Genomic DNA, 254,216 nt, shown 5'->3' on the forward strand with positions numbered 1-254,216 from the left:
GCGACTTAAATATTGATGGCAAATTGGTGACCTAGGTTGATGACTCATATCTGTTATTTTCTGATACTTCGTGGGAGGGGGTCCACCACAAAGCGTCGAAAATTCTAAATTTAACATATAAATGTATTAGTGAAAAAAATGTACCGTGATGTGTAAAAATATGATGTATATGAAATTCTCAATAAATAAATGTAATATAGGTACATATGATTCTCCAGTATTAATTCATAGCTCTAAAAGTTATTTGAATTGCATAATGCATAATTTTGTACAAGTTAAATAATAAATCGAAAATTCATTATTTAGGTATTAAATTTGACAATCAATTGAGATATAACTTACATATTAATAAGTAGTAGGAAACTACATATTTTATAAATTTGTTAAACTTATAGATTAACTACCGGTAGATACTTCATGTACTGTATATTTTTCAATAATATGGATTCTTAACATTGGGAAATATTAAGGATATATAACTACTACTATATGTATTTGAAAATATTGAAATTTTATCAAAATAATATATTAAGAATAATTTTACGTCAAAATTCACTCGAAGATTCAACAAAATTGAATTGTATGCATTTAGGTATTCTCCTAGTATGATATTTGTACGAAAAAAAAAATGTTTTACTATTTATGGAAAAAATTAGTTAATTCCAGCCAAATGTAATAGATTTTTCTCGGGTAAGAGCAAAAAATAGGGCCTATGATATATCGATAAAATAAACAAAAAAAACCCTTTGGGAAATCTTTGTTTAGACTATTTAGGTCCAAAGTATTTTAATAACTTGCCAATTTTATATAAACAAGTATTTATTGTGGCTTATTAAATGAGAAAAGGTAGTTTATAGTTGGGTTTTTTCAAAATTAACAATTTCCTAGAAAAATTTGCATTCTTGTTGTTGTTAGTTTTTATTTTTATTTTTTTTATTCATTAATAGTTTTATATACTATTAAAGATTACAATATTTAAAAGAAATGAATAACATAATCATTAATCAGTAATAATATTGTGATATATATGTTTCAAATATACTTATTATTCTCTGTACTATCAATTTAACTTTTATAGAAGCTGCATATTAGTATACGTTTGTATCTAACTTATTGTAATGTAAATAATAAATATGTAATATTATTTGATAAGCTCATTTTTTTTCTTTTATTTCTATTTTCTATACAATATGCAACAGTGATAATACGAATGTTAACTCTCTACTTCATCACTAGCGTAGGTTTAAAGGAGTAGATATATTTAGTAGTATATTTATAAAGAAATGTATTAATAAATAAAAAAAAAAAATTAGATAAAATTGCGTGTACTTCCATGGAGGACGATGCATGCCCCTAAAACCTGTAAATTTTAGGCCCTTGCCCTACTATGACTTAAAAACTATACAGTTTATAATCACCCACGTACTTTATATACATGTAATATAAGTACTTATACATGCGTACGGTATATTACGTGTTTATTAATTTATCGTACTCGTGGAATCCATTTTATAAAACTTCGAAAGGCATTGAAAGGTCTTCATCTTTACCATTAAGAGGGTCTTCTCCAGGACGATGTCAATGATTCGCCGACGCACAAGTATAATAACATATTACCATGTCTGAGTGGCGGCTCCCTTGTATAGATGGCGTTCAGTGTAATGGCTTTCAGAGGTAGAAATAAATATAAAAATAATATAGGACTATATCGTATTAATGTTATTATATCCATACGAAGTTTGATAAGTATACCTTATGACACGTTCAGCGTACACCAAAATATAAGACTATACGATACTTTGATGCCGACGGCGTCGTCGCACGCGGATAATTCGATGAAAATTATACCGTCCATCCGTCCACCAAATGTGTGAGAAGGAATAACAATTATATATTGGAAAACAGACTATAGTGGCAATACCTACAATTAAAATATTATTGTTATTTTTTATCATTATTGACATTATTCATCATGTTTAACGCCTGTACAGCACTACAGCAATTCACGTCGTCGTAGGTCTAATTATACCAATCTATAGAATATTACTGGTAAAGTATAGGGAATCCGGTCATTATGATACAATGTCGGAACATTTTGGGCAATATAAGAATGATTTTGTGTAATACTCATACTGTTCTTACATTGACTGGGCATTCTACGATAGTGCCCGGTCAAAATGTACATTGCCAAGATTCAACTGATTCAAGTGGACAAAGTGAATAAATAAAGCGTAAAGCATACATTTATATCGAGTATAATTCATATGTAACAATTACCTTTACCTACATATTTTATTCGTGCAATACTGCGACTAACGAGATACCTATTTAGTTTAAGAATGAATTATACATGCATTAGAACAGTCGAAATCAATTCACAATATGCAAAGAAATGCTCATCTAGATTAATAAGGTATTATCAACACATATTTCTCTAAAAGAAGCGATAAGAACATTTTCTAATTTGGGTGGCCAACCAAAGGCATGGAGTCGCATGGTAATTGACAATTGTATCTATAATACATTATGTAAAATCAACCTGTGTAAATGCAAAAAAATATGGTCGACTTTGTAACTCAATAAAGTGCCATAATAGTGTTATTTGTGATAATAAATAAAAACAATATATTACTATGTACCTAATTTTATTTCTATGAAGTTAATTACTTTTGTTAGAGTAATCACTAATCTAAGTACAATTATTTAAAAGTAATAAACTAATAAATGATCAGCATTTAGTTATACATAAGAAAAAATAATAAATTTATTAGGTATATATTATAGGCTTAATGTATAGTTTCTACCTATTTACTATATTTCTACGATTCTAAAAACCATCACGATTACAACCGATTAGACCGTTTAGTGGAACGATAGGCCCGTCTTGAAAACTCCCAAGTGGAATTCATAATATTAACTCAGTAGCGCAATATTATACGATTTATCGATTGCGGGTTCTTTTAAAAATATAACAATAATAATATTAATATAATATTACGATGTACCTATCCATAGTATATTATAGGTAATTATAACATAATATTAGATTTAGTCGTTTTTATCTTAGTTCGGATGTAATATAACACTTGTGTAAAGTACACATTTTCCATTAATAATATAATATATAATATTACGCTTGAGCATATATTTTTAAAAGGTCGTTTGTTTATCGTTTATCATCTTGTAGCTGTTTGTTTTTTAAATAAATAAAGTGGAGAAATAATTAATTTTTCAAAGATATCTTGTGGGCAGACAATATTATGTATAACAAGTCAAATTATATGAAGTTACATGACAATATTAAACATCGATAAAAAATCATAAATACGAAACATTATACGATTTTGTATAGCAGTCAGATCCATCAATGCCCACACATCTATATGAAAATATAATATTCTTCCATAATGTCTTAGATTTTTGAATATTAGTTTTGTTTTATAAATATGATTTTTCTTGCGTTCACTATAAGTACTAGTGTACTACTAGTTTATAGTAGTATATAAACACAATTTAAAATATTATTATTTATTATTCTTATTTATACAATTATATTATCTATATTAATTTGTAATGTAAATCTAATGTTCATTTTTATAATATATTATATCACACTATTCGATTTTTATACCTCATTTACATAGTTAATTGTCTAATTAGCTTTTTATTAAATATTGTATAAAGAGAAGTATTTACTATAATAAGCCATTTATGTTTTACTGTATTATTATTTATAGAACTACAGTCGTGGCTCGTGATAAATTAGCAAAGAATAAATAACTATTTTTTTTTCGTCAGAAATTTATAATTCTTGTTTCACAAACCACCTTTAAAATTTGTAACTTGTTAGTTGTTTATCTAAAAAAAAATACATACAATATGGAAATTAAACATAATGATATTAACCATATGATGTGATAACTGATAAGTATTGATTATTGAGTAATATTAATGGTGTTCAAACTAAAGACGTCGCGTGTGTATACACTAAGGTTGTATACATACATTTATAAATCTATACACTTTCGGAAATCAGATTGTTGATAAATATTATAAAAATAAAATTTCACTAGAGTTGAGAATTTACAGTGAAAATCTAAAATAATTGGTCTCTAAGATTAAGCCTATTTTAATAAAATGGTATTAAAATGTTAAGGTCACAAATGGATAGGTAGGTGTACCTAATCGAATAATAATTAAATATTTTACATATACATGAAAATGATACTTTATGATTGTCTTACTACCGAAAGAAAAAAAACTTTAAAACTGATATACTTGCTATTTTAGTCTATATTAGTTGTTAGATAATTTCACTTATAGGTATATTTGTTGTTAAAATAAATATTTCAACAACAGATACTTAAAAAAAAAAACAATCTAATTACCAAAATGTATTTTGTTAAAAACGGATAGTTACATGTATACACAATATATTTTTTATTATTTTTTAACTGGTAATGCTTACAAAAACTGGTGAACAATTTAAAAATAACACAAACATCTGACAAACGTGGATCGAACACATGCGCAAATCGCTAGCATTATATTTTGCAAGAAGTGTATTTATTTTTTCCCTTTGTAATTTCTATACATTTTCCTGGTGATTTTCCACCCAGCCGTATATACATGATCGTCTGTAATAACACTCCCGAGCAACATGGTTAACACCCATTGTTTCGGATTCAGCGTCGTACGCCCTTGACATTATATTGTTATTCTTATTATGTTGGTATAGGACTATAGGTATTCTATATATGTGAGTCGTGACGCCGCACCATAACACGCATGTTATATTCCCTCTTGTGTGTGTATGGTTTCCATCATATATATTTTATATACACGATCGAATACCATACACCGTGTGATATGCAATGTAAATATAGGAAGCATGCTCTATATGAGAGAGAAAAAATTGAGTAACGCAATAAGAACATAGTTGCTTTACAACTGTTCGGTAAGGTCGAGGATTATTTTTCGTAATCCGATTCGTGCACCTGTTAATTTGCCCTATGCAATTTATGGACTTCTAAGTTGACTATTTTTATTTTATTTTTATAATAGTAGACAATTTGTGCCGTCCAGCTAATGGCGCCAAAACACTGTAAATGCGTGTTATATGAATTATATAAATTATATGATACATAGGTAACCTAACCTAGGTAATATACACACGGTAATGTATACTTATATATAGTATTTTGTTTTATATTATTTATACACTTATTCATTCATTGTATACTTTTTATTCTATATTTTTTTTTTGTATTATTATTAAATGTAATTATACAAGTTTAAAATTCAACTCGGTGTTAAAAACAGCGAACAGAATTAATAATAATACGTATATTTAAAATATTTGTCAACGTATGTATAAAAAGTATTCAAATGATTTCGTCATCAATTAAATTTATATATAAAACATTTTTCACTTATATAAATATATTATATTTATGTATGGAAATACATATATTATGAATAAATATAAATACATATTATGTATTAATAGTATCATAATAATTTATAGAAGATAAGTCATAAGTGATCTTGATTTGTTTTTAGAAGATTTATTGTCAATTCGACTTATACACATACATTTTAAATATTTTCTATGAATTGTAATAATATTGAAACTCATACATAAGATAATATTAGGTCAGTAGATGTCGAGTGTACCTCGTTATTGAGGTATAGGCGTAAGTTGGGGGGGCTTAGGGGGGCTTAGCCCCCCTATATTTTTAAAAGTTTTTCAAGAAAATTAAGGTTATTTATTAATTAGAGAAAATTATAAAATGTAAAACATAATTCCTAATCAGGATATCCGATAGGATATGTGTTATGTGAACACTTAAGCTTCATGTATGAATTTTGTATCGTAAATTTGTAATAAAATTAAAATGATTGAGCTATACGTTATAATATTTTATAACGACAACGATAAAAAGTTATGTTATTACCTATTATACGCCGTTAGGTGAATAATTTTGAAGTTTTTATATACATCTTATTATAATAAATATTATAATAAAATTGTAAAATTTATAAATAGGACTTAGGTGTACGGGGGCGAAATCCTCCGTGGGCCTGTTCTATGTTTATAATTTGAGCCCCCCCCTTCTAACAAGTCAAATTTACGCCTATGTATTGAGGAGATAACTGTAATGGAAGTGTTAAATTTGAATTTAGTGATAGATCATTGCATACGAAAAACTATTCTGAGTCAATACCGACTTACCGTAGAACGTTGTGCTGCAGTGGCGTAATATGAGTGTTCAAATATATAGTACTTGCAAAACCAAAATAATCGCTTTGTAAGATTTTAAATATAAATTATGGTTATATAAAAAACTTAATGTATTCTTCTTATATCATAGGTTTGAGACCATTGAGATACTGAAGGGGGGATTTTATAATTTAATACATATTTATTATAACATAAAAAAAGTTTGCAATACCAAAAATGTGAACGAAATTACGCAACTGGCCGTTTGAATAGGTTTTTAGTATAAATAGGCAATAGCTTAAAATGAGTTTAAATGTTTTAAAAATTCTATCATATATTGTAAAATATATTTTAAGTAACTGTGAAATGTTTATAATTATAATTTCAGGCACCCATAAAAATATTTGTAGAATTATGGTCAACTATATTTTTATAATAATAATTCGTGTTATCATAGCTTATATGGAATTTTGTATTAAATGTTCAACCAAATATATATATTACATATACCTATATGAACATTAACAATTTTATGAATTTTGCAAAACAATTTGCACACTTTCGCGATTTTTGTGATTTTCTAATTTAAAATATCAACTATATATTTACTTTTCTACTAGATAAGATATTAAAGTTGAAGACTGAAGCATTTTTACAAAATAAAAATCACACATCATTATGAAACTAATATATCTATCTCTCAAATATATATTCCCAAAATGTATTCAGAATATAAATATAGATCTTGAATATGACGTATATCACTGCTTATACTAAACAGTGGTTGTAATTTTCGATATTCAAAGTACTCATACATAAATTATGTAGGTACTTATATATATATTATGCATTCGTGTATACAAATAGTATGTATAAGCGTTCAAAATAGTTTTCTAAATATATATATATATATATTTATTTAGTTTTAGTTATTTAGTTTATAGTTAAATTTGGACGGACTAAATGACTTCTTTAAACAATGGTAACAACTAATTTTAAGATAGGTCAAAAATATACTGTAGTACTTTATTTTGATTACTTTTTTAAGTATTATATTGATCTCTGTGACTAATTATATTACATTATCATGTTGATTATTGTTGAAAATAAAATAAATAAATTTAAAGAACGTAAATGGAAATTATTAATAATAGATGTAAAACATATCTATAGTTTTTTTTTTCAAAAAATTTAAATTTTGAAAAGTTTAGATTATTTAAAAATTTTGAAATTTTTGCTAATTTTATTCTAAATAATTATTATGAATGTTATATTGTTATATAAGGAATAATGGAAAAAAATAATCGTCTTGCCCTCCAAAATATTGTCATCTTTTAATTTTATAACAGGTATATCTACTAGAATCAAAAATGAGCTAGTTCCACTTAGACTGCGCAAACGCGTTTTGTCAATGTCGTACGTGTGTAAGACGGAGACAACACATGCGGGTGTGACGTCCTCTTTAGTGTAATTATACAATTTTTATTCAAAACTGTTGATATTCAATGATATGAATATTTAAAATATATATTTTTTTATTTATAAGGTGAACTGATTTTAATTTAACAGAATAATTACTTTAGATATTAATCATTAAGTAAATCAAAAAATATATATAAAAGCAACAAAAAATAAAATATAAAATGTATAATATGCGATAATGATAGTAATATAGTATTAGTATATAATACATGTTCACCAATCATCATACTCCTACATGGCACTTTATTAATTTAAATTCTGCAAAATACGTTCAAGCTGATTGAAACAAGATGAAAGTCAATAGAAAATGTATTGATTGACTACTTTTATATTATAATTGTATATTTAAATATCTATATGGCTATATACTTAGTGGTAGACTATAATATAGTTAACTCAGAACGAAGGAAAAAATTTCGAGGGGGGAGGGTTAAAAATGTTCATAAATATCATATTATTCATTTGTAGGTCAGGTAAATTATTTTTTGTTCCTGATATTTCGGAGGGGGTGAAACACTTCCCACACACTAAGTTCGTGCCTGAGTTAGGTACCTAAACATATTTTTACAAACAAAAATTGAATAACATTGACTCACTTGACAAAATGCTATGTAGTGTCTATACTACTTATTACCTATAAAAATAACTTACATTTAATAAGTAATTAAAACTAAATAAATTATAAAAGAAGAACGGCATTTAAAATAAACACATTTAAATAACAGTTGCATTGTAATTATTTTACAGAAATCCTCAAATAAGTTTTTGTATATAATTTTAATGGTGCATAGAAAAATTAATGACATTTAATACGTAGAAAACCAGAGTGGTAAAATGAAATTATCCCTCAATTTACTTCGAACTCGGTTGAAGTAAACTAAAACGAACATACCTAATTTGTATTGATATAAATATAATATTAACCAATAGCTTTATGTACATAATATGTGGTAGTTCCCTTTGCCTTCCAAAAATAAATTATTGAATAACTTAAAAAGATTTATAATATGCAATATCACGATGGATATTATACTTGGTGATAGATAATACTATAATCTTAAAAAAAACTAACTTTTTATACATCAATTATTATTTATTTATTTGGAATATAATATGCAGTGCTATATAATGTATGAAAAAAATATATTTGAACTATAGACAGTATAGACACGTGTTGTACTTACTTATTTCAGATTATATTAGTGTATAATACTAATACCCTTTTAGTCGTGTATCCTGTAGATTGTACTGTATATACCATATAAATTTATATTAGCTCTGAGTTATTCACAGTGTGTGTCATAATACCCTAATACTCCTCAACTACTTGAGTGCGTGAAATTTATGATCGTTTTTAAGCTTTAAAGCCTGATTTAGGATTTTTGAGGCCCCGGACAAAATAATAAATGGACCTATTATTATAAATTTTAAATTAAATTAAAGGATCAATTAAAATAATTAAAACAATTAAATCTAGTAGGTGGGCCTCTTGTCATGGGCCCTGGATGAATACCCATATAATGTCCTTGCATATAGTTGCGTAAATATATGGCACTGTTCAAAGCTGAAAAAAATTACCGCTAAAAACGAAATGCATAATATGGTTCTGATTGTTCTGAACATTGGGTATCAAAATCATAAGTTTGGTTTTCCGCGCCAGTCGAAATATAATAATAAATTAAGGAGCAACATAATATATAGGTACTAAACTAATAAAAAAAGCACTATCGTGGAACAATTTCACACAGGTGATACCAAATGGTAAAAATACAATCATATCTACGTAATATTATAACATGTACGCCACAATATAAGCCAAAACTGTATACATATATATTTTTTAAATATGCGCTTATAATAATATATAAACCACTCAATTTGTTCTCACTTCTCTTTATATTATTACATCTCTTCTGCTGGACAGGCCGCGTCATCTCTAAGCGGCGTCAGTGGCGACAATAAATAACGAGGCGTTTTGCCGAAACAAAAACACGCAGCCCGGCCCCACAGTTTCTAATAATAAACGCGGTAAATTAATGGAACTCGTCGGCAGCCGCGTGCAGCGTGAACGAGCTTGCAAGAGAGCGAATGGGCGGGTGGGCAGTCCGGTCGACACAATGCGCTTTCTTGACGGTCGCCGCGCCGTTGCAGCTGCTGAATGTCAGTTGTACGTACACATAAATAAAAAAATCCATTCTACCTCCTCCAAAACCGCTCTATACCAACCCTTTCTTCGCAGTCCCATCAATGTATCTAATTTAACGCTTTACCGAGAAAAACTTTAAACGCCAGCCGCATCACGTTAAAAAAAAATTACTCAACCATCACAACGATTTTCGAGGACGATCTTCCTCATACTCGTTCATGTTTACCCTTACCACTTTATAGAGTCATAACTCATAATAGTCATAAACTCATAACAGTGATAACACTAAATCATTATATTTGTATTATAATTGTATAGAATACATTTTTTAATCGTTTATTGATAGGTATTCGTACCGAAAAATTATAGTTAAGTTACTAGGTGGGACACTTTTCGGCCAGTATACTATTTTAGTCACCAATGAAATATTCTTCGCGTTTTTATTTTAAACTACTAATTTGTATAGGTATTGAATTAAGTAAAAAATAAAAAACAAAAGTTATATTATAATTATAAATTTATAAAAAAAGCATAAAATTATAGATATATTTTATTTTTATTTTAAATAAAAATATTATATGGATAATCTAACATCTTTACGCTAATGGTCGACAAAAGCGATAAAAGTAATAAGTAATAACTACTAATTAGGTGTATAGAATATCTATGTAGAGGATTGTTTTGTCGAACATTTGATGTCAATATGTCCTGATAATAATACATTTAAATCTACTGTAATTATTTAACAGACACTTACATTAGTGAAGAAAACATATTTCCTCCTACTATTTGAGCATCAGGCTCTTCTGACTTTACTAGAATCACAAATACATGCGAGTCTATTATATCATTTAATTATCTGAATTTTTTAATTTTTGTTCCAACTCTATGTTTTTTCTACTTAATTTATTTTAAAAATTATTCATATTTTACCAAGTTCTCAGTGTACAAGCTACAAATATTCATAATGAAATTAACAAATTAACTAATTAATAATTTTTAAATAATATAACGACGTTGTTTTTCTACATACAGCTGGTGCTTCCTAATAGTTTATCTACAAACACTTCAAGACTTCAACAAAACAAAAAATATTATTTAATGAATTTATAACTACACTTTTATTATTAAAACAAGACAACTAAATTGTATCTTCTCAAATAATTATGATAAGGAAATAAATGTATGGAAGAATATAACTTGCATCCTGCATTTACCTATGTTTTGTAAAGTAATTTACTTAATCTCACAACTTGTTTGTTTGCAAATTGTTTTTATAAAACATAATTTATTTTTTAGGGTTTTGGTTAGGGACAATTATATATTGCGATTAAACCAAATTTATCTATGGAAAATTGTGAAGTGAAGTTACTTTTTTAAGATGAAATTTAAACCACATGTGGACTGGTGACACATCGATGGTATCGTGCACAATCCTACACCACCCCTATGTGCCATGTGCACGCATATATAGCCTAACCATAGTAAAGGAACTGAATAATCAAGTACCCTATATACCTATATACCAGATACCTATACCTATAACTTATAAGATTGTAAAGTAAAACTATTTTATAAGCATAGAGTAAAATAATTGTACAATCATGATTCATGAAATAGGTATTCATTGTCATTGTTGTTAAAATATAAAAGATTGTTACAGCAGCTGCAGTTATGGTGCTATTAATTATAATTTATAAATAATTTAATTATAATTATAACACTGCGTCATTGAATATAGTAATTTTTTCTACTTTATTTTATATTATCACAAACACTCAAAAAGCTAAACATATTACGTTTATCAACAATATGCTTGCTTCAGACCTTAGTCCACTTAAAATTGTGAGCTCAGCACCTAAAATGTCTCAAATATCATATTGTATCTAAATACTAATGTACGATGTACCTACAACAAAAAACATAAGTATAACATAAAAAAGACAAGAAATATTTGGTTTTAAAAAATTCTATACTTTTTTTATATATATAGCGTGAGAGTATTAAATAACAATAATAATTAATACTTAGTATTTTTGTAATTAAACAACAATTGACCCAGAGTATGAAAACAATTAAAATAAAATAACACTTTTACATTATTTATTAGACTAGCTGTAATTGAATTCCTACAATTGCTGTTATTGTGTCATACTTATAAGATCCCGGGTGAATAGATCTGGCATCAGTGTATAATAAATAATACGCTGAGTAACACACTGCTTATATTAATATTATCCCTTCGGATTAAAAATGCAATCTTGTAACTAATAACCATGCTGCACGCCTTCACAATTACACCAGCATTTCTATGTAATTTCTGCATCGTGAACATGTATTTTTTTCTTCTGTTTTATAAGTCGTCTTTTATCATCAATAAACCAGTTTAATTCAAATTCAAAATAACACTAAATATAAAATGTCACTGCTTTTAATCAGCGTTAATCCATGCATATATAATATTATAGATTATAATATACAATTATTTTAACATTCTATGGTAAACCACACATTGTAATTTGTAAGATGACATAACCATTGAAGAATTTAATTAATTTTCCGTTTTATTCTGCATGTTAAACTCATCTAAATAAAAACACGATTCATGCCATAAGAATTCTACATTTTGGAGTCAAAACTATTTTACGTTATTTTTTTGTTGCGCACGTGTGTGCTATTGCCATACCTACTGTAATAGTTTTATATTATAATTTATAATATGTAGTATTTTTGTATATTATATTATTGTGTTAATTCAAAATGTATAACCGTCTCTGGTCATTATTTCCTTCAGTGAAATTAATAAAATCGTATAGGTATATTATTATTGTGTTTATGCCATACAGGCATAGTGAATCGTTATTAAGTTATCATTTCTACAAGGTTTTTATTATTCTTAAGTATTACATGAGAAATACTATAAAGAAATATTTCTGTGTATATTTTGTATACACGAGATTTGGCAGTTTGATTTTAAAGAATCAATTCACAAAAGTGTAGTGAATATATCGATATAATTAAAATGGTTTAAATTTTGTGTGAAATTTTAATAAATATTTTTGGAATAGTTTATAGATAAATGTTGTTAGCTCTGATATTTCCGATTCGCGAGTTATGTATATATATATCATACCTCTATGCATGTATATATTGCCCGTAAGGGTATAGCTATCATATAGAGGTACATAACCTCGCGAATCGAAAATATCAGAACCAACATTGGGCAAAACTCTGTTCGCCCAAAAATAACCCTTCGCTTTTCGCCCAAGAATATTATAGCACTTTTTGACCACATTTTTATAATACAAATTTTGGGAATCACTTTATTATTTATTTGTGTAGATAAGTTTTATAAAGCCATTTAGCATTACCCAGAGAGTACCATGAGGAGACGGCTTTTATTACTCTCCAAAAATGTATTGTGTATTTGTAGATATTATAAACTAAAACAAAAAAGGTGGGCAAGTGCAAATTATCAGAAGATTAATGAAATTAAAATGTTGAAACGTCAATATTTTCATAAAAATTAACTCTACAAAATATCTATCTTCAATTTTTTTGAAAATAATTAAATAAAAAAAGGTACCTAGGCAAGTGGATATCGCTCTGCTGTATAGTAGAGATGGACACTAGTGAAATAGGTTACTATTGTCACTATTATGGATGTGTTAAATTTGAATGCAATGACAGGTGTCATTGTATACGAAAAACGATTTTGAACAAAGATGATTTGTCAGTATAGGATAATTAGTAGGATAATATATTATATTTTTACCTATATTTAAATTGTAATATATCGTTATTTTACGCGATTTCGTAAAAAAATAAATTTCATACACTCATAAAATTTTTTTCTATATTGACGCTGCAGGAATTTTACAGTGCACAAATTTTTTTTTACAGTTACTTGAAGGAAAACTTATGTATAACCTTGTATAGGTAAAAACCTTAGGTATAAATCACAAAAATTTTACGAATTCTCAACTTCAAAATTCCTTGCAAATTTTCGCGATTTTGATATATTTCATAAACATTTGACCTTTAAATGCTTATAAACAAAAATTGTGAATAACGATTTTTGATTTTTTTTACTACAATAAGTTCAACATATAATAAACCTTGTATTAAATTTTAAAAATTTTTTGGATAGCCAATTTTTTTTCATAGTCGTTTCAAAAAAAAAACTTAGAAAAATCGAAAATTTTTAATTGTCTATAAATAGCTTAAAAAAGATTAAAATATTTTTAAAATTTAATCGTAAGTAGATAACGCTAATATAAACATTTGGTGAAAATTTTGAATATTTACAATGATTCGTTTTTGAGTTACAGCTAAATAAAAAAATCGATTTTGTCAAAAACTGATTATGCGTAAAAATTCCCATTTTTCTATCACTTTTTTAGGGTTTTTCCTAACGCTTTTAAAAACTACTGAAATTTTTTTAATTTTGACCCCCTAAAGAACTAGATGAATTTTCTTTTTCAAAGAGGGCTGAAGTCAATTGTCAAAGCATTATTTCTACTCCAAAACGTGATAACAGACGTAAAAAAAAACACAGATCGTTGTAAAATCAATACAATCATCACTTCGTTCAGAATCTAAAATGTTAATATAAAAAATATAAATCGTCAAATTATAGTTATTAAATTTATGGTTTATAATAATTAAATTTTATTAATAATTTTTTTTTTTTTGAATTTAAGCGTAACTTGGAAATTTATTAGGAGGAAAATATATATACTTCCATATTAATATTTAATATATAATAATATATTATTGATTATTATTATATTACTTACTTCTTATTTATATATCTTATGAAGGGGAAATGCCCTCCTTGTCCCAAGTTTACGCCTATTGAGCTATAGGATATAGTTAATGTGTTTTAATTTAACTGAACAAATTTTTACAATGAAGAGCATTTAATGCGTTTGATATAAAACTAACAAAATATTTTGCACTTGCAAGATATATTGCTCTTAATTGTTAACTACCAATTTCAAGAGTTATCATTATGTAGCATATACATCATGCGAAATGTACCATTATTAAGAAGTATAAGTACTTACTAGTTACTACACATACACTATATAAGTCATATAAGTGAAGTTAATATATACAGTGAAAATTCTTTATAACGAAACTCGTTACTACGAAAAACTCTATAATATATAACGTAAATATTACATTAAAATGGTTGGTTTGATTTATAACCTATTATACCTTTTATACCCTTTCTATGTTACGAAAACTCTCTATAATGAAAGAAATCTCTTGGTTCCAGGGCCGGCTTGAAGGTAGTTCGAACTGCGCAGTGGCACAGGGCCTCGCGGATTGAAAGGTCCCGCGGGCAGCAGCGTGTTGTAAAATTATATTTTAGACATTTTTAATATACGTTGCAAACGGAAAAAATTAAATTAATTTTTGTATGTAAATAATAAATGCTCAGTTACTAAATTGTATTGAGACATTGAGTTCATAGTATTCATACCAATCGGCTATCACTAAATATAATATTAACTGCAGTTAACAGTTTGGCTTAAACGAGATAGGTCCATAGACCATGTATTCAATTAATGACTCAGATTCAAATCGAATTATCCCCGAGATGTCTATGAAATAAAATAATAATGACTAACAGCCACTAAATAGAGGCGTATGTAATTTGCGCCATTATTCACCTAATTCAAACTGTAATTAGCGCCACTGTTAAATAACTAAATAATAATTTTTTTTTTGACAGATTAACAATATATTATAATTTTAATCATTGATCAATCAAGTTAATTTAAATTCTAGAAAATGATTAAATTTATTAATTTATAAATAGTTAAAATAATAACAACACTAACAATTTTTAGACTTATGAACTTTTCGATGTATAAAATTTGCAAATAACAACAAATCTTTGTTTCTGGTACTTTTAATAATTTCATCAATATTTTTATCCATTATTTAAACTTTTATATAATTATTTGATTGCTGATATTAATATATATATAAGTCTAATTTAAGAACCTCTCACCTCCAACATTAGCTTCTGCTTATAGGGGGTGAGCAAACTTACTATGTTATATTTATGAAAATTATGTTATTGTTTGTTTACAAATGTATTATTATTGAAATACATACGTATACTTAAATTTACCTACTGGTGGCGCAATTTACAAGTAACAAAATTGGCGCAAAATACCATCTCCCGTCCTAAAAAGGCCTCGAAAAAACATTTCTCACATAGCCCCGTTATTCATCAAGCCGTCCTGCTTGGTCCCATACAATTCGTTATAGAAAGTTTTTCTTGTAGTTGATTAAGAATGCTCACCAAAAATAAAGTATTATACTCGTTATTGTCTTAAAAATTAAATCTATGATCGTAAAATTGGCACTTGACCATACTATAATAAATAATAATAACTATATTGTTTCTAGTTTTTGTTGCATGTATATGTTGTATACTTGTATACAATGTATGAGTTGTATAGCTCATATTAATGAGCTACGGTACGCAAAAAAACATGCCTTCAATGTTCAATCTACACAAAACGTTGTATTTAATATACATTTTGTAATTGAGTACATGAAAAATGAATACAATTTCATTTATCTATAATCACTTATTATGTATAAACGGAATGATGAGTAATATGAGAGAGGATTTCTTGAGCAGTTGAGCCTGAGTGTACGCATGGGTGGGTGGCATTCAAATGTAAATTCGAGTCACGGACGCAATTTTGCGCGGGTAAACGAATAATTATTTATAAAACATTGGTTGGTATAGGGATAAACGTATAGAGGATTTCTTCACGAATTAATCGATTATATTATTAGGTAGGTAATAAGGTTGACTTATGTAATATCGCCGCTATATTGGAATAAAATAAATTAAACACTCGTGGGCCGTGGCAAACCGAAAGAATTTCTCTTTTCAGACTTTTAGCGATTACATTTTTGGTGCTTTAGTAAGATATTAAAATTTGAAAAATAATTCACACAATGACCATGCTGATATTTACTATTGTAAATTATATGGGTACATATTACATAAAACATATATATAAGGTAGGGGTTTTACGTTTTAGTACACACTAAATTATGATTATCAAATGATTAAAAAAAAACAATAAAAACAATAAGAGAGAACGTCTTATTAAAAACGTGCGGCGGCGGTGGCGTCGATGATGATGTATATATTATATTATAATATATATAATAATAATAGTAATATACATATACATATAATATAAGTGTATGTGTGCGCGCGTACATCGGAATAATGAGAATGAGTGAGTGAGAGAGACCACACGTTCGACAAATCCACGATATTCGGCTCGGCGCGCGTGGTCGCACTGCTCGCCTGTGGCGCCGGGGTAGGTGGCGCCCCGTGCGTGGAGACATGGTACTCTGGGCTGCCGGCGGGTAGCGACGGCTGTGGCGAGCCGGTGTTGCAGCGACGCGACGTCGGTGTGGCGGTTGCACATGGTGTGGCGGGGCAGTGAAACGTTACCACCGGGCTGGCGGCATAGTTACACCACGACGTCGGCGGCCGTCGTCATTCCCGTTTTCTTTACACGACGCACGCACGAACACACGCTGCGCGTCCTCCGCCTCGACGACCCGCGTTCCATTCCAATCCACACACGCACGCACGTACACACACGTAAATGCCGTGTGTGCGCTCGTCGCCGTTTGGCTTGGCTCTCTTACTCGTCAGTCTCGTACCGATCGGCCGACTAATAGTTCCGTGGTTGTCGCTTCTGTAATATTTTATCGGAACAAAAATAATCTAAATATTATTATTATCGTTGTTATTTATTATTATTTCCATCATCATTGTTATTATTGAAATATATATAAATACATAATTAAATATTCGGTATAATTGTGCGTGTGTGGAGTGTATAATATTATCATGTGTAACTGGTTTGTTTGTCGACGAAGGTTTGACTCTTTCCGATTGCATGTCACGTGTTAGGAAGAATCTACGAAAAATAATAATATACTTTTTAATAACCATCACTGTCGTTCGCCGTTCGTGTTTTCTGTGATTTCGTTTGAATCCGGTGGCGCTGTGCGTAACAGTATCGATCACACGTTTGCTGTAATAATAATATTGTTGTGCTGCCGGCGTGGTTACGGAGCGAAATGACCACTGTTTACAGTTCCGTGGCTGCAGCTGTCGTCGTTGTCGCCGTTGACGGCGGTGGTACATTATAACGACGACGACGGCGGCGGCGGCATCGTCTGGGACGACGCCGCACGGACGACAACGGTCGGCCCGACACGGATGCGTCCGGAAAACGTGGTGCGCACGCCGCGATCACATATCAAGGTGCCGCCGCCGCCGCGCGCGCGTCACGCCGGTCGCCGGCGGACCAGCGCAGTATTCGGTTCGGCGGGTCGGCGGAAGTAGTGGCCACCAAATGCGAGGCGGCGTTCACGTGTTTTATGTTCATGTTCAGGAGGAGGCGGACGGCATTAGCTAAACGCTTGTGGAAGGCACGGGTGCGCCGAGACAATGAAGCCAGGTGTACGGAAAAGACCTCGGCGTCCGCCGCAGCCGCTCAGTCACCAGTAGCAGCGACGGCGACATCACTTCCATCAGCGCACCCGTCACCGCCAATCGAGTCGGACGAACGGCAGTTCCGCAACGCGTTGTTTAAGCGGCTGGATGATAGACAGCTGGAGACACTGCTTCGTGCCGTGGACACTGGTGGCGTGGACGCGACTGAGTGTGTGGCCGTCCGGCCGTTCCTGTTCGCTGATCCGGCGGTCATATGCTGTCGGCTGTGGCGGTGGCCCGACCTCAGGACCGTCGAACAGCTAAAGAACACACCATCCTGCCAGTCGGCCAAACAACCTGATATGGTATGTTGCAACCCGTATCACTGGAGCAGACGATGTGAAATCGGTAAGCACTTTTACTTTTATGCTTGACTTACTTATTATACGTAATATATCTTAACCTTTGTCACTTAACTGTGTGTCGGCTAAGAGTTTTCGCATCCACGTATTTTTCCTATTTCTAAAAACTCATTATCGGTAGTCGGGTACTCAGGTGAACGGATTGGACCAATCATTTAAAAAAATGTTTTCTTATGTTGGTTGAGAGTCGTCCGTTTGGACTAAACGAATAGTATTCTCAATCATACATGTATTTTTATAGGAATCTTGTCTCGTCCATCGTGTAATATTGTTATTGTGCGAATGTTGTTTTTATTCACACCGTGATATTGTTACAAATTTAACCTTCATCCGTCGCGCCTTTTTTCCAGGATTTCCTATCTATACATCGCTGATAAGACAACAGCACATGATGGCGGTGGCATTTTTATGTGATGTATCGCACAACGGTGCGCAGACAGTATGTAATTTAATATTCTCGGAACTCGCCGCCGTGTTTGTTGTGATAAGAGAAAATGATAAGATCGGCTGACACGTTCAGTTTAATATAATAATATATACATAAACATCTATTTCTACATAATATAATTTTGTATGTATGCATATTATTTACTACATTATGTACTTAGAGAGAGAAAGAGTGAGTGGGGGATAAACACAAAACGGAACATTGCGACTGAGCGGCGCCGGTTTCGTTAATTGTACGGCGGCCAATAATTCTCGTAAAAAAACAACGTTTTGCGAATACCGTAGCAGCTTAATGAGTGTTTTTTTATCATCCTGTCGTTTTTTTACATTTTAAATTATAATATTTTGATCCCTCACTCGTACGCCGCTGTTGTGTATTATGTTGTCATTAAACACGTATAAGTACATCTAAATCTTACTCTGTCCGTTTCGCGTATATTAAACCGTATATAGTTAGTGTACCTATATTAATAATAATATAATACTATCCACCGATCCAATTGCGTCACACTTCACCTGGCCCGACGCCGCCGTCGTAGTCGCCGTCGGGCCGGATGAGAAATAAATAGCGCGCAGACCCGGTCACGCAACCCAACGGCGCCACCAGTTCCGCCACGGCGCCCAACCGCGCGCGCGTCTCCCCCTCAGCCCACTGTTCCGACCGCGTACGTCTTTCTCCGCCAGGTCTGCGGTGTGACTGTGGCGTCGGCGGTACGTTACATTACGGACGTGACGTCCGTCATCACATTCCTTCGGCCAAAGGTACGAAAATAATAATATAATACCTAATAATAATAAATAAAAAAACTCATTTGGTTATTTAAAAATCGACGATCATTGTCCATATAGTTCTCCCGACGCGCGCAACCCGAACAGCGCAAGTGGAGTCGCTTTTTATTATTATTATGTTTTATTTATAAATAATGGTCGGCGCCACATGTATAGTTTGTACACGTTTTGGCACACGTTGGTCGTATTTACGTTGGACGAAAACCAGGAAAAAAATAACGAAATAATCGTATTTCTCGATAAACCTCCTCCTCCTCCTCTTCATCCATCTTCGGACTTCTAGTTTCTAAAAAATCCATTACGAGTGTATGTGTCTGTATCTATGTATATGTGTGTGCCCGAGCGAGCGTGTGTGACTGTACGGCGTATAAATAGTCTGCCGGCGTACCAGCGTGTACAAATGGATAATGCAAACTTGTGTGGTCCTCTCGTACGCCGACAGAACGGAGAAAGAAGAAAAAAATCTGTGATGTTTTTTCACTGTTGATATCCATAAATATTCATTACGTGTCGTGGTAGTTGTAGTGGTATTATATATTATTTGTTAGTATTGTGTATACATTATAATATTTTGATTTTTTTTCGTCCACAATATTATAATAATATTATTATTGATAAATCGACGACGGTTTTCTGACGTAATGAATAATAATAATAATAACAATACATTTTGCGATTATCAGTGAATAATAGCTGCTGCAGGTCTTGCACTTATTTTACCAAAAATATTATATGCACACAATATTATGTTTATTTTGTAGGAACTTTAATAATAACGTTATTACAGAACCTATAGGTAATGAATTAGTAAAAGTTTCTGACACGGTCTGCGTGGTCTCGTCGGGAAGGTCCGAGTAGAAAATACATATTATAACAACACCATTCATGTATAAATACTTATATTGTTGCGTTTCGTATTGTTTTAGAACGACCTCCGCCACCATACTCAAGGTTCGTAAAGGAAAAACTGAAACCTGAAGGTAAGTGTTCATTTTTTTAAACACTATTATTTAATACTTTGTGCATAGTCACCTAAACTTGTACTTTTGTAATTTATGTATATTCTGCGACTACTTTACTGTAATAAAAAAGCTATGTTTTGTGTTGAAAATATACTTCGGTGAGTTACACGTACACGTTTTATTATACTATTTGATTATCCAAAGTAAAAAATTCAGTGGCACAAGGCCAAAAAATGACGGCGTCAGTGACTTTCAATTTCACTCCGATTTATCGGGTCGAAGAGCTCTGGTCCCTATAATAACTAATAACTAATAAGTAAAGTAGAAATATTTAATTTAATTTTAATTTTTTTATAATACACATATAAATAGTTGAATACATTTAAATTATTTAATTTACAATGACTAAATAAATTTTAAGTTTCTTTCGATTTTATTTTTTAATGATTATTAACAAGAATTTATTTAAATTACGTTTCTTTTAAATTGTTTTTATATTTTTCATATTCTCACCTATATTTACAAATGTAAAGTTATTTTAATATGAAAGCATGTTGTGTTATTGACAATTCTTGGCAGTTTCTTTTAAAAAATAATTAATTTGGTTATTATTTATGATATATATACAACTTGTCCTAAAAATACTGTGTTTAGTTTAAACAATTCTCAATTATTATTGAACAAACTACTAAATTAAACTCTTACAACCATATTTAACATAGTGTAAACATCTTATCTTATTGGACGAATTCTCAAAAGTATTATTTTTATAGCGCTAGTTTAAATTGCTTTTGTGGTAGAAATATTAGGAGTACTTATTATTTTTTGACGAGAGAGGCCAAAATTGCTGAAAAGTAATCTTCCGGTTGCGTATATTTGAAACGACGCCTACCCCGAATAAAAGCGTTGTAAACTGTTCCGGTGTTTCTTAGAAGGGTGAAAAGCGATCTGGAATTCACCCCTTAAAAATTCCTAATCCTGCAGGCGACAGCAGCCCGGAGCAGGTACATGTGCATTGTCCCGGTCCACCCTCTTAGACATGCTCATATAACGACCTCGGTGAATAATAATCCGTTCGAGTGGAAGCTTGAAGATTAGCTTGCTAGTTCCGTTGAATTTCCGGATTGTCAATATAAACTATAGCGAGGGTGAAAACAAAAGAATAAGGAAAATATAGGGCTATTAAAAAAGATATGTGAAATGCAGTAAGGTGGAAATAATATTTGAAATACAAAGAGTGGTATAAACTTTGATTGCAGTTTTTTATCCTTGGAAAGTTGTGAATTTATTAGTGGTTCAATAAAAGGCGTAAAAATATTTATTAAACAAATTTTTTCTTAGAAATTCTTGTAGTCTGTAAACATTTTGTCGATTTAAATTTAGGTAAGTATCTACATAATATGATAGCGAAAAACTATTATGCTATTTAAACTTTAAACATTTGGATGCTGTTATTGTATGATGGACTATTTAATGACAATTATATACTATTATTATTATTTCGTGCAAAAATAATAAACATTTTATGTAATATATTTTTGGCTATTTACAACGTATTTAACGATATATATAGTAATTAAACGACTAAATCATGACACAATTAAAATTGTTGACATAATTAGTCATATATCTACTTTAATCGTAAATATACATATTATATGTATTTGATGATGTTTATGCAATTGTTATGAATTATATGATTCATAACTCATACGAATACTATTTAATTTGTTTTTTTATTGGAAATTAGTTGATTTTGTATATATAGTTGTATAATATAAAATAGTTTATATGGTTTATCATTATTGTCGTTTGTGGCAGTCAAATTTAAAAATAATAATTGAAACAACCTTGTGTAAATATATAATATATATATATATATATATTATGTTTATGACCATTGGATTATTTAAAACGTTAGTATATAATCCTTATATATATATGAAAGAAGAATAGGCCTTTTTTATGTTCCAATTTTGTGACGACACTATTAAACTTTTTTCCAATTTTTTTTGTTTGGTGGGGAAGGGGTTGAGTTGTATTAAAGATTATGGGGTTTTAGCGTATCATTTAATTATTTAATTAATTAATTAAACGATTTTTTCTACGAGTCAATCGCTCTTATTATTTCCAATTTCATTTTATTTATCATTTCAGTTATAAATATCATAAATTAAGTTAAATTATAAAAATTATTATATATTACATGGCTAGGCTTTAAATAGTTTAATTATAATAAAACATCAATTAATATATGAATCGATTATTTAACACATGTTTGAAGTCGGGTTATTCAGCTTTAGTCAACTATTATAATAGGCACACAAAAAAATCATTAAGAAGTCAATACACTTTGTTTTTAGAACATTTCGTATTTATATAGACCTCTGAAGCCCTAATTGTAATGATGTGTGGTTGTTGTTGATTGTTTTCATTTTAATATTTACAATGTTATAATATTACTCTTATTATGCTAAGTTTTGAGATGTCACATCTAATGATTTTGTTTGGCTAATTTAGATAAATTAGATTCAAAATAATTTTCTATTTGCTTTAACGAAGTGTCAATAAAATTATTATTACGTTTAAATGATGAATGAAAAATAAATTATGTTTATAAACTGGGTGATGTCTATAAAAATAACAAGTAAGCGCTAGTGTGTGTTGCGCGGAGAGATGCAAGGACAGATGACGATGGGTCCTGTGGAGAGTGCGAATCGGAGAATCATTCCTCGGGAATGTGGTCATTTTATCGAGAACAGCAGAAATTATATACAAAACAGCATCACAAGAACTGTTGCAGTATGTACCATCGCCGCAACTCCTCGTCTGTAGATTTTTTTCTCACACAATAGAAATGTTACAGATTGTTTTTTCTCTTCATCAGACTATCTGATCGTAGGTGTATAAATATTCTGTACAGTATACTCCCGTATAGTTTTGTTTCTTATATAATATATATTTTTATATTTTTTAAAATATATAAAACATGTTTATATATAATTATAATATATATATATTGTATAAATGCTGCCATTGGTAATATCTATCCTGAGATATTGTTAGATATATTTCTGAAGTCAAGTTCTAATTTTCTTAGACGAAATTGAAAAAAAGCTATCGAGTTATTAACATCCTATAAAGTATAAACTATGTTTAATGTTAATGGTTCGTTTAATCGTGTAAATCGTATAACACTGAACGAGAATTATTGTCGTCGTCGATAACAGATTTTGTATGGGAAGTTGTTTAATATGATAATGGCGATGACGGCCAGAACAGCGCTTAATGGTAAAACATTAAGCAACAATAAATTATAATGTGATATAAATGACTTGCAGTTACATAATAGTATAATACATATTATGATACTTGATGTCGCTGTTATTCTGTATAACAGTAAACATTGATATAATATTACGGTCGACAAAAACATATTTACTAAAATATGAATTTAACTATTAAATAAATTATACACATCTTGAAAAATAATAACGGAGGATTGAGTGAAATTTGTAACAGCGTTAAATAAAAAAAAATATTTTTCATTTTCAGATCGTGCACCCAGTGAATGTAGTTGGGATAGTAATGATGACGAACTTCGTGGCTCGTTTAGCACTGACGGCGACGGTAAGCATTATTTGATTTTTAGATTAACTCTAATGCGTAATTAGATATTTGTCTAATAGTTACATTGTTGTGTGCGTGTACAATATGCACGTACTACATACTAGTGTTGCAGAAATATTATTTATTTGGAAATGCTACGTCGTAGTAATTAGAATTAACTATAATAATATCGTCGTCGTTGTAGTGATGTCGAATCCGGATAGCTGAGTAAATGAGTTTTCACGACACAGGAAAAACAAATGTTTTTTCCAATAATATAGTGTGATTTGTATTTATTTTTTCATGCATAACCATTGTCCTTAGCAGGTTATTTTAAATTATGCGACTTAGTTATAGTATACGTATATTATACTACAGTGACAGTTTACAGTCTTGAGTCCATACATTTTAGATTTTTGTGTAAATATTCGTGAGCACTTTTTTCATTTATAGACACATATTTGTATGTTTTTAATATTATTATTATACATATAATTTAATATAGTGCAGACCTCTGCAGCATGATATAAATATTAATATACGTTGTGCGATACTTGTTCAATATAAATGATACATTTCGGCGATGTTAGGGATACCTTTATTATAATTTTTTTTATGTGAAGGACAGCCGAAATAATAGGAACGTGAGAACTGTGCGGTGAAGCGATTGTCGTGGGCGCCTGGCGTCTCGGCATATGTGCCGCCTCTCCGTATTTATTATATATATTATATATACATACAAACGCACAATATGTATACACTTACACTTGCACACATATACACTACAGTGGCGGGGTCGGCAGATGACATTTTGCGGTGCACCCGCGCGACCGACTGGCGCCCGACCAAACTTTAAAAAAAACCCGGCAAAGGTTAATTACGAGTGGCGACCACACGGAAACGACATAATTACCCGTAGACCTTCTAGCCTGTTCGTCCGCCACTGGCATGCGTGCACGCCACTTCCACCGCACCGTGTTGTATATATTATATTACACGTGTATAATATGTATCATTATTACAGTGTTATTATAGCCTCGGGACTATTATCGGGACCAATATATCGGGGTTTTGTGGGCGGGAGGGAGAAAGAGACGAGGTCGACGTGGATAACAAAAAAAAAAAAAAATGAATTCGAACTCCATGCGATGCAGCCTAGGCAATTGCATTCGTCGTCGTTGTATTAACAAGTGCTCGCCACTGATTGTGTACGAACAACAATAATATAAATTATAATGAAAAATTATTCGATTTTTTGTCCAGTGGATAAAACGCCTCATATTGATGTACGAGTTCGACTTATGGTGGTAATGTTAGATGAGGGGGGAAGAGAATTTAGATTTGTCATCGAGACAATGTCACTTAAAAATAATAATTATTAGTTATTTCAATATTAACGTTTCTGGTCGACGGTGCAATTTAGTAAACATAAAATAATTATAAAAATTATAGAAATATTAAAATATTTTCTTTCCTCCCGTACACTTATAATAATCATAATGTTATTACTTATTATCGTAATATTATATACGTCTTGTCGGCGGATTATCGATTATTGCTCGTATACATAGTATAATATATTAATATAATATTAAAATATATACACTTGAGACTGGGGCGGCGGTGGGGTTATTTGTTGGCGCGCGTGTTTATCGTTTTCGCGGTCGCGGCGTCGGTAATGAGCGGCGCCTGCTGTTGGCGGCAGCGATCTATGATCGGCGGCAGCTCCCTCTCTTTGCACCGCCACCGCGCGTTATCGTTACGATGAGGTCGTGGCGTCGTCGGCGGCCGATGTGGTGAAGAGGGAGGACAACATCGACGACGACGACGACGATGATAATGGCATGGAGGTGGCGGCGGTGGTGGTGCCGGCGACGGTGACGGCCCGTTGATAATAATATGTGCCGGTGACGACGACTATTACATGCGTGTGTGTTGTCGTGTTTTGCCGATACGAGCGACCTGGGTGGGGGTAAATAGACTGGCGACGTTCGTTTTTTTTCAAACCGCACACGCTACACACACACTGTAACACACTCCACGCCGCACTGCACTGCACTACACCACACCACCACTCAAAGACCTATAAAAATAACTATTACAAGCTACGGGCAGGGAGCCGATCGCTGGCGCCCGTGACGTCACGCCAACGCTGTTGATTCATTGTGAAAAACACTCGAAATCAGAAAAAACCATAACAACTGTTGTAGTTGTGACCGTCGAAACGCACACGTTCAGTACGTTTTTTGATCGACCAAAAACTACAGACTACAGTTGTCTAGAAATATAAACTCAAATTCCGTATAGATTCGTCTCAAACATAACAAAATACCGATTTCTTCGGTCTCCATACCAGTGTAGGCCGTAGGGTACCTGAGTAGGGCTCTCCGGCGGAATAATAATTGAAAAAACACATTATATTATTATTATATTTGTATTGTTTGCGCGCGCGCGTATCGGGTCGGGAGGGGAGTTTGTGTGCTGTTGCTAATGACGGGTTGTGTGGCGCCCAAGCCCGACCGGGTTGCCGGCGTCCAATGCATGTGCCGCCACGCCGGTGCCATTCATCACGGGTCCCCCACTGTGCGCGCGTTCGTTCGATTCGTATAGAAGAACCGGTTGCTATTCGTTGCCGTCTTGCCGACGTAGTTCGTCTCGGAGTAACGGCCGCCGAAACTCAGCTCTCGCTCGTCGTCGGCAACCCAAGACCCAATATATTATAATCTTCAAACGATCCCATGATCATTACGCGTGGTGATGTAAGACAACGTCGTCACGAACGATTTTAGATCGCCGTTTGTCGTTGTCCCTTTGCCATGACACCACAGCCATTAACAACTGTTTGAACAAAAACCGTGTTCTTATCTCGCGGTTATAAAATGATATACGGTGTGATATTCTGTACCGCAGTTGTCAAATTTCTCGGCCACTGCAAGTTTTGTCTGATCAATATTGAGTTTTCTATTATTTTTTTCTCAGATATAGTTATTATTATATTATTTCTACCGTCAATCGGCGCCCGAGACCGGTTATTACGACTACGGTATATAATAATAATAGTGATAAGTAATAACGCTGAACACGAATCGAGAAAGATGCTGTATAATATAATGTATATATTATTATTATAATAACAAGTAAAGCACTCGTCAATTTCTCGTTTCCCTCTAATATTTTTGGCCGTCAGTTTTTTCCCACACGCACTTGATTTTCGTTTGTGTCTACGAAAAACGCCGCCTCCGATACACACACGGCAAGCAGCCATAAACGCGTTTATATTAATCGGATCCCCCGCAAGCCTTCCCCTTGATGGCACGCCCATGCTTGATCGCCGAGATCCGTGTGTTTTTGCGACAATACGCCCGCGGCTGCCAATTACGAAAATTACAATGCTTTTGCCGCCGACTTTATAAAAAATACACATACACCATACGAACCTGAAGCAGCGGCCAGTTTATATTATATTATATTACTTGTACTGTGTGTAACGTGTATGTGTGTGTGATCGAGAATATCAGAGAGACGCGCGGAATTCGTTTAATATACTATATACAATATACATATATATATAAATGTACGCGTGGCGGCTGTTGTGCTTTATAATAATGAAAAAATGTATATTATGGCTTGCACCGTGTGTGTAATACAAATAACGAAAAACCGGTCGTCTCAACGTGTGTGCGCGTCAGAATGGGTTGCGAGAAAGACAAGAGTACCTACTCGTCCACCGCTACACCGAGTTCATTAGCATATTAATATATTGTCGTCTGTATATTACTAGTTATTACAATGACTAGATAATAATACTATTTTAATAAATATCATTGTCGTTGTAAAATGTAAATACTGTGACAGCAGTAATTATTGTCGATTTTTCGCCCTTTGTTTTCCTTTCTATATCCGTAGTATAGTTAATCATTATTATTTTTACTTAATTTGTCGCCACCATTCTGCGTAGACATTTTAATTTTGATATTTTTGGTAGTTTTCGTCGGACCGCGTTATACACGAGAGGGTTAAATTCGAGATTGGGAAACAAAAAATGATATTACTACATTATACATTAAATTATTGTTGTTGACGGAATGGCGGGCCGACTGGGCCGAGGATAAATGCATCAATGTAATGCAGTGGTAGTCGATATTCTATTCAGAAACGCTACGTCTGATATACATAATTCGATTTCGGTATATAAACATACAATATACAGGGTGTAACAGAAAGACATGATCAAAAAAAATAAAAAAAATATGCTACTTAAACGTATGACAAAAATTGTTAATATTATATGATGAGTAAATAATTTAAGAAATATACTCATGTTGGCAAATTCGCAAAAATTATATTTTTAAAAAAGTTATTATATTCCAAATTAATTTAATAAAAAATTATTTATATTTTAAAAAAATTCTAAAATATAAACTACTTGACTTAGATAAATCGTTTTACCATTACAATTGTTCTTAAAATCAAATTCACAAATTAGCTATTTTGAATTTATCCAAAAAAATAGCGATATCCTTAGCAGGTCACATATTTTCTACGCGGACGGACTCATCATTCTTGTGTTGAGCGAAAAGGCAAAATCCCTATTATTTGAACTACGAATACAGTCCGTAACACACGCGTACGGACACTAAACCCCTCAGTGGGCCTCAAACGTTTTTATTGCATAGAAAAACCGTGAGACGACAAACAATTCAAGAGGGACATGTGTTAAAATGTTTTTCTTATATCTGTTTTCGAGATTACAAAGAAGTATTCAACGAAAACCGTCAAAATACTGCATTCTAACAGGTAATATTCTCCATTCGGTCGCCTGTCGGTATTCAATTAAACCTCAAGTGTAATTGATTATAATTTATAGCACGCGTTGATTAGTTTGTGATAAGGATTTGATAATAAATTAAAACAAACAAGTTTACATAACATGGGTAATTCTTTTTAAATAATTTAAATCGTTTGTAAAATAAAAATTCATGTAATATAATAATATATGATATAATATTATATACTCGTAAAAATATTGTTTTACTCTCGGAAGGATTGAATATTGAAATATTTGTTTTAAGTACCTAACCAAACTACAACAATGCGCTCTTCTGCCTACGGTGGGTAGATATGTAATATGTTACTTGAAAAATCAAGAAACGAGTGATCGGTAAAGGGCGAGAGAAAGAAATGGAAAAACAAACACGGGAGCAGCGACGATTGCCGTTTGTTCTCGGAGAAGACTAATAGGAACTAGCCGCCGACAAACCATTATTATTGTTACCTACAGTGTGTATTGTAGTTAGACGGTGACGATGGAATATCCTTAAAAAAAAAAATAATAATAATAATAAATAAAGGTTTATATAGAAGAAGGACGATGTCGGACGTGTCTTCGTCGTCTCTGAGGAATGTGAGTGGTGGGCGGCGCTCCATCGGCCGATCGGAATGCCAGAAATGCCGCGTGCACCCAAAAACAAACCGCGTGTGCGTTCGGTTATTAGTTTTATCGTTATCATTATATTATTATATTGTGTTAGAAAGCCCGACGTGTACGGACCAGGGATCACGGTTTATTATTTTTTATTATTTCTATGATACGTAATATAAGGATTGCAATACGTTTTTACTTTTATTATTGTAATTATTTTAATAGTGCTATGTAGGTAGGTGGTATAGTGCGTCAGAAATTGGGATCGTTGCGGCCGTTTGATACTGTGCTACATCATCGTAGACTTAAAACCTGAAACCCTCAGACTATCGTCGTTGACCAACAAACGCACGTTCTGTGCATCATTTGTTCAGTTGTATTTGTTAACCAGTTTAAATGGTCTGTGTGTTTGTGTACTATAGGTAAATAATATAATAATGTACTCTCCGAGAGTGTGGTGATAAACGTTTGAATTTTTTTTTTTCTGAATGGGAATCAAGAAAAACGTGCTTTGAGGGAATTTCGATGGGTACGGGTACACCGTAGTACTATATAGTCGTCACCTTGCAATTGATGGACTAAATAATGTTATGAGAATCCCTTATATTTATATGCATATGCTGCTATACTGGTTTTATTTTTTTTATGTTGCTGGAGGTTGAACTCATTTCGGGTCTGTGACGGGACCTGCTCTCGTGTGGATAAATCACATCTGGTGGTGGTCTTGGTCGTTCGTATTATACGTCGGTTAGTACCAGGCGCCGCGCCATGGCAGTTATACATGTTTGTAACATTATTATATAGCTCCCTTGATCTCTATAATATGTTTTTGCTTTTTTTTTTTGTTCACTGGGTTTGATAAGGGATCTATATTTTTGTTTCAACGCTGCCATCATCGTCATCCCTCCTCATGACACCGCCGTCATAATTTAAACACGCTGCCGGAATGTCGTTAATGCTCTGCGGTTACAACAAAGGAGTAAAAAAGACTGTGGGATAATTATTTAATGATACCGTAATATTATCGTACCGTTATTATGTTTTATATTAGTTTGTTTCTTTAATAAAATCTTCGCATATTTATTATATTTTGTGGCATCATTTTCGAGTGAAAACAATTTTCACTGTCTGATTATGACCAATGTCCGATTGGCTGGTTGTTGCTGATAGATTATAGTTATTTTCATAATTTTGTGAAACTGAACACAGTAATTCTGTGTACTGGGAAATTATTGTCACAACTCACAATAATAGTTGAAATATTTATAGACTAGTGGGTGTGTAATGTGTTTATAGGTAAGATTTTTACCTATATAAGTACTAACTATTAATAAATGTGATATCGGATACGTACATGTACAACAACAAATAACAATACTATCATAATCTCGTTTATTTTATTTTGTTTTAAAAATAATTATATTCCATAGCTGGTAATTATAAAGAACTTCTGGTGTTCTTTAAAATTTTTAACGTTTTCAGTTATTTATAGTAGTGTTGTTTAGTATTGTAAATTAATTTGTTCGACTTTCTAGAAAAATCTAAAATTATATCACTGATGTAACCACGTAGGTTCTATTTATTTAATTTGATCCTCTTCACCTTAATGGAAATAATATACTATTTGTTCCTGTAATAATACAAATAAAATAATGTAAAATGGCAATTGTATATTGAAATAAAAATGTAACTGAAAATTATCTTGTAAGTTTTTTTTTCAATTAATAAAGGGGTCAAACGTATGCCCCTAAATTAAAAATTAAAATTATGCAATTCACTATATATTTAGGTACACTATAGTATCTATGTAGTATATGTACCATTTGATTATCGTTTATGTTTATAATATTTATATTACAGTAATGTATGATATTTACAACTTTTCGATTAAATAATAGCATGTTACTAAATATTACATGGTTTTGTTTAATTATTGATATGTTTTTTTATGTTTATAGAAAAACAAAACGAACAAGAATGGTGTAAAGTGGCATACTGGGAACTATCGCAACGAGTCGGCCGACTATTTCCCGTCGAAACAAAATCCGTGAATGTATTCTGGAACGTTCCACTTGGCACGGGTCTGTCTCTGGCTGCTCTTACTCAACATCATTTTTCACCCTCGCAGGGCCCTCCAGAGTCTGTGATTAGGAATAGGACTAAAATAGGACAAGGTATGTTTTACATACGTCTAGATTTATAATACATTTTAGTCATTTTCTATATTTTTCCCTGAAAAATACCTGCATTTTGATCTAATTTCTCTATTTTGATGTTAATTATGTCTAATTGTTTGTATACAGGTCTAGCTTTAAGCCGTGAAGAAGACGGTGTGTGGGCATATAACCTGAGTGACTGGCCCATGTTTGTTAACTCGCCGACGTTGGACGATCCGGATAGCAAGTCTTATTTAGTATTTCGTGTACCGTCTGGCCACTGTCTAAATATATTCACCGGCAATCCGCATGGTGATCGAATACGCTATTCAAACGGCGTGCGAGTCGGACCTGTCGACCCGAACGCCGTACGCATCAGTTTCGCCAAAGGATGGGGACCCAAGTATTCCAGGCAGGAGATCACATCCTGTCCGACTTGGATCGAAGTTTTGCTCGATCCTTGCAGATGACACAGGGTGACCGGACACGGAATGTGAGATAATGATGTTATTCTATAATTCTCAAATTAAACACTAGTTATAAAGACTAATTTTATAAAATTTGTGACTCAAACCAAATTGTGTTAAATATGCCCGTTTAAGGTTCGTGTTTGTCGATTTTGCGTATACATAATTATATTGTCTATACAAGATCTTTGAGCAAACTAAATTATTGTTTTTTTTTTTTTTAATTTTTAATTTTTGTAAAAACAAAGAATACCATTGTGATATTAGTTCAGCGTCCTTAACGACAGCTCTTTTTGTTAAGGGTACGATGCTATTTTCAACACGTAAGGGAAACTAGAGCTTAATGACATCCACATTCCATGAATTAATATTTTGAAAATTTACCTTTTCTCCTCTAAACCCGTTTTTACAGATAGTTCCTCCTCCAATTTAATATAAACTAGGTTTTTATAATATTTTTTTTTTGTGATCTAGTCAGGATATTTGAAATTGACTGTTGATCAAAATTGGTTAAGGAATTCAAATAGAATAGCAAATACTAAAAGATTGTAATTAAATACTAATGTTTTTTTGGCAATTTTTTTCATATAAATAAAATTTTGTTAGATTTTAAGAGAAATAAATGTGCCTTGTACCTTTTACATGAAAAGCATTATTTTTTTAGATGTTACCAATTTTAACTATTCATTTTCTTATTGTAAAATAAAAATAAAAAGTACTATTTTCTTATATAAAACTAAAATGTAGATTAAATAATATTATAATAATATATTGAACTGTTGAAATAAAAATATATTGAAAAAACTGATTTTTTCATGGCACTTGTTTTTCACAATTGTCATCATGTAATAGACTTTTTACAAAAAGAAAAACTTTTACCAGTTTAATATACTTGAATTCTGTTCCTGTCTTATGACTTATATTCATAATTTTTATTTTTGTTTGTTTTAAAATACATGTATGGTTATTATTGAAAATTAAATACGTAATTATATATTATTTTCTATATCATCATGTATATTAAAAATTATTAGTCCATTTTATTTAATCAAAATCTTATTTCCCCTCTCAGCAACATTTATTACTATGTATTTTTAATTTATATTCTTTAAAATAATGTTTTTAACAAATTAAATTAATACAAAATAATTATTTTCATACTTTAAATTACTATACAAATTTTTAAATTATTACTGACTTATACATACAATATGTATATATCAATTGAATGTCTTGACCAATTAATATAATTGTATTAATTATGTTTTTGTTTTAATTGTTTTTCAAGCACGTTCAGATATAGTAGCTTATTTGTACAATATTATAAACCACTAATACAGTTTTATTTTATTTTTTTAATACATGGGGAAATATTAAGTATCATGAAAATATTGTATATTTTATGAATAAAATGAAATTTAAAAATGTAATCAAACGTTTGTTTTTTCTGTACATATTATGTTGTTGTATTATGTTAAATGTTTGTTAGAAATGCATTATGAATTATGAAATGTATATTTTGTAATATTTTAATACATTCCATAACCAATTATATGTTTAATGGATAAATACAGGATGTCAGATGACACTAGTCTTTTCTTAGATCTACACTCCTTTCACCACAGAACAATATAGAAATGACACTCGATTAGCTGATCGATCCACTGTATCCTTACTTTCTAGGGTATGAAATATTGAACTCTAAAAGTTAAAACCATACCTATACTTTGATAGAATGTTTTTTGGCAACGTGGCCATTGGGGTTTTTGTTATGTAAATGGAAACAATACATTAATGAATAATAATTAATAAATATCATTATTATTTATTCATGTTTTCACTTTTTACTTTTTTTGTTATTACTGACTAGTAATTTTATTTTATATTTTAATATTTAAATATTAAATCATGGTAAAATGAAAAAATGTTTATGTATTTTACTATGAATTTAATATTATAATAAATTAATATTGTTCTGTGATGTTACTCTTGTGTTTTGTACAAATAATATGCTTGCATTTGAAAAAAATGCTTCAATTTTCAACTTTGATTGTGGTTTCTAATAAAAACAATTGGATTTAATTTGTTATTTGTACCTTTGAAAAGTTAAAATGAAATATACCCAGTAATTCTGGGAACTGAAAAACTCATGAAAGGACTGCTGAAATTGTTGCGTGTTGTTCTAATTCTGATTTTCGTGATAGAGTAACTTGTAAATGATCTACTTCTGGTATTGCTATCTGCTATACTTGCAACTCTTGAGTTACTCGTTAATGATCTTTTTCATTGTTTGTTTGTCGTTTCTCGTGTGTTTGAAAAGTTCACAATCGCTCTATCATCCGTATCCTTGATCTTTTTGTTAACTAACAGCAAGTAATAATCGTTTTGGAGACATATTTTTTTACTTTTACTCACTTATAATTATATCAATTTACCTATACGGTTATGTGTTAATAATAAATAAAAATTATTAAACTCAAATTTAAATTGGCTGAAACGCCAATACACTTAAAACACAATATCTATAATAATTAATGATACAATTATGAATCCTGATGTTACTTGCTTTGGTATAAACTACAATGAATAAACAAATTGAATAAGTATACATAATTCAAAAAGATCTGTGACAATATTAATATTTTAAAGTCAAAGAATAATTTAAAAAAATTGAATTATTTAGATCAATAGCGGTATAGTTAGAAACTGTAGAAACCAGAAATTAAATTAAATAATAAGCAATCAGTTTCTTCCAGTTAGGTATAGTTACTTCCTCAAATCATTAGAAAATGAATATGCTTATTAGAATCATGTTCTATTACATTTTTTGATTCGTTATAGGTAGTAAAGGTAAATTTTGATTATAATTTCATCTACACAAATAATGCAATTCAATACTTAAATAGAAAAACTTTTGATTTTAAATGATGAAAAATAAAATTTATAGTTGCAAGTGATTTTTCTTAAAGTTTTTATAGTAAGTAAATAAACCTTTTTTTGGAGTGAATTAATATTGTTAGAACTAGGAAATTAAGTTTTAAGAGCTAACTGAATATTATTATGGCCATATTGCTATATTATGGTGTTGGAATAAGTATTTTTTTATGAAAAGAAAAAATACATTTCAAAATGTAATGATCATAGCTATGGTTGTAAATATTTTTTCTCACATTTTAAAACCTAAGATACATACTAATAAATGACCTATCAAAATATTTAATTGCTGTAAACATAATAATTCAGGTAACTTAAAAACAAAATATATTATTGCAATTAAAAAATAAGGAACACCACATTAATTGACAATTGTATTCGATAACCCAAATTAACCATAAGTATCTGAAAAATACAAGTTAGTAGTGAGTAATTTTAGTATTTTAGTGATCTATTAATCATTTACGATTTACCAATTGTAAGTTATAACTTATAACTTTATAACACGTCTCACATAGTTTAATAAATGACTCAAAGTTATTAAAAGGATAATTGTTAATAACATATAGAGCTATTTCATTGTTCATAGTTGTTTTACATCGATAAATTTGTAGTATAAATAGGCAATAGCTTAAAATTAAACTAAATGTTATAAAAATATCACCTTGTGCCTATATAAAATATAACAACATACGTACAAGTGTTAAGTATCGCAAATAATACTTCTTAATTACAAACAAATAATTAAAATTGTTTTTATTCCTATAAATATTTTATTTCGAACAAACTGTTTAGCTTTTTATAAACTGCTTATTATAATGAATATTATATTAAAATACCATACTTTAAACATTTTATACATTTTTAGCTACAAAATAATTTGCAAATTTTCATGACTGTCAAAATTTTAACTTAAAATGCTTATTAATAAAGTATCTTTAATATTTTTAAATAGCTTAAATTAGAACTTATGTATGGTATATATATATATAAAATGTTGTTTTAATAATAAAAAAGTTCCACTCATTTTTTTTATCAAAAATGTCAATTATCGATAAATAGCTCTAATTCAGTTTATTTTGAAAATTATACAACGTATAAAAAATATTTTTGGTGAAAATTTTAAATATCAACAGTAATTTTTATTCATTTTTGAATTTCAACAAAAACATCAATACATACAAATACATATAATTCAATATAATGTGCCATGGAGTCTAAAACTTACATAAAAATACATACTTCTACATATGAATATATGATATTGATATAACACATAAAACAACAATGAAAGCCCTTTTATGGCAATGCAGCATTTTTCGCTTCTTCTCCTGGTCTCTTCTTTCTCACTCATGATATTTTCGATTATTGTTTATAATTTACCCACTAGGGATTTAGCCAGCCCTGGACAGAAATACTGTCCTTTGATTAGTTAATAGGTTTTTCTTCCAAGGCTCACAAAGCAAGCTCGGAATGTCCGTGGTTTGGAGAGGTCTTCTTAGGAACATCTCTGGTCGGGTTGTCTCTTACATCGTTCCACTGATGGTAAACTATGATGCCATGAAGGTGTACTCATCATATATTGGATGCTGACATAGTAAGTAGTGGGAGGAATTTTAGGCCTTAGGGACATATAGTCAGGATTTTATTTCGGGGAGGGGCTCAAGCTATTTAATAATAATTATTATAATAAGTAATTTTAACTATTCTTATTATTTAATCAAAAATCAAATTTGTAATGATGTACAGAATATACTATAATATTTATAGTTATACTATGTATATTTTATATATCTATCTATATACATATTACATATAAGAGACCGCCTCTATTCATTCATCAACGCCCAGACCGAACCGCTGGGTCTAGAGACTTGAAATTTTATACAGAGGTTCCTTAAGCAATGTAGGGGCGTACTAAAAAGGATTTTTCTAAATTCGACTTCTAAGGGTATAAAAAAGTTTTTTTATATATCTATATATTATTTTATTTTATTTATATCCATATACATTTTAAACCCTATAAGCTATGTACAATTATATTGAACAGTAAACTGTGTCGTAAGGCAACTCACAGGGTGAGCAGTCCGCTATTTACCTATATTAATAAAGTTGTTTATATATATATATGTATAAATAAATAGTTTTGTTAATCAATAGATAAAATATGTAAGTATAAAGTAATAAATATGACATTTCCCGGGGGGGGGGATCCGGATCCCATTGACCCTCTTTCTATCTACGTCCCTGATGCTAGGCCCTGTCTATATCCGGCACAATTGATTCTGGAAACATCTATTGCCAAACAGGACCTATGTCATGTCAAGTGAGAGGACAAAAGGTACTTTCAGTATTTTGTTAATTATTATTGTATGATATGCAAGCTATAGATATCCGGAATTTTATTCCTTGTCCGCCAGTATTACTAATTACTATGAACACTACTATACCTATGTTGCCATTCATTAACGTGGATTGCGTGTACGATATCATGGTACCTTGAATCTAGATATATATGTAGGTATAATATTGTTTATAACATATTATTTACAAAAACAATAGATTCATAAATTGTATTATATTTAAGGCATCGCTTCTCTATTAACTATACTTACTCAATCAACAGTTCAAATGTAACTTTAGTGAGTAGTATAAGAAATACTTGGGTATTATATATTTAATACGGATCTTAATTTTCACTTCCATACTGAAATGATATGTTGCAAAGTTTTAAAAATGCTTGAGTTCGTAATGCATATATCGAAGGAGTTTAATCTATCGTCTTCACTGAAAACTATATATTGCTCATTGGTCTGTTTCTTAGATATTAGAGTATGCATATATCCTATATGGGACCTTTATACGATAACGGACTTCCGTCAATTAGAATGTGTTCAGAGACGATTCTTATATCTTGCGCAGTTTTTACATTAAAATTAAACTTAAACGCTTATAAAAAAATATTGTGATTCTAAATACAACATTACTTAATTATTAAATTTGTTTTAAACTGATGTTTATAAATGATGAATATATTAATTTTACAACGATGCGTATTTTTTTTTAAATTAATTTTTAGTGTCCGTCATTGCCTTCCAGATTAGTAAAAATCTTTCGATTTTCAATTTGATGGGTGGTTTTTGGTAGCTTTTTGGTATTTTTTCGAATCTAAATTTAAGAAGTTTTGTCGATTAAAATGTCGATAAAAATAAATTAGTTAATGGGTCGACTAAAGCTTGAACATTAAATACAAGGTTTCTCATAAATATTTTATGTTTTATCTTTCAAAGCATCAATTCGATATAATTATTCTAATTGATATCAGAAACTATCCCCAAAATTGAAAATCGAAGCATTTTTAGTTTTTATTATTCCTAAAAATAATGAAAAACACAAAAACTAATTAGTTATAAGATACACACATTATGTATTGCAAAATAAATACAGTTATATTACTTCAATCGGGATCTAAAGTTAAAAGTTTTTATAAATAAAAGAAAAATATGTCGAATATTTTAATGCTAACCTAAACAACTGTATTTTAGAATTTTCTGAACTTATAAAAGTCTTCTATTAGACGTGAAATTAACTTAATATTGCAATAATATACAAATATACTATCTACTCTATAATAATGAAATATAAACAACTTGTTTTTTTATTATTTTACATTTTACTATTTAATGGTTTTCATCAAAATTGTTACGATTATAAATGAAAAAAAAATATTAACGATTCTAAATCATTTTTACCATTAGCCAATATTGTTATAACACACATAATTTGTGGATCAAATTAATAATTTAATACTGCCAACTAACCGTTAGACTTTCTCTACTACAATGACTGCGAGAAACAGCGCGATATCTTAACATAATCTTATGGAGTTTATTAGTCACCGTCAATAAAATAAAAAAAAAAACTTTTGAAAAATCGAAAGTTTAAAAATATTTATTCAAGTTTCAAGATGTTTTATACATTTTTGGAATAATATAAGGTAATATTTATGAAAAAAATTTAGACAATATACTTGATCTAATAAAAATGTTATAAATATGCCTATAGTTTTTATCTAGGTACTCTAATGTTTAAACATATAACAAGAACTGGATAACAATTTAAATTATACTAAAAATAAAATTATTAAATTTTATTATGTGTTAGTTTATATATATGAAATTTAAATGTTATCAATAAGATGACCAGACATTTATGTTAAAAAAATAGTGTCGATATTAAATTATTTTAAACCTTAAATCATGATCATTTAATACGATAAAAAGTACACACTTTAATTAAACGCATTAATTAAACTTGGTTAAACATAAACAGTCCTAGATAAAGTAATTATAATAATTCTATAGTTAACTACTTTGAACAGCATTCAGAAATTTAAATAAATACAGAATATTTATCTATCTTATTTTTCTATAAAATACGTTGCTTTGTTAAAACTATTAATATTCCACGAAAATCTTTAAATCTAATCTAATCTGCATAACTATCAGATAATATAAAGTTTCAAATGTATTATGTTGGTACATCGTAAGTTCGCATCAGGGCCATATTTACCATTAGACAGGATAGGCAACTGCCTATGGACTCCGTTATTAAAGGGCCTCGGATTTTTATGAAACTTATTTTTTTTTTAGAGTACTACTTTCATCATATAAAATAAGTATAAGAAACATATAATATTTCAAAAAAATAAAATAGTTAATCATTATCAGCGTAAATGTAAATGAAAATAATAGGTACAAGAAATTTGTAGCCTGTAGAGATAAAAAAATGTATAACATTATAATTATGTTTGTGAAAATGTTGCAAGTAAATACTAAATTGTAAAAACATTTTATTTTGTTTTATACAGCTTATTTGTGGAGGGAGGGCTATGGCTATATATGTTACTGTTGACAATAAGGGGTCACATTTTTTATTTTTCCTAAAACCACAAAATGCTTAAATTAGGCCCTGGTTCGCACAATGGATTTTTACGGAACAACATTTCTGGAAACTGTTGTTTCCCAGTATTCCCACTCATTAGATGTTTTAATTTGTCTACATTCGTTGTATATACGGCATGGCGCCTACGTTTTAAAACAATTTAGATGTTTGGCGAAGTAATAGTGTAGTGTTCCGATCAAAAGTGTATCTACCTACGGCGAGTTTGCAACTATATATCTACTACCTATACAGTGGTATATTGAACTATTTTTATTGATAGAACGAATAATGAATACCATCTAGCACCCTCACGTCCCTCCCCTATTTTATATAAATGAAATTACCTACATAAACCGCTTGTTTCGCTCGTATTGTACCTTTCGCTCAGTCACAAATCCACATGGATAACGGTTTAGTAGAACATTCATGTACATCCAATATCCATGCTCATAAAAAATTATACATAGTAGTTATATTTTAACTAATATAAATTATGTCGTGTTCCAATTTCCTTCTTCGTTAAACTTGTATATATAATTTATCGTTATCATTATAATATATATTACTATATTACATATAGGCATACCTCTGATCTCTCTAGTTTTAACAAAATAGTACATACCTAATTATTTACCACATATCTTACCAATTTTGGTAGAGTCGTGGCTGCTTCTTAAAAATATTTTCAACACACTATTGCTAGTGCCTAGTTGGCAGTTGCTACTATAATACTTCTATAATATAGGTATTCACATCCTCTTACACACTACACATTGCAAAAAATCTGGTCGTATATATAGCATAAATCGTGAACGCAAAAGAGAAAAATAATTTACAATAATAACATGGACGCGAAATCAGCAACAAAAAGGAAACAAAAACAAGCGTTTTGGTGCAGATTTCAAACACCTTCGGACGTCGGTCGACGAAAACACGTTCATCCGCCTCCTCCGTGGTCCACACGTTCAAGGCGGCTGCGGCAACGGCAGCGATTGGGTTGGCAACACTGACGGCGGCGCAACAATCCGCACCGTGTTTATTTTTGTTGCAGCTCGCTCCTCAATGACGGTCGACGACACTCGTTAATTCCGCGTTTGCCAACGGTGGGCAGTCGGTACTCGGCAGTGCTTCAGTCGGGTTCAGGTTTGTGCGTCGCATTGCTTGTGGTGTCCACTGTTCTCTGGTGTGCGTCATTCGTTTCACGTATAAATATATAATAAAAAAATATCCACGCGCGTATATAGACATAATATTGTTTTGTACGATCGTAATTAGGCATTTCAAACGCGTTATTAACGTCGTTTTCTAGGCGCGGTTGCACGAATAATTTTATTATAACGATTATAATACGTTAATTTACATTAATATTCGCCAGTCGGCATCAGAGACAAGCCAGAGGAGAAGGTGACGATGACGTGACTTGCCGGAGGACAGTGGCCTGCACACACTAGACCGATATGGGGTACACCGGTGGTAACGCGACGGCCCAGGGCAAACCTGAATACGAAGCCTTGGTAGGTCGGCAGGAGGCGGAGATCCGCATGCTAGAGGTGATGCGCCGGTGTGTGACCAGCAAGCTCAAGTGCGATCGTGAGTACGCTGCGTCACTGAGTGCCGTTTGCGCGCTCGGGTTCAAGTGTGGCGGCGGCTCCGGCGCGGGTGGTAGTGCAGTTGACGCAACACCTGGCAGCAGTCTAATGGCCGGTGCCTGGAAGCGGTTGCTCGACGAACTAGATGCAGCCAGTCGAGCTATTCGGACCGTATGCGACCGGATCGAGAAGAACACGCTGGACCGGATCGCAGGCATATGCGCTGAGAAGCGGAAGGCGAAAAAAGCATACCAGGACGAATACAATAGGATATCGCTGCAATACAACAATGTGAGTGTTTATGTCGCGTACAGTACATAATAATAATAATATACTATTCATTCAAAAGTTATATCAAAATAGTAGCCCGAGTATATAGTCATTTCGCGGTTTAAGACTTAAAAGATTTTATTCCATTTTTCCAATTATAGGTCGTCAATATATAATTGGCAGTAGCCAGTAGTGAAGGTAGTTTTAAAACATCAAGTAATTATTATTTTTATAGGATTGTGAACAATTTCTGAAACATTTATGAAAAATGTCGAGCAGGTTGAAATTAAAAGCATCAAACCTTCCGTGGGTTGATTCTGAACTCAATTTATATTCCATTTTTGAAATTGTTCTCAATATTGCAATGATACAAATCGGAAGTATACACCTAATATTTATGATTATTGATTATTAGGGTTTGAAACTTACGAATTTGCATATTTTATTTACTGGTTGTAGAACACTATAATAGGTAAGTTATAAATTTGTTTTGTAAAATCAAATAAAAAGTTTGACGTTATATATTTCGTTACATATTTCACAAAAAGAATATATTCGAAAAATGTAAGCATTTTTTCATATAGTTAGGTGCATAACTATATTTTCTTCTACATAATTTTAGCTTCATATTTTAAAGCATCTTTTGATAATTTTAATTCCACTCTCTTCAGAGATCTGATGTGATTATTACCTTGCTCTGGATATCTCAATGCAAAATTTATCAAAAGGGAGTCCAACTAAACTTTTTTTGGCTACATACTGTAGAACCCCAATTGAGTAGGATTGAAATAGTTTATATGAGTCGTTCAATTTTTTTGTATAGGTGTTCGATCCTCTCCCCCTTCTCTCTCGTTAACCATGGCCGACCACAGCGTCTGTAGTTTGACCCGAGTTTTGATGTCATTTCTATCGTTTTAGCATAACTTCATTTCGTGGGTGTTCCGCAGCGACAGACTTTCCTGGGCGTTGTGTTTATGCAACGGTTACTGCACTGCGGCGCACAACACCATCATGCTATTATAATATTATATTGTGTCGTACAAAGATTTGTTGTCACCACCGGGGAAACCGAGAACGACGGCATCGATTGGTAGTTATGGAATAGCGAACATTCTCTTTCTGTCCATGTATTATATTGACGCACATAGAATTATTAGTATTAATATGTGGCGCAATTATGGATATATAAATAATAATATAATGTTGTAATAATAAAACTTGATTGGTGTATTATATGCGATGGAAAAACCTGCGGAAAACCCGTGTGCTCAACCGTGATTCGTACTGACGATGTAATATAATTGTTCCAATTGGCCGGTCTCGAGGACGACAAGCGCTTGATCAAGATCCTAATAAAATATTCAGTAGGCAGGTAGTCAGGTGGGTGGTGGATGGATTAGTTATTCTGTTTACGTATTATTTTGATTTGATTATATTAACGTTTCGCGTCGAAAACGATTTTTGTTTAATTATATGCCTCACCTACCTGCATGTTTTTTCATGTGGTTCACCAAACGTGTTTTTCTTTTAGGCTCGCGACATTTTCTTAATGTCATAAACTCATAAGTGTGAACATGCGATATTTTTTTCAATTGCTGTTTCTAAAAGCTGTGGAAAACCGACGCCCACACAGTGTAATTAACCCTAATATTATAATATTATATCATATTACATGCATATTATGTGATTAAAATATGTTATTGCGTTTTGTAGTACTGTAAGTGTAGTAAAAGACGTGACTATTTATTATAATTTGTAATATGTTGACATTATACATTACACATCTTAAAAAAGTTACTCAAATGCGTACCTTTCACACAATGCGGGAATATCTGCGCCCTTCTTATTGTTGTAGTTATTATAATACAACCTTAGCCCAGTAAAATTTTGAAATTAAAATGACATCTCCTTAAGTATACAGTAGGTTTATTATACACAATAAGTATGTAATATGTATATATAAATATATTTATTAGTATTTATAATATTAAAGTGACAAACTCTGTTTTTATTGTAGTTGTATCAATACTTGAATATTATATAATAATTATAGTTATAAATTATTCAGTAAAATAATTCGACGATCGAATAAATAGGCTCTATAATAGGTGAGGTGCTATCCCTATAAAAACTAAAACTTTAGCGAGAGTGAACGGGCGGGTCTATAGCGAATGTATGAAACCGCGGTCATTGACTGGGAATATGATCGTACATAATTATACATGATACAAATTAATATAATTTATGTTTAAATAAATTTTATATGTGCAAGGTAATTCTCCGAGAACTTCCATCCCCCTTTTTTTTTAATAATGGAGTTATTCGAAACCTAATTTTTGGAATTGTTTAATATACTTGAAGATAATGTTTTCGAATATTTGAGATATTTTACATCACCTAACAATGCTATTGTGGTGATATAAGCTCTTGATTTTCAAATCGGAATCTTCCTTTATTTCTATACATTTTTGGATAGTTATTTTTTTCTAATCTATTTCTTAAATATGAGCAATTGTATCGATTGTTAATGTCCAAGCTATAAACATATAATCATATTTAAAATGTAATAACTCGGAAACCACTTGTTTGAATTTTTATTTAGATAGTTACATTAAAATTAAAAAAAAAGATATTTCTATTAAACTATTTACAGAAAAAAACATATGGTTCATGTCTGAAAAATTGGAGTTTGTAGAACTATAGGAAAATCTCAAAGATTTTTGAAAACTATATTACTAATTAATAACACGATTTAAAATATACATGTGATAATAAAATAATAATAATATAATTTGTCAGTCAAATAGTCCATCTCAAGTACCTCATCACGACCATTGTAATTTTTCAAATAAAGTAGACTTGGTAAATCACCTTGTATATATGTATTTAATTCATGGTTGATGTGATATATTTTAACAGTGTTTTTATAGATATAATACATGTAATATGTATACATTCAATACACATATTTTCATGATCATTTAAATGAGAGCCAATTTTTTATTTCAAGAGCTTAATGTGATGATAATTATGTATAGCCTATACAGTATTATAGGTATAGTTGGATGATGCTATCAGACATCAGTTATCACTATAAGGTATAGGTAGTTCACAATACCTCTATGGTATAATATATATTTCACTTTTTATACGTTTTCTAAGCAATATAATTTGGACCACTAATAATTATAAACAAACGATATACATTACGTATAATACAATGCATATTTTATATTATATTATAGTATTATAAACATCGCAACGAATTTGTTGTGTTTACCATAGGAACTATTAAAGTAGACCCACAGTACGTCACGTTCGTACGTCCATATACTGGCATATACGTATGTATATCGACTAATTCAACTATATTATAGACGTCCGATTTTCGACGCCGCATATTTTTATACATGTATACATACACGTGTGGTTGTACTTACAGTTTCTAAATGAGATTATACATATATTTATATCAACGAAATTCCAACGCAAGAACCGGCGTGCACGTAATTCGAAGACGAGATAAACGCCGAGCATACCGCCCACGGGGTCATTTGTTTCGCGCTCCGTCAAGTGCCCCGCCGAATTTAAAACTACTGACCTACTTCCCTGGTTTACATTGTTCCTCCCGCACAAAAATCCAAAAATATGTTTTCTCAAAATATGAATTATAGAATTATTTAATGTTTTTTCGGGAGACTGTGTAATGCTGGAAGAATATGACTGATAAAAAAACAACTCGAATAACAAAGTTATTGTTATCCTACACAATATACAATACATTATTTTTAACTCACTAGTATAAGAAACGATAACGACCGCTACTATTATCGCTGACGGCCCAAGCTCGAAATGCAATAACTGTAGAATATTGCTCGGGAATCGGAAACTGTATTATAATGCTGCTGTATATAATATACACAAAGATTTCTCGCCGGACATCCGCATCCTGTCCCCACCATGCAACTCAAGTGTTACATAAGTTCCGTGCAGATTTGTTTTTCTTTTCGTTTGGCGTGACCTTGATCTGGAGCATACCATTTCTGTGTTTTCGGTCTATTTTAATGCGACTAGTTAGTATAGATGTATAAACCAGGTTTTCATCAAGATATTCAACGCAGTTGTGACCTGATGAAAGTGCTTTCTCGTCCACTGTTGATTTATTCGTCGTAGATGTTTTTTATATGCATATCTGCAAGTAATTTTAATTTTAAGGAAATTATTGTGAAGTATAATATTTAATAATGTTCATTTTAAACTAAAGCGTGTTAATAATTTGTCGTTTGCTTAAAAATAAGTATCTATAATGTTCTACCTAGTATGCTTATTTATGTAATATTAATCATTATGAATTATGATATAAGTAATTGTAAATTTGTAATAGGTACTTATGCACATTTAAAACTTATTTTAACAGTTTTAGTTAAAAGTCTAAATATGCTTATAAGGTGTTAAAATATTTATTATTATTATTATTAATAAATGATAATTATGATTTAATTAAAATATAAAACTACATAATAAATAACTATAAACATACATAAACGATATAGGTACAATTTGTGCGGGGCTTGGGTCTGCCTAGCACCCCAAAATTGTTTCATGTTAATTTAGATTTTAATGGTAATAGATATCTAACCAAAAGATAACATTATAAAAATAATAGAGAGGTTTCAGCACCCCCAGTTTTTTCATTAAAATTGCGTCCCTGATAAACGATAAGACTATATAAATATATAATACATTTTAGTAAATAAATACGTACATCTTGATGAGTCTATAAGATATATTATTCAATTTTATGTCTTAATCGTATTATTTTATTAATTAGAAAAAATTGGAAAGTACATTTTTCAACTTGCGCTTCTTTTTTAATATGACATTAAGAACAATTTTCACTTGTAAATTGTAATTCAGGTATACTTCACACCAATTATGATTTTCTAACATAAATTATCAAAAAGTAAAGTTTCCAAGTGGAATTCCCTTTTCTGTTAGATTACCGATTAAGTAGTTGTAACCTAACCGACGATATTTTATTTGCGCTGTGGATGAGTACTGCAGGCCGTTGACCTTCCGTCGTTATTGCAATGAACTTGATTGGCCGACAGGAGTTAAAAAATATTAATAACTTATAATACTATATAAAAACCAAAGGGTTGGAAGAGGTAATAATTATTATTTTTGAGGAATATCGCATGACGTGGAAATCAAAAAAGTATTTACGTTATTAACTTGAAACAACACTTTCATAATGTAATAGGTTTAACAGTTTTAGTAATATTGTATAACAGTATAGGTAAGTAGTTTAACTAGTCAGTTGAGTGTAGACACGCATTTTAGTAACCACTAGCTCTTGGAAACACCGCTATTCTTCGAATTACTCCAGATTCTCCTATATTGGCATTGATGAGTAAACCAATGGTTTAACGTGTGCTTATGCATTAGAATATGGGGTATCCGTATAATACTAATATAATTGATAATTCACTTGTACTAAATTAAAATAATTGGATAATTTCATCATTTTTTTTTTGTGTACATTCATAGATTCTTGACCCTAGCTTCTCATAAAAGAGTGATGGTAACCTTCAGAGGTTATTGTTTATGAAAACATAATAAAAACAAATGCGTTGTAAATTTGTTCACAGTCCACATAAATATTATTTCAATATTTTAAATAACTGAGTTACTTCTAATTTATAATGAATTTATTTAAAATGTCAACGTCCCCCTCCCCCGTGGTTTTTAGTGGTATTGAACGTTCCCTTTCTAGACTGAGACGTTTCCTCCTCGAAACAATACATTTCTTTTTTATACACAATAATAGGTTGAAAATAGGTCCTTCGATTTTACCTGAAATATACTTAATTTTATTAATCATTCAAATATATGGCTTTTTATCGAAACTCTATAGATGAACAACTCAATTGTATCAATAAAATTTTTAAATTATAAAACTAGAGCTTTCTGTAATGAATAATGATAATAGGTTTTTTTTTTTATTTACACAAAGTATATTTACAATCTGTAATATTATTATATACAATAAGGAAATTTGGTAGCTTAACTGAATAACAACAACATGAAATAATGCGAGGAAGGAGGGCCACCAGTATAAAATCCCTCAGACTTGGGGGAGTGATGATAGGTTAAAAAGTTATGTGAAAGTTTTTCATATGGAGACATTTTGAATTTTTTAAATTCCGTGAGCTATCTTATTAGAATAATAATATGTTAGATTTTATTTTTATTTTTATTATTTAATTTTGTTGTTTTTTTATATTTATTTTGTATTGTCAATAATGTTATTATGATGTATTATGTATAATTGTACTTATATATTAATTAAATAATTTGTATAATTATTTAATAAAAAAAAATATTAAAAAAAGTACATTTATTAATGTGCATTGTATATTATTATTGTTTAATATTTTTACTTTTAATTTTTTTTCTGGGGGTGGGGGGGTTGACATTAAAACGTAAGTTTACTTGAAACTATTATTTTTAATGGTTCAAATTTAGCCTACAATTACTGCTTCTGTAGATTTGAATTTATTTACGGGTTAAATTAACTATGATTACCATTATAAAAATTGAAAAGTAGTGAGTACATAATCATGTTTTTAAATTTCTAAGAATAGTATGTTGTGCCATACCTATATAAATAGTTAATATTAATTTACTGAATTAATTTATCATAATATGTAACATTGTTTCTACAGCTTCTCTCAGAAGAAAATGCCGTTTACGAATACTCGCATATAATGTTTAACTATAATATTTCACCTTAGAATAATTTAGTAAAAATAAATAATTATTGTCACGTATAAAATTATTAATTCTATAATTTTGTATTACAAGTACACCTATGGTATTTATTAATGTATTTATGTACACTTTTTCTTCGATGTATTAGATAGCATACTTTTTCTAAATTAATCATTACCAAATACAAATGCATTATGTAAATATCTGAATAAAAAAATTATTTAGTTTTTTTTTGTAAGAATGGATTCCATATCTTAATAAAATTATTTTAATAATTAGTATAAATTCAAAATATTTCTGTTTTATTTATTTTTTTAAATCGTTTCCTTTTGATTATATTTTCCAGTCATTAGAACTCGGTGCATGCAGTCTGAAAGTTAAAGTAGGCATTAAGGTCTGTATTGAATATTGATTGATTAAAAAAGTTGGCTGCCGAAACTAGGTTTCCAAGGTTTCTCGAAAACGTGTCAACTATCTTATGCATAGGCTCAAAGAAGTTCTTAAAGAAATAAAGACAGACATATTATTTCCTTTGATATTTTCAATGTTAACCTTTTAAACACTTTAATAGTTTTCCTAAGATTTTATAAAATCATTAATGTGAATAAGGCTATTTTAAAATTAATAATTAATTTAACCCTATACATTACAAAATGTATTCCCGGGTGGAATTGCATAAACAATATTACTGAATATTTAATGCATAACGCATAAATTATAAGCTTATATATTACTTAAACATAATTTAATGAACTATTAAAGTAATAATTTTTTAAGCAATTCGACATTATATGACGTAGGTATAAATAATTTTCGTAAAAAGCTTTACTCGAGATTTTATATTGTTTTGTACTGAATACCAATCAAAAGTGATCTGTAGCCTTGATTGTTTTTCGTATAATTTAGTTTACAACTTTACAAGTAGAGCATAGAAGTCTGCATTGAAGACCAGAATAATAGCTCAATTATACCATTTATTAGAAAAATGACGCAAGATGATCCTGTAATATAATAGTTTTTCATATTTCATAGTATATAAAAATTCTACACTTGGACTAGACTTTTTAATTAATAATTTTGCTACTGGCTGCAAAAATATGGATATTGATTTTATATTAATTTTTATAGTATTTAATAATCAACTTTAAATGAAATATATGCATATCATCATGTCATTTTTTTATTTTTTAAATTCTAGATTTTCATTTCTATTTCATTTATAATGGTGTTATATAATATTCTTATATTATACTTACTTACGTCTTGTCTTTTTATGCTAGAATAAAGGGTTATAAACTTATAAACCATATACGTATATTTATTATTCTCTTACTGATCTTAGAATATTTTTTCCTACCATCAGTATATCATGGTAAATATTTAAGGAATTAAAACAAGAGATAAATTAATACATTACATATAGGTAATATTAGAGGTAAAATATTCTAAGATCAATAAGAAAATACCAAATATATGGTGGACGTGATAGTAGAAAAAAAAGTACAAATTAGAATATTTTAAATAAAACTTATATGTATAATCACTATTATTATTTCTTAATTATTTTTACTATAAATGTACTAGTTTTTTTTTAGAAAATATTTGCGGTTTTACAGAGTGATTTAATTTAAAATATTCCAATTTGTACTTTTTTCTCCCGAGACTTTTTTCCTGAGACTTTTTTTCTGTTCCCCAATATACTCGTCATAGTCTCATAGTCACATATTTTTTGTATACCTACGTTTCCTAATCACCGTTTATTCTAGATAGGTACAATACATTTTTTTTCTTCAAATATCTGTCATCAATGCCTAATAACCTCCCTTTATTTTATTCAAAAAAATAGTTTATAAATGTTCTATTCTCCAAACATATGTTTATTAGTGAACCGCACTAATAAACAACTTTGTTTTATATTCTGAAATATTTATAATTATAAAGTTATATAATTATTCGAAAATTATGACTATTATCTATTGAAAAGTTGTATATTGTTTCTTATTTTAAAAATTAAATGGGTAATTTTGTTATTTTATTTATAAATTACAATATTATTCATGTGTCTTAATCATTTAATAATATACATTTTAATCAATTTAATTTGTTTAGACAATATAAATCATCATAGTTCATTTAATAATTATTGGTTACAATATTATTTTATCTCATCATAATTTACATTTACACTATTGAAATATTAAAAACCATGAAGTTGACATGCGTATTCCTACTTGTTGAAAAGTGTAAAATTACATCATTATCTTTTTTTTTTTTTAATAGTTTAATAATGCAAACTAAACAATGCATACTAATATTTGCACGAATTAGTAGTATTTTGTATTATTTTGAATTCATAAATCCCGTCATGATTTAAATTTATAATATTTATGGTATTTAATACTACTTAATACATAACCTGTACATAATAGGGTAAACCAATAATATTTTTAAATTTTACAATATTTTAAATATTTAAATATTGACATATTATAGTTTTATTTTGTTAATTAATTATTTTCTATTTAGGTATAACCGTGTTTTTTTTTTAACTAGAAACAATTGTAGAATCTATAAAGTAATGATTTAAAATAAGCAAAAGTGATTAAAGAGTTAACATAGAAAAGACAAAAGACAAAATAATATAGGATAAAGTAACAAAGTTATAAACAGTAACAAGTTAAATAAGTTACGATTATTTACATCAATTCAGGCAGGGAGCTTGAGTGAAGAGGCCAACCATTGATCATTGATGGTACTTCATGCGGTATAACCGTGTTAATATTGTTTTTATTTTTCATTAGGAATAAGTACTGGCATTAATTTATAATAAACTGTATATTATATACCTACTTATATAATTAATGATACTTGGTATAGATTTTTATAACACTAAGTCATTGTTTAATATCAAAATAAATATCAATCGTACAGCATTTTGAATTTTCGTCTGTTGATTGGTTTTCAACTGCGTAAAATTACGTAGACGATAGACTACGAGTATTATTATTAGGACCATTAATTTAAAATACAACTATCCGAAAATGTATGAATTATATGTGAAAATGTATTTACTCAAGATGTTAAAGAATCGAGTTCATAAAAAAAAAAGTTTTTACAATAATTAATTATTAATAAACGTAACAGTTGCTCGATCGTGTATCTTTTCTGCCTTTCCAATAACAGTGTAATAATAATATTATTGTTATAACATGTTATAGTGACTGTTGAGGTCAACACATGAGTAAGATTCACAAGTCACAACCACACCACCACATCTGACATATTCTGATATTGTATATTATTCATCGTACATAAAAATAATTATTGTTTGCTAAGTGTTTATAGTTATGAGAGAAATTTAAAGAGTTGTACTAAGGAGTAAGGTTTACTGTGGTTATACTGATGTTTCACTATATTACATACATATTATTAATATTGTAAAGTGTTCATAAACAATAATATTGTTAAAACGGTAGTAGTCACTGGTTAGTAGAGCTTAATAATCATAGACTCCTTGGAGTGATTGTTATAAAAGTATATGTAAGTAAAGACAAGTCATGACTGTAGTAGTATACTAGATTTCGTTTAACAGAATGAAACTAAAATATTTGTAGTCTTTAATCTTAGCTCTCTCTGTAAAAGTTGTTCCAATATTATTATTTTTAAATTTGATTTAGGTATTTAAAATATATTATATTATTTATATAACGATTTATTTTGAGTTTGTATAATCATCAATCACTTATACTAATTTTAACAGTTATTTTGTCTAAAACTATATTTTGTTTTTAAATATTAATTTCCTTCAAATATAATTCATTTTTATATTTGTTCAAAACAAAACGTCAAAATCCTTATATTAAATATACTTGGTATTTGATTTGGTTAATTATTAATTATATTACTGATTATTTATAAATTAATCTTAATAATTATTTTGTTTGTAAAAATGACTTGTATATTATTTAGTATCTTGTTATTACTTTTGAGTTTTGATTTTTGAATAAGTGTTTTATTTTAAATACTATTTGCAATTTTATCAACAGTTATAATGATATTTTTGCCACATTTTTACTTACATCGATTAAAGTAATAGTAGGTATATAAGATATTTCAACATTGTAGTAATAACCGATAATAAAATTATTTGAGTTGTGTCATATTATGAGTTTACAACTTTTGTAACCTATATATTTATATAAACTGTACAATTTTTATTGTCTCGTTGCAACAATATAATATATTTACTTTGTATAATAATAGTTTATTAAGCTATTATTGTTGTCATCATCATTATTATTATTTGAATTTGATATATTAGTGAATTATATTATATTATGAAAATTGTGTAAATCTAAAATACGGATACACTAATAAGATAGTGGAAATTAAACAATACTTCCTAGAAATATTAGCCTTCGATTTTTAAAAATTTAAGTTGCAAGTGTCTATAGTTTAAACTTTAAATTTCTAAAACAGGAGTCTCCAAACGGTGGTTCTAGGGCCACATTTGACTCACTAACTACAGCAATGAATAATCTAAAAGTGATTTATTCATATTATCTTGTCTATTTTTTTATCGAGAATTTTAATGAAGTATAAGATACATATCATACTTCTTCATTAAATATTAAATATAACTAGAATTCTGTTGATTTTTGGGAGGGATTAAAAATACATTACCTGGTGCCTACTAAATTTAAATTACTTTTTACATGCAAAGTTTTCAGTATTTTATATAGTGCTTGATTAAAGTTCATTAAGTATTGTATTATAGGTAGTATAGTTGAACTTGGTTAACTCGAACTTCTTTAACTCAAAATCGTCAATACCTCGAACTTTTCCCCGGTCCCTAGAATTTCCTATTTAAACAATGCGAATAAATCTTGTTTAACTCGAATATTTTGGTGAATAACTCGAAGTTTTTAGTTTTATTAATATTATCAAAGATATAATTATATAATAAACTAGATTACTGACTCTGATACAGCGCCAGTATAATTGATTGAAGCTATTGCCCGCCATTTTAATCGAGACCTATGTTCGTTATCACTTATTACTCGTGCTTATAATTTATAAGATATACAGAACAAGTGTAAGATAACTTAAGATAATTATGGTATCAAGATTAAATTAAATTTGGTTATTATCAACATTAAATAAATGTGATAAGCATATATACCTTGTATTAGGCCTAACCTTATATTAGGTTAGGTCTATGGTAATAAGACTCATTGGCCTCTTTTTAAATGGCGGATGTTGACTTCACGTCTTTTCACAGTTAGCAATCTTGTTTACAATATATATCTTTGAATATTATAAAATTGTAAATAGAACGATTCACTGCAAATACTGCGATCAACAGCAAAATAAATAAAAATAAATACCTTTTTAAAAAAAATTTCTAACCTAATTTTTGTTTATATATACATTTTTTAATTTTTACATAATATATAAATAGTAAATATTTTTTATTATACATATAATACATAGGAATTATTGTAACCTATTTATTATTATAAAAAAATACGTATGGATTTGAAATTTTATTTGGATAACTCGAACTTTTTTTCGAGTTAACCAAGTTCGACTGTATGTATATTTGTGTTTATTGTCGATTATAAATTGTAATTTACTCGATTTTTTTTAATAACTTTTTTTTTAAATTTTTTTTATTAAAAGTAAATAACAAATGGCATAAAAATACATAATATACAACACTCGAGGGCCAAAGTAAATTATATCAGCTAATTATATTTACAATAATTCTGCGTTCAACATACGAATATTCAATGGATGTTCAGAAATTATAATTGGTTATGTTTCTTGTGTCAAAATTGCATCATTTGCTTACGTATTTTTTTTGCCAAACTTCCAAACAATGTATTGGCTTGGCGCATCACACATGTGACGAGAGTTTCAGTTTACATTTACCTATTTTTATTACATGACCTAAATTATTTTCAAATAAAATTTAGTTTGGACAAGTTCATTCATAAAATGGTTCATCAATTTGTATTTAATGTTTCATTGTACTTTATAATTCACTTATTTATATAGTGTATGTGTATGTGTGTGTTAACTATAAAATAAGCAGCAATAGCGAATTATTAGCTATCTACAATTATGGCTCTGCGTTTAATTTACGTAAACTCATTTTACTTTTAAACATGGTATTTTTGTAATGTTATATAGTTTTATTTTCTTGTCTGTTTACTGTTGAAATTCCATTTGTTATTTTTTGTTAATTCGACATTTTTGTCTTTAAATATTTCGATAGTTAACGCCTTATATAAGTAATACTATAGTAAGTTCTGAACATTTAATATACAACGGATTAATAAACCATGTAGGTATATTCAATTTTGTTAATCTTAATCAATCTGAGTTTATGTTTTGTCCAATGAATGCAATTAATATTGGTGGTAAAAAGATATATTTATCTGTATAAAATATTAAAATATTTAGGTTTATAGGCTGGTTCAAAAATAGCTTATAAATTCAAACGATAAAACTATTTTATTTTTAACATTAAACATCTCTTGACCATGATTCAACTTTTAAACCATTTCAAAAAATAAAGAATTAATATTTAATATTTATCCATACATTATTGTATATATTATACTATATAAATTATTTGTATTTATTTTAAATTAAACGTAGGTATAACCGGGGGCGGATTTAAGTATGTGGTGGCCGCTGGGCGGAATGCATTGAAGGGGCTCTTCCACATAAACAAAGAAATATATTTTTTTACTTATTCAATAACATTTATTATCATATTTAGTAAATAGTAGTAGTAACAATTAAGTACTTATTTAATAATAAATAATTTTAAAAACAATCAAATTGAGTATAACTGGTATAAGTAATATCATCATAATATTTTTCCTGTATCCTAATTTAAATATTATAAAATTGTGGTGGCCCCTGGGCTGCAGCCCACTCAGCCCTCCCCCAAATCCGGACTTGGGTATAACTATTGATTTTAGATATAAAAATATTTATCTATTATATTTATAATAATGTTTTTTAATTTGAAAAATAAAGAAAGTGACATTTTCAAAAATATTTATATTTATAAGGATATTAATATATCTTTCATAAGTTTAGAATGTTTGTTCAACTTATGTGATAGGCTAAAATTTTGAATAATGTTTTTTATATAAATTAATCTATAAGTAATTTATTCAATACAATTTTGAACTAGTTGATATATTGCAGTCTATTTCAATTGCAATGATTCAAAAACTGTGGGTTTATATCAAATTCTTCAAGCATTCCGTTAAAGGTAATACTCATTATTTGATTATATCAAAAGTAGCTTATTATACATTTGACATTGTTGTATACCTAGTAATAAATTTATTATATGTTGTATGTTACTTCTATAGTTTGTAGGCCCTGTACAATAAAATCAGAAACAATAAATTAGTCTTACTTTAAATGTTTATAGTTGTTAAATTGGCAGTTTACCAATTGCGCTCAAAATAATTTTTCATATACCAATATACTCTCTAAACATTTTAGGGTCGATAAACCAATTGCAATTTATACATTTAAGGATCGTTAGACTAATATTATACTCAATACATTTTACAATACCTAAAGAAAACTTATAAGTTATCTATAATTATATAATAAATGAATACACTAGCCGATTTTTTTTGCGAGAATTAGTACATAATATAATATAATATAAATAAAATAATTTTTTCTTTACATTTAACAAGTTATTTTTTGATCGTCAGTTGAAAATTAAAGTTATATCAGTTACATTATAATTCACATTTAAACTGTCTTACAATAATAATAACACTCTCTGATTTTTCCTATAATATACAGTATATTGTGTACAACGAAACAATTAGGTTGATAAATATCCGGCGATAACGAAAGCTTATTTTCGTTTATCACTCAAAACTCATCTTGTGTGATAAAATATAAATCATAAAATTCACGATACTGTTATAAAATTATATTTTAACCAGTCCCCTTAGCTAGTAATCAATTGATCAATAAATAAGTTTTTAATTTTCAAGCATTTTAGGGTATAGATTATTTATGTTGATGTTGATGAAATTAGATCGAACAACAATATTTTCATAACTGAAAGTAAGAAAAATTTGAATACAAGCGCAATTGATTAGCTGATCTAAAATATTAGCAGCGCAATTGGTCCGTGGCCCGATAAATTGTATACCTATAGTGTGACTAAGTTAAGAATAATGCCAGTTAATATGGGACAAACCTTAGTATTATTATGGCAAACTAGTCATCGTCTTGGTCATTTTGGTCGCACTACCTACATTTTAAAGAAACTTGAAAATTAATTTAATGGATCAAACATTTCTTTGATGACTTTTAAATGATAAAAAAATGTATTCTCTAAGTAATTTATTGGTAGTATTGACATTGATAGGATTTATTTCTTTGAATCGTTTGTCATTGAATGAGTCAATAAATCAGGTATTAAAATCAAATCAATAGGGACAATAATTATTCTTTAATTTACTGAAAGTTAAATTAAAATAATTAAGGGCAAAAATAGTATTCCAAAGTAGATTATACATTTTGTAAAATATTTAAAATAATAGATTATTCTTAAATTATTTTTAAATTTCTTAAATTAAAATTTTTACATAATTCCACGTAGGTATAAACGTATACCAACTATTCATTTGTTCACATATTACGTTTTAGATAAATTGTTTTTTTATCAATTTTTCATAAACAAATCATAGAACAGTATAAAACGTAATTATGGTAATGATTTAAAATCGTGAATAACAAAGTAGTCAATTCTTACAACAATAAAAAGTATATTTAAAAAAAAATAATGATAATTATTCATTTATATAAAAATTACAAATTAAAAAGTGACTTAACACATAATTCACAATTCACATGATTTATGTCTTACTATATTGACTTAACTCGAATGACCACCAATTTAGAAAGGAAAAATAAAACGCAAATACCTATCTAATAATTTATTTTTAATATTTATAATACAATAAAATTGTATAAATATTTATTTAAAGTATAACTATATAATAAAATAACAATGATAATAATAATAATTATTATAATATAGGTACCTGCTTCGAATTGTATTAATCAAACTGTAAAATAATACAAGAAAAACAAAAAAAAACATACATATTAAAAAAATATAAAAGATTGAATTTGTAATTTTGTTATTATAATAATCAATTCTCTGAATTTTTTCCTCTTTTTTTATAGTAAAAATATTAATACTTGTTAAAATATGAAACAGAAAAATATTAACAAAACATTTTTAAACTTATAATAATAAAATATGTACCTTATATTACACACATATAATGATTCAAGCTTTCACACATATAATGATTCAAGCTTTGATTTTTTTTCCTTATAATATCTATATAAATTATTTAAATTACAAAAACAATACATAATAATCAAGTTTCTAATTTTCATCCATAAAAAATAAAAAAAAAATTCGTTCATTAGAATAAACAGTTTGTATTGCCTATATAATATTATTACCTAAATGTATTACTTTTGATAAAATTATTGGAAATAAAAAGGTGTTTAAATAATAAATACAAAAATATTATAGCTTTATGTCTTATGAACAAGATAAACAAAGTTTTTAGTATAGGTACCATTAGTCATAGTAGTTAGTTGTACTATCATATTTATCATAATTGGCTGTAGTTCTACTATTATCTGGTGAATATTCTATAGAATTAATTCATTTTTGAACGTCATAATTTGAGGCAGAGACTATATCATTAAAAAAAAAAAAAATAATAAATAAGATTAAATCTTAAGTAGATAACATAACTATTCAAAATCTTCAGTGTTAGTCTTATCTATGCAGTCTACTAAAGTAAGTAGGTAGTTGTTAAAATGTTTATATGGTATAATCGCAGCATGTATAAATTAAGTTCAATTAAAAAAATAAATTAAGTTAGGTAGGTAGTTTGTATATAGTATATCTATATACCTGGTAGAATATATTGTATTCATTAATACATTATTACTACTAAACCACATACTTAAAAGATATTCTAATAAATTTCTATTGGACATAATAATATGTACCTACCTGGTAGGTATACATCACGATCACGGTTATCTATGTAGATAACCGTAGTATACATATTATTAACTCTATTTAGTGGCATAATAATATTGCCATTGTGATTATGACTGTCTTAGTGTCATTTGAATAAGACATTTCATCACGTGTATCAGGATTTGAAAAATATACAAATTTCCATAAGTTCAGTTATATATAAGGCGTAACAAGACTATTTGACAAACTTCCATTACAAATGTTACTATATTTGTTAAATAGTCCTGTTACACCTTGTATAATGTGTAAAACTGTAAACTATACATTTTGAAAGTATAACTTATTTGTGAGTTCTTCGGTCATTTTTAATAATTTTCTTGCCCGAGACGCCATGGTTGTATTAAGTAGGAAACTAGGGAAGTACTATAATATTATATTTTATATTGTTTACTTAATGTTTACTAATATAAATTATTATATTATCAATTAAATTATGACATTATTTTGTTACTAAAACGTATACCCTACGGTATACGATAACCTACTTATCACATTCCTTTTGTAGAAATTTGAACAATTCAATAATTGTGTTTAAAAGGTTATGTTGACTTAATTAAATATATTCAAAACGGGTGAAGTCCTCTTAAAGTCATTGTATTTAACATAACCTATAATTCACGGCTATACATGACTTACATTAAACCACACATTGAAATAACACGTTCTATATTAAAGAATGACTTATCTTATTTTGCACATATTGTGTAAATTTTTTTCCTACTTTTTTGATGTCAATAACTTATTTTCACATTTTTTGACATAACATCTTTTTCACGCATACCCATGAATTTAAAAATAATATCTTACACTAAAAGTGTTGTATAAATTGAATATTGAATATAGCGTTGATTTATTGTTTCATATATTTTAAGTATTTGAATAATTAAATGCATGTATATATAGGTGTAAAATAACGAATATGCCAGTATTTAGATGAAATTGTAATTTATATTATAATATTCAATGTTATAATATTTTTCTAGTTAGGTACAAAACATTATTAATATCTACACAAAACACAACACAATGTGACAGCAATATAGTGTTCATATGGTTTTCAAAATTTAATTGATTATAAACTGTGAAATCAAAAATATAACTTTAAAAGCTCATAGTCCGTAGGTACAATTGTACCTAGGTTCCTAAAAATGTTAAATAAATTAATAAAATGTGTATACATTATTAAAATCACTGCAGAGCAATTTATTAACTATCCTTAGCAATAAATAAAAATGATAAAAATTTGGCTATAGCACAATTTTATTCCATTTTGTTTAAATTATCATAAATGGCCTACATTTATCACATTTAAAATATTCTTGAAAATAATGTTCATTAAGTCTGAAATAACATTTAAATATGTCCTAGAAAATTATAAATATATGTGTAGGTACATTTAATATGTTAAACGAAGAATTATTGTTTGAAGGTCCTTAAACAATAAGAAAAATCAACAATATATAGTTAAAATAAATTTAATAATTGAGTAGCGTTGTTTTTGAACGTATTCAAAATTTAAATTATGCATACTTTATATTATTCAGAATAGAAAATACAGTATATTTTTATGATTAAAATACATTACATATTTACAAACCGGTTAACGTAGTATTACTATAGTATTACACTTATTTTCTGCTTATTTTTTTTTATTATTATCGTCTATTATTAATAGATATACTGCTAATACAATACTTTTTTTTTCAATACAAAATTTTATTTTATTTTGTTTTAGATTCTAAAAATCGATGCACGTATGAGATTTTACAATGATGTGTGCGTGTGCGTGTGCGTGCGCGCGCGTGCGTGTGTGTGTGTGTGTGTGTGTGTGTGTGTGTGTGTGTGTGTGTGTGTGTGTGTGTGTGTGTGTGTTGTGTGAGTGTTTTTGTGTGTTTATAGAATAAGTAGTTGATAGAATGCTTTAATTTTTAAAAGTGGGTGTGATTTGTAGTATTAAATTGGATTTAGCTGATACTTTGAGAAGTCAAAATAGAGAAATACTTTTTTTATATAATCGAGAATATTATTCATGGGAAACTTAAAACTTCTAAGTATATTCTATTATATTATTATTAATTTTACTATACCCAATCATAATTTTGATTTATTTTAAGATATTATCTATTTATTTATATGATCCTATTTTACTCTTTTATAGTATTTACAGAAATATTTTATAACAACCATAAAAATATATAATCATTTTAAATCTTTAATATTTATAAATATATTTAAGATACAATTAGTAATTACCATAAAATACATAATATTATTAATGAGTTTATTTTCATTTTTAATAACCTAACTTACTAATGAATAATGATACAATATTAAATTTAATTTCGTATTTTAAATCATTTCTTAAAATATTATTTTAAGTATAGAATTAAAATGTTAATGTGTTATCCTTTATTATTACATGGCATTTCCGTGACATTTTAAATTGCATAAAATATTAAAATGCTAGATGATTTACAGTTACATCGATTGGTGTCACATTTCGACTTACATGAACACCTTTTGTATCCTTGACCACCACCGTCTGATATTTTAATTTTTAATTGACTATGAAAATCGTTACAAAAATCTTAAATTGTACTTTACAAAAATTGATCAGCCCTCCCCGAAAAAAAATCCTGGCTACGCCACTGACTCGGTTATAAGTCAAGATAAGATATTATACTCTGGCAGTCCGACACTTTATTATTGTATAGAATACTAACAAGAACTCTATAGTATATTATTAATATATAACTTTTAACATTATCCAATATTGATTGGTTAAGGTTAACATTATCCGGATAATATTAATATTTTATGCTTATTATAACGAAAAATTAAACATTAGCTAAAACGGATGGCTAATGTTGATATTATCCAAATGTTAACATTACCCTAACATATGTACATATATATATATACATATAATATATCAGATGTATAGTAGTCGGTTCAATGACCAAAATGGAGCCAGTGACTTTTTTCACCAACTGTATGAGAAAAATATCAGTAAATCATGGTATGAGATTTGATCAGGTCGCACTGTTTATCATGTATGGTGGTTGGAAGAGCCGGGTCACTTTAAAGAGCTTGTCAGGAAGTACTCGGTATTTATACCATCGCGGGTCGTTTCAGATATTTTGGTTGTAATATGAACATAATATTTCACTTTTTCACTTGAGAAATTCGGGTACCTCAATTAAAAAAACAAGGTGAATCAAGGTAATAGCTTAATAGGGATATGGAAAGGTAATATAATTCGATGGGACGTTAATATGATAACTTTTAACTTTTAGTTTTTATTACTATGAAGATGAGAAAAAGTTTAAAAATACAATAAACCAAAAACTAAAAAATTCTTTAATCAAAACATAATATATTTTTATATTTACAAATTGATTAAAAACTTATACACGATAATTTTTCTATTTAGTTAAATTTTTTAATTTTAGTTTTATAATAATTGAGAAAATATTCCAAAGGTATAACACCTAATTGAAATCACAAACTAATCAACTTTATAAAGTTGAATATATGATATATCAATGTTATAGCAAATTATACTTAAAACCTGTCTATAAAGTTATAAAATAATAATGTTAAACTTGTTTTACCTGTTTTGAACTATTATTTTCTTTGACAAAGGTATAAAAAGTTAAACTAAAAAAAACTAAAACTGTGTTTTAGATTATTTTTAGTACTTATAAACTATAATATGAAGTTCTTTTAGACACATTATAGTCGTATACTCAAAGATGATATTTATGGGAATTCATTTTTACAGTATTTATAACATAATAAACAAATACTTAGTTATATCATGTATGGCTAAATAAAAAAAGTAGATTTTAGTAAAATGAATCGAAATTCTTTATAATTTCGATTGTTTTGTAATTAATAATTATATTTTATTTTTTATTTTTTTATTTATTTATTCAGCCAAGTCAATTACAGTTACATAGCTGCAATACATAGTTACATAATTACATTAATATTAGCTAATACGTTTACCAACTAAGCTCTTATCTGGTATACTGCAGAGTCGTGGATATCATAATTCGTTTATAGTAAAATACTTATATACAATTACACTATAAAGTAGTACTTAGTTAATTAAATATAAATATAACAAAGTAAATAGATATTCTAGTACAAGATTAAAATCAGCGTTAGATATTATATATTATATAATAATATAATGATATATTCCTGATACATTCATTGGGTTTGTTAAACATATTGACTTTTTATAATTTTATCAATACACACATTCTCATCGAGATCATTAATTATTTTAATGATTGACTTTTTTATTTGATTTTTATTAATTATATCATTGGAATTATTAGATTTACTTTCACATAAACTTATTATTAGATTCTTTACTTTATTATTTAACTTGTTGAAAATAGTTTTCCCCTTGTAATCGGTAAAGTTCTTAAAACTATAGTTATTAATGTATATATGCTGGTGTAATGTATTTTTCTGTTCTTCTATCTATTATTTCTATAGCATTATTTATTACTAAATTTTAGTGTTTGGTTTTGCATGAATTTTATTAAATTTCTCTAATATATAATTTATAAACAGATAATATATTTGTATTGTTTAATAATTCCCCTAAAGAATATTTTAATGGAAGAAAGTACGCTACTTTTACAGTCATCTTTTGGACAATATGCAATGAGTTATAATGTCTATGCCGTACAGTGACATGTATATTTGTCTTACAGTTAATTTGTCAAGAAATCGAATTTTGTAGAACAAAACAGTTAAGCTCCTCATTTTATTTTTAATATTTTGTATAATGTGTTCTGAATATTTAAGATTAAAATTTATTGTTACTCCTAAATATTTGAATGATCATTTGAATTGGTTTAGAACTGAAATTTGTCATACCAGTTTCGTATTTATGTATTATTAAGTTGTATCCAACATGGTCACATGGAGTTGTGAACGAATTGTAACTATTGGCATGCAAACTGATTTATTTATGTTAAGTGATAATAGATTTTCCCCATCCAGTCATAGATATACCGTAAATCAATTTCAACAGTTTGTTTCAATATTTTTCAGTTATCTTTGAAATTAACTAGTGCTATGTCATCAGTGAACATAAATATTTCCCTTATAAGGCAAGTATAGAGTTAATATATATATTAAAAATAGTATAGGACCTAATGCTGTGACTCCATAATCTTTGACTTAACAATAATTACTATAATGAGATCCAATAGTAGTTAGTTATCTGTTATTCAGATAACTACTAAACCATCTTAATGTATTGTCGTTAAAGTCTTATTATTTTAATTTGTTTAATAATAATTGTCTACTGATTGAATCAAATGCTTTTTCCAAGTCCAAGAAAAATATTAGAATTTTATTTTTCAAATAACTGTTTTATATCGTACTTGAAACGATTAAGTAGTCGAGTAGAGAAACTCTATTAATGATTTAAAAATTGCTTTCCGTTCAAATTATTTAACACAGACGGATATATACTTAGATCTAAGACAATTAATTAGTTTATTAATATATGTATATTGTATTTATATATATTATATTATTGTATGTATTTTTTATATGAGCGTTAAATACTTTTGGAAATAAATTAAAATAAATATTTTTTGAACGATGTCAATTATAGTTTGTGGTTCACACAAAAATTAAAAATTATATTTAATACATTTATATTTATATTTTTATAATATTTCTGATTTCATAGCTATTGGTAGGTAACTATAAGCATGTTAAATTAACAATTTCTAATAATTTTTATGTTGTTATTATAATAATAATAAGTTATAACATGATTTAAGATATAATTCATCAAACTGAATATCATATTAATCTTATTCGAAAAATCTTGTGAAACTCAAAATGTATAAGTTAAATTACCTATATCAAATCAATAATTATATGTTGAAAAAGTATTTTTATCCAAAATATATTCATTCTATTATATTTATAATATTATTTCAATAAAAATTATTAGTAGGGTTGCTTTTAAAAATAGAAAAAAAAGTAGGCATGTTGTATACATCTCAATGTACCTTATTCCAGTTTGAGTACTGACAAATAATGATAATGTTTGTTTTCCTATAACTCTATAAGATCACATTAAAAATGTGTTATGAATTATGATATAAAGTCATCTAGGTCATCTTAAATCGGTAATTCAATGTTTCAAATGTATTTTAATTAAACAATAAAGTTTTAATTATCAACTATGAATTAACATTCCAATTGAGTTTATACATATATAATTATTAATTAAATAATATGTGCATGCACAATAATACCTATGCACATGGATATTATGCACGGTACAATATCGGAAAAATAAAATGGTCCAAATTCCAGATAATAGGCTGAAAATAATCGTCAGCTTATCATCTAACACTGTCTATGGTGCAAAAAATTTTTATCAGTAATTATAGATATAATTTTAAAAGAACGTTATACCCACGTGTTGTCTTTGACTTAGTTTTACATACATACAATATAGTAAATTTTCGTTTAGCAGAATTCATTTTGTGATGTTAGCTTTAATATTAGAGTAAATTTACACCTATTACCAAATTAAAAGTAAGAATATTATTTAGGAAATCTCATGCTTTTATTGATATTATCATTTTAAAGTGAATTATAGCTAGGTATATAGCTATCTTAAATATTACAACTTTAAAATGTTCATAACTCACTTTACAATGATAATATGTATCAATAAAATCATATGACATTTCCTAGATAATATCCTTACCTTTAAATATGATAATAGGTAGCTAGATAAATTTACTCTAATATTAAATCTAACATCACAAAATATGTTCTGCTGAATGTAAATTTGCAATGATGTACGTATTAGTTAGACAGAAACAAAAAATACGGGTATAACGTCCTCTTAAAGACAGATGCATATAACTATATATTTTATTGTACTAGGTAACGAAACGAATGCGTTTGTCATTTTTTAATGTATAAAACAAAAAAGTCAAACCTCCAATTTTTGATTTAAATTATAAAACGTGCAAAAATTTCATAAGCGCACCCGTTTTTTAATATTAATTCACACAATATAATTTATATATTAACCACGGGTACAACCATCGTGATGACAATTGAGTAGAGCGCGAAATGACGTTATCCTAAGAGACATACCTTGCGTCACACATTATGACATTTTATTGGTGATAGGATTACAAATGTGGAAAAAATATGTAAATAAATAATATTATTATTATTATTTCAGTACTTTTGGTTTACGGTCCATTTTTGCTTGTGTATTGTTTAAAAATAATATTAATAATAGTGTTATAAACAATTAATGTATTATAATATATCTCACAGCAATGAATATGTAATATACCTACACACAGTACTGTCTAATATACCTACTAGTTACTGTGCTACTATTATTCATTTATACGTGTGTCGAATTCCTGTGATTTGTTTTCGCCGTCTATTGGAAAATGCGTCATAAACACATAATTCATATTATTTTACTTCGGATTTCGCCATTTCGGCGACGGCAGCGATCTGCAGTCTTCTCCGGTGCGTAAACATGAAATAATATGTAACGATAAGTATAAAAAAAAGATGTAATTCCTCTTCTTCCTTCTCAGTTCTCAACAAATCATCATCATATCATCTCACCGTTTATAATAATGTATAATATAATAACTAGTAACTATGCGTGTGTATAATATATATACAGTTTCACATGAGTATAGTTACCACTGCACAGTCTTTTTTCTCGTTCTTTGGAACAATGGGGACCGTGTCCAAACGAGGCGTGTGCGCCGCCGCCACTGCGTTCAAGGCCAGTGTTATATACCATATATACATTATACATAGTAAATATACGTATCGCTGTCGTCATGTGTATGTTTTTTCTTCTTCTCTGTGTTGTTCAATGCTCAGTGTTCTTCTTCTTCCTCCTAAAGAAGACGGGTCTGCTGGGAGGTCTATGTCACATTCAGTAAAAATAATGCCAAGGTGGATACGCGTTACACCGTCGTGTGTTTAGGGCGATAAGTACGATATACGTGTGCATGTGCGTGAGAGAGAAAGAGCGTGCGTGTACAAGAGACTGTCTTTCGACAGAGGAGAAGAAATTTATAACAATAATAAAATATAAGCTATAATATTATATTATATATAGTAGAGTTATATATCGTTATTCTAGCCACGACCACGAACGTTACATTATACTCATCGTATCATTACGTATTATTATTATTGTATTCGTCGGGACGATTGCGTGCAGCGCAAATGCGCAATGGTAATAATAATATAATAATTCTATATAGGTAATAGCGCAATTTGAGTTTTAAATTTGGAGGTGCTATTATAATTTGCATGTATGTACCTACTGAGTGTATGCTCCCTGAGATATATTAAGGTGGAAGAGGATATATACAAACCATTTTGGGAGGGCTTAGCCCTCCAAGCCCCCCTCAAGTTGTGCTTATGGATTACGACCAGCAATGACTAAGTTGAACGGATTTCAATGACAATAGCGAGTGTTGTACGGGTTTGTAAAATCTAAGTGACTTTTTTTTGTATTTCTTAACTTCACTCGGTCGTGTTTCAAGTAAAATAGATTTTTCATTTATCAGTTGTATGAGTTAAAAATTGGTAATTCAATTGCCGTACGACTTAGGTTAACCTCCGATTGTGCGAGACCGTTCACTGCGTGCGCTAGAAAATTGTTCACTCTCCGGAAATGCCATTGGGCTCGCGTGTTGCACATTTCAAACACGTTGTATATTCTGCGGTTATTTTCGCTCGTTATTATGGTTATTTTTATTTTATTTTTTTCCTATGTTTCATTATGTGCGTAAATGATTTATTTTTTTATTTTTTTTTTTTTTTACAAGTACACAATATGCATATACTTACCAGTTACCACCGACCTGGCTAATTTGAGGGACTAGGTTATGACTAGATACGTCATTTTATTCTCATTCGACTATGGTATAGTGGTGGCCTACCGTTCGCCAGACACAGCGCGAAGGAAAGCCTTACATGTACAACAAAATATATAACATATTATAGAGATAATATATTATCTCGCAACACTTTCGATTGCCACTCCCGGCTAAAACTAAATTGTACATTTTAAAATTCAATTTTAAAGAAAGTAAATAAAATAAAATACGAATATTTTGATTTCAGTGTAATGTTATACGCAATAAATTGTATTCATATTATCTTATTATTCTTGCTTATTTTATTGTTTCTATTTGACTATTTCTATTGAATCACTGGTTTAGATGTGACACGCATTTAAAGATTATTATTTAACCCATATTTTATAAAATTGATGACGCTATACAACTATTATTAATAACATTACTAGTCCCAAATTCGATTTAATCACGAAAGAAAATAACGTTTTTTTCAATGATATTATTGATATTAAACACTTTGGTAATGCATTTGGATTTTTGAAAATTCGTGGACAGTAACAACAAAATATATATCTGAAATTATTATTTTTAATTGCAATGCCGATTTGTTGAAAAGCGAATTAATAGACTTAGAATAGGAGCAGTGGCATAGCCAGGTGGACTGAGGGGAATGCAGCCGCACCCCGAAATATTGAAAAATTTAAAAAATATTTTAATTTTAATGGTTTATGAAAATCGCTACAAAAATCTTAAATTGTATTTTACAAAAATGTATCAACCCCCTCCCGAAAAAAAAATAGTTACGCCACTGAACAAGAGATATTTTTAACATTTTTTGGGTCAACATATTTTTGCGAAATGTCTTTTAGCCAATAACATTTATCAGAAACAAATATAGAAATCATTTTAGTGATGCATGCACATTTGGATAATATACTACAGTTGTCAAACCAAAATCACGTATCGACATAAATAAAATAATAAAAGAAACAGTGGTAACGTCCATCGATATAAAAAAAACTTTAAATAAAAAATCAATATCGATTGAATATCATTATTAATATACTAATTCTATTCTAATAAATTTAATAATTTTTATGAAATGAATTTGTTTTGTCATTATAATTATAAATTAATAAAGTATAATTAGGAAATTAATGTATAAATAATAAATAATAAATGTTTATTTAATCATAATCATTAAAAATATATGCGACCCACAAGTAGCAGGAGTAATTTTCAAAATCATTATTTAGCCCTTTCTAAAATCTCTAAAATCTCAGAGAGAACCGTTGCCCTATATGCTTGTATCTCTAGTTCACATGCGCATACAGCACACACACACATACACAAACATTGTTACAGTTGTTATTAATCTTGCATATTGTTTAAAATACAATTGACTACTGCTACCGCAGTATTTTATTTATCGTTTTTATACATATATATTAGGTGTATGGGAACCAACTAACCAAGCACATTAAGAAGTTTTAACCTGATTTATTCGTATTTACTATTTTCCAAATTACAACACTTCTTGATAATATTTTAAAAACTATTATATATATAGCTTATAATGTTTATGTTTTATATTATTTGTTAATTATATGAATAGCTTACACTCATTAGTTATTGCATTGTAAAGTAAGTTCATAACTAATAATTTAAGTATATACATATATAAATACGTTTTTGTAAATTATGTACAACTAGTTAAAAATAAAAGAGTTTGTTGTAACTTTAAACTATATTGTATTAATGCTTTTAATACACGAAATGTTTTTGCTCGACATATTTACGTATATAAATATCTATAGATATATTTTGCATGGACATACAAATGATATATTTCACAATATTTTGACAGTTGACATTTATTCATGATGTTTGTATACTGCTATGGTATAAATTAAATTACTATAATAGCATTAATAGCCAATATTTATATTAACACGTACGAATGATAATAAAATATGTACCTATAATATTTATATTGAGACATTGAGTGTGTACGATGTACATTTTATATTATATATCAATAATTAGTATCAAAAATTTCACTATGCATATGTTACGATATTAAATTACACGAATCAATCTCTATGTGTGTGCTATTCTTATAACTTTATAACCGGTGCCAAATAAAATACAACGATGCAATAAATTATTTAATATATTATCTACATCATGTATATAATATCATATATTATGTTTAGGATAAAAGTATAATAAGTAGGTATGATATTATATTGTCAAAAACTATTAGTAATAGTAATATTACCCACAGTAGCGTCAATTTAAAATTTCGGTTCGGGAGCGAAATTTCTAACGCCCCTCTCAGTTGATCCCTATTAAATTTATAATTTGTTTTTATTTTACTTTTATTACGTTATGTAAATTATAAATTAAATTAATGCAGACAAAATAATATTATAGTTATTATTGTTAAAAATATTATACTCCATATATAATCTGTAGATATTTCACTCGTGTTCATTTCAATTTAATACTTATACAGAAATTTAAAATAAATATTGTAATTTTTTTGCTCATGCGGTTATTTACAGAAAAATTATATTGTTCAGGATAATTGGCTGTTATGTGAAAAAGTAGAAAAATTAATCTGAGTAGGTTTAAAAAGAGGGTTGACCTTGCGATAAATACTAGAACCTTGAATTCAATTCGTGATAATAGTTTCAGCCAGTTAAATACTTGTATATAAAAACTACGTCATTATATTATTATAGTCTTGTTGTTCAGGTAATTTTTTTTTATAAAAAATACGACACTTTTAGGACTCAAATAATTAATAAGTACACAAATGAATTCTAAATAATTATGAGATTATATTCTACATAATGACGATATTCATGAAATACAAATTCATAAAACAATATTTTTTTTTGTTTTTAAACACAAATTTGATTTTAAACTGAAAATTTTTGTAATTATCTATTTTTTTTTATTATTTTAAAGTATTTATAGAATGGATCTATCTAAAGTGTTGAAAAACCTAACCTAACTAAAAATAGGTTTATTTTATACTTACACATTAAATCGTTAAATATTAGCAAATAACAATTTGAACAATTGGGTATGCAATATATTAACATTAGTTGTTTATTGATATTTATTAATCGACGTATCTACTATATATACCTTGATAATCAAATTATATTTCGAAATAATGTTATTTTAGGTTATGACAATCATATCTAATACGATATGTATAAATGTATAATATGTCATGTTAAATTTGGATTGCCAAAGTTTGATATCCTTGTATTTCACTTGACTAAATAAATTATAATTTATAATAAATATTTAAAGAGAAAACTTTCCATAATGAATTTACTTTTGTATTCTACGTACAATGGATATTTAATTGAAAATTACAATCATTAAATTAATTATTTCATTATATAAAATTTACCTATTCTAATAGTTTCAAATACGCCAGTGTTGATTAATATAGAAATTCGATTAATTTTGAAATATTGTACATTTCCATATGAGATTATATGAAATTATAAACACAATAATTTCATCAAGTTAAATGTTGAAATACGTTTATCTGTATAGAGTATAGAGTATAGACTATAGTATGCAGTATGCACTACCTATGACATTATAATATTACTGCGTGTGTGGGAGGCCAGAGTTATATTTAAACATCAAGTTTGTAATCCCGTTATTTACATTCTGTCTTTTTTGTATGCAAAACAAATTTAAGTTTAGGTACCCCATTTATTTTATTCTTATGGTTAAAAATTATAATATTTATAGAGAATAAGTAATTACAGATAGTATTTACATAATACTGTATAATATATTTTACATCTTTGAAAGGTGCTTTGTAAATAATATTCTGAGGCCATAATTTCGATCGACTGACAAACGAAGTACTCAATTATAAGATTGTCACTTAAACAGGATTACTTAATACTCACTCATACATCTACATACTATTTATTAAACCATGAGTTTTTCTTAAGATCTATTTATACAATAATTACGTGATGGTTTTTATTTTTTTTTACTATTCCAATTGAATAGGATTTTGTTTTAAACATTTACTTGAATTAGGTTGGTTTTAACCTTTTACTAACCTACCTTACCTTTAGTATTCCTTGTAATCGTATTTATATTAATTTAATCATTCTGGAATCTCGATAAGACCTAACAAGATGTAAGAATTGTAAGAACTTATTATTTTTGGTACTTGGTATATATTGCGATATCAACATTCAACTTTAAGCAATTCTTCCAAAAGATAAACAAAAGATAAATTATTAGTATAAAACTATGAATGTATACCACACATATTGTATAATATACTTTATACTTCATATATTTTTTTTATGTTTAAAATATTCATGCTAAATTAGAATTTTGTAATGTATACTAATGTAGTTTGTTGTATAACTCGATAAAAAATGTGCTTATGACGCTAATACTTAGCAGGGGGTAATCATGATAACTGGGTGATTTGACAAATTTTTATTGAATAGAATAATTATTAGTTGATAAGAATCCGTACACATAATACTTCAATTACATTTCTGCTTTTTAGTTGGTCGACGAGTTAGCAAGGAAAAAAGCAGATTACACTAAACACTTAGAAACCTATCGTTCAATGAGGTCAAGATTTGAAGAACATTTTTTCAAAAGTAAGTTTATTTGTTTATACATATTCTTAAGAAAGAAAACAATCTTTAAACATTTTTTTAAAGTTTTTGAGTCATTCAATTATTTTATAAATATTATTTAATAATTTTTAAATTAGGCGGCCGAGGAGGAAGAAAATTGGATGATGTCCGGGAAAAATATCAAAGGGCTTGTCGGCGATTGCATCTTGTACATAATGAATACGTCCTATTAATTGCCGAAGCCCAAGAATCAGAAAAAGACTTCCAGACAATAATGATGCCAGCATTTATGCAACATCATAAACAAGAGCTGGAAAATATCATAGCCGATTGGTTAGTGTAAATTGTAATTGATATTGTAGTCCCGCGCGTTTGACCTAAACAATAATATTATGCTGTCGACAAACCAATGTTTCGAAACAGTAATAACTTTGATTTTTTTAACTTTTTAATTTTCAGGAAAAACGCTTTAATTGAATTGGCCGTACAGTGGAATCCAGCGTCTGAAGAGTTCGTACAGATCGGCTTGCGTATGGAATCATGCACGGATATCATACAACCGTGTGAAGAGTATAACGACTATACAAAAAAGTTAGTACCTAATTAAATAATAAATATAGATAAGCAACCTACCTAATTGTATTTTATTTTATTCGCCTCTGATTGACAATATCGTCGCTTGATGGAACATACTAGTTGTCTTCCAAAATATACGAAAACTTGCCTCCTATTCTTTATTGTAAATAAAAAGATTAATATACACTAGTTGCCTCCGATGACCAGGTAGCTTATAATTTGGGTAGAACACGATTGAGAACGTTTTTACCTGCTAACTTTTATGCAAAATACTATTTCTTTGATTTTCCGACAATCGTTCTCAATTGTGTTACTAAAAAAATAAAACGTTCTTAATCGTATAACACCGAGTACCTATATATACGACTATACGAGTTACCTCCCAAGAATTTTCACATTAATATTGCCTCTTGACCCTCTCGTATACAATTAAGTACCTAGTGGTTCATAAACTTCAGTAAATAATAATAATTATTATTATATTAATTAAGTTTACAGTAACATAATAATTATTGCTATTACTCTATATTATTATATTATCTATGTACAATTATAGTTATTTAGAAGTATTTAATTTTTTTTAAATTTTTTAAACTATTTATTATTTTATTATTATTAAAAATACCAGTCTTAGGTACCTATATATATTATGTACTATATAATATATACATTTATACAAATAATAGGTATACACAGTTATACTAATATCAATAATAAAAAAAAAAATTGTTAATTTTATAATAAGAAGTCAATAGAAAACAGGTGGTAGCACCTAATAAATATAAATAATATAGTCAATAAAACAAATGTATGGTAATACAATGGTAAAAATATATTTATAACATTGCTTAGGCTTATAGTTTTTAGCCAATACTTGTAGGTAGGTACTCAAAATTTGATATTTTTTTTTTCATTCAACTTTTTTATTTGAGTATCAATGAAAATTATTTTGTTTCTATTTTTTAGTCGTGCATGTGGTTTAGGCTTATTAGAACGTTGTATTAAATTTACAATCTCAGTCTGAATTAGTTCTAAGACTTCGATAAATGTATGTATATTAGTATGCTATGCGGAGACTCAAAATAGATATTAAATTTATTGTGGAAAGATTCGCACGCATTAGTTGTACACTGAATCCTTGAACATTTTTCTGTCCATAAATGAGAAGAAAATTAAATCCTCTGACTTCAATATTACAAACTTATATTGAACCTGCATGATGTTTGAAAATATTTGATTCCATCACTTACACATTTATGACCAGGCTATTACGAGGAAACTAGTACTAGACCCTTTTCATTTAAGATAAAATGTTGACCATGTCGATGTAGTTAGGCAATTCGTTTAAAAATTATTGACCTTTTTGACTTCAGGAAGCAACTACTATGCGCCCCACAATATACCTCTTAAGATGATTATGAAATAAATCAACATTTTAACAGACAGTGATACAGTGTATATCAATACTAATGCAATGATAATATTATATGGTTATTGGTTAATTGATATTCTGTACAGTATGTATACATATACATTAACTAAATTATGTTATAAACGCCTCTCGAAATTAATCATATAATATTACAGCATATTATTGATTTCACTTAGGTTCTATGTTCTATGTATTATTTTTAAAAGTCAATACCTAATCAAATTATCATAATGGTTTTTTACGGCGTTTCAGGACTGAACGAAATGACGTCGAGATCTCATTCGACGACGCATTAGTGCAAGGCGATACGTCTGGACATCTGCAAGCTAACCAGTTGGCAGTCGACAATCTGACTATGGACTGGGTGCGCAATAAAATGACTGAACTTGAAACCCGGCTGAAAGAATGCCAAGATGCTATAGAAACCAGTGTAGATAACAAGTCAGAAAATAATTCGTAAGTGATGATGTCGAGGGGTAAACGTCAACGTGCAGGCTTTGCGCATTAGTTATTTCAAACATAGATTTGTGTTGTGTTTATATTATTATTATTATTATTGTTATTCCTATATTACCATTTTTCTATCATCAATGTGCTATGTATATGATAGCAATACAACATTGCTCCTTGATAATCGTATTTTCATTTCTTTGTCTAACCTAACTTAACCGACCACCGAATACTAAAAGAATAAAATTACTCAGTTATCTGGTTATAGTATAGCATATATCATATTGTGTAATATATATGTTACAGTTCCCGGTCACTGTGCATAATGCCCGACTTCCTATTTTATCCGTAATATATATATATATTATTAGGTATATAGAAATAATAAATAGGTATCCATTTTATTTATTATTATTTTGAAATTGTATATTAATCAATTTGAAATTGTTTTCAAATTGATTAATATATCTCAATAAACCATGCACTGTTTTAAATTTTAATATTGAAATTATACTTTTGGGGGTTTGTTAAGTGTGTAAAAATATAATATGTGATTTGTAAATTGTATTGTATCATATTATATTATACAGCTTTATTAAATACTAATGTTTCATACATATTATTTTATCTAATTAATAGAATGTTTTCCATTTAAAATGGAATAGTATGATATATGATACAATGGGAAAAATTATATTAAATAATAAGTAGTTACCTTACACTATTTACATAGATTAGTTGTAATGTATTCTTTATTGTCTTTAAGTACAATATATAATTTGTATTAAGGTTAGGTCATCAGGGAAAACTGTTACTTTGTACGGTCGGATAAAAATGTTCATTTTAGATTTTCAAAATGCGGACACTTTGTACTATTCAATACAAAAAAAGTATATACTCAAATTTTAATGTAAATTATTAAAATGTAAAAATTAAATAAAAAGGTCAATATTACAAACGTTAAAAATATGATATATATTAACAAGTAAAAATAATCAGTTACTATATATTATCAAAAATTATGTTAAAAAGAAAATTAAAAATGTATACAATATAAATATAAATAAATAATAATATTAAAAAAATCGTTAAAAATTACATGTTATGTATAATATAACAATATACCTAAGTAAGGAATTTAAAAGTTTGTTATTTTCTTTTTTTGATGCTGGTTACATAAATTTAATAGTTTATTATTATTTTCACCCGCATTGAAATTTTGTCTCTTATGAATTCTTAAGGAGATTTTCATTTCGAATAGATGCTATAACGACTCGTTTATATTTTATATGTACTTTATGTGTATAATAGTACAAACTATCCGCGTTCTGCCATCTTAATTTTTACCCGACCGTACAAAGTGACCTAGGACCGGTCATCAGATATTATTTACCAGAATTCTTGCCTAATATTTGTATATTGTATTCAGTCTATTTGATATTTAAATTTAGTAAATTAAGTGGAAACATATCATACAATTTTTATCAGTCTTACTTATAAAAACACGTCATTGGTAAGTTGAAATTATCAAAAATATTAATGTTTCCACTCAAACTTTATCCCACTTTGCTAAAAAAATATTGTGTTGAAAAAATAGCGTGGGCAATTGGACTTTGGCCATTTATCTTTTCGTACTTGAAATATATTAATACTTATACGCTTTGTGTTAATGCTGTATTTAACAGTCGAGAACAATATTTTAGTGCGAAGAGGATAGTTTTTTCATACAAATCTTATTCCTTTTTAGAGAACTACAATTAATTGAACTCAAAAGCGAAGAACATAGACTACAAAAGCAAGTAGATGTTATAAAAAAAGCACTTTTTGAAATTGGCTGTGAAGAATTGCCTTCTGGATGCGATCTTCCATCGTTAGATATAAACGATATTGACATTACTGTAAGTTAATATTGTATTTTTATTTATATCTATCTTTTTACTTTTACATAATAAAATGAATTGCATAATTTATTCAATTTCCAGGTTGATGGTACTCTGAAAAGGCCTTCGTTAAGTAACGTTAGTCAAGCCTCATCCATGATGACTATAGCTACTACATTGGCTACGTCTAGCTTGGTAGACATCTTGCGTAAACCATTCCGTCGTAAGTCTGTACCAAATTCAGGGAATGGTAACCTTTCAATGGATTCAAATTCAGTGCAAAATAATAATAGTGCCATTACTACAACTACACCGAGCTCAGGAGTAGGTCCACAAAATAGTGATAATAGCAATCACTATCATTCTGACAGTTTAGATGGAAACGATGGATCGGTTATTGTTGATATGCGACCGATAGTCACGCCTGTGCCATTTTCTGACAACAATTCTAACAACTTTTTGCCTAGTGTGGTAAGCTTTTACTAACATAATTGTATGAAGTTAATTTACTATATTAAACAATAATTTCTATAGAATATATTATACAAAATTACCTATTTTATGATTCATTTAATCTGTTCAGGTGAATCTCGTTTATTTGAGAATGACTAATACTCATTTTAACAATGTTCGACGACATGCTTAGAAATTGTATATTTGTATTATAGTTATTACTAATAATTTGTGTGATGTGAATAAAAATGTATAGAATTTGGTTTTTAAATTATTAGTATTATTATTTAAAGTTAGCGATGGGATGAATATTAATGAGTTGTGTGTTTTTAACCTTACAAATTATAACAACATTTTTGAGTACTTTTTCTCTAAAACATTGACTTTTTTCCATAAAACCCATTGTGTTTATCTACTTTAAGACCACGTTATACTCGCGTATGTTATTTGTAAGAATATTAAAATTCAAATGTTCATAGCATGCTTAAAATTAAATTATCTCAAAAAATCTACATCGAGCACTAAATAATAGTTTTATATTCAAATTTAATTATAGGTCAACTAATTTGTTATGCGTTTGTAATACAAAAACAATACATGCGAGTATATCGTCTTCTTAATGTGTTATTTACAATAACAAAATTTATTTTAAACAACAATTTGCATGATTTAATATTATTATTACTTTAGGTTGGATCTTCTGTGAAATCATTAATAGAAGAAGAATGGTTCCATGGAGTGTTACCGAGAGAAGAAGTTGTTCGGCTTTTAACAAAAGAAGGTGACTTTTTAGTGAGAGAAACTACTAGGAACGATGAAAATCAGACAGTGTTGTCTGTATGTTGGGGTGGTCACAAGCATTTTATTGTCCAAACCACTTCTGAGGTAAGTGAAACGTTTACAAATTAAGTTAGATAAAATTATTGTGCCAATAATTTAAAAAATTTTTATTGTACATATAGGGTGAGTTTCGTTTTGAAGGACCATCATTCCCTACCATTCAAGAACTTATTACATATCAATATCAAAGTGCATTACCAGTCACTAGTCGCTCAGGAGCTATACTTCGACAACCAATTCCTAGAGAACGCTGGGAATTAAACAATGATGATGTTTTACTACTTGAAAAAATAGGCAGAGTATGTTCATTGTATATTTGTATATAAATATTTTTTTCTTTTCAAATGTATGATTTCAGGGTAATTTTGGTGATGTTTATAAAGCAAGACTGCGGTCTACTAACAAAGAAGCTGCGGTAAAAACATGTCGTGTTACCGTACCAGATGAACACAAAAAGAAATTTCTGCAGGAAGGTCGTATTTTGAAACAATACGATCACCCTAATGTTGTTAAGCTTATCGGTATCTGTGTGCAAAAACAACCTATTATGATAGTCATGGAACTAGTCGCAGGCAAGTATTTTTAAATATATTCTGTTATTATTATTTTGTATTAAATATAATAATAATAAGTATAAGTGATAAGCTGTTGATTTAATCAAACACCATAGGTTAATAATCATTTGAACATCCTACTATAGTTGGCTATTATATGTATAACTATTTTTTATGATGTTTATTGTTTACTAAATAAATATTTTTGTTTATAGGAGGGTCGTTGTTATCGTATTTAAGAAATAATTCCAAGACCTTATCTGTTCTCCAATTGGTCTCAATGTGTCGTGATGCAGCCGCTGGCATGATGTACTTAGAGAGTAAGAACTGCATTCACCGTGATCTCGCAGCTCGAAACTGTTTAGTTGGTAAGTTTATAAATTATAGAATATATATATATATATATATATATATATATATACAAAGAAATGAGGCACGAGTAAATATTTTAAACTTATTTTGCAGTATGCTTAGGATTGCCAAACATCCCGGTTTAACTGGGAGTTGTACGTTTTTTAATATAACGTCCCAATGAAGTATATTATTTTAACTTTTCTAAACATTTCTAGTAAAAAAACAATATTATTTCGATGAATAGTAAAATAATCAAGTTAATTACTTAACTTGTTGACAAAATCTATTTTAAAATTGTTTTCCTGAATTTGTGACAACCTAGCCTAGTATACATGTACATTCGTACGTATAATAAATTTATACACAGTCTTACTATTTATATATTTTTACTTTAATGTGTAATCAATGTTGCTTAACATTTTTATTTGGCTGGCTACATTAGTTAAAATTTGTCCGTATCGTCAAGTATAAAAAATAGTATACAGGTCGATTATTTTATCAAAAACACGTTATGTTTCAAATTAATGTATTTAAAAATATTTGTTTATAGTTGAAGTAAACATTAAAAAAAAAAAATTATATACCTATATATTTTTTATTATTTTTGTCGCTATAATTCTCATGTTTTTTACTTTCTTGATTTTCAATATACATTTTTAATTTCATATTCTGAAGCAGAATATTTTTCGGAGTATTTTAATACATAAAAATCGAAATTTGGACGAATAGCTTATGTTTTTTTAATATATAAGTATTTAAAGTTTAGGTGAGTGGAGTGACTGAGGTACAGGGGTAGATACCCAGAAAAATATTATTATACTACTGAAATATAGTATAAATATTTATTATTATATCAATTTAATACTAATAATAATTTAATAAATGCAATGTTCTCGGAAAAAATTAAATCAATATTATTAAAAGTAAAATAAATAACTTTAATTTTAATAGCTATTTAAAAAATTATATAATGAAATATACTTATTGATATTCCTAGCTAGATTGAATGACCCATCTCAAATCAAAATTGTTTTTCATAAAATTGAATTCGAATTTATCACGCCCGTCCATTACAGTGACACACTCGACACATTATCTATAGCTAAACGGTTCCCTCTTGCCTACCTTTTTTGTTTTTAATTTGAATTAAAAAAATGACTGAACAGATATAAAATTGCTCTTAAAATTAAAAATATATATGTATAAAATAAAACTGGTGTGTTTGCGTTATTAATTATTAACTTAAAACAAGCATAATATAAACAAAATAACATTGTTTTGGATAGAGTAGAATAAAATAAGAACTTTCTTTCAGAAATATTTAAATCCATTAATTCTTTTATAAATAAAAATACTTTCTGACCCAATCTCTAAATAAACTTGTTTTGGATTGAGTGAATCATTAATTAACAATAAGATACATTTTAATAACAGCAATAGTAAATTGTCAAAACACAAGATAAAATTAAAATGATTCAACGATTGTACAATAACTAAAATTAAATACCTATAGGTAATAAATATAACTTTAAATTATATTATATAAATAAATAATAATATAGATTAAATTAAATTTTTAACATACATCTTAAATTAAGTAAATGTTGAAAAAGAATCAATATTAATGTTTTTATCACGTAATAAATTAGTACCAATATTTAAAGACGACATACTAAATAATTTGTTTTATTTCTTTTTTCTATCTATCTGGTGTTAAAATTATACATTGGTTTTTTTCATAAGATTTTTATATTTATATAATAATACAAATAAGTGAGTTTTATGTAGTATTTCTAGATTATTAACATTAAATAGTTTATATATTATGCTAGTCGGAGTGAGAAGGCTTTTTAAAAATATACTTTATTAGGTATTAAAGAGTTGGTCGTAGAGTTTAATGATGTAAGATGTGTTTTATAAGTACCTCGCCAAATGCTTATACAGTATTAAATTATGGAATATGTATGTTAATACTAATGAAATTTATACTGTCCTTAAAACTTTTGTATTTAATATTAGTCTAATAAGTGTTTTAAATATATAAAAAAATGTTCTTACCAAGATGGTTAAATGTTCAATATGATATTTTCAATTTAGTTTATTATCATAAGTCAAACCTAAATACTTTATTTTTAATAACTTTTTATTTCAATATACAATTACAGTAATTTATTTGTTTACAAATAATATTAATAAAAGTAATTTATAGTTTTTATTATTATTATTATTATTACTTTCTTTCCTTAGTTTAACGGTCCTTGTAGGATCTGAGCTGCTACAAGCAATTCTCTCCATTTTTCCCTACTCAGTGCTTGGTCGACTAACACATTATTATTATTGTTATAAATATTAAATTGTAAAAATAAGATTTGTTTAAATTAATTGCCATATAATAATTGTTATCAAACCATGGCTTTATTCAGGCACGTACACAGAGGGGTGTTTTTGGTGTTCAACCCCCTGAAATACTTGGGTTTTTGTATGGTTATTTACTTATTCAATTTTAATATTAATTTTGTTAAATCAATGTTTGTATTTAAAAAAGTATTTTAAGTTTACCTAATTATCATATTTTTTTTTTTTTGTAAATTTATTAAAAAAAGTTCTACTTTTCAATAACTGATTAAACATCCCAAAACTTTTTTCTGCATACGTCCCTGACTTTATTAGTTTAATTGATTTATTAGCTAATTCGAATAATAAATCATTCGATTTTTTCTTCAATAACACTAGAGTGTCGTCAGTATAACAAATTATTTTTCCTGATATATTTAAATTTAGTAAGCTATTAATATACATTTCAAAAAGTAATGGCCTTAGGACTGTTCTTTAAAGAACAGAGTGTGTACAAATCGCAGGTTTACTATTTCCATTTTTTATTTTTACTATTTGAGTTCTGTTACTAAAATATGATTCAAAAAGATCTTTTGCAAAGCCTCATATTCCAGCATTTTTTAATTAAAATAATTAGATACAATAGTTTAAATAATATCATCTACTATTATTATTATAAGTTTATGATAATATCTATAAAACTATAGGTAAATTATACTATTTATAGTTTATACAATAATCAAGAGAAAAAAATAAAGTCTAGTCATCTAAATGGCTGGTCCAAAAAATAAGATTTAAAAAATATACTGATTAAAACCTAATAATTTAATTTTCCCTATTCAAATTAGATGATAAAAATATAGTGAAGATTTCTGATTTTGGTATGTCCAGAGAAGAAGAAGAGTATATAGTATCTGATGGTATGAAACAAATTCCAATTAAATGGACAGCTCCCGAAGCTCTTAATTTTGGTAAGTCAAATTAAGGTTAAGATAAAAGTTTGTAAATATAATATTCTTCCTATTATTATTTACTTATGAATATAGGTAAATATACTACATTATGTGACGTTTGGAGTTATGGTGTACTATGTTGGGAGATATTTGCCAAAGGAGGAACACCCTATAGTGGTCTTAGTAATTCAAAGGCCCGAGAAAAAATTGATACAGGTAATAAAGAAGTACAAAATGATTTTAAGAGTAATCAAACCTCAATATAATATTAATATAATTATTGATTATTTTTAATAACAATCAACAATAAATAATAACTTGTTTTATTTTAAATTAATATTAGGCTATAGAATGCCTGCTCCTGAAGGAACACCCGAAGAGATTTATCGTCTTATGTTACAGTGCTGGCAATATCAGCCAGAAAACCGTCCACACTTCGACAGGATATACGCAACTATGGAATCATTGGTCAAATCATTGAGGTAGATATTTTATTATTATTATATTATATTATATAAATATATAATTTAACTAACGTGTATGTTGTTTTATGGTTTGGTTTTGCTTGATAACAAAAATTAAAAATAACGTTTGCAGCCCAGTTTCTCCTAAAATGCGTATTGTCGATGGCTCTAAATCAAATGATATTTCCAATGTCGCTCTATTTATGTTGCGTATATGATGAATATCATTGGCTTTTTGATAGGCCATCATCCAAGTGGTCTGCAGCAGCCTGTCTACGGAAATGGTGATGTCGCTGTGTGTGCTATGGAGTCTTCACAGAAATCCTTCTGCCGGTGAAACTTATTCTTGTGATTGTTAATTATTAAGTTTTTTTTTTTTTAATTATTGTTTATTGTTTTGTTCATTAGCAGTATCGACCTCAAATTTAACCACGTATACCGTGTAAAAAATAATTAGTTTATATAAGATTATGGACTATATATCCGTATCTACCATTATTTATTTGTTACCTAGAATGTTACGAAAAAAGTTTTATGCTCAAAATAATTTTTTGGACTTAGTTAAACAGAAAAATCTCAATTATTAGGTGCTATTTATTTTAGTGTTTAGAAAACATTGAGTTTTAAATCCAAATGGATAATAATTGTATAAGTATTCAATCTTTATGAAAGTGCCAAATTAAAAGACTATAGATAGTTATACATTTTTTTAATATTATTTTATAGAATTGGCACTTTAAAAAAAGATAAAAATTGTTTGTTTTTTAAATTTTTATTATTGATTTGTTTGGACTTGACTTGATTAATGGACAAATATATTATAATATTATTAATAAAATATATATATATATATATATTAATATTGCGTATTGTATTTATTTAAACCATTATAAACACAAATAATGATTGTAATAATTTTAACATTTTATATTTTATAGTTAAATCAATAATAACTTAAGTAGAGAAATACAAATCATTACGTTATTCGTAAATATATATATATATTATATAATTTTAATTATCTTTTAATTTTATATATTTTATGACTAAACAAAATACTGAGTGCTTTCAATTTGAATGAGATATATTTACCCATACATTGTGATTTTGGATACTTTATGATACAATTATATGTTATAATAATTAAGAATAGCTTATATTATAACTTTTAAAGATTATATTTTAGTAAATGTTTAAAAAAATTTATAAAATTGTTTATACACATGTATTCTATAAAATATATATTATTACATCATATATTGTTCATAATAATGTTGGTTTATTTTCCAACAAATAAAATTAGCGACAGATTATCGTCCATTTGTAAATTTGAAAACATTGATTGACGTATATGAAGTTGGCCCCTCCACATTGTGCAATTTTTTTCGGACGAATTGTAAACAATTGTAAATTAATTGTAAATAATTTTAAATCCAATCTCCGAATTTATAAATCATCAGGGAGACAGGAACCTCAGGAAATAAAAAAACAAGTTGTGGGGGGCTAAATTCATGGAGCCCCCTACAAATGTAGCTATCAATATCAAAATGATACCAATATTTTTAAAATAATTTTCAAATTGGTTTTCAGAATTTACAAATTAATTCCCTAGTCCGCTAAAAAAAAATAACACTGAGGGGTCAACTTAACGCAGCCCCCTCTTTTATCTGATATAAGTTTGATTATACTTATACGCAGTACCTATAAAGGTACCTACTTAAATATAATTTTCAATAATCCTCGTCAATTGTCACAATCACAAAATATCTTAAAACTGCCAGCCATTACAATTTTATCAAATATTTTACAGAACATATAATAATTTTTAGTTAGTTAGTCTAGTCTGCGATCGATGTAGAGTAGTAGAATACCTAACTATAATACTGCAAGTTTAGTGTTAGAGATTTTACTTCTAATATAGATTTAACTGATTTAAGGAAGTATAAGCATCAAATAGACGAAGATTTACAACGAAACATTTAAAACAAACAATAATTATTCAATGCAACTCTTTTTAAAATGTAATAGACAGTAGTTAATATAACGAGTACATAAAAATAGTACCAACACTATCAACCCAATTCGTTTATATTCTATTAATAATTAAATTAATAATATTGTACGGATATTATTTGATATTATGAAAGTATATCTATCGTATATGTTACATTTATTGCGCTGTGTGCAAAGTTCAGACAAAATATGAAATTTATCAATTTTTAAATATAACTTTAAACTCAGTTTTTTTTTGTAATAATGAGTAATGACTTTAATGCCATTTTTTTGATATAGTTTATTCTTATTATTACGGAGAACGTTGTTATCCGCAGTGTCGAAAACATAATTTTTAATACGACGCGTATATCGTTTCTATGGTATATACATTATACTTATTAGTTATTACTTATGGGTTATGATTTTATTATATAAGTTTACTGGATACTGGTTATGGTTATGAATTTGTGATATAGGTACCTGCTTACGGACACTTCAACTGAACGTATATTTACAATATATAATTATACATGCAATATGTGTGCAAAAGAAGACAACTGAATCGTCTGAATCAGTATAGACGCTGATCAGTATCTATTATAAGTATTAAGTATCTATTCAGATTTTGTGACTAATGATTAGAGTAGTAGTTTTCAACCTTTTTAACCACACGGCATACTTCATCTCCTACAAAATGTTCGTGGCACACCAATCCATATAATATGTGAAGCATATTTTATATATAATTAAGTTATTAACAAATTTTTCGTGGCACACTTCAAAAGTGCTCACGACACATCGGTTGAAAACCACTGGATTAGAGGCTAGAGTTTGATATATATTAAATCTTAATTATAATTTATAGGTAGGTATAAGGTGTAGGTCATAATCGCACAGTTTGACAGTTACCTATCATCGTAATGTATTTGTAGATCCTGTATATTTGTATATTAACTTTAAAAGCCTTTAGACAATCATGTAAAATATGTAGCCCATCGCCCATGACTCATTTTTATGCGGCCCCAGTCACATTTAAAAATAAAGCCAAATGTGTCGCAAATCAAAAAATAATAAAAAAAACTTATATAGTTTATTGAATTTATATATATTTTTTCTATACTAATAGTTTTAACTATTGATAACTATTATCTCAAAATCGGAAAATTCAACACGTTCAAGCCCATATATAGGGGATGGTTCAACCTCCTCCCCCGAAATATTTTAAAGTAGAAACAAAAACCAACTACAAATTGTATGTTTAATTTTACAATAATTTTTTTTCATGTATTAAAACTATTTTAAATCCCCCTCGAAAATTGATCCTGAATACGTGCTTGAATACGGTAATATTATTATTTATTAGATCGTGTTATATGTGTATCACTTAAGGCTTATATAATATATATTTCTCATAATACTATTGATAAAAACTGATAATAGTTATCATTAGTATCGTACTTTGTGAAGCATATCTTTTTCAATATTTATCTAGTCTATTAGTATTTCGTCAAACTTTTGGGTGTTTAAACGTATAGGTACTTTAACTGTGTTAATTGTTAGATACGTACGTAAATTTGTAAATTTATAGTTAAATATAATTAATTATGTTTGCAGAAAAAAATTTTTCTTGAGGGCTGAGGCCCACAACATATGTATTATACAATTTTTTTTCCCAAGTAACACTTTGAGTTTGAAAAGATCTACCTTCAGGAGCAATTTTTAAAGATCGCACTGCGTTATATCATGTCTTATGCATACCTATACTCACACGTTGGTAACACGTCGGTACAACTTTATCTATACACGCCAACATATTATAATATATCAACTTGAATAAGTGTGAAAGTATCGCCAGTGTCATAACCGAGAATTATTTATTTGTGGTAAGTGAGAGATTAAACATGATTAAACATCATAAATCCTTCTAAGACTATAATTTTTTTAAAATTATTTTACAGTTGTAAAGCCTATCGAACCTTGAACTTGGCTCATCTGTTTACGCCATTGCATCATCTTTATTTTCCTAGGGATTGTATGAATATCGTGATATTGATAATCACTCCATCTACACACATAGTAGTATAGACAGTTTAGTACATACAAATAATATATAAGGTATACATGTCAATATATCATATACGTTTATATTAGTGGAGGTTATGTAGCTAAGTACCAATTTACTATTATATACTACAGTAATAGGACCGAGTAACGTTACTTTTATTATTATTATCATATTGTAAAAGGACTTCGATTTAATGGTTGCACGATAATTATTATTGAATACGACCGACAAGAATTCATCTAACGCGTTACGCGTTGTTGACGAACCGGTTTTTAAGTAGGATTATCTACAGAAATGTCCGGAAATGTAATTCGGAATTGCATCTCTGTAATAGGGTGTGAAGTATATCATCGGGTAACTGCAAAATTATTATATTTTTTTTTACTGTAATATCAGATCGTCGGATTTATTTTCATTTAGCAAAACTAGCGAACTACCTCTATTTTTTCTTGTATTTATTTCATAGAATTTTAAGTGTTTTATTGTACTATAATCGTAGAAACATATTTTAATAATAGTAGTAATAGTAATACAAAAGTTTATATCAATACGTATAATGACTGTCACTCTGTTAGGTTCTTTCAATGCGGAGATAGGTACAATTGGAATAAACAATTAGCGTAGATGTTAAAATTATTTGTTTATTTATATAAAAACTCCGTAAAATACTAAAATATATCGTGTATTTGTGCTTAAAACGCACGCCACATATTATATTATACAACTACTATTTTAAAATAAAAAATATACATGGAAAACCGGTCGTAATAAACTTTATGCGAATGTTAAAAAAATGATACATTTCTTATTATTGTTTTACAAGTACAACTCTACCTATTTACAACATTTTCTTTATTCTACTGACTACTACTATAGTTTCATGTCTGTAGATAGGCATGTATCGTAATATTATCAATTATCACCAACAAATACTCAGTAGTCTGTATAGTAAGCTTGATATTTGTGACACAGCATTAATATTATAGTAGATATTATAACAACTATGAAGGAGAAACTATAATATAATTTTTAGCTATTTTAATAAAATTAAACTATAGTATTCACTGTTTTAACTTTTTAATTAAAGTCTGTTTTAATTTGAGTAAAAATATAACTTTTAAGTATTGCAGGTATTCCTTTGTTCGTATAATTATCTTGTATATGTATTTATTCTATACTATTACATTTTAACAAAACATATTATTATGTATAATATAGTACAAAATATAGTGTTTAGTGTTTACATTTCATTCTTTACTCAAAATGTGGTATAAATAAATATTTTATCCTATACCTTTCCCAATATTCCTATAAATTAAAATATTATTGTATTTACAGCATTCTTCATATTTCATTAATCAGTATGTTCAACATACACAATGCTATCCATAAAAAATGTTCAAATACCTAATAACAATAAAAATTGTTAAGATACTTTTACAATTAATCGAATAAATTTAACTTATTCCTTTCTCTTAATTGAATTATGTGTTTATATTTTAGATTATGAGTATAAACTATAAAGTGATAAACTGATAAATGTATTAGTTTTACAATTTACAATGATGTGTATTTTTATAATTTATTTTTTTGTCTAAAGTGTTAAAAGGATAAATAATTGATAAAGTATTAAAATGCTTCAATTTTTTAAAATGGAGGAGATTACTGATAGAAAATTGTATCTAGTTAATAGTCAAAACTTTAAAAAGATCAGAATTAAAAATTTTCAGTCATTTTTCTTATAATCGGAAAACAAAAAATTGATAAAACTAGAATTTTTACGCCAATTCAATTTTTAACAAAATCTATTTTGTGTTTTTACTTGTTAGTGTAACTTGAGAACGAATAACCTGCGGTTATTACTTAAATTTTTTACCAAATATTTAAATATTATATAATATTTTCTATTTACAATCAAATTTTCAAAAAAATTTAATATTTTTGAGTTACATATAGACATAATACATTTTTTGATTTTTACTAAGTTTTCCTATAAATGTCAAATAAAAATTATTCAGTCGATAGAAATGCTTCAAAATTAAATACAAGGCTCCTCATAAATTTTTAATTTTTCAATTAAAAAATATCGAAAATTTATAATAAGCGTTTACAATATTAGAATTTTGAAAAATCTCGTCGAAATCTCAAAAATGTACAAATTGTTACAATTTTTTATATGCATTTGCATTTTGAAATTTGTCAAAATTGCAAAAATTGCAAACTTTTTTATAGTTTGAAATTCATAAAAACTTTTCTTTTTATATCTAAATTTTGAAAAATTATTATTTAAAGTACAAATTTGGACGAAATTACTTATTTAAACGATAAATAGTGATCTTAATTTTTTTTATATAATTTAAAAACATTATTTCCGGAAACTTAAAACTTTTACGTGTATTATATTATTATAAATTTAAGAACTTTATATACACAAATACACAATGGTTTTTTTTTAGATATCATCTATTTTTACTGTTTATGCTGTTTATGGAATTTAGTCCAGTGTCGTAGCCAGGAGAGCCACTGGGGGAACGTGACCTCCTCCCAGAATTTTTTATTTTGGTTGGGCGTAGTATATTGTGCAGAAATTCTTATAAGTTATATCATATTATATTTGTATAGTTATCATAGTTATACAAATGTATATAATTCAACATAAACCTATGATCATTTTAAATTATTTGTAATTTTAATTCATAAATATGAATATCAAATAGTAATAATAAACATGGATTTTAGATAAGAAATACAAGTAGATTCCATTTTTGTTGTGAACACGATTATAATTTGATTATTATGTATATAATTTAAATTTGTTTAGCTGCTTCATCAAAAACTCCTTTATTTTTAATTATCCCATTTGTGCAAGGTCAGCAATGATGGCTTCTTTTATGTTATATATTTATATAAATATAATTATATGTATGATGAAAGTTTAAGTTATAATCTTGTATTCATGTATTTTGTTAGTAAATAGCAATAATATTTGTACAACAAATTAAAACTTGTGTTTATAACACATTAACACATGTTGATATAATGATATTAAATATTATTATACTTATATTAATTAATACATCAATCTATGGTTTACAATAATATTAAATGTATACATTTAGGTTAGGTTAGGTTAGGTTAACTTAACCGGTGACCAGTCAAAATATCTCTAGTCAAAAATATTACTGATTTAAAATATCTCCAGTACAAAATATCTTTAATGGAAATATCTCCCACGAAAATATTTTAATATTTAAAAATATGTTGTTGTAATCATAAATATTATATTCCTTAAAATTAAATTAAAAATTAAAAAAGAGCGAATTTTCTAACCATTGCTAATAAATAACTATTTATATATATATTATATATATTAAGTTGTATATGTTAAAACGTTAAAAAATTTAAAAAAATTTAAAATGCCATAAAACGTAAGCGGCTACTAACAGACGATTTTTGCTTTGTTTAAAATAATTTATCAATTTAATCTTCTTTATCGGATTTGTTCCATACAACTTAATATAAAATAATAATTATCAGGTATTATTTATATGCAAATTCATGTTCTTCTACAATTCACTTAGAATACTTTTGATTATAAATGTCGACGTTTCGTAATATGTAGATTCTATGATTAAATTTTAGTAAATTATGCAACTAAATACAGGCCTTAATAATTAACAATATGATAATTACCTATTTCTTCTCGAGTAGTTGTATAGCATGAAGTACCTACATTTATATGTTTTGTACTCAGAACAACGCCAAACGAATTTGTTCAAACCTTCTTTATAAAACATATGAAGGTATTCATTATGTAATAATAATACTTGTTGCCTTTTTTACTTTGAAATTGTAGAGGCATTTTTCTCTACTTAAATCTAAATCCATTGTAGTCGATACCAGCTGTGTGTTTATACTGACATACTATCGTATCGATACTACAGTCGTTATGTCGATAAAGTCATTTATAGTGGTTTGTAATCCCACTCGTAATCGTGAAAAATATGTAAGATAATACAAATTTGATCAGTGTGACAGAGTAATATTGTGATTAGTTATTATTACTTTCTAAGCATTATTACTAGAAAAATGAAAATGTATACTTACTTCGGTAATCACTTAAGACATCAGTATTATTATAAATATAATATTAATTAATATAATAATACATTTTTTACCTACTTTAAATAATAATTAAATAAAAATAAATTCATTAATTAATAAATTAATATAAAATATTTTCATGGGAGATATTTCCATTAAAGATATTTTTAACAGGAGATATTTTGACCTGGAACCGGTATGTATAGAAAAATGTTATTAAATTTAAAGTTATATAAGTTCAAAATTAATATAATATAGTTAAAATATTGATTATTTTTTTTCTGACATGAAGCATGTCTACTCTTTAAAAGTTTTTGCCGTCATTAATACCCTTATCCGCCTATCTCTGTTTTAGACTACCTCTCTCCAGTCCTCAACTCCTAAAGTTTTTAAATATTCTCCAACCACGCCATTCCATATTTTCCTAGGTTTTCTTCGAGGTTAGGTTTGCCTAATAATTTCTATTTCAATTCTATCTAACTGTCTCGTTGGCTCGTATTCTCATTATGCGCCTTAAGTCTTAACCATTATATCCATTGGCCCTCAATAAAGCTTGTTAATGCAGTACCAGGGTCATGGTGCTAGTTTAAACATGTCGTAGCTCTCTGTTATATCTCCTCCACCAATATTCTCCGTTGTTTCATCGACGATAGATTTACATATTTTGTTCCATACCTAGCTATTCTCGAAATTCCTCAAGTTTCCCTCTATTTGTTTGGTCATTATCCAAGCTTCGCAATCATACGTAAGAGTCAATATTATATAGATACATACATTCTTATTTTTGTTTTTCTAGATAACGTTTTTGATGTTAAGAACTGTAGATCACAAGTCATAAATTAGGACGGTTAGGTTAGGTAGATCAGAATGTGTAAAGACTGTGTATGCCCAGATACAAACATTTTCTATTGTGGAGCCAGGTTAATGTTACCTTTGAGGCTTTGAAGCACTATAATTAGTATTATTTTACTATTTTAATAGTACTTACCAAGTGGTGCATTTAATGTATAATACTTATTATTTCAAAAGTTACTAACGATTTTATAAATATTTTTTTTTTTAGATAATTGTTAAAATAAAGATAAAGTTAGATAAAGAAAAAATATGTTTTTTTATTTTTGTCACTGTTGGTTGGAACGACATCTTACATTTTTAATTTCATACTCTGAAACAGAATTCTGAAAAAAGTATTGTGATTTGGAAATAGGAACTAAAAATGCATGTCTTCATTAAAAATTTAAAAACTTAAAAATTTATATAAATTTAGTTTAATAACAAATATGATTATTCTTAAAAACTGTTGTCTTATTACGCCAAAAATCAATATATTTATTTGGCTGTTTAGAATAGGCATATATAGCGAAAAAAGTTATGGTGGTAATATGTTTATCATGTGCTGAAAAAAATAATAAAAATGTGGTAAAAAAAAATTGTTAAAGAAAAGGAAATTCTTCATTTTCCTAAATGGAAAATTGATTTTTCTTTGGAAAATACGTAGGTACAGATTAGAAACGTAGTGATAATGATTGGTGCGAATTAAAGTACAGTTATAATAGTAAAAAAAAAACTTTAACATTTTGATATTGGGGTGACAGTGTAAACCACCTCTGCACAAATTTAACATACAGTCATAACAATGACCCACTCGACACCTAATTACCCAATTCGAGTAGACTGTTTGGGTATACTTGAACTGCCTCTGAAAACACCCGGAGGCAATTCGAGTGAAAAAAGGTTACCTACCTAAATTTGGGAGGCAATTCAAGTGTCGCCTTTTTTTAATCATACCTCCATGTAAATTATATACATATCATTATAAGTTATAATAATTGTTTAGTCGATAGATACTTGCTCTTATTATTTCTTTATAGGTTTTTAGGCACTTGAGTATTTCTATTGTACTCATATAATCTAAATTTGTATGTGTATAATTTTGAAATTTTCACATTAGTTAGTTTGACTTATCCTTGCCTCGTTTATAAGAATTTATAAATAATTAATTTATTCTATATTAATGAGGGAGTCCCACTTATTTAGATAATTATTATTTATTTTTACTAGTTGCCATTTACGCGGTATACAATAAATTATATAGTTTTTGTTTTAGTTTATATTGAAAAATTGATAATCTAATATTACGAAATTAATGTATTAATTATTTTATTATATCAACGAAGTTAGATATAAATTTAAATTCATATTCATATACAAACATTTTATCGTAAATCTAAGTACCTACTTTTGTTTACTTACTTTAAATAATATTTATTTATCAATTTGATGCAATTCAATTAATTCAATTTTTTTTTTCATTAATTTGAAATAATTCTTATTTAATGAATTATAAATTAATAGTTTTAATGAAATTCATAATTAATTGAAACAAACTCGAATATCAAGATATCAATGTAATATTTAGATTTTAAGAAATGTTTTTTTCTGAGTGCTGTATATATTAATATATTATAAATTAGTATACTTGAATACTACAATACTTTGAACTAAATTATGATTTATGGACATCAGTAATTTATATTACAAAATAACAAAACCCCACTATTTATTACTTATTCTATAATTTTGTACCTTGCACTGTCACAAGAAATTATATAAACTTTAAAATTGATACTAGCAGGTTAGGTTAGGTTGGTATAGGTCTAAATAAATAATAATAGATACATAGCAGCTATAGATTTTAAATCTTATATAATATTAATATGTATGAGATTGAAAATTAAATTAAAACATTTTAATTTGATTTAATTGTGGAAGATCATTTATATTATCAAATACCATGTATTATCTTATTATGATTTAAAGTAGATAAAACCATGTATAATAATTATAGAAAGACGTAGTTTAAATTATAATCAAATCTGCATATACCTATAGTTTTGACCTCTTGGAAGTTACTTAATATTTTGTCTACACTGAATATCCGAATATCGGAGTAAAATAAAATAAAAATTAAAGCGTAACAACCATTGGAATGACCCTATTCCTAGTAAGAAAAATGGCGAGTCGCAGACCTTGAACACATGCGCACATGAACTCGGAACGCGCGCGCGCTAGGGAATTCGATTGTAGAGTAGAGGAAACTGGTTCTGGTTTGTGACCAACAAAACTCCGCTGGCATAGTACACGAGCTACTAGCTAGTAGTTGCCAGTTGGTTTTCTCGGGTCTTCGCGCTAGTTTATGTCTGTTTGTTTACCGTATAATACCACCGTCACCTGTCTTTAAGTTACCGTTAACTGTTGTGCCTTGTGTTTGTTGTTTTTCTTACCCACTAGTGAGGACTTGCTTATTCGACATGTACCGGAAACGACAAAATACAAAAAAGTGACGTGGTTTTTTTTCTTATAGTTTTTGTTCGCCTAGAAAATATAACCAAAGGTACATTTTATTGCTGAGATACTGTAAATATTGTTTTTTTTATTTGTTATGGCTTATGATTTAATAGAAAATTAATAATTTATTCAAAAAATTAATAAAAAAAGATAAAATATTAAATTATATTCTAGTTTTTTCTTAAAAACTAATATAGTTTTTTTATGTCAAATCATTAACTACTATTAAAGTCTCTGTTATAGTAATATAAAAGGGAACTTGCTTTGAACTGAATAATGTAAATTTTAATTTTTAATAAGATATATTGCTACTTGTTACAATTTACTCATAAAAAGATTAAATCATGTATTGTACATATTAAATGTAATCATTAAAATTATTACAACGGAAAGGTTATATTCATAATTTCAACCGCTTATATTATTTCTTAGCTTACTTTAGTTTTATTGAATCTATATAACGGTTTTTGATTTTTATGAGATAAATTTTAGATAGTTAATAGGTAACTATAATATAATAGGTATATTATTCTATAATAGGTACCTATTATAGAATAAGGTAGCAATTTGAATGCTTTTGCTTGCTTGTATATTTAAATATATATATTTAAATCCAGTGACGTAAATTGAAATAATAGTTTTTTTTTAGTGGGGAGGTTATATTTTAGTAAATATTTTGTCTTAAGATATAATTTTATATACACCTCAAATAATTTACTAATAATAAATCTATTCGAGTTAACATTGTATTGTACCATAGTCCATAATATTGAGTACCTATAGACACTATAGCAATCCGTGAAATGTTGTAAATTGAAAACTAGTGAAAATATATCAGTGTACCTACTTATAGTATCCATATCGTAATATTTATAATTTAAAGTGTAGGTACTTATACAGTATAAATATTTGTAAGGGCTAATTAAACATTAGTTAATAGTAACAGCATAAAATACACACAGACAAATAAATGTGATTAAACTATTAAAGACATTTCACAACATAGAAATTTAGATGTAAGTATTTATTTATAATGTATTTGCGTATCCAATGATCTAATGAAGTAATAACAATCTTGAAAACTGATAAATTTCTTTTATTAAATCTTTTTAAGACTGATATTCTTATATTTTTTGATTTTATCTCTAAAATGTAAGTGTAGTAATTTTTAATTTTTACTTTTTAATATAACATTTTAGGTTTTAGAGAGATCAAAAAAAAAAATGTGAAAATTTAATCTCAAGTAGATATGACAAAAAATTGAAATCTATTTTTAGAATTTTATCACTCTACTAAATCAATAAATTAGTACACTGGAAGAAAAATAGCACATCTAATCTATATCTTTATTCTGCATAATATTTTTGCATTTTTATTATTTATCTATTTTTTACTTCTAAATTTCTTTCCTTGCTTAACCTAACCTAACCTAATGCAATAATAGCAGAATAATGAATACATTGAGACATGCTGTTGTATTAAATTGCCTGAATGTATATTGTACATAGTATTACTTTTAACGAAATTATATTTACATACTAGCTATTAACTTATTTAATTTAAATACTTTATGCAACCAAATTGTTTATCATTTTGAAGTTACAATAATTTATTGTACCTAATTTATTTATACAAAATTCTTATTTTTATTAAAAATTAAATTTATGTAATATAATGAACTAATAGAAAAAAAACCTTGGTAATTATAATCATCAAAAAATGTATATAAAATATTATTAAAAATACGTGTTATTCACTTATTAAGATCTTCGTGGATTAACGATTTTAAATGACAAATCATGACTCAGCGTCCCAGAATAATCAAAAAACCTCACTTGTAATTAATTTTTAATATTAAATCCTATTTAAAACTATTCTCTATTTTTTTCAATATTTAAAAAATCAAAGTGAAACGATTCAAATAGTTTAAAAAAACCTACACAATCAAACCTCATTATGATACTTCATATTATGCTGTACCGCATTATTCGAAAGAAAGTAAATTTTAGTAGACAGAACAAAATAAAAGATTACTGAGCAGTAAAATTTGTTCTTGGGAAACCGTAAATTTTACAAGGAGATAATTAGTACGAACGGTGTTTAGGCCGTTCCACTAGCCACTACGAGTTTGATTCCGTATTCCGTATCGAATGAAATGTTTTAGTCCACAGCAAACTATATTCATCCAATTTCATTATCTAACTAAATAATATTTTCAATAAAAAATTCAATCGTCTATTTTTTTTTCTTGAAAATTACTGTGAGGAATGGATTACTTGTAGTCGAGCCATATAATGGTATTCATCTTTAAAAATCTAAGGGAGTACATTATATTTTATGTAAATTAAGTTATTAAAAAATCATTTCCTTAAAATTAAAAAATAATGTATTATTTTATGTTAATATATAGGTACATTACATTTATTTATTTTTTTAATTTATTTATCATTTTATATCAATGTTTTTGTCAAAAAAATATAACTAATCTAGTTGATTCAATAACCACGTGGCATGCATCACTACTTTCAGTAGGTACATAGATTAGGGTCATTCAAGCTTCAAGTTTGCTTCTTTTATATTGTTAAAAATTTTTATAGACATAGCATTATTTTGTAATTGTGTCATATTGTTCTAACTTCAATTAAAACACTTATAATTTATAGTATAAATGTATAATGGTATCAAACAGAACCATAATTATATTTTAACCTATTTGTTTAGAAAAGTAAGAATATAAATGTCTTGTTTTCTTTCTACTAGGTTCAAACTTTTCCATATTAATATTTAATAGATTGATTGACTATGAGATCCAACAATTGTATTTGAAAAATAAAAACTGAAATGTTATAAAGTATTTATAATGCTTTTAAATTATCACAAAACATTATTAGTTTTTTTTGGGGGAGACTATAGCAATTGTAGGGGGGCTAAGCCCCACTGACCCTCTCTAATTGCGTCTATGACCATTTCTTTTCCCCAAATGGACGTAAATAGACTATTATAGAAGTTTATACAGTTAGAATATAATTTATCGTAGATTTTTAGAGCAATAATTTCAAACATTTATATTTAATTACAGTCCTTGGGGTATCATTTGGAGAATGGTCCAACTTACATACCATGATCTCAATATTGTAGTGCATACCATAAACACATTTTTGAATCAATTTCATTTAATAATTTCTTATATTTCATCACCTTTTTGGCATTATAATGTTATGAAACGTGTGACAGAAACTGAAATTCAATTCATAATTTTCATAATAGTTATGTCTATATTTTTATCTTAAGTTATTTTTATACAAATATATATTCGTTGATAATAATCTATAAAAGTTTTTATACTTGGCAATAAAATATATTAACGACTATCTAACCCATTATTCATTGTCTGGTATTTGATTTTGAAGAATTTTATCGCTTAGTGTTCACATACAATATTTAAAAGACGATTAATAAATACTTTGTTGTATTAATTTATTGTATTCGTTCAATATAACGTGTTTACTGCTCTAATTAGACAGAAATATAGAAATATTCAAAGGAAGCTGTAAATAATTAAATAGTGCTACAAAACAGAAACACTGTTCATTGGTTACCAACAATTATAGTGTTAGTAATTTATAAATTTATAATCAATAATGATTTTTTCTTTGTTTGTTCACTATGGATGTATTTCATCACATTATTATGTGGATGTTAATAATTGTATAGATTTTTCTATTTATAATTTTTTTGTTATTTATCTTAAAATGTATTATTAGCTTAATTATATATATATATATAAATATATATAGGTTAATAAAATATTTTTTTGTTACATAAAACCTAATGGTTAAAAAAATGTGAAAGTGCAATACTATTTTTGGTTCCAATAGAAATGTTGCAATCGAAATAAAAATACCTAAGACTCAACTATCAATATATTTTTAACATTAAATGCTATATATAAAAATTAATTTGATTTATTTTTATAGACTAGACTTGTAAATTTTACCTATATTATGTGTCTGATATTTCTATATTTCTACAATCTACTTTAAAATAAAAAGGTATTTTTCATTATCTGCGACATAAATGAACAATATACATTTTTAAAAATAAAATAAAATGTATGTTAAAAATGTACTCCAATATAAAAAAAATATATATATTTCTGTTTGATTATGTATTACATTAAGTAGGTATTAAAAAAACTTTAAACAAACTTACAATATCTCCTAATAATTTATTTTATTTACATTTTGAAACCATTATACCTAATCTAGATTTTTTAATTCCTTATAATCCTTATACATATTAACATATTTAAATTATCCAAATAAATTTTGAATACTGTTATATAATTAGGCGAAACAAAGAACAATAATTATCTAAGCCACAGACTATACCTAGTTTGTATAATGTGAATAATGTGTCTTATTTACCAATATATTGTAATAATTCATTATTTTATTAATCAATGTTAGTAATAACATTTCCATAGTATTTATCATTGTCGCATTGAAATAATACTAATAAACTTTTTTATCTACTTAAAACAGATTTAATTTTTATTAATTTACTTTCATATATATTTAAACGAATGATTCTTAATATTCATTTAATTTATTATTTAGCAATGATTATCATCAATGAAAACAATCAAATGATGTAGTGTAGAATTTACAGTACAGTATTAGTAGTATGCAATAGTACTTAGCATAACTTTATGTAATAAAATATTCGAAATAAATGTTAAAGTCATTTTTCTTAAGAGTACCCACATGTGTTATCTCTGTCTTAATAACGTACATCATAAATTTTCATTCAGTAGAGTACATTTTGTGATGTTAGCTTTAATATTAGAGTAAATTTACCTATTATCAAATTTAAAGGTAAGAATATTATCTAGACAATGACATATGATTTTATTGATATTATCATTTTAAAGTGAGTTAGGTAAACTACCTAACTCACTTTAAATAAATAAACGAGTCGTTATAGCATCTATTCGAAATAAAGATTTCCTTAAGAATTCATAAGAAACAAAAATCCAATGCTGGTGAAAATAATAATAAACTATTAATTATTAAATGTATGTAACCAGAATAAAAAAAAAAAACAACAAATTTTTAAATTCCTTACTTAGGTATATTATTATATTATACATGACATGTAATTTTTAACGATTTTTTTATTATTATTAGTTATTTATATAAATTTTAACATAATTGTTGATAATATAGTAGTAAAAAAACTAATTATTTTGACTTGTTAATATACCTATTATATTTTTTAACGTTTGTAAAATTTAATTTTTATATTTTAATAATTTACATTATAATATACACTTACTGCTTAGGTATATAGTTTATATTTACTTTTTGTAATAGTACAAAGTGTCCGCATTTTGAAAATCTAAAATGAACATTTTTATCCGATCGTACAAAGTGTCCGCGTTAAGCGGTTTAAACAATAGACCATACAAAATGACCGTTTTCCCTATAAATTCACTAAATTGACTCGGGAAATTATACAATTATGTGTATAGCACTATAATAACATATGTGACAATGTGACATAATCACTTAAATATAACTGTACCGTTCATGTCAAAAACAGATTGAAAAGTCTATCATGTTTTAACTCTTGGATGTGTTATATACTATAATCGTATCGATAATGCCAATATTGTTACTGTATCGTAAAATAAATATTATAAATAATATAATAATGTGTCGTTATAAATATATATAGGTATTTGACAGAAATTATTTGTGAACGGTTTTTTCAAAAATATAAGCCTTGCTACGTTACGAGTATGGTAGTTTAAAGTTTTGCTGTTCGACATACGTTATTATTATGTGTATATAATGATAATTACATTATCTTTTCAAAATGTAATAGTATTAAATTTTTAACAGGATATTAGAAAAAGGAGGACACCACAAACACTATTATTGCGGTTTTTAAGGGGCCTGCTGTATATTTATCTATCTACCATTAATCATTATTATAGTTCTGTGTAATATACGTACGTACATATAGTCCATGGGGCATGGGTATATATCACGTTGATATTGCTTATTTCGTATACTGGCCTGCGTAATTTGATGTTCGTAAAATACAGTAAATGCTAGGATTGAAGCTGATATACATAATAGATACATAAATTGTTGATAACAAATTGGTTTTAAAACTATACATCAATCAAGTAATCGCATATAGTTATTATGTTATTAGTGTAAATATGTAAGAGTATTTAAGTGTTATAGATAATTATTAAACTGTACAAATTGTGCCATTGTGGGTACTACTTTACTAGGTATGTATATTATATAAATATCAAATATAGAGATAGCAATCTATATCATTTAATTTAGAAATACTTACATAATAATATATGTTTACCATTTAAATGAATCAAAAAAATAATTTGTGATTAACGTTGATAGCTACTTACAAAATGTTTGCTTATTATATTTATGCAACTATTCTAGAAAAATGACTAAATATTTATAAATTAATTTTGTATTGATATTATAGAATATAATTATACATATTATATATTTCAGTATTCGTTAAACTTAATAGTGAATTATTTTAAACGAATAAATTTAAGTACCTCCCTATAAGTTTATCTGTTGTTGTAAGTTATTCACGATTTGGATCTTATATGTATAATAAAAATATATTTTGTATAGGTAATCGTATTTTACACCACGTAGACACCACTAACCTAACGTAGAGGTTGGCTGAGTATAGTCTCCCAAAAATGTGTGTAATTGCTTATATTGTTTTTAATAATAATAATAACGTTTTTAAAATAATAATAATTATGTGTAATATAATAATAAAAATTTAAATGATAAAGATTTTAAAAAGTCAAATCTGCAAATTTGCTTATTTATATATTTGTTTGTCTGCTTCCGTAAAAATTTGTCTTTTTCTAATGTTTCTTTACATGGTCTTTTAGCTTTGCTTCTTAATTTTACATATGTATCAGATTGTATTCCCAGAAGAGTGTCCACAAGAATAAAAATATTTGGATGTCCCTGAATGAAAAAAAAACATCTAATTTTGAGTGAATTTTACTGTGTAGGTAGTTATGACATTTTCTCTATACGAACTCAATTTATTAAGATATTAAGATAATAATCTGGACTCAATTCAAACACATAAAAGTAGCATGATGGACTCAAGTCAATATCAAATACCAACAATACCGTACATTAAACACCTTTTCATAAAATAAAAGGGTCTGAAGCACATGTCCGGCCAATGAATCATAATTTGTACACCTGCCAAATACCAGAATATAATTGAGACTGGTAAACTTATAAAGAAAACATTAAAAGCTTCCTAAAATTAAATGATAATTTTTTCTAATACGAATACGTCTACATGAATATTTACATAGTTGGTACAGTTTTTGTAAGTAGATTTTCATGACTTACATAATTTAAATAATACAAATACATATTACACTTTTTAGCGTATAGTTAATAGTTAAAATATGTTTATATATATATCTATACATAGCACATTAGTATACAATATAATATTATATTAATACGTTATGTATTATATTTAATATTTATATAATAAACTATATATTATACTACATATTATATACACGTTATATGTACCCGTATATTATAACAGTGTTTAATTTATAATCAAAATACATTGAAGTCATTAGGAGACAATAGTAATGGTGTTATAGTGTATTAGTGTGTTACAATAGCATACCACGCTGTGTGGCTTATGAGTTTTTGTTTTTTAAATATATACACTGCCATGTCACTGCGGGAGTCCATTGTTTGCTTAGGAGCTCGACACCTTTAGGCTATAGGCTACTTCGTGATCTATCCACAATTGTTTTAGATTGGAAGGTGCTGTAAAGAACGAATGGTTTAGCATATTATATGGTATAAAAATGATATATATAGTTACATAGTAATAAGTATTAAAAATAGCTTATATATTTTTTTTAATCAAATTTTAAAACATAACTGTGCAAACAATCTGCACATTAAGTTTTTATATTCGTTTTGATAATTTAAATATGACATAGTAAAATAAATGTATGATATAATGCAATGTATAGGTATAACCTGTGTATATGCGACGAATATTTAAAAAATACAATTGTAAGATTTTGTTAAGTCTAAATGTTATGTTTTATTTTAATATATTCTTAACTCAAAATTAAATACCTATGAAATAGCATCATAATTTGTTGGTAATTTATTAAAATAAAGGTTAAAATATATATTTAAAAATTAACGAGAAAACAGATACACTCAATTTTAATTGTATGAACTATTTCAATCGGTTATGCATCATAAATGTTCAATTAGTGACTACTCCTCTATCATTGTACAATATAATAATATGTATTTCTATTAACTTGTTACACACAGACAGTGCTTGACTTGAGGGGGACGCAGAGGAACTGCGTGCCTTAACTAATTTTTTTAATACAATAGCGTACCCTTTCTCCCCAGAGTGATATATCCCCATGGTTATGTGAGTTATAGTAAAATGCTAGGAACACTATTTTTTTTTTAAGTAGCTTTATAGAGAACCTACCTCTACTACTTTTTTTCCAAGTCAAGCGCTACACACAAAGTTGGGAAAAATATTATCTAGATAATTATTCAAATAAGTATGTATTCGAATAATTTTCAAACATAAAGCTAATACAAAACACAAATATATTCGAATTCTTTATTTTCTAGTGTCTTCTTTAGACAGTTTTATATTTATTTTATTTATAGTATTTTTCCATTTATTTTAAATAAAAGAAGATTTTACAATCGTGAAACTTAAATTTAGCTGTTATGTATTTCGTAATAAATAATAAATATAACTATAAAAGAATTGTCAGAGCTGTGATTAAAGAGGGTAAGTTTCTCGCGCATTAAAAAATTAATAAATATATGTTTGAAAATATTGTAAACAAATAATTATACGTATACAGATATATGTATATCTGTATATTTATACTTATGTTTGTTATTTTTTTTAAATACCGTTATATTATTTATTTATAGCGTGCCTACCTATAAATGGATACCTATGTTTTACCTTGAGTTGTATTCGTGGAAATGAATTGACCACAATAATTTAAAAATAAATTGTCTTCCGAAATACATTTAGGGCATTACTGAAATAATTGATGTTTACAAAAATAAACAAAAATTAATCAACCGATTATCTAAAAATGAAATAATAATCTTTTAAAATTTTTAGATAGACCAAAGATGCAAATTATGCAATATAATATTTAAAATAAAGTTTAAATTACTTATTTGAAATTGTAACACACTTTTACAATAAGGTTGTTGAATATTTATAGATACTTGCATAAAAAATAAAATCCTGAATAATCTAAACGTATGTATGTATACTAATTTATAATTGTATTATATTATAAATGGTTTTTAATAAGTATTAAAAGATATGAAAAAATATATTTTAGGTATAAATATACTATTTGGATAAAAATTCTGTAGAGAGTATTATTTTTTATATATTGTATTGGCTGTGAAAATAATACATATGTACTTGATAAATTATGTTCTTTTTTCTTTACAAACATTTTTACCGTAACAACAATGATCACAGCGCTTATGATTATGAAATACCTATATACAAAATAGAATTGTACTGTTACATTAGAAGTGAAGAATCGTATAAGTCTATAACTCTTCTGCACCTGAAATAACACCTGCCACTTGGCTAGGTATAAATTATTGAAGGCATTGATATTTAAATTATATAGAGGTACTTCTTTAACCACATGATTTCGTTGTATAAGTACACATTATAACAATAACAATTTCTTATGGATTCAACAATTTTAAATGTTTTCAAAATGTCTAAAGAACATAATATGCTTAACCTTATGGTATATAATTCATTTTTAAAATACGGAATTATTAAAGATGAAAGTAATATTTGAATATTCTATATTTTTCAAGCGCATATTCATATATTATGTTATTACTTGAACATTATAACTTCAAGTCTTCTCATAAATATAAAATCTACATAATATAATTTATACATGTATATAATACAAAATAGGTATATTATGTTAAAACTTCAATCAATTTTTTGATAATTTAAGTATACCTACTTACAAAATTACATGTACAACAAATTACTTTTACGGAATTCATCTTTATGTATGTATTATGTATATATACAATTTTTAACTATAACATAGGTATATTTATTAAATTTGTTATAATTTAAAATTGAAAAGTGTTAAGAACTTAATAAATAAGAATAATAGGTATAGTTTATTAATAATAATAATCATAATCCAGCAAAAAACTACTTGATTCTAATTAAAAATATATTTTTTTTATAGAAACTTTATCGGAATACTTTTTATCTTTAAAATTAATTACAGTTTTATGTAGTAGTCAGTAGATATAGCTAAAATAGCTGTTGAAATGTATTTAAGTCGCTATTATTTAACATATAATTTATCGTTATGGTTGTTTCGTTTAAATTATTTTTGATACTTACAATTTAAATATTTCATTGTGAAAATTAGATAAATAAATGACACTGCCACACAGGAAAATTAATCGAATGAATAAAATTACAAAAATTATTTTATAGAGAAAGTTTGTAAAATAATTTATTTTAAATAATGTAAATCAACGCATATTTTAGAAAAGAAAAAATAATGTAAAATACCTAGAAGTTTTTAAACAAAATACTTCTTTTTTTTAAATTATCAAATTTTAATATATTTTTTCAACTTTTCTGTATAAAGAACCCTCCTAATAACGATAACTTAAATAAATATTTTATAGACTATACTAAAACCGTACAGAGGAAGTAGTGTGTTCAGACACCCGGAACCAGCTATATATAATGTATACCTATTAAGGTGATCGTTTTTAAAATAATAAACCAGATAACGTGTTATTATTATGTTTTTTTTCGGATTCTCAGCGCGTTGAGGATATTTTTTTCATAAAATCTAAGCAAAACAACAATTTGTTAAAATCGAACTGTATAGGTTGTAATCGCCGTACTCGTCTGAGATATTGTCATTATAAGAATTCAGTTAATAAAAAATAGACAACAGTTTTATTATTTTTTTTAGCGCGCTATTATTTTGAAAATGATTTTCTTTTTTCATCATCACTATTAGTTAGCTGGTGTACCTATTACTATTTGTTCTCACGAAGATAATGACAGAGTTGTTATACTTCGCAATGGGTTTGTGCTGATTTTTCGTTAGTTATATTTTTGAATATGTGTTTTTATATATATGTACTACACGTATAAAATATACAATTATGTATAATATCGTATATAGCTATATGTATTGTTTGTATGGATGTATGTATATGCATATAGTGTGTTTAACGCGTAAATAGATACTTCATGTATAGTGACGTTTGTATACACGAGAACGCTTTCTCCGTCTGAGGAAGTTTTTGATACACCGTAATGAATAATCATAATAATATATTAAATATATCAACTAAAATGTATTCACTTCATCGGTAGTGACGCGTTCAACGTCTATACGCGTCACTACCGATGAGGTGAAATTGAATAACTCACGGGTATCTAAGTCTATACAACATAATTGTATATAACTGTGTTAACGAATTCAATATGGTTAGTGAATGTTATTTTGAGTATTTGTTTTCTATATTTTTAATTATTTTAACGATTGAGAAAAAATTATATCAGTAGGTATATTATGTATTATATAATAATATATACATATACAAGGTATTAAGGTAATAATCAATAGTTAGATTATGATTTATGGTGTTATCATATTGTCATTATAAATAGTATCAATAAAACATTATATATATATAATACCTATTTAAGACCATATAATAGGTATATTATATTTTTATTAATTTTTAATAATATTTAAGCGTTAAATGTCTAATTATTTATTAATTTAGTATTTTCAGCATTATATTTATACACAGGACTACATAAAATTATTCATTGGCTTAAAATTCTAAAAAAATATTAAGCTTTGTAAAATTGTTATACAAGTGTAAATAATTATTATGGAAAAGAATCTTTAAAAATACATGTAGAACAAAATACTATCGATTGCAGTGGATAAAAAAAATAATTAATTTTAATACATACAGCATTCAATAATATTATTGATCGTTTAAATTAAAATGAAGATGATTGCATTATTTAAATAAAAATCATGAATGTATTAATAATATTACGTATAATAATATTATACGTAATTGGTAGACATGTTATGGGTAAATACGAAAGTTAGATAATGCATATACATTATCCGATAAGGTTAACACTACCCTTAATAGCTAATACCTATTAATTAAAAAAAAAAAAATTTAATAAAATTGTATTACTTAAATTATCAGGGTAACAAATTTGTACATTATCTACGTCTGACTGGGTAAAGTACTTTGATAAAAATAACGATTGTAGGCGCGGGCGTGGGTGTCACCGTTTTCGGCCAAAATGTACCCTTCTATCTTTTCGGCCACAATCACTAGCTAAAACTTACCGTTTACTTTTCGGCCAGCTCAGTTTTCTTTAAAATTTACTATTTTAACAACTTTACTGAACTTCATATGATTGTATCCAAAAATGTCATTTTTTTTATAAAAACTATTATCTACAATCTAAACATATAATAGATAATTTAGATGTTTTAACTAGGTACAAAAAAAATCTTCTAAAATAACTAATGCACATTAATCAACAATACTTGTATGTAATATCTTTTTCCGGTGGTCAAAATTTAAAAAAATGTCAATGCAATGTGTGTAATTGAATCATTTTAAATCTGTTGCATTGGTCATGTTGTATTTACATTATCAGTTTTTGATTATTTTAGTAATATACTAATATGAATACTTGAATACTTTACCGGTTATTCACAGAACACAGTACATTACATAAGGTGAATAATGTATATATTACACTGCTCAGTGTTCATATGAATATAAGCGGCACTTGGTAGAAACTCATGTATGTGCAAACGTTTATGGTGATTCATAAATCTGTAGGGGATGTTTCCCCACACCACCTAATATTTAACTGCTTCTATTACAAAAGTAATAAAAAAATCTTAATGTAACACTGTATTCTATATTTAAATTAGTATAATATTTTTGACTGTTGTCTGTGACCTGTGGGTGCAAAATGATACTTTTGCCTCCTAGAAAAGTTGTCGTGGGTGCAACTACACCCTCATACACCCCCTCCAAAGGTGCCGCCACTGCGAATAAGTTTTACAATTTTGCATTATCTTGATAATACGTACCCGATTTTGAACTTTACCCGTAACAGATATTCATTTATTTCTGAGTAATAAATAATAATCAATTATCTTATAATTCTTAGATTCTTTTAAAATTTTAAACCAAATTTATTATTTATATAATAATATTTGTGACTTAATGATTAACTAGAATTTTATTAATAACTAATAAGTAGTATAAGTAATCACATAACATAACTCACCAGTATTATTTAGATATACAAATTATAAGACATATAACACAATGCATATTATATATATAATACGACTCATATGAGTGTATGAAGGATATATATTATATAATATATAGCATACTCACTATATATTATATTATATTATACTCACTCGTATAAATAAACATGAATAAAGTAAAATAATCCAATAGATAGTTATATTTATCACCCGTAATATAAATCAATATAAATTTTGCACAAGAAAAAAAAAACCTTGAATAAATAAAAAAATATTTATATCCTTGAGTCTTGACCCATATTCAGAGACTGATATCGTTCATATACAAAACGTTTATTCCTAAATTATAATACATTTTATACTTTTATAGTTCCTATCTCTTATGTTAGGTATCTAACAGTATAATATGCAATTTGAATTTAACTTCCGAATTACTTAATTCATCTTGGAATATAATAGTTTATATACATTTGACAAACCAATCATTAATTTATAATTCTTATGTTTATAAATAATGTCTTTGATGTTGTATGTGAAAAAATATATATATTTCAATTATTTTTACTATTTTTAATATTGTATTTAGAAAAGTCATATAAATGTATATAAATTATTGATTTTTTGTGAAGAATAAATAGAGTTCACTGAACAGTATAATACAAGCCTTATACAGACAGTGCCTATATACTCGTAGTAATATAATATATATATTGTTGTCCACTCCATAGCTAGGACATTGACTCAATTCTGAGAACGTTCTGTATAAATCGGTAACATTCACACTGACCATTATTGTAATTTTTTTTAAATACCTTGTGAGGTATGACAATTGATAGTTTGATACAAAAACATAAAACATGATAAAATTAATAAAAACGTTCAAATAAACAGTAATATAATAGTATAGCAAATTTTTATAGGTACATTTATTTTAAAACATTTTAGATGTTATATGATCTATCTTAATCTTTATGATTTTTAAAATAATTATATTAAACTGTTTTTATTATTATTATTTTTATAAGTTTCGAAAAATATTAATCGTGATTTTATGATGCAACTTATAAACGCTTCGATACATTTATACATAGTATATTTTTAAGATTTTAATTTTTTTACTGAATAAATAATATTTTTAATGTATTTATCACCCGTTAACTGCGTTTATTTAATATAAAATCATTGTTAATAATTTGATGGTTTAATAAAAAATATGAAGACAGCATTCTTGAAGTTAATAATATTAACGTATTAGAGTATTACGGTTACTAATAGATGATACTTTAAAGTTTATACACTTTCAATCAAACCAGATGGATAACCGATAACCGATTATGTATATGTATAAATATTACAATTATTTTTATTCGTGATTTACTGTCTCATAAAGAACATATCAATACCTTACATCTACGAAATATTATAACTCGTAATTAGTGGTCATAAATTATTTTATGGTAGGTAATCGATTGAAAAATTTAAGTTATAATTTGTAAATAAATTATACTTTACATTCAAAGGTCTTTCGCTGTACAAGAAAAAATATAATTTATTAAAGTTTTTAATTTTAGAACATTAATATATTATTGTTTTTTATACATTATCAGTCATGTCGAAGTGCAACTGGATTTAAGTGAGACTTTAGCCTGCAGTGTAGGTACATAAACTTGGATATGATACTCCGGTACTTCATACATAATTGATATAAAAATGTAAAATTTAAAGCTGATTTTGATTGTCTACATTGGTAATTGATATTAATCAGTTTTTAAAGGGTACATTTCAGTATGGACAAAATATATATTATGGTAAAATTGTAACTATATTTGAATATACTACTTTGTACGAACATATTAGTATAGCCAGTAAAGGGCATGGGCATAGGCATTATAGAATTTAAATTGCAGATAGTACGTAAAAAAAAATAACAGAAAGTGAAAATAAATGTTTTATTTTTTTAACAAACTAATTGTATTTACTATTTAACTAAATATCACTATTGTTGTATATACAACAGATTAAAATTATTAGAGATAAATAATAAATATTTTATACATATATCATTTTTAAATATTCTGACTTTTATTGAGAAGTATTTTTTTATCAATGTAATACCTATATGAAATTAATGTATTTTTAATTTTTTACTGCCTAGGTATGTCGTATGTTCATCAAAAAAGTTAATATTTTTATTTATTTCGTTTTATGTTTTTGTTTTTGTTTTAACCATACAGTTTATGGAAATGTCTCCAACATGTATTGGTCTGTAAATCTATCGTCTCGTGCTAACCGGCTTAGACGTTACATTTAATGATTCTGCATTCCGCGAATCGTCTTCAATTACCGTTAGAATATAATATATACCAACTGTTGAGAGGCGTGGTATAAGAAAACAAGTATGAAATATCTTGAAGTAGCCTTCCGATTGACGAGATACTCCGTGAAAAAACCAACTGTGAAATCGTACCACTTTAATTCCACGTGAACTTAAAATCATTTAATTCTATTTAATGCAGTTATGCACAAAATTAATATACATAGAAAAACAACGGATTCTAGTTATTTTTATTGAACTGTTTGTTATACGGATTAGTATTAGTTGTGATTAAGTATTCAGGTATTCTACAATAGGTAGCAGTGTTCGTAATCAATAACTGCGCCATGATGCATATCATGAAAAAACCAAATAGGTATATTAAATTATTAAATAACCTCTACTTAGTATTTCGCTCGAAACTGCAGTCATAATATATAATACAATTGTTACCTAAAATCAATTTTGAACCCATTCAAATTTTATCGTATTTTGAGTGCGGGAAGATGTAAAAATCTTTTCAGTTTAAGAAAAAAGTTAAACCTGCCATGAACATAATTTATTAATTTAACCTAACCTTACCTTAATTCCTTTGATAACTTGTTAATATACGAAAAATCTAATAATATAATTTAATTAACAGTTCATCATTAACTCATAACATTTGAATTACTTATCTATATTGGGGTTTTATAAGTACCCATGGTTGTATATATTTTAAGCTAAACTATTGTCTTTTTTTTTTTATGAATGCCTATATTTATAAATTTATAATATAGTTTTATTAAATCTTACCGATGACATGCTGGCACTAAATAATGACGTGATAACTGAACTTTTGAAAAATTAAATTTTTTATAGGTTTAGGGTCTAATTCAACATTAAATATTATTAAGTTTTATTTATTACCTTGTTATAAAATCTAATAAACAATTACCTGTGATGTAATAGTTGTTATAGTGTCTGTGAACTAGAATGATATAGGTAACGATGAACAAACATCTGAATCCTAATTAATGCAGTTCAAGAATAAGTATTTTATCTACCTAAAATTATAATCTTACCTAATCAGTAAGGAACGAATATTGAATATTGATGCATTTATCATATTTTTTAATAACATCTAAATTAATGCGGAGTAAGATAGAAATTTGTTTCATCGCTCAAAGAATTCAAATTTTCAATTTAATTTGCATATTTTTGTATATTTGTCCAATTTTTACTTGTTTGATCATATTTCTATATTCATCATGCTTTTAGTATATATTTGAGTTTTTTCATATTATATTAACTAGGGTTAATAGAATAAAGTTAGTTGTCCTGGCAAGACTAATATTAATAGATCAAAATGTCCCGCGGCTGTAGTCTTATGTAATATTCGCGCCAATCAGGAATAGCCGGTTTTCGCTCGTATCGGTAGATACTTTGTTTATAATATATACCGGATACCCAATACCCATGTATATTATTTTCAGATAAACGAAAAATTCAACAGCAGTTTGCAAAAATCTTTTTTAATTTTAATAATAATTAATTTAATTTAATTTTTTAAATTATTAATAAATAAAAAATGTTGTTGATGCATATTTTTAATAAATTCTAAACATATTTTTATACTTTATAGTGCATATCTTTAATTTTTTTAGAGCATAAACATCCGCTCCCTACTTATCAATATTACGGTGTATGCTGACAATTTTCATTACTCATTATTTATAGCGCAGTTATCAATTATTAATAACTCAAATCGCCTGTTGATTGCTTGTGTTGAAAGGAATAACGTCATTAATTTTACAAATTGATTAATTTTGTATTAATTTAATAATAAAATAATAAATATTAAATCATAATATTTAAATAAAAATAAATATCATCAATAAGTTTATTTTAAAATCATTTAGTTATGTAATGTCTAATTTCTATATATTGATATAATACATAGATTAATAATGCGTACCAGATGGAAGGAGGTGCTATTAGTAACAGCGTTGATGTTCTTCGACTTTTGTTTATCAACCATTACATCATGTGAAGATTTAAAATCAGAGTTCCGGTACCCTTGTGTTTGTGAGGAACTGAGACAAATTGGTGGTCTAGCGTTAAATTGTGATGGTGTGGTCTACCCAAGCGATCATGTAAATTTACCAAAAGATGCACCAATCTTGGTGTTCACCCAAAGAAATGCTGGTCATCATTCTGTGCCCACACAACTCTTTCCGACTACAGGTAAATACACCAAAAATTTTAATTCAACAAAATTAAAAAAAAATATTAAAATGTTAATAATTTTTTATCATTTATAGTTAAACTAGATTTGTCACAAAATTCTATTAGAAGATTGTCCGAAAAATCATTTAATATCATACAGAATACAGTTGAAGATTTAAGATTGGCCGGTAACTTATTAGGTGACACCTTAAATCCAATATTTTCTTCTACGGAATTTCATGGATTATCGAAGCTAATACGTTTGGATCTCAGTGAAAATAGGATATCGTCTTTAGAAGAAGGCATATTAAAGGGTTGTATACATTTAGAGGTAACGTATAAAAGATAATTCACCAAATTAGAAATATTTAATTTATTTCAGTATAATTAATTTAATAGGAACTGAAGTTGGATGGTAATCGTTTAGCATTTATACCTAGCATTTCATTGAATGGCCCCGAAGCACTACGAAGTTTATCCCTAAAAAATAACCGAATTGGTATTTATTGATATAAAGAAACAATCTTTCATCACTAACAGTTAATATTGTCTATTTTCAGATAGTATACAACAGGGTTCTTTTCTATCACAAAAATCTTTAATAAAAATAGACTTATCATCCAACAGAGTAAACAACATTGAAATAGGAGCATTTGAAGGTTTATCAGTGTTGAAACAGCTTTTGTTATCAGAGAATCGTTTGTCAAAATTTAACAGTGATATTTTTTATGGTAATATTCTAGAAAACTATTTTGTATATGTAGCAAATAATTTAATTATATATTTTAATTTTTATAATTTTAAGGTGCGGAGAAGCTGGAAAAGTTAGATATTTCGAACAATTTTATTGTTGAATTTCCTTCGATTGCTTTAAAAAAATTTGATAATTTAAAAATTTTAAATTTATCATCAAATTTAATACAAGTAAATATTATAATATACAATATTATTAAATATGTTTTGTTTTAAATTTAGAATAATTAATAAATATATATTTTATTTCAATAACCTCTATTAACTATAAAAAAATACGAATTTTTTTAATTATTTAATTATTAATTTTATATTAATATATAATTAATAATTATTATTATTAATAATTTATTTTATATAATTTAATTTATACTTGTTATTTTAGAAATTAGAGAATTCGCAATTAACATCATTAGAAGTTTTAGACATTAGTAGAAACAACATTGGGAACATTTCACCAGGAACTTTTACGAATTTAAAAAAATTAAAAATCTTAAACTTGGCTGTAAACATGTTAAGAACTGTAAGTTAAAATATTTCAATTGTTTAGATTATCTACTTATTTAATTTATATGGGTCTGGTTCAAAATCCCAACATATAAAATACCGACATACCAAATCCCAACAGTTCAAAATACCGACAGTTTAAAATTTCGACCATTTCTTTGATTTCGGCGACGAATCCGACCATGTACATAATTATCTTCGAACCATTAGACAACTTCTTCAGTTCCTAAAGAAAATGTCACTTTAAATTCATCAAATGCTGTAGGTATATTGTCAGATGGATAAAATCAAGGGCAAGTATTTGCCTTATTTTCAAACTAAACTCTTTGTTTGTACCATATAAATCCACTAAGCCAGATGACTGAATTTTTCTCCAAGTACTTTGTGATAAATGAAAAAAAGCATGCCTTGTTTTTTACATTAGAAAATTCCACTTTTGATGCCTTTATTACGGTCTGATCAAAATCTCTTATTATTCAATGTGTATTTAGTTTTCAAAACTAAATGCAAAACTCGAAAATTGTCTCCCTCTACAGGTGCATGTATGGTATAAAGTTGTCTAAATATTGTTGGGACTATCCAAAAAGTACCATCTATAATTAGCTTGCAACAACCGATTATAGTTATTTTTCGTACAAAATAGGAGAAGTTTTTCATTCACAACGATTGAATCTTTAACTAAAAATAACTCTCCGCTAACTGTAGTTCTCAGTGAATTGGGAATTGTTAGATCTTCTAATGATTAAGGTTGAGATGGCATATTTTATATTTTAATATGAATTTATTAATTTTTAATAACTTACCATACCGTTGATTTTCTTTTTTCGCAGTACCAGTAATATAATATGTCCTCTTGATTTTTATCTTTTGTCATATCATTTAATACATATTTAAATATTTCCTTTTTAAGATGTGGTTGTTTAAAAAATTTCACTCGTTCTCAAAATATAGTTTAATAAATAAAGTAAATAATTTCAAAATGTAGGTATTATACCAATGCAGAACTGTACACTTAACACGTAAAATATGTCTATTCATTTGAAATATTCAATTGTTCACTCGGGGTAAAAATTGAGAGTTTTACATTATTTACTAGATTAAACTTTTACAAGATAAGATAATAAAATGTTTATTTTGTCGTGATTTCAAATTGTCGAAATTTATAACTGTCGGGATTTTAATTTATCGGGATTTTGATTTGTCGGTATTTTGGTGTCAGGCTTTTGACTAGTCGGGATTATCATTGTCGCGATTTTTAACGCCTCCCGATTTATATGCATTATATATTTAACAGGTTGAAGATGATGCTTTTGAAGGTTTAATAAATCTTGAATCATTGTCTTTGGAAGATAATAACATTTTATTAATACCAGCATCTGCACTTAGTAAATTACCACACCTGAGCAAATTACGTTTGGATTACAATAGGATTGCAGCACTTTCTTCAAATATTCTTCGAGGGTTGTCAGAAATATTAATTGAACTAGGTTTGAGTAGAAATGTTATTAGAGAATTACCTTCAGATGTATTTCAAGTAAGTGTTACACAAAAAATGAATAAGTATAGTTATTATTTTTGTTAACATGTCACTTTTTTTAGGATTTTAAACTCTTAAGAGTTCTTGATTTATCTGGAAATTTATTATTGTCTGTAGAACCATCAACGTTCTCTGGTTTAGAAGACACTCTGGAACATTTAAATCTTCAAGGTAACAGAATTGCTTCGCTTTCATCGGAGCCAATCAATCTTCAAAAGTTGAAAACTCTTGATTTATCATACAATCAACTAAAAGAAATACCTCGACATACATTTACTGTGATGTCTTCGTTGTCAAATTTAAACTTGAGTCATAACCCTCATTTAGCATTGATACCTGTAAGCGTATTTCATCCATTGACACAACTGCAAAAACTCGATATCAGCTTTACTAGCATAAAAGTCTTAAGCCCTGAATTATTTTTTAAGACTTCATCACTTACTCACCTTTTTATACAGAACAACGGCATAACCGAGTTGCCGGAAACCATGTTTCAAAGTTTGACTAATCTAGTTACATTAGATTTATCAGAAAACCAAATATCAAACATACGTATTGGTTCGTTTATGGGCCTTTCTTCAATTAGATATGTAAATTTGTCTAAAAATAAGTTGTCTTCATTTAAAGGTGAATATTTTATTACGAAACGAAGCAATGGGACTCCATTAGAAGAAATTGATATGTCTAATAATCAAATTAGTTATTTGTTTCCGTCAACGTTTAAAGTCCATCCTAGTATAAAAGTTATCAAAGTTTCAAATAATAAATTCAACTTTTTTCCCTCTGAGCTTATTGCAGGTTTGGCGAATTTGCAAGAAGTAGATTTAAGCAAAAATAGTTTGAAATCGCTAGAAGAATTTGATTTTGCTGGTTTACCGCAACTAAGAAAATTAAATTTGGCCAATAACCAAATAGACACAATAAGCGAAACAACGTTTCATAATTCTACTCAATTGCAAAATATTAAATTGGCTAATAATAAATTGGAACGAATTGGCGAGAGAACTTTTCAAGGATTAAATAGATTACAATACTTAGATTTGGAAAATAATTATTTGACAGAATTACCTGATTTAATTTTTGACCGAACCCGTTTAAAAGTTCTCGAGAACATTAACTTGGCAAAGAATAGGTTTACAATAGCGCCCTTGAAAAGTTTGCAGAAACAATATTTCTTTTTGTCATCCGTAGACTTATCTTCGAATCAACTGACCGAATTGCAGACCGATGACAGCATATTAGTGAACATAAAAAAACTTGACTTGTCGTTTAACCATCTGTCTGAAGTGACTGTTAAAAACATACTCAGTGAACCCAAAACAGTACGAGAATTGAATTTGGCGGGCACCGGAATAACGTCTTTATCACCCTTGGAAACGCCATTTCTACAAAAACTAAATCTATCCTATAACCGGATAAATGTTGTGGATGAACACATGTTTGACCGATCAACACTGATCGAGGAACTTGATTTATCACACAATGAATTACAAAGTTTAACGTCTCTGAGAGCCGTTTGGCCGAAGCTGAATCAAGTGCAGCTGGTTGATGTTTCGTGGAACCCGATATCTAACATCGTCTTGGGTGACTTGGACAAGCTGGAATCGTTGCGGTCGTTGCGAATAAACGATTTGTTAGAATGTGATAAGATCGAAAAGAACGCGTTCAGAAATCTCGGCAACTTAGTTGAACTAAAAATGTACGACTTCCCAAAGCTGGGTTACTTGGATGTCACTGGTTTGTTGAATTACCTGCAGTCATTGGAGGCTCTTGAGATCGAAGTGAAAGACTCGTCCATCGGCAGTCAATTATCGGCTGCCATGAACCCCAGACTTAAGTCATTGACCATACGTGGACAACAGATCACATCCATCTCATCGGGCGCGCTAGCCGGCCTCAAGTACCGACAGGTACACATCCGAATCCAAAACACGTCACTGACCAGTTTACCACCGTCATTGCTGATCGCGTTGCCTCGGTCGTCGGTCATCCAACTCGATGTGTTTGATAATCAACTGACCACGCTTACCTCCCAATTCCTGGCCGCTCTGGACGACCGTCGGAGTTCACTGAAACTGAACGGCCTGCGCGCCAATCCCATTTACTGTGACTGCAACGTCAGGGCGCTGAGACGGTCACCGCTGGCTTTGGACCTGGTATGTTCCGCACCAGCGTTTGTGGCTGGCAGTCTGCTTATCGAGATACCGGACGACGACTTAACCTGTGATGTCAGCCGACAAACAACGACCACGACTACGACATCGACAACCACCGCGACAACGACCACCGCCGCAACCAGTCCGATCGTCGTCAAAGCACCTAAACAAAGAACTACTACCGAACCAGACATCATATGGTCGCTGCCGCCGGCCACCGCAAGTCCACCGCACCAGCAGCAGAAGTCACCAGCCACCGCAAAGTTACCTAACCCGGCCACGGCCGCAGCTATCGCTAATGATGACACGTTGATCATCGGCATTGTAGCCGGCGTTGTAGTGTTCATTGCCATACTGGTGATCATCATATGCATCGTCCGTATACGCCTGTCGACTGCTGAGTACAACTCACACATGAACGCCCTGCCACCCGTCCTTGGCGCCCCGATGCACTGCACCAATCAAGCGTGCCCATGTCCTAAAGCCAACGGCCAGAACGTCTTGTACCCTATGTCAGCGGCCGCGTCCTACAGCAACAGTTACGCCACACTGCCCGCTCACAAGCTGTCATCCGTGTCGTCGCCACTTCGGCAGTCCTACAGCGCTCTGAACGTGCCCGCACCGTACACGCAGAATCCTTATTACATACCGTACGGCGGTGGCGACGAGAAGGATTACACGATGAGCATGAGATAAAAGCGCGCGACCACAGTGGCGTTGATTGTTTTGCGGAACGCTATATTATATATATTATGATGGAATAACATCCATGACGTACACGATCGATGCACCAACACTGACTGCGAATGTCATAATACATGAATAATTTAATAATGTAAATACTACGTATTATAATACGCCATCATTGCAAAGGAGAGATGCGTTGTAAATCGCACAGCAAGATTTGGACTGTATGTACTACCTACATCGAAAATATTACGAGACTAGGTATATAAATCGGTATTAAAGTAATATAGGTAGTTATCGTTATCATTGTATACCAATTATTGTAAAAAGCAAAAATCAAATATACCATTGTTGTACAAATATAATTAAATAAACAGATTCCTCATTACATAAATGTATCTATTATTGCCATTATATATATTATTTGATATATTCATATAGGTACTGTATGTCTTTATTCATATTATACTAGAATTTTTACAGCTTGGCGCCCTAACTACCCTAATTGGGTAATTGTATAACCCAATACTCGATTACAAACTATACATAATTATATAGTGTTATTTACTTATAAATATAAGAATATAGTTTGTAGAATAGATATTTTTTTTATTGTACAATTATTTTTGTAGATATTCAAAATAATAGAACTAAGTGTAGTTTTTAAAATAGATAATAGAAACTTTTTATCAAAATGCAACTATTTAGTTTTGGTACTATTTTATGGGTTAGTAGATGCCTAAGTTATATTACAATTCATAAATTAATAAATTAATGTAATACATATATTATTAACGATAAAATGCTTAGTATCGGGATAACAACGTATGGAATCATATGATTGTATATAGTACAACATAACATTTTTTATTCGTTTTCATGATTTCGTCATATTGTTGTAAATGATTTGAAACATTGTTAGGTATAGATAATATTCTTATTATTATTTTTTCAACTATAAGTTCGTATTAAAATATACCAATGATTCAACAATCAACTTACGTTATCCACGCCTCTTACAATTATACCTATATCATCATGGTTACACTAGATACTAGAGCCTCGATAGTCAAAGTTCAGACCGAATGACGTCTGCATGGATTATCGATTTATCTGGATTAATGAAGGTTTTTTTGAGTAGACACTTATTCAAATGATTAAGACATTTTTTATTTTACTTAATACATTTCTTAAAAAATAAATTAACTACAAAATTAAACTATAAGTACCTATATATTTAGGTATGTGCTAGCAAAAAAAAATTTTTTTTTAGTAATACACTTTACAAGAAGCAAATATAATATTCGGATATTCCGAATTAATTATTATTTGCCGTCCGGATTATCGAGGCTCTACTAGCTGTGCTTATATATTGTATCACATTACTGTACAGATTATTCGGTTTTATTTATTTAATAAAAAAAAGTTATTCAATTAAATTTTATAATTTATTCCGGAACAAAATTCTATTACAATACCTATTACCTAGTTATTATTATTATTAATTAAGAAACTACCTTAATAAATAATAAATTTATTTATAATAATAATTGTTGTAATTTAAATTATTTTCATCTTTTTAGAAATATTAATGAAAAATATTATATCCCAAACATTATACATAAAAAAAATATTACACGTAAAACCCATATACTTTTTTAGAGTAGGTAGTGTTATAAATGTATTGAATTTTCAATAATATGATTGATTTACAATATTGTGGGTGGTTTCTAGTACAAAATTTGATCTATTATGGTATTTAGTGGAAGGAATGAAAAATAAAAGTTTTCTAGTATTTTCCTTTATAATTGAGAAAAACAAAAATTTCACTGGACAAACAATTTTCAACAAAATAGATTTCTTTATTATTGACAAAATCGATTTTATGTTTTTGGTGTAACTCAAGAACAAATAACTGTAGAATATTTTAAATTTGCACCAAGTGTTTATATTATTATTTTCTATACATACATACCTAGTGAAATTTTCAAAATATTTTTCTGTTTGAACTGTTTTTAGACATTTGTAATTTTCAATTTTTATGGTTTTTTAAAAAAAAATTATGAATAAGTAATACGTACTTGAAAATTAAATACAAAGTTCTAAATTACAGTTGTTCATTTCCCAATTATAAAATTTTGAAAATTACAAATTATTTTACTATTAGAAATTTATAATTCATAAAAAAATAATCTGTTAATACGTAATACATAAGATTTAAAAAATTAATCTAATGTTCTTTAAAATTTGGCAACCTATATTTATAGAAAAAAATGTGCACCAGAAAGTCAAATAAATTTTTTATTGGCATTCGAGATTCAAATTTTTGTGATTGCACATTCATAATAAAATAATTATTTTCCGTCAACATTTTTGAAAATTGAATACCAAATTTTACATAACTTTTTAATACTCACTCGTATAATATTGTTGAAAATGACAAAAATGATAAACTGCATAAAATGTTGTAATTAAAAGTTGATTAAATCTTCAATTATTTTAGTTGTGATTTAAACATTTAACAAACATTATTATTTTTTTTAATAATTTAAAGAAGTTCATATTTGGACGAAATTACATATTTTAACGCTAATTATTTTATTATAAACTTATAATTAATGATACAATATATTTTCATTGAGAACGATCGTTCAATATCAACCGAAATAGTTGGTGGGCTATATATTATATATACATAGTTAAGTAGTAATAATAATAGCTTGAAGCTTGAGTGTTTCCTTTTATGTTTCATCAATTATTGAAATGCTTTCATGTAATGTCATATTTTGAGTTTCTGGTTTCTTTATTGATGTAATTAAAAATTGCAAATGAGTGGATATATAATGTTAAATCATTGACAATAGTACCATCTTCAATTATATCTAGTACTTTTTTAATTTTTAATTTTCTTTTCCTACTAGACAAAACAGGTTAAAAATATTTTATACTTTTTTTTTAAAAAAAATTTTGCTTTAATTCAATGCAAATCATCTGCAATACATTTTTAATTTCGTAAAAATAATAAATATACAAAAAAAATTTTGCCACTAACCCCAAACTATTATTATTTGTAAAGATTAATGACAAAAATCCAAAAATGTGAAAAGAAAAATGTATGCAATTCAGCAATTGTATATAGAAATCCGCGCTCGACAGGTTGTAGTGATTAAGTAGGTTATTAATAGGCCGTCTACCCTCAGAATAGTTTAGTATCAACTATGATACAACCATGTAAGTCACATGAAGTATCTCCGTAATTTAGAAGGGAACCTAATACCTATATTAGGATTATGATCTATAATTTAGTTTAATATAAATAGGAATTATTAGAAAGCCTTTATATTTAATTTTCAATTATCATTGATGTACACATTTAAGTAATTTATATAATAAGTGTTTTTATTGTGATATTATGTGTTAATTTTATTTATTTCATTGAAAAAATATTTATTACCTACATACATAGCCTATACGGCTATACAGATGAATAATTTGGTATAATAAGTCTAATGAATTATTCATTTTTCAAATATGTACTCCATGACAAGGATAAAAGATATCAATAAAATTCGAGATCACAATACATTATTGTCATTTTTTTTATATAGATGATAATGATAGGTATGATGAAATAAAAAAACAAGTGTTGCCGGCCTTTAAATAATATATATATATATAATATATTGTTGTTATTTTAATACTTAATTACCTACATAAAATAAAAGATACAATGTATATTAATTGTAAACGATTGTTCTTTTTAAGTATTATAAATGTATATAAAATATAAAAAAGAAAAGAATTATAACAATGAGCAATTGTATTATACTTTATTTATGTACTTAATGATTTTTTTTTTTTTGTATACTACTAAAGTAAAATGCAAAAGCGAGGCTCAATAATATTTGTACAAAAATAATTTATTGTTAATGGATTATTGCTGTGAAGGTGGTTGGGGTTGAGGTACATAATTCATGACTTGTGGTAATGATTCAGATGGTGCAGTTTGCCCTGGACCATACACTTGATTATAATTGGGAATGTTCTGCATGTTGGGAATTTGATATGATGGCTGCTCATGTATTTGACCTCCAATATTTGGTCTGGACATCATGTGACTGGGATTAACTGGATATTGTGACCCAGGCATGTAATGTTCAACTGGCAAGGGTGCATAGTTAGCCATCATACCATTATACATTTGCATGTGCTGTGGATGCATCATATGCTGTGGTGACATAGTGGGAGGTTGTATAGGTTCAGTTTGTGGTTTAGATGCATAGCCAACCACTGGGTCTTTCATGAATATGTTATACAATTTTACTGCTTCTAATAGTTCTGTACACAATTGTGTGAGTTGGGAATGTTTCTTATCGAGCTGTTCAAGTTGAGCTTCTATCATTGGTCCCATAGCGTTTGCTTGTGCTTCTAATATGGACATTTCTTCAGTGTCTGTGCTATCATCTTCTGGGTTTGCTTCGCGCAATAGCTGAAGTAAACTGTCTATTTTATTTTCATCAATTTCAACAGACTTAAAATCTTCAGCAGAATGTTTGACTTTTGATTTCTTTGTATTAACTTCTTCAGATATATCCTTTGGACTTGATAAATCTGTTGTTACAAAATTTGCAGGAAAAAGACCTTCAGGATGTTTGTCAGTAAATCCTTTCCACCAATTAGGATCGGAAGAATCAAGAACATAGATTATATTTCCAGCGGAAAATGATAGTTCATTGTCTTCAGCTGCCTCAAAATCATATAATGCTTTTACTTTTTTTAAATATGCTCTCCGGTCTGTTTCACCTGTTGGTTTTTTCTGTGCAGAACGTTCATTTTCTAGTAAACTAAGTTCAATAGCTTTAGCTATATCATCAACTTCTTGCAATGATACTAAATCTTTTGATTTACCACTTTTTGAATGGTTTACATCTGGAGTCAATGAAAAGTCTACACCTTCTTGTTTTAATTTAGTATATAAAGATGGTATAAGATTCAACTGAGGATCATTTTTGAATTCATTTTCTGCCCATTTCTTTAATAGTGACTTTAATCTATCTGCCACTTTTTGAGGTAAATTTTTAGCTAATAATTTACGGTATTCCTGTTCAAAATGTCTGGAAGCCACTTCAAGTAGAAAATTTTTTCCACAATTGTTAACGCAAGCATCAAAAAGTGTAATAGCCTGGAGTACAACATGTGGGTCTTGGTTATAGAGTCTTTTTATTATCGATTTTAAACAGTCTTTGGAATTAACTGACGAAGCTCCCACTTTATCACATATTTCCATTATTAAAGCCCAATCTTCTGTTGTACTAGTACCGCTTGTTGCCTTTTCAACATCAGCGTCAAATGAAGATGATAACAGGAAGGATCCCATGTTAAGTATCACACTAAAATAAATAAATAAAACAATTAACAATTATTATAGACACCAATGTTGGGACATATTTTAAGTCAATAACTTAAAGGATTTAAAACAAACTACTAAGATGACTAAAAAACCTTATTTTAGTTTAAATAAATTAAAAACATTAATTAAATAAAAGTATGAAACATTGTACAATACGTTTTTCAATTTCTAGAGAAATGAATTAAAATATAATGACTTACTTATACATAATAAAGCCAATTAGTTTTACTATATATGAACATTTCAGCATCAACAATTTAAAAAAATATATCTATATATACATATATATATATATAGATAAAAACTTTTATTTAGGTAATATATATTATATAATACTAATTGTTGAACCCAACTTTGCTCATTAAAAAAAACCAAGACTAAATTGGAGTACCTATTTTGTGAATTAATTTAACAGAGATGGGAAATCTACCTGTGAAATATAGAACTTATGTGTTGAGTTTATAGGAGTACCGAATAGACATGTGTAGAAACTTGAAACAGTTTGAACACATAAATACATTAGTTGCCAAAATAAGAAAACTTTTCTATCCTTTTGAACAATTGAAAAATATATTTAACATTAGTCAAGTAAATATAAAACACTTGTAGAATTACTAATTACATATGAAATCATTCCTTGGGGAGTGCTAATAGTAAGAGTCTATATAAGTTACCTACTGAAGATAATATACTAAAAAATATTATATTTATTTCATTATATTAAATAAAAACTATGTATTCAATAGTAGTAACATATCATTTAAGGAGTTTCAATTAACACTCATTATTTCAAAAAGTATTTATGTTTTTGAAAACATTTTTTTCATAGTTTCAAATTCTTAAAAAAAACTTTATTATTAAAAAATTATATTTTTAAATATTTTTTTAAGTTTTTTACTTTTTTGAATGACAACATAGAGTTTTTATTTCATATTCCAAAGCAGAATAATTTTCTGAGTATTTTGATAGATAAAAATTCAATTTAGAGCAAGTAGTTTATGAGTTATAAGTATTTAAAGTTTAGATGCGTAGAGTGGAGTGGTACGGGATTACCCCGCAAAATGTTTGTCCATTACTCCGCTTGTCTAAACTTTAAATATGTATAACTCATAAACTACTCGCCTTAAATTCGATTTTTATGTATCAAAGTACTCAGTTATTAAATACTCAATTATTCTGCTTTGGAATATGAAATTAAAACTATGCTGTCATTTAAAAAAGTAAATAACTTAAAAAAATATAAGGATAAAAAATATTTAAAAATATAATTTTTTAATAAAAACATTGTTTTTTTTAACAACTCAAAACTATGTAAAAAAATGTTTTCAAAAACATGGATACTTTTTGAAATAATAAGTGTACAATGATAAAAGAATCGCCTTGCATTAGTAATTCTGTTTCTAAATTTTACATAGTAATCTTTTAATTTTAAATTGAGGGGCTGTTTCTTCACTTATAAATGGAGACGGTCTCTTTGTCTTATGGAGTTAACTATTGTGCTAGTGATCCATGGTTTCAATTTTTGGTTTTTGAGAAGATGGACATTTCAACTTGGTATTTTAGGTTATTTATACTGTTAGTACTAATAGTTTCCAAGCCCAAAAGGCTTCATACAAAACATAAATCCATCACACACATATATAAATATATAAATAAATAGATGTTTCATATTAAATACCTATAGGTATGGTATAATAATGATTTAGTATGTAATTAGTTTATTGTTATTTAATTAATCTTCAATTTTAACTTCCTTAGCGGTATTGGTAGTGAATGAGAGCAATAAGAATAAAATTAATTTTTATATTTTAAGTTACTTTATCAGTAACACAATAGTAAAATGCTATATTAAAATAAGAAAATACATTTTTAAGATTTTAATAACCAATAAAAGTAAATAAAGATACCAAAACAAGTTGTGACTAATAAAATTAACAAGTACCTATTATTAATGATTGCCAGTAAATCAACTTAAGGGGCAGCTATACCAATATTTGTTTTCTGTCCCACATAATATAGGAACAAATATATTCTGCATTTCCACAATATTATGACTCTCTGGTTCAGATTAGGGCAAAGGCACCTATTATATATTTTATATAGAAGAATATTTCCTGTGCTTGGACTGGAAAGAATTTTAATACTTACATTTTTTATAGATACAAGCCTATTTTAATTTTAAATTATTTTAATTATTTTTAACCATTAATAACTTATTCAAAAATTTAAATATTAAAAAACTTATCTAGTCAAACCACTAGAAATATTTTTCTTTATAAAATATATAATAGGTGCCTTTTCCCTTAACTGGACCAGAGAGTTGTAATTGTGGAAATCGTGGAAATATGGAATATATTTGTTCCTATATTATGTGAGAGATTAACAGAGAAAAACAAATGTTAGTATACCGGCCCCTTAAATAATTATATTATACATATTAGCATAGATAAATTAAAGCTAATTATTATAAATACATATAATTAGAATAAAATATTAAGTAAAGAGAGATATGTTCACTGTAAATAACAGGTAAATATTATAGCTAATAAATTAAGCAATATATAAAAACAGAGCAAACACATAGAAAACTCCAATCCATATTGTGAAACAAACATTTAGTACTCTAAAATCTAGTAGAAGAAATGCATATATTACTATTACACTTGATATATATTATACAAAATGAATCATCACAATGTGGTTAAATGATTGAAAATGTGTGGAAAGTCCAAAATAAAAAATCACAATGATGATTCAAAATTAACTATGTAATATAGTGATTTATGAATCTATCACTAGCAAGTACTTGTTAATTATTTGAACATTGTTGACAAAACACTGGTAAATACGAATCAATTATTTTCTGTACAGTGATTAAGTCTATTATAAAGTTCTACTTACATAATAAAAATCCCTTGAAAATACTTCAAACAGTCAAGTCCCTGTGGCTGATTCTCAGTTCACAGTTACTCAAAAACGAATTTGTAGTTGTTTTTATAATTTATTTTTGTTTTTATTCGGTCAAGTAACAATATTAAGTATTACTGTTTAACGATATTTTACAATTAGTATTTAATAAGTGTTAACTGTTTAATAATAAAGTATTAACAATTAATAGTCAATAGACAGTAAGAACTAAGAAGTACTTTGAGTCTTTGACAAAGGCGAGGCCAGGACAGGACGTATTATTATGCATTTAATTTAATCGACACAACGATGATAACAACAATCATCTGACTACAGTGATTACACATCAACGAGATAATACAGGATGGTTTATCCGGTTTAAACCACATTGGTACAGTATTAACCTAAATGTCTAAAATATTATTGTATTATTTTACAAAATATTGTTTAATGTTTATCGTATTATCAAAAATTAATACACTGTACAGTTGTATACACTATACTTCAGTTTTTTTTTTTTGTATATTGTAATATTCATCATTATTCAGTATTTAGACATTCTGTATCTGTAGCTAGTAAGTATTCTTAATGTTTTTCTTACTTTTATTAAATATGAATAGTAATTTTTTGTTCTTCTACCTTTAGTATAATGTAACTTATATAACAAACATATAAGTGATTTTTTTAAATACATTATATTATTATATTTAAAAAAAAATTTTCATAGATTTCAGTAAATCGATTTTCAAAATGCCCGAAGGTGTTGAAGAAGTTCCTACCATCGGCATTATTTATCCACCGCCAGAAGTAAGGAGTATCCTTTATTTGACGATATTGATTAGATTAATTTTATTTTGAATTTATTTTTTGTTTTACTACTACCTTACTGTATTGTACCGAATATACTGATTACACTATTAATAACATACAATACATATTTTGGATGTATGGATATCGAATAGTAAAAGTTTACTTACTTAATAATATAAGTTCGTATTGTTTAATTTTTGTGAAAAAACATGGTAAACACTCCTTTGGACAGAGAATCCAATATGATGGAATCAAGAAAGCATGAGAACTATTCTGAGACCAAATTTTATTACCGATTTTAGAGATGTTATTACTAGGCTTTTATTTAAATAATATGTTTGTAATTCGTTGAATGATTTCTTAATTACCTCTTAATCAAGATATTGTCGATAAAACTGCCAGTTTTGTAGCTAGAAATGGACCAGAATTTGAATCACGTATTCGTCAAAATGAATTGGGCAATCCCAAATTCAATTTCCTTACCCAAGGCGATCCTTACCATGCGTACTATGTACACAAAGTCAAAGACCTCAGAGAAAAAGCTGGTGTGTATTAACTTTTTTTAATTATGTTGTATTACATAAGCTACTTACTTTTAAACCTACTTCTTATTTTGCTTTAGCACAAGAGCCGACCTTACCACCCAAAGAAACAAAAAGCATGTCAACCGCTACCCAACTCAAACAACAAGAGCTCCTGAAACAAGTTCAAGAATCAATATTTGTACCAAAAGATCCACCAAAAGAATTTGAATTCATTGCTGATCCTCCATCAATATCAGCTCTTGACTTGTATGGATTTATAATAAACTTTGCTAATAAACATTAACCAATACATTTTGAAATTTCAGAGATATAGTAAAGCTTACAGCATTATTTGTTGCTCGTAATGGCAGACAGTTTTTAACCAATCTAATGGCAAGGGAACAACGTAACTTTCAGTTTGACTTTTTACGCCCACAACATTCACTATTTCAATATTTTACAAAGCTTCTTGAACAGTACACTAAAGTGTTGATGCCTCCTAAAGATCTTATGAAGTGTTTAAAAGAAGAAAGTTATGATAGACAACAAATTTTAGATGATGTCAAGTATCGTTCTGAATGGCAAAAACACCAAGATGCATTACGTAGAAAAGAAGAACAGCTTATAGAAAAAGAAAGATGTAAGTTCTATTAAGATGCTACAGCTTTTTATAATTTCATAATATGCATTCTTTTTTTAGTGGCTTATGCTCAGATTGATTGGCATGATTTTGTTGTTGTTGAAACTGTTGACTTTCAATATGGTGAAATTGGAAATTTTCCACCCCCAACTACTCCAGATCAAGTTGGTGTGCGTACATTAATGCAAGAACGTGTAGATAATGGAGAAGAAACTATTGAAATGAGTGATGCAGAAGACGACATGCAGGTAGACAGTGATGATGAAATCGAAAAAACGAGTTAATGGTAGGATGTATGCTCCAGAAAGTGAACTCAGAGTTCCAGGTGAAGAAAAGTCCAGTAGAGACAACAACCAAGTAATAATATTTAAAATTTATGTATGTATTAAAACAATTTTGATACTATTTAATTTAAATAAAAAAAGGTTCAAGATATGGATGAGTCGTCTAGTGATGATGACAGTGATTTACCACCAGGTGTTTCAAGATCTGATAGTCGTTCAAACCAAATGGTTCAACCGGCTGTTCCTGAAAAAGTTATTGTGAAAAAGGGATACAATCCCAAACAAAGTAAGATTTAATTTATCTATCACACAACATGTATATTATTTGTACTACTATTTGGATTTATATTTACAGTTGTACGAGCTCCAGTTAAAGCACCTCCTGAAGAATATTTAATATCTCCAATTACTGGTGAAAAGATACCTGCAAGTAAAGTTCAAGAACATATGAGAATTGGATTATTAGATCCTCGTTGGGTAGAACAACGAGACAAACATATTAGTGATAAGATGAACCAAGAATCAGTGTATGCTCCAGGTAACTGGACACTTGACAAAAAAAATAGTATTTAATTTGTTTTTTAAATTATTATTTTATCTATCTAGGAGCTGCTATTGAGGCTAGTTTAAAACAGTTGGCCGAACGTCGTACTGATATATTTGGTGTTGGTGTCGAAGAAACTGCCATTGGTAAAAAAATTGGAGAAGAAGAAAGTAGAAAAGATGATAAAGTAATAAATTTAGAAATATAATATGTCCTATGTGAAAATTAATTAATATTTACATTTTTATAGGCTACATGGGATGGGCACACCTCTAGTGTGGAAGCTGCAACTCGTGCAGCACGAGCTAATATCACCCTAGAAGACCAAATTCACCAAATACATAAAGTAAAAGGTCTAATTCATGATGATGAAAAAGAAAAAATTGGTCCAAAACCAGTATCGGGTACAGTAACTATTTCTCATCCGCCTACTTCTCAAGCCGTTTCTGTACAAATGTCAATGGCTAATAATATGCAAAACGCTATGATGCAACCACATGCTCCTAATATGATGCAATCACAACCTATGATGATTGTTCAGCAACAGCAACAAATGATGGGTGAGTTAAGAAATTGTATTTGACTAAAGATTGACTATATAATTATAGCATAATCTATTAATGTATTCATTTTGTGACTCAAGTTTTTCATTGTTTTATACTTCAAGTTAAGTAACTGCAACACTATATTTACCTTATTATAAATGTTTAGTTCTTTTATGTATTTTAAGTTTGTCATGTTTAGTAAGAACCAAGATTTTGACAAAAAAACATTTTTATAATATACAAAATGTATAAATACTATTTTATCTTCCTTAATTACTTATTGATATCATAGAATAATTGTGTTGATATTAACAATATGTTTTCAGTTCCACAACCTCAAGCTTATCAAGTAATGCAGCCCCAAATGCCACCAAATCCATTTTTGGGAGCTGCTAGAGGAATGATGCAACCTCCATTACCACAGGGTCCAGTATGTATACATTAATGTTTTACTATTAAATAATTTAAAAATATTCTGTTAATTATTAAACAAACATTTTTAAATTAGCCTGGAATGAAGCATGTAATGGAAGTTGCTGAGGATGAACCACTTATGAAAAAGCAAAAGACTGAAGATTCCTTAGAACCTGAAATACAGTTCATGATGAAGTTTAATGTAAATAATTTAAATTACTTTTTTAAAAACAGATCATCCATTAATTAATTATACATTTTAGGGTCCTGTTATGTTTAATGTTGGAACACCTGTACTAACAGACAAACCGGAATGGGCTCTCAATGGACAGATATTAAATATTACATTACCATTACAAGAGACAGTATCTGTGATTAAGACAAAAATTCACGAGTTAACAGGAATGCCACCTGGCAAACAAAAATTACAATGTGATGTATGCATTTAAATTTTAACTATTATATGATATGCAAAAGTAATTAATTAAAATGTTTTTAATATTAATCTTTTTCTAGGGATTGTTCTTCAAAGATTCTAATACATTAGCTTACTATAACATAGGCCCTGGTTCGACTATTCATTTGCAATTGAAAGAACGTGGTGGTCGTAAAAAGTAATCGTAAAGAAATAAATAATTTTATTTACTATTGTAATATTTGACAACATATAAATAAATTTATTAGTTATTAATTGCATAAAATAAACATGTATTAAGTATCAACAACGTGATAGTATAAAACCAGTTCTGTTTATATGTGTTAGGTATTTATTTTCTAATTGCAGATAGCACCTCTTTAATAATATAATTGTACCGCTTGACCATTGGAGTGTAAATCTAAAAATGGCAACAATAAATTAGTATTATTTTTGTATGAATATGTATTTTTGACTTACTTCATTAGCATCTTTATGAGGAGAGCAAGCTAACTTAGGAAGAGCAGCAGTGGTTACCACTGATTGAAATGAATCGATGAAGTCACTATTTTTACTTTGAACAAGTCCGCGTTTAGCTTGATATGCAGCACCTAGGACTGCAGAATTAGCAGCTTCCTAAAATTACCTCAATTGTATAGAAATGTCTGATAAAAGGAAGAAAATAATTGTACTGACTTGAATATAAACTGGTGCGTTAAAAACATCAGATAAAATTTGCAGCATTGTATTGTTGTTTGAAGCGCCTCCCGTAGCTATGATCCTCGTCTTGGCATCTGGTTTTTTTTTTTTTAATAATTGTATTAATAATTATTAATGCCCCAAATTGTTTACTTTTGTCACATGTACTTATTATATATTAAAATATTATCGTAATATTTAGTATAATAATATGCGAACCTATGGTGTATCCTAACTGTTCGACATGCGCCCTTTTAGCTATGAACTGTCCTTCGACCAACGCTTTGACTTCAATTTCCCGGCTGGGGAACCTGTCCACGAGTCCGTCGTTTTTGTCGAAACGGTAGTCGCCTTGTATCCATGGTATGATCTCTTGTTCGTCATAGTACAGGCCCAGGTATCCGAAATTTCCTCTCGGCGTTCTCTCCAACAATGTGTTGAAGTGGTCCCACGACTCGTTGGCGTAGTGATTTCGCAGTCTTTCGCGGGTCAACGAGCCGTTTTTGAAACTTAAAAACAACTCGAAATTATGCTTGACTCTTCATGTAAATATATATCTATATTTAGTGCATAGCATATAATTACCACAAGAGTACCATATACGCGTCTCGGTTAATTGGGCTGACCAGGACGTGTCCCTCTTCCAGACATCTAGGCTCGTCGAGCGACAGGAACAGAGTATCACTGGTCCCGAGACTTATAGCGATGTCGTTATCGCATAGGCACAGACCGGCCAACGACGCTGGATTATCGCCAGTGAATGACACCACCCGGCACTCGGGATTGAAACCAAACCTCTCTGCGTAATAATTGCTAATCGGCCCCAAATCGGTACCCGGCGGCACAGTCCGTCCCAGCTTCAAGTTCAGCCCTGGCGCGCACGCCTAAATTCCGAACACTACTATAGATATACAATATACTCGTAGCCCATAGGCGAAACTACGGGTCAGGCGTCTAGCCATGGCCTGACATGATATACTGACTAAAAATGTGTTTATATTATATATTTTAATAATTATTTAGGCATTATAAATAATATATTTCAACATGAAAACGTATATATTTGTACGTTTTATATAATACTATAATATAATATAGTATATAGGTACAAATAAGGATTATAATATAACACAATAAAGTGATTTTTTTTAAATGCCTAATAAGTAAAAGCATATTTATTTATATAAATTAAAAACTATTTTTCGCATCTAAAATTTGTGAAATTTTCCGTTTAAATGTTACGTTCCTACTGCACCATTATTATACCATTCGTAGCTATTATAACATTAGAAGTGTACGAATATGTGGAATTGATAATAAGATTCCTTAAATTAAATTGTACTCTAAGCACTTCACAATGAACATAATATTATAATAACACAGAATAGATTTAATATATTCTGTGGTAATAATACAATTTATTTTTAACATTGATTATGGAAATATGAAGTCTTATAGTTTTATGTACTCGAATAATCAATTTTATTAGTTACCTATTTTATAAATTTATAATTGTTTAATTTAGACATTTAGCGTTTTTTTTTATATTATAACAAGTAATAGTAAATTTTACGTAACAAGTCGTCATTTCGCAAGTCGGTAATGTTTGTTACGTGGTAATATACCCGTAGAAAATTATTGTCGATTATAGGTACTTAAATATTTTCATATTATTTCTTTTATTATAAATTCATATTTTTATCATTGACTGGCGACAGCGATTGTTCACAAGATTCTTACGTTAAACATTACAAAATCACGGAGAGGTAAACTAAATATTTTTTGCTAATGATGGAGGTTGACTGAAGACGACGTACCGTCAACATGAATATTCTAGATAATGGAATTAGACCAGCGGTAGTAGCGGCATCGGCCGGTATGTTGGGATAACAGAAAAGTACCGTTTCTTCTTATCGATAGTTATAGTCAAATTATCAATTTTATCGCTTGTTTGTTCATATTATAATTGCATTGAAAAATTCAATATTTTCGTCATTTTTTATTTTATATTCGACACGTGATACAGGACAAGCAGTATGTGTATAGTAAATTGTCAACATTTAAATGAAAACAATTAGAAATAATTTTAAAACTACCTGTAGAAATATAATTGTTCGTTAAAAAATGTATACATCGTCTATTATTATAAATGTATTAATTATTATAATTTTTTATTTATTATTAAATATTTAAATTGTTAGTATTTAAAGTTTTGTTGCGTGGAGTGGAGTGGTACGGGGTTACCCCGAAAAATGTTTCTCCACTACTTCGATTGTCTAAACTTTAAATACGTATAACTCATAAACTACTCGTCCTAAATTCGATTTTTATGTATCAAAATACTCAGAAAATTATTCTGCTTTGGAATATGACATTATAATTTATACGAAAAAATAAAAAACTTAAAAAAATATTTTCAAAAGACATGAATACTTTTTGAAATAATGAAGGTTTTATGACAAAAGAATCACTCTGTGTGTATATATATTAAACAAAATTACTATATGAAGTTGTTAATAGAAGTATTTTTTTATATTTTTCATTTGGCCTGTCCTAATAAAAGTGTCTAGTTTCGCCTATGAATATACTGCTATGTCCTATATGTGATGTGATAAATTACAATATCGTCAAAATTATTTACTTCCAAGCACTCAGTCGACCACTCCTTGGTCTTGATATCCAACAAATTCATTCCTGAACCATCGGACCAATCGATTGGGGCGTATGCGCCGAGAAATAACGAACAGCCGAAACTGCTCACCAGCGATATCCTCTAGAATATTATAAAACATAATATTAAATTAATTTAGTAGGTTGATTGGACGACTGAAAAAAAGTCCAACTTCAGTGTTGTGATACGCTCCTGGTTTGTTTTCGGCCATTTTGGCGATTTGTGGTCCGGAAAACCTCTCGTATGCCTTCGATCCGGTGATGTCAGCCAATCGCTATACACGGAATGAAGGGTATGTATAAGTAAACAATATACCTATTATACTTAATTCGCTTTCCAGATATTTATAACTGTTTATCAACATCTTTGTAAAATATAGACAATAGTTACAAAATTAGTGTTTACGCGATAAACACCATTGTACTTCGTGCACATACAATTAACAATAATTTGATTTTGGAATAAGATACCTACCTAATATATAAGTTATATTGTTATAATGATATAAAAATACATCCTACCTGTGGTCCCCCGACAGTATCCTCGAGATGTTTACATTGTTTCGTAGTGCTAGAATCCATCCACACTGGTGAGTTGACCACGGAAAAACAAGACGCTAATTGCATGTGCAAAAATCCGGTTGGGTTTAGAGTTTGCAGCGTTTTTTCAGCACCGTTTGTCCAGTAAACCGTGCCATGTTGCTGCAGGCGGTATGTCAGAATGTAAATTGTATAAAATATAATAACCAATTTTACCCATTCGTCCAATTTAATTTGATCCACAAAACAATTAAATTGAATAAAAAAGTGGTAGTTAAAAAAATCAAAATCTTATCGCTATTTTTTCTCATATTAAAAATGTGTTGATAGATCGTCTCCACTCAGAGTCGTTTTTAATATAGATACAATGATATATCATTGAATTCAAATTTAATACACCTAAAACGGCCAAAATAGTGATCCACTCGAAACCGTATGTACAGACTACACACTAGTAGGTACAGTAGTGCTATACCCACTTATTTCCTATCTTTTTTCAATCTTTTTTTATCAATTCTGTTCGCTATTAATATATTATTTTAATAAAAAGTACTTTTACGATATGCGTAAAAACAAGTACCTACCAACCTCATTTTTAACATAGTTTATAGTACACATGCCGTTTACCAGTATATGTGTATAATATACCTATAACTTATTATTTTATAATAAATATGACTAATATGAGTTAAATATTAAAAAAATTATAGATTTGTTTAGTAATAACTAATAGAAGTTTAGAATTTTTTTTAAATTCTTGTAGACCACGTGTTTATGATAAAATATAGTATTTTGATTGTGGGATTAACGCATTATCGATTACCTATATATATATACATATACACAAATCATTACAGGGGTAACTGGGGGTAGGGTTGTCCAGGGGTCCACCCGCTACAATTTTTTTTTAGTTATGACTTGGCCCAGGGTGGTCCAACCCGCGGCCCCTCGAATCCTTTTTTTGGCCCCCCACAACAATTAAATTAATTATTTTTTTATTAATTAAAAATTAAAATCATAATAGTATTATAACAAAATTGTAATATAATAAAATATATTATAAAACTAGCTGTCCCCGTGCACTTTGTCGCCCGTACAAAAAAATAATAGACTGTTTGGGCGACTATCATTTGTTGTACCGTTTGGGCAAGTGAAATTATTTTACCTATACATGCGAGGTAAAAACAGTTGAATAATCTTCGCCCAAACGGGCCAAATGGTATTTTTAGTTGAATAAACGTATGTATATATGTGTTAAAGTTAAAATTAGGATTCAAAATTCAACTCATCCCCGTCAATATATATTCATATATATATATTACTTATTCAATACCTTATTTAGATACTTTATTTAGTATCCTATGGCAACCAAAAATCTTTAATGATAAATATGTCAAATATGCACTTAAATATTTCTATGTTTTTTTTATGTTTAGTATCCTACTATCCTAGGATACTAAAAATAAAAGAAAAAACTTGAAATTTTGTTCAGAGGTTCCTTAAGCAATGTAGTGGTAATAATTAACTTTATCGGGCTCATTTGTGAATCTAAACCATCCAAAGCGTCACCCAAACGCATACAAAAAAATTTATTCAAATCGATCCAGCCGTTTAGGAGTTCAGTGACATACACACGTACAGTAGAATTATATATATTATATAAGATAGAATATGAATAGGTAATCATATAATTTTTTTCTTCTGGCGGCCCCCGGTGTTTTTATGAAAGTGTAAATTGGCCCGCCAACTTTATAAAAGGTTGAACCACCCTGACCTGGCCTATAAACACATTATTTCTTTAGGCATTCAGAGAAAAGAAAAAAAACCTTTACCTGCCCGGAACCAGAAACCGCGGCAACGGTACTCAAATCGGCACCGCATACTTGCAACCGATCCAATAATACGTCCAAGGCTTTGACCCACATAACCGTTGGCGCTGTCACCTCACGGTGCTGTCTGTCTTTGCCCTTAATCACACCACCATGAGTCCGGAACTCCTGGAGCTCCGTGTCGAAATGTACTGTGGCCTCGAAGATCTTGTGAAGTTCATCGTCAACAATAACTCCTTTCAACTACATTAAATGTTTTAATTTTTGATATAATCTGATTTTCAGGCGGTATTTATAGATTATATATGTACCTTATAATATATTTAATATTTATCTACACCGATCAACAGTTTTTGAGTATAATACAGCACTACAGCAGTAACGTACTAGCGTAAGTTAGAAATAAATCTCAGAGGTTACTGGATTAACCAGGATAACAATCTAGTCGAATATTTTTTTTCTCTAAATTTAGAATTATTTATTTTAACTGTCAACTGAAATTATGAAGTACATAGTACTTACATACGTTGTACATCACTATTAGCGGCATTACCATGCAATTATAATGAACTGGGTATTAAATTATTCAAGTATCACATGTATATGTCGCATCCACTTAATGTAATCGTATTTTTCATGAAATGGATATCCATTTCATGAACAACGATCATATCGTGTAAGTCAAATTTTAGTTCATGAAATGGACATATATTTTATCCATTTCATGAAATGGAAACTCTTATTTTACACTTTGTGTAATATTTTTAATTAATTACATCAATGGGTAACATTTTGTGAAATCGAAATAATAATATTGATACGAGTACACGAATCTAGTATCTTTAAATTGTAAGCATTAAGATACTAAATAGGTACCTATTGTAGAACTTACTGTACTATACTAATAAGTAGGGTGCGGATTTGTATGTATTTACATATTTGTCGTGAATGATAATATTTGAATGATTCCTTTACAGAAATATGTTACAGGACTATCTGATTATTTTAAGCTATGGTTGATATTACATATTTTTACATATTTAATCTAAATTACATATTTTTACATATTTTACTGATATTACATATTTGGGTATTGTCTCTAACACCGTAAAGAAATTGAAAGAAGCCCCTGGTGAGGTTGGAATAAAAATTAAGAAGAAAGTTGAACAAGTACTCAGTAAAAACCCAGGTTTAAAGACAATTGAAGCTATTGCAAACATTTATAACGGCAGCGATACGCATTCTTCTCTTCAATTTAGTGTTGCTGAATTAGGGGCTTTTAAATTTGCTCCTATAACTTCCGTTGACGTGAAAAGATCCTTTAGCCGCTATAAAAACATATTGCGTCCTAATCGACGTCGATTTACTTTTGACAACCTAAAAAAGTATATGGTTGTCAATTGTTTTGTTGATGAAGAAGTAGATTCAAATTCCAATGAATGAATACTTACTAATTACTTTGAAATTTTTACTTTTTAATTTTAATGTATTCCTAATTAATATTAATAAAATAATAATATAATGTAGTGTTGTATAATTTATATTTACGTACTTTTTTAATATACTCATTTTAAATTTTTTTTGTCAAGAATAAACACATTTTTTTTACATACCTTGTATTTTTAATTACATATTTGAATAAAATTAAATACATATATATGTACATATTTTTGAATTTTTAATACATACAAATCCGCACCCTACTAATAAGTAATATGTTATCGACACCTGTTATCGATAAATAATCGCATCAATTGTATGAGTGTAATAGCACTCTGGAAAGTTTTTATTTTTATTTTTATATGATGCCAGTACGTTCTCTGACTTGATGCGAACCGTATATTAACGTTCATTACAAGGAATACAATTTATAAAATGGAATTTGATTCATTTGCTGAATATTATGAAAAATTAAATGCCTTCTATGTAGGCAAACCCGGGAAAAAATCACCCACCAAAAATGAGGTTCAATTAATAATTGAAGAAATATTAGCGGCCAAAATAAAAATGTAAGTAATTGTTAAAATATACAAAATATTTACACTTCAAATAAAATTATAACAATCAGCCATCAGGGCTTGTATTTCAAAAAACTATTTTGTTTTATGTTATTTGGAATTAAGAGGACGCTATACCCGCAGTGTTGTCTCTGTCTTACTAACGTACATTATAACAAATTTTCATTCAGTAGAATACATTTTGTGATGTTAGCTTTAATATTAGAGTAAATTTACTTATGATCAAATTTAAAGGTAAGAATATTATCTAGACAATGACATATGCTTTTAATGATATTATTATTTTAGAGTTATGAACATTTTAAAGTTGTAATATTTCACATAGCTGTAACTCACTTTAAAATAATAATATCATTAAAAGCATATGTCATTGTCTAGATATTATTCTTACCTTTAAATTTGATAATAGGTAAATTCACTCTAATATTAAAGCTAACATCACAAAATGTATTCTTCTGAACGAAAATTTGTTATGATGTACGTTAGTAAGACAGAGACAACAAATGCGGGTATGTCCTCTTATGCTTTTATTAGGAGTGCGATGAAAAAAATAAAGAACCATAATACATCACACAAAAAATTAAAATGATGAAATAATATTACAAAACTAAACACACCATTACCGTCCGATTTGAACGACAAAATTCAGCGCAAATCATAAGCTTCTATATCTATAGCCGCTGCGCTGCGTGATGTTATTATTACGCGTATATAAAAAACCCGCGACATCTAATTTTTTAAAAATTACCGAAGTTAATAATGATAAAGAACTTACATTACGTGAAACAGTTTCTCATATTTCTGGGGGACAAGGTTTTTTAAGTTGCATTTGTAAACGCCAATGTGAATCAAAACGTTGTGCTTGTTTTAAAGCTTCGGTAAAATGCAACAGTCGTTGCCATAGCTTTAGTATTTGTAAAAATAAGTAATAATTTATTATTTATATAAATAATAAATTATTAATTATTATTATAATGATTATTATAACTATTTATATTTATATAATTTATTATTATTATAAAATATAATTATAATACAATATTACATAATTATAATAATCATGAATAAATGTAATAAAATGTACTCGTATCAATGTTATTATTTCGATTTCACAAAAAGTTACCTATTGATGTAATTAATTAAAAATATTACACAAAGTGTAAAATAAGAGTTTCCATTTCATGAACTAAAATTTGACTTACACGATATGATCGTTGTTCATGAAATGGATATCCATTTCATGAAAAATATGATTACACTAAGTGGATGCGACATATATATATATATTGCCAATTAGAAAACAGTAACAACTATAATAATTAATAATTAAGTTTATTATTATTGTAATAATTATTAGTACAACTGGAGATAAAAAAATAAAATATACTAATTAATACTAAATATATTTACTAATTAACTTTAATAAAGAACCATTTTTCAAATACTTAGTAAAAAATGTGATGTGTAAACTGGCCGTACTGGTTCGCTACTATTTACAATTTTAAATTATTAAACTATTATAGGATTATAGTCTAAAGGTAATATCATTCATTGTAATTTATAAATAATATTGTGTATATAAAAACATACAGATATTTCATTTTTTAAATCATTTAATATTTATTTTTTCTTTCAATTTATGAACATTTTAGATTATTAGATTAAGTAATGTTGTTATGAACGATAAGCCGGGCCCCTTGTGTTGCTTATACCATTATTAATTTATTATTATTATTATTGTTTATTTCTTCAAAAAATAATATGTATATAATATTACTTATATACATAAAAGATAAAACATAATAAATATTTGTGTTAGAAGTGCTAATAAAGCAAATTTCGACATGCGTAAAGTTGCCCCTCACCCTACTTTGCCCTATAAACTTATTCAAATCTTCACCAATATTTTGGAGCTTATTTGAAACTATTTGGAACCAAGTTTTCCGATTTTGGAACTTCACACTTTTCCCGGAAGAAAAGTTTTTCGATTGGAGAGACCAATTTCACGCACGTATTTCGACCACTATAATTATTCATGGAAACTTCCCCGTCTAGCTGATACCTTTCCCCGCTAATATTATATTTATATTAACTTGTAAGGTTATTAGGTTAAAAAATATAGAAATGTTAATTTATATATCATGTAAATAATATGTATAATAAATATATTATATAAAATTAATTTAAAAAAAATATAAAAAAAAATGTTAATCAGTAATAACTAATAAGTATAATATAAAAATTACCATAAACATTTTAATGTTGTAGTTCTTAATTATGAGGAATTTCAATTAAATATTCATCGAGATCACGTTCGTCGTATGTGGACACAATATCTTCTATACGTTTTAGCAACATCCCGATATTTTTTTTTTTTTTTGCTGATGGAGGTTTTTGTCCAGCGATAAATAGATTAATATTTATCTCGGTTAAATGTTGTTCTTTTTTAAGAACCTCAATAAGTTGCCATATGGTTGGATGAGACGCAGCTAACAAAGACTTTATGCTCTATGCCAACCTTCAATACTATTGTTTGTTTTTGGCAAGCCCGCTTGTGTAGTATCGTATATTGGTTCCATAATTTTAAATCAAATATTGGAGGTCGTCGTATATTTCTTCTAGTTGGTCTTCCAATTCACGTTCTTCAAAATAATCAATTAAATGAAGTGATAACTCTTTATTGTCTACAAAAAACTGTTGAGACATTAATTCTTCGAATTTCTCAACAACGTATGGCGCAGGAACAAAAGCTAAAGCCATTAGCTGTTTTATTTTCGCCGTCTAAATCGTAGTTAATATTACAAATAATCCATATAATGCTATTACTTTATCGTCGTATTATTTAGGTTTTGCTTCGATAACAAAAAATATATAACAATAAATGTTTTGTAGTAAAAATATTGAAGTCGTTGATTCAATGTAGTGTAATGCTACATGGACGAGAAAATGTCATTATACATAAATATCTAATATATTCTAATTACATTATCTATACTTCTATATAGAGATTAACATTTTTATATATTTTTTGAATTAATTTCATTATTCTTACAAGATAATATAAATATAATATTAGCAGGGAACGGTATTAGAGAGGAAAGGTATTGGACAAGGAAGTGACCAAGGGCGCCCATTAGGGGGTGCAACTGTGCAAGGGGATGACATGTCAACACCTAGAATAGAAAAATTATTGTTATTTTGAAGCTATTGGAAGTGACCCGGTGCCCTATAATCGATGCTATCCTGACCCATCATAAAATTTATCTATAAATGGAGCAATAAAGTATTATACAAATGAATAAATTATTGAAATATATTTATTATTATTTTTTTTTAAAAGACGTCACGTCTGCATAGTGCATACGTTGTCTCAAATGGACAAAATGGCAAATTTGCATTCTGTATAGTTCTAATTTTGTGTTGTTAGTTTTCATATTAGAATGATTTGACTTATTGACCTATCGGCTACACATTGCGTCCCGAAATAAAAAATCTGATAAGTGGGTATACGAATTGCGTTCAGCTTTATCTTAACGACAACACGAATTGCGTCTGGCTTTACATTATAAACTACTATATGAACTGCGTCCGTTTTTTTAAATTTCTAAGTGAAGTTGATTCAAAATTTGTGAATGGAACTTTTAAAAGTTTCCCAAAATTGTTAACACAACTTTTTAGTTTTTACTATCCATGGATGGCTTGAGAAATAATAATTATATACCACTGATAATTGATATTTTTTTACTTCATTGTAAAAATATAGATACTTATACTAAAATATTTACACATCTCAAATCTGAATTAAATAAAAAATAATATCAATTTTTCAACTAAAATAATATCTATTTGCAGATTTTGAAAAATCAATTCACTCATTGTTATTAATCGTATGGCCATCAGTTAAATGAAAGGATGCAGGTTTCATTTAGGTCAAAGTTGGTGGAGGAAAATTCAAACGGTTGGTTCGATTCAAGAATACAAAAAATAAGTTAGGTTTTCCACTCAAGTTTTTACTAGATTTTTAAATTTTTGAAGTTTATATTTCTAAATTTTTTGTTATTTTTATTTTAATTATTATATTACACTCCTATAATTTAAACGTACACATTTTCATTTTACTTACTTCTAATTGCATAAAAATGTCAAAAATCAAAAAAATCAATATTTTTAACCTACCAATAGTCATAATTTGCTATTGGGCAGTATTAAGTCTATATAAAATAGGAGGAAAATAATGTTTTTAGTGTTTTTACATTGGGACCAATTCGCAATTCATGTAGTCGTAAAATATCGCCGGGACGCAATTCGTGCGCAGCGAGCCTATCATCAAACTTATAGATGAGCACATCATCAGTGTTCTCTCCTTCAATTTTTAAAATATTTAAATGTTTATGCTATTTATGGGTATTTTTAAATACTAATATTTTACAACACTTGCTATAAAAATTAAGGAGAAAACACATATAACTTTCTTAACATTCATATATTAGTATAATAGGTAAATTTACTCCAATATTTAACAACACAAAACTGGAACTCCTGAACTTACATTTTGATAATTTATACTTTAGTAAAGACAAAGTCACACATACGAGTACGACGTCCTGCACTATTAAAATGTTAACAGTTTTATGACGTACTAATGAGGAAAGTAACCCATTGCAGCAACCGAACTTTTAGGACATGGTCAAATTCTGTAGGTTTATGACTTAAAATCAACCAATTTTTAAACTTACTACTCCTCCCAATAGAAGAAAAATAGGTCAATACGCCATACTTATCCGATTATAGTTATGTTTGTAAGAGTGGACGTGCAATGGTAGTATTTCGAAAATGAACTTTTTAAGTGAAGAAAGCTTTGTTTTTTAAATCAATTTGGCAATGATAAATTTTCTCAGAAATGTCAAAAAAAAAAAAATTAATGCTGTCTACTTTTACATTAGATGATATTTCAATAATTAGTATTTAATTATTCAAATTTCAAAGTATCCATAAATTTATAACTAGCATTGTGGAGGTCAAATAGGTCAATGGTACATTGATATTATTATTAAATTTGTTATCTAAATTTGTATACATTAAGCCATTTATGTTATTACGAACTTAATTGTATATGTACATCAACAGGTTAGGTTAGATATACACCACGGTATACATATAGACATTATTATTACTTAATACTTGTATTAGTTGTATAAGTATTAATTAAATTAAAAAATATGTAGGTAAGTAATAAGTATATTATTTTTTTTTAATTAGAAATAATTAAATAACCTTATTATGTTTATATATATATATGTATAATATTATGTATAACAATAACAATATACTGTACGTAAAATGTATTTTATAATTATTGATAATTACGATAAAATACAGTTTATAGTTTATACATACATTTTTAACAATATTATAAATTATAATATTATCATAACTTGAAATTTTTATTAAAAACAAATTTAATAATATATCATTATTAGATACCTATAAGGCTATAAACCTGAATACCTGATCTCTTATTATATATTTATATGTATCATGTATGACTAGAATAAAATCCTATCGAAATAGATAATACAAACAATAACATGATGTCAAATGGCATATTTTATACAATTTATTTACCTACGCACATTTTGTAGAAAATTAAGATGAAGAATGGAAAGAACAAATGGATGGTGTAACTGCAATATCCTAAGAACGCTTCCGGTGAACCGCTGCAGATAATACATATTGTAGCCGCACCCAATGACGCCAAATTGATTCAAGCAAAAACTTGTTATTTATAATGACTAAAAATTAGTCATTCCTATAAAAAATATGAGGAAGTCGAGACCTACCTATATATATGCCCACTTAACCACCCACCTATGCTCTGGTCACATGATATTTTAAATCAGTTTGTTGACCACAGAATTATTTATAAACGATATCATAAATAAAATAGGTATATCATAATTTTAAAATGTTATATATATATAGAAGTATAATACCTGTTGCGTGCTGAAGTCTAATCCCAAGTACGTGATAGGCATCATAACGTCGGTCGGCGTCGGGATCGCGTCTCGGTAGTAACGGCAAAGTCGGCCGTCCGTCGGCAGTTCGCTCGTCATCGCCGTCGCCGCCTCTTCCTCCTCCGATAAGTGACGACGACAACCAACTCAGTAACAAAACGGTGACGGCCGTAGCGGTGTTATCAGTATTATCTCCTCGGTAAATCACACGTTTCGATGAAACGGCTGCCGGAAAACGAACAATAGTGTATATTATATTAAACTAAATTGTTAAAAGTAATTTAACGATTATAAATATTATTACTTATTAGATATATTAAGGACTTAACTTATACCATTACGCTTGAAATTCGAAAACTTTGTATCCAACAAACATTAACTAATAGCCTATTATATACATGTTCAACGTAAAATTAAATTATTTCTCATACATAATATAATTATGATTTTTATATAATAACGCTCGTGTACGATGTATTGGGGTGAATCGAAATCGTTTTTGTGACAATGTTATAGTAGTAATGCTGTTATATATTGTACATATAATTTATACACGTGCGATGTAATGATTGTAAGGTATTTCAATATTTCTGTTGCAGTCTATAAATGATATACCTAGCTCAGTGGCTCAGTACTTATAATAAAATATAATATATACACGAGTTGTAACAGCGGTCAGCTAGTACCTTTTTATGTACCTACCTAGCAACTTTTAATTTACTTACCTATATACTGTATTGTATTAGCTCGTGTATTACTGAAGTCTGTGCATGTTATGTACCAGTATACAGTATAGTCGTAAAATATTCGTGGCCTGCGTTAATGATTATTAAGTTATGAAAACGATACAATTGTATACTGTAGCATACATCGAGAATCAAGATGCAGGTGAGCGATGTACGTTCACGGTGAAATAGGTGCCATAAAAATTCGTTTGCGTCGGCGTTGTTGACGCGTGGAAGCGAAGTCGAGACCAAAAGAGAGAGAAATACTAAACGTTTTTCGGACCGTGACGCGTGCGTCCGATGGCCGTGATTTTCAACGTTCTCGGTTCTCCTCCGATCATCGCCTCTGCAGAGTCACGGTCTGACCACGATGTATCGTTCCAAACCTTAGTCATCATCATTGTTGTTATTATTATTATTAAATTGGTGGTTACTATACGCGACACAAAAGTACACCACAATTGCCAGTGTCAAAAACAAAAACAAATATATACCTATAATTTTCACAATAACACTTACATAGAATCTTATAATAATTCACACTATACAGTTTTTAAGGAAGTTTGGTAAAAATCGAAGTTTTGTTGTTTTGATAACTAAATCTTCGAAATGGGATCATGCAGGGATCAATATAATCACGCTGCAGATCAAAAATCGGTATGTTTAATAATTCAGCGGTAGATCAAGCCGATCAAGCGGAGGGGGTGCAGTTGTATTTGTCCACAGACAAGGATTTAAGCCTAGGCCAAGTAGGCTGGGTTCTTGAGCGGCAAATTTGTACTGAACAAACATTTTTTTTTATTTATTTAAATTTAAATATCACGCGTATTAAATTGTTTTAGTTACATAATTAAATACAGAAATATTAAAAGAAAACTTAATTTAAATGAAATCAATAATAAATGCCCTTATAAAGGCAAAAAAGATTTTAAAATCAATGTATTTTAAGTAATTGTTGATCAATTTAATGCTGAACTTAAAGCGTAAGAGTTCTTAGAACGAAACGTGTCTGAAATTTTATTTTTCCATCGGAGTTATACTATACTGATGAAGAAACTATTCATAAAAAAAACCAATGGCTCTTGTAGAGCATTATCCTAATGACATTGAATAATCGTTTACCAACGAATGTCTTTATTTTCGTGATCATCTTTGTCCAAAATCTGATGACAAAAATAAAACTCAAAACTATGTGAAATGTTGCACAAAAATATAACTTAATAGATCTATATCCTGCAAATGTTACTATAATACTACGTTACGTATTTTTTTATATATTTTTGCAACGAACTGTTCACTGAACGTTTTTTCAGCGTTAAAGAGAATCATATCATATTTACGTTTATAGGTACAGAGAGACGACAGTTTTACACACCAAGTCAAAAAAACTTTATAATATTATAAGGATAGTATAATTGATGAATTTGCATCTAAAAAAGTTTGCTGTACAAATTTGTAGACTATATGTTAAGTTAAGACTATTTAAAAAAATATATGTATATACTATATACAGGGTGGTTTTTTTATCATAAAACACTCATTATTTCAAAAAGTATTCATGTTTTAGAAAATATTTTTTTACATAGTTTTAAGTTGTTAAAAAACAACGTTTTTATTAAAAAAATTATATTTTTAAATATTTTTTTAAGTTTTTACTTTTTTGAATGACAGCACAGTTTTAATTTCATATTCCGAAGCAGAATAATTTTCTGAGTATTTTGATACATAAAATTCGAATTTAGGGCAAGTAGTTTATGAGTTATAAGTTTTTAAAGTTTAAATGTGTGGAGTGGAGTGGTACGGGGTTACCCCGCAAAATGTTTGTCCACTACTCCACTTGTCTAAACTTTAATTAAGTATAACTCATAAACTACTCGCCCTAAATTCAAATTTTATGTATCAAAATACTCAGAAAATTATTCTGCTTTGAAATATGAAATTAAAACTATGCTGTCATTCAAAAAAGTAAAACTTTAAAACGTTTTTAAAAAGTTTAAAACTTAAAAAAATATAAGGATAAAAAATATTTAAAAATATAATTTTTTAATAAAAACGTTGTTTTTAACAATTTAAAACTATGTAAAAAATATTTTCTAAAACATGAATACTTTTTGAAATAATGAGTGTTTTATGATAAAAGAATCACCCCGTATATATTTATTTTATTCGTGATTTTGTTTGTATACTTAAATTATTTCAATAGTTATACTTCTAATATCATTTAATAAAATTTTTCTTATTAATATATTGAAAATATATTAAAGTAAATTATCAATAATTCAAATTGATCTTTTTATTCTTTTTTCATAGTGTGGGAGAATGGAGTGGTGAGGGAAATTATATTGAAGCCTATGGTGGTACTTATATTAAATCCGTTTTGTTTGTCCATCATTCCAATTCCAATAGTAAAACACTTTGTCATGATATTCAACAAACGCTTACATTCCAATCTCCACAACCACTGCAAACCCCTTATCTCAGAAACGTCCATCACTACTATTCCTATTTGTTTCGCCGAATTCTATTTTGCCAAATCTTATTTCGCTGGCAAAAAAACCCAGTTGTAAATGGATTAATAAAAAATCCCAATTTGCCGAAAATCTCAAGTTTTAATCATCATAGCTTGGATGGGTAGAGTGGGTAGACATTACATAGAAGATTTACAAAAATGTGATATTTGGAACTGAAGGAATTTTAAAAACTGTGCAGTAGTGAAATTATTTTTATTGGTGGGACGTTTAAATTTATTTAAATTATTATTATAAAAGTAATTTATTATGATATTTTTAGTACATAATTATTAATTATATTAAATTTACTTTTAAGGCTTATGCATTGCTACCGAACAAAAATACAGCAACTTATTCAAGAATGTTTAAAATAATAAAAGCTGCTTTAAGACAATGTTTAGTATTTTTTCCAAAAATCAATATGGTTTTCAGTCAGGTAAATCAACAATTGATGCTTTAATCCAAGCAGATAAATATATAAGGGAAAATTTAGATAATAATAATAAAGTAATGGGTATCTTTAAAAAAAAGCATTTGATTCGGTAAACCATAGTATAGTATAGTTTTAGTTGGAAGATATCAAGCTGTTAGAGTTGATAATGTTTTGAGTAACTTTTTACCAAGTATAACTATATAGAGTCCCACGAGGTACAGTGTTAGGACCTCTATTTTTTATAATCTATACAAATGGTTTATTTGGCTTAAATTTAAATGCTAAAATAGTATTATAAACAAAAACTTGTAATTGTATTTTCTTTCTATTACATTTATCTATATGAAATATGTATTTATAAAATGTAATACGTTAATAATAATATAAATAAAAAATTGTAATATGTTTAGTATTGTATTGAACTTGCTGCACCCACCACAAGCTATGCTTTTGGGGCGTCGTCATTAATTGTTTAATTTATTTTTATGTTTTCTTTATGTATGTAAAATATTATTTTCACAACAAACTATTTATTATTATTATATTTAGCCCAAATACATTTCAAATTGATTTTGAAAATGGTATGTTTGTTTCTATTAGAGAACATTTTGGCTATGACACATCCACACATCTATGATGCAGTTTATTCCACTTTTTTGGTAAATCAATTTTCAAATAATGATTGACGAATGTTTATATAATAATTTTACTAAATATTTAAAACAATGATAAACTGACTATACAAATAAAATTAATATTTTTTTTAACAAAAATGAAACAAAATTCTATTTCATTATGATTTGGCGAAATGATTTATTTCGGCAAGATGGGATTCGGTGAAATCTTCCAGATGACCCCCGAAGACGCCTAAAACGAACTCTAAAACGAACTTAGTGTCATGGCGGATGTATATCAATTACACCAAAATGTTCTATTTACTTAAGAAATTAATCAATTGCGCCGTATATTAACGTCACCGAAATTATTTTTTTTAATAATAAAAAAAATGTAAAAGTCTTACATTTATGTTAAACATTTTTTAAATAGAAGTACATTGGAACTATTAAAAATTAAAAAATGATGACTATAAAAATATTTTGTAAAAAGACAGGTAAAGTTGGTTATCACCAGCCAAATAGGTATTGAATTATATTATTTTAACAAATTTTCCATTGTATTTAATTTGTTTTTTTGCCATAATATATGTATAATTGTGTTGTATTGTCATTTGTGGTCTTGTGGACGCCAATGTTTGAATCCTTTTGAGTTAAGTAAAAAATATATATTAACTATTATAGTACACTGCATGTACCAATACACTTTTAATTTAAAAAAAAAATTGTATAATATGATACATCGTTTATTGTTTAACAAACATTCAGCGGAATCAACATCAATAAATATCTGGCGGAATCGAAATTTCATCACTGGATGCCATCATCCAGTGGATGGCTCCTTCTCTAAAATCTCTAGTATCTTTAATATGTAACAAATATATTTAATTTATCTAATCTTATTTTATTTTTGGCGTAGGGAAAGTGGCGCGCCCATCGCCCAGTGCACAACATTGTGCACTGCAGTATCCCCACACTGACTTTAACTAGTTGGTGTGGCCCGGTCCTCCTGGTAGGGGGTTTAGCGTAGGGCTAACAACCCTACCTAGTAAAAAACAACTTGTTCAGGAACAAACAAATTTGACTCGGGACAGAGTTTTTGGAAAATCGACTGGAAAACGGAAAAAGGACTTACTTTTTGGAACTTGGAACGTGCGTACACTATATAAATCTGGAGCAGTTCACAACATAGTGAATGAAGTTGAAAAATATAAAGTTAAACTAACAGCATTGCAAGAAATCAGATGGACCAATACAGGGACGATAAATATTAACGAAACAACTATCTTCTACGGTGGCTGTATTGAGCAACGTCAATTAGGAACGGGTTTTGCGGTACACAAAGATTTAGTCCCTGCAGTTAAAGAATTCAAAGACATTAACCCTAGAATGAGTGTCTTAACAATAGAAGCACAATGGTTTGATATAAGCTTCGTAAATGTACATGCTCCAACGGAGGACAAATCTCAAGATGAGAAAGAAGCGTTCTATGAACAATTGGAAAATGCACTGAACTTGATTCCTAGCAATAGGATACAAATCGTGCTAGGAGATTTAAATGCCAAAGTTGGGAAAGAAAAAATGTTTAGACAAGTGACAGGAGGACACAGTTTACACGATGAGACAAACGACAACGGAACTAAACTAATTGACTTTGCAATCGGGAATGGTTTAGTATTAAGGAGTACAATGTTCCCACATAAAAATATACATAAGGGAACTTGGAGGTCACCTGATGGAAGATATACTAACCAAATAGACCATATCCTGGTCAATTCAAGATTTAAAAACTGTATCCAAGATGTCAGATCGATTAGAGGGGCAGACTCGGACTCAGATCACTATCTCATAAGAGGTAAAATGAAAATAAAGCTCAAAAAACGCCCTCATACACGTATGGAACAACTTACTAGGTATGACGTAGCAAAACTAGATGACCCAAATCGTATAAATACTTTCAGACATAAAATACGTCAAGAATTTATTAATTACGACTTTAAGAACATTGTTACGGTAGATGAGAAGTGGAATAAAACTAAGGATATATTAAACAAAATATCTGATGATGTAATAGGAAAACAAAAAAAAACAAAAAAACCATGGTTTAACGATACATGTATGAAAGCCCTAAAACGGAAAAAAGAAACTAGAAAACAGTGGCTTAACGACATAGACAACGTGGAAAAAGAAAACAACTACATAATATGCAAAAAAGAAGTAAACAATATAATCAGATACGAAAAAAGAAGATATACCAAGAGCATGCTAGAAGAAACAGAAGAATACCAAAAAATGAATAGGTCACGTCTGTTATTCCAAAATATCAATGCACTTAGAAAGGGATTCAAGAAACAGGAAAAGTTCCTAAAAAATTGCGATGGTATGCTAATTACAGACCCAAATGATATCTTAGATAAATAACTACTTTGAGAACCTCCTTAATTGCGACGAACCCATAGACACATTTAATTGGACTGACGTAGAACCAAACGAAAGCGAATATCTTCCACCATCCAGAATTGAGATAGCAGAACAAATTAAGAGGTTAAAAAATCATAAGACTCCAGGTGAAGATGGAATCCAGGCTGAGATTCTAAAAAATTTAGATGAAGAAGCCATATTCAACATACATAACCTAGTAGATCTAGTCTGGAAAGAAGAAAAAATCCCGGAAGATTGGAGAACTGCTCTAGTATGTCCGATATACAAAAAAAACGATCCACTCGAATGTAATAATTATAGGGGCATCGCTCTACTTAATACAACATACAAAGTCTTGTCGTATTGCATCCTTGATAGGATGAAACCAATCTCCGAAGGAATACTGGGAGACTACCAAGGAGGTTTTAGACCAAATAGATCCACCACAGACCAAATATTTACTATTAGGCAGATATTTCAGAAAATGTGGGAATTTGATAAGGAGGTATATACTTTGTTTGTAGACTTTGAGAAAGCATACGATTCCATACATAGACCAACACTATTTAAGATATTAAAAGAGTTCAATATGCCAAAAAAGTTAATTAACCTGATTAAAGCGACAATGGAAAATTCTGAAATAAAAATAAAAAGAGCGAACTCTACATCTAAACCGTTCAAAGTAACTTCTGGTTTAAGGCAAGGGGATGCATTATCTCCAATCCTTTTTAACTTAGTTCTGGAAAAGGTTGTCAGAGATATGAACATATCAGGAGGTGTGACTTTAGGACAGTCGAAGATAGGCCTGCTAGCATATGCTGACGATATTGCCATCTTAGGAGACAATATCGAAATAGTAAAAATACATTGTAAAAAACTGATGGATGCGGCGAATAAAGTTGGTCTCAGAATAAATGATAAAAAGACAGAATATATGAAACTAAACAGAAAAGACAGGACGTATCGCCACGGGGAGAGTATGAATGTAGATGGACATATATTCCAAAGAGTTCCACAATTTAAATACTTAGGTGTCCTCTTAACTCAGGACAATGAGTTAAAAGTAGAGATTTCCAAAAGAATGCAACTGTCCAATAACTGCTATTTTGGTGTGGGAACCTTGCTAAAATCGAGATCAATATCTTTGAACTTAAAAATAAAAATATACATGACATTAATACGTCCTGTCGTCCTATATGGGTCAGAAACATGGACACCAAGGAAAATAGAGGAAATAAAACTAGACACATTTGAAAGGAAAATTTTAAGACGTATATACGGACCTTGTTTCGACTCAAGAACCCAAGAGTGGAGAATTCGAACCAATGAAGAACTACAGAACTTGTTTCAGAGATCATGTATTTCAAACGAAATCAAAAAAAGAAGACTGTTGTGGGCAGGCCACGCCTGGAGAAAAAAAGACGCTATGATTAACACAGTAATCGGGGAAGAACCGAAAGGAAAGAGACCACTAGGTAGACCACGCCTAAGATGGGAAGATTGTGTGAAGAAAGATGTTAAAGAGGTTGATCCAGGAGCAAACTGGAGAGAAATAGCAGAAAATAGAATAAGTTGGAGAGAAATTTGTTTTGCGGGATGGTCTTAAAGGCCGGAAAAACCCCCCCCAAAAAAAAAAAAAAATCTTATTTTATTAACCTTTAAACGAATGACGGACATTTCCCCAGGACAATCCCCCCCAGGCTATTTTTGGCAGAGTAGGACATTTCTCCCCCCACCCCCCAGTACATTTTTTGATGCGGAGATTTCCCCCTATATTAAAAACTATTTAAAACATGTATTATAATTATCATATTTTAAAAATATTACATTATTTTCCCACGCATATTCAAAATGTATTTAAAATAAGTAGAGCGCGGATTTGTATGCATTTGCATAATATTTATTCTGGTTGATCGTATGATATGCTAAGTGAGCACAACATTTATTTCATGACATAATAATTTAAAAAATGTAACTTTTTTAGCGCATATTTTTGCATATTTTGATATTTTTCTATTTTAAGGGCTTATTTTACAATTTTAATAGCATATTTCATATTTTAGTGCATATTTCGATTTTTTTGTTTTTTTAGATATTTTTTAAATAGTAATATTATAATATAATAATATAAAATGATTGTCATACAATGCAATTCACATTTAGGTATAAGTTAATTTATTTTAGGATACACTTTTTATATAAATTGATTCCTATTTTTTTTCTTATAGATTAAAACTACCTACAAAAAAAAAGAAAAAATTAAGAAAAGTAGATAAATATTTATAGTTGAGTTCGATAATTATTTTAAATTGTAAAAAAAAAATTTTAATAGTATTAATGAAATGTTTAAAAAATCTTTTTTTTTGCTTATCTTTTTTATGCATATTTTTTATTTTTCGCGCATATTTTAACATTTTAGTGCATAGAGTTATGGATATTTAGGGTTTTTAGCGCATATTTGGTTGGTTTTTAATGCATATAAGATATAATCCGCGCTCTAAAAATAAGTATTAAAATAATCACAATATTATATTATATACATATATGACAGATATATATATCATATATATTTATAACTACTACTCAATCAAATAGTTTAGCATTATGACGTTCCTCGCCAATAAGTCCTCCTTATTTATGGAATGTACATAATTCTATACATAAAAAAAACACAGGTAGAATAAATAATATAAGTGAAGGTTTCAATAACAAATTTAAAAGAGCTTAATAATAAGAATTCAACAGCCAAATATTTGGATATTTATTGAAGCACTTCAGAGATAAAATTCAGTAGTAATTATTAAATTGTTAAGTATCCAAACTCGTATGGTTGAATATACAAAAAAAAATTAATATGAAAAAGGCTTAAAAATATGTGTTTAGGGATAAGTATAGAATCGGACATTAAAGATTTTTTACGGAATGTTTCAATCTATGTCGCAATTTCTAGTTATTTTTTATTATTTTGATTTGTACCTATTATAAAAAATAAAAATAATAACTGCATATATTTTATTATAAATATACTAATTATATAGGTACAAATATTGAAATAAAAATATAATGGGAATGTCCGTTTCAACAAATTTACGGGGGGAAATATCCATTTATTCTTTTAAACATTATTTGTGCTTATTGTAAAAAAAAATATGAACAAATTATACAAATTCTATATTAAAATAAATGTAAGCAAGTTAATCTATTAGTGGGTCTCTGTTGTGGGTGTATTAAATATGAGTTAATAAATGATATATCAATATTATAATAGTATACTAAAAACGATTCTGAGTGGAGCCAGTCTGGTCAGTGGTCCGTCTATTCTATATTATCAACCATCACAATAAAATTATATGATTTTTTGATACATAGCAATTTATTAAGTCATTTATTTTACTGTTAGTGCTAATCGACAGGCTAATATAAATTTTTCTTGGCTATTATAATATTTAATTACTTTAATAATATTTATTTATACCATATTTTATCAACTTAAATAATTCAAAATGTAATATTGTAATAACATCTTTCTATAATTTGTAAATATTGTAAAACAGTAAAAACAGATTCAGCAGTACCTAGTAATATAGATAAAATTCTTAAAATTAATCAAATATGTCATTGCGTATAGTGAAATTCATAATAGTATAATATACATTATACATAAACATTTTAAGCTCCCGCGAATAATGTTTTTGAATTATATAAAAAAAGCTAACATCGTTATTTATCGTATAAACAAGTTATCTCGTCTAATTTTGAACTTAAAATGTTTATGAAAGATATGTGCCTATGCATTTTTAATTATTTTACACTGATGTAGAAGAATAACCATAGGCGCAATTTAAGGGGGGGTTATTTAAGCCCCCCTAATTTTTTAAATATATTCATTCTTAAATCCATGATAAAATGTACCTAATAAAAAAAAAAATGTAATTATGGGTTTTTTAGCCATCTCGAAAGTCAGTGTACAAGTGTGTTGTATAATAAGACAATAATAGTAATTCAATATTACGATACATCGTACATCGTCGAACTGCTCAATGCCTGTATAACAGCTTGAGTGTAGATAATCTGTTAACATAGTAGTAGTATGGGTATAAAATATGTTATAATCTCATATTAGCTATTTATTAGTAACGCTAGGAAGTGCTGTTAATTTAATCGTAGGAATAATAAAGACTTTTGAGTCATTACGGCGGAAATTGAATTTCAGAAAATCTGGAATAATATCATTGACTTTGATGAGTCTAATAATCTAGATCTTCTCACTACTAGTAAATATTTCATATAATAATAATATATTAAATATACACATGACTTCGTTCAGAAATGTTGGTCGCAAAAAACTGCCTTAGAAGTACAAAGTTGAATTTTGATTTGGAGGAAGTAAAATCAGTTGTAGATTTAAAAGTATAATATCTAAATTTATATACTTTTTTATCTTTGTCACTCATTATACCGATTTCTTCAAGTGCATGTGAAACGTCTTTTTCAGCCATGAGGAAGATAAAAATTGGTTACGCACATCTATGTATCAAGATAGGTTTTCAAACGCTTCTATAGTTCTATAATATGTATAGAAAAGGACATTTATTGTAGTAATGAAGATATATTAAATAAATTTGCTGTGTCTAATCACCGTTTGCAATTATAAGATTTAACATTATACTTATGTTATTTTTTTAGAGGGTGTGCGGGGCGGAGTTCCTGCGGGTCTCTGCGTATTTATAAATTTAGCCCCCCCAGATCGGTTGTCCAAATTGCGCCTATGAGAATAACTTATGTAGGATCTCGTATTAAATTTTCAAGCATTCTGATTCATCAAATATAAATTATAGAAAATAATAATATAAGCATAATTGATTTATAAATTTATAACGCATTTCGATACGGATCGAAAAGCTAAAATATAGAGATCTCAAATTCAAACTTGATATCTCCTGATAATGGAAGATGAGTAATATTACTCTGTCTTTATGAACTTATGGTCGATATTCGATAAATACATAAATAAAACTATAATACCTGATCGTGTCGCCAACATTTCATCCAAATAGTATGTAATTCTTTATAGACATGAATTTATATGATATTCTTGAATAATTTATAAAATAAGAAATTTCAAATATCAACGAAATAGAGTAGCAACTAAGCGAATGAAATCAAAAACTTTTTTTTGTAAGTATTTTAATTTTCAATAATATTGTGATTGTCCATCACAAATTCACAATTTTATGATAACATTATCAGGTACGGACAAAGATAATAAAATATTATTATCTATGGATATCACGATTAAAGATATCTTTAACAAATAAAGTGTAAGTAATAAGTATTGATAAATATTATATATATATGATGTATCTAACTTGTTTACAAAGGTAAACATTTTTTTAGATCTTAATATACTATTTTTTTAAATTAATTTTGTTGTGTTCTATGGTTATATAGTATATGATATACCTAGTATAGTTCATGATAAGGTTATTCTGTGATGATAATCTTGAAATAGACATGTAAGATGTAACAACTAACAAGTAACTTCACGCATGTACCATGCACACATCGAGCACTTAAAGAGACCTGTCGCTAGGGCCCTAATGCCCTATAATAAGATCTACAGTGCTTTACCGTCGCTAATTGTTTTGTGCTAATATCGGCAACAACCTCGATTTAAGCACAGAACAATATGTGGGTGATTTCTATGGTGGATACTGGATAGTGGCTATCTTAAATTGTGTCGACAACTTTTTATATGGATATAAATAATTCGCCGTCGCTCTATCCGTATTATGATCCAAGGTAAAATGGTAAAAACACTAAAAACACTAAGTAAAAAATTATTTTCTATAGGAGATAGATATCAAGGAATTTATGAATTTAATGTTATATTTAAATATGATTTACTGTTTATGACGCTGTTAAAGTGGTAGACGGCAGTCTTTTCGTTTTCGTTTTCGCACTGCTGCTGGGAATCACGAATTAGAATAGTTAATTAGGATTTGAGTATTGACTATTAGGCTTAGGGCATTTAGCTGATAATGATATAATAATTTGGAATCAATCATCACTCGACACTATAAAAAATAAATAATATAAATGATGTAATATTGTAATAGATAACTTGGTTCCGTGATAATAGTAGTAATTAGTAAGTACTGAAATAACGAAACAAATGAAATATATTTCATAATGGCGTTACCAGTGAAAGGTATATGCATGGAAATGTGTCCAAGAGAGGAAAAAATTATGTGAGTAAAATTAAATATACATTAATAATTAATAATCTTAATATTGATTATAGCCTATAGATTTAATATCCATTTGAACATAAATACATAATATAAAAATTTAAATATGTAGAAGTTAGAAATTAACATTTAATATGTAAGATATAATATTATGATTTGGGCTTCAAGGCTATTTTGTTACACTAAGTTAACTTTAACAAAAAAACCACAGTATTGCTTGCTTAATATATAATTCAGACTAGATCGTTTTTTAAACATAATAATTTACAATTGCTAATTTACTTTATTGTACTTAGTCAGAACTATAAAATGTCTCCATTTCTAATGATAATTTTATTATGTTTTTTGTCTAGGAGAAAATCAAAAAAACTTGTACACCAGTTAGAATGTGCCCCATATAAAATGGTTAAATGTTTTAGTCGTTCAGCTGCAGGTAGTTCATTAAACAAACCTCATATTTTAAGGCCGCCATCAGTTTTGAAGAATACCATATCATATCTTTTAAATGAGTAATAGATAATTGTTATTAGAATAATAATAATGATTATTATTTTATTGATCTTAAATGCTTTTAGAATACTCACAATTACTAATATACCGTTCAATATTGTTTATGATTTTATTGATGACCGTTTAAATTCTATAAAGCAAGATGCCACTATACAAGAAGTGTCTGATCAAGATTGGATGGCTATTTTACCACCAATTATTCGGTTTCATGCATATGCAGCTTATAAGTGAGTCATATATTAATATTATATTATCTTTATTCTTTAAAAACAACTAATGTATTTTTATCATATTTCCAATTTTGTTTATAGATGTTACGAATATGATGTTAACACATTTGATCCGTTTTTAAATATGAAGCATTTTCATGAGAGCATTTTTAAAATTGTTAAAATATTTTTACAAGACTCAGACAGAGCAACAGATAAACTTTGTTCAGAGATGGTATCTCTCTTGATTGTTACTAATTTAGGTGATTTTAATGTTCTTCAACAAGCTTTGCCGTTTATCACAAAGAAGTCAGTGTATTAATAATCAAATTATTTAGGATAAAGTTTACTGACATTTTTAATGATAAAACTGTATATTAGTTTCTTATTTTATTCTATGTTTATAAGGAAATTAAAAAAATTCTGGAATTAAATATTAGTCATTATGATATTAGTCATAATGCCTTAAGAGCCATTTGTACCGTCTCCAATTAAACTCCGATTACGCTTAATCAAATATTTTAACCGGGCTAATTCGGCTGATTAAACTGTGATTAAATTTAATCGGAGACGGTACAACTGGCCCTAATTCTATTTAATGATACTTATATTCTACGCATAAAATACTCAATAATTAGGTAGGTGCTATGACTAAATTAAATATTAATCTAAAGACCAGACATAATTTAAACAGTTTTTTAGCTGTAGACAATTTTTTTTTTTGTATCAATGATGTGATCTAAGATAACATTTTCGAAGCCAGAATTAACTAAAAAATAATAATGTACATAAGGTGTGGAGAGGGTCACTATTCAATATTACATATCATTGTACACAAAAAATGATTCTAAGCTAAGATGATTTGTCAGCCTATATAATTAAGTATACTTAATACCTTTAGGGCTATAGTTATTAAAGTAATTTTACTTCTAATAATACACCTAGGTTGATATAATTTTTAGCAAAAACCTTGCATTTATTATATTATTTAGTATTAACTATTATAATAATTTATATTTCTACCACATTTTATCAACCTTTTTCAGTGCCGTAAAAACTGGTCCTTCATAACTCAAAATTAATAACATAATTTTATAAATATCGTAAGAGTAAAAAAAGTTCCCTATAGATTGAAATTGAAAATGTCATTGCGTATGAATTTTATTTAAAATTAAAAATTCATAATTATATTATAATATAAGTAAAAGTTATAAGTTCCCGCTTTTATTAAACTTTTAAATCTTAGGTATAATCAGAAAATTGTTATGAATTTCTAACTACAAAATAATTTGTAATTTTCGAGATTTTAAATGCTTATTAAAAGATATTTTAACTATGCATTTTTAATATTTCTTAATTTAAAAATGAACCACTTGTTATGACTTATGAACATTATATTGCATGTAAAAATATTTTTACTCATTTAAAAATTTCCATCAATATATTTATTATTAAATCAAAATCAAAAATTTTAAGTCTATAAATAGCTCAACAAAATTATTTTGAAAATTTTACAATCTATAAAAAATTATAATTTAAATACATGGTACAAATTTCAAGTTTCATAAGTTATTCGATTTTGATAACTTATATAATTAAATAAAGAATTCACTTTGAAAATTAATTTAGTTAAAAATCCTCATTTTATTTTTGATTGTTTTTTCCAATAATAAAAAAAAAGTACTGGACATTTTCAATTTTGATCTATCTAAAGTACAAACTAGAACCAATTTTCTATCCAACAACCACACTTATGGTTGAGATTTGAAGCATTTTAACTAGTCATTATGTATACAGAAAAAAACACATCAATGAAAAATCAATAGATTAATCTCTCCTTTCAGATTCAGAATCTAAAAAATCAGAAATTATGAGTGATTATTTTTTATGAAGTTTTAGAGTAAGATTCGGTAAAGATTATCGGTTATGATTAAAATTACCATTATTTTATTTGTCTGATATGCATAACATTATTAAAATGATTTTCCTACTCCTAGCGTTTAGGAAAAGTTAATATGAATCTATAAACTAAACTTTATCTTAAATTTATATTTGAATAATATATTTTCTTTGGTTATAACTATTTGTATATGAATATGTATTTTTTTTAGAAATACTTTGATAAAAATGTCAATGGTATTATCGTTGAATATTATGAATGGTAATTTTGGACAGTTATTTGAAACATACAATACACTTCCAGCATTGCATCAGTGTGTTATTAGTGTACAATTACCAATGCTTAGAAAGTATTAAATATTTATATACTTACTTTTTCTGTTATTATAATCTAATTTCTATAAAAACACCTTTAGGATCATATTAAAATCAATGTGTGCGGGTTTTAATTGCAAAAATAATTACTTTGCAATTTCAATCTTAACTAAAATGTTGCTGCACAATAAACCTCAAGAAACCATTAAAGAGTGTCAACATTACTGTTTAACTGTGATTGATAATAAAGTGGAATTATCTAAGTCGTCATTTAATAATGAAGTGGACGAGGTAAAACACATAATAATTATTTTTATAGTTGGTCGGTTTGATTTCTTTGATATTGGTATTTTTTTTTAAATATATTATATCACATTAAATTCAAGTTCTTGAATCTTCATGATTTTTTCGATTTAAGTTAATAATGGTTGTATTTTTTTTTTAAATAAATAAATCTAATTAATGACACATTTACATGTATACCTAAAAACACGAATTACACGTGTAATACCTATTAATGATAGTTTTTGGTAAAGATACATTTATTTTAAAATTTTACAAAGAAATTATATTATTAGTCAGTGTTTGATATGTTAGAAAACATTTTTTTAGAAATATGTACCATAAATCTGTTTTTTCCATAATTTTAATTCTTATTACAAAAAACAATATAAAGCAGCTAAATTAATATCAATATTAACTTTTTTTAAGATGTTTTTTCTTTATTTATATTTTATGTTTTAGTTACATTTGAAAAAGAAGATTATATTCAATGTTAATGTATCAACCATAGTTCTTAATAATTAAAAACATGATATTTTAACCGTTTGTAAGTATTATATGATATTTAATGAATTATGTATATATTACATTATTTTATTACTAAAAATGTGTATTTATATGTATTAACTATTTGTAAAAAAAACATAAAACAAAATTTTTTATGATAAAGAAAAACAATTATTTTTTTATTTTTTAGGAAGATAATTATTAATTACCCCACTGAACATAATTACATTTTCACTACTGAGATTTAATTAAAATACAGACAATGAATAAACTGCTGTACACTAAAAAATTACTAGTGTGAAATGATTCAAATAGCATTTTAGTAACATAAATGCTGTAAAGTTTTTATGTTAAACTTGTACTAATAAATCTTTAATGTACCTCATATACGAAAAATTGTAAATAGGAAATTAAGTAAATTATTTGAGCACATATAGTATATACTAAATTACTAAATCATAAATTTAAATTAAAAAGAAAAATATTTCCATTTTGTTGCTTATAAGCTAAGCATGGCTGATAATATTTCATTATTAGTAGAGTCCGGATTTATATTCTGTTAAAACGTTTGAAATATGATGTATATATGCAGCTAAAATTGATGAAATATTCCCAAAAATATTCTGAAAAATATTGATAATACTAACTAATAAGTAAAAAAAAAATGCAATATGATTATTGATTATGATTACCTATGAATTTATAATTTATCATTTGTTATATAATTATATCTTATGTTACATTATTGTCTTATATATGCTGAATATCCTTTAATATAATCCAATATTACGGAAATATGCTAAAATATTCTGAAATATTCTCTGAAGTCAAAATATGTACTAATATGCAAAAAAACTTTTTTTGACAGATTCTACAGGTTATGAAATGCAAACATTGCTTACTCCCATCAAACAGCATACGTTTGTTAAAAATATTTTTTTGCATAAAAATCCGGACTCTAATTATTAGCATTAAACAAACTATGATATAGTTGTATATTTAAGCATTCAACAATAGTGGTTCAAATATACAAAAGAAGAAATAAAACATAGTCAGGCCTGGATTGAGACAGTAAGTTACTCAAAATATGGGTTAGCAATGGGTAGTCACAATTTAAATTTTTTTTGTTCATGATAAATTAGTACAAACATTAGTTAAAAATAAAAAAATATTATTGAATCCAAAAATTAAACCGTACAGTAACTATAGCTGTGATCAAATGTACACTTTTATCTCTTACTCAGGCTTAATAGACCAATGCCAAAATTAATACTATGCCTATCCTACTCTGAACATGGTAAATATAAAGAATATTTTTGTAATTAAACACCAAAACAGCTATAGATAAATATTGGGAACTATTAAGTATAATATAAATTAAAAGTAATTAAAAAATTTAACTATATGAAAGGTTACAAAATCAAGTAAGTAACGTAGTAGGAGAAAAAAATTAATTTAGTTTACAAGTTAATATTAATAATATGTGATATCACTGGAACAATGCAATTGTTGTAGGAGTGTAGTGGATGGTTGTATATTTATATCTATATGACTGTATGAAGTGATATGAGTGTTTATGGAAAAAGAGCAAGTTTTTAGGTAGAGTAATACTAGAGTAAGAATATTTTGGACAGCTAGCATTATTTAGCACTTGGGAGGTATCTAAGAAAGAGTAAAAGGTATAGACAGATACAGGCACTTACTGGTAGAAAAGGGCACAGGATTGCTATATAATTTAAAAAATAAGGGCAAATGTATTGCCCCCCACCAAACTCAATGTTACATTGTGTTAATAATAAATTTTATTAATTATTTGAAATATTAATACATTTTTTACTATAATTATACATAAAAGTAAAGTATAATTTACATTTATTTTTTATTTAACATTTTTCTGGATCAACCAAAAACAAGTATACACAATTTAAAAATAATTTTTAAATTATATATTGCATGTATCATGTATGCAATTTTATAATTTTACACAACATTCTGCGTCAGGATATGCAGGCAATTTCAATTGGTATTTTTCTTCCAACTTTTTGGGTATGAATCTTCCACCTAAATAATGATATTTTCCTTTGAAATTTCTGGCACATTCTTTTGGTGCTGTTAATGAAATCAACAGCTCTGGATTAATTGCATCGCTTTCAGGAACTCCTTCTATGCTCCAACCACTCGGGATATCTATACTACAGATTGGTTTGTCGATATTTTTCAATGCATTTATGGCAGGTAGGAATTTTGCTCGCACTGGAGGCTTGAAACTAAAACCAAACAATGCATCTACTATGAGGTCATATGTGAATATGTTGTCGGACAAGGAATCAGACACATGTACACTAGATGCCTCGCACTGATGCACAAGATTACTGTACAAAAGTTTGTCTGTTCGCACAGGATAATATACTTCGGGTGAATAACCAAACAATTTCATATGCCTCGCACACACTAGACCGTCACCACCATTGTTACCTGGTCCACAGATCACCAATACTCTATGATGACTAATTGGTGGAAAGCATTTTTGTATAGCTGTTGCGCAACTTAAGCCAGCCAGTTCCATTAGTTGATCAACACTAAATTTATACACATTAAACAGTTCTTGATCGATGTTGATGGCCTCGTCTTGTTTTAAATATTTTACCATTTTGAATGTTTGTGTTGGCAAAATGTTAGAAATAAATTTTTGTAAAACTTTTGATAGATACATATAACATTTATTTTAAACTTTAATGAATAATCTCGCTCATTACAAAATACAAATCAAAACTAAAATAAAAATTGTACCATCACTACGTGATGTCGTGATAACGTCTTATCGTCGTTGTGCTGTCGCCTGTCGGTTTAATTTTAAACAAATTTAACAAACTAATATTATCAAATTAACTACCTATCTATTATACTTTATACAATATAATATATGAATAAATTAAGAATATTCTTGGGTTCAGTACTTCAGTGTTCAGTCTTTCATCGTGGCTACAGGTGTCTAGCGACTGTTGAGTGCTAATCACAGTATCACACTTCTACATCAACATTTATTATTCTTAAACCGTGCAGTGATCATAGATCTCATCGCTGTTATAGTTGGTAATCGATCAAAATATCCAAATGTATCCGTTTTTCCGAAAATTGGAAAACAGACACATCACACATATAGGTACAGCCACAGCTTATAGTCCGTATAGCCGTATAGGTACAATCAAGGTGGTACAATATAACAAAATCTAATAAATAATAATCTGATAAAATCATTGGTAATCGGTAAAAAACGATACGGAAAATAACGACATTTTATAAATAAATAAACATTTAAATAAATGCTATATAATAAATATTATAAAAAGTCAATTATTGTTAAATTAAATAAATAAATAATAATAAAAATAAATTATTTAGATATCATATCGAAATCGAATAGTATAGTTAGTATACAACACGACAAAAAAAGTTAAATGCAATCGATTTTCAAATTTAGTGGACCATTGTCATCCTTCTATAAGGGTATTAATAACAAAAATCCGATTGGAGGTGTCAAATGACGAAACAAGATTAGCACAAAATTCACTGGATATATAACCATAAACAAAAATAAAAAAAAAATGTATGCCGAATTACAAAATAAACTTAAAACATTGTGTAAAGAATATTTAAGTGGGGAAAGAGATATACCAATTTTTTTAATAGCAATAGCATATACTATTCGACATCTATAATTTGTATTTGTTTTCTTTTTTGTCGTGTCATGTCTATATAATTTATTTATTTAATTTAACAATAATTGACTTTTTATAATATATTAATTATACTTAATTAATACCTATTTTAAATTTTAAATCTAACTGCATTAAATTTAACGTTTACGTCGTGTCGTATACTATTCGATATGATATTTATTTTATATATTTATTATACAGCATTTATTTAAATGTATATTTATTTATAAAATGTCGTTTTTTTCCTTGTCGTTTACCTGTCGTTTTTTCCTAGATTCAAAATCATTATAGTCTCTCACAATTCACATTTGTCTTGTCGATAATGTAAACGATAAGAATATAAGATACATAATATTATGACATACCGTCTCGTGAAATTTCCAGGTTGAAACACAATTATTATTATATACGTATTATTACATTTTATACCTTTATCGTAGGTGCGTGTATGTAGGTATACAGCGCATCGATCTATGAGCTGAGCTTGCCATGGCAAACTTTATAATAATATTATATATTATATAATATATTGTCATATATACAGCGGCGTATTATTTTTATTATATGAGATATTTTACAACGCAAATTTAAACTTTTTGTTTGTGCCCCCCCCCCCAATAAGACATTTCTAAATACGCCCCTAATATATATATATATATATATATAACAACAATTAAAAGCTCAACTCAGGTGTGGATTGGGAGAGATATGTAATTATATAGAAACCGGATTAGTTCCTAGATCCTTTTCTATTATATTATACATTTTTTTATTTATAAAATTTTATTTTTCTTGTCAAAATGCTCTTATATTATTTGAGTTTTTGAGCAAATTTTATTAGCAAGTAAAGAGTAATGCACTTATTTTTGGAAAACGGTTACATTTGGATATTTATTATTTTGTCCGTGGATATTTTGTACTAGATTTGTTATAGTTGTATCATAGAACTAGTGTCTAGTGAAACCATAAGGGGCATATATAAGTATCTATGTAACTTTATACACTAGCTGCCTTATAAGGTCTATGGGTGAAACTCGATTCCAGTGTGTAGAAACCGCCTTCGCACCGAAGGTGGTTGAATGGTTAGGTAGTAAGGTTAGGTTAGGTTATTAGTTGAGTGTTCGATAACTATTACACTCCAGAAGCGGGCGTAACCGTTTTCCGCCAAATTGACCCTAGCCCGTTATCACCGTGGCCGTTTTCCGCCAAGGTTATATTCCGATTTTCGCCAAAAAAATTAACACATTTTTTTTTGAGAACCCCTGAACTGAATCCATCAATTAGTAATTATTCAATGTACCATGTACGCGCCTCACCTTGTATCACATACGCGCCTCACCACACACAGATATTGATCATATTTATCGAATTATATTTCGTGGAGTTTTTGGTTGATTCACACTTGACATTTTACAATATACACTGGTTTGAACTTCATTAATCAAGTTCTGAACCCACGTAAATATTGAAGGTGAATTTTTATAAAACGATTGATTGAAGTCGGAATGAAACGATTCACATGCATTTGTGGTTCTTGTTAATGCAGAAGTTGCTTCTGCCCATAACTTAGGGGTGAACGTACTTGTATTTAAAATGTAATTGTTCAATAAATATTGTGAATACGCTAGAACGCGATTATCAGATGGACACTGTGGCATAAAATCTTCCATAAAACAACTCATTACTTCACTGGGATTTAAAAATAATAAACCAAAGGTATGCCTTAACCACATACCAATATTATACTTATTTTTATACTCGGTGATTAGCCCTAGAGATTGAATTTGTCGATACCATACTTGAGTCAAGTGAAATCGACAACCAACTACATTCATCCCAGGCCAAACTTCATAAATTGCATTTAGTATAGCTTTTTCAAAATCACTAGTTATATTAGTTGGTAAAAAAAGACAACCCATAATATCACAAAATTCCCATATTTTTTGTAACATATAAATGTAAGTCTCGGTTTTTTTGACAGGCAGCAAACAAAATACAAGTGGTACATAATGCCCATTTTTGTACCCATGAATTGTATACATTTGAGTAAAAAATCTAGCACTGTATTGGAAATTGCCATCCATGTATATAGTTTGGACATCACATAAAAATTTTAAATTTTTTGAGCATGTAAAAATTTAAAATGTTTGTATATTAGCATAATATTACCACGGTTACTAGTTATCACTTCAATATTCTCCGACATTATAGAAACTTTTTTTAATTTTATGTTTACGCGGTTTCAACTGACTGCAGGTGCCAGACAGATAGCGAACAATAATCCGTCAATTATCCGCGGATATCGCTATAATATAATAGCTATAATAATAGCGCGTACATCGTAATCATTACTATTTGATGGATTCAGTTCAGGGGTTCTCAAAAAAAAATGTATTAATTTTTTTGGCGGAAAACGGCTATGGTGATAACGGGCTAGGCCGCTAGGGTCATTTTGGCGGAAAACGGAAACCTCCCCAGAAGCCTATAATTAATTTACATAATATTAATCTTACATTCTTGATTCTTACCTCAGAAAAATGTAAATGTTACATATTATTTAATGGGGCTAGGTAAATTGAGTCCGAGATAAGTTTGGTACATTTTGAAAGCGGTAAATTGAGTCCCGGGAAAAAACAGGTAGTAGGTAAGTTGAGTCCCGGGAAAAAAATAGTAGTAAGTAAATATTTTGACTTATGTTAAGCTATTTATATGGGGAATTATAAACTCCTACAAATGTAGTGTAAGCTCCTACAAAAGATAGTGTTAATTCCTACAAAAAATAGTGTTAACTCCTACAAATTATAGTGTTAACTTCTACAAAAAATTGATACCGCTCGTATTACTGTAAAAAAATATCAGTCTTGCAATATATTAACACATCAAATAAAAATTGTTTAAAAAAATATAATAATAGTGTTTCACTAATCATTACGTCCATTTTCCAAAATTTAAGAGAAACACTCAAACACGTTACTATTACTGCAAACACGATACCTAGTCACTTCTCGACGTATACAGTACGCTACTAAAAATATAATGAAATAGCCCAGATATCGTACATTCGTTTGTTTGTGTTTTATCATAAGATCCATCATAAAAATCGGTGAGATAGTAAGATACCGTTATATACGTATATATTTAGTATATATGTATATACGAACAAGCCCTTACTTATCGGTATCTTAATTGCGTTTAATCAAAGGTACGATGTTACAAAGTTATCGACTTTTATTGACTGTGAATGCTTAGGTGTTGCTAAGAGTCTATCGTTATTTTATCGTTGGGGAAAAAATAATTATACAATTAATAATAATTATTTCAAAATCTTATACATGCAGTCAATAAATATCCACAAATAAAAATTTTATAGTGCATATTTTTGCATATTCTGACGTTAGTGTATGTTTGCAAGCATATTTTTAAATTTAAAATGCATGTAAATCGTTTTTCCCCGGGACTCAATTTTCCGAGTTAGGGTCATTTGGGACTCAATTTACCAATCCCGTATTTAATGTATTTGTCTGCACTTATTGTCTATATTATAATACTATGAGTGAAATATACAATACTAGAAATTACCAAACTGATCTCCTTCCATGATGTTAAATGTTGCAAAAAGAAAAATATCCCAATGTTGACAGCAGTATATCAATTTTTTAATAACATTTGTATTATTTGGTGTACAAAAACATAAAATATTATTGTTATTTGCCATACATAAGTATAATCATATAGTAGTGGGAGCATATTTTTTTAAATACTTATTTTATTATTAATTAAGTATAGGTCATTCCTTTATTTAATATAAATTATATAAAATACCGTGTGTATGTTTCTCAAATGTACATTTAAATTTTAAATGTCGGTAGTTAATATTAAATGTTATTAACCCAACAAGTTACCTACAAAAAACCTATCGGCTATCATGTATTATTAAATATACACTCATGTATATGAATATAGTACTATGTGACACAAATGACGTCGAGAACCACTTTTATGATATACAGCAACAGCACAACCCGTTAAAGTTACCGAGAACAACAAAACAATATAAATACGATAAAATGCAATTTATTGAATCAAAAATACACAATAGTATTGTCCATCAATAAATGAGCTTCGAATCAAACATCAGTGCTCTTGTGCTCTACGTAATATAATATAGGGTAAATTAAAAAAAAAAAAAAATAATAGAATAAATACCTCGTACATTGATCGGCATCGCGGGCGGTGGTAATAATTTTGACCTAAAATTCTAAAAATCTAATAACATACAGCATACAGACTTCCTGGTTTTTTAAATAAACGATTAAGTTTGTATGATGACGTATAAAGACACACTATTTGATTGTTTAAAATTTAAATGTATTATTGACTATTATTATATATCATTAGTTTATCAATTACTGGAGTTTTTCACCACATTCAGAAATTTAAAAGTTTTTAGATTTAAACGTGAATTATCGACTATCGTAAAGTACATTGTAACATAATAGATAAAGAGGACAGAGGTGGTTGCTTTAAGGTTAATTTCAGACGTCAATTTTCATTATTTAAATAATAAAATGCAATATGAATCAGATAATCACATTTTATCTTTATTTGTAAATAAATAAATAACAATAATAAAACATAATAGGTACAGTATGTTGAGTACATTTAAATTATTTATGAAATTGAATTGATAACTTAATATATTAATAAATTAATTAAATAGTAATGTACACATACAAATGTACTGAAACATAAATATCTAATATAACTATCGTATCGAAGAATCCATAAATAAATTATTGTAATAATTATATGATTATAATACTGTTGATCATTAATAAAAGGAGTAAAATCAAAATGAAGGCTGACTTGTTTCATCCTTTTTAAAGCAAACTGAAAAAAAATTATTATTATTATTGTTATTATACACACAATTAGCTATTATATAAGTTAATAAAAAAAGTATATTTTTAATTTCAAATACTATACCTCTCTATTAATTACAATAATATTTTTAAGGAAGAAAAGTATTTAATGATTTATTAGTTGACCTAACCTAACATGTAGTCCTGTTCGTTATTATACTAGCGTTTATTTTGTTTTTAATTTTTAAAATTTACATGTTCAATCCTTATACTTTATAGCATCTATATGAATTGTTAACGCTTATAAATTTGATATATAATATGCACGGTGATTACTTTTTTTATCTGTCTCCCAGCCAAGATGTTCTCCAGTTCTTTTATTTTCATTTTTAAGCCATTCGTACAGAGGGTTGAAATAATTCAATAATGGTCCAGCGTCCATTTCCCTTTGACCAGTTAGTAGTTCCATAGCATCAAACCACGGTTTCGACGATCCTAATTTCAACATATCTCTGAAATAATATTAAAACAATTATTTCATTAAACTGTTTTGGGTATTTTGGTTTTTATTTATTTTAAAAATCACAACTTTCGTAAATAATAATCAAAGTGAACTCCATTCTTCAAATGTTGTTATTTTTTTTTTGTGAATAATATATTTTTAAAGGTTATATTTTATACTAAGTGTTGTCACAGTAATATGATAATATTATAGTACTGTAAGTTTATATAAATTTTATATTTGTAGGCACCACATTTTTTTTTAAAATTACTTTTAATGTTTTCGTTTAAAATATTTCTGAATAAAATCGGTAATAGCAATAAAGCTATAAGAACATTTTTCTGATAGCTTTAAAATTGATACTTTATTTTATTCACATTCGTTTTGGATCTTAATTCCAATTGTTATATTTTAGTTTATAAAATTTAAGGTTGATGGATTCAGAAAAATTTTTTTTTATCTCACTTGAAAGCGTTTCCGGCATTTTTGCTTTGATAAATGTCACATTCATGTAATGGTTTGCTTGTTGGATTTTTGGGATCAAACTGGTCAGCTTTTTCACACAATGCTTGATGGAATTGAAATTGTACTATGTAACTCACAAAGTATCTAATATAAGGCACGTTTCCAACGATGTGGTACTTGGATCCCGGGTCAAAATCGTTTTCAGTTCTGGTCACCGGTGGCTCGATTCCTTGATAAGAATATCTATAACGCATAAAGCGTTTATATTAATACATAATGGTCAATATATATAGGTATATATACAATTCATAAAGTTTCAAGAATATTAAATATAATCTAATGACTTGAGTTTCCACCAGTCACAGTTGTATTGATCTTCCGTCGTGAGTCCTTTGAACACGTTCCACCTCCATAGATCCATTAAATATCCAAAAGGTAAAAAAACTACCTTGTCCAATCCGATCTTGTACAGATAATTTATATCGGCTTCGTATGTGCGACTTGTCTTAGGCAACAGACCAATCTTATGCAAATGCTTTGGTGTTGATACAGACAAAGCGATTGTATCTCCGATCGCTTCGTGGAAACCTGTTAAAAAGAACTATCAATATTACTATCAAGATATAAGTGCTTAAGTGCATAATTAGTTAACATAAATAATTTTATATCAGATTAAATATTTGAATATAATTAATAATTATTATAATATTATATTATTATATGTATAATAATAAAATATACAATATTACATGTTCACAAAATAAAAAGATAATAATTTTTATATATTATTTTAATTTGAATCTTTAAAAGATATGTTATGTAAAACATCATTATGATATTTAATAATAAGTAAATATCTTGATATATCATGGTGATATTTTGTGTTGTTAGTTATAATAATATAATATAATATTTAATATCCTTAGAATATTAAAAAATACTACAAAGACACGTTGCAGATATTAAATTAATATTAATATACACATTCAAGATATATGGTAGATTTTTTTATGATATGATCTTGTTGTATGGGAAGCGATACAAGTGCAGTTTGTCGTGTCTAGATTTTGTATTATTATTTATTAACAATATTACAATCAATACTATATTTTTGATCAATGTTTAGTTTCTTTTAAGGAAATTACCTAAATTTGATTTGATGTATCGCACAATTGCCTATAGTTTTAAGTTTTAACTGTTATTTGATAAAATATATTCATGCAGTATATAGTTTTTTGTCTTAACATAGGTATATATATATATATATATATATATATATATATATATATATATATATATATATATATATATAAAACCTATATATATATATACATCAATAAATAGATATTATATAAATATTTCGTGTATATATATATGGTTATGGTATACTTAGGTATACCTATTATTATTTGTATACAAGAATCAAGGTTAACCTAGTATAAATATTTGTATACTATTTCAAGAAGAAACAAGTATTTAATAAACTGTTAACTTTATAATCTACTATCACTCGCCAAAAAATTATAATAATTGTTGATTCTATTTTATTTAAAAAAAATAAATTTCGATAGGTATGAAAAAAACATCGATTAAAATAATAAATTATAGTGTATTAATATGATACAATGATTAATGAATGCATAATTATTGCATTTATTTTTTATAAATAATATTTAGATTTATATATAAAAAAAAATTAAATACTTATGAAATTAAATTTGAATTTTAGATTTTAAATCCAGAAATGCGAGTATATAATAATAATTTACTTAAACGACTACACCTAAGAAACTGTATAAAATACAAAAATGTATTCTGGTTTTAATTAATTTATAAAAGTAATTTGTTTTATTTAAATCGATAGGGCAAATCTAAAGTATTTTGACATCTGCCTGATATATTTAACTACATTCAGATAACAATATGTACTAATACTATAATATAGCTTGGTAAAAAAAATCTAAATTGATTATATCTCGTTACGTCTTATACCTGAAAATATAGTATTACTGTGTTATACAACATTTTTAAACTTAACTAAATGTTATTATTAATAATTATCACCCATTATTGTATATAATATATAAATAAATAACAACACTTACCTACTCGTTAATGGTAAAACGTAAAAATAAAAAAATATGTATGAAGAAGAAATTACAATGTATTCAATATATACATACATTGCTGTCAAAAATGCTTTTTATTATTGACGACAATAGTTATTATAATTTAATGTTATACCAACAAAATGTCCGATTAATACTTGAATAATTAAATCAATAAATGCGTAATGTGCTTTTACTACCTATCTCATATATAGTTTTTTTGCGAGTGAACTATAGAGGAATAAAAATGGCTGGGTAAAAATATATACCTCAAGTATTAATGTATTATGTAAAGCATATCACTTCATTCTACAAGACAAATATTAATGAATGTACTGAGAAAAAATATTATTTTTAATATTTTAAAAGCTTTTAACGTTTGTTTCTTTTTTAGGCTAACATTTATAACTGTTTAAATTTTTATAACTTTTAAAGCATTCAGCTAATAAATATGTATAATACAGTCGTACGAGTGTACGACTCGTACGTAAGACTACAATATGTTATTAGATTATTTAATTATAATATAATAGCACCTTCGTTAGCTCCATCACGGTATATGAACGGCTGGTCTTTATACTGTAGAAAATATTGGATGTGGCCCATCTCATGATGGGCGGTTATAAAATCCATAAAATTTACCGATGTACATTGTTTGATTCTAAAGTCATTAGAATCATAAAAGTCCCAAGCGGATGCATGGCATACCAAATCGCGACCATTTGGCTTCTCCAAAATAGATTTTTCCCAGAAAGTTTGGGGCATAGCGCTCAAGTTTAACGATGTGAAAAACTCTTCAGCTACTTTAAACATCTTTTTCGGAGTGTAGTTCTGAAATTGAAAATAAAATATGATTTTTATTTTCGGTTGTGTTTAAAATTTGAAGTATAATATGTTATATTATGATATTGATTTGATAAAAAAATAAATGAACTACATTGCAGTAAATGTAATTTTTCTTCAAAAAAACTAATCTATATCAAATACATTAAAAATGTGCTTATTACCTGATTTATCATGGCTGAAGTAGGATTTACATCATCAATAGTAGGGTAAGGTCGAGTAAAATCATCCAAACGTTCCCATGACTGCGCCCACATATCACCTTAATGAATATATAGAGAATGTCATAAACGATAATAATGCATAATCAACATTAATATAGCAATTGTAGACTCAAATTTACCAAGTAGATGTGCTGGAATTGGTCCTCTTCTTGTGATTACTGAGCTACCGTAAAGCTCCCAAAGCTTTCTGCGGACGTAGGCGTGTATCTGCAAGTATAGAGGTTTGATTTGATTCCATAAATGTTCCATTCGCGGTCGAAAGTCGTCAACATCGTAACCTCGAATCCAAAATTCTGCATTATCCGTGTAATCTATAAAATGCAACAATTTATTATATAAATTTACAATATAATAGTGAAATTAAGTTAAGAAACGCCTTGTATAAATAAAACAATTGTGAATTGGATTAGGAATAAAATTATATGATTTAATATTTAAGAGTATAAATCGTATTATACAAAGCGTTTACAGATTTTCAAACCTGGAAATAAACGAGTTAAAAAGTTAAAGTTAATTTTAACTTTTTTAAATTTAATTTTCATTAGCTTGCCCATGCAGCTAATGCAGATTTGTGCATCACTATATAATGTTACTCAACTGTTTAATCTGGCCGCTTCATTAGATAGTCTTACATATTCCGCATACATAGGTCGAATTTTTTTTCCTGTAGCCTCTCGCCATTGTACCCATACATGCTTCAGTTCATTTACATCAGTACTTTTATCCAATATGTCGTTTATATCTCGAAGTAAAAATAAAATAACTAATAATAATAATACTAATCGAATAAGTTAACTAAATACTAACTAAATATTTTTTACATTTTATAATTATTAACAGATTAATTGTTGATGTAAATACAAATATATACCTGGTTCTAAACTCAAAGTTCGATTTAAATTGTTATCGCCATCATACTCAGGAATGGTTGCTCTGCCGTACAAACTTTCCATGGCCGAAACAATTTCATCTAACTATAAAATATCACTAACACTTAAAATGTATACAAGCATTTATTTTATTTTTTTATTAAAACTTCGTGTACATACTTTTTTCAGTTTGTCTTCGGGTAAAGCATCTGTCCCTAATACTGACATTAATTTGAATTGCCTTTTGATATTCGGATCTTTGTATGTTGACCATGGATATTTCACAGTTTCTACCCACATATTCTTTAAGAATTTGCTAAATTCCAAATTAATGGCAATCTATTCAAATAGAATAATTTTATTTATAGGTAGGCCTGAATGTTGATGCCATATTGTATAACATAATTTATTAATTTAACACTATAAGCATCTACAGTGGCGTATTTTCAAATTTTTCTGAGGGGGAGGTCCTCAGTTTATACATAATTAATTTATGATAAACTATAATATATGAATAATAGTTTACAAGTATATAAACTATGATATCTTGTAATAGTTACGTCCTTATGCAGTTTTTGGAGGAAGTTGAACAAAATATATAATTGTATTATTATAAATGTATAATTTCTATACTTATTACTTAAAACCATGCTGAAGGAACATATGTTGCGTAACGAATTTTAAACTATATTTTATATAATATTTTGTTAACGGGAAAAAAATATGTCCGCGCGTCCACGCGTGCCTACATAAATCGGGTTCTGCAAATATGTAAGAATTTTAGTTTTTTATTTTTTTTGGAGAGGTTTTTTTTGGGGGGGAGGGTCCATTACCCCTGGACCCTCCCCCCCGTAAATACGCCATTGTGCATCTATGCTTATAATTACTATTTACTACTATAATAATAACAATAATATCTTGATAAAAATTAAAAATTAATTTTTATTTGTAGTTCATATCATCCGTACTTTATGACATAATATGCAATATTATTTTATTTTGGAATAATCACAGAGCAATTAATAATACGCGCGGTGTATCTGAATTGGTTCCAAAACGTCCGAATCGGTTCTCGGGTTGTTACGAAGGGTATATCCGAATATTCGAGTTGATTCCCTATAGTTCCCGGGTCAAAGCATTTTCAATTTTCCTTCCCATTTTATACATACTTAGAGCTGTCCCCATAATATTATGGAGGTATGGTTTAAAATTATGATTTTATAACCAATTTGAATGCAGTCGAATAATATATTGAGGTTCAACGTGTATATGTTAGCGGCAATGTGTATAATATATTTAATATATAAAATGCCTAGGGATTCTATATAATACCTGGTGATTTAAAAAAAAATGTATAATATATTTTTTTTTTACATATGTTTCCTAAATATTTTGTTTAATAACTAGGCATTTCATAAAATTACAAACAACAAATTGGCAATCTGTAGAATAGGGAAATCACTAAGCAAAATCCAAAAAAAATTAATTTGTAAATTGTATGGCTAGTACACGTTATTAATTATTATTAGTATTATATTATTTTAAAAAATACAAAAATCTATGTAGAACGTAGATACTTATAAAGAAAAATACAATACACTTTTTAAAATTTTTTTTTAAATTTCGTTAAGACAACATTAAACATAAATATTATTAATACTACTTCAAAGCGCGTCATATTTTTAAACTTACTATTAAGATTATAAGCTCATACGACATTCTCTCTCGTCCTCCATATAAGTCACACTCGACTCTCCACTCACGACATTTTGTCAAAGACTAAAATATGAAAATAGTAGGTATATGACTACGGCGACGAAAATAATTATAGCGTTATCTGTCGGCAGTCGAAACTATACTTAATTAAAATTTATCTATATTACAGATTACTAATGGATTTATATCAGGTGAAGGTACATTGTCAAATATCAATACTGATAACATGAATTTACCATACATTACCTATATATTGTTTGGCATTTCATATAATGCTTAGGTAATTCAAACAATTTTTAGATTGCCGACTGTAGTTGGTATTATATAGAGTTCCTAGACATTTCATAAAATACTAATATTATACACATTGCCGCTAACATAAAATATAAAACTATAGGAACATGCTGAGATCATAGAAAAATTCCATATTACATAGTTTTCACTGCTATACTAAGGATTATCAACCATCCCACCATTTACAATATGAGATTATAAAAAAAAAAAATAACAACTTAAATATATTCCTTTTAATAACTCTTATTTTGGTAATCAAAGCCCTATTAAAAAAGGTGTCTTATTATTACATAAATATTTATACATATATATATATTAAGTTCTCATACAACAAATTCTCTTCCAATCTTCTATATTCTTCGCTATCTTCTACCAATCCAGGTTTCCGTGATTTTAACTTCTGACATGGATATATTTTCTAATACCACAAAGCCTTGGCCTACTTAGCACTTAAGCAGTTTCTTGCATTTTGGGCTTTCTTGGAGCGCTCTTTGTAGGTATTATAGAATTTTTTTTTTTACACATGTGGCCTGCCTACCACTAAATTACTTTGTTTAATCTTATTCACAATATTTAGTTTTCTGAATATACCCACCAGTTCTTGATTGTGTCTTTTTCTTCATAGTCGCATGTCTTGATCATAATATATAGCTCGAACACTTTTAGTCTGCCTTTCTTTGTTTTTGCAACGGCCAGCATTGTGATCCATATCTGACTATATATATATTATATATATAATATTACTTTTGTCTTAAACAACTGAATATTTACTTCTTTTGAGAGGATTCTAGAGCTCAGTAGATTATCTTATGCATAGAAGCATTTATTCTCTATTTTAATTTTTTGTTGAATTTCCACTTGCCATTTATTTTTATTTACTCATTTTTTATTTGTTAAATTAATGCCTTATATGGCTTAAGTAAAGATTAATATATCATTTAATAAATAGCATATTACATATAAACTTACTATTGGAATTTATGTACATAAGATAGGAATTTAACATAATAATATGTAATGATATAGTATACGTATACTTTCTACAGATTTGTCTAATGTTTTATTAAACGTTTTAGATTTGGTAGAGTATTAAAGAAAAAATTAAAGTTAGATAGATTTTCTAGTGCTAGAAGTCTATCAAATAGACTGTTTTATCCATAGTTTGTGTATTGAGTTCTTACATGAAATGTAAGTCAAGAGCGAGTGTTATAGTGTGGTACGTGGAAGGAAATACGTTCAAGAATAGAAAGAAAAAATATGAATTCCTTAACTAAATTATACAAGAAGATAAATCAAATGTTTTGGAAATGGTTGAGGAAAAATAGATTTTTAAATTAATTTGCTAGAACTTAATTACAGGATAATTTTGGTATAACTCAGTCAAATTAGACCAAATATCGACAAAGTTCGGAACTAATTCCCCGAAGGTATAGGTAATAGGTATTTTTATTGTAACTTGAAAGCTGAAGAGTTATAAACGAAAACAGTGAAAGGGGTACACCGCCCTTTGAAGTGGGGTGGGGGGCTACTCACAAGGTGTAGGTGTTAGGACTTTTAGTATGTTTATAAATAAGGTATAAACTACTCACATACCAAAATTCAGCTTTCGACATTTTTTTTTTTAGTATATTATATTATTGTAATTATATTTCTGTGTCTTATATTTTGTAATAGTCAACAAATTGTTCAATTGTATCGTCACTACCGATATAAAAACATTATTACTTAATATATTAATATAATTAAAATTACTAAAATTATTTAACGTTAAATTATGTAAAATTATCTGTTTGTTAACTTTTGTCGTAGTCATTTTAGCGTATGATTGACGGTTTTTGCTCAAACACAATAAAATATATATATAATATATATAAATAAATATAACACTCGCCGCAAAAATATATATTAAAAGTAAATAAAATCTATGGTAAATTTTATGGTCTTTAATTTTGGTCATAAGTATTTTTATTGTAACTTAAAAAGCGGACGAGTTATAAGCAAAAACAGCGAAAAGGGCGCGCCACTCTTTGAAAATAGGTGGAGAGCTACGTCAGGGGTAGGTGTCTTTTAATATGTTTATAAATGAGGAATAAACTAAAATAAAAACCAAAATCCAGCTTTCAGGGAATTTTTTTTTGTTTCTGTCATCACTTTTTGGAGTAGTAATAATAATGCTTCGATTTTTGACTTCAGCCCCTCTTTGAAAAGGAAAATTCATCTAGTTGGTACTTTAAGGGGGTCAAAAGTAAAAATTTCCAATAGTTTTCAAAAGCGTCGGGAAAAACCTTGAAAAAATTACGGAAATACGGGAATTTTTACGCATAACCACTTTTTGACAAAATCGATTTTTTGATTTTGCTGTAACTCAAAAACGAATCATTGTAAATACTTAAATTTTCACCAAATGTTTATATTATGGTTATCTATTTGCGATTAAATTTTCGAAATTTTTAAGTTTTTTTTCTTAAAATGCCGATAAAAAAAATTTGGCTATCCAAAAATCTTTAAAATTTAATATAAGATTTATTAAAAGTTGTGCTTATCATAGTAAAAAAAAATCAAAAATCGTTAGTCACAATTTTTGTTTATAAGCATTTAAAGTTCAAATGTTTACAAAATATATCAAAATCACGAAAATTTGCAAAGAATTTTGAAGTTGAAAATTCATAAAATTTTTGTGATTTATACTTAAGGTTCAAAAATCCAATACAAGGTTATCCATAAGTTTTCCTTTAAGTAATTGTAAAATAAGATTCCAGCATAAATATAGAAAACATTTTATGAGCGTATGAAATTGTATTTTTTACGAAATCGCGTAAAATAACGATATATTACAATTTAAATATAAGTAATAATAATATAATATATCCAACTAATTATCATTGACTGACAAATCATCTCCGTTCAGAATCGTTTTTCGTATACAATGATACCCGTCATTGCATTCAAATTTAACACATCCACACGACTAGTGACGACTAGTGACTCTCCATCTCTACTATACAGCAGAGCGATACCCACTTGCCCACTTTTTTATATCTTATAACGTATACATTTTTTTAGTACTCTTTCAAGTTTTTCTATATGATAAATCATAGCAAGGCTCTATATAATGGACCCATATTGGAATAAGGGGCGTACTAAAGTGCAAAATAGAACTTCAAGACAGTTAATATCATCGAAAGATTTGATAGATTTTGAGAGTTTTGATAGCATTAAGTCATTTATTTGTATGTGTTACTATTGTGCCCAGGTATTTGAATTTTTTTTTTTTATTATTTTTTTTCTCTTTATCTACAATAAATTGTTTAGATAAAGAAATATATCTACTCCTTTAAGCCTAAGCTTGTGATGGAGTAGAGACTAGAGAGTTAACAATAATAGTAATAATAATAATAATAATAATTTAAAATAGCAACATTAGAATAAAACAACAAAAAATAATAAAACTTGGATAGGTACATTTTTTCGCAAAAGAACACATTTCTCAATAAGTATATATAAAATAAAATATAAATAAATAAATATAAAATAAGATAAGAATAAGAATACAAAATCAGTCACATTAGTTAAAGTTACAATACAATACAATAATATATAAGATATAAGATAAATAAAACAAAAGACATCATATGAATATATAAAAGAGAAACGTAGAAAGATTCAAAATTCATTCTTTAAAAATTAGTAGTTAAATTTAATAAACAAATTAGATCAAAAATAAAAAATCAGAATCACTGAAATGCGAACTCTTATTTAGGGAGTAATTAATTCTGCGAATAGCCATTTATAGACGACTTTTTTCTCATTATAACTAGACTTCTATGAATATTTTTTTTGAATAAAGTCGGCATCTGATTAAAATAGATAGAACCTAAATAATAATCAACAAAATATTGATCAAAGGATTTTTTCGAATATTTTACTGGCAAATTATAGGCTATATGATCTCTTAAATGTCTGTTATTGTTATTGAGATTAATTAATTTTTTTTATTGTAAATAAAACCTAATTTTATGTTATTCACTTTAGTTGAGCCTACTAAAGATTTTCTATGTAGTATTATTCTTAATATATTATTTTGATTAGTTTGAAGAATTTTTAAAACATTTTCTTTTACACCTCCCCATATCAAAAGGCCATATTGACAGATTGACTGATAGAATTGTTCTACTTTTTTGAACTTATATTGATCTACAGTTATAGTCTTGATCAGTGGAGTGTTATTTAGTTATCTACTAACTTTCATTTATGGTGTTTTTTCTGTGTTGAGATACAATCCAATATTTTTTGCCGATTCTATTAATCTGCCATGTAAGTGTCTACCATCTTTTGTTTCTCTTCATCTAGCAGGACTACACTGTCCGCAGAGGGGAGTAAATTGGAGCAGGTTCTATTAATTACTATTCCCTCCTCTTTTCCAATAGTCATTGTTAGAATAACTTTCTCTAATATTAAATTAACATGGATTGGTGACAAGGCATCAGCTTGTTTATGGGAGGTTATTACCTCCGCCTTCCACGACGTTTGCGTTTTCGATTTTGACTTTGTCTTTTATGTTATGTTTTGTACTAGTTTTAATTGAATTAACCAGTTTCCTTAGAAAATTAAAATGTTTTAATATATTAGTTATGTTATCTATAGTACCTATACCTGTTAGTTCTATCTACCTATACTACGATTTTCGATAATCTACAAAAGTTATATGGAGTTCCTTATTGTATTCTCAGTTCTTCTGATGTAAAATGTATAATTTATGTTGCAATAAAATGTATAATTTATGTCGCAATAAAATATTATTATTATTATTAAAAAAAAATATTATGTTTAATAACATTCAAAAAATGTTTGATATATTATATTACATATAATATGCAAAATATTACGTAGGTATCAAAATTGCCTATATAAGACGCCTTTATAAATATTTTAATTTCATGAAAAAATCCTGTGTATTTAATATTTATTATTATTGTTTTTTTTTAATATACATAATATTTTCCACTTTTAGATTTAATAATTATAAATTAGTTATTTATCTTTTATGTTGGGAGAAAAATATATGGTAGTAGTGATGAAAATCAGATAAATAAATTGAGCAATACATTCATGATGGACACGATAACACATAACATGATCCAAGAAATGCATAACAATGAGTAAGAGACTTTTAAAACGCTCAAGGAAAATTAACGGATAGAAAATAGAAGAATTTTAATTCGCCGGAAAAAATGGTGATTGAATAACAAATAATAAGGATAGATACACCATCTATGGCGAGGAAAAATAGTTGAGACGAAAGGCCTGAATGAAAAATACGTACTAAGCTATTGAAGAAGAACAATAATAATAAGTCTATCCTTTGTTTTACTTGTGTTGCATTACATAAGATATATAGGTGTTTTAATTATTAAACATTACCTTAAATCCCATATTTAATTAACACAAAATATATTTGTTGGCTTGTTGCCCATATATTTTTTATACCCTTATATTTATTTTTATATCAGATTAGTAGTTTTTCAGATATAAGATTTCAATTAATTTTTGATGAAAAGATTTAAATTATATAACTTTGCATTTATGGAATTCTGATTAAATATCAATGTGTTAAATAATAATGGTTTTTTCGGAAGTAATATTAATATTTAAATTTGAATTAATTTAGCTGATCTTAAGTCTGTTTCATTCTTTTAGATTCATATTATTATGAACATTTATTCATTGATAGTATGTTTATAAATAAAATATATGAATAAAAATAAAACCATAATATCATACTATATATAATATATATATAGAAAAAAAATATTTAATTAAGATTTAAAATATAGCAATGTATATCATAAAAAATAAGACTAATTATATATATACGCATATTAAAAAGCAAGAATATAAAATATAAACGGTTGTTTATTGTATTAATAATTATAAAATCATATCATAAATATTAGATTATAATATGATAATAGATAGTGTTTACTGCATATAAATAAATAATATAATATAGAGGTCCCTGGGATAAAGTCAAGTTCATATATGTGAAATATTATAATATTTTTAATTTGAATAAAAAAATATTTAAAATTGTGTATTGAATACTTTATGTTATAATTACTAAAGTATGCGTAAGTACATGTTAATAAAAAAGTTATATTTTATAATTTTTAGCGTACGATTTATCATAATTGTTTAATCTGCTAAACGCTTTATACTAAGTATAAACTGCATTCTTGTATTTATTTTTACAATTCCATTATTTTGAATTATCTCTGTACTTGTCTGAAAAAGTATTCCCTATAATAATATTCCAGACATTAAATATTCATATTATATATGTTTAAAAATTAAAAATAAATAAGATTTTAAGCATCGCGTCACGTACATGTCTATTGTCTGCTAATATAGTAATATAATAGTTTGACGTAAAATCAGTTTGTATTAAAACATAACTCAATATTATATATAATAAAATTGACACGTGATTAAAAATTAATTTAATAATGGATTTTCACGTTGACAACGCTCGCTATTCCGACAGGTGTATGTAATTCGATGAAGGTATTAGTATATAAGTACTATACCGACCTTTGATTCGATTAAAATTTAATCCATTTGTATCAGAGAACATTAAGAGTCCGACACTCGTTTATTTTACATGTCATTTTTGGAAAATAATTTAGTATATAACAATAAACTTGGGTGTCTAAAGAGATTTTTAATACGTCAATTATGCTATCCATTAATATTACTAACGTCACTCATTATAATGATTATCATAAATTCATACAATTTCGACATCGTAGTGGTTATGCATCCACGTTATATACAAGATATTGAATCAAAATAATCAGTTTACGGCTATACCCTGAATTGTTTGTTGATTTATATTATTAAAGATTAATATTATTCGATAAAACAACTTTTACTAAATAACTTATTCCATCAATCGTAAAAAAAATGTGAAAATGTGTTTCAATCGTGAAAAAATATACAATTATTTAATATTTTAGTACCGGGCATCTCCCATCCAAGAGATACGCGTATACACATCACTGGTTTAACGTTGAAATAATAGGTACATTAAATTATAAAATTAAATTAAACTAATAATAAGTATGATTGTATAAATAGTATATAATATAAATTTATAAATGATTATAAACATCACAACTTTAGCGTAAAAATTATGCATTAAATTATAAAATAATAAAAAGTATACAAAAAGTAAAAACATTTAAATGTATTTTAACACATTCGACATTTACACATAATAAATTAGATTTTTGACAAACTCGAAATTATTTAAGTACCTACCAATGAATGTATTTTTGAACGTATTCTTCATTTATTATTTGTCTTAAACTATTTTATTTATATTCGTCAAGTTTTTATTGGTTAATTCACACTTGACATTTTACAATACATATGTATACTTACTGATCTATATTTCATTTACTAAATTTTAAACCCACGTAAAAGTTAATAGGTGAGTTTTTATAAATAACGGTTTCTGCCCACGATGAAATAATAGTACTTAATAATAATAATGAAAAATATAACTTATAAAAGGTATGTTCTCAAAATATATCTAAAATAATTTATTATTTTTTTTTTTTTTTTTTGGCAGAAATCAGATATAACATTTGGTGGAAAACAGCCATTATATGGTGATAACGAATTAGAATTATTTTGGTGGAAAACAGGTACGCCCAAATAAGAAACAATTTTGAAATGCCAAAAACTTAACAATTCGCAGTTTTTTAATTTTTGTGCATAATAATATATTACTTAATATATATAATTAGTAGGGTATTTTATTTAACTTTAAAAATTATGGAGTATTAAGACGTCTTTAAAATTTATTGAAAATTCAAAATATGTAAATAGTAAGGATATTAATACATTCGACTTTAAAAAATTACACTATGTCACTATCTGATATGTTTATATATATTGTGTGTAATGTCAACATATAATAGAAATATAGAATACTAGAATGAAAAGTATAAGTAGACACTTATTTAACATATTTTTATCATCATAGTTTGATTGTAGTCAAATAAATTATAATATATTAATATAGCTTGTACAATTTATTACTAGTATGTATACTATGTATGCACCTATTTGTAATAAACGTTTCTTTTATTAATTATTAAAAATTCTTTGTTGACGTAAAAATTATATTTATTTTATTATATTTATATTATTTATATTATTACAAATTAATAATTATTTCTGTTTATCGCAATATTCATTGTTAAAACTTGAGTTTTAATATAAGTAATAAGCAAGAAAATGTTATAATAATAATGTGAAATAATGTGTAATAGTTAAATCTAAGTAAATAATATGTAGGTACCTTTTTTTCAGCATTCTCATTGGTCAAGTTTGTTAACCAATTCCAATTGGCATGTATGACTCGGTTTGTCCATTCGGTCAATGCGTGATTGGCGTTGTCCAAATATTTGGAAGCTTCGATTTCAGAATATTTTTTTGTTCCAGCGGATAAGACTGGTCGCCAAACAACCGTTGCAGATAGCCATAGAATGGCATACAAATAATATAATTTTATCATCATAGTGCTGTAACACAATATAACAAACATAGAATTACCTTGTTATTTGTTAATAAAATTATCAATTTGATATTTACAAAGAATTTTAATAACCCCACTGGTAGATATAACAACTACGTATTTTATACACAACTAAAGATTAAAAAATAAATAACTTCAAAATTTTCAGTATTATTAATTTAATTTTATTAATTTTGTTAATAATATAAGTTGATCATCGAATGGTTTACTAAAAAAAAAAAAAAAACAGTATGTTATACGAATCTTTTTATTTTTCAATCATATTTATGTAAATATGTTTAATTCACACTAAATGCCTCTAAAGCATTGTGGGCATTGAGTATTTGAGTGACCCGTTGTATTATATCATAATAAAGCGTAACATTAAAATCAATCACGCAATTGTATGAACAATAAACAAAAAATGCAGTTCAAATTGTTTTAAAGAGTTAACAACAATAGTAGATATCGCAATAAATAATAACTATTACAGAAATAGGTTCTATAATAAAGAAATTTGCGGACTTTTTTATAAAACAAACAAAAATTGACAAATGTATATTTATTATGTAGATAGACCATGATTTCATAATTAATGTCATGGTTTGAATATTATTAATGTTTTTCACGAATATTTTTTATGGAGAACAGGATTAAACTACAACGATTTAATTATTTTACAGCCTTGTCTGGTTTGGTTAATTTAATATAATATAGAGAAAACCAGTTTTATTTTATTTCGATTTAAGCACTGTCTGTACAGCGTACAGACATTGTAGTTAAGTCATTCAACCTTGCCAATTTGTTGAAAAAACTTTGACCCAATATAAATTGTATTATAACTGTATGATTAAAAATATATCTGTTTTTTTTTCACGCTTTTAAGCATAATAAGCGTTTTAAAATAAAAAAGCAAAAATCGAGTTGGTCGAATCATTGTTTTTTCTGCATGATATCATTATATCAATACAGAGTTTTAGTGCAGTAACATTATTGTATATTTTAATTAAAACTGTATTAATATTTTTGAACCTGTGTACTTATATATTATTGTATATCTACTCAATATTTCATTAATACAAAACGGATCATTTAACTTTTCCAATGTTTATACATAGATACTTAAGCATGTACTTATATTTGCAATAAAATTATATTATAAAATATAGGTACATAATAATAAAATATATAAATTTAATATTATGTTTTTTTGTGACTGTGGTTTTAAATTGAAATATTTTACAATTTTAAATACCTACCTAATAGGTATGTATAGTTAACTACCAAAAAAATAGAACGTATTTTAACTTGTTTAAAAATAATAAAAATAACTGTTTTATTTTCAAAATAATAGACGCTTAGGTGCCAATATATATATATTTATATTTGTTAGGTAACTATAACGAGTACTAACTGAATTTAAGTTATAGAAACAATAATTGTTTGATGTTCTATTAAAATTAATTTGTTCTTCAACAGTAAGAAATTATTAATTTGAATGCACTATCATTGATCACCAATGTCATAGGTTAATATTAAGAAAAAATTAATTTCATTTACAATTTAGCATGCATCTGATATGTGAACATGTATTTTAATAATTACTTAACAAACGCCAACTATACAATATAATATGTAATATACCTTACTACTATATTGTAATATAATATCATAGTCTTATAAATATTTTGATAAGACAGTATGTTACATGCAAATATGAAATCGATCAGTTTTATTTTCGATTTTACACTACATATAATAATGTACTTAAATGGCTAAATTACTTAATAATATTTTACAATGAATTGCGGAGTTCAATATTTTCTTTTGTTTATGTTATAATATTTTAATAATTAATAATGATTTTTTTATAAACCTATATGTTTCCGTTTATTGTTTTTGGCCACTATAAAGACGTATACAATTTGATAAAACAGTACTCCTCAAATTGGTTATGTATTAAATATCAACATTGTATACACGTGATACATTTCTAAACAAATAATAAAAGAGATGATATTATGCGATTAAATTGCATAATATTCTTCATCACATGTTGAGATAAATTATTTGAATACCTATTACGTAATAGACAACCTATACAGAAGCCTACTTTTCGTTTCATTATATAGATATATCTAAATTTGTCAAAATAAGAAATTTATAGATTTTTAGACTCAAATTATCGTTACATACGTACCTAATATTATTATTATTTATATACCTATATAATTTATAGTATCTAATTACTTTAAACTAAATAAAATCATCGGTCATGTACAGTATATGTAAATTTCCATCGTAGTATTCGTTAGATAACTTTAATAATAAAATACGTCAAAATAACCAATTGATGAATTAAAGAAGAAAAAATACGACATATTTTCATTCGTGTAGAGTGTAAACTATTGAACATTATTAGTATTTACTTACCTTACTATATTTAACTATAACTCTTAAGATAATTATACAATTACTATAAATAAACCAAAGTTATAGGTAGTAAATTCTTGAACTGTATGTACTTGTCAATATGCAGTTTAAAATAAATAAAATTTAAAATAATCAATAAATAGTATAATAATTGTTTATTATATTATTATATTTATATTACAATTATACCGAAACACTTTAACTACTGACACCATTAATAAACTGTTATGTCTACACGTATTTGAAATGGATTCATTGGGTAAGTAAATATTGGTAATTTATTACTAACCTGCAGAGAACATTAATCACAAAGTCTGTACTGTAATGGTAACGGCGGTCTAGGAATCGTTGGGTCCGCGCGGCTGAGGCGACCACGGCGGCAGCGAATTGAGTGTTTGGTCGGTGCGTGCGCCGTCGTCAACGTCGTAGGTACGAGTGGCCACTATATAGTATATTATAATGATTTCTTTATTACATTATGTTGTCGCTGGAATAAAAAGATGAAAGCGAATCGAATTTGAATCTCAGCAGTCCCATGAAAATTCGCACGCCGCGGAACTGAATAACACTGAACGATGAATAACGCTGGTGAATTAAGATGTCGATGATGAAGATAACAACGACGACGACGACAACGATGATGATAATGATGATAATAATATTAATAAATCTTACATTTTCATTCGGAAGCCATTTTTTACCATACCTATAAGTATAATACATGCAAAATATGTATTGATATATGAAAGGAGGGACTGGAGGGAGAGAATAAAACGCACGTCTTGTGCTAGGCATAACCTTTTGACACATTGTATATACAAGAGGATAATATATTTTTCTAATGAAAGAGTGGGAAAGAACGACGGAGAAATAAAAATAATAATAAAAATAGGTAGGTAATATCATGCCACTCGAATACACTGTAACACATGCTAAACGATGTTTTAATTATAAGATATACAACTTCGTTTTGGTGTTATTGTTTTCTCTGCACTCTCAATAAGTAGTGGATATCGATTCTACAAAAACGACATTGAAATAACATCATTCAATCGTCACTGTTAATATATATACTCTAAAGCCTTAACTATTAATTAAATGTGCTTTAAAACAAAAAAAAAAAAACGAATTTTATATACTCAAGCATACGACGTACATAATATAGAGGTAATATTAATTATATGTTATTGAACACATTAATTAATAATTATAATATTTGAATTTAAGTAACAATAAACACTGTAGTACTAAGTGGACAGCGATACGTTATGATGGAGAGAAGTTTTAAAGAAGCTAACCCCGGCGGTTCTCCAAATTTACTGAATCTACCGAGAAAATATTGAGACATTTTAATTTTAACCTTCTATGGTTTTAATTAGATCCTAACTTAACCTAGGGTTAAAATCGAATAAATATATAAAAATACTATATTTATTTACTGGGTAAAATAATACTTATCTAAAAAGTATTCACTATTTTTTTTTAAATTTATTCAATTGCGTATTACCTCATTTGTCCTTTGAAAGTTCCTGTTAATTATTTTTTTGATTAATTAAAGATGATAATATTGGAATAAACATAAGTTTACTGACATGGGATAGGTACTCAAAATATTAATCAGTTTTACTCTTGACATTTCGATTATAACTTTTGATTTTGTCAAATCACGTTTTAGTTGATATTTAAAAATCTTATAAGTCACCACTTCGTATTTATGCTCGTCGCTCGACCCAATTTATTACACAAATACTTTATTTAAATACTATAATTCCAATAAATTCAATATAATATATTATTTAAATAATATTTTGAACATATGTATATAATTTAGTGGATATAATTATTATGTTTCTTATTTTGGATTCCGAACGGAGCGATGAATGTGTCAATTATACAAGGATATACATTTATTTTAATTTTATTTTTTGTCCGTCTGTTGATCACTTTTTGAAACAGTAAAAATGCTTCAATATAGTTAAATCTCTAACTTAAAGGGGGTTTCTGATAGCTAATTGGATTTAGTTGATTCCTTAAAGATCGTTTTTGTTTTATTTTGTTGAGAATTAAAAAATAAATAACTGAATAAAAATGTTTAACTATTACATTTTAACATTTGGTATTCTTGTAGTAACGGTCTACCGCACACCTGTCATCTGCCACACATCTATATAAATATATTATATGGTGGTCATTCCCAATGATTCGACGGTGATTAGAATTCACCTAATTCATTAATTTATCTATTTCATCTCGGTGTAACTTCTATAATAATAATTTAATTAATATTATAATATAACCCAGACCTAACAATATATGAGATAATCAGTTACTGTTTAGTTTGTGCTGTAATACGAAATACATTTTTCTACAGTTAAAACACTTTAAGCATTATTTTAGCTAAACATTTTTATGCAATTGCTCAATCGGAAAAAAATACCATAATTTTTTAAAGGAAAGAGAACTTATTGAAATTGTTTACCTACGTGGTAACTGGTATGCGTATAGAAACATACGTGGTAGACTGCAGGTAGACGACAAGTGTGCGGTAGACCGCATACCCTACGACAAAAATACCTTACATTTAATATAAACAATTTAATTTAATATTTGTATTTATATTTATTTATTTATGAATATGACATTGGATATTCGAATGTATTAACTATACAATATTACAATTTATATCATTAAGCTATTTTTGTTTTTTTGATCACCTTAAAAACTAATGAAATGCATGCTTATATGTATAAAAAGCTCTTATAAAACAATCAAATACAACATAGAATTTATTGTATTATTCATTATTGATTAAATCATGATACATACATTTTTATAAATTATTAATTTATTATCTTTAGTATTAAATTTATATTAATTAAAAATTAAATTTAACGTTATAGTATAATATTGAAACCGTGAACAACTTTAAGTTTGAGTCCCAAATTTCAAAAACAGTATGAATTATTGAATTGAGTTCCGATGTATTGAGTACCTATATGATTTGCGTTCCGTTAATCGTTTTTATTTTGTCAGTAAAATATTTTGGATCCCGGCATTTTATTTATTTATCATGGGAAAATTCAAGTTGAATAAAGTTCAGTTCATTAGCGTTACCCAAGAGACACCACGTGGAGGTTACTAGGTTAGCAAAAAAGTATCCCGAAAATTTAATTATTTTGTTAGTTAGTTTACTCATGTACTGTAGAGCTTGCGCTAAAGAAATATTAGAGCTGCAGAGTGCACACCCTGTTTGTTTTAATGAAGGAAAAAAATTTGACGCTCGCGTATAATAAATAGCACATATTATCAGAAATATAAACATATATTATATATCATAAATCATAAATCATAATGTATAAATATTTACGGTTTAAACAACAAAATTCCTTTAACTATCACTATTTTCCATTTGGCGATGGTTAATTTGAGCACAAATGCACAATCACAATATTTGACGGCATAACACAATGGTGATGAACTGATGACCATGGTTTATCTTAAAGACCGTGAAGTTAATCTCTTGATATTCATAGGTTAATGATCAATGTTTCAATCATAATTCCTAAAAATTCGGTAAACAAAATAATGTCAAATGATACTTATGTTATAAGCTCATAGACATATATAATTAATTATTAAAAATTCAAAACATATTATTTTTTATGAACTGCATAACATTTAAATAAGAACTACACATTTTTTGCACAACTGCATGTTAGCGCAAGCTCTGGTGTACAAAACTGATAAAATATTTAATTTACTATAACATTTTAAATAAAATTTACATTAATACTCGTCAATTGTCATAGCTTAATTATGTTTTTTTATCATAGTCAATATTTTTATTATAATATAGCTTATTAAATATAATGCCTACATGCGTATATAAACCGGGGATTTATAAATCTGGACCGTATAAACCCGGATTGTACATATCACTTTATTAGGACCGTAGAATTGTATATGGTCCACATTTATACGGTTCAGATATTTACGTTCCTGATATTTTGGTAATTAATTTTACTTGATACTTAGAAGTTGTTAGTTACATACATATATTCTTTTCTTGTATATGCTCATTACTCTTAATATTGTCCAATGACGGACACTCAAATCACAACAAAAATGTATTTAAAAAAAAAAGAAACATATATATCTACCAAATAATCAAGACCAGATTTAAAATACTTATGGACATTTGTTTTATTTTTGGTGGGTCAAAGGTGTTTTTCAAAAAATTAGTATGAAAGCACAGTATGCCCATCAAATGAGGTTACTGATTAGTGATTACATAAAACTATATAGTACGAAACTGTAAGTCAACACCACATCCGCCCGGTCAACATGCGTAACGTATTATAAATTATGATGTATTATTATTCGTCTTCATTTTCCCTAGACATTTTTGTTATATTTTGTGAACATTACCATCTTATAGTACTTATTACTATTTTTTCTTAAAATTACATATCTACGAATATTCGTTGTACAGCATTAATTCATTTCTGATTTCAGTTTTAAAATTTTCCATCATGAGTCATGATAAAACTGCGGGCACACATGATAATAAACTGAACGTTGCAGTTGCAGTAGGTCATAATATAATGAAACCATAGCTGATAATACATAATTTTTTTAGATCATTCGCGTGCTCAGGGACGTAGCCAGAGGGGGTCTATGGGGTCCGGATCCCCTCCACCCCCTAAATGTCATCGACGAAATTTTTTTTTAGAATCTGAGTGGAACGAAAATGCTAATGTTTTTACAATGATGTTTTGTTTTGTACTCGTAAATCTAATAATTAATTATATGTTATGGAAAAAATTTACAAAATGATACGGTTAGCACACATATAAATATATATATATATATAGGTTTTCGTATATAAGTATACCATATAGCTGGGTATGAGGTAAATATAAAAATATACAATATACATAGACGATAAACCTTTGTATAAACTAAACTCCATTATAATAACCATGTTGATAAGAGTCATCTGTGCACGCCTATATGTGTCCACCTTTGGGTTTCTTAAACTATAAAAAAAAAAACAATCATACATTTTAGAGTATAAACACGTTAGTTAAGTAAGTACTGTATGGTTTATTGGTATTTTAAGGAAGTAGGTATATAGGTATACCTATTAAGAGGACGTTATACCCGCATCCGCATGTGTTGTCTCTGTCTTACTAATGTAGATCATAGCAAATTTTCGTTCAGCAGAACTTATTTTGTGATGTTAGCTTTAATATTAGAGTAAATTTACCTATTATCAAATTTAAAGGTAAGAATATTATCTTTATATAACGTTATATTATATAATATTTTATTGATAAATTAATTTTTAAGTGAGTTATGGTTATGTAAAATATTAAAACTTTAAAATGTTCGTAACTCGCTTTAAAATTAAAATACCAATAAAAGCCTATGAGATGTCCTAGATAACATTATTACCTTTAAGTTCGATAATTGACTAAATAAATTGACTCTAATATTAAAGCTAACATCACAAAATAAGTTCTGCTGAACGAAAATTTGCTATGATCTACATTAGTAAGACAGAGACAACACATGCGGATGCGGGTATAACGTCTTCTTAATAGGTATACCTATATACCTACTTCCTTAAAATACCAATAAACCATACAGTACTTACTTAACTAACGTGTTTATACTCTAAAATGTATGATTGTTTTTTTTTTATAGTTTAAGAAACCCAAAGGTGGACACATATAGGCGTGCACAGATGACCTGAATTTCAGGGGTGCCTACAATTTTCTCAGGCCATTTTCTTAATTTGGGCCCTCTCTTAGCAAAACATGTACATATTTTAGTAAATTATAATGCATGAATAAATATTACTTACATTATATCACATATTAATCAGTGGTATTATTAGTACCAAGTAATATAATATTTCATTAGATAGTTGGATCTAAAATCTTTTTTCAAGATAATTGCAATATTTATTTATTATTTTTACTTTTGTAGACAATAATATCTAGCTGTTATAACTTATAATCATAATAAGTTTTATCACGCAAATTTAAAATATTTTACGTTGTATTATTTTTTTTATCCCGAAACATAATTTTTTTTTACGACATATTTTAGAAAAAATACCATTTTTATTTTAGTAACATTAGTTAAAATACGGACCCATAAATTATATGCTATAAGACTTAAATTTTAGGGTCCCAATTACATGTCGGGGGACGGGGGTCCCCAGACACACCCGGAACCCCCTGTGCGCACGCCTATATGGGTGGGCATTAACTAGTTAAAAAGTTAATTTTTTTTTAACTTTTTAACTTAACTATAGTAAATTTATTTTATAATCAACTTATGAGCTTAACTAGTTTAATTTACAGTTGAAATAACTTAGCTTTTCTCAGTTAATATAAAAAAAAAATCAATCAAGTTAAAAACATTTTAAAATTTTTCGTTTATACGTAAATATTACTTTATTAGTATAAAATAAAAATAATCCAATACTATAATAACACAAACATGTTCTTTTTCTTGATAACATAATTGTGTATATATAGTTTTAAATTAATAAGTATTAGTAAAGTAAAAGGGTAGGTATATCAGTTGTACGTTAGTTTATGATAAAAGTTCAATAAAATTGTTTTTTATAATTTATAAATAATAAACTAGAAAGACACATCCACTCTTTATGTGATTTACATAGTAATTAAAAAAAATAGATTATTTTTTTTTAAACTGAGTTAAGTTAATGTTTTTCTTCATATTAATAACTTGTAACCTATCGCGTTAAATTTATAATTTGTTAACTTTTAACTTATCGATCTTGTATCCTCTTAACTTAACTTAACTTGAGTTAATTATTTTCATTAACTTGCCCACCTTTGAAGAAACCCTGATCTTTAATGACCGTACTAATTTTTCAGCAGTCGTACAAAATAAGACAAGTATAATACTACAGTTAGATAAAATATCAGAATATTTAATATAATTAAGTTGCATCATAGGTTATAGTCTCCGCGTAGTCGTTAAATAGTAAATTAATGATATTTAATAAATTATATAGGACTTAAATAAGTGTACATGTATCTTTTTAGATCAAAATGTTAAATGAGGAAATCATAAACGTAAATAAATACTCAAACGAGTCAAACGTATGAAATTAAATACTTTATTCGTGGTATAATCGAGCGAGATATCTAGGTACACCTAAATGCAAATAAACTAATTTTTTTTTTTGAAAAAAACTTGGTTTGAGAGTAGAAACTCATCGTATAGTTTTGGATACATGGTAAAACATTTGTATGCAACGATATTTAATGAAAAATAATTAGACAATTGACAAAGAAATAAACGCGTATTTATATTTTATTATACTACCTATATTATTTTGCCAAAACTTATACCAGTTTTACCTGATTATGTGTATAATGCACTGAGAGTGATATATTATGTAGGAACTAGGTAGCTATATTAGCTAACGTGCATAAAATCCCACCATATGTCCATCACGTGTAATTTTTTGTCAGTCAAACGTGAGCAAAGTGCAAATTATTATAATTAGTCAGTATTATGTATTATCAATCATGTATCAGACTTTTCAAACCAACCTGAATTGGCCCAAATATATTGAGTGCATGTTTTATTGTACATCTTTTTTATAAATAAAAAATAACAACTATGGACATTCAATATACAACGTAAATGTCAGGAAAAGAGTTTGATAAATTGAATAATCCAAGGTTTACATGGACACATGCAATATACACAATATGTATACAATTAGCATTACTTACAGGCATGCTGTTTGCGATTTGATTAACTTGATTGATAAACATTTATAGTATTTACACATGTAGGCCAGTGTTGATTAATAACAAGTGCCTCCTCTAATCAATGACATCTATATATCACGTGATCTACTAAATTTTAATAGTTTTAGATACACAAAAACATAATGTATGTGTCATTGCATCATTGAATACCATACTATACAATATTTATTAAGATTAGAATACTTGATGATTAATGGAGTATTAAATAGACTGAAATCATAAATTGTGTTGCTTAAAAATTAAAATATTATTTTATTGTAAAAAATCTGTGAGTTTTCTTTAAACATTAAAATGTACATCTAAAAAGTTATTTCAAGAGATCTTTCTATAAATCATAGAATATAATATTACATCATAGTTTCATGTTTTTGTAGAGGTTATCAGCTGACAGCTACCATAATAAAATGTATAAATAAATTAAAATTTTAGCTTCATTTATGTAAACTTCACATTTGAGGTAGTTTTATAATATTAGTAATATGGCTGAACAAGCTATTGAAAGTTTCATAATTTTTCATTGTGGTTACATCACCAATCATTATTAGCTTATGCTTTGCTCTTGTTATAGCAACAGTTATTCTTCTTTTATCATTCAATATACCTATATCCTTAATAAATATAATTGATAAAAATTAATAAAGTGTACAATAAAAAAAAAAAATTAATTACATTACTTTGGCAACAGTATTTTTTGTACATGAGTAAATTATAACTTCTTTATCACGTCCCTGATATTGATCTACTGTATTGACTTCAATTTCTGAATGCATAGAACCCATCTCATTTTTTAAGAGTGCTACTTGGGCTCTATAAGGGGCAATGACACCAATTGATTTAGCTAAAAGTCCACCCTAGTAACACAAAAACAAAATCAATACATAAAAAAAAAACATTTAAATATTTTAATTTACTTGAATTAAAAGCAAAACAATTTTTCTGATAACATTAATTTCTATTAAATTTGTGTCTGCTGAACTACTATTGACAGTTCCTGTATCTAAGAGTAAAACAGACTTATTTAAATCTGATGATACAATATCTTTACACCATTCATTATCAACCTAAAATTAAAGTGTATTAATTTATTTTCAAAATAAAAAAAATGTTAAAAAATATAAGCTTACTTTTATTTTATTAAGTTTTAGGGTTGCATATTTTACAATATTATTGGCACACTGTAAACTTCCATTATAAGTATATTTGTTGGCAAGTTCTGCTATAGGACCATTCATTCGATACTGTACATGAAGTATAGAAGTAACAGATGGCCTATCTAATCTTTCAAACATACTAACATCCATACCTAATTCTCTGAAATAGTTAAATTACTATGATTTATATTTTTTCTATTTTAACTGACAGTATTAGATTTAAATATTACTTTGCTTTTTTATTTTTTATTAAAGGTGGTAGTTGTTGTGGATCACCAACTAAAACAAACATCTTGGACGAATGAAGAGCTGCAATAATTGATGACTGTACCACTTGGGTAGCTTCATCTACAATGCATACGTCAAATTTACGTTTTTTAAGTAATGCGTGTCCACATCCAAGGCATGTCACACCAACAATATTCTATCATAACATTTTTTGTTCTTATTAAACATTAAACACAAAAAGATAATTTGAAGAGCAGCACAATACCACTTGATTGTATAGTTTTGATAATTTTTCAGGGGTGTCACAACGTTGAGAGACTACTTCATCACATTTTCCCCACAAGTCTGGATGAATACGTGTCTTTGAACCCAATCTCAAAAAATCAATTTTATTTTTATGTAATAACAACAATAAGTTATCAACAGCTGAATGAGTGTGAGAAGTAACCAACACTGACCGACCCATCAGTACAAGTAGCTGAATAAGAGCAACCACAGTTGATGTTTTACCAGTTCCAGGCATACCTTTAATGAGTGCATAGTTATCTGCAGTCAATGTTTTAATAATAGCAGACTTTTGTGATGAATTTAAATTTAAAGTTAATCCTGAGCTTTTAATGAATGAATTTAAGTGATTATCTGATGATAAGAATGAAGGTATTTCTTTATCAATAATAAATTTTCTCAATTGAGCTGAATTTTCACTAGGTTCCAATAAAAGTGCTAAACTAGAAAAATTAAAAGGTATGATTGATTGTGACTCATATTTATCTATATGGAATTCACTAGATCCTAGTTTGGATAAATCTCTGAAAAGAAAATTAATTTTGTTTAATATAAAATTAATAATTTTGTTTATTTATTTTATTTTACCTATCTAATAAAACATCAATTGATGTTTCAGTTATGGCTGAAATAAAACCAGTAGCAACTGCATTTCGCCGTCTAGTACTGACAACTATATAATTATTAACAGAGAAATTAGTAAATTTGATTTTATCAGACTTGTCTGATTTTTCCATTGTATTTAAATAATATCGGTTACTCTGTTCTTTTACCACATTTTTAATTTTTAACAAACTAATACAGTTTCCACGTTTCTCACTGAAAAAATATAAATTAGCTTAATACATCTCCAACATAAGAATAAATACAATATATTATCACTAACCGCTCAAGAAATGACAAAGTCCATAAATCACTAGATTTAGCACATAAATTATCTCCAGTGTTTTCAATTGAATTCTCCAACAGTAAAAAAGCAGTCCACTGCATTACATAATTAATATGTTCAGATTTTAAATGACTAATAGCTTGAGGCCCTAATCTTTTTAATGGATTATGAAGATCTAATTTTTCAAAACCTTCTTTGCTATAATTTTAGTTTTTTTTTATAAATATGTAAACAACAAAATAAAAAATAATATAGTAAATAATAATATAAATAATTAAATGAAAAAAAATGTAATTTTACCTCAAAACAGCACTACATGCTGTTAAATAAGGACATTTTGAGCATGCACTGTGATGGTTTATGGGTTCAGGCAATGTTGGAATATAGTCATCAATAGGATCTGAAATCATTTTATTTGTGTTCAAGTAGTGAACAAGTCGATTCCTCAGCATTATCAAATCTCGTTTTTCTCTATGACTAACATTGACTTGAGTCAATACATTTTCTCTGCAACCATAAAATATGTATTGATAATTAATTAATTATAAAGTGATAACTTACTATATAAATTTACCTGAGATATAATAATAAGCCTGAATCTACATTCATACCCAATTCCTTCATCATTATTATATACAATAACACTTGACCACGATGCTCCTCACTTCCAGAAGCTCGGCCAGTTTTCAACTCAATAGGCATTATTTTGGTTGTACCATCATAATTAGCTTGTACAGTAATATCAACTTTACCTTTAATACCAAATGCTGGTACCCATAAGTTATCTTCTATATCTTCAATCGATAATATTTCGCCTTGCCAAGTATTTTTTTCTTTTCTTCTAATATAATTGTTGATTATTAAAATGCATTATGGAATCAAAATTTATAAAAAAAAGTCAAGTTTTAAAACAATAGTATAAAAAAATATTTCATAAAATTGAATTTGTTTAAATCCCTAGCCATTTAATTGGAGATATATTTTACAAGATAATGATATTAATATCAATATTGATGAATATCATTCAAGTATAACTTACATTTGATTACCAACCAAATAAGTTTTAACAAAGGTTTGAATTTTTGGTATAAAATCCATAAGCTCTTTTTTAGTAGTTTCAAAACTCATATCAGATTCATATAGGGTATGCACGAAACCTGGACTATTAATCATTTCATCTATTACAGTTTTGATGTCTTTTTGACTAAACTGCTTTCTTTTTAAAACCTATGAACAGTGAATTTTATAAAATAAAAGACTTAATAATTTAATAATTAATTTACCGTTTGAAGTAATTGGTGGATAAGTGTTCCAATAACCATAACAGCAGAGGAACAGTCGAGTCCTTTATATATATCTGCAAGAATCGAACGCCGCGAACAAAATAATGATCCAACAATTGTTGTCCCAGACACCAAAAAGTCCGAGTGTCTGGTAACAAAACCATGATCATTATTTACTGACCAGTGATCGTTGACTTTTTTCGCCATTACAGTTACTATATCTCCTACTTCAAATAAACTATGAAGCCTATACACACATTTAATCATACACGAGACTTAATAAGTATCAAGAAAGTATATACAATTAATACTTGAGAAGTAATAAAATAATAAAGATTTACCAAGTACCACTGAGATAACATACATCTTCTTCATAACTTTTACAGGAAGTCAAAGTCAAGCAAATTTTTCCAAAATCTTTTTCAAATTTTTTTACAATGCATCGATGGGGTTCAATTAAATTTATATCACTAGAATATATTTTTTTAAATATAAAATATTATGTTACAAGTGTACAGTGGCACCGACCACTATGTAAAAGTATTGCAGATGTAATACCTAATTTAAGTGAATGGGTCTGTGATAGTAGTCCATAGAATATAAGTATATAAGTTTAAGGTTACAGATATTTGAATAAAAGTACATTAAACTTATTTTGTATTTTAGTAGACAAAGTCACTACCTAGTTATTTCCTACTATCTAAGATTTTATATGGTATATGGTATTATACAATACCATTTAAAACTGACATCAGTGCCACTGCAAGTGTATATTGTATATTTTTATTTAAGGTTTCAAAGAATTATTTACTAACCAGTCCAAGAAGAAGTCTGTACTAAATTCAGTATTTGAGCTTTCTATTGATACTGTATCAAATGAATATGACTGACTATCCACATCATTATTGTCAATAATGTCATAGTCAGGTTTTTCTGTGTTTTTTGTAGTTGAACCTAGATTTTCTTTAGGAAAATTTGAAACAGTATCTGTGTTTGAAATGGTCCATTTGTCTTTGTGTTTAATGTCGTAAATTAATGCACGATTTATACATTTTTTAGATTTAGAAGCTTTGTTATTCCTCAATACCGGGGATGATGGTATAACATCTGGACTGGATAGCGGACTTGAAAAAGATTTGGAATTAGTAGTAGTACAAGGCACAGTTTGGTTATATTGTGTGATAGTTTTGGATGACTCTGGAGGTATGCGTGAAAATAGAGAGGTGATTTTTATTTGCTTGGAACCACCTGGCTGGGTCTGAAAAAGAGCACCACTTAAATGAGTATAATAATTAATATTTTTATGGAATTTTTAAGCCATAGGTACCTTCTGAACTTCACTATGAGTTCTTTTCATATTGACTGGTAACTTATGATTAATGATTATAGGAAATGAGTAATTTTAAAACAAACAAAATTATGAAATTAATGTAAAAAAAAAATAAAGAATAATTGAAAATTACATTTTTTTTAACGTTGATTTTATTTAATATAGAATACAGCACTGCAGCAGTGCAGCAGAATAGGACAGGTATACAAGTTATAACTTATAAGGAGCATTATCAGTCTTATGGATGATAAAAACTCCCGCCATTTATTTATTATTAATATTCTTTACCATTATTTATGATTTTACATTATTAATTATTTATATAATATATATATATATATTTATAATTAGATTATTCTGTGTTTACTATTTTAATCCGTGACTGTGGTTTGATTTTAATTTAAAAAAATAAATAGTTGTTGATGATTGATTCAATTCAAATAAATGTATTTTATATATCTGTGATTTTTACTTTTTTTAGTTGATTCCTAACCTAACCTAATATTTACTCATACTGGTAATTTACACAAAATTAAAAAAAAGTCCAATCATAGTCTAAAAAGATATGTTGATTGACTTCAAGGTTTATAGATTTACTAGAATTAATGAAATTAAATTGTTGAAACATTAATATTTTCAGAAAACTTCAATAATGAATTCTACAAAATGGCTATCTTCAATTTTTATGAAAAAAAAAATATTTTTTTAAAACTTTTTTACCAAAAAATCAAAACAAATTTAAACATGAAATATTTATTCCTGTGAATTTTGATAAATAAATGGTAAATCCTAACAGGACACTGCATATAACGGATCACTATCTTTAACATTTAATTTAAATAATATTATCAATTTACTTGACAATTTAGTACTGAAGTAGTGGATAACTTCTTGGTTAATTATAAAATTTCATGTACTTGTAAACATTTTATCATTAAATAATATATTATATATTATACACTAAATTCCTTCATGTTATATGAATGTTAATAACATCAAATTCTTAATTTTCTACAATAATATTGTTATTAGTGTTATAATAAGATTACTTAGTAATCTCTTATATTTTGATCAATAGAAAAATCTTAAATAAAATAATAAGGAATACAACAAAAATGAAAGTAATTGAAACACATTATAATCTAAAACAATATTATAAATTTATTGTTTGTTAGTATGTAGTATATACAATGTACTGTAATAAGTCTCTAAATATTATCTTTTATTATTTTTTTTATTAAAATATTTTGCTGCTTAATTAGCTTACAAATTACAATACATAAAAATATCAAATAAAATTAATCATTTAATTTATAAAAAATTAAAATTATATCAGTAAGAAAACTTAGTAATATTTTATATTATTAATTTTTTACAAATTTACAAAAAATACAGTATAAATAAGTATAGCTTATTACAGTTACTAGCCATATTTTAATCATCAAATATTTCAATCACCTCAATGGGCTCATGTTTAATTTCAGCTGTAGATAGTTTATCTTGTCGGATTTTTTTAACTTTTTTTTTTACAGCCATAACACCTATATTGTAATAAAATATATAATTTAAATGAGTATATAATGTTATTTCATTATAATTATTTAAACATTAAATTATAATATAAAAAAAAAAAATGATTTAAAATCTAATTAATTGAATAACCTAAAATCAATCATGAAACATGTATAACTAAATAAACAAAACATAAATTTAGTTACATTTAGTAGTTTGGTACAACATTAATACATTTTCTTTTGATTTCTGTTTATTTTGATTCTTTTTATTACTGTTGTTTGCAGCTAATAACCTATAAAAGTTGATAATTACACACATTTATATTAAACAGAAATATGATATAATATTAAATGATTAAATTTATATTCATTATAATTATAGTTCTTACGAGCTTTTAGGAGATTCAAATAGTCTAAAAATACCATTTCCACTGGTTGTTGACATGTTTAATGGCTATAACAAACAAGTTTAATTTAATTAAAAATATATTTATGTACATATATCTTATTAGAGATACTATCTGATGAAACATACACTATCTTTTAGTTCAATTAAGTAAAATATTAGAAGACTGAATAACATAATTGATAATGGTAGCCGATTATCATTATTCATCATTAGCACTTCGACCGACGATAACACAATAAATGGCACCAGGAATAAGTAAATTGTTATCCTGTTTAAAAATAACAAATAACTAATAAGTAAGTAAAAGGAAAAATCTTATAAACTCATTAATTGTTAAATAAGTTATTTAGTTTCTACTTACCAAATAACACAATGTACAACAAACTGTCCAAAGCTTACTATTTTAATTACCATACTATTTGTTTTGCTATGACAAACTTTCAAGAGTCTTGCAGCTTCTAATGTTCCAAGCGATAAATTAGACAGCCCAAGGAATACAAAACCTGCTTCCATACAGCTGTACAATTTTAAATACTAGTAGTATTAGATCAGTTTGATTAAAACCTAAAAATCAATGTTAAAATTCCTCAGAGTATAATCTTACTAAGGCACTAAAATTAGTAATTGCAATTACCCAAAACAGTATGTTGAAGCAAAAAAACTAAGTACAGCTCCTTTCTTTAAAGTGCTTAATAATGGTCGCTCATCTAAATTGTTTGTAAATGATGTATATACACTGTGTAATAAACATGAATAGAGAATGATAAACTTAAAATTTCTTGATGGATCCACAGATTCTGTAATTGCACAACGATCCATCATATGACGAAATGAATCCAGTAACCAGTACATTAAGGATGCATTTGATGACGAAGAAGGTTTAAATGTTGAAAAACATATTGGGACACTGATAAAACAAAAGACTCCACTAGTCAATGAGTGAAATAAAACATTTATTTCTGGTAACTTAAATTTGTGTGATGAATACATTGAAATACATTTCTAAAATAACAAAAATATATATCAGTATGATGTAATTATATTTTACGTAACAAAAATAACTTAATTAAGAATTGATTAATGTACGATATACCTACCTCAAAGAAACCAGCAATTCTTTTGAAAAGAACTAACCACAAAATAAACATGATTATTATCCCAATAATAATACTATTCTCTTTTAAAAACAATACAAACATGATTTAACTTAAAATATAAAAACACTAAAAACTGTATTTTGAATATTTAGATTTAACTGTTTTTGTGTGGAAAGTACTTGGAAATAAATGATTATTTAAACATTATGTTTATTATCATAAAATACTATGATATTATTATATTTATCAACTTGAATTTACTTGAAAAATGATAAATATATTTTCATGGAACATAATATAGTTATTATAATTTACCTTAGTTTTAATTTTTAAATAGAAAAAATTTAATTTTCTTGAAAATAATTTATTAATGTACTACCTGTTTTACATTGAAAATTGAAATTGTCAACAGTTTAATGCTTATAAAAACTGATTTTATATTTATTTATATTATTAATTTGTATTTGTTCATTATTATTATAATGTGAATAAATATTAACAATTTATTTTTTAAGGTTATATTCAGTTATTGGAACTTTTTCTTTTTAGTTGTTTCTTATTTCGCATTATCATCATTCATTGTACTCACAAAATAATATTTTTTGTTTCCTCATTTCCTGATTGGCTGGTTCGCGACTCGCGAGTCCTGGACACCTGAAATAGTGACATTTTATTCTAACTCGAAAGTCGAAGTCTTACCTCTTATAGTCTTATGATTTTATTAAATACATCGTTTATAAAACATAATATTGGAGTATAATAGAATTATTTTCAAATTTTAGAAACTGAAGGTAAGTTAAAACTTAATTTTTTTAATGTTATTCAAGTCAACTTTACAATTTTATTCTGAAGTACAAACATTTTATTTATATTTATTTTTATTTTGGTTAAACATTAGTTTATCTAATTACTTTGGAAGAGGTAATTGTTGTTCCATTACCAAAGATTATTATATCTTTCGAATTTTTAAACTGATATGAGAGGATACATTTTTTTCTCGACAAAGAATGTCTTGTATTAGATAGGTTGTTGTTTCCTTATAACTATATTACTCTAAATAAGAAGGGAACTGTTGTTTAAAACACTTGAAGATATACATTTGTGACGATAATGGTGGATCATTACTTTAGTGTTGTCAATGATAGTGACCAATCGTGAATAAAATCTTTCATGGATATGGGATCTGTGTTACAGAGTTCTGTGTGCATGCACAAAGGTATTCTTTTCTTATTTGGAAAAGAAAATCATGTAAATGTAAATTTTTTTTTTATGGTTTGATTATAAATTATTATTTCAATAATTAACTTTGTATAATGCAGCATCACATATACATTACCCAATTAATTTTTTAACATTTAGTGTTGATCATTAGGTTAATATTATGCAAGCTTCATACCTTAGGCTAGAATAGAATCTATAAGAGTTTTACATGTCTACAACATAAGTGATTTTTCTAATTTTATTAAAGAAATAGGTTCATAATCCAATCAATATTTTGAGTATACCTTTATTGTTAATATTTATTGAAAATAGAAAAAAAAGATTATACTGTGTTTCTACTAAGAACAGTGATTGGGTCAAAGAATGTTTTTCAAATTTTTTATTTTTTTCCATTATAGTCATTAACTAGGAACAGGCAATTTCTTCAATTTTATTGGATATTTGTTTTTTATATTTTAAGAAAATTTTCACATATATTTTAATGTAAACAACCCAACTATTTCAAATTAACGATTATATACAAAATATGGTTAAATTAATAAGGTTTATTGATAGAAAAACGTATAGTTTACAATGATAATTTTTGTGTACATACAATTTTATAGAATTTTAAATTTATTATTTTTTTACTGTTTAGTAAATTGTATTTTTAACAAATATTAAAATAATTATACATTTATTATTTATAAGAAATATGGAAGTTGATGAAGAAGATGTTGAAGCTCCATCATCAAGTACCAGTAGCCGCGGAGAAAAAAAAAGATTCGAAGTAAAGAAATGGAATGCTGTTGCTTTATGGGCTTGGGACATTGTTGTAGACAATTGTGCCATTTGTCGTAATCACATCATGGACTTATGTATTGAATGTCAAGCCAACCAAGCATCAGCAACTAGTGAAGAATGTACAGTTGCATGGGGTGTGTGTAATCATGCTTTTCATTTTCACTGCATATCTCGTTGGTTAAAAACTCGTCAAGTATGCCCACTTGATAATAGAGAATGGGAATTCCAGAAGTACGGTCATTAAATAGTATAGAAATAAATTTTGAATACACATTTAATCTACATTTTTTTCATTCTCATATATGCATTATAAAAATTGAAGTATTATCAAAATCCCCATAAAATTAATTTTTATAGAAAAATATTAAATTGCCAATCACTGAATTTCCTTCATAGTTTTCATATCAAACTATTTATTACCTTGTGAAATATTAAATTTATAACATTATTCAATAATAAAATTTGTGTACTATGAAGATAAAAATTGTTTTATTTATTTTATTATAATTTATTTAGAAAAATGACTATTGAGTTATTTCATATGTATTAAGTTGAAATGAAATGACTATAGTCTAATGCTAATAGTCCTATATAGACATATAGTACCTTATCATAAATATAACATACAAGTAAATTTAACTAACCTTAATGATATTTAATTTCCAGTCTCAATAGCTATAATTTAATAATTAATTTAGTCAATTTACTCAGAACAAAACTATTTACATTATTCTCAATGAAAAGTGACTATTACAATAGCCATTAAAGTCATTGTCTTTGCAAATTGATAAATGCAATATTGTTATCTTTTTAAAACTCATTAGAATTTCTTTTTTTTTTTTACTATTGTTCAAACATTCTAATAATTGATCAATGTTATTACATAAAACAGGTTATAGACATATAAATGTCTATTGATTAATGACCGGTAATATACCTTAGTCTTTTAAATATTGTAAGCATGTCACTTTGTCTAATTATATGCCTTTAAAGTGACCAATAGTATAAGTAATTTTACAGAATCGATATTGAAGAGTTTTTAATGTAATTCTTTACCAAACATTTTGATTATTTAAACAACCTCTGGTTTTACGAACAATCTTCAGAAAATATTTAAACTGTATCTATTATAAAAATAATAAGAAATTATGGTATATAATGTAATAAACTTAATATACTATGGCAGTAGAACTGAAGAATTCTCAATTTCATTATCGTATTCCAAAAATCATCACTGTTTAGTATATATTTCAACATATGCAAATTAATTATAAGTTTATTCTTATGATTAATAAATGGAGCACACACTTAAAATATTACTTGTTGTACTAGTTTAAACAAGTTTTGGTTAATATACATTTACATCAAATTAATAACACAGTAGTTTAAAAACTATATACACCTATTTATTTGTATGTAATACTAGCAAGGAGCCAGGAGGTGTTCATAAGGTCTAGATCACATTCCATTTGCATTTAATTTAAATGATAAAAAATTGAAAATAAATTGTTTAAAAAGAGTAAAAATATTTTTGAAATGTTAATAATAGACATTTGTTTTCAACAACAAAGAAACAATTTTAATGTTTATAAAAAATGATCATTATGATAAAATTGCTCTACTCAAAATCTAAAACCAGTAAAAATAATTTTTTTTATTCAGTTATAATTTAATAACAAATTATTGTAGATACTTGAAATTTTCACACACTAATTCAACCTATCTTATTGTACTATTGTTAATAGTAAATTATATTATTGTTATAGCTATATTATGTATATATATATATATAAAAAAGAAAAAATATGAAATATACTTAGTATATAACAGACCTATTTCACTCAGAATCATTTTTTGTATGAAATGATTTATGAATAAAATAAAATTTGATATATGCATTTCAGTGACTTACTCGACACCTACTGTACAGCAGATTCAACAGTGATAACCTAATTTCCGTCTTTTTTTTTACTGAATAGTTGATGGTACAATTAGAATTTAATTTTCAGTCCGTACTTTTTTTTTTTATTATTTAATATAATTTACAATCTATACAATAATTAGTATAATAAGCAAATTCAATAGTTAATAATTGTTAGTGACAGGATATTAACTAGTGATGGGAATAATCGAATGATTAGTAATCGATACATTTTATAATCGAATAAATCATTCGAATGAATTTTTCACTCGAATGATATAATAATCGAATGCTTTTTTATCTCACTAGTCACTACCCGTATAATAGTACTGACTACTTTATACTTTTATTAATTGGTTTTATAAATATAGTCAATAGTCATTACTCATTACTCATTGGTATAGTGTTTAGTGTACCTAATGGCTAATACCTATATCAATAAATAATAATACAATTAGGTAATACTCAGTTGAAGTGTATTTACCTATATATTATAATTGTTTTTATCTATAAAAATAAATTATAAATTCCTTAATTTGGGCAGAAAATCTATAAGATTATTTTATTATTCGAATGATTATAGTTACTAACTAATTGAACTATTAGTTAGTGCTACTGATTTAGTGGCAGGTATATTATTATTTTAAATCATTTATAATAAAATAATCGAATAATAATAATAATAATAGTATAATACTAAAGCCTAAATTAATAGTACCAAGTGCCAACTATATACATATAACCCATATTTACTAACCTACCAACTACTTTTTTAGTGAATTATCTGTAACATGTATCTAGGCAAAGAATACAAAATATAAAAGAACAAATATTTAATTTAAGTATTTAATTATAAAATATAAAATAAATACCATAACATAAAATATTTCAAACTGATACAATATTAATAACTAAATAATATTAATACTTATATAAAATCAATATATTAATAATAATTTGGAAACTGAATCTTGCATTGAGAAAAAAAAATGTTAATTAAAACTGTTAATTTATAAATTTAAATTTACATTACTATTTAAAAATACAATATAATCTAAATTTTTGGGGTGAAGTCTGTTCCGACGGTCGTTCGTTATTTGTCCCGTTTTTGAAAACACGCGTTCTGACGGAACAGAAGTCGCGGGAACACATAAATATTTTAATTGGAGCGAATAAAGTTCAGGAAATGTATTTTTGTGTTGTTTCCAAAAGTCTAAAGGGTTTTTTGTTCGATTTAAATAGGGCATTTCTAAATATTGCCGTATTAAGAGAGAAGCCGAGATTCCCGTTGATAAGGTTGTTCTAATTTGGGAAACTTTACTATCAAAGTGTTCCCATAATAAATTAGGTTCTCTGTTGATAGGCATATTAGATGTTTCGTTCTGTTGAGTATTTCTCATTATAGAATTAATTTCATCTGTTATCCATTTCTCCGTATTATTTGCATTATCCACTAACCCAAATCCTGTCTTTTTAAATCTTGGATCTAAAAATGTAGCTTTTGCTACTATTTTATTGGATTCTAATATCCCTAAACGCCTAGCTAAAACATCGATTGCTGTTTTTTTAAGTAAAGTACCGGCTGCTGTTGTAGTAGTTTTGTTTCTCAATGTATACTGAAGTCCTCGTATCAAAGGAATAACTATGGATAGTGTTGGATAATGTTCTCCAGATAACTCAACAGTCATTATTTCAAAAGGTTTTAATAACGGAAGACAGTCAGATATTAATTCCCATTCTAACGCGGTTAAGAAATTTGGAGCATGCGGAAGAAATGTTATTGCGGCAGATAACGGTGCTTTAATTTGTATAAGTCTTTCCAACATTATCAAACTAGAATTCCATCTAGTACTAACGTCTTGTTTGACTTTTAATTCGGGAACATTCATTTGGTTTTGTATTTCTTTTAATTTTGTAGACGCGGAAACGCTATGTTTAAAATGCCCAACCAACGCTCGGCATTTTTTTAGCACGTTAAGTAACTCTTCATTTGAAGTAATTGCATCATTAACAATTAAATTTAATGTATGCGCAACACATGGATGGTGATATTTATGAAGGTGTTCATTTATCGCATTTTTTATATTCGCCCCGTTATCTGAAACTATTGTTACTATTTTGTCTAAAATACCCCACTCAATTAAAATATCTGAAATTGAAGTAGCTATGTTTGCACCAGTATGTATTTTAATAATTTCTCTTGTTGCTAAAACAGGCGAATATAAACGATCATTATATATAAAGTGACACGTAACTGTTAAATAAGCCCTATTGCTATCCGATGTCCACATATCAGTCGTAATTGAAACATTTTTGATACTTCTTAACATAGATTTAAGAATGGTAGCTATCTTATTATATTCATCCGGTAATAATTTCATAGTTAACGTTTTCCTACTAGCGGGTTATACAAAGGCTGTAATTTTTTTGAATACTCCAAAAATCCAATATTATCAACTAATGAAAGTGGTTGATAATCAACAGAAATCATTTTTATTAGACTTTTGTCTATTGAACTTTTTTCTACTTCGGATAATTCATTAGCTCTAGCTGAACCAAATAATTTTAACTGGCGAGAACGTTTAGGTATAGGTGAAGTACAGGGCTGCTGTGAACTCGTATTAGAACCTGAATGTTCTGATTGTAAATTAGAACTAGTTGAAGGACCGGCCGATAATACATCTGAATCTATTTGTTTCTCAGTTTCTATAACAGGATTAAGGTGTGCAGGATGTCTTCTCTTCAAATGTTCTTTAGATAAAACAAAAATAAATGCAAGCAGAATAACTAAATTGGAATTTAAAACTCTTAAAACAAAGTAATAGTAATTAAATTTGAAATTCAAAAAAATGTAATCAATTGAAAAATTATAATACTATTATAAAAATAAAATAATATATATTATAAAAAATAATAATATATCTATTATCTATATACATTATACAACAAAAATCAGTATAAATTATTAGTTTTATGAATTATAGTTATAACTTATACCTTATGATATCATATAGTTAAGATATCTGTAAACAGATATTATCTTTATCTAGTTAATAAGTTATTAGTTTTATAACACAGTATACATACGTTTTACAAGTAGTTTTGAATAAGCATTTTTTATAAATTAAAAAAAAAAATTAAAATCTAACAATTTAAAACTATTTTAAAAGTAATTTAAAAATATTCGTGTGTCAACACAATTTTTTATTGCAGTGTAATCATGATATTTGTTTTAAAAAAAGGATATTTAAGCGAACATCAAATACAGGCTATAATTAAAATAAAAACCTCAAATTTTGTTACTACATAGAAGAAAAAACCTAATCTATGACGTAGCGTTTTTATTTTTTTATAATTTAGTTAATATTATAACTATTACTATTATTACCTTTTAAATTTGTAGTATTTTTATGGTAATTGAAATCTTTCTTGCATACTTGGCACTTCACGCATTTTTCGTTAATTATTTTAAAATGCTCCCATACCACTGATCTTTTAGGTGCCATTTTACTATTTTTACTACAACACGTCAACACTTCTTATTCGACTAATGCCAGAAATTATTATAATTTAATAATATGCAATATTTTATTTGTATTACATTTAATTGTTTTTGGTATCTTATTCTTATTGCCTATTGGTTATTACTTCTATAATACTATTAATACTTACTATTAGTCCAAAACTATTTTTGAAAATAATCGTATTGCATGATACTTATACAATTCGAATTATAATATCAAACTATTTATAAGTTTGTATTTATCATTATTTAGATATTTTATTGCTTTACAATTGTCTAGCTAAATAGTAAGTTATATACTGAACGTTCCTTAAATAAAAAAAAAAATTGTATTGCATTTCTTCTTTCCGGTTTTTAGTTTTTACTTTTTGCTAGGTATCGAAAATAATGTGAATTGTTCTATTCAATATACCCACAGTAAACCACAATATGAATATTAAATTTATATTTATAATATAATATTTTTGAAGTGGTGTCACTGGACGCCTCCTTCTCTCAAGCCTTCATGTTCTTTTTTGTTTTTTTTTTTTTTTCGTTTAAGTTTTTTTTTTCTCAAATTTACTTATTGTATTATATGTATACAGATTGTAAATATTCATTTAATAAAAAAAAATTTATTTCAAAGAAAAAAAAAAAATATAATATTATTAATAATTGAACAATATAAAAAATACGCTACAACTGAAGGTTGCCCAAGAGGTATAGGTATAGTGGTACTATACTACTATAAATAAACCATATTATAATATAATATATTATATTATATAATATTATATATATATTTTATACAGTAGTCAGTAGTATTATACGGGTAAGGCTTAGTAAATGTAAAAGTGAAATAAGAAAAGCATTCGATTATTTTTACCATAACATGTTTATTTTATCCTTAGATAAGATTTTATCATGATTTTTATTTTTTACAACTAATTTTCTCATTCGAATGTATTATTCGATTATTTTATTATTCGAACGATTTTTAAAATAATCGAATTGAATCGATTATTCAAATAATCGAATGATTCGATTATTTCATTCGATTATTCCCATCACTAATATTAACATTTATGCGTATGGACTTAGCGCACCTGATTTGATACTTTTAGGTATTATTGTGATTTTTATTTTATTTTAGTAGGTCTCTCTAGGCCAAGCTAGGTCTTCTATGTACATTACCGGGAAGTGAGGTGGAGAATAGCTGTTTTATTATGATGGGTTACTGTGAAAGTTTAAGTTAGTATGACTTAAAATCAAGAAAGCTTACATGCCAATCTTTGACTTGGCAAGCGTTTTTTCCTCTGTATTTGATCTTAAATAATTTTTAATTTTTATAAGAGCCAAAAATGATGACCGTTCTGCTGAGCAGTTTGATACAGGGGTTTTCAACAGCATCCTAAGCGATATTCCTATATTTGGATAAATGTCAAAAAAACCGTTTTCTAGGATAAATTTATATAGCTTCAGTGATGACATTTTTTTTCTCTTGTAGCTTCTGTAGACAACAAATGAGCTTGTAAATACTAAAATTCGTTTTTTATATTCTATTTCTCCGTGCTAATCAATTTATGTGTAAATGTGTGATACCTTTTTTTCTTTTGATGTTTACTTGAAGGCCTCGGGAAGACAAAGGCCCCTAGGCAGCTGCCTAGTTTGCTTAGGCGGAAGTTCGGCCCTTTAGTAGATGTAGAAGTAGTGGGGAGTTGTAAGATGTATGTGTGCACACGGCAATCAACACGCATCGCGAAAAACTAAATATTTTCAAAAGCTATTTAATTGATATATTTCTGGACTTTTCTCATTAGATGCCTTATCTGCTTACTAAATACTTGAGTTAGAAAAAAAGTCATGAAAATCGGTTCATTATTTAAATTGTGGTAGTATTTTCTACTCACGATCTATTATTTTATTATCTATTGACGTACCGGGCATAGAAAATAGATAAACCGGGATTATTATCATCTCTGATAGTAGCTCTAGTGGCTGGTATAAGCATATGTAAATAATAATTAATATTTAGTCCGGCAGTCAGCACCCGTGGTCGTGAGTCTCGATCACATCCGAGTATCGGAACTTCAGGCAATTCAGGCATTCAGATTAAGTATTCACAAATTCACGATTCACTATACACTATTTAGTAATCACTAATCAGTTATCAATAACAAGCCGAACACTGCGGGTTTTTGTGTGGATTCCGCATTATTTCCATAAAATAGTGATAGTGTAAAGTGTTGGATGTTGAAACACTTGAAACTAATATTAAATATTGTGCTTGTCTGCCGGGTTTTTGAAGATACCTATTTAAAATACCAGTTCACACAGACCTTTTTTTATATAAATAAATAAATAAATAACGCGCACAGGTTGTGGATACTGTGACTTTCTTTACGCAGTTTTCATTTTTCCATAATTTTTATTTAAAAATAAATTCGTTTCATTGCGCAGTTATGGGTCTGTTGACAGAAGGGCAACCGCTCACCTGGGAAGAGACGAAACGGTTAGCCGATCACGTCAGACAGCATGGTGTTGATCAATTTTTGAACTTATACCATCAACTGTTGGATCGCAAAGGAGATGTTCTGAAATGGGGTGATGAGGTAACTATTTATAATGCCCCGGTAAATAATTCACAGGCGATTCGTTTTAACATCGCGACGCTCGCTTTTGCGACGTACGTCGACATTTATCCTTTCTAGGTCGAATACATAATTGTCAAATTTGACCATACGAACAAAACTGCAAAAGTTAGACTTTGTGCACAAGAAATTTTAGGTCAACTCAACGAAAAAGAAGCAAACGACCCATAGTAAGTTAAATTATTGTTTAAATTGAAAAATTACAATTATAAATTAATATTAGTTGTAGCTACCTAGTATTATTTTAAACTTTGTTACTAAAATAAACATTTTGATGTTTAAATAAATTATTTTTATTTAAATTTTGGAATTGCTTTTTAAAATTGCAATTTACTTTTATATTTATCTATCAACAAGCAAATATAAATTACTAAATTTATGTTAAAGAACATAATAATTTAAAGCAATATTAATTTAATTGTAAATAGTACCTATCACACAATATGTTTAGATAAAATAAAAATAAATTATGTTGAGACGTATAATCATGTATAAACTGTAGATAAATTCACAGCCTAAGGGAAAAATATAGGGAAAATATTAATTTGTTTGATTAATAATTGTGAAGTTCTGAATAAATAATTGAAATATTGTGTACTTGTAGTAGTTAAATTTGTTCGATTTTTTTTGAAGAAGAAACTGTAAAAACTGCATATTAATGCTTTTTATATTTGTTTTTATTGATCAATAATAATAATTTGAGTAGAACTAATTTGTTTTGTAGTGATTCAAATTATCATAACCAATAATATTTCACGTTATCATTGATTTTATGATAAATAGATAGAAGTAAATTATTAAATAAATGATGTTGTATAGTTATGGGTGTTGTGATCTCATTTAGGTACCTAACCTTTATGTATTTGTGTCGTGGAAGTAATGCGTAAGCGGTTCCCACGACGTCGTTGATTTAAACTGGGAAAAAAAAAAAGGTATTAATATTAATAATAATAATTATAATTTGTTAATCAAATATAATTTTTCTGGTATCGTTTCGATTAAAGTTAACTAGTTAAATTTATTTTTTGAAAACCAATTATGCATTTGCTTTTGAAAATATTCCTATGCATAAACTGTGAGGATTTTAATCTAACCTAATCTAACTGGGTTTTGCTATGCAAATGTATTAAATGATAAACTAGTTAGAAACCCAGGAAAATAATTTAGTTTCATGCAGAGAATTAAAGTAACAAGTATAGACATTCAACATACTTTTTCTTTATATAAGCATATTTTATAAAGAAATAATACAATTACGTAATGTATAAAACTATGAATTTTAATAAAAAATAAAAAAATATATTTTAATTTTTAAATAGGTATCTAGAAGGATTGTTTAATTATTTTATAATTATTTAATTTGTAAATGACTATCATCTTATTTAAGTAAGTCATTTTACATTTGAACATACAAAACAAATTCCTAGACTTATAAATATAATAAATTACATTTTTACAGTCTAAATTTATTTATTACCTGCTTACAAAAAAATGCATTTGTTCTGAAACATTTTATTTAGTCTTCCGATGTATTCTGTTGAAGTTTTAGTTTAATATAAATACTAATTACTTGTTAACTGCCACAGTTGTTCTCAGAAGTCAGTATCTATACAGTTCACATACTTGATATAATATAATAAATTGTCTTATTAAACATTTGTGAATATGCATACTATAAACTACATATAAGTATGTAATAAAGTATATGTATGTTTTAAAGATAAGGTTAGATATATTTAGGTATATATACCTATTCACACTATACATTGTTATTATTATTATATTTTTTTTTGTTAAGTGTTATATCAAACTAATAATCCATATTGGATAATATAAAGTTTTACATTGTATATAGAGGCTAGTCCAAGTTTACCTATTTAAGTATAATTAAACTATTTTAGTTCAAAGAGTAAAATTATATGAATTACTTAGGTATTTAAAAATATTTACTTTTTAGAATAATCTTATTAGAATTATTGTTTAAGGTATTTATGGAGGATCAAATTTTTATTTTTTATTCTCTATTTACAGTTTGTGGATTGCTCTTTAAGATTGGAAACTATATTTTTGTATCTAAGATAGAAATTATCTTACTGTAAAATTCCTTCTGTCTTAGAAAAAGATCTCATAAGGTTCTTATAATTAGTTATCTGTCAAAAACCAAGAAGTTACACTAAAATAACATTATTTTGAGAATCCACTACGAGCCATTTCACCCTCCATCACTTTAATGATCATTGATTGGTGATTGGTACCGTTGTTACTGCTATCCCCTTGATCTCAGTATGATTGATTACGTAACCATTGAACTATGCTATTATACTATGTTCAGTATGTTCTCCTAGATCATACTTAATTTAATCTAATCTAGATTTATTTAATTAAACAAATTATAAAACACTCGACTAACCTAATATACGTATCTATCAAGTAACTTATCTATATTGTGAATTACTGTATCTACATTCAACTTATACTAATGACTAATAGCTTGCATTTTGTTGTGAATGAAATAAAATATTTAAGGAAAAATCACGTTTTGGTATACTACAATAGTTGGTACATTGTACACTGTATCTGTGTGATAAGCATATTTATAGAATTTTAAATTATTATAATATGTCAGATAACTATAAGTATGTTTACTTAATAATTTTTGGTTTTTTATAGTTATTTTTTTACTTTCTTGATTTTTAATCAAGTAAGTATGGTAATTGAAATGAAAAAAGTCTGAATTAAAAATTCAAGAATTTTTGTTAAATAGACAAATGATAAAAATATAACTCAGTTGTAATGAGTAGATAGATAATTAAACTAGCTTTAACATAAAATATTAATGAGAGAGATCCGATATCACAACCAAGCGGTATAAGAATTTGAATCCACAAAAACGTCGGCGTGGACAGTCCCAAAATGTCTATTTTTTTAACTTTTCTCCAAAACTATTATAGCTAAAAATTTGGTTGATAACTCATTAAAAAGAGATTATCACAAAATGTGAGATTAAAAATTTTCAAAAAAAAATTATTTAATTTTTCACAGTTAAAAAAATAGTTATTTTTTGCTAGATTTTCATTTAGCGTGGTAAATTACTGAAACTGGAGAACAAGACCCCAAACAACAAAATACGCTCTCGGGTTTCGGCAATCTATCTCACTAAATGAAAATGAAAATAAAATATATTATACATACATAATGCATACAATTAATAAATATCTAAAAATTGAAAATCAAGAAAGTTTACATGCCAATCTCTGACTTGGCAAGCGTTTTTAATTGAAAATAAAAAAAATTGTTTTGTAAAAAATATGATAATTTAATACTAGGTTCACCATAAGCTTTTGTTAATAGAAATTAAAATAAAAAGTTAAACGTAAAGCCACAAAACAATTTATAAGCGTTTAAAGTTAGAATTTTAATGAATTTTGTTAAAATCGGAAACTTGAGCATATTAATTTGTAGTTAAAAATTTATAAAATTTTTAATATTCATACCTAAGATTTAAAAATTTAACACAAGTTTCTTTATAAGTTTTGCAATCCATACCTATTTAAAAAAAAACACTATCGAAAAGTCAAATTAATTTTTATGGGTGTTTGAAATTCAAATTTTTACAATTTCTTGTTTTCTATACGTCATGGTATAATTTTCAAATTATTTTGACTCTTTTTGAGCTATTTATAGGCAAAAGAAATTGTTTATCTATATATGTCGATAAAAAACTATTCGCTAAATCCAAGTTCTTGAAAATTTAATAAAAAATAATATAAGATGATCTCACATTAGCTGTTCTTTTATTTGTGTAAAAATATTAAGGTAAATAGTATAAATTATATTTATTATTACCATTTTAATGTTTTCGGCAAAAATTGAATCAACCTGTCATAATACTATTAGACAATAGTAAAATAAATTACTTTATTAGCAATATCAATAATAATAAACATATCATAAAATGTACCTAAAGTTTTTAGTGATATTATAGAATATAAGTGTTTCTCAACCTTTGTATTATGGCGACACATTATTAAAAATGTTCATACTTTGTGACACAATAAAATAAAAATAACAATAATAACTATTAATTTTTTTAAATATAGTGTCAATAAGGTTCGTACATTTAATGTTAGTACTTCCCACGACACGTTTGAACTTACCCGGCGACACACCGGTTGAGAAACACTGGAATATAGGCTAACCGTTTCTGCCTAAAATCGTGTTTCGATTACTAACATATAGAATGATTGAACGATATTATTTAATTTAAATTTAACACGTTCATTACAGTGAGCCACTTGACACCAATTTGTACATAATAAAGAGTATTAGAGTATTATACTTACTCTTCTTTTTATTATTATTATTATTCTTTTTATATAATAATAATAGATTTTATTTAATTTTTAAAATCAAATTTATGCATTATAATTATCCGATTACTATTGACTAAATGACTTTCGTTTTGATTAGACTAATAATTGTTCAACTTTAGTCGTCAGATTGTCGAGTTATAAATTATGTTTTTGTTCATAAATAATAGAATTTTTCAATGTACAAATATTAAAAAATAAATTTCATTTTGTTTTGTATTTGCTTCATTTTTTTAATTTTTATTATAAACATATTTTTTTATTTTTAAAATTTAGGGGGCCCCTCCTTAAGGGGGTAAAATTAAAAATGTGGGAAAGTTGATCTCATATAGACTTGACGGCAAGGTACCTAACATAACCTGACTTGTTTTTGGAATTATTATCGCTTCATTAGATAAATCAGTACGTTTGGAATGAAAATATGTCTATAAGTTCTTATATTCCACATGTGTTAGAGAGACAGAAAATCACCGTTTTCAATTCCCTTAATAGCTAATAACAAAACTTATATGTTTTTCATAGACTATAAGTGTTTCAATTGAATTTTTTTTAAATTTAAAATTAAGTAGGGTATATTATATAAATATATTAACGTGGAAATATTATTGTAGAATATAATATTGAGATCTTTAGTACTTATTTAATCTCAATATGATAAATAATATCTTGGAAATTATTTTAAAACTTATAATTTTTATTTCGACAACTTTTGGATAGGTCTTGAATAGTTCATAAAAACAACTAGGTAGTTAAACTTAGGTTGTTATGAAAAAATGAGTAATTGATAATAAAAATCCCATTTATATAAAATATATAATTACATTTGCGTAATCGAAGATTTAAATTTTAGAAGGATACTTAAAAATGGTTATTATATATATTTAAATATTAATTCTACAGCAAATCAAAATACAAAATTTAAAGTACAATTTGTTATGTTCAAATGGTATAATTAATCTTATGTTGTTTATAATTAATGTAAAGTTGTATTTAATATGATTTTCTTTGTTTTACTTTAAATATTATTATCCTTATACACAGGGTCGTCCTGGGTACCTGAGGGCCCAGGCAGGAATTATTTTCTGGAGCCCAATAATAATTTTATACTGTATTTTGAGATAACACATTACAGTGGCCCATGAACTATAATACGGAAGAGCCCAGGCAGGAATCCCGGCCCTCTGGCCCTGGTCAGGCCGACCCTGCTTATACATTGTAATCAAGGGATACGCACTTAGATTTGTTAAAATAAAATAAATAATATATATATTTATATACACGTGGATTTGTATACATAATAAGTAATACTTATTAGTAATTTCCTTTAATGATAATAGATCGTATTTTTGTTTTGTCAGCTTAAATTTAATGATAAAATATAATTAATTAAATTAAGTAACGTATTATAAAAATTAAATAATATAATACAATTTTTAGGAAGCTTATTATTTATGTATTTATGTATTATCATTTATGTCAAACAATAAAAATCATTGATAATGTAGTAAATAAGTATATCATACCTATACACTTGTAAAGAATTAGAAAGACTTAAATTGTTTAAATTTTATGTATTTAAATTTGTTTATGTTTGAATAAATATTATTACCTACCATTATCAATGCGACCCACATTTAACAACGTGTTACGTGTATTATGCATAATTATCGGCAGTTTTAAAAATGACGCAATCGTATAAAAATGATCTCACTCGAGTTGCCATTGTTCTTTAGTTATTTTAATTATCTCAATATAAATTGATTTATAACGTCATCCGCGTATAAAATTAGGAATAATATTACCTATATGTTATATTAGTAGATAAGTTCAACAGATATTTTAATACTTGAAACCTGCTGGGTACAGTGGTAACTAGGGTTTGGATGTTTATGATTTTTAAAATTCTAAATATTCCTTTTTATAACAATAAAATATGACATAATAAACTGCATTAAGAAATTAAATTCATTTAAATTATACTATACTTTTTTAATAGATTATTCATATAAGACGTTTCATATTCGCATGAGTTGTGACATCAATAATAATAATACTTGCCGAGCTATGAATGAACCTGCAGTGCGCGTAAACCTATAATATTATATTTTTTAAATGTTCTTTGAAATTTATAATTAAAAAAAAAAAAAATGTATTTAAAGCTAAAAATGCCCGAAATTATTTGCAAAATAAAATTGTACGTAGGTATCTGCTTTACCTTATAAGTTATAATAAAAGGATTTGGAATTTGGTCTGTAAACAATTTGTGAAAATTTATTATTATTATTATTATTATTCAAATTATGAAAAAAATAAAAAAAATATGAAAATCGTAAATATATCTTAACCAGTAACCTTAGTGACAATTCTGTTGTACAGTCAACGTACAACATATATTTCAAAAACTATCTTAAATAAGTTACAAAACTTAAGTAAATAAAATAAATTTAGCTTGTTTAGATGGTATACAGAACCATAAAATTATAAGTTTCATTTTATAGTTATTTATTAGGACTGTATTTGAATTATCGCGCGTACGTGTGTTTACACAATTTCTAAGGTAGGATATCTATACCTATAAAATATACATTTTTAAATCGATATATTTGACCACCCATTGTTTTTATGCCATTGGCACAAGGACATCTAGTGTTTAGTGTTATAATTTATGATGTACAAGATAACCTAGTGCGAAGAATACCATACAGGGTGATTCTTTTATCATAAAACACTCATTATTTCAAAAAGTATTAATGTTTTTGAAAATATTTTTTTACATTGTTTCAAGTTGTTAAAAAACAACGTTTTTATTAAAAAATTATAATATTTTTATCCTTATATTTTTTTAAGTTTTTTACTAATTTGAATGACAACATAGAGTTTTAATTTTATATTCCAAAGCGAAATAATTTTCTGAATATTTTGATACTTAAAATTCGAATTTAGGACTAGTAGTTTATGAGTTATACGTATTTAAAGTTTAGATAAGCGGAGTAGTGGACAAACATTTTGCGGAGTAGCCCCGTACCACTCCACTGCGCGCATCTAAACTTTAAATACGTATAACTCATAAACTACTCTATCTAAATTTGAATTTTATGTATCAAAATACTCAGAAAATTATTCTGCTTTGGAATATAATATTAAAACTTTATGTTGTCATTCAAAAAAGTAAAAAACTTAAAAAAGTATAATGGTTAAAAATATTTAAAAATATAATTTTTTAATAAAAACGTTGTTTTTTTAACAACTTGAAACTATGTAAACATTTTTTTTTTCAAAAACATGAATACTTTTTGAAATAACGAGTGTTTTATGATAAAAGAATCACCTTGTATTTGCAATATATTGTATTTATATGTAGTATGCAGGCTTGTTGTCATGGGGGAGGGGGTCTTACAGGTATAGTAACACCCCATTCAACCGTGGTATACTCATAGATTTACATTTATTTTTATTATTAATAATAATAATATTTGAATTTCTTTCATAAACCATTATTATCTATTCACTTGCATGTAATGCGTTTGTACAAAAAGTATACCTAAAGTTATTAATTTTATGTGTATAATTTTGAATACCCCCCCCCCCCTTTGTAATTCTTAGTTACGCACCTGGTACTTGGTAGTATATGTATCTATTGGGTACTATATTTTCATCATTCTCATTTTTCTTCAGTGTATACATGATTTATACAACTTATTAATGTTTTACAATGTGATATTAATTTAATACTTTATAAAATATTGTATGTACCATTATATTGTTTATACGGTTGTAGATTTTTGTATTATGATAGCGCATAGTATACGCGTGATTATGTATGCTTAGATATGTATACATAACTTACTCTAATTTACATATTTTTGTCTATTGTCTATATAATAGCAATGTAAAATCGCTGTGGAGGCCCGAATATGGGGCTTACATGATCGAGGGCACTCCTGGAAAACCGTACGGTGGCCTTTTGGCCCATTTCAACATAGTAGAAGCGAATATGCGGTACCGCCGAGATGAAGCACAACGATTACTCGGGCCGGACGAGGTGCTGATGACCATTACGAATTTCCCCAGGTATGCCAAACCATAATATCTATATGAGTACTGTTATTTTATACTTGTCTCCCTTTCCCATCTACGCGTTATCGATGTGAAATGATCGCGGGAGTTATAGGTGATCGATGATTGATTTTCATTGCATAATGTAAACGCATTATAACGATTTATTTATACCTATATATTCTCCGAGAGTGAATCAATTATATTATATCTTGTGGGGTCATGACATGGTGCTGTATATAGAGCTTCGAATGTCATATTCTGCGTGATAATTTATTAATTATTTCGATTTCCGAGATGTATATTTGCATATTATATTCGATACTACTATCGTTCCGAGATTATAAATTTATCATATGACGCACATCGAGATAATTGTTACCGCGTCTTATGACTAAGTTGACTAATTTAACTAATACCTTTATTAGTCATTGTTATAATATAATAACTAATAATATACTTATCGCGTCGGCAAAGATATGGAGTTGGAGATATATAAGTTTCCTATATTTTTCGAGCCGGGAGGGATGTGGGCATGAGGATGAGGACTCATTGAATGTTAGAAAGGCTATGCACTGGATTCGGTGTTTTGGGCTTGTAGTTTCAGATGGCCCAGGCACAGATATAACAAAATATGCACGCATATGGGACGCATTTGTGTGCAGGCTTGGATGTCCAGAGTTCACGTGGCCCGTGGATCAGCCGACACCCAAGATCGGCCCTTCACGTTCACTGTTCATACCAGACTCGGCGATTTACAAAGGACATCCGAGGTTCTCTACGCTCACCAGGAATATACGGCAACGGAGAGGGGAGCGAGTGGCCATAAACATTCCGAGTAAATACACCTATGTCATATATTTGTAATATATACATTTAAAAATCTGAGCGAATACATACACAGATAGTCTATTAGTGGTATAAGCAAGTCTTTTCTTTACGTTTCTATAAATGGTTACTATTGTAAAATGACTATACGTTGGAAAATAAATATTTTAGCCAACAGTAAGTTCTACAGGAATCTATGTATGTTATGTAGTATATTATATAATTATACAGTATTATATATACTAATATTATAATATCTATAGGTACTATTATATTACTATATTACTAAAAATTGTTTTTTTTTCTATTAAGAATAAAGTCTTCTACATCTATGGTCATTAGCCTATACAGTGTTACATTAACTTAGAATTATACAGATATATTAGATAAGATTACATACGATGCATAAGGTATATGAGGTTTTTAAATTTTAAAAGTATATATACATAAGTATTTACATTTGGGATATTGGGTTACAATATAGGTTTATAAGATTAATAGATCTATAAAAATTAAAAATGGCGTCAACGTTAGCTTCCCCTAATGCTTACTCCGTGTTAGTGGGGTGACTTAAAATTGTTCGTTCTTCATTATACATAGAGCAGTGAAGTGTGATATGCTCGATTGACAGAATTTCATTGCATTGATGGCAGATTGGCTGTTCTTCTTGTAGGTTGAATAGATAAAAATGGATGAGCCGTGTATGGCCGATTCTAGCTCTAGTGATGACAATGTCCTACTAGACGTGCTGTATAATAATTGTTGTTCGGTCGACTATGTCATCACTCATCAGATTTATATATTCGTCATTTGAGTTTTTTGCATGGTCGTGTGTTTATGTGTTTGTATATTGTTTAAGTAGGTATCTATTGCATTTAAAAACATACAAGTGTTTGTAAACTTAAGAGGACGTCTCACCCGCATGTGTTGTCTTCGTCTTACACACGTACGACATAGTAAATTTTCGTTCATCAGTTTCAATAGTGTGCTTTTAGTTTTAATATTAGAGTCGCAATTGACCTATTATCAAACTTTTAGGTAAGAACATTATCTGTGTTCCCTCGTTGGCTTTTTAAGATATTTTAATTTTTAGGCGAGTTATGAGTATGAAATTATTAAATATTTGAAAATGATCATAATTCACTTAAAAATTAAAATACCGTAAAAAGCCAACAAGAGAACACAGATAATGTTCTTACCTAAAAGTTTGATAATAGGTCAATTGACTCTAATATTAAAACTAAAAGCACACTATTGAAACTGCAAGTGAACGAAAATTTATTAGGTCGTACGTGTGTAAGACGGAGACAACACATGCGGGTGAGACGTCTTCTTAACAAAGATATTGAATAATTATTTAGAATTTTAATTTCAAAAGGTGATATGACACGGAAATTTATCGTGGATTTTGTTTAATATTATAATTATCACTGTATTAATTCAACATGTGTTCGATGAATGAAGTATAATTGTGCTGATAATACGTATCTATATTGATTTCCAGAGTTGTCTCCCCGGTGAGAATGCAGTAGTAACTGAATGTATAGTTTTATTAAGTGTTTTAACCTATCTACTTATTCTACTTATTTTCAAATATTAGCACTTGCTATAGTTGTATATTATAATACCTATAAATCAAATAAACATATGTTTATTTAAATAATTTGTTATTATTATAATATATGGTCACTAGTTTGGTGATAACTATTTATGATTCTTGTTTGAAAAAATATATTAAACTTTAATATATGTATATATATGTTTAATTTGAAACTTCAATAGCTAATGATGATAAAGTACCTATTTTTATAGGTATTAATGTTTGAAAAATAATTTAGACAAAAATGACAGCATAGAAGTTAATATCTATATACCTATTATGTATGTAACGTAAACACTTTATAAAATAGTTTATACAAATACAAAAAAAGGTTAGGTTAGGCTCCTACTATATTATATACATGCGAATGATTCTGATTCTGTAGGTACAATAATATAATATAGTATACTGTATACATATATTCTTAAGTTTTTCAATCCTTATAAATAGGGAATGGATGTAAATGTAAATTGCATTTTTTTCTGAATGTCCTAAAACATTGCTTTCTAAGTACAAATTTCATTTCATGTATCAAGAAATTAAAAAATATAACTTTTATTTTGCATTTTTAAGACTTGCTTTCTAGAGCATTTTTTGAAATTTTTAGTGTATTTTTTGATGTTTTAAAGTCATTTTTTATATAGAAATGGATACAATGCTATTATGAAACATAAGGTGTAAGTATAACGAATGCATCTATCTAAATTATACATTATTTTTTTAGAAATATTTTCAAAGTAAGAAGAAGATAGGAGAATTAGAAGATGATTAAAATTATATGAATAATTGACACCTAAGAATAACAACTTATATAATTAAACAAATTTTTTCAATGTTAAATATAATTTTAAGAGTATTTTTTAAGGCATTTTTCTTGTTTTTTAGAGTATTTAAATCCGTTCCCTAATTATAAAGTTATAAGAGTCGTTTTCACTACCATCTTTATATAGTAGGAAAATCAATATTACATTGTGATATTCTAATGCATTTTTATGCTAAATTTAAATTACAATGCTGATGTATATTATTATTTTATAATGTATTATAATACGTGTTAACTACAAAATATTCTCTAGTCTTAAATTTGTCATCTTAATCATATAGGACATAGGTAATAATATGCTGCAGATTGCAGATATTTTCAAGTATATTACTATGTTAGGTGTTTGGTTGTAATTATAATATAGTTTATGATTGGTACATATTTTTTGCTACGTATTTATATTGTATAACCGTTTGCTAGATTGAATTTTATAATAATGAACCATTTAATATTTAAATTTTGTATTAAATAATTTTTATTATTACGTATATAAGAGTTATGGTTTCTTTATTCAAACAATCGTATCTTGTATGCACATTGCACACTATATAGTCTATATACCTAGGAAAATGTTGTATACCTACCTACTAAACATATTTTAAAACGTAGGTATATCTATCTGAATATTAAGATAAATACTATTTTGATCACTATTGTGACATTATTTTGAAAAACATAATTTATGTTCAAAATTAAAAACTATATAAATTGTGTCAATGTTATTTAATATTACAAGTCATAAGAGATTTTGGCTTATGTCCATAGACCTTAAGGTCTATAAGGTATAAAGTCTATGCTTACGCCTAATATTTTCTCTGTCTTACACAAAAAAAATTATCATCATCTTTTTCCAGTTATCTAAATTGAATGCATTCTTGATGACGTTTAGCAATGTTATGATAATATATATTATATATAATGGAACCCAAATACATTTAACTTTAATGAAATGTATCATAATAAAAATTAATATAGTTAGTATAAAAGTTATTTATACGATGATAAGTACCGACATGGTGTTTATTTTTAATTTATAGTATTCAAAGATGAAAATACTCCGAGTCCGTTCGAAGAAGATTTGATCAGCATCGGCGGGGATACGGACAGTTTGAACGCGGCACTACCCGATCATGTATATATGGATGCCATGGCATTCGGCATGGGTTGTTGTTGTTTACAGATGACGTTTCAAGTACGTAATAATACAATGGCCGTTTTAATTCTAATAAAGTCTTCATCAACAAAAATGTCTTATAAAAAAATGTAAGAATGTAAACATTTTACAGGCGTGTTGCATCAAAGAAGCTCGAACTCTTTATGATCAGCTCACTCCGCTGTGTCCGATTCTGGTAAGCCAAATATTTACTTTTAAATTCATAAAAATAACTAAATAATAATCACAGTTACAATTTTTTTATATATATATATATATACATAAATTATGACTATCCAATATCCATATTGTGATTATTAATAATTGTATAAATATTAGTGATTCTCGTTTCTAATAAATTATTTTTTAAATTATAAAGAAAGTATTATTAAAGACACACACTAAAAAATGTTTATAACGAATTGCCCTGCAAAATTTTATGTTCAACATACAATTGTTTAAAGTTTAAATTCCCGAAAGGTAATAACAATCAATACAGTAAAAGTATAATAATTTGCGTAGGTACGTAGGTATGTTGTAAATGTCTTGTAAACAATTGTCTAGTAAATATAATATGTGTGAGTATATTATGTGTATTGTGTAAATGTAAAAGTTTTAATACACTGAAGAAATAATAGCAAAAGATCGAGAGCTAGTATCAGATTATTTATATAAATAGCGACTCATACCTAAACCTAATACAGATACAATTGTAGTACCAATAACATTTTATTTAAACAATCGATTGGCAAAATATAAACCTCAAATTTAATTTGATGGAAACATAATTGAATAAAATCAGTCTCCGAAGTACCTAGGAGTGACGGTTGATAGATTGTTGACTTTTAAACAACACGCCAAGAACATTGCTGTTATAAGTTCAAAACACGAAACAATATTATCCACAAATTAGCTGACTCAACCTGTGGGTGGGAGGGGGCAGCGATGTCAATACTGAGAACGTCGGCATGAACGCTAGTTTACTCTTCTGTTGCAGAGTATGCCTCTCAAGTATGGTTAAATAGTTCGCATTATAACAATAAGATCGATGTTCTATGCACTCTGTTATGCGCATTATCTCTGGTATAGTCAAATCGATGCTGACAGAATGACTCCCAGTTCTTAGCTAACATTTTATCGCCATATATTCTATGTAAAAGATCTGCATACTGAGAGTGGTAAAAGTATTTATCAAACACATCACTTCCCTTCTATTTCACTAAAACACGTCAATCCAGAATCTTAGACTTAAATCTAGAAAACCTGCATATTTATCTACAACAAAACTCATTAAAAATCATAAGACACTATGAAAGCATATAGCTGATTGGAAATTAGAGTGACAGAATTTTAGCTTAGATAACTGCAGCCTAATTCCTAATTACAAAGTTAAAAATCGTAGCTTTTTTATTACCCCAAATGATTATGACAGAAAAAACCCACTCATCATTGTTAAGAGGACGTTATACCCGAATGTGTTATCTCTGCTAGTGGCGTACGCAGAATTTTTTTGAGGGGGGATGTCATAAATCTTAATTATATGCACGAATTGACTTTTTTTTTCTTTTTTTTTTTTAGTCATCGTTTCATAATTTGAACCGATATTTATTTTTAAGGGGCGTGTCATATCTCCCTGACCCTCCCCCTTGTGTACGCCCCTGATCTCTGCCTTACTAATAAAGTACATTATAGATTTATAGCAAATTTACCTTTTGCAGAACACATTTTATGTTGTTTGTTTTAATATTGGAGTCAATTTACCTATTTAGAAGTTAGACTGTTATCTAGGACATATCGATATCGATCATATTATATGCTTTTATTAATATTATCATTTAAAAATCAGTTATGAGAATTTTATAGTTGTAATATTTTACATAACTGTAACTCACCTTAAAAAAATAATATCAATAAAAGCATATGACATGTCCGTGATAATATTCTTACCTTTAATAGTTTGATAATAGGTAAATTGACTTCAATATTAAAGCTAACCGATCGTTAAATCAATATACATTAATCACTTCATTGTTCATAAACTAAAATAAATGAAATATACTTAGTTAGGTAAGTTAGGTTAAATATACTGAGTGAACAGACCGTTTCCGCTCAGAATTATATTTAATTTACAATGATAATATGATATATATATAATTTAATTAAAATTTAACACAATATGAGTGTTCTACATATATAATTTGTACAACCCTCTTACCCAACTTTTTTTAGTTTACGAATCTAGTTTACATTTATAATATATGTGTACATAATAAATAATTATTATATGCGTATTTTTTTTCTATTTTCGTGTTTTCGTCGTAGTTGGCATTGACAGCGGCTTCGCCTGTATTTCGAGGGTACCTAACAGACGTAGACTGTCGCTGGGATGTAATATCTCGGTCCGTGGACTGCCGCACGCGACAAGAAAGGGGATTGGAACCGTTGACCACAGACAAGTTTGTTATTCCCAAATCGCGTTACGATTCTACCACGTTGTATCTATCGAGTCAAGGAGAAAAGTGAGTTTTTTTTAATTAAAATAATGTTTATATTATTATTTTATACTCGCATACAATTTTTGTTATTTATATCTATATCGAGTTTTGGTGATATTTTGACTTCCATCAAAGTTTTTGGCGTAGCAATTTTCTTAGGATTCTCAACTGGGCCTTTTATGAACCTAATCATTTTATTTATGTATAATGTGACATCAACAAATTTGTTTTTATTTAGGTTAAATTGCATATAAATGTAATGATATATTAGCATTTTTACTCTTGCGTAATCTCATATATTTTTGCGTTAACCCTGAAAACAAGTGACGCTGTATTTGTGCAATCAATCATCATCTAACCAAACAATTACATGGTTACTTAATTAGTTATCTGCATGTATATTATCATAATAACTTGAGAACTAAAGGTAAGGTTTCCTTGCTGCGTCTAGCTTCAACTACCGGTTCGAACATAGGCGTCCAGACCTGGCATCATGACGACGTGCTGTTCCCACTCTCTGACGCTGCAGGGAAACCATACCTTGAGGCGGACTATTGATGCAATACAGTTTAATAACGAAATTTGATTTTGTATTATTTTTTTAAACTTTTACTGGACGAGTTTCTTTGATTTGTTGCGATAGGTTTAACGATGTGCCGCTGGTATACGACAAAACAATCTACAACAAACTTAAGAGCGCTGACATCGATCACCAGATGGCTCAGCACGTAGCGCACCTATTCATTCGGGATACTGTATCTTTGTTTAACGAAAAAGTGCATCAAGATGATACTGTCGAGATGGATCACTTTGAAGTATACTTCATTTAAACCTATAGGTTTTTTATTGTATATATACATGGCAAAAACGACCTTTTAAAAAAAAGTTTATATTTTCTTGTAATAAGACTATGTACGCTCCTCAAAATGTTACAATAATTCCAAAAATCTTTGTTTAAATAAATGCATATTTTAACTTTTAAAGGGTATAATATTACATTATTAATGTACTGAAAAAAGCATGCTTATGAATCACCGCTCATATCTAAAGGCTTATTTTTAAAGGGTGATAAAATGTTAATGTTTGTAGCGTGCCTACTTTCCATCTCTCCGAGTCGTAGATTAGAAATAATTATTTAAGTCAATTTTAATTTAAAATAGTTCGTTTATTTGATTTAACGCAAGTATAACAATAGGTGTATGTAATAGCGTTAGGTGAAGATGTTGTGGATTCAACGGTTCTAGTACATCTGAATATGCTATGCTGGGAGCTTCCTTATATGTGGCGTCCCCGTTCCTTTTCTACTGGATCTGAAGTCTTTTATTTGTCCACAACCTCATTGTTGCGTCCTTCAAAAGTTTTTGTTTTTATAGGTACAGTTGCGAGAGCAATTATACGATTAAAATGTCTTATCATTATACATGTTAGATAGGTCAAATCCAGTTATTCATATAATACATCTTAGTACTAATAATACTGATTAGTGATTATATATTTGCACATTATGATTTGTGATAGTGAGTCCAAGGGTTCGTAGTTATTAGTTTTTATGATACAACATATTTCCAAATAGTTCTTAGAACTGGTAGTAATTTGGTAGTCTATTACATTCTTTATAATATATATTTATCTCTATATTGTTACTTTCTAATATAATAATAATTTAAATTTGTAACTCCTTAGATAGTTTGTACTTTAAACCCTTATCCATGATGGAATGTAGTTTTTATTTGAGGTGGCTGAAGCAGGTCGAAAAAAACATGTAAAACAACCAATAAGCCAGACAAAACTGTGAGACTTGGGGTCGATGGATTTTATTTTTGAAAAAAAATTTGAATTTGTATTCTAGTCTTCTAGGTTTTGATCGCTTCGATTTTTGATATTTTAAAAATTGAACACATATTTAAGTCTTAATACAAAGGAAATGTGTAGTTTTTTTAATTATTAATATTTTAATAATTAATTTGAATATCTAAAATTGCCTCACAGTTTTGTTTGGCTTATTGGTCTTTTAGATACTTAAAACGCGGTGTGTCAATTTTGATCATACCAAAATTTTATATGTTCCTGCGCGTGCGAGAATGTGTTATCGTCCCGTGAATTACCTATATCCTACTACGCTACTTCAATTCCGCGAAACAATTCAATATCAAAAATTAATTTTATTATATCTCATTATATGTGTACCACCAGTAACATGGTGGATTAAATATTTATTACTACGTATATAATATGTATAATCATTTATTATATTAAGAATTATATTGACTAGGGCACTAGGTGTATCATTATTATTATTTATTTGCAATGATAATATTATTTTTATATTGTTGTCATTTGATGATCACGCGTACTCAGGTACAAATGGTACAGTGAAATTTGAAATTTTTAATATTCAAGTATTACGTACCCTACTACAACTGGAGCACAAAAAGACGTGAAAATAAAATAAGATCTTTTTTAACAAAAAAATATTCAGTTCTTATTTTTTTATTATTATTGTAGTTTATTAAATGATTTTTGATAAAAAATAAACAGAAAAAAAATATACTTATCAATAATTATTATTTTAATATTTTTATTTATACAAATTGATTTTTAATTTATATTTTATTTTTCTATGATGCGGGTACGACGCGACTATAATTATTATGAATGAATAAAGTATCTAAAGTAGTTGTATAGATAAATAATAATATACATTTTTTCGATGAATTCTTATATGTAAGGTTTGGTTTATTTTGATTATCATCGTAAATCTGGGAATTCTAATTTCATCGCGAAAATGCGATAATGGATTACACACGCTAATGTTCATTTACTTCTCACACATTGACATAGTCAAAATGTACATGTAATATGAAATGCCTAAACACTAATCCTTAAAACATGGTATGCTTCAGTCCCCTTAAGGTTAGGTTAGGTTAATCGATCGAAACCTAGAAGGTTAGAATACAAATTCAAATTTGTTTTAAAAAATAAAATTCATCAACCCCAAGTCTTACAGTTTTGTCTGGCTTATTGGTTGTTTTACATGTTTTTTCGACCTGCTTCAGCTACCTCAAAAAATTTATAAAAAATTTATTAAAAAATTATTTTGCGCCAGCCCTTATAGATATGGCCAAATATGCCCTTCGATTGTTACTCATACTTTAAAATACTTTAATATAATATATACTATTTTTATTTTGTAAATTAAATAATAACAAACACGCTTTTTTTGATTATTGTATAATACATAATAGAATATACAGTCGACTAACTGGCAGACAATGCGGTTTAAGCCGCCTCCGCCTAAATCAACGATCGGTTGGCGTGTAGAATTCCGACCATGTGAAGTGCAACTAACAGATTTTGAAAACGCCGCGATCGTGTGCTTCGTCGTTCTACTCACCAGGGTCATTTTGTCATACCAATTAAACTTCATCATTCCCATTAGCAAAGTACGTTTTGTCTGTCATTCTGTCGAGTTGAATTATGTAATATTATATGTATATTAATCGCACCATTTACAGGTGGACGAGAATATGTCAAAAGCTCAAAAACGATCTGCTGCCCTGACGGAGAAATTTTGGTTTCGCAAAAACATAGCTGCTTCTACGTCTAAAACCGCGAATGTCGACACAAATAGTTCCAATGACGATGCCACTTACACGACGATGTCCATAAATGAAATCATTAACGGAAAAGTAAAATTAGATTATAATTTAATTTATAATTTTATAAACATAGTACAGTCGGGCTAGGCGTAGATATTTACACGGACCCAATTCGTACAAAATTTAAAACTTATATTATTTTCGGATCCAACTCGGATGCAGCCATTTTTTACACAGTTTAACGGTTTTGAAGACACTAAGTTTCTAATCCTAAATTAAACAACATGATATAATGTTTTATTTAACCCACATGTTGCAACTACTCGTAAGCTTAACATTAACACATTAACCAAACGTGTTTTCAGATGGGCGAATTCCCTGGTCTCATCCCGTTGATTCACAGTTACTTGTCTAGCATGGAAGTTGACACAGACACGCATTGTACCATCCAACAGTATCTAAAGCTCATTTCGCGTCGTGCGTCCGGCCAAATCGACACGACAGCTAGTTGGATACGTCGGTTTATCCAAGAACATCCGGCGTACAAGTATGAACGATGATGCCATTGCAACCTACGACCATTTTTTTAGTTGTATAAATAAAATATGTTATTTTTGTTCGGCAGACAAGATTCTGTCGTTAGCGATGAAATCAATTACGACCTATTAATGACGGCTGACGGCATCCAGTCCGGTCGCATTTCTTGTCCTCGACTTTTGGGAGACTGTCTGCTAGCCAACTCAAAAACAAAGGAAACAATACCGCCGGCCATGCAAAAGGTATATTCTTGTACTCCGTAGATGTGCCTAGTATGTTGCTGTTATCCTGTTATTCAATAATAATTGTTGTGCTTTATTGAAGTACCATCAGTAACTATATGAATAACACTATATTTTATTAAAATAAGAATTTATTTAATATCATAAATTTTTATACTTTATATATAATATAATAATAATTGATTAATAAAAGTAACATATTATACTTAAAATAAAATAGGGCATATTATTGGGAATTTAGGAAAGAACATTATACCTATATTGTACAAGGTACACATACACACACACACACATATATATATATAATATATAAATTACGTTTTTTAAAACTGTTTATTATTTTAATATATTATTGTATACATTTAAATAAATAAATAAAAGTTGATTGACATGCTTAGTCGCTGTCTTCATTTTTAAAGTATTTGGTCTTTTTTTATAAACCTACCGATTTCCTCTTCAAGTCACTAATGACTTTCTTTTATTATTCTTATCAAAACAGTGTGATCTACTTTACAGGTTGTATTTGTTTCATCAGTCACAAAATTACCTTCAATCACATTTGTGATAACTATGGATCGTTGGCGGATATTACGTGCTTGCCATCTACCTGGTATACGCGCCAATAGGTTTCCTTTTAAATATACCTACATTTTTGTTAGTTTTTGGCCATTCAATTATTGTTGAATTTATTGTACCTATGTGTTACCTGAATACTTGAAGGTTTATGTAAGCCTAATATTTGCATCATTTCTTGAAAATCAATATTTTATTTATTTATTTCAGCCAAAATTAATTACAATTATATGATACAACTAGCTGTCCCGACACGGCGTTGCCCGCGTATTAGTTGGTTTTTCGGCATTTTCGTAGGCCATGTATTAGTGTTATTATGTATGAGAAAATTTAAAAGTAATAGGTAAAGTATCTAAATGTTGAAATTAAGCACAAACCAACATATATATTTTCTGAATTTACATTTTATTCATCTTATATTAAATAGCTGACCCGGCAATGCTTTGCTATTGCTAGATTTCAGTACATTTATATATCCTTAGGAATATGTGAAAAGTTTGATATGAATTATATCAGATATTTAATTTGATTAATTTTTTTAGTATAATTTTATATATACGTGTGGAATATATTTGCTTCGTTATGATGTATGATGTCGTGGAGCAACATTCTTAAGTAAAAACATTCACTGTTATTCGGATGAACTACAAACACTCTGCCAAGGGTATCAGTTTTTTTTACCCCAGGATGATTTTCGACGGGGGTTCCTCGTTTTCGTTGTTGGAAATTTTTGATTGATTGATTCCAAGTATAATAATTTGGAACCTTGTCATATGTTATAGTTTTAGTAAATTCGTCTTTAGCACATAATTTGAAAAAAGCAGTCAATGTAGTATCACGTGGATTGTTCACAATGTCATTGACATTATGTTGTGTAAAATAAACCCTTTGTCCATTCTCTACTATTTTTAAATAATAATAATAATAACAACGATGGTGTACGGCGAGCGATCACACTTAACACGCAGTGACTGCCTAGACGACTTGGTAAACGACGTGTCTCGACTGTGCGCTCAAAGAACTAATTATTATTATTATTATTATTATTATTTATTATAACAAAATTAATTCAAAAAAATTAAATATTAAAATAAAAAATAATTAGACATATTTTTGGTATCCTAGCAACCACTTAGAAGAAATACAAACATCTTTTTTACATTTTAAAATCTCGGTTTTCACCTGAAGTGACTTTTGCCCAGGCAACGCCGGGTGGGAAAAAAAAAAATAAATTGTATATTAAAACCTTCCCTGAATCTAGACCTATTGATTAGTGAAAACTGTACTAAAATCCGTTGGGTACTTTTTGAGTTATGCGCGTACATACAAAAAAGGGGGTTCTATTTTATATAGTAGAATAGATAGATATAGATAAGTAAATTATTACATTAAGAATACATTAACAATAGCTGATACGTATACCAACTGAGCTAAGCTCGTATCTGGTATACGAAGTTCTTATAAGTTAAAATTCTTATAAGTAAAATAATTTTAAAAAAGATACTTATACAATTAAAGATATGACTTAATTATTTAATATTATACAGAAGTAAAAAATTTAGTGGAATATATTTTAGTAACACATTTAACATATACATATTCTGATAAGATATTATAATTATTAAACATATTCACTTTTTAAAATTTCATTTATACACATTCTCATCTACTTCATTAACTATTCTATTTATAGCCTTTTTTATTTGATTTTTATTAACTGTATCATTGGTATTATTTGATTGGCTTTCACATAAACTTGTTATTAGATTCTTCGCATCGTCACTTAAATTGTTGAATATAGTTTTCCCATGTGATAGGGGGAGTTTCTTGAATTTGTTAAAAACGTATATGACGGTTTAATGTATTTATCTGTTCTTCTGTCCATTATTTCTATAGCATTTAGTGTGTTGTTTTGTATAGATTTTATTAAAATTTGTCTAATGTATAATTTATAGATAGGTAATATATTTGTATGTTTGAATAATTCACTTGACGGGTATTTTAATGGCAAGAAGTACGCTACTTTTATTATAATTTTTTGGGTTATATGTAATGTATTTATGTCTGTTCTATTAGAGCCAGCCTCCCTAACATATTATACCCTATAGTAGTATTGAATTACATAATGCCATGTATATTTGTCTTATGATTTATTTATTAAGAAATCGAATTTTGTAGAATAAAGCAGTTAAGCTCCTTATTTTATTTTTTATACTTTGGATATGTTCAGACCATTTTAAATTGAAATTTATTGTTATTCCTAAATATTTGAATGATAGAACCATTTTAATTGGTTTGCAACTGCAATTTATCGTACCTGTTCCACAACTATGTTTTATAAAGCTGTATCCAACAGGAAGCTGTAATTAAATAAATAAATAGTTAAAATTTATTGTCAAACACAAAGCTTATTTTAAAATTAAAATATTTAATAATTACAATAATTACTTTATGACTAGGATTTTTGGACGAAAATATTTTTTGAAAAACTTGAAAAACAGAAGCTTGAAACATCAAAACACTATACTTGCAGTCATATGTAATACACTAATACGATGGAGTTTCACTATTGCATAATTGGTATACGTAGAATTACTATTAAACTCTTTTAAAAGTTGACAGCAACTTTGTAAAACTTTTGGTTTTCTAATCTTAAAAGTAACAGTAATAATTTGTAAACGAAAATTTACAATTTAAGGATTTAAAAAGCATTAATTTAAAACAAAATGAAAACTAAAAATATCTAACTTTTTTACAAAATCTAAGAATTCAAAATTAGCTTCTTCTGTTCTAATTTAGCTAGATTCTTCTTCGTCTAAAATATAATTTGATTTGTATATCAATCACTTTTTATAAGTTTAAAGAATTATAAAAGGTTCAATCTCAATTATGTTAATGTAACTTGGTAATAGCATAATAATAATATACTTATTTTTTATTGATGTTTGATTAAATTAAAATAATTTTAAAATGTAGTAATGAATACTTAAAATTATACAGGGTAATTTTATTTACGCAAAACCCTTATTTTTTTATCAATTTGTTTTTAAATTTTTTTTTAATTTATGTTACTTAAAGTATTCTTGATTTTTATTCACATTTTTTCAAAATAATTTTTCTATAATAATAATTTATAGAAAATTCAGAACATTAAATATGGTTCATTCTTGTCTAGTAATTAGTATATATAATTTAATATCTTTAAAAAAATATTATTCATTATTTATGAATATACTACATTACTATCGAAAACATTGATATTATCAGTATCATTTAAATCATTAGATTCTGTAATGTTTTCATCATAACCTGAAATTAAAAAAACTAATGTTTAATGTTAAATAGTTAAATATAGCTTGTAAAAATAGAAGTCAATTATATCTGGGGGCGTTACAAGATCAGCAAAGAATATTTGTTTTAAAATATTTAATTCATCATCGCTATTAAACCCTGATTTTCTAAAATAACTATTTTCAGGTCAAACTTCCCTAAACATACACAGTGATAATAACATTCAACACTGAGTACTTACTAATTTACTATATAATACATATTTTAATTTGCAAGATGGATTTTAAATGATAATAATTCAAGAGGTTAAAAAAATTAACATTATACAATCTGCGACAAAACCAACATTAGACAAACTACGGCAATTTATTTTATATACCTACATATTATTACATATAGTGCATGTTTTATTTGAGCATTCCCATATTTTATAACCACTTACTTTTTATTAAGAGGACTCCATACTCGCATGTGTTGTCTCTGTCTTACTAACGTACATCATAACACATTTTCGTTCAACAGAATACATTTTGTGATGTTACCTTTAATATTAGAGTAAATTTACCTATTATCAAATTTAAAGGTAAGAATATTATCTAGACAATGACATGGTTTTATTGATATTATCATTTTAAAGTGAGTTATGAACATTTTAAAGTTGTAATATTTTACATGGCTGTAACTCACTTTAGAATAATTACATCATTAAAAGCATATGTCATTGTCTAGATAATATTCTTAGCTTTAAATTTGATAACGGATAAATTTACTGTAATATCAATGCTAAAATCACAAAATGTATTCTGCTGAACAAAAATTTGTTATGATGTACGTGTTATATACTCTTTCGGTTAAGGCCAAAAGGTATATATGTTGTATAAAAGTTCGTTCACTTACAGGTTGTATTCAAAACACTGTACAAAATCCGTTTAACTTTAAGAAAATATTTTATTAATTATTTTGTTATAAGAATATTTTAACGACACAGTATTATACGAATCGGCTACTAATTCACGACTAACTCTTGCTTATTCTACGTTCTTGTCTTGCCGACGCAGTCGCTTACAAAAAAAAAAAAATACATATTGCTTACACTACTATATTATTATTTAATATGCTTATTAATCTTAAATGTATGCAAGGGTTCCTAACACCTTCGGGGCTAAATGAAAGTTCATTGCCTATTGCAAACTATATTATCCTAGGTAATGGATTTTCATGATTTGGAGTGTTTACGGTTTCATATATTATCTTATCTCCTATTGGGTTTTTTACGGAATTAGATGTTTTACAATGTTTGTTTTTGATTATTAAAACACGTTGACCGCCACATGGCCGCCGGCGGTCATTCAATTGGTATTTGTTTTACGCCAAGAATATTTTTCAATGTATTCTAATATTATATACCCAAATATTTGAAAAAATAGAAAAAGAGAAAAAAAATTGAAAAAAAAACATATTATATCAAAAAAATTGTAATAATTCCCGCTACGCCACGGTCCTTATTTTAGTGCATTATTCTAGCGCCATAGAAAAGTTAATAATATAAAACCAAATGCATTTATGGTCGCCGGCGGTCATATGGCGTGGTAGTAATGATGAACTATGGGCGCCGGCGGTCACAAATGCATAAAATTTGAGAATTACAGATGACCGCCGGCGGCCATATGGCAGTCAACGTGTTAAATATAAAATTATTATTATTACTAAACCTATATTGATGATACTTATTGTTATAATTATGTACAATTCATTATCTACTGTGCCCATAACGTTACTGCTTGTTTTTGTATTTTTTAATTCCAAGTTAGCATCATGAGTTACTAATGGAAACGCCGCTGAAAATTTGGTTAGGTCGTCTTGAATGGTAAGTATATATGAATGACTTTTATTTATTGTTGTTAACGGTCCCACAATATCAAGAAATATTTTTTCGAACGGTTTTTTGGCCGTTGTTGTAATTACCATGGGTTGTTTGATAGTTCTGTTCATGCTTTTGTTTTGCTGACACGATTGACAAGAAGCTATGAATTTTTTAACATCACTTTTAAGTTCTTTCCATTGGTGATGTAATTTGATTCACTTGATTGTCCTTGACATGCCTTGATGACCGCCAAATGGAGCATTATGAAATTCTTCGATTATCTTGAGCTTTTCTTCTTCAGAATATTCGATATCAACATAAATAATGACTTTTATTTTTGAATTTTTGAAAATGTATCTAATAATGGCTCGAACTTTCTCCCAGTTTATTTTATCAAGTTCATTGTCGACTTTAGGTAATCAGATTTTTGTAATATTGTTTTCTTCGCAAAAAGTTCGTAGATTAATTATGCATTTATAAAATGTTTCAAAAGTAGTTGTTTTTTGGCATAATTCTTTGGTGATTATAAATGCTAGAGATTTCTCATTATGTTGAATATATGCGACTTCTATGATTTCTTTGTTTTGTTCTTTTAATGTTTCAATTTGATCGAATCTTCTTCTAAATCCTAAGGCTAATCCTTGTGACATCTCAAAATTTTTTGATACACAAACTACAAGAGTTATGTCTTCAGGTGCCTTGAATATATCGCCCAGGATTTCGATCACATTTGAATTTGTTATTAATGTTTTCTGTATATCTTCTTCGAATTTTTCGTATGTTTTTGTTCTGTAGTCATCTACATTTGATAACTTGTCGATTTTTGCTATTCGACTTAGAGCATCTGCGTTTGTGTTTTGCGTTCCTGGCTTATATATCATATTATAGTCATACTCTTCTAATTGTAGTCGTCACCTGGTCAAACAAACTCCAGGGTCTTTGACTCCAAATAACCACGATAATGGTTTATGATCTGTCACAATGTTGAATTTGCACCCGTACACGTAGTGTCTAAATTGTTTAACTGCCCAAAGTATCGCTAGTAATTCTTTTTCTGTCGTATTATAATTGGTTTCCGCCTTATTGAGTATACGTGACGCATACGCAATTGGAAAATCCTAGCCAATTTTCCCTCGTGATAAGATAGCTCCGATTGCAATATTACTTGCATCTGTGGTGATATTAAATGAATGATTGAAATCGGGGTATTGTAAGATTGGTTCATTTGTTTTTTTTTTTTTTTTTTTTTTTTTTTTTATTTTAGAAAATTTACAATCTGTATACAATATGACACAATAAGTAAAATGGATAAATGATATAACACTATATACATAAAATAATAAAAATACACTTGAGGCACATGATGAGGGAAATCATCCAGCGATGGTACCCTCTAGTAATTTATTTTTTTTTTGTTCATTAATTTAATTCATTAATTTAGTAGGTCGCGGCACCAATTTCTTTTAAGTCGGCGTGGTGGGTTGTCAGGAAGAGTACGTGATGCAAGGTGAGTGACTAAAGGATTGGGATGGTGTTGTAGTTTGGAGTGAAACCTTTTGTAGTATGATTTAGCTAGTTGGTCAACTGTTGGAATTCTTAAGTCATTGTGTAGGGTTTCATTTGTTACATACCATGGGGCCGAGGCTAGGTTCATTTGTTAAAATGTTTTTAAAGTAATTAAAAGATTCTTGACAAAGATCTGACGACCAGATGAATTGTTGATTTTGGTTTAGTAAATTAGTAAGTGGCTTAGCTTTCTTACTAAAATCTTTGATAAATCTTCGATAGTATCCGACTAGACCTAGGAAAGATTTTACGTCTTTTGCATTCGTCGGTGTGGGGTAGTTTACCATACATTGTATTTTCTTCTGAAAAGGGTCTGGTTTTACGCTTTGCTCTGTGATTACATGTCTGAGGTAGATTACTTCTCGTCGAAGAAATTCACATTTTGTCGGTTGTAACTGTAGCCCATGTTTTCTGAATCTTTCAAATATTCGACGTAAATTTTGTTCATGCTCTTTGATTGTTGTTCCTATCACAATCACGTCATCTAAATATACGAATGATTTCACACCATTTAAGCCAATTAGGATTCGGTTCATCAACCTTTGAAAAGTTTTTGGTGCGCCTTTTAGACCAAAACACATTCTATTGAACTCTAAATGACCTTTTTCCGTGCTTAAAGCGGTTTTGTGCTTATCTTCTGGTTTTAACGCTATTTGATGATACCCACTTGCCATTCCTAGACATGAGAAATATTTGGCTTTTCCTAACTGGTCCAAAATCTTGATATGTCTGGCATTGGAAATGCATCTCCCACGGTGATTTCGTTAAGTTTACGAAAATCGATTACTACCCTATATTTTTGGATACCTGATTCGTCTGTTTTCTTTGGCACTACTAATAATGGAGCGTTCCATGGACTGTCACTGGGGCTAATTATTCCATCTTGTTCGAGTTGTTCAATTTGTTTATCTAGTTTTTTTTTTTGAGAATAAGGGAGACGATATGGTCTCTGAAATATGGGTTGGTTTGTTCCTGACGTTTTGATTTCATGTTGTATTGTTTCTGTGCAAGATAATGTATCTCCTTCAAGAAAAAAAATGTCTGAATATTCACTGCATAATCTTTCAATGGATTCTTTTTCTTCATTGTTCATGTGATCGCATCTAAGATTTTCTTTTAATAGTTGAATATGATTATTTGCATTTTTTGGAACTTCCTTACTTTGTGTGAATTTTATAGGTACTATTTCAAAAGTTTCATGAGATAATTCGTTTAGGCTTGGAATTTTAATAGTTTGTGGATTTTCTATTGGATTTATTACAGCAATGAGTATTTGATTTTGTTTTATTTCGTTTAAGACATTTCCACAGATTATATGTTCATTAATATTTTGGGCATGAATAAGAATATTTTGTGAATCAGTTATAGGTTCGTTTAACATTCGTATAGGAATTATTGCTTCGCTTCTGGCTGGTATGGTTGTTGTGGCATTGTCAGGATAAGTTATTTCCTCCTGATCAACATTGATGATGATTTTGTTTTCGTTTAGAAAAGGTTTACCCAAAATTCCATCCCCGTCAATTGGAAATGACGATGGTACCACATGAAATTCGGTTTCAAAAGTTTGGTTCTTGTCTGAAATCGTAAGTACAACACTACCCATAGTGTTGACTAAGCGGCCGTTTATTCCTTGTAACTGATAAATATTTGTATCCGAAACTAGAACTTTGTCGTGCAATACGTTAAGTTGGATAAGGTTTAGTTTTGCGCCGGTATCTATTAAGAGTTTAGCACTTCCTGACGTACATTGCGTGGTTTGAAATATTGCATGGTCGTCATGTAATTTTATTGTAAATGGTAAGGTTCTTATTGTGTTTGGGCTATTATTTTTAAATCTTTGACCGGACGACTGCCCGAGGCATTCGGTCCCGATCCGTTTCCCGAAAAATTGTGTTGATTTGCTTTATCGCTGTCTTGTTGATTATTTTTTTTTTCATCCGCTCCTTTTTTTTTTATAGCATTTTTCTATGGCAGTGGTCGGCAACCTTTTTGCCTACACGGGCCATAATTTGTTTCAGTTTTTTATGGAGGGCCGCATACAAAATTGAAATATTAAAAAATATAATTTTAACATAGGTATAATACTAATATTATTACAGATAGCAACAAACATATTACGAGTTTAACATTGCGGTTGTCCTTATTAACTAATTTTTAATTAAATACATTAGTAGAGAAAATTTAAAAGTTTAAAAATAATTATTAATTAATTAATTCTTGAATGCATTTTAGTATACAAATATTAAGTTACTAGTGTGATTTTTGAGGTTAAATTTTTCCCGCCAATTCGTTTATATCCGCTTTTATATTGGATGTTGATATCCTTAAAACAGCATTCAAGTGTTCATCGCTTAATCGTGAACAATATTTATTTTTTCGAAATTTAAGTATTGAGAATGTCTGCTCACAAATATATGTGCTACCGAAAGCAGTAATCATTTTTTTAGCAAAACTTTTAATGCCTTTAAAATCTATATCAGAAAGACTTAAATAAAATTTTTTTAGGTCATTACTTTCTTTAAAAGCATACGTACTTGTCGTAATCGACGATATATACATTATATACGATTAGATTACGTTCTCGGTCATAGCTTATCTCTCATTGTTATACAATAGTCATGATTAAATATTATTTATAACAATTTAAGCTACAAAATTAAAATTTTAAACACCATGAATTATATTTGGAGGGCCGCAGCAAAAAGTTCCGAGGGCCGCGGGTTGCCGGTGCCTGTTCTATGGAATGACCAGCTTTTTTACAATATGCGCAAATCTTTTGCTTTGTATTTGAGTTTTTTGGTTTGCTGTTTTGCCCTGTGTCTATGCTACGATTTGCATATCTACACTCATTCGTATTATGATTACTTTTTGGCAGTTTTTGCAATATTTATTTGTGCTATTAGCGTTAGATTTATTTTGAAACAAACGTCGTTTTTCTTTATTTGATAAAAATATTTTTTCTTCTTATAAGCTTACTTTCATAGCGTCTTCCAAAGTGGAAGGGTTTCTAGATTTTATGATATTTCGGATGCTATCTGGTAATCCTTCAATATAAGTAGTTAAAGTAGTTTCTTTGATATAGCCGTGAACTGCTTTAGCTTCTGCTGTTGTTCTTTTGCTTGTACTGACATTACACAGCTCATGTAGTAATTTCTCCACTCTTGAAGAATATTCTTGAATATTCTCTCCTGATTTAAATCGGGTTGTGGACAATTCTAGTTGAAGATAACCTGGAGTTCGTTTAGCGCAAAATGTAACTGTTAATAACTCCCTAAGTGATAACTCCCATGATTTGACCTCTCGATGTTGTGTTGTCGCAAAAGCTTTACCTGCTAATTTTTTTAAAATTGCCTACAAAGAATAGGGTGACATTCCTCATCTACAGTCTTAATTACAAAGTCACATGCACTAAAGAATGGATATACATCCTGTAGATTTTCTCCATTAAACAATTAAGTTTTTGTTCAATCTTTTTGAAATTCCATGACGAGTTATAAAGGTTCTATGGTCAAAATGCGTAGGATCATTATTTACTCCGTAATCAGGGTGCGAAAATAGTTGAAAATTGAATCGCTTGTTTTTTCGTATACGCATACGTTTTTTTATGGTACCTATAACCTATACCCCCTCAAAACGATTTAACGAATTATCTTTTTGACTTTTTTTTCGTTTTTACTCGTCTTAGGTTTGTTCATGTTTCAAAGTTTGGCAATTACACCATCAACATAAAAAAATAGTTTATTTAGAAGTAATTTGTCATCAAATCACATCGATAATATATCTATTTAATGTTTATACCCCTCGTTTAGTATTAAGAATTTAATATTTAATCTATTTCGTTGTATATATGAGATACGACCATAATTTTTAAAATGTACAACGCAGTCAGTCGATCACTCGATCGTAAGCCATACAATTTTTAATAAGTCGTTTTATACTCTAACACTATATTTTATGATCCTTCATTAAGTAAAGTTTTATTAACTATTCAGTACTCGACTCAATCAATAAATTAAATTCATCAACCAAAATTGCGTTGATGTTTGATTTTCCGGTGCAAACCATTTGCGCCCATCACACATAACCATGGTTTTAGTTTTAAAAGTTTACCACTACGAGTATTTTTTTTATATTATATAATTTTACTTTTTAGTATTTACGTTTTCAAACCTTCTAAGTAGTTAGTTTTTGTATAATTAAATAATATGTTCTTTACCCTGTACAGTATACAAATTACAGATCTTAATTAAATTAACTTGACAGTGGTGGTCACAAACAAATGGACAAGTTAAATTATGATTCTTATGCTCAAATGATTCACTAAACAGTCTGAACCAGTTAATTTATAATTAAATTGTATTCTTGAATCAATTCACCAAAGTAAACATGTCCCATCTCTACTAATTTTTTTTTTTACTTGTATTTAATGACAAACAAAAACAAAATATATAATATATGTATATTATATTTATATTTCGGAAATATAATTTTTACTTGATATATAAAATAACAGTTTTATAATTTATAAATAACATGATAATATGTGTATGTGATTTTATGTATTTACGTAACTTAAACTTAAAATATATATAGATTTTAATCAAGTAAATTCTATTTTTAAGAACATACTATTTTTGGGCATTTAGTGTATGTGGGTCACGGGTCACTTTAATAGTCATTCTTATGAATAAAAAGGTTGCCTGAGTAATATTATAAAATATATATTTTTTGTTACATTGTTACACAATAATTTTTGTTTTTATCAAACGTTTAACTAAGTACTAACAAATACAACGTATAAACAAGTTTTTTAATATTTCGAAATTTTCAATTTTCATTCGCGTTTTCTCGGTCACCAGGTGGTTCAACAAAACTTTATCACAGAGGTTATAATATTCTACAAAAAATTCTACACCAGAATCAGTTTTTAATTTTTCCAAAAACCCGTTATTTAAAATTTTGGGTTTTCAAAATCTTTCGATCTAAGTACGACGGTTTAAAAATCTTTAATAACGGTTTTTCGAAAAATCAAATTCATACAACTTATGAAATTGGTTATGGGGATCAATTTTATGTCTTACGAATTTCGTCCTGGTTAGGTTAGGTCCTAATAAACGGTTCAAGTCTATATTTTTTTCCCAATAAAATACGGTCCGTGAGTATACTTTCTGAATTTCTACAGTCCGTGACAATAAGGTCCGATTATTTTCAAATTCCACAATTATTATACGGTCTGACATAATACGGTCCGAAAAATATTTTATCACGGATTTATACGGTCCAGGACTATAATTTTTTTTCCGAATATATACGGCCCGTTGGAATACTTTCCGAGATTTTACGGCTCCCCTAATTTGATGCTTGTTTTGTAAAGACTAATTATTTTACCATTGCCATTTTTGTCTGGTTCATTGATGAAAAATAATACCACGATATCATGTTATTTACAGTTATTAATTTAGTTTAAAAATAGCGAATTACATCAAAAAAATCAAAATGATTTTGGTAGAAACAAGTTTTTTGTAAAAATATTTATTTCCATTTCTGTTTTTTAAATTTAATTTGACTACAAATATAACATAAATCTAAATATACATTAACATCATTTTATTATCTTTTGTGTTTTTACATACTTTTTAATAAATTTATTTTATTGTTACATTTAATATTTGCCTGATTGTTGACATGTATTATATACTATATAGTCATTATACTGAATAATATAGATATCGATAATAGATCATAAATAACAATAAATAATAAAGAAAAAAAAATAATTTTAGCCGCGATTTTTTTTTTTTTTTAATAAAATGTTCCCTAATTAGGAATTATTATCATTTTTTTTGGTAAATTATTAAAATTGTTTTTCACACAACTTTCTTTCGTAAGAAAATCACAGTAGGTTTTTGTCGGATTTGATGTATTAAACATACCTGCAAATTTAATTAGGATTAGATTTGTTATTGTATAATGTATACCATCAGATTATCTTACAACGAAAACTCTTAGAGTTCGTTTATATACAAATAATATAATAAAGGGCAAATTATCGAACACAATTGGTTGAATTTTATTTAATACTTCATCCAAGCAATAATTTTGGAGTTTTCGCCTGAGTCGATCACTTCTTTGATTTGAGGGCAACCGATGACCCAAATTATTTTAATATCGTTAATATTATGTATTCAAAAAAAAAAAAAATAGAGCAATTAATATTTTACGATCAATCACTTGATAATTATATAGGTAAAACAAATACTATTTAAGTATTTATAGTCATTAATGGTATACAATAATAGGTACATACTTTTAGCATATAATGAACTCTTGTAGCTACTTGCTATATCTGTAAAAATATACTGAATTTTAATATTAACCTATAAATGGCTATAATTCAATGATACGAGTATACGACTGTTTTGTACAATTAGTTCGAGAATAATTAAAAAAATATCGAGATAATTTTAATATTACAAAATCTAGATGAAAATTAGGTTAGTTAAATGGAATTCATCTTTATAAAGATAACAACATATTCATCAAGGTAAAAATATATAGTTAATTAACTACAAAAAAAATATATTGTTAGTTATTTTATTTTTAATTTATACCGACGACGCCTCTATGAGCTGCAACGCAGATTTAAAACCACTAGTATAGACAATTATATATATTTTATGCAATGTACGTATATGCATAGTATGCATGGTATGAAGATAATATGACTAATATTATTCTTAAGACAACAATTCAAAACTAATTATTCATTAAATACCTACCTGACACCTGTACACAATTTGTACTGGCTACAAAAATTCTAATGTATCGTGTTGTAAGTACTGATGTATTCTTTATCAAATATCTAAAATCTAATAGTATCTACTTAATTGTGTTCTATTTTTCATAATAAAGGTACGGTATATCACATGGAAAATTAATTTATTGAAATGTGTTTTTTGTTGAATAAGATGTATAGAAATTCTGATTGAATGGCATCTCATTTTTTTCTTTCAAAACTTCAATAATTATCAAAAAATGTTTTTATGTAATTAAGTTTTTTAAATTATCAAGATAACAATTTTATTGATCATATTTTTTACAACAGTTTAAGTAAAAATATTAAAATTAAATAAAAATCGGCCAAGTTAAAGCCAATTATATTTTTGAATTTATAAGAATATTAGTTATATTACCTAGTAAAACACGAATTTCATGAATCAATCTATCTCGATTGGAACGATAATTTTTTTAATGACAGCCTGTAAATGTCTAATTATTAGGTATTGAAGCTTTTAGTTAAGACTAACAATTTTAATTTTTTGTAACCGGTAATTTGTATGTCAACTCATAAAAGAAGTTAATAGAAATAACAATACCCGTGCCATTTCGTTTTCTGAACAGCGAAACCAATTACCTATTTGTAAATATTTTTGACGCCCTAGAATAGCCCATTTGCGCCTAAAATAATAATACTTAACGCCCTGATTTATAGCCAAAATGCGCCCATTTTGTAAGCAACGTTGCCATCAGTTATTGTTTAAGATCGTTTAAAAAAGTAAAATCGTACGTAAAATCAAAATTAATAATCATTAAAAGTAATAATTTTAAAAATAATAATAAATACTACAAAATATACATATTATATATTTAAATATTATTTATATTGCATTAAATTATAAATTTCAAATAGTTAAATTTGTATGTAAAATCAAAATAATTAATAAATAAAATTACAATTTACAATACTACACATAATAAATATCTAAATTGTAATCGTACATTAAACCAAAGTTAATAATACACATTAGTCAATAATACAAAAATGAATTACCTAGTTACAAATTACTTACAATAATAATACACTTATTATAAATCGATTTCTTGAAATGTATAAGAATTTTTTTTTAAGTATTCTACTCTATTAAATGTTTTTCTTTGTACTCATTCCACGTTTCATAAGTAAATTGTATTCGTTCTTTTTCATCTTTACGTCTAGGTTTTATTTTACCTTTCTTGATCTCATTTTTTTTAAATATAATTCCACTTATATTATTTTTAAAATTTCAATAACACTAGTAAAATGAAGAATAAGGTGAATAAAATTGAGAGTTAAATTGATTGTGAAACGATTCATCACAATTTGTAGTGCGAGAATACGTCAGGTGGAGGTTCAGCCCAAATGGACATCCTTCAATGATTATAATTATGAAATATACATTATTAAGTATTTAAAGTTTTGATGCGTGGAGTAGAGTGGTACGGGGTAACTCCGCAAAATGTTTGTTCACTACTCCGCTTGTTTAAACTTTAAATACGTATAACTCATAAACTACTCGTCCTAAATTCGATATTTAAATTTTTTAGATTTTTTATTTTCAAAATACTCATAAAAATATTCTGCTTTAGAATATAAAATTAAAACTCTATGTTGCCAGTTTCCATTCAAAAAAAGAATAAAAAATATAATTTTTTAATAAAAACGTTGTTTTTAACAACGTTGGTTTTAAACTAACCTAACCTAAGCTTTATCGATTTGGATATTGGTTTCGATTAGCATGGGAAATAATTAAATATTATTTTAGATTTTATAGTTAAAGGTACACCAATACGTTCAATAAATGATAACGTTGTACGATTTTCACCTGATCTGAATCGGACGCAGATGGACTATATAGTTTGTGGCACAAATGGGTTGCACCGTTATGAAGTGAACCTATCATTACGAAATAGGAACAAAAATATTAATTAGGTAGTATGTAACTCTAAAAGTATTGACAGGCTGAAATAGATATTTTATTATTGAAATGTGAAACTATTTATTTATTTTTTTGAATTATTATAATTAATGTATCTTAACTGAAAGCTTTACTAATAATTATATATTTACAGATCGACATAAAAAAATCATTGTTTCAATCGGGATTGGCTAAATCATAGAATTATATAGGTAATAGAATTTTATAATTATAAGTATAAAAAAAATCACAATTTATACATTTGTAAAATCAATATTTCAACACTCCATGCGGAATCTAAAACTAAAGTATTTAAATAGTTGTACCTATTCATTTTTTAGATACTAAGGGAATCAAGGAAGTAATGAATTTATTGATTTTACAATAACGTGTATTTTATTTTTTATTTATTTTTCTGTCATCATCTTTTATGCCACCTCAAAGTTCAAATGCTTTGTTTATCAATTTTTAGGGCGAATTCTGACAGAATTGGATTTATATGGTATTGAGGGTTCAATGGTAAAAAAATCCCAATTATTATGAAAACAAATTAATAACCAGCACAACACAAACAATATTGATAAAAAAGGATATTAAATTATATATTATTATTATTTGTATAAATTTTATACGCCCTATAGTGCTATACCAGTATTTTATAAAATCAATTGGCTTAAAATGTCATTACACATTTTAAGTTAATATATTAACGATTAAAAAACATAGGTTAAGTGAATAACAATGTTAATTAATTTGTTATAGTTTAAAAACATCATTTTGGATTAGGTACTCGTACTTTTACTCGTATTTTACTAAATGTAATGACATTTTTAAAATATTTAGAGTGAATTTTCAGCTAAAATCTAACCTATTTATTATACCATAAAACTACAAGTATTCAAACTATTTTTTAGTAAGGTGGTTTAACTGATAAGTTAATTACAATAATACCTAACCTGTAGGACTAAAACCTGAGACCTCAAACCATCCAACTTTAAGCAGCTCTAACTTATTGACGATTAAATGAAAAATAAAAATTTGATAGTGATTTCACTATTAAATATAAGGGTAAAAAAAGTTAAAATGTTATATAGTTTTAGAAAAGCATTAAATTAAAAATTTTGAAAAAAATTGAAAAAGTTAACACTTGTTGAAATAATGAGTGTTGAATGATAAAAGAATTACCTGTATATTAAAATATACTTAAAATATAAATATTAGTACTTATAAAATGATCATTTATACTAATCAAAATATTCCAATAGTTTTTGGTTTTAATTTTATACTTTATATTACTTTTAAATAAACTAATATTGTTCAATGAACTTATTTTTAGAATTGTTTAAGAAGAAAATGTATCTTAGTGATTATAAATGCATTTTACACAGAATTATATTAAAAACGTACGTACTTTTAATTCCTTGTACTAAAAAGAATAGTTATTATTTTACTGTGATACAAACGCAGTAAGTATAAAATAAAAACAAATACATAAATGGTTTTAAATAAAAAAAAACCTATAAATGATTGACAATTTACGTATAATATTTTTTAGATTTAAATTTATTTTTATAGAATTCCTTGAAGTTAATTTCAATGATATAATATATAAAAACAAACGTAAGTTTAAAGTAGTGAAATTAAATACAAATCGGTTCTCAAACTAGTGTATGCACTAAAAGTTCACGACTTTGTTTCTTCATGATTAGTACACCATTAAATTAATCAAAAAAAAAAAAAAAAAACAGTTCATAATTCAACCGGAAAATGTTAAATTAAGTTTTTTTGCAATCTTAATGAATTCGGCCCATATTATGTTAAATACCGTTTTCTTATTTCTCAAAGGTAGGTCCCACGAACCAAACATGTATGTTCTGCTTCGCTAAATTATAGGTACCAGTGAATAAATCGTCGTGAATATGTCTAACGAATCGATGATAATAATAGCCATACGAAATTATATGTATCGATTCTGTATTGAACGGTTTAATACCTATATGGTTCCCAGTAAGTAAGTAAACATTTAAAGGGAAGGTGATTATTTTAAAAGTTGTTAGACACAGATTACATAAATTGAGTTAAAAAATACCATACATTTAAATAAGAAAAAATACGAAATGCACTTACTGATTTCATCTAAAAAGAAAAAAAAATAACATACTAATTAATAAATTAAATTATCTATCCTACCTTAAAAACTATCTCACAATATTATAAGAATAGAAATGATCTAATATTATCTTTGTACAAAAATATATATCAATATGTAGAATTTTACAAAGATTTACCGATAGGATTCGATTGTTTACGAGACGCTATTGTTAATAACCTTGTGGATTTTGAGTGAAGTGATGAAAGTATTAATTTTTTTTTATTAAAAATACAGGCGAGTAGCCCAATATAATATATACTTTATTATAATAGCGTTTACTCGTATACGTTTTTGAAACTTTCATCAAGACAAATGGAAAAAACCTAACCTAACCTGATAAAGGTAAACAACTTTAAAAAAAAAAAAAAGGTAAACTGTATAAGAAATATTAAAAAATATATTATATTTTTAGACGTGATTTTATTTCATATTTTATTAATTACTTTTTTTAGGTGTTTTATATTTTCAAAAATATTATTGAATTTTAAAATATTCAGTAGTCCGTGGTAAACAATTATCTAGTATATAGGGATAAAATTCCAATTTTGTGTTGAAAATAATATCCAAGTCTCTAACCGTGTTTCTCATACAAGCTTAAGATTATATATTTTTTAATTTATATTGCTCATGTTTTTTTCTTTTATTCAAAAAAAAGTTTGAAAACCGGAGGCAATTAAACAAATTAAAAAATATATTTTTTTTATTTAATTGAAAAATTGAAATCATTTTTTTCACTATCGCTCATAAATAGGACTTACCATATAACTATTAAAATTATATAACATGTAAGGAAAGAATATTGAACGATTTATATCTATAATTTAACCTGACTATTGATAGATTTAGGAATGTAAATTATGTTATTGTATACAGTCAATCAATAAAAAATAGTGTCTTGGAATAACTCATATATTCCTTATTACTTCAACTTTACACAATGTTATACTGTATAAGGATAAAGACGGTAAGATCGTACCATTTATTAAACCATTGTCTCATACAAAGTTACAAATAAAACTAATTACATACCGTCAGTCCCTGCCATTGTAATAATATAAAAAAAATAATTTATAATTACTATAAAATATTTAAAATTGTTCTACTATATAAGATAAATTATAATGTTTAATATTAATATATAAACATCAAGGTTAATATTATAAATATAAAAAAATTCATCTAAATTATTGTCGTTATTTATAATTTACTAAAAAATTATCACTTAAAATTAAAATAACGTACGTTGAATCGCCGAATCTAGAAAAGAAGTAATAGATAGTTAATTTATTACAGTATCATTAACATACTAATATGTTATAAATTTACGATTAAATTGTAAAATCTAGTGATTGGCTTAAATTATTCTCAGTAGGTTAGGTACAATAATAAAACCATTTCTATTTTTCCCAATGTTATTGCCGTTATTGGCGTAACATACAACAAATGTCTTGTTGTCAAGGACTAACAACGCAGTAGAAGATTGACATAAAGGTTCAGGTCATTACTTGGTTAGTTCTTTTTTAAATAAATTGTTAAAAATATTGTATTAAATTTATATTTTAATTCAATATAATTTAATGTTATGTTAGATATGTTAGGTGTAGGAATCGTGTATATCATCAAACATTATGGACATTTATTTTATCGATGTGTTAAAAGATTAACAATATTTAGAGATCATTAAACAGGAATTGCTAATACGAAAAAAAAACATAATAAAATTAGTATAAAAATGTTTGAGAAAAAAATATATAATCTAACCTTATCTTACAATACTAACGACGATATTAATTATTTAAAGGGTATCGCTTATAACATAATTCTGAAAATGTAATATTATGATTTTGTGATTTTTTTTTTTATACTTTTATACTTTTTATCGTAATATTTTTTCGTTATTTTAATTTTCGCATCAAAAAAAAAAAACACATATGGGTTAGATTAGGTCCAATCAATGAAATAATATTGGATGCAAGATCTACTTTATTAAAATAAATTCCCTTATTTCAATATTATTTTAATAGTTTCAACATTAAAATACAGACGTTATAGATGCCGTATGTCTATTTTGATGACAGGCAAACACACATTGAAATGATACTAACAATGGAGGTAATGAAGATAGATGGTGACGAAGGGCACATAAAATATGAACTTAAAAAATTACAAATATCTAGAGTATAATAACAACAACGTATGTGTATACAATGTACACTAAATGTTTTGAATTATGTAAAAATCGTGTAGACAAATTACAAAATTACAAAATTCGTATATAATTATTTACACAATAACTATAAGATATTAATTTTTGGTTATATCTAGTTAATTTTATTGTGTAGATAAAACCTATTAGTTTTATTTAACTCTGTAATTTATTACACGTGGCCACAAAACGTGTTGCA

General features: G+C 27.5%; 14 protein-coding genes and 2 long non-coding RNA genes across 30 annotated transcripts; 8 read left to right on the forward strand and 8 right to left on the reverse strand.

Moving 5' to 3' along the window:
- Window positions 1-17,276: 17,276 nt before the first annotated feature.
- Window positions 17,277-34,140, forward strand: LOC132919712 (mothers against decapentaplegic homolog 6). Its single transcript, XM_060981502.1, has 5 exons — window positions 17,277-18,759; window positions 20,936-20,989; window positions 24,527-24,601; window positions 31,961-32,176; window positions 32,306-34,140. The coding sequence occupies exons 1-5, from the start codon at window positions 18,297-18,299 to the stop codon at window positions 32,626-32,628; spliced, it is 1,131 nt and encodes a 376-aa protein (XP_060837485.1). The 5' UTR covers window positions 17,277-18,296; the 3' UTR covers window positions 32,629-34,140.
- Window positions 34,141-41,581: 7,441 nt separating this feature from the next.
- On the forward strand, window positions 41,582-84,379 carry LOC132919951 (tyrosine-protein kinase Fer). 3 transcript variants are annotated; one of them, XM_060981905.1, is made up of 15 exons: window positions 41,582-42,383; window positions 72,757-72,853; window positions 72,970-73,165; window positions 73,292-73,423; window positions 75,093-75,296; window positions 77,038-77,188; window positions 77,273-77,641; window positions 78,314-78,508; window positions 78,586-78,762; window positions 78,822-79,035; window positions 79,233-79,385; window positions 82,554-82,676; window positions 82,752-82,874; window positions 83,002-83,140; window positions 83,365-84,379. In XM_060981905.1, the coding sequence occupies exons 1-15, from the start codon at window positions 41,961-41,963 to the stop codon at window positions 83,408-83,410; spliced, it is 2,742 nt and encodes a 913-aa protein (XP_060837888.1). In that variant the 5' UTR covers window positions 41,582-41,960; the 3' UTR covers window positions 83,411-84,379. The 3 variants fall into 3 exon arrangements, with proteins under 3 accessions (XP_060837888.1, XP_060837887.1, XP_060837889.1); XM_060981904.1 differs by having other exon boundaries at window positions 41,583-42,383; window positions 83,256-84,379; XM_060981906.1 differs by having other exon boundaries at window positions 41,583-42,383; window positions 77,273-77,494; window positions 83,256-84,379.
- A 2,191-nt stretch (window positions 84,380-86,570) lies between these two features.
- On the forward strand, window positions 86,571-87,451 carry LOC132921057 (uncharacterized). 2 transcript variants are annotated; one of them, XR_009660823.1, is made up of 3 exons: window positions 86,590-86,652; window positions 86,732-87,000; window positions 87,076-87,451. It is a non-coding gene; the product is annotated as an uncharacterized LOC132921057 (long non-coding RNA). The 2 variants fall into 2 exon arrangements; XR_009660822.1 differs by having other exon boundaries at window positions 86,571-87,000.
- Window positions 87,452-94,434: 6,983 nt separating this feature from the next.
- On the forward strand, window positions 94,435-118,676 carry LOC132922620 (slit homolog 2 protein). 2 transcript variants are annotated; one of them, XM_060986224.1, is made up of 9 exons: window positions 94,435-94,703; window positions 112,377-112,660; window positions 112,738-112,973; window positions 113,042-113,141; window positions 113,203-113,373; window positions 113,448-113,566; window positions 113,781-113,918; window positions 115,197-115,436; window positions 115,502-118,676. In XM_060986224.1, exons 2-9 carry the CDS (start codon window positions 112,384-112,386, stop codon window positions 118,289-118,291), a joined length of 4,071 nt encoding a protein of 1,356 aa, XP_060842207.1. In that variant the 5' UTR covers window positions 94,435-94,703; window positions 112,377-112,383; the 3' UTR covers window positions 118,292-118,676. The 2 variants fall into 2 exon arrangements, with proteins under 2 accessions (XP_060842207.1, XP_060842206.1); XM_060986223.1 differs by having other exon boundaries at window positions 94,435-94,680.
- A 3,252-nt stretch (window positions 118,677-121,928) lies between these two features.
- On the reverse strand, window positions 121,929-126,889 carry LOC132922626 (signal transducing adapter molecule 1). The gene is made up of 2 exons (XM_060986232.1): window positions 126,594-126,889; window positions 121,929-123,672 (listed from the first exon to the last, which is right to left on the reverse strand). Exon 2 carries the CDS (start codon window positions 123,657-123,659, stop codon window positions 122,217-122,219), a length of 1,443 nt encoding a protein of 480 aa, XP_060842215.1. The 5' UTR covers window positions 123,660-123,672; window positions 126,594-126,889; the 3' UTR covers window positions 121,929-122,216.
- A 134-nt stretch (window positions 126,890-127,023) lies between these two features.
- On the forward strand, window positions 127,024-131,237 carry LOC132922621 (splicing factor 3A subunit 1). Its single transcript, XM_060986225.1, is given in 15 exon segments — window positions 127,024-127,174; window positions 127,327-127,413; window positions 127,790-127,954; window positions 128,032-128,200; window positions 128,260-128,573; window positions 128,634-128,845; window positions 128,847-128,930; window positions 128,999-129,143; window positions 129,213-129,395; window positions 129,464-129,588; window positions 129,652-129,961; window positions 130,273-130,376; window positions 130,455-130,562; window positions 130,624-130,797; window positions 130,877-131,237. Coding segments are annotated over 14 exon segments (2,259 nt in total). The 5' UTR covers window positions 127,024-127,174; window positions 127,327-127,349; the 3' UTR covers window positions 130,979-131,237.
- On the reverse strand, window positions 130,982-156,470 carry LOC132922624 (xylulose kinase). 2 transcript variants are annotated; one of them, XM_060986230.1, is made up of 11 exons: window positions 156,274-156,470; window positions 144,525-144,770; window positions 136,517-136,756; window positions 134,667-134,846; window positions 134,318-134,419; window positions 134,116-134,247; window positions 132,060-132,358; window positions 131,694-131,983; window positions 131,472-131,569; window positions 131,256-131,411; window positions 130,982-131,196 (listed from the first exon to the last, which is right to left on the reverse strand). In XM_060986230.1, the coding sequence occupies exons 2-11, from the start codon at window positions 144,642-144,644 to the stop codon at window positions 131,128-131,130; spliced, it is 1,686 nt and encodes a 561-aa protein (XP_060842213.1). In that variant the 5' UTR covers window positions 144,645-144,770; window positions 156,274-156,470; the 3' UTR covers window positions 130,982-131,127. The 2 variants fall into 2 exon arrangements, with proteins under 2 accessions (XP_060842213.1, XP_060842214.1); XM_060986231.1 differs by lacking the exon at window positions 156,274-156,470 and adding an exon at window positions 145,271-145,423.
- A 125-nt stretch (window positions 156,471-156,595) lies between these two features.
- Window positions 156,596-162,247, forward strand: LOC132922627 (SAC3 domain-containing protein 1-like). 4 transcript variants are annotated; one of them, XM_060986234.1, is made up of 8 exons: window positions 156,597-157,499; window positions 157,853-158,008; window positions 158,075-158,236; window positions 158,321-158,527; window positions 160,330-160,467; window positions 160,534-160,723; window positions 161,177-161,261; window positions 162,090-162,247. In XM_060986234.1, the coding sequence occupies exons 1-7, from the start codon at window positions 157,441-157,443 to the stop codon at window positions 161,237-161,239; spliced, it is 975 nt and encodes a 324-aa protein (XP_060842217.1). In that variant the 5' UTR covers window positions 156,597-157,440; the 3' UTR covers window positions 161,240-161,261; window positions 162,090-162,247. The 4 variants fall into 4 exon arrangements, with proteins under 4 accessions (XP_060842218.1, XP_060842217.1, XP_060842216.1 ...); XM_060986233.1 differs by lacking the exon at window positions 162,090-162,247 and having other exon boundaries at window positions 156,597-157,050; window positions 157,368-157,499; window positions 161,177-161,378; XM_060986235.1 differs by lacking the exon at window positions 162,090-162,247 and having other exon boundaries at window positions 156,596-157,050; window positions 161,177-161,380.
- Window positions 162,248-163,000: 753 nt separating this feature from the next.
- LOC132922628 (NAD(P)H-hydrate epimerase) lies at window positions 163,001-164,173 on the reverse strand. Its single transcript, XM_060986238.1, has one exon. The coding sequence runs from the start codon at window positions 163,932-163,934 to the stop codon at window positions 163,194-163,196; it is 741 nt and encodes a 246-aa protein (XP_060842221.1). The 5' UTR covers window positions 163,935-164,173; the 3' UTR covers window positions 163,001-163,193.
- A 5,347-nt stretch (window positions 164,174-169,520) lies between these two features.
- Window positions 169,521-188,612, reverse strand: LOC132922622 (angiotensin-converting enzyme-like). Of its 4 annotated transcripts, none has more exons than XM_060986226.1 (12): window positions 188,127-188,612; window positions 185,189-185,411; window positions 174,994-175,152; window positions 174,816-174,918; window positions 174,543-174,707; window positions 174,064-174,255; window positions 173,885-173,982; window positions 173,414-173,708; window positions 171,114-171,357; window positions 170,770-171,012; window positions 170,139-170,314; window positions 169,521-169,830 (listed from the first exon to the last, which is right to left on the reverse strand). In XM_060986226.1, exons 2-12 carry the CDS (start codon window positions 185,405-185,407, stop codon window positions 169,790-169,792), a joined length of 1,935 nt encoding a protein of 644 aa, XP_060842209.1. In that variant the 5' UTR covers window positions 185,408-185,411; window positions 188,127-188,612; the 3' UTR covers window positions 169,521-169,789. The 4 variants fall into 4 exon arrangements, with proteins under 4 accessions (XP_060842209.1, XP_060842210.1, XP_060842211.1 ...); XM_060986227.1 differs by having other exon boundaries at window positions 174,543-174,686; window positions 188,127-188,609; XM_060986228.1 differs by lacking the exon at window positions 174,543-174,707.
- A 7,274-nt stretch (window positions 188,613-195,886) lies between these two features.
- On the reverse strand, window positions 195,887-201,047 carry LOC132921426 (DNA replication ATP-dependent helicase/nuclease DNA2). Of its 2 annotated transcripts, none has more exons than XM_060984450.1 (15): window positions 200,827-201,047; window positions 200,315-200,757; window positions 199,841-199,969; window positions 199,500-199,746; window positions 199,256-199,443; window positions 198,791-199,054; window positions 198,517-198,723; window positions 198,214-198,414; window positions 197,916-198,146; window positions 197,308-197,851; window positions 197,045-197,238; window positions 196,788-196,974; window positions 196,575-196,724; window positions 196,338-196,514; window positions 195,887-196,271 (listed from the first exon to the last, which is right to left on the reverse strand). In XM_060984450.1, exons 1-15 carry the CDS (start codon window positions 200,854-200,856, stop codon window positions 196,110-196,112), a joined length of 3,354 nt encoding a protein of 1,117 aa, XP_060840433.1. In that variant the 5' UTR covers window positions 200,857-201,047; the 3' UTR covers window positions 195,887-196,109. The 2 variants fall into 2 exon arrangements, with proteins under 2 accessions (XP_060840433.1, XP_060840432.1); XM_060984449.1 differs by having other exon boundaries at window positions 198,791-199,057; window positions 200,827-201,046.
- Window positions 201,048-201,964: 917 nt separating this feature from the next.
- On the reverse strand, window positions 201,965-204,042 carry LOC132920430 (uncharacterized). Its single transcript, XM_060982826.1, has 7 exons — window positions 203,850-204,042; window positions 203,387-203,754; window positions 203,114-203,269; window positions 202,879-203,020; window positions 202,733-202,797; window positions 202,548-202,636; window positions 201,965-202,370 (listed from the first exon to the last, which is right to left on the reverse strand). Exons 1-7 carry the CDS (start codon window positions 203,949-203,951, stop codon window positions 202,264-202,266), a joined length of 1,029 nt encoding a protein of 342 aa, XP_060838809.1. The 5' UTR covers window positions 203,952-204,042; the 3' UTR covers window positions 201,965-202,263.
- A 365-nt stretch (window positions 204,043-204,407) lies between these two features.
- LOC132922159 (RING-box protein 1A) lies at window positions 204,408-206,337 on the forward strand. The gene is made up of 2 exons (XM_060985515.1): window positions 204,408-204,640; window positions 205,761-206,337. Exon 2 carries the CDS (start codon window positions 205,765-205,767, stop codon window positions 206,095-206,097), a length of 333 nt encoding a protein of 110 aa, XP_060841498.1. The 5' UTR covers window positions 204,408-204,640; window positions 205,761-205,764; the 3' UTR covers window positions 206,098-206,337.
- Window positions 206,338-208,554: 2,217 nt separating this feature from the next.
- LOC132921860 (E3 SUMO-protein ligase ZBED1-like) lies at window positions 208,555-210,155 on the reverse strand. Its single transcript, XM_060985096.1, has 2 exons — window positions 209,096-210,155; window positions 208,555-208,571 (listed from the first exon to the last, which is right to left on the reverse strand). The coding sequence occupies exons 1-2, from the start codon at window positions 210,153-210,155 to the stop codon at window positions 208,555-208,557; spliced, it is 1,077 nt and encodes a 358-aa protein (XP_060841079.1).
- A 3,144-nt stretch (window positions 210,156-213,299) lies between these two features.
- Window positions 213,300-234,051, forward strand: LOC132920042 (glutamate--cysteine ligase catalytic subunit). Of its 3 annotated transcripts, XM_060982077.1 has the most exons (13): window positions 213,300-213,654; window positions 213,737-213,888; window positions 213,988-214,097; window positions 222,183-222,368; window positions 223,019-223,191; window positions 226,642-226,796; window positions 226,873-226,953; window positions 229,080-229,276; window positions 229,896-230,067; window positions 232,498-232,695; window positions 232,768-232,941; window positions 233,217-233,398; window positions 233,477-234,051. In XM_060982077.1, exons 2-13 carry the CDS (start codon window positions 213,739-213,741, stop codon window positions 233,649-233,651), a joined length of 1,953 nt encoding a protein of 650 aa, XP_060838060.1. In that variant the 5' UTR covers window positions 213,300-213,654; window positions 213,737-213,738; the 3' UTR covers window positions 233,652-234,051. The 3 variants fall into 3 exon arrangements, with proteins under 3 accessions (XP_060838060.1, XP_060838059.1, XP_060838061.1); XM_060982076.1 differs by having other exon boundaries at window positions 213,300-213,888; XM_060982078.1 differs by having other exon boundaries at window positions 213,301-213,888; window positions 226,891-226,953.
- An 11,578-nt stretch (window positions 234,052-245,629) lies between these two features.
- On the reverse strand, window positions 245,630-248,616 carry LOC132923124 (uncharacterized). The gene is made up of 2 exons (XR_009661099.1): window positions 247,232-248,616; window positions 245,630-246,857 (listed from the first exon to the last, which is right to left on the reverse strand). It is a non-coding gene; the product is annotated as an uncharacterized LOC132923124 (long non-coding RNA).
- Window positions 248,617-254,216: the final 5,600 nt, after the last annotated feature.

The sequence above is a fragment of the Rhopalosiphum padi genome, chromosome 2 (genome assembly GCF_020882245.1).
Source record: "Rhopalosiphum padi isolate XX-2018 chromosome 2, ASM2088224v1, whole genome shotgun sequence".
NCBI classification, from domain to species: domain Eukaryota; kingdom Metazoa; phylum Arthropoda; class Insecta; order Hemiptera; family Aphididae; genus Rhopalosiphum; species Rhopalosiphum padi.

Bases quoted from the DNA above. Each gene is read 5' to 3' on its own strand.
- LOC132919712 (XM_060981502.1), top strand. From the start codon at position 18,297: ATGTTCATGTTCAGGAGGAGGCGGACGGCATTAGCTAAACGCTTGTGG. The intron at 20,990-24,526 runs GTAAGTGTTCAT...TTTCATTTTCAG, and splicing joins GGAAAAACTGAAACCTGAAG to ATCGTGCACCCAGTGAATGT. The intron at 24,602-31,960 runs GTAAGCATTATT...TTATGTTTATAG, and splicing joins GTTTAGCACTGACGGCGACG to AAAAACAAAACGAACAAGAA.
- LOC132919951 (XM_060981904.1), top strand. From the start codon at position 41,961: ATGGGGTACACCGGTGGTAACGCGACGGCCCAGGGCAAACCTGAATAC. The intron at 79,386-82,553 runs GTAAGTTTATAA...TATTCAAATTAG, and splicing joins AGCTCGAAACTGTTTAGTTG to ATGATAAAAATATAGTGAAG. The intron at 82,677-82,751 runs GTAAGTCAAATT...TTATGAATATAG, and splicing joins TCCCGAAGCTCTTAATTTTG to GTAAATATACTACATTATGT.
- LOC132922620 (XM_060986224.1), top strand. From the start codon at position 112,384: ATGCGTACCAGATGGAAGGAGGTGCTATTAGTAACAGCGTTGATGTTC. The intron at 112,661-112,737 runs GTAAATACACCA...TATCATTTATAG, and splicing joins ACAACTCTTTCCGACTACAG to TTAAACTAGATTTGTCACAA. The intron at 113,567-113,780 runs GTAAATATTATA...TTGTTATTTTAG, and splicing joins TATCATCAAATTTAATACAA to AAATTAGAGAATTCGCAATT.
- LOC132922626 (XM_060986232.1), bottom strand. From the start codon at position 123,659: ATGGGATCCTTCCTGTTATCATCTTCATTTGACGCTGATGTTGAAAAG.
- LOC132922624 (XM_060986230.1), bottom strand. From the start codon at position 144,644: ATGACGAGCGAACTGCCGACGGACGGCCGACTTTGCCGTTACTACCGA. The intron at 134,847-136,516 runs GTAAAGGTTTTT...TACCGCCTGCAG, and splicing joins CGGTTTCTGGTTCCGGGCAG to CAACATGGCACGGTTTACTG. The intron at 131,984-132,059 runs GTAATTATATGC...GTTGTTTTTAAG, and splicing joins GCGTATATGGTACTCTTGTG to TTTCAAAAACGGCTCGTTGA.
- LOC132922627 (XM_060986234.1), top strand. From the start codon at position 157,441: ATGGCGTTACCAGTGAAAGGTATATGCATGGAAATGTGTCCAAGAGAG. The intron at 158,009-158,074 runs GTAATAGATAAT...AAATGCTTTTAG, and splicing joins ATATCATATCTTTTAAATGA to AATACTCACAATTACTAATA. The intron at 160,468-160,533 runs GTATTAAATATT...AAACACCTTTAG, and splicing joins CAATTACCAATGCTTAGAAA to GATCATATTAAAATCAATGT.
- LOC132922628 (XM_060986238.1), bottom strand. From the start codon at position 163,934: ATGTATCTATCAAAAGTTTTACAAAAATTTATTTCTAACATTTTGCCA.
- LOC132922622 (XM_060986226.1), bottom strand. From the start codon at position 185,407: ATGATGATAAAATTATATTATTTGTATGCCATTCTATGGCTATCTGCA. The intron at 174,919-174,993 runs GTATGTACACGA...GATATTTTATAG, and splicing joins CCGAAGACAAACTGAAAAAA to TTAGATGAAATTGTTTCGGC. The intron at 171,358-173,413 runs GTGCTATTATAT...TCTTTTTAACAG, and splicing joins CCGTGATGGAGCTAACGAAG to GTTTCCACGAAGCGATCGGA.
- LOC132921426 (XM_060984449.1), bottom strand. From the start codon at position 200,856: ATGAAAAGAACTCATAGTGAAGTTCAGAAG. The intron at 199,747-199,840 runs GTAAATCTTTAT...ATGTGTGTATAG, and splicing joins TGTTATCTCAGTGGTACTTG to GCTTCATAGTTTATTTGAAG. The intron at 199,058-199,255 runs GTAAGTTATACT...CAATTATATTAG, and splicing joins TATTTGGTTGGTAATCAAAT to AAGAAAAGAAAAAAATACTT.
- LOC132920430 (XM_060982826.1), bottom strand. From the start codon at position 203,951: ATGTTTGTATTGTTTTTAAAAGAGAATAGTATTATTATTGGGATAATA. The intron at 203,755-203,849 runs GTAGGTATATCG...TTGTTATTTTAG, and splicing joins GAATTGCTGGTTTCTTTGAG to AAATGTATTTCAATGTATTC. The intron at 202,637-202,732 runs GTAAGAACTATA...CAACTTTTATAG, and splicing joins TTTGAATCTCCTAAAAGCTC to GTTATTAGCTGCAAACAACA.
- LOC132922159 (XM_060985515.1), top strand. From the start codon at position 205,765: ATGGAAGTTGATGAAGAAGATGTTGAAGCTCCATCATCAAGTACCAGT.
- LOC132921860 (XM_060985096.1), bottom strand. From the start codon at position 210,155: ATGAAATTATTACCGGATGAATATAATAAGATAGCTACCATTCTTAAA.
- LOC132920042 (XM_060982076.1), top strand. From the start codon at position 213,739: ATGGGTCTGTTGACAGAAGGGCAACCGCTCACCTGGGAAGAGACGAAA. The intron at 229,277-229,895 runs GTGAGTTTTTTT...TTGTTGCGATAG, and splicing joins CTATCGAGTCAAGGAGAAAA to GTTTAACGATGTGCCGCTGG. The intron at 230,068-232,497 runs GTATACTTCATT...AATACATAATAG, and splicing joins TCGAGATGGATCACTTTGAA to AATATACAGTCGACTAACTG.